This window comes from Rissa tridactyla, chromosome 10, assembly GCF_028500815.1.
Source record: "Rissa tridactyla isolate bRisTri1 chromosome 10, bRisTri1.patW.cur.20221130, whole genome shotgun sequence".
In the NCBI taxonomy this organism is placed as follows: domain Eukaryota; kingdom Metazoa; phylum Chordata; class Aves; order Charadriiformes; family Laridae; genus Rissa; species Rissa tridactyla.
In genome coordinates, this window is record NC_071475.1 from 20,010,670 (window position 1) to 20,280,848 (window position 270,179).

Genomic DNA, 270,179 nt, shown 5'->3' on the forward strand with positions numbered 1-270,179 from the left:
CGGCGGAGAGGCGGGGCACTGGGGGCGTCACGTGTGCCTAACGTGCGCGGCCATCCGGAGGCAGTCGGCGCACGGAAAAGGGGGCGGGGCGGCTCTGCGCTTGAGTGACGGCAGTTTGAACCAATCAGCGTTTCCAAGGCGCCCCGGCTGGGAGGGGGTGAGCTCTGGATTGCGGCGGGCGGCGGCGGGGCGGGATTTGGACGGCGCGGTTGCTATGACGGCCAGCATCGGGGCCCCGCCCCCTCGGGCGCCGCCATCTTGTTGTTGATTCGAACGGCGGGGAGCGGGTGGCGGGGAGCGGAGCTGCGGTGCCGGTGGCTCGGTGTCGCCAGGCCCCGGCCGGGCAGGCAGGACCGGCCCCGGTGAGCCTCCCGGGGGCAGGCTGAGGGGGCTGAGCCGGGCGCGCTGTCGTGAGGGGAGGGAGAGAGAGCTGGGCGCACTGCCTTGAGGGGAGAACGGGGCGCGGCCCCGTGAGGGGGGGATGGGAGAGGGGGGAGCCCGTAACGGTGGGATTGAGGAGGGAGGAGGGGGAGTGGGCAGAGGCGGGGGACCGAGCGCCGTGCTGGGGGCGGGGGGAGGCAGGGACGGATCTATGGCGGTCCCGTGAGGGGGAGAATGGGGGGGCCCGGCGCGTCCTTGTCTTCATGGGGTGTGAGGGGGTGAGAGCCCAGTGCTGCCCCGTGTGAGGCTCGTCTAGGGCGGGAGGGCGTCCCCCGGCGTGGGGGGAGCTCTGGGAGCTGGGCTCGGCAAGGGCAGCACGGTGCCTGGGCAGGGCCTGCTGCCCGCACTTGGGGGCCCGTCCCGGCCAGCGGATCTAGCATGTGTCCCCCCCCCTTCTTTGTGCCCTTCTACAGGAGCAGCTCGCAGGAAGGAACTTTGCAAACCACGGTGTTACCATGAAACCAACATGGTGAGGAAGCTGATGGGGTTGGGGGCCCTTCCTGCATCTGCTGGTACTGCCACCCCTGCGGAGGAGGCGGTGTGGGCAGACTCTGGTAATGCTGCCTGCCCCAGTGGTTGCTGTAAGATGCCTGGCAGTCCCTGGAGGCAGATGTGATCACGGGTCTGCAGACCTGGACCGTAACCAGCAGCCTTCCCCAGGGTTTCAAAGTAGGACTTGGATTAGGAGAGATGATACCAACTCCAGTTTTCAGCTACTCTGAATTTAAACTGGTGCCAGGCCCCGTGTCCCTCCATCTTAAAGCTCTGAATCAGCAAGACCCCCATTTTTCTTTTCATCTTTATAGTATGTGCTACCTTTCCCACTTCAGCTTGTTTTGGTGTGTTCCTGCTCCATGTGCTTTTCCTCCCTTCAGGTTCACCTGGCTTAACTTGGTATTCAGAGCTTCCAAAGCTGAATTCCAAGATTGGCCTTTGCTAATGAAGTGCTGAATGGTGACAGAACGGTGTGGGCTTGGGTCTTTGTTCATTCTTAATGTAATATTTCTAAAGTTGGTAGGCCTGTTTGTGTAGAATTAGTTGGTAGTTTGTCTCACAAAATAGTATACTGTAATGTGTTGTGCAAGTCTCTTTGTATTGAACTGTCACCTGCAGCTGATATACTGACATATGTGTGTATGGTCAGGTTTTCAATGGAGAAAAATACTGCATTCTTGTTGCATATCACTGAACTAAGACTTTGATTTCCTGTTCACAGAAACTCTGCCAGGAGCTTGGAAGTGTTTTCGAATTAGATAGATCAGTTATTAGGTGTTGTCACTATAACCTTAAGTAGGTCTGTTAAGAACATCCTAATCCTGTGTAACAGATCCTTGTTATTGAGACGGAGAAATGTTTTTCAGTGGCCAGGTTAGTTTAGCACTGACCTACGGTAAGGGCTTTGTTTTGGAGCTGGAAGGAAAGTGGTATGTTGTGAAAAGACGAAGAGTGAACTCTGTATATAGCAAGATAACATAGAGTTGCTGTTTCAACTCTGTAAAACTCCTGTTTTGTCAATGTTTTGAATTGTCCTAATGCTAATTTTTCTTCCGATAGCATTAGAGAATGTTTCATACCCTCCACAGCTTTTTCAGCACAACCATTTCTGGGTGCATGGAACAGCCTAAGCCATCCCAGTTAGAGCCTGTCAGGTGGATATGAAGTGTCCTTTTCATGGCATTGCCTTTGTTTCCTGTCTAATAAGGACTTTTGGGAGAGTGGGGTAAGCTCATGTAATTGAGGTCATTACCATAGGAATCTCTGATGGCCAGAGGTGGAAAGGGTAGGATATGGAGGTAGGGCCCTCTTCTGAACAGTGCGTGTGTCTTTCCTAGGTTAGTTTCTACTCTTGTTATCCAGTAGGCACCTTGTGGCAGGTTTGCATGTTTCTTACATAGAAAAAGAGTAAGTGGGCATTATTCACTGTTGAGATAAGAAAGGGGATGGTTTCTAGGATCATCTCTCAGTCAGCAGGAGTTTTGGTTGTTAAACCTTCCGTGTGTAGTTTCACAGTCACTGTAAGTATAGACAGCAATGAATGGGAGGTTCTTGACACATCACTGGTGCCAGCTGGGGTGTTTGTGCAGGTGGGAATCATAGCTCCCTGGTTTATGAGCTAATCAAACTGAAGACAAACTGACTTTTTTTTTTTTTCCCCAGCTTTTTGAGTGCTTAAATGATTGTGGTGTTGTGAGGGCAATGGCAGGAACATGGGGCTGGTGGTGGAATGGAGTTCAATCACGTGCTGTGACTGTGAAACAGTGCAACAATGTGTTTTTATATATTTAGTTATATAAAAATATATTTTTAAAATAAATATTTGCATATATTTGAAAAGTAAATGGAACAGTAGAGTTCATGGTTCTTTCCTCCTATTTTTGTGAATAGTATCATTGTGTGCTTCATCATCAGGATGACAGTACTGGGCATGTCCCTTTTATTAAAATACTCTAGAATGTAAAATTAGGTGTACTTTGGGATCCCCTCTCATGGCAGATTGTGTAAGTCAACTGACTTGCAAGTTATTCTGTATTGCATTGCACATAGTGAGAAGTCAAGGTTAGAATAGCAAGCGCTCCGAGGTCAAAAAATGCCTGGGCTGAAGTAGCACCTGCACCCTTAATTAGCTAATTAGTCTTCTGAACAAGCATTATGATTTCTTCTTAATCATGCAGTTGCATGCTATTCTCGTCCCATCTGAGCTGCCTAGTTTGTTTCTTCTCCCCTTCCCTCCCCCATGTATGGAGTTTATTAATTCCAGGTGAAATTATCAAACTCTGAAAATGTGACCTTGTTGAGGTTGACTAGGGTGAGGTGATGAACACTGTACAAGCTTGGAGCTGTTTGTTGACCATCTGCTTACGGGATGCAGACTCTTTGGTTCAGTGATCACCAAATGTTTGTAAAAAGGTTTAATTGCTTGTCTTTTTAGATTTCAGTTTTTAGTTGATTTCTCTCTGTCTAAAGGTTGTCGTGGATTTGGTGAGTTCTGACTGGCACACTGGGGTATGGGATGGCACTGTTGTGGTTTCCCTTGGAATAACAAATGTTAAATGGTAAGTTTGAAGTTGAGTATCCACAGCCTGTGCTCTAGAGGAGGTGCGCTTCTCCCATCTGTAGTTGAAATGCAGGGACTGAAGCCATAGAAAAATCTGACACAGGCCTTGTTTGGGTTGCTACTCGGGCATTGCACTGTAACCCAGACACTTCCCTTGCTGCCATTGGATTCCCCCATTCTGCCCATTGGGAATTAGCTTGTAATGTATTTGAGACATGCATCATGGTTGAGTGTTGCTGCTGAGATATTATAGTCTCAGAATTCAGTATTGACAGAAAACTGCAGCTTGATTTGTTTACTCTTGCATTTGACAGTCTCATGCTGTCAGTCTTGGTGCTGGGCAGGGCTTAGATTTGAACTTGACTTGCAGAGTTTGTGTGTGGCAGCTCAGCAGAGCCATGGCTCTGCGGTTGCTTGTTTATATAATATGACTTGCCTAGGATCAACTCCTTTTATTTATGACTTCTCAGTCTATGAGGAGCAGTGTATCAAAAACAAGCCTAGTAAATACAAAGGGTCCCTAGTGAGCTCTGAAATGGGTGAGCTTAGAGAAAAGGAGTGAAAGAAAAGAAGAAAATGCAACAGAAACCTCTGCAAGAATCATGTGAAGTATTTGTATTACTTGCTGTAAGCTGAAGGAACTGTTCAGATATATGGAGAAGCAGCTAGCAGTCTCCCTCTTATATTCCTGATGTGAGAGGAATGCAGAGCAGGATGCTGGCGAGTGTTTAATCTCAGGTTTGTTGCTGCTGTGGTGGGGGAGGAAGAGGAAGTGTTTGTGCATGGCTGCTTAGTTTCTGTTTTGCAGGCATCGCCTGTATGCAGTGCTTGTGCTGTTCTGATGTGGCAGCAGCTGTTATTTTTGGCTTTCCCAGCGTGCTGTTCGGGTAGATGTACTTTCTAATAGATGCAGTTCTCTTAATTGGTGTGTTGGGCTGCCTAAGCTTCCTATATTGCCCCATTGGTGCGAACTACTCTGTGTATAGTACTAAGGTGCAAGTCATTTGCCTTCATTTATTTTGGTAGGCTCACCTATGTGCATTTTGAGTGGTGTTAACTGCATATAAAAGATAAGCTTCTTTAAGCTTTCTTTTATTTTGTGTAACCCCCGTCAGTGTATGGTCAGTTTCATTCACAGCAAATTATTTTACCCCCTTTTCTGGGAGTAAAGAAATAAGCTTTGCTGCTATAGGGTGTCCCCCTCTATATCTGTAATGATATCCACCGTAGTTAGCATTGGTGCAGTTGTTTCTATTCAAAAATAACATGGGCATAGCTGCCATAATTGTATTAGTAGAAGATCTGGGTCAACCAAATCTGATAAAAGCAGTAAAAAAGGTTATGACATGTAATATGCCTATCCTGGTAGGATGTTACTACATGTGGTTGAGAGCTCTGATAGATAAACTGTGTCTGATTTAGCTTTTGTAGTTAGAAAGGTTATCTCCTCCACCAGTTGTCCTTCTTTGCCAAATGCTACCTCCCTTGTATTAGGTCCTACAGCAGTGCTTGTTCAGCTGCCGCAGTTTAATATGCTAAGCTTCAGCCTTTCTTCGTTAATACCCATCAATGTCTTGTGAACCAGGCCAGATGAAGAACAGGCATGCATCCTGTTTTCCTCCACCCGCTGGCTGGTAATCTTTAGCTGAGGGATGGAGCGAGCAGTGGTCCCCGCAGCCCCAGTGGGATGTTTAGTAAAGAGCATCTGTCAGAACCCAGAGGAATAATGTGTGAGAGCTTTTGCATCTTGAAAGAGGCTCGCTGTGAATTCTGGTTGGACTTGAGGGAAAGCATGCCCTCAAAAGTTCTGAATTGATGAGCAAGTAAAGATCTAAATAAAAGCTAGTTTAGCACTTGCTAACTTGTTTCCATACAATATCTTGCAGGCTGACTTGCTTCTGGCGTCCTGCTCCCTCTTGATTGTGAGAGATTGGCTCCATATTCCGGTGACTGCTCAACAGAGAGAGCTTGGGTGACATCTCTGAGGTAACTTTTTTCTGTTTTGCCCAGAATACATATGCAGCCACCTTAAATATCATGCAAAAAGAAATAAGCTGCTTGCTTTTTGCTTCTCGCTTTGTAATTTTACCCTTCAAGTAAGTATATGTAGATACTGTTTGTGGGAGGTATGCTCTCATCTTTGGAGGATACTACAGGAACGCCCAGGTAAGTGCGCTTGAACAGAGTGAAAAACTCAGTCCTGTTTTGTATTTGTTAACTTTTAATCAAAATCAGTGTCAATTCTTTGTAATAAGAGCTAAACTTCCAAGATTAGGAAGCTAACTCTTATATTCTAGCAATTCTGGCCATTTAAGTGACTGAACTGCAGCTGAATTATCTTACGATGATTTCAGAACTCTGTCACTGTCAGGTTTTTATTTTTTCCTTTCTATTGTGAGGTAAGTTTGCTGAAAGGTGTTAGGCTGGCTTGATAGTCTTCCGGAGACTGAAAGGGGTTACTTTGTGCCATTCTAAACTTGGAAGAAAGTCTAGCATACCTGTTTTCCCCCAGTTCTTTATCAACAAAGATATGACTCATCAGTAGTACCTGTGGTGTAAGCATTGGTTTGCTAGCAGACTTGAATGACCTCGTTTTCTTGAGAGACCATGTGTTTAAATAGTGTCTGTGTCACACAGTTCACTTTTCTGGTGGAGAGGTCCCTGACCTGTGTCACTAATGGTCTTTGCTCGTTGGAAGTGCAGCAGGTAATGACCAAAGATGCTGAGCTCCAGAACTGCCTTCCTGGGGTAGGGAGAGAAGAGATGTGGTGCCGTCTCTGCAGGGGATGCTCCTGTGTCTTTGACCTAAGTGGTGATCTGAAAATGAACTATTGTATAGCTCATATAGCCTGCTGTGATATTTCTCTTCCCCCCCATAGTAGTTCTAAGCTGAGCTGCATTTTCCCATTTTTTAAACTGCCAGAGTATGTTTATGGAAAATATGTAATCTTTAATTCGGATTAGCATCATCCACTGTTGATATCAAAGTGCTGTCAAGCATTTCAAAAAGTGAGTTAACGATCTTAGAAAGGCACAAGAAGATAGGGCTGGCTGTTTGTTCTGTGTCCTTTGACAGTGCCGTCTAAGCAGCTTAAGCACGTGTGGGGAGGCAGTCATGATCTCATTACAGCTAACTATAGGCGATAAGCAGCTTCGAGCACCAAAATCAGTGCACAGTGAATGCAGATGTCAGTGAGTTATTTAAAGCAGGAAGGATTTGGGAGAGAAGCCTGGGGGGCTGCATAGTCCTGTGTCTTAGTCAGTGGCTGAATCAAACGAAAGAATAACTTCAATGAAAATGCTGGAGCTATTGTAAAAGATGAGGTATAATTGCGCTCTTGTGTCAGTTTGAGTACTGTTGAGGATTGTAAGTAAAACTGGTAAAGTCTGGAGCTTTGGAAGGCCCTCACAACACTTGCTGCATAGTGGAAGGTGTATTTAGCTTTACATGCAGACCACAGTTCAAAAAAGTGATGTGGCAGATCTGAGGAAAGTATACCTGTCAGATTCATTGGGGTTGACACTCTTGTCCCACAAATCTGGGGGGGGAAGGTGGAAGGGCAGAAAAAGACTTTGTAACTTCAGTCTTTTAAGTCTGTCCCCAAAAGATTGTTAAAGCAGTCTGAAGCTCAGTTTGTGTTGAAACGATACATATGCAGGGTTTTTTAGATAGTTTCTTAAACACTCCTACACCTCCCATGATAAAAACCGCCATGAGGTTAATTTTGAATTTGCAGATTTTGTTTAGATTAAATGTAACCATATACAAAATGATTAATAGTACTTAATTTTGCAAATATTAGAATGGTTTGCTTTGCTTCCCATTTTGACCAAGTATTGCAAGTGTGTTTTCTTATGGTGTGCAGACAGCATCTTCTTTGGTTGGGTACAAATTTTCTTTATGTAATCGAGGTCTTAATTTTTTGCAGTTCTTACCACAAGTGTTGACCAGAACACACTTATTAAAATTTGAAGGTAAGCTAAATCTGAACCAGTAAACATTATCAGGCATGCTTTATGCATCTTTTATTTTTACAGAACTGAGGGAAAACCTCTAGCTCCATTAGTCAGAACTGAATAAGTACTACTGTTTTGCACCATGGAGAGTCTAAAGTTTTCACTCTTCTTTGGGTGCTGTGCACGTTGCTATTTTTTACCTGTAATAGCAGTACTCAGGGTTTCTGTTTTCCCCCTCAATTATTATTGGCTTTACTTAAGTGAGGTGTTACTATTCCTGTGGTCTGTTCATTAGTCATGTAGCATCCTTAGGACTGACACTTTCCTATGATTTTCAGCAGTTGAGAATATAGTGGACCTATTGACAGCTTGGTTCACCTAATAACAAAAACCAGTTGTCTTAAAAATTAATTCTGGTTTGTAAATGCAGCTTCACTCAGATATCCTTGGCTAATAGTTAAGGGTAATACATCATCCACCAGACAAAAGTAAAGCAAGCTCTTTATTCATTGCAGTCAAAATATCTTCCTAAAACCTGGCAATTAAAGGTTACAGGTTAGATTGTGAAGTGTTTCCAGTCTTTGTGGTTTTTGTACTTAATTCTATTGTGATATGACAACCAGAAGAAAATTCAAAACCCTTTAAAAATTATGATAAAGTCGGTGCCTTGTGGTAGTGAGCTTGGCAGGTTGACTCTTCTGTGAGTGCAAAGCAGTTTCTGTTGTTTCAGGTTTGCTGTCCTTTCCAGTTTTCTTACGATCTTCAAAGAAGAAAACTACCTGTTATTTTCTACCCATAGTGCTTGTTAGTTTGTGTCTTTCAGTCTGAGAGTGTACACTTCTGGCACTTGTTATCACACTATATCAAACTGGAGAAGAAAAAGAGTAAATTTGCTTTCCCTAGCTATATGTGGCCCATGATGTATTGTAACTCAGTTGGCTGTGAGAATCTGATTGAGCAAACTGATGTTTTGTAGAAGCTGCAACACAGTCTTTCAGTATCTTTAAGGGAATTTAATGTGTGAAAAATCGAGATATCTTTTATATGCTTGAGATGGACCTGCTATTAAAAGCAAACTTGCCACAGTCTGTGTGTCTTTCAAATGAATGTGTGCTGTGCTTTTTTAGCATACGGGGCAAAAGTTATTTATTTTTATATATATATATGCAGGTGTTGGTGTTGCACTCTTGTCAAATTGGCTTGCATCTAATTATTATAGATCAGATTTAACAAACTATTTTATTTTTGCTTTGGCTTTACAGCTCTGTTACTTAGCCAGTAGCCTCAGTTGTTGTAAGTGACACTCCGAGAGCCTGTTGGAAAGAGCTTTGAGTTCTACTTCAGCAGCTTAACATTTAGATAAGATATTGGAAATTTGTGACCTGTAGAGTGTTTACAAGAACTTGTTTGCAACTGCTGCAGTGAATAGGAAGTTAAATATAGGCTTCGTTTGTCTGATTGAAAAGACATTTCTCATTTCAGACCTTCAGAACAGAACTGGCTGGTGTAGTAGAGTATTCCGAGAGGCCTGCTGCTCCAGTGTCAGTGTATAAGTAATAATAAGGAGAGTAATAATGAAGATTTGGAGTATTAGAGGTTCCTTTTCTTTGGAAGGAGCTTAAGAAACACAGTAGGGTGAATTGTGTTCAGGGACTGCTGCTTTGGCATCTAGGAGCTCTCTTATTGTTGGATATTTCTTTTTTGCAAAGCCAAGGTTACTTTGGAAGTGTGGTGTCTGCTAGAAGGTGGCAGCAAAGGATGGCAGTGCTGGTTCCTGGTCTGGTAAAACGATCTTGCAGATGTTTTTAAATGCCAAATTTTGGTTTTGCCCTTCAAAACGCATGGCATCTTGCCAAGCATGAAGCTGTGACTAGCCATCCATTTCATGTATCTTCTGAGAAGATAGCCTGAGGTTCACGTTGCCTTTCATTTTCACTCAGGTTGCTGGGGGCGTCTGTTAATTCTTTGCCCTTTACCTTCCAGGGCATACTGCAAGCCACAAAACAACCCCTGAGGTGTTTTAACAGCTTTAAGATTTTCAGTATGAGCAACTGAGAGTCTTGTAGATTATGCTGATCCCCAGAAGAGTAACAGGATAACAAAAGGCCCAGATCAAAATCCCTTACATGACCCTGAGTTGTGCCATATTGGACTTTTTAATGTCACAAGGGATGTAAGAGTATCCTTGTATGAAATTCTCTGTAGAGATGTTGCTAGTTTCAAACATAATCTGCTACCTTAGCTTTAAGGGCCATCAGATACTGTATCATATATTTTACTTCAATTATGTAATAGCTTTAGTGCACTGTCTTTGTCTAAAATAGATTTGTTATGACAAAACTTTATTATTTCCTATTCAAAATCCCAAACCCAAAATGTTGTGCTCGATCCCTGTATTTCCATGGCATTGTTTACTTTCTTCCAGCACCTGCTTTGAGTTGTTTGGTTTTTTTCCTAACATGGAGCTCAGATTTTTCTCTTTCCTTCTTCTCTCTCTGTTTTTTTCCCTTTGTTTCCTTTTTTAGTGGTTGCCCATACATGAGAATGTATTGTATATGAGGATGTACCTTCGTTTGGTACTTTCTCATGGAAAAACTCACAATGAAGTGTCAAGTTGGGAAGTTATAGTTCGTGTTTTCTTGCCTGTGACCCTTAAGGGTCATCTGCATAGGAAAATTAAACTGATATCAAGTAGGGAGCATGGATTTGCAACGTGATTAAGTGGCTTTAACTCCCTGTGGATGTGCTTATAAGGTCATTTCTGCTACAAATGCTTGGGACAGCTGCATTAATCAGCATGTTCATCTTTGCCTAGTGCAGCTCTGCCAGTGGAATCCCTTAATGTAGATACAGTTATGTTGGTAAAACTGCACTTTTAAAATAAATCTTGTTTTGCTGTGGGTATTGAGAAGGTAGACAGTGATGTGAGTACTTTTTTTGTCATTGTGACTAGCATGTGAGCTATCAGCGCTCTTTCCAAGGAAAGAAGGATTAGGTTGAAAAGTAAGGCCCCAGAAATACATCTTTTCCAGCTGAATTAATTTTTTTCATCAGCAGGGTAAACATAGAAGGGGTTGCAGCAGGAGTGGAGGGCATCCTCTGTCAGTTGATCTAGTAAAAGATTTTACCTATCCCTACAAACCTTACTATATTTGTTCCAGAATGTATGTCCACTCAGCATTGCAGGGCAACCTGCAATTCCCTCTTTTCATATAATAAATTAAGCTGTGTCCTGAGCATTGACGTAATCTGGAGTACTGTACATCCGGCTGCCTTGGATTTCTCTGCCTTTCTGACCTTTTTCAGATGCTTAAGAAAGCCCCAAATTTTGTTTAATATCAGTGTCTCAGAACTATGTTAGCAGAAGAAGCCACTAGATAGCAGCTGCTCCTTGTGCTTTTGGCACGAGAATTTGTTTACTAGGGTGAAGTGAATTTATTTGGATAGTCTTGCTTTTATGCTCTTAAGTCTTTCTGTGGAACTGCTGTGCTCCTAGATTGTCCTTTTCTGTTTCTGCCATTTGAACAGAAAAGTTGCTAAAGGGGTTGGTTTTTCAGCCAAACACAGCACCGTGTTCACTTGAAAGAGGTGCCCTAATTTAAGTCTGTATTAACAAATTCAGTTCAATTGTTGATGGACTAGAACACAAATTCTTAAAAACATGGTAATTTAATTATCAGGTAAGACTAAATTAAAATGGATTGCAGGGGGATCATGGAAAATAAAATGATCACCAAACTGCAGCCTTTTCAAAACAGTATACAGACAGTTTACTTGGCTACCCTGCTGTTCCTTTCTGAAGTGCTGTTTTGCAGATGGGTGAAGTACATACACCAGGACTGAATGGTTTGACCAAGATCATTGAAACGTTCAGTGGAAGCACCAAAACCAGTAGCCTATTCCTAGTTCTTTCCTTTCCATTTGGATGGCCTCGGATACCTTATAATTATCTAAAGAATCTCTTAAGAAAATCAACAGAGCGCTCTGCTGACCTGTTAAACTTCAGCAGAGGGATGTAAGAATTATTGTATTTCTCCTGGCTTTCCATGTTTTTACAGTGTTCAGACAAAAGCTGGGCTGTCTGGTAAAACTGCGTGATGCCATTTGGGGCCTGCCAAATCTAAGTGTTGTCAGCTTCCCTACGTAGAAAAAGACAAGTGTAGCTGAAGCAGAACGTTTGTTCATCTTTATCTTTGCAGTAAGACAGAGAAAATTCTAATGCCTGTGCCCCTCCATTCACTCTCAAACTCGGTTCTGACTGCCAAAATGCACTGATATATCTCTGCTTGCATATGTGAGATTGAAGTCCTCTTGGGTAGTGAAATTCCAGATCTCATGAGGCTGTGAAGCTTACTGGAACTGCCTTGCTTTACGTGGAGGGCTAGGTGGGGCTCATGCAGACAACGTATTAAAGTCACGGTATTAATCTTTTTGTTCAAAGCTGCTTTTTGTGTAGCACCTGCAGTTTTGCCAGAACTTCCTCAGGTCAGGATGCGACTCTGATGTGGTTTAGTGGTGACAAGAGGCAGAGGTAGGACCCACGCCATGGCTAAGCATATGTTTGTTTCTGGCCACAAGTGAGAAGATGGGTGTAGTACTGATGTTTACTTGTTTGGATCATAAGGTCTTTCTCTTTCGAACAGCACAGGTTGTACTGAATGGGCATTCCTACAGATTTCTTGAAGGTGGAGATCCTGTAGTCCTCAGTTCCTTTAAGAGAGCCAATTGCTTGGAATCCCTTTATCTAATACTGTTCATTTCCATATAATTAATTCTCAGACAGCTCAGAAAAAGGGCAATGTATAGATCTGAGGAGGAGATGGATCAGAGTGGTGTCACAGCCCACAGTGTATCATAGTAATTGTAAAGTTGTTTTACAGTGAGCTCGAAGAGAACCAAATTAAATGCTGGTTTTGAAAGGTCTTAAGGGTGAGATTAGCTTGCTTGTGATGGTTCTTGGTGACAAGTTTGTGTTTGACTTTAATGCATAACTCTCAGATTTCATAGGTTTAAATCTAGATGTTGTCCTAATTCCTAGGAAACAAAACATTTGTGCTGCTTCCTGAGTACTGGAGCCAGCTTCTGCTCCTTACCAGCTGACTTTGTAAAGGGAGGGGAGAGCATGGAACATGTCGTTGCTCACAATGTGCTTTTTGGATAGAGTTCCTGAATCTCTACTGCAGGGTCAGTCTCTTCAAAATGAGAAATGCTTCCCTTCACAGCTCCTAAATGGCTGCTTAACAGTAGCTGTGCTCTGTTCCTTTGGAAATTCACTTCCCTTGTCACAGTGGAGTATGCGGGGAGTGGTATGTGGCGTCTTCGCTTAGCTTTCCTCCTCAGTAGCCCGCAGGAAAAGCAGAGACAAAGGAGAAGTGTTTGAATATCTACTAAGTTTTCCAAGTAGCAGAGTATTGCAGGACTGCACTCTGGAGGTGGAGAGGAAACTGCAACTCTTTTTTTCTTTTTTTTTTTTTTTTAATGCTGTGAAATGCAAAAATTCACAGGCAAAGAGTAACACAATGTTTTCCTTGTTAGCAGTGGGAGAATTTTTCTCCTCTGGCCCTAACGAGGTCTGTTTATCTTTTGTGTGTAAGATCTCCAGATAAATACGCGGGGTGGCAAGTCACTGCAAAGGGATTTTTGCTTAAGTCAGGTCTCAGTCAGCAGCTTAATAGAATGTGGTTTCCGTAACTTATGGAGAAGGTTTATGAGCAGTTAATGCATATTATGCAAGTTTTGCTGTAGTTGCTCTATTTTCCTTTTTTAATTTTTTTAATTTTTATTATTATTTTGGGGAAGTAAGTAGTGGAGATATTGGGGTAAAGGACAGGGAGTCTGCATTGCACATCTGCATCGTGACGTAAGAAATGGATCGTCTTAGTCATAACAGTTGAGCTGTAGTGAATTGTCAGGCCATTTTCTGTCAGGCATGAGTTTCTGTCAGTGGTTTCAGTGTACGGGGAGAGAAAATCCAGTTTGAGTCTGTCTCTGCTGCTGAAGGAGATGTACTTAGTAATATTCACTACTTTGTTGAAGGGACTCCTGCTTGAGGCAAAAGTTTTTTTTCTGGTTTTCTTTTGGTTGTTTGCGCAAGTAAACAATTTTATCATTGGAAATAGATATTGAAGTTTTCAAATCCACCTCGTTCCCAGAAGGGGGCAGGGGAGACTTATGAGTTCTGGAGTCTGATAAAACGTATTTTTGTTTGTTTGCGTTACACTTCCGTGCGAGCTCTCAGCCTCAGCAGGCACTGTCGTCGCTTTGGCAGTGTGAGCATGGCACAACAAGATGCCTGCTCAATGCCAGCAGCCTGCAGCAATGACCGAGGCTGCAAGTGGTTTGTGTCCTTTGGTTCTCCTTTCTCTTGGGGAGCATTAGACTGGCTTCAAGTTTTCTACTGCTGTTCCCCCTCATCGGATACACTGAGATATTAAGCATGTAAAACTCATGAGAATATGGAGTCATCATAAAGCATCTCCTTTCCTGTACCTAGAGCAGTCTGGCTAGTTGGAATCTAACTGGGTAAAAATCTTAGTTCCTTATTCCATCACCTAGATTTTTCTTCGTGATTAAAGCTGAAAAGCAGCTTCTCCCTGAAACTTTCTTAGGGATTTTCAGGAGAGCCGAGGTTTGCTCTCTACAGGGCTGACTTCCCTTTGCTAAATTCACTCAGCCTGGCCAACAGTGAGAGGGAGGCTTTTTTGCCAAATGTTTTAGAAATGGGGTCATGCAACTCTCCAGCAAGTTGCTTTTACATCCTGCAAAGAGACCTGTGGTTTCTTTGACAACCTGGAATACAGACAGAACAAACTCAGCTATGTTAGTCTGCGTTTTTGTCTTTGAATTGTGGAAACAGCTACTTTTTCTCAGGACAGTGCTTATTACAACATCTCTGATAATTATGAGGTGGCTTTTACCTGTACATCAGCAGTAAAGGGCTAAACAAAGACTCTGCTGAATGAGTTGGTTGGCACAGACTTGCTTGTAGTATTCAGTGCTTTTTATGTCTAAGTCTTCAGTGGTAAGGTCTCCCGGGCCCCTGTGTTTAGAGGCAGGGCTCAAAGAGGAAAAAGCAATCAGAAGCAAATGAAAACATACATAGTGAGGGGTTACTTGAGAGAATTTGAGCCATGTGAGTCCACGGGACCTGATGGACTGCACCCAAAGGTGCTGAGCTGGCTGTGCCATAATGATGCCAGTCTTGGTCATCTTCAAAAAGTCATGGAGGTGCTAGGAGGCCTCTGATCACTTGACAAAGACAAATGTTGCACTTGTCTTCAAAATAGGCCCAAAGGGTAATCCAGGGATTTACAGGGTGCTCAGCCTTGCTTCAGTCCTGGGGACAGTCGTGGGTCAGGTCCTTTCGGTACTCCTTTCTGGGCATGTGAAGGAATGAGACTGGGAACAGTCAGTGTGGATTTACCAAAGGTAAGTTGTGTCTGACCCACCTCATAGTCTTCTGTGATAAGTTAATCGGATTTGTGGATGAGTAAGAGCACTGGAGGCCATTTAGCTTAAGTTTACTGAGTGTTTTGATGCTGTCTCTCACAGTATTCCTTTATGCAAGTCAGGACATTACGATCTGGATGGGTGGAGTATGAATTCAGGCACATCAGGGAATTCTGAAAAATAATTGGAGTCAGAGGAGGATGAACTGGTGATTCATAGAGCTGTTTCCACATGGCAGGACGGTAACTCCTGAAAGTAGGCTCTTAATCAGTCTTTATTTTCCTCCTGAACATCATTCTTTGCCACAATGTGATAAGAATGGATGGAAGACAGTATTTAAGAAGCTGTCTGGTTGAAATGCATTGGTCTTATTATCAGTGTAGAAGATTAATCTGCCTTTTCTTGCAGGGGATGACATGAGTGTTCTTCAGGATTACCTTGTTTTGTTTTTCACTCAGTTATATGTGTATATATGATAGCCACTGAACTACAGTTAAGTACAATACATGGCAGTTTTGGAGATTTTAGTCATACTTGACTTAAGCTGCTGTGGAGGATATGTGTGGAATGCTGAGAGGTTGGTTTGTAAAGAAGAAAAACAGTTGCTCAAAACTTCCTTCTCAGCAGGTTACATCCTTTTTGGGTTTGACCCATTTTCTAGTACAAAAGGTGAGCTGGAGGTACTGTGTACTTTGATTTCTTTTCTGTGTTCCTGAAATACTAGAGAGCAATTGATAATCTCTTTGGGATTATCAATCTGGAAAGGATACTGTTTCTTTAGAGCTTGGCGGGCTCAGGTATGTCTGCTTGTGCCCAAGGAACTGTTGCAAAATTCAGTATATTATGCTTACTTTGGATTTTTTTTCCTTTCCGTTATTACTATTACTGCGTTGCTGCAGCCGGTGGTACACTTTGGCATTAAGAATTCAGTTTAAGCTATCTAGTGTGGTAGCATGCTAAATTAAGGTGCCAGATGCGAGCAAAGAGGTTAACGGTCTTACATAACATTTGTCTTGAGGTTTTTTGTCACTGCAGAATTAAAAATAGCAATTAGAAGTTCTGTTTTGTCCTAGTTCTGTGGGTTTTTTTTTTCTGGGGAAATCAATTATCTGCAGCAACTGACACTTTTCTTTTAACCAAAGCTGTTTTTTCCGTTTTAAAAGCATCATAATTCAAAAGTTAAGAACAGATACTAAAAGTACAGGTTCACCACAAGCTGCTTATGTTTGTCTTTCAGTTAGTGGTCTCTTGGAAAGCTGTAGATCGTTCTTATTTTATCAAAGCTACTTCAGGAATGTAATTTGAGCTCCTCTGCATTTGCAGCTTTTATAATAATTCTTCGTGGGTTTAGCTCCTTGTGGCTTTTGTGCTTCTGTGGTTAACCCTGTAGCTTCTCTGTACACTTATTGATTGAAACTCTTAACTCTTGGCTTCACTTAGCTGTTGCACTGTGTAGTCTGAGACAGCCAAAACCGTGGATTGTTCTTACAGATGCATCTGAGATAATCTGTTGTGTTAGCCACATACTTTTTTTTTTTCCTTCAGAGAGCATTTTACCCAAATTGGCACTGACGGTATCCATTGGGATTAGCTTGTATATGTATTTAATTTCATAAGTCTCCATTCACAGAGATTCTGCATCCTTACTGGCAGTGTGTTCCTACCTGTTAAGGTTTTTCTTGAGGTCTAGTCTTCTCAGTTTTCGTAACTATGAATTCATAACGCATTTTAACTTTAATTACTTTATGAAGGAAAAAACACGTATGTTCACCTGCATGGCAGCATAGATTGCTTCACATCTGTGTGCTATTAAGTCGCAACTGAAATGATTCCTGACTGCTGTTGTTTAGGGATCGGTCATTCAGGACTTGCTTTATAGACTCCATTCAGAACTGCCCAAATGGTGTCTTGTTGGAAGGTGCAAAAACCAAAAGAATGGGTGAAAAATTGTCCTCAAATTGTTGATTCCTGGTGTCTGTGGAAAAACAAAGATTTATGTAATTGAATTTGCCGCAGTCTACTCCTTGGCTTTCCATCTGAGATGCCGGCATACTCTTGCAATGCATTGCTGCTCCTCGCTTCTTGAAAATACACCTGGGCTTAGTGCTCACTGAGACTTTCTCTTTGGTTTGCTACAGTCTGCGCACGAGCTGTGAACCACATTCACTAGACTTGCCCTAATTTTTTAGCATATGATGATCTCCAGTTTTCAGTTGTTCCTTGATGAAATGTCTCCTTCCAAGGGTAGTTGGTAGCCTGCATGTGCAAATAAGCTGAATTGATCTGCACTAAGCAGACCAGCAGCTGGGCATGGGGCAACCACAAAGCAGAGTCCCCACCAAATGCCACCGGCTGTGGCTTTCCCTGCTTGCATTAGAGTCCTGATTCCATTTAAAGTCCTGATCTTTGAGCAGTGGCCTTATAAATTTTTCTAATATCTCTCTGCTGACAAGAATGAAGAGACAAGACATAGTATTAATGTGTAATATCAGTGGGCCAGTAGCTGAGCAGAGGTCTCCCAAGGGTAGGGTTTGTAATCCTCTTAAAGGAGAGAAGAGTCAAAGAGGCTTTGGGAGGTCACCTTTTGCGGGGTGAGAAACAATCCCTGCGCGAAGCTCTGCCTCTTTGTGATCGATTTCTCTCCGTTTTTCATATTCCGTCTCACAGCAGCGGAAAATAGATCTAGATGAATCCTGCAAGAGTCTTGACCTCTGTAAAACTCCTACTGCCTCAAATTTGCACAAGCAGACACTACCTGCCAGAAGACAGCCGTGTGTATACGGGTTGATAATCTTATGTGACAGCGCTGTGAAGTCTTGCTCTATACAGATACTAGCGTATTACTCATGAGACACTTAAAGCGTTCTTTGATCTAAATGGGACCACGTGCTTCTGCTTAGCACTCTGCAGCTTCGCCGCAGTTTTACCTTTGTTTTCTTTTGTCACACCTGTGTTTTACTTGTGTTGGAGAGTTGTGAGAAATTCAGGTGTCTAAATGCAGTCCAAAATGATGGCTTTACTGAATTTTTTGAATGCTTTAAAATCCTTTAACATATGTATTTGATACTTAAAGAGAAATACTTGCCATGTTAGTGTCAGCAATCAAGAGCTTATTAAGATAAACTTCTTGCTTCTGATTTATGATATTCTAGTGATTTGTTGAAACAGAGATGTCGTAGCATTTGCTCATGAACATACTGTTTTCTGTAAAAAGACTACTTTTTTTTGCAAGATTCTCCAAATACAGTAGTGCTGGAAACTTGATGTTTATTCAAGAGGCAGCCAGAGCTTTAACTCTGGATTTTGGAGGAGTGAATTGTCTATGGAAGTAGCCCAGACTGCTCTTTGAGTGTGCTGTCCTCCAAGCGGCAGCAAGACGACAAGCAAAAATTGAATTTGCTGCTTCTCTGAGGCTAAAGTAGGTCTTCCAGGAATCCACCGTTTGATCAGCGCTGTGTCCAGAGTTAGGTGTTACAAACAGTGACAAGAGATAGCTAAAACAGATGTTGGTCATGTGGAAGTGGGTGTCAGGCTAAAGTCGTGAAATGTACCTTATGGACAAGAAAAATTCTTCCAAGAAGAGCCTATGTCACTAGCATTAAGGTGTCACAGTGCAGAGCGAATGGTGAAGCGTTTGGTCTCCATCAGACAAGGGGTATATACATCCAGTTCAGACCTGTGATGGCACAAGGCCTCTTCCGTGATGTGGCAGGGGACAAATTCCAGCTTCATGTAACCTTTAATGTCACTGCAACATATCTGGTGAGGCTTTCCCCTTTCTGAGTATGACAGCACACAGGGAGCTCTGGTGTATGGATTGACAGCTCTGGATAGTACCTGCACTTAAATTGTGTGGATTACTGCTGAAACCAGTTTGATGATGGATCACTTCACGGTAGCTGTTGCAGTGGTTTCTTACATAAAGCCCTTTAGATAGATCAGCTCTTGCTTCCAGGAAAGCTTGGTTGTGCAGGAGTGGTCAGCTTTCTGAAGTGACTTCCTTATAGCTTAACCAAGGTAAAGAGAGCCTTGGCCATAACCCAGGCAGCAGTTTCTAAGAATTCTTTGTTGTTCATGAATCAGTGTTGTTTGTATAATGTTGTTGTCACTGTTCCTCCTGGCTTTGCTCCCCAGTACTGCTTGCACATGCTGCTGCTGTTTGTCATGCCCTAGTTAATCACAACAGGCTGTTTCTAACTCTCTCCTATATATTTTTAGTAGCTCTTTTGCTCTGACAATAATGCTGCTAACAAATAAATGAAAGATTTATTTTTGAGGAAATAGGGAATTTTAAGTATTAATGGTTGTTGTGGAAAATGTGAAGAATTAGGTCTTCTGATTTTTTTATGTACAATTTAAATCTTTTGCACAGAAGTGCTTTTGTATAAATGTTACATCATCCTGTTGTGATACTTTGTCGATGTTGAATAAGAATGCAGCTTCACAGTCACTTGAACTTTAGCTTTTCCTTTCCTTGCCTTTAGTCACAGGTTCCCACCTTCTCCCTTCTTTTGATGCTAGGGGAGTTATTGAACCACGTGGTCAGATGTGTTAGGGACCTCATTGAGTGTAAAACTAAAGGCTTTTTGTTTTGTTTCATGTGTATATATATATAGTGTTTTAGTTTCCTACCAGATCAGGTACTTAATCTAACTGTCTGGAAGGGTACTGATGCTGGTGTAAAGAAGGTGTCAGGAGAGAGGTGAAAAAGTTGAACGATCTTTCTGCTGGGAGCAGCAATTCATGTCTCTCTAAAGTCAGGGTGAAACTGTTCTCTGAGTGCATGGTTGCAGGACAGTTGAAGCTGAATGAAATTGGCACTGCTACTCTTCTGCCTGCCCTTGCCCTGCTGGATGATTCTCCCCTTTTACTTTTGCTGGGCACTTGCACTAAACCAGTTCGGGAAGCCGCATTGGCAAAAACAACTTTTTTTTCTGAGTTAACTTTTTTGTCAGGTTGGTTTCTGAGCAGGATCAGGTGAGTGCCAGTGCTGACTCAGGAGAGAGGATGGGTTTGAAGAGCGCTGACTTAGATTTATTTAAGCGGTCATGGAACTAGGCCCTGAGATGCATGTTAAGGAACAAAGGGTAAGATTTCCCAAATACCAATTTTGTTAATTTTCTGTGTCCTCATGGATTAGGTTGACAACATTTACAAAACAAGGCTGCTGAACAATTTTGAGGCTGTGATTCTTGCCTTCTAGAGCAGACACAACAGAAACTGCAGAAATCCTGTTTCCTGAAGCTGTTTCATTAACATGCCTCCTGCCCTGTTCCAGAAGTCAAATCTTAATGGTTATTCAATCTTTTGTGCCTTGTTTTCAATGAGAAGGCCTTACATAATGGTGTATGTCTGATGTGGATACCTGTCACCAGCTGAAAGCAGAGAACTGAGAACCAAGTCCTATCCAGACAGCTGCCAAGCAGCTGTCAAATAGAAAGTATTTTTAGTTGGTTTTGTTTCAAACAGTATTTGAGCTGGTAATTTGGGAAAAGAACCGTCAGTCTTGTTTCACTCATGGTCATTTCTAAAGCGTGCTAGCGTTTCGTCATTGCTTAGTGCTTATTTTAGTTTTCCATCTTCTTGTGTTTCCATGTTAAAATTCATCTGCAATTGAAGAGTTGACAAAACTGCAGATTGACTCCCTGCTCCTTGAATGTCACGGTCTTCAAATTAGTGGGAACCTGCACATCACGTAGGCTTGGGTTTTTTTGAATGGAACATCGCGAAGTTATTTAATGGTTATGCAATTTCTAGGAGAGTTTTGTTTCAGAATTTGGCCCAAAGCTGTTCATTCGCATCAGTGACTTTGTTAGTCATGTTTTTATATTTATTTCAGCATGCAGCCTGCAAAAATGACATATAATTTAGGACAAGCAACAGCTCAAGGGAGCTCAGTAGCCATGCCTTACTTGTAGGATACTCATCAGTGTGACCTCTTTTTGTCTCATTAAAGAGACCCTCCATGTGGTTGCGAGCTCCAGCAATAAAATGCCCTACGTGTTCAGTTTAGTAACTAATCCTGTTCTACAGCAGCCATGAAATAAGAGGTGAGCCGGGAATGCAAACGTTGGCTTTAGGCACAAGGATAACCATCAGCAATTCAGGCACCTTGTGCTGATACAACTGTTTGTACAGCTGCACAATGGATTGGGGATCTGACCTGGTTGAAAAGTAATCCTTAAAAAAAACAAAACAAAGTGCTGGTTTATTTTTAACGGCTATCAGTTCCCTGATTTGATTCATGGTGAGGCTGCAAACAGTTGTACCAGCAGAGCAGAGTTGAGTGGGAGGGTGCTGCTCATGCTGGTGCATTTGTCAAAGGATTGCCTGCGTAACCATGGTCTGAAGAAATAACTGAAGGAGGAATTAGAAACTGTTTTGGCTCGATCGGTGCCAAAAGAAATCTGGACATAATATTGGGTAGGCTTTTTTAAAGCCAGGCATTTGGATGGAGTTGGTTTCATTGTGGAGGATCACTTTAGAGAGCAACCAAGACAAGCAGCTATCTCCACCCTGGAATCTGCCCTGTATTACAAAAACAGAGATAATGTGGTGGATGGATAAAGTATCAACATGCACTTTTTCCTTGTGCTGACCAAGTTTTGGTGTATGTTTTTTTGACTGTCATTTCCCTGTGAGAGAGCTGGAGGCCTAGCTGTTCACCTGGGTTTTCTTCCTTAATTCAATGTTTTTACACATTCTTAAAGCAGGAAAAAATTATGAAGTGCAGGTAGATGAGATTTTTTTGCCTGACTCTTAATTCAAAATAAAATTTATATTTTGTTTTTCTGGTTAGGTCTTGTTTTTTCTCTTTTGTTTTTCCCTTATCTTCTGAGGAATCCTTATGAGATGGTGGAGGGCAAGGAGCCAGAACACACCCCTTCTTTCTCTTCTTTGGCAGCCCACATATGGCCTGAAAGTGGAGGATATGTGTGCCCTTGCTCTTGAGTTAGGGGAGTTGACTGTTTTTCCTGTTGCAGAATCCTTACTTTGGCCTCTGTGCTTTGCTTTCTGTGTGTGTGGCAGTTGTAAGATGCAGCACATCAACTGTTCCTTTCAGTTCCTGTCAACCAGCCTCTCAAGCCTGAAAACAGAATCACAGAGTGGTAGAGGTTGGAAGGGACCTCTGGAGATCATCCCATCCAACCCCCTGCCAGAGCAGGGTCACCCAGAGCAGGTTGCACAGAAAGGCATCCAGGCGGGTTTGGAATGTCTCCAGAGATGGAGACTCCACCACCTCTCTGGGCAGCCTGTGCCAGGGCTCTGCCACCCTCACAGGAAGGAAGTTCCTCCTCATGTTCAGGTGGAACTTCCTATGCTCAAGTTTGTGCCCATTACCTCTTGTCCTGTCACTGGGCGCTACTGAAAAAAGACTGGCCCCATCCTCCTGACACCCACCCTTTAAGTATTTATAAGCGTTGATAAGATTCCCCCCTCAGTTGTCTTTTCTCCAGACTGAAATGACCCAAGTGCCTCAGCCTTTCTTCATAGGAGAGATGTTCCGGTCCCCTAACCATCTTTGTAGCCTTTTGCTGCACCCTCTCCAGGAGTTCCCTGTCCTTCTTGAACTGTGGAGCCGAGAACTGGACACAGTACTCCAGACGTGGCCTCAGCGAGGTAGAGTAGAGGGGGAGGATAACCTCTCTTGACCTGCTTGCCACACTCTTCTTGATGCACCCCAGGATGCCATTGGCCTTTTTGGGCTCTTGTTCACCGGGACTCCCAGGTCTTTTTCCACAGAGCTGCTCTCCAGCAGGTCAGCCCCTAACCTGTACTGGTGCATGGGGTTATTCCTCTCCACGTGCAGCACCCTATGCTTGCACTGGTTGAATTTCATAAGGTTTCTCTCCACTCAACTCTCCAGCCTGTCCAGGTCTTGCGGTATGGCAGCACAGCCTTCTGCTGTGTCAGCCACTCCTCCCAGTTTTGTATCATCAGAAACTTGCTGAGGGTACACTCTGTCCCTTCATCCAGGTCATGGATGAATATATTGAACAGGACTGGACCCAGTACTGACCCCTGGGGAACACCACTTGTCACTGACCTCCAACTAGACTCTGTGCCCCCAATCATGACCCTCTGAGCTCTATCTTTCAGCCAGTTTTCAATCCACCGTAATGTCCATTCATCTAACCCACGCTTCCTTAGCTTCCCTGTGAGGGTGCTGTAGGAGACCATGTCGAAAGCCTTGCTGAAGTCAAGGTAGACAACATCTACTGCCTTCCCCTCACCTATCCATCCAGTCCTGCCATCTTATAAGTCTGTCAGATTAGTCAGATGTGATTTCCCCTTGGTGAATCCATGTTGAGTACTTCCAATAGCTTTCTTTTCCTCCACATGCTTTTGAGATGATGCCCAGAACAAGCTGTTCCATCATCTTTCCAGGGATGGAGGTGAGGTTGACCGGCCTGTAGTTTCCTGGGTCTTCCTTCCTGCCCTTTTTGAAGACTGGAGTGACATTTGCTTTCCTCCAGTCCTCAGGCACCTCACCTGTTCTCCAGGACCTTTCACAGATGATGGAGAGTGGCCCAGCAATGACTTCTGCCAGCTCCCTCAGCACTCTCGGGTGCATCCTGTCAGGACCCATGGACTTGTGGATATCCAGTTTAGTTAGCTGGTCTCTAACTTGATCCTGCTCAACCAAGGGGAAGTCTTCTGTTGTCCAGACTTTCCCTGTTACCTTCAAAGGCTGGGACTCATGAGGGCTGGCCTGAGCAGTAAAAACCAAAGCAAAGGTGGCATTCAGTAACTCTGCCTTCTCTGCATCCTCTGTCACCATGGCTCCTGTCTCAGTCAGCAGTGGGCCTGCATTTTCCCTAGTTTTCCTTTTGCCTCCGATATACTTGAGGAAACCCTTCCTGTTGACCTTGACATCCCTTGCCAGGTTTAATTCCAAGGAGGCCTTGGCTTTCCTTGTTTTATCCCTGCATACTCTGACAGCATTCTTATAATCTTCCCAAGTAGTCAGTCCCTTCTTCCATGTGCTTCCATGTGCTGTTCCCGCTTCCCTTGCCTGACTTCTTGCTCTTAGGGATGCACCAATCCTGAGCTTGGAGAAAGTGGAATTTGAATATCAACCAGCTCTCTAGAGCCCCCTACCTTGCAGAGCCCTAGCCCACGGGATCTCTCCAAGCAGTTTCTTGAAGAGGTCAAAGTTAGCCCTCCTGAAGTCCAAGGCTGCAATCCTACTTGTTTTGTGCATACTACCCATGATCCTGAACTCTATCTTAAAATTATAGAATGGTTCGGGTTAGAAGGGACCTTAAAGATTATCCACTTCCAACTGCCTGCCATGGGCAGGGAAACCTCCCACTAGTCCAGGCTGCACAAAGCCCCATCCAGCCTGGTCTTGAACACTTTGAGGGAGGGGGCATCCACAACTTATCTGGGCAACCTGTTCCACCGCCTCACCACCCTCTCAGTAAAGAATTTCTTCCTAATATCTAATCTAAATCTACCTTCTTTCAGTTTAAAACAGTTACCCCTTGTCCTATTGCTATACTCCCTCATAAAGAATCCCAGGTGGGGTCTCACCAGAGCAGAGTAGAGGGGCTGAATCACTTCCCTCCACCTGCTGGCCACGCTGCTTTTGATGCAGCCCAGGATGCAGTTGGCTTTCTGGGGTGCAAGTGCACAGTGCCGGCTCATGTTGAGTTTCTCGTCTACCAGCACCCCCAAGTCCTTCTCCTCAGGGCTGTTCTCAAGCCATTCTCTGCCTAACCTGTATTTGTGCTTGGGTGTTGTGGTTTTGGTCATATTGGCCAATGGGCGTTGACAGATGCTCCCCACCAGCCTCTTGTACACAGAGAGGAGGAGGAGAGATAAAGAGATTTATGAGTTTAGAAGAAACTAAACTACTGTAATGAAATATTAATAATAAAATAAAAAGGAAAATAATGAAAGGGATACAGTATATACAAAACTGTATTAAGCTTCCCCAGATGATGTCACCAGCAGGCACTGGGGAAGTCCCAGACTGGACTCAGCAACAGGTGGGAACTGGGTTCCAGAGTTGGAGTCAGGAACACATGCATCGGGATCAAAGGCAGATGAACAGACAGGGTCCTCCTTGGACGTCAGCCATTGAAGGAAGAGAGTTGACCCCTTGATCCCTCAGCTTTTATACTGAGCATGGGGCAGATGGGATGGAATACCCCTGTTGGTCAATTTTTGGTCACCTGTCCTGTCTGCTCCTCCCTGCAGGTGGGACCCCTCTACGCTTTTCTGCTTCCGACCCTCCAATGGGGCGAACAACGAAATTAGCTGACCTTGGTTGTTATAGCAATAAGTATAAGCAGGAGCCTTTCTGCATACCATTCTTTGGCACAAACTGTCTTATCGCTCTGAACGAACCATTTTAGACACAACATGCTGTTAATTTCAGAGAGTTAGAAGAGGCCTAGCTAAGAAATAAAATTACTGAACAGAAAGTTGGTTCTGTTTTACCTCAAACCAGGACATTGGGATTGCCGTGACCCCGGTGCAGGACCTTGCACTTGGCCTGGTTGAACTTCATGAGAGTCACATGGGCCCACCTCTCCAGCCTGTCTGGGTCCCTCTGGATGGCATCCCTTCCCTCCAGCATGTCGACCGCGCCACACAGCTTGGTATCGTCGGCAAACTTGCTGAGGGTGTGCTCAATCCCACTGTCCACGTTGCCAACAAAGATGTTAAACAGCACCAGTCCCAGTACTGACCCCTGAGGAACACCACTCGTCACTGGTTTCCACTTGGACATTGAGCCGTTGACTGCAACCCTTTGAGTGTGGCCATCTGGCCAGTTCCTTATCCATTGAGTGGTCCATCCATCAAATCCATGCCTTTCCAATTTTGAGACCAGGATGTCTTGCAGGACAGTGTAGTGATCTCATTATCACTACAGCCAAGGCTGCCCCTAACCTCAATGTCCTTCACCAGTCCCTCTTAAAATAAAACTGATTTTATTGCTGCACAACTACTTCCCTTTTCTGAGATTCTGGTGCTTTCACTGGAGGTTTCCTCTTGTTCTTATGCAAACTGTGCAGATCTTATCCCATTGTCCCACCAGACTTGCAGGTGTCTGTACTGGCTGGGAGCCTGAGGGACACCATTCCTACTTGTTGAGTCTGTTGTGGGGGTGTGAGTGGGAGTTCAAGCTCCAGAGGTGCTTGCACAAGTGTACGACAACAGCATCTTTCCAGCTTGGAACCAGCAGTTACTCTCTAGGTGGTTAGGCAAAACTGACTTCCTTGGCTCTGGCCTTGATTTGACACCTCCAAGGACTGCTGGGGCATTTTGAACCAGGAGATGAGGTAAGAACTTACTTAGGAGGTGCCAGTTGTTCTCTTTGCCCCTGTTGTGGCTCAAGCCTGATACTGCCACTCACCTGATAATGGTGGGTTCTCATCTGTTAAGTGGGGCTGCCTCCCAGTGCTGAGGGGTCTTACCCAGTGCCATCCATCTGGCTAAGCTCTGTGCACGTTAACCACAAAATCACACCTTCCTTTTCTCTGCCCGCAGTGGCTTGCTGTGCGGTGTGTTTGTCCTCTGGTTCAGCACAAGCATCACCAGCTCTGACTCATTCTCTTAGTGTCAGCAGATCAGTGTGGTGCATTTACCTGCTCGTCTGTCCTGCCTGCTGATGCTGTTGAGGTTGTAGAATTTGGTGCCCACAGCTAACATGAAAGTGCGTTATTTCTGAACATACTCCTCCTCATGCTGAACTCGGCATAGTTGTTCCATTGCCTTCCTACTGGGAAGGCGTTTGGGTGGAGTTCCCTGGATGATCCTGCAGTCCTTCAGGACTTCCTTAGGGATGTGGCTGGCTTATTTAAGCCTCACTCTTGGGGAGGAGGCCAAGGTCTGTGATTGAAGAGCAGGTGTGCTTTATTACCAGCATTAATGAAAAGTTTAAATGTAAGATTGTGAGGCAAACTGTTCCTTCTGCTTATTCAGTCTAGAAGTTGAGTTACAAATTCTTTCCAAGACAGTCTTTAAGCCAATCCTCTTCAATGGGATTGATGTGAATTTTTTTCTTCCCCCACCTCCGGCAAGAATGCAAGGACTACAGTTTTCCGCTATGAGCCCCGTCACTAGTGTGAATTCAGGAAATGTCTTTTCATAGTGGGTTAGGTTGGTTCCTTATGGTTTGTGACTGCTGAAAGTAAGTTCCCTTCTAATCATCTTGGACTGTTGGATCTGAGAGCTGTGCTGAATGGCAGCGTTTGCATTGGAATAGTTTAAAAATAAACTGTATCCAGCGGAGACTTTTTTTCTCTTTGTAAATGAGATGAAGAGAAGCCAGAAATTAGCTCACAGAAAGCTGAGCAATGAGGCCTCACAAGCATTGATCTTCCCTAAGCCCTTCTCTAGAAAGCATGTGTCGTATTCTCATCTGTCCTATAAAATGCAAAGCTGATATTGGACAACCCTGCTCTCCTAGGCACGAGCTTGGAAGAAAATCGTCTGGGCCAGTACTGATAAAGCAACCTTTTGTTAATGTTAATATACATATTCCATCAGGTCTTGCTGCTATGGAAACTCTCAGGCTAAGACTGAAGCCAGCGCTTCTGAACAAAGAAGGAAGGTGCCCTTTCCTACTGAGGTAGGGTATATTTGTGGTGAGGTGCAGGAGGATTCAGCATCTTGGCTCCCTCTTGCTCATTCTCCCTGCCTGCTGGAGAGGAAAGAGTGGTGATGACCGTTCCTCCAGCCTCCCCTTTGCAGTGACACTGATAGCGGTGACAAGGACTGGCAGGTCCCCAGGCAGCCTGTGCCCTCCTGCCAATGCGCTGCATTTCTCCAGTGAGGAAGGGGAAGCCTGGAGGAGAGAGTAGCAAGGAAATTAAATCAGCTGACATCATCCCTATTACGTGCATTCGTCTCCCGCTCCCCAGCCTGATGTTATCGCAGTAATGCCAGCTTTTCCAGCATCAGGCTGAATAGGGATACAAGCTGGAAGAGGCTATTTGAGCCTCAGCTTTGGTTACCCTCACTTGCAGACAGCTGCATGGCAGATGTTCACAAAGTGTTGCAGAGCACCTGCTCCATATGTTGCCAAACGCGACAGACGTTCATTACGCACTGTTGTGTGCTAAGGCTTGTAATTAAAAAAATAATAAAAAAAAAGAAGTTACCACTGTAGCATGCCAGTGTGAGAAAACAGGTATTGTCTGTGCCCTGAGTCTAGATCCCTAGCAAGGAATCTTGCTCATCCCTCCTTGAAAGCATGCCCTGCTTTATGTGTAGGTAACAACAGAAGGGCCTTTGCAATTCCTGCTAACCTGGCCTCTAAGAAAAAAGCCGCCTTTAACCCCAGATCTAGGTACTGGTTTTAAGGAGTGGTTTAGGCATTGCAGCCGTAGTTAAAACTGCATAGCTCAGCCTCTCTTTTTTTTCAGAAAAAGCTGAAAAGGCTTGGCTTCCGCTCCTTTCTTAGGAAGAGAAGAGGAGAAAATTCTTGGTCTCACAGGCTACTGGCAGAAGTGCTGAAGCTTTGTAATTAATGAGATATACATATGGCACAGTCTTCCTTCAGATCTCTAGGATACAGAAACACAGAGTATGCCTAAGGAGTCGTATTACAAGCTTAATTTTCTTTTCCCTGTGGTCCTTTCTGTAAGTTCAATCAAGTTCTAACTTAAAGTAGGCAAGGCTCTTTTCCTTGTGCACGCTTCAGTAGTTGGAGATTTTGTGCCCTGTTGTTGAAGCAGAAAAAGTATTGGTGAAGGAAGTGTGCATTTGTTCAGCTCTTGGCATGGGGTGGAGCACACCTATTAGCGGCTATTGTCCTCTCCTTGGCCTTGTTTATTGCAGTTCCTGCACCAACTTCACTGTTGCATTCTGTTCCTCAGCTGGCATCCTTCAGCAGCTTTCTCTAAAACTTCAGTTTCGCTTTTGATGTATGGATAGGGATCATATTCTATCTGGCTTCAATCTGAAGAGCCACGCTTGCCTTGGTGAGGGCAGCCTGCCCAAAAAGGGCTGTATTTGGTAATAGTTCAAGTGCTGGACAAAAGATGCAGGGGGAGTCTCAGGATTCAAAGCAGGCTAGGAAGGTTTGTAGCTTCCTGGATACCAGGCTGGCCAAATGTTTCTGGTTACGTCCCAAATGTTGCCTCGGGTTCTTGCAGAGTTGTGTTCTCTCTGCCCAGGTCCCAGGGGTCATCTCCATTTTCTGCTGACTAGACAGACATGTCTCAGGCCTCTGGGTCAGCTTTTGTGCTGGGAAGCTGATCTCATAGCACAGTGGGAGACGCTTTTTTTCTTAGACTGGATTTTATTCTGTAGAAGTTGGGTCACCCAAGGCAGCGTGACTAGAAAACACCATGCTTTTCAGCACGCATGCTAGCTGCTTCTGCTCTTTGCCAACAAGACTAGCTCGCAAGAAGCAGTCACCAGGCGCCCGTTGGCCAGACACTGTAGTCCTCTTGCCTGGTATACCGTTTTGTATTCTTGTGCTTCTCTCCTGACTGCTTTGGGGTTGTAAGGGAAAGTCCAACTTTTCTCAGCATGACATTGAGGGTTGGTATTTATCCGCCACCTGTGGCCCGGGTCCAGAATCGTCAGTGGCCATCTGCCTTGGTCTTCAGCGCCATGGGTCCTGAGGGCTGGCCACAGTCCTAGGAGCCGCAGCGAGGCAATGCTGGAAAGATGGATGTGCAAGCTGCTTACAAGGAAGACATGACTCAACAGCGCTTAATGCAGTCAGCTTTCTTGCTGCCTGATACATCACAATTTTAAGTGTTTATTCTCCTTTTTATTTTGGAAAATAGCTTTACCAGTGAGTCATGAAGCATAGCCAGTGTTCCCATACAAGATGGCTTATAAAGAGTGGAAATGTCAGCATCGTGGTGCAGCTTGCAGGAATTCTCGCAGTGCAGCTCTCCGCCTCCACTTCTCAAGTGCGTGGTGACCTCTGAGGCTAGTTTCCTTGTTACCTTAAGTTGCCATCATCAAAGAGGACATCCCTACTCCCTTGTTCCTGTGCTGGCATCCTCAGGTGGTGCTGCTCTGGCACTTGTGAACTGGCAGGAGCAGGCATCTCTCTGATTCTGGTGGTGGTCTGGTAAGACATCGGTAGTCTTGAGCTAGGGTTCAGTAATGTTTAAGAGCATCTGGCTGGGTTTTCAACAGCACAGCACTGTTTGGAGGATAATGTTGGTATTAGGGGCAGACTTTACCCCACTGACAGACAGGCATCTAGACTTAAATATTGTAGAGCAAACTCTACATTTTGTAGAGCAAACTCTCTTCCAGTACAAGAGTTTTTTACTGGGGAGGATAATGGAATATGAACTGTCCTTCTGTAGTCAGCAATAACTCTGCTCTTGAACCTCACCCCTCACCTCTTGTGAGTCTGGCTTGATGGATGATCTGTCTTGCCAACTATACGTCAGTCTGTTGGAAGGGAGGATGCTAAACTAGCCTGAATGTTTTACTGCTGTTTGAGCTATAGTGGCAGTATTGGATGATACCAAAGGATCTGCTTGGGTGAACTGGTCTGCCTCAAGCTGTTGTGTGGATTGTTGACTGCTTTTTACAGAATAATTGGAAGGACAGCTAAAATAGTTGAACCCATGCCTTTGTTTAACAGAGGAATGATGAGTAATATTTAGGCCTTGAAATAGTTCTCTGCTTTGTACTTGTTTGAAACTGATGGGATTCTTCTGTCTTTATTTGTGGATAGTGTCTATGTTTAGTAATAACACTCTACCTTGAGTTAGTCTGAAAACCGCTAAGCTGTATCTGAGCTACAAAGTATCTGTTTTTTAAGCTGTAGGTAGCTTCCTCTTTAAAAATATTACCTGAAATGCTACTTGCCGCAAAGTATTTTTTTTTTTCTCACATTCACTTGTATATGGGAAACTATTGGCTATACCACTGTTTTCTTTAGAGTGCAGGGCTGAAGTGTGGAGCAGTCATAACCAGGTTTGGACTCTGTCCCCACCTGGTGCCCAGCTCTTTCTCTTGCGTCATGGCCACAGAACTTATTCTTCATGGCTGTCACTCCCTCACAGGTGTGACTGCACATCTGAAACTTGTCATATTGAGTTTTCTTGGGAGCAGCTTGGCAGGGAGCCTGGGGCGCTTCTTGGTGGCTGCAGCCTGTTCTCATTGCCACTTTCCCAGGAGCCCTTGGACCACTGTAGTCATCTCATAAATATCTCTAGGCCATGTAGTGGAGAAGGCTTGGGGGACTTGAGGCTCCTGCTGTCCTCAGAATAATTCAGGTGGCATGTTTTGAGTTGTTGTTCACCTTTAGGAAAGAAGGCTGCTGAAAAGTAGGCCAAGGGTTCCCACCTCTTGCTCTGATGGCCAAAATCTGCCTGTAGCCCATAGATGAAGCACTCCTAACTGCGAGAACAGTCTGCATGGACCTTGGGGGGGGGGTGTGTGTCTGCCTGGTGTTTGTGATCTCCATCCGAAGTTAATGAAGGTGTCTGAAGCTAATGAGTCTGCTTAGATTATCCCCCTTCTCTAAAGAGTGGATAATAGTTCTGTCACTGTTAAAACTGAGACCCTGAGACATTTTGTGATTTGCTTTCAGTGAAAACTGGGACTAGTACCAGACCTGAGAATCACATGCATGTCTCCTGAGTATGGCAACTACCGTTATCACACAGATGAAGCTCTTATCTACCTTGTCTCAAGAAGTTTAAACTACAGGAAAGTGTGAAGTTAAACTTGTCCCCTGTATTGTTTGGAATAACTGAAAACTCTGCTTTAGTCATTGGCAAAATAAAAGAAAATTAATCCAAGACAAAGCTGTGTTAGCAAGGGGAGATTTAAGTCTGTAAAGCATTTGTCCAAAATCTGTGAAGTGCTGATCTGTTGCAGATGCTGGCACCTTGCTTTTTCTTGGATATTAACTACCATTAAACCAAACTAAACCATATATGATGTAAACAAGCCTCTGCTGCTGAAATTTCTTCTTGTTGTTAAAGCAAATAAGAGGGAGGAGAGAAATCCACAGCATGTTTTTGTCTTGTGGTACAGCTTGGGCTTTGAGTGAGTTTAGGAGACAGACACTTTGAAGGATACCTCGAAGAGACTTTGTTATGAGTTGCTACAGAGAGAGACCATCTGTATTGGGGTTTTATTTCCCTCCTATTTATTCCCTGCCCTACACCTTAAAAGCTAGCTTAAATATTCACATCGTTCCGCTTATGTAGTTGCTTGTAGTGAATGTAGTTGCTTGGTCACGTAACCACAAAGGGAACTGTTTTCCATTGGATCAGTGAGGTGATTCAACTCAAATGTACATACACTCATACTATCCCAAAATCCAGTGTGAAGGAGTGAGCAGGAACATGCAGACAGGGAGAGAGAGGCGTTGTCCTGTTGCGGTGAGCATTTGGGTTAGATTGGGTTAACCATATTAAGAAGTATCACCCTTCCTTTTGAATCTCTTGAGCTGCATCTCTTACATGACTGAATTGGAGGGGAAGGAGAAGAGCCCATCTTCATCCAGAACTTCTACTGGCCTGGAGGTGTTGTGTAGCTGCAGAGACATCCCGTGGCCAGATGAGGAACAGCCTGAACCGTGTCCCTTGTTCAGGCCTCCAAGATCCCTCAGTTCTTAAATTATTGCCCTTGGCTGTGGCTGTACTAAGAAACTGGCAATTTGATGAATTCAGAAACTGTAGTCACCATATGGTTCTTGTAGCAAGGACTTTGCATAACTCATCGTTGTGAGAAAATCCTGCGGTGTTTTCCCTAGCAGCCTCAGGAGCAGCTATGATCTAAGCTGGGAAGGGCAAATCGTCTGGAGAGAATTTGTACGGCTTTGCTTTTCTGTCATCCTGTGGCTGTGCTGGGCACTCTGCAAACATTAAAAAAGCATCTGTCTTCTCCAAAGCACTTCTAATCTCACTTGGATTTAGCAATCTCTTGCCTGTCTCTGGGGATCAGGGGTCTGTTGTGCATGTAGGTGCTGTGAAAGCATCGGGAAATAGATGTTGTCCTGAAGGGCTTAGAGTAATAAAGGAGAGAATCCAAGGGGAATCCATTCAGATACAGCATACACACGGCAACAGAATTGAGTGTGGCCCACTTATTCCAAGAGTCTTTCATGTCGTAGCTTGAAAAGAAGCGAGTCAGAAGAGGAGGAAACAGTGTTAGGGTAGGTGAACAGGAATTATTCAGTCGTTTAGATGTTAAAAATACAGAGGTGCAAGGAGTGGAATTTGGATTCTTGAAATGTTTGTTTTGCTTGTGTTAGTTCTGTCATTGTTACTAACAGGCAGGTGTGGGCTTGGTTTTAATTGTGCTGTTGCTTGAGGTGTGTGCTTGGTTGTCACGTTGCCTTTCTGATAAAATGATCTAAACGAAGGAAATAGTATTTTCTAAAGATAGGCAGCTCAAAATATTTGTATCTCCTCCTTTCCCTGTCTCCTGTCAACCCTATCGGAGAAGCTCTACATGACGCTGCCTCCAAATCAGTGTGTGTTTACCTGTAAGATTAAAGAGGTGGTGAGGAGCATGCTGGAACAAGTGGGAGGTAAACAGAGAACAGAAGAGGAGCAGTTATAGATATAAATAAATACCAAAAACTTTCCCTGGAAAACAGGGAGTGAATGCAAACGATCCTCTGTTCACAGGAGTCTCCTTTGCTTTTTCAGATCATCGTAAGGAAGAAGATTGCCAGGATTTCCCCGCTGTGGCTGCCTGACCGCTGCTGAGCTACCCCTCCCAGCCCATGTGGCTCTCCCCATGCTCCAAGAGTGCAACTGGTGCCCAACGCAATGTGTGTTTGTCAAACCATGGAAGTGGGCAAGTATGGCAAGAATGCCACTCGATCTGGAGACCGGGGGGTCCTTCTGGAGCCTTTCATTCACCAGGTGGGCGGCCACAGCAGCATGATGCGCTACGATGACCATACTGTCTGCAAACCCCTCATTACCAGAGAACAGCGCTTCTATGAGTCTCTGCCCCCAGAAATGAAGGAGTTCACACCTGAGTATAAAGGTGAGGCCTGTTGTCATTCCAGAATGCAGTTACATGCTTCAAGAACCAGCCTTCTCATTTTCCTGCAGCTGCTGTCTGTTGGTGTTATTTGTTGGTTTTAATTCTTTCTCTTTGCAGGCTAGCAATTTGATAGGAGCATTTGGAAAGGAGGAAGTCTTTTTTTGTAGGCATGCACAGTTTAATGTGCTCCTCTTTCTAGGCAGAGAATGTGCAGTGTGACAGTTGCAGTCTGAAGCTTAAGGTTATGGAAGTGTAACTGAAGTAATTTTACTACCGAGTTATTGTCAATTACAGCCTTGACCTTGAGCAAATGAAGTTAGATCATATACTGAGCATTTGCACGTTCCAGTCCCATAATTTATTGCTTCCTCATCACATCTCTTTCATGGGTCCATATCAGAAAGCTGCTGAAGCAGGAAGTGTTGCTTTCCCAGTGCTGAGGTGAAGCCTTTTCCCCAGCCGCTTTGAAGGAATGGAATTTTCCAGTGTCTGTATCGTTGTAGGAGGTCGGCAGCTCATCTGTATCTTTCAGAAGCTTGATATGCTCTTGGCCATGTGTGTTTCTATTCAGGATGGTGATACTGGCAGAGGTAGCCTTCTGGAGGACTCAGAGTTCCTATTGCCTCTGCTTCTTTGTTACCATGTGGCGTTGGGAGGACAGTGCTTCACAGACAGTTGGGACCACCATCTGTTCAGGGTCTTGTCGTTTGATCTGGCTGCAGCCTGAAGGTCTGAAAGCAGTATCAGCTTACCTACCTGTGTCTGTATGCAGACCATGAATGAAAGATACAGTCTCCAACAGACAGGTCCTCTTGTACCCTCGAGCGACTCTGGAGCCATACGGTGCTCTAGTGACCCATCAGAAATCTCAGCTGAAGCCTGTGTAGTTGCTAGAACTGGCATGATGTCAGGCTTTCATTGGGACATGTGTTTAAAGCTGATGAAGCTGATAGTCCAGATGGAGACCTGTCTTCTTGAAGTCAGATACTTCCTGGTAGCCTAAAGGCATAGGACATGCATCTCCACCCCAGTGTGGGACTTCATCTGAGAGTCCCGTGCAGTTTTCTGATAGTCCCAGAAATTGTTCTTACCGTTCTGAGGGAAGGGAATATTGGGGATGATATGTCCTGTTTGAGCAGTCAGGTGTTACTGTAAGCTTGCCCTTCCACAGGGGTGTCATGAGGAGCATGTCCAGGCAGCCAGAGCACTTGGACTGGCATTTATGTAGTGACATGCTGGCGTCCTGAACTGCGCTGAAGTTGTGTTGAACCACCTGAACCGTGTTAGCATTGTCATATGCAAATAAGGAAAAAAGAAGGACAGTAACATGATGGGCTGCGTCAACTGAGCAGTGCAAGGTTTCCTCACGTTTATGGTGAATCATTTGATTCTGTGCATCTAGCATCTGATATTCCTGGCACCTGTTAAATACTGGTGACGTGCTAATGAAAGATTTTGGCCATTGCAAGTTGGGACGTGGGCTGATAGCCTCATTTTCAGGGCTAGGGGAGTCCCAAAGACAAAGATGTCAGCCCTAACTAGAGGTGTCAGCTGACCTGCTCTGTCACTGGCCAGCTAGATATATCCAGTCTATAGCTTCCCAGGAGCCTTCAGGAGGTAAACCTGGACAGAACACAAATGGTCGTGCTAGCTTGCACCTGGCTGAGATAGATTTACTTCCAGGACCCTCTGTTTTTATTGCTAGGAAGCCCTGGGAGCTTGCAGATCCCTTTTCTGTAACGCTGGCTGACTTGCGGTAAGTGGCAGGTGTCACTTCAGCCGCAGCTCTATTCTTCATAGCTCGGATGCTGGAGAACTCCTTTAGCAGAGAAAGCACACTCCTCCTTGGCCAGCAGTGTCCTTGTCATAGAATCACAGCACGTTTTGGGTTGGAAGGAACCTTAAAGATCATCCAATTCCAGTGCCCCGCCATGGGCAGGGACACCTCCCACTAGACCAGGTTGCTCAAAGCCCCATCCAGCCTGGCCTTGAACACTTTGAGGGATGGGGCATCCACAGCTTCTCTAGGCAACCTGTTTGGGTGTCTCACCACTCTCACAGTAAAGAATTTATTCCTAAAATCTAATCTGAATTTACCCCCTTTCAGTTTAAAACTATTACCTCTCCTCCTGTCACTATACTCCCTGATAAAAGAGTCCCTCCCCATCTTTCCTGTAGGCCCACTTTAGGTACCGGAAGGCCACTCCAGTGGCTTTCCCTGGAGTCCAGGTAGGTGATGTCAGTTGCTCTTCCCTTCTCCACCAGTGCTGTAACCCCATCACAGAAGGCTGCCAGATTTGTCAGACACAATTTGCCCTTAATGAAGCCATGTTGGCTGTCACCGATCACCTCCTTATTTTCCCTGTGCCTTAGCATAGTTTCCAGGAGAATCTGCTCCATGATCTTACTGGGCACAGAGGTGATACTGACTGGCCTGTAGTTCCCCAGGTCTTCACTTTCTCCCTTTTTGAAAACGGGGGTTATGTTTCCCCTTTTCCAGTTGGTGGGAACTTCACTGGACTGACACGACTTCTGAAATGTGCTGGATAGTGGCTTAGAAACTTCATCCACCAGTTCCCTCAGGAGCCACGGATGCATTTCATCAGGTCCCATGGACTTGTGCACCGTCAGATTCCTTAGATGATCTCAAACCTGCTCTTCTCCTGCAGTGGGCGGTTCTTCATTCTCCCAGTCCCTGCCTTTGCCTTCTGCGACATGGGCAGTGTGGATAGAGCCCTTGCTGGTGAAGACCAAGGCAAAAAAGTTGTTGAGCCTTCTCCATATCCCAGATGACCAGGTCACCTGCTTCCTTCCAGAGAGGGCCCACATTTTCCCTAGTCTTATTTTAGTCACTGATAAAATGGGTCACCAACAAAAGGAAGACTAAAGGGCTTTCTTGTTGCCCTTGATGCCCCTGGCCAGATTTAATTCCATCTGGGCTTTGGCTTTCCTAACCTGATCGCTGGCTGCTCGGACAATTTTTCTATATTCCTCCCAGACTACCTGTCCTTGCTTCCACCCTCTATAGGCCTCCTTTTTGCTTTTGAGTGTTCAACCATGCAGGTCTCCCGGTGTTTTTGCCTGACTTCCTCTTCATTGGGATGCATTGCTTCTGAGCTTGGAGGAGGTCAACAGGAGGAATCCTTGTCAACAGCAGGAACACTTTGCAGGACATAGATACTTACCCAAATGAACTAGATACATGTTTCGGATGCTTTGCCCTGCTCAACATCTTGGTAGACTGTGCTTTACTTTCTCCAGTTTGATGACATTTGCTGCAAGACTGAATGAAAGGAAATAATCACACCCCTCAGCCTACCAGCTGTGCTTTTGTCCTTAATTTCCTGTGGGTGGCACAGCTTCCCCTGCTGCTGCTGACTGTTTGATCAGGTAGCAACACAGAGCACTATTTGGGGGATTTCTCCTCTGTTCCGTGCTAACAACAATTGGGTTCTTGTAGTCTTAAACCTCTTTTCATTGCTCGGTATTTGCTTTGCTGCTCTCTGAGCTACATTTTCCTCTCTCCTGTTGAACGTTTGGGTGCTAGTGGTTGTATATTCCCTCCACTGGGAAGCAGAACTGACGTGTCACTTCTCTCTGGCAGGGGTGGTATCTGTCTGTTTTGAGGGAGACAGTGATGGCTACATTAACCTCGTGGCCTATCCCTATGTGGAGAACGAGGGTCTGGAGCAGGATGATATGCCAGAGAGGGACCAGCCACGACGCAAGCACTCACGTCGGAGCCTTCACAGGTCAAGCAGCGTCACTGAGCATAAGGAGGAAAAGCCTGGCCTGGCCAGTGACAGCACTGAAAGGTAAAACTTTGAGGGCCCAGTGACAACATGGTGAGCAGAAAATCTCTCTTCCCCTTTCAGTTCTGGTGCTCCTTTTGTTGAGGATGTTTTGTACTTCCATACAGTAGCCAGGCTGTCTGGCACTTGCTAGTCCAGCACACTGTGGTACTGCAAACTGTGTCAGGAGTTTTGCCACGTTCAGGGCAAACTCATCCATACAAAGTGCAGTTTATTGGATGTGGAACCAAAGCTTATCAAGCAGTTTCACTGCTTCATCACTCTTTGGTCGACCTGGTTATGAACCCAGAGGTTTTTTACAAAGGTACTTTGAATATGGGTCTCTGTACCTCCTCACAGCAGCCAGAGCTCCCTGAGAAACCAACGTTCCTGCTTACTCCTATCAGTTACAGTACAACTTCGCAGAGATGTTAAATAGACCAGACCCTTGAGTGTGAGTCCAGAGCCAGGGGTATTTATTGAGGATTTGCTGTTAAGAAGCTGGCAGGAGAAGGAACGGGAGATAGCCGTGCGCAAGGGAAGCATGTGGCAGTTGTAAGTATCTGGAGAATGTATGGATTCTAACAGGCAAGTTTGTTCTGTCTTTATACCAGCAGCATCCAGGAAACAAAGAGTCCCAGGGTGGACTTGCACATCCATTCAGATGTCCCATTTCAGATGTTGGATGGGAACAGCGGTCTGAGTTCTGAAAAGATCAGCTATAACCCCTGGAGCCTGCGCTGTCATAAGCAGCAGCTGAGCCGGATGCGGTCAGAATCCAAGGACCGAAAACTCTACAGTATCCTTTGGGGGAAGCAGAGTGTGTCAGGTTGCTGCTGCTGCCCTGGCCTACACGTATGTGCCTGAGGCAGTTGGGCCTGCGTTTCCTTTGGCTTTCTTGTCCTTCACGCAACCAAAGTTGTATTACATGTTTCTTCTTACTGTTCCTTCCTGCTTCCCATAGACTGACAGTAATGTCTTACACTGACGCTCAGAGAAAACGTGTTTCTGACTAGATCCCGTGTTTTCTTCCTTCTCTGGTCCTTTGTTGACTTCTGTTTTGAACTGTAGTTTTTCATGTCAGGCTTTTCCCGGCAGCAGATGTAGGTCTTCCCTGTTCAGTAATCCCTTGGGAGGGAGCTGTGTTTGTCCTTGTCACCTTTCTTGAGCCTCTTCCGGTTCTCCTGTGTCCTTCTTGGAGACCGTGACCAGAACTGCACACAATACAGAAGATGCCGGTGAACCAGAGATTTCCACTGGTGTTCAGTGCTGTTTTCTCTCCCTCATAATGCCTAGCACAATCCCTTGTTCTAAACACTGTTTTGTCACCCCGAGATCCCATTCCTGACTGGTAATAGCTGTCTCAAAACACATTGCTTTATGCGTTAAGAATCTTTTTCTCCTTATGTTTATCATCTTGTTTGTAAACTTAGGTGAATGTTACCCACCCATTTAATGGTTGAGTCAGTCTCATAAGATCCTTGTGGAGTTTTTCACAACTGTTCCTCACTTTTGCAACCTTGAGTAACTTGGTGCTTTGAGCAAATTTGTCATCTCACTGTTCACTCACTTTTACGGATCACTTGTTAAACAGCATGGATGTCCACACAAAGACCCTGCTGGCGACTTTGGCTGTGAGACCAGTCAGGCTAGTTTGTAGTTCCCCAGATCTCTGCAAATCAGCATCATGGTAGCCCCTGTTCGGTCCCCTGGTACTAAGGCAGTGCTAAACAAGTTACCCATCTCTTATTTTCTGTTCGACATGTGATCTCTTCTCTTGGCATTTCAATTTGAGAATTCTCTGAACTCAAAAAGAGAGTTTTGGCTTGAGAATCCCCTAAGCTCTTCCCCAGTAAGCAAAGAAGCAAAATATTAATCTTATTTTTCTTTTTAGGGGTCTCTTCACACACGCCCACCCCATGCCCCTCCGCTGTAGCTCCTTTTGTACTTCTTTCTTTGAACTCTTCAGGCAGTCTGACCGGCTTCTTCATGTGGTTGAAGATGGGTTTGTTACTTTCTGTGCCTTCACAAATGACTCCTCGTGCTTTTGTCTGGAACTTGCCCACTTGTTGGGGTGGTTTTATTTCACCTGCTGGACCTTGATTCTATTTTCCATGCAGAGAAACAAACTTACTTTTAATAGCTGTATTCTTCATCATTTTAACTGTGTGGGCTTTCTTTTCCTATTCTCAAACGTGTTCTTTGAGCCTCCAGCTTTTATTTTTAAATAGCCTGCATTACTTGCAGAGAAGTAATTCTTTTGGGCTGTCCTTTTTATTCACACTTCCTTATTTTTGTGAAGTTCCTCTTTCAAAATGAAACATAGTTGATGATAGATTTTTTTTTTTTTTTTTCTAAATGTTAAACTTCCTCGCAGGTTTAATCTAGCTGTGCTCTGGCTGCCATTTCAGCGCAACGTGTTGAACTGTGCCCTGCAGGGCTACTTGGGGCAAACGTCAGGGTTGTTTTTTCCCCTTTGGGACAAGCTGCTGCACTGATTGTCTCAGGTTTGTTCTCAGCGCTGTGCCCTAATGGAGGGTTTGTCCATTGTGCATGCTGGTAATTGAAGGCTCCCGTAACTGTTCCGTTTCCTGCCTTTGTAGCCTCGTGGTTTCCCCCCCCGTGTGCTGGGCAGCATTGCTCTTCTGGGCAGGCCAATAGCAACAGTACTGTGCTATTACTTGAGCCCTGAGTTTTCAGTCCGTGGGGATTGTATTGTTTATCCATATGGTTAAATTGCTAATTTGATTAGACTTTGAGCTCTTCCTTAGTGTATCAGCAATTCTTACTGGCAGATTATGTCTTTCCTGACACTAGCGTTCTGCTCTTCAGTTCCCCCTGCTGAGTTTCCAGTACGCCTGCATGTGATCTTGCTTACTGTTGGCCGTTCCCATTTCCAGGCTGATTTCTTCTACCAAGTGTCGAAGCCCGCTCCTTTTCTTTACCTCCCCAAACAGTTCGCTCTGTCTGTTCTTTGGGTTCCTATTTGTTTGTTGCCCAACCCTATCTCATGCTGTCTGTGAGGGCGCCAGGGAGTGGTGTTTCTGACAGGTGAGCTCTCCTTGACATGTCTCCCAGAGTTCCTTTTGCTGGAGAACGTGGTACATCATTTCAAGCTTCCCTGCGTACTTGATCTGAAGATGGGGACCAGACAGCACGGAGATGATGCATCTGAGGAGAAGGCTGCTCGGCAGATGAAGAAGTGTGAACAGAGCACTTCCGCCACCTTGGGTGTGCGCGTGTGTGGGATGCAGGTAGGGATCCCCGAGGCTGCAGGTGCTGCACGTTCCCCCTTGCAGCCCCATTATTGCTCACAGTTAGTGTCTTCTGCTGAGCACTGAGTTACAGTCTTCCACTTCAGGTAGGTGCACCAGTGTTCACGGTATGTGCTTTTTCTCTTCATTTTTAAGCCGGGAACAAAGGAACCTGCTTCTCCTGAGATGGCCTGCTTTATCCAAAGCTGGTTTGTTCACAGACAGTTAGGGGATTTTCTAATAAAGTTATTTTTGTGACTTAGTGTTCAGCTAGAATCACGGTGCCTGGGGCGGGAGGTGTCCCTCTGTCCCAGCATCAGCTGACATTTGCTTCCGTACCGTATTGGGAGTTCAGGAGTTGCTCTCCTCTTGAGGCCAGGCCCTGCACACAAGGATTTGCTGCTGGTGCTGTTGTGCAATAGTGGCTTCTTTCCCCACCGGCAGGAGGATTTTGTAACCCAGATCTCTGCCCACAGACTCTGAAGCAATGAGGGCCTCGCATTAGTCACATGCCACATAATAAGGGCAATACGTGCCAGCAGCTCCCTCTGCCAGAGCATTGTCCGAGTTGCTGTAAGACTTGGCTTTTTAAGCCTCAGGCTCTGTTGTGTCATGCTTCTTGGGGAGGCTTGGATTCACAAACTGCCCTTTGGGTGTCCTGGGAGAGAACCGGTACTTGGGCACCCTGGCTGTGCCCCTGGGATGCACCTATGAGCTGCTTTGGGATTCAGGGAACAGGCAGAGCTGTTTAATGCCCCCTCTTCGGCAAAGTAGGCACAGAACGAGTTCCCTCTGCCCTGCCAGTGCAGGACAGCTCAGGGATCTCTGTGTGTGGCCTTCACCTGGTGCTCCCGCTTGATGTGCATTTCCTTTGGCTTTCTAGGTCTATCAGCTGGACACAGGGCATTACTTATGCAGGAATAAATACTATGGACGCGGTCTTTCCATCGAGGGCTTCCGCAACGCCCTCTACCAGTATCTCCACAACGGCATCGAGCTGCGCAAGGACCTCTTTGAGCCTATCCTCGCCAAACTGCGAAGCCTGAAGGCGGTTTTGGAGAGACAGGCCTCCTACCGCTTCTACTCCAGCTCCCTCCTCATCATTTACGATGGGAAGGACAGCAGGGCAGGGATGTTTGTGGAGCGCCGGCCGGAGATGCGCCTGAAGCGGGTGGACACCTCTCTCCCGGAGAGCCTTCAGGATGGCAGCAGCATGGAGCCTGGCTCCTCGGCCCAGCCCAAGGTGGATGTACGTATGATTGACTTTGCACACAGCACGTTCAAAGGCTTTCGCGACGACCCCACTGTGCATGACGGACCCGACATGGGTTATGTATTCGGGCTGGAAAGCCTCATCAACATCATGGAACAGATGCGTGAGGAAAACCAGTAGCCCTGGGCTATGGCCTCTTATTCTTGTCCTGGTGGCAGGAGCAGACAAGACCACCTACTACCACAGGAAAAAAGCAGACAATTTTGGTTTTAAACAATTGTATTGCTCCATTGTTTTTTAAATGTACTTGGATAGAAGAGCTGAGGGGAGGCAGGATGGAAGAGCTCCTCATGCTGACCAGATGGTTCTGACCGCACTAGCTCTGCCTTCTGGAGGAGGCTCTGTAGATGCCTGCTGGGTGTTGGGTGTCCTGGTTCTTCGCTCGTCGCGTGTGCGTTCTGGAGGGAGGACCTGGATGTAGGGAAGAGGAAGGAGGAGAGCACGGGGCGCTCTGGGGGGCTGGAGCTGTGGCCTGAGTAGCCTTCTGCTTCAGGAGCCCCCGGGAGGGCCTTCCCTTTGAAATTCTCCTGAGTTATTGGGAAAGGGTGTTCGACTAACAGTCGGCAGCTTCTGTGGGGCTGACGGTGAGCAGCACAGGTGCTGGTCTCTGCGTTCGGTGGCACTAGCTCTGCCCTGGGTTTTGCTGATGGGGCTTTGCTTTTGATGCTGCCTTTCTCTGCTGTTTGGGCACTGTGACTAACCAACCCAAACACGGAAATAAAATGACCAAATGCAACCCCTGGCAGAACTGCGGCCCAGAGGGAATGCCGCACACTGGGAGCTGTGCTCAAGCCTGGGATCTGCTCCTTCCTTGCTAGGGTGGCATGGTCAGGGCTTGCGTATGGGCAGGCACGGGGCTCTGCAGGAGTAATTCTGCCCTGGACCACTGACCAAGCAAGAACTCAGCTCGTGGGCTAGCAATAGTATCTGTAGCAGTTAACGCGACCCCAGCTGTGCAGCGGGGCCTTTCGGACCATTTCAACCCTTCTCGTCATGTAATGCTGGTCCTACAGGTTGCATGTGGGTGTGCCGGTGCGAGGCTGCCCTCGTCCCCCGGTGGGGCTCCTGCCCCCCAGCCCCAGCTCTCCCGGCAGGTCCCTGCACGGGGATGGTGGAAGGGGAGGCCAAGGGTTAGGGCTGATTCCCCTTCTCCTCCCTGGGGGTCTCCAGGGGGGCAGGTGAGGGGGGGACCTGGCTGAGCAGCGAGTGCCGTCACCGGACTGCTTAGCTCTGCTTCACAGAGTCAGTCTTTCCCAAAATAAATGACCAGTTTGTGGATGAAAGAGCCAGCTGGGCTCCCTCCTGGAGCCAGTGCTTTACCCCTGGCTTCCCTTGATGAGGGCATTAATGTTTGATACTATGACCTGGTGGTACCAAACCGTACTCCGCTCTGCATCACCCTCCTCTGTCTCTCTGCTGGGACCACCCCGGTTCCTCCCTCCCTGGTGTCACTGACTCGTTCCATGGTGATACTGTTATCCCGGCTGCCTGAGAAACTCTGCCTGGGTACCTGCAGGGCCAGGATTGGTTTGTTTGGTTCTGTTTTGTTTTGTTTTCTTTTTTACTTCAGGAAAGATTATTTGGGGAATACTCTCCCTGCATGTAGCATGTGTGCACAGTCTGCTTGGAAAGTGTTGGTGCTCGGCTGACGGCTGCAGCTGCGGCAGTGGGCGCAGGGCTGTGGCACGGGCAGGGGAAGAGCTGGCTTTGTCCTACATTGTACCCCGCTGACTGTCCCCCAGCTTGCCCAAGCCACTGCTCAGGACGAGGACCTTCATTCACGCTACTCTCCCCTGCACTGGGTTACTATTTCATTGCCTCTGCCCCCTAGGTGAGGCTCAGGGGGGGTTCAGGGAACAGGTTTGCAGGAGGGAGGGAGCTGGATGAGCAGCTGGAGCAGCAGGTGCCCCGGGTCCCCGGAACAGCCCAGGTACCCTCCCTGCCCTGGCCCTAGTGTGGCCCGTCGCAGCCCACCTTGTGCGTGTCCTTGTCCCCAGCAGGCAGGGCCTAGGGCCGTTCCTCGTGGGGACACCAGTGATGTCCGCCCGTCCCGCTCCTCGCTGGGCCGGGGGCAATGGATGGGGCCGCTGCCGCTGCTCTGTCAGAGCCCCGAGCCCCTTCCCTTTGGACCACCGCCGTGGGACTCCACAGCTTGTACATAGCCTTGCCCCCCCGTTTGTTTTTACATGAATAATCACCCTGTTTGTGCTTCACAGAGAACCAAAAACCATTAAAGGATCCGGTTTTGTCCGTGGTGTGCAGTGCCTGCCTGTTGCCGAGGACCGGGGTGGGGCTCGGGCAGGACCCCTCAGCGGGCGGCTTAAAAGTCTCGCCTGCCCGGCGCAGGGCGCAGTCGTGCCCCCCTCCCTCTTTTTACCAGGGGTCGCCCCATCCTTGCTCGCCCCGGGCAGGGTGCGGCAACAACCCCACCTTGCGGCTGCCGGGGCGGTGCGGGAGCCGAGCGGGACCGGGACCCCTCTGCCCCCGCAGCGCGGTGGGTGCCCGCTCTGCTGCTGATGATCTCCGCTTGCTTTAGGGGCGGGGGCGGGCGCTAGGACCGGGGGTGGGCACTAGGACCCGGGGCGGGCGGCGTGACCCGTGGCAGGCGCTAGGACCCGGGGCGCGGGCGCTAGGACCCGGGGCGCGGGCGCTAGGACCTGGGGCGGGCACTAGGACCCAGGGCGCGGGCACTAGGACCCGGGGCGGGCGCTAGGACCCGGGGCGCGGGCGCTAGGACCCGGGGCGGGCGGCGGGACCCGTGGCGGGCGCTAGGACCCGGGGCGGGCGGCGGGACCCGTGGCGCGCGCTGAGATCCGGGGCGGGCGGCGGGACCCGTGGCGGGCGCTAGGACCCGGGGCGGTCGGCAGGACGCGTGGCGGGCGGGGGGCGTGGCGGGCGGTGGTGACGCGGAAGTGTCGCGCGGCGGGCGCTGACGTGTCGGCGCGGGCGCGGGCGCGGGGGGATGCGGGCGCTGATCCTGGTGGGCGGCTTCGGGACGCGGCTGCGGCCGCTGACCCTGAGCCGGCCGAAGCCGCTGGTGGAGTTCTGCAACAAGGCGCTGCTGCTGCACCAGCTGGAGGCCCTGCGGCAGGTGGGGCCGGCGGCGGGGGGGGGGGCGCGGGGGTCTCCCCGCCGCCCGCTGACCCGCGCTCCCGCAGGCCGGCGTCAGCCATGTGGTGCTGGCGGTGAGCTACATGTCGGAGGCGCTGGGGGCCGCCATGCGGGAGCAGGAGCAGAGGGTAAGGGTCGTGTCGTGTCCCCCCCCCGCCCCCGCATCCCCCCGCCGTCCCTCCCCCGCAACCCGACGCTCACTTTGTGCCCGCAGCTCGGCATCCGCATCTCCCTGTCCCACGAGAAGGAGCCGCTAGGCACGGGTAGGGTGCGGGCGGCGGGCAGGGGCGGGTGGTGGGGGGACACCACTGCGATGGGGACACCATGGGCAGCAGGGTGGGCATGGGATGGGTAGGGCTGGGGGACACGGGGAGGACACCATGGGCAGCAGGGTGGGTATAGATTGGTAGGGCTGGGGACGCTGTGGGCGGCAGGGTGCGCATGGATGGGTATGGCTGGGAGACGCGGGGACAGCAGGAGGGGTATTCCAGGATAGGCACGGGCAGGACGAGTTGCCAGGGACATCAAGACAGGCACGGGAGGGACCAGGGACAGCAGGGCTGGGTGAGGATTTGTGGGGACTGGGGGCTTGGGAGGGCTGGTGGGGAGCAGGGACACCGGGAGGGGCGCAGGTGGGGCCAGGAGGGCACTGGGCTCACCCCGACCCTGTGGCATCACTCATGGCCGGGCAGCGGGGCCGCTGGCGCTGGCGCGGGACCTGCTGGCCGAGGGCGGGGAGCCCTTCTTTGTCCTCAACAGCGACGTGATCTGCGAGTTCCCCTTCGCGGCGCTGGCCCATTTCCACCGGCAGCACGGCGGTGAGGGCTCGCTGGTGGTCACCCGCGTGGAGGAGCCAGCCAAGTACGGCGTGGTGGTGAGCGAGGCCGACACCGGCCGCATCTGCCGCTTCGTGGAGAAGCCGCGCGTCTTTGTGTCCAACAAGATCAACGCCGGGCTCTACATCTTCAGCCCCGGCATCCTGCAACGCATCCAGGTAGGGACTGGGGTGCAGGACCAGGCCAAGCCAGGCCGGGGTGGGTTGGGTCCCCTGCTCAGCCCTGTATCCTGTCCCCGCAGCTGCGCCCTACCTCCATTGAGAAGGAGATCTTCCCAGCCATGGCCCAGGAGGGGCAGCTCTATGCCATGGAGCTGCAAGGTAAGGCCCTGCACACAGTGCGGGCAGCATGGGGGCGGGGGGGGGGGGGGGGGGGGGGGCAGGTCTTGCCTGCACTGCCACCACCCTGTGCTGGGGGGCTGTCACTGCAGCTCTGTCCCTGCAGGCTTCTGGATGGACATCGGGCAGCCAAAGGACTTCCTCACGGGCATGTGCATGTACCTGCAGGCGCTGCGGGCTCAGCACCCTGAGAAGCTGCACTCGGGGCCTGGTGTCGTAGGGAACGTGCTGGTGGTAAGTGCCAGCCCCCAGCATGCCGGCCGTGGGCACGTGGCATGGGCTTTCCCCATCCTCCCACCCCTGTCCTTGAGTTGTGCCCTCCTGTCCCCACACTCGCCGAGTGGTGTGGGGCACGCCGAGAGCTCTGCTTGCCCTCCCAGCCCCGGCACAGCACCTCTTCTTTCCAGGACCCCAGCGCAAAGATCGGGGCAAACTGCGTCATCGGCCCCAATGTGACGATTGGGGCCGGCGTGGTGGTGGAAGACGGAGTGCGCATCAAACGCTGCACCGTGCTGAAGGGGGCCCGCATCCGCTCACACTCCTGGCTGGAGTCCTGCATCGTGGGCTGGAGCTGCTCTGTGGGGCAGTGGGTGAGGATGTGGGTGCCCCCTTGGGGAATCGGGGCTCTGCTCTTGCCTTCCCGCCTCCTCAGGCTGTGCCCGAAGGGATGGAGGGACGCACAGTGCCTGCGGGCAGGCGCGTGGCACTGAGCCCTGAGTCAGGGCATGTGTGACAGGGCCTCTCTGGGGCAGGTTCGCATGGAGAACGTGACAGTGCTGGGTGAGGATGTCATCGTCAATGACGAGCTCTACCTCAATGGGGCCAACGTGCTGCCACACAAGTCCATTGCCGAGTCTGTGCCAGAGCCGCGCATCATCATGTAGCAGCCCCTGGTGGGCCCTGCGCTCCCGGCTCTGCTTCGATTAAATATTTATATTTCCATCTACTGCTGAGCATCATCTGAGTGTCGCCCAAGTGCTGGGTTGCTTGCCAGGGCCAGCGTGGCTTCCCCTCTCCGTGTCCCAGGGCACCACATAAGGAAGAATAATTTAATGCTGCATTTCATGAAGTCAGCCCCTAGCCAGGGGCAAGTTAACAGCCCGACTGCCCGGCCCGGCCCCCCCACCCTGGCGCTGCTGCGTGTTCCCCCAGCAGATCCCAGGCCTTGGGCTCCCCTTCCTGAGAACGGCCTGTGGGGCAGAGGGGCTGCTGTAGCCCAGGCGCTGGGTGAGGGGGTCGCTGGCCCCAGAGCCTGGCAGTGGGCCTCCTCCCAGCCACCCCACACTGCAGCCCCGTGCTGCATCCTGGCTATATGTTAGGGGAGAAGCCAGTGTGTGGGGGGGCTGCCCCGCTCAGCTAGGGGGGCCCGTGGTATGGGGCTGGGTGCTATGAGCTTGCTGGCTTGGTGAAGTCGTCCACCCCTGTGATGGTGGCCTTGCAGAAGAAGCAGTCCTTGTTGTTCATCAGGTGCTGGTTGATGCAGGCTCTGGGACAGAGGAGGAAAGAGCGTGAGCTCCCCCCGGCACAAAGCAGGGAGGGGTAGGGGGCTGGCAGTCACGCTGCGGGGGGGGGGGTGGGGGGTGGGTACCACGGTACTCACTTGCATGACTTGTGGGAGCAGGGTCTGAAGATGGCTGAGATGGGATGTGCATAGCAGATGGGGCACAGGTCTTCCTCGCTGGTGGGCTGTGGAGGGTCACCGGGCAGTTAGCGGCAGCAGCAAAAAACCCCCGTGTCCCAGGGCAGGTGTGCTGGGAGCTGGGGCTACTGCTGAGCATGGGGACCAGGCTGGGGGACTCACCAGTGTGGTGGCAGCTGCCTGCTTGGACTCCTCGCTCAGGTGGCTCAGCATCTTGTCCACCTTCGCCAGCTCCTCGGCACTGATGTACTCTGTGTCTGTGTGGACAAACCGGGGGTGGGATGGGGTGGGTGGGGGGTGGGTGCATGGGGTGAATGTGACCCTCGGGCTGCCGCGAGGCTCCTGGGTGATGCACAGTGAGGGGGGTGGAGGGGGCTGCAGCTGTCCTCAGGGACCAGCCAGAATGGGGAGACTGCTGCTGGGGACAGATCCCCAGGCTGGGGACAGGAGGATGGACACTGGGCACTGCAAGGGGACAAAACTGCTGCCAAAAGCAGGCACTGGACACAGCCCCATCCCAAATCGGGGGGGCAATGGGGGAGCCATGGACCCCTGTCCCCAGGGCTAAGGGGGCTGGGACATGCTGCAGGGCATATAGACGCTGGCAGCCCTCTCCCCCCGCATCCCAGCCGTGGCCAGGGGCTGATGGTGAGCACAGCCCAGCTCCCGGCGCGGAGCCAACACTTACAGGTGTGCAGGGAAAAATGGCGCTTGTCGGTGGCTGGGGCAGCAGCTGCCAGGGCCAAGGGCTCAGCGTGGCCCAGCAGGTACTGGATGGAGCGCAGCTGGAAACAGGGGTCCGCCAGCAGCACCGCCGTTGCACGCTCGGCCCTGCAAAGGGACACAGTCAGACCTCTGCCTCCCCCCCGCCATCACACCGCCCCCAGAGCTGGCTGGGCATGACGGGTGGCAGGGACACCAGGGCCCCAGCCCCTGCACCGCTGTGTGCGTGGCACCACATGCCCTGCGGACCACAGGGATGCCGTGCCCAGCAGGGAGTGTGATGGCAGTGGTGATGTGAAAGCCCCTGGGTAGGGCTCCATGGGTCACGCAGTGTGCCCACAGCCCTCGGGAACACCCCCAGCTCCTGTGCCCCATGGGGACGAGCCCAAGCCACTGCTGGGCACACCCGGTGGCCCTGCATTCCTGGCAGCATTGAGGAAAGGGGAACATGCCAAAACGAAGCCACAGAGCGGCCATCCCCCTTCCTCCTCTGCCACCCCTGTCTCGGAGGCTCCGGGATCGATACGGTGCATTAGCACTTGCTGAGGCTGAAGCGGTGCCCGGCGGAGCCTGGGGAGCTGCAGGGCGGCTGAAGCAGCCGGCACCACCCTGGCTGCACAGCACCACAAGGGTAAAAGGAGAGGTGCCATGCAGCAGCCTCACGCTGGGGGCTGTAGCACCCCTACACCGCGGGGATGGCTCAATGTACCCCTCCCCGCCCCCATGGCAAGTGGGTGCCCTCGCAAGGCAGGAGGGAGGGAGCAGTTGTGGCTCTCCCCAGCGTCAAGCCTCAGCGGGGATGGCCAGGACAGATGAAGGGCACCTTAATGGGTGTCTCCGTCAGGCACCAGTGCCATGGCCCCTGTCTACAGCCCTTCGCAAGAAGAGCTGGCTCCGTGGTGGCACTCGGGCAAGCCCAGCGGCGCAGGCTGAGCTGGGGCTGGGGCGCAGGGGGTTAACAGCCCCTTGGTGCGCAGCAGCCGCAGCCACCAAATTAGCTTTTTGCTGCCCTAATGGAAACCAATTCCCCAGCCTGGCTTTCTGCTTCCCACTAACGCGCCCGGGCAGTGGGTAAGGTCATTCCTGTGTGTCCTTCACCCTGCGGCCACCTCCCACCCCTCACCCCCCCCACCCCCCCCCGCCGTGGGGACCCCACTGGGCTCACCCCACGGCCGGGGGTGCTGGGGGAGGGTCCCCGCCAGATGGTGCAGGGGACAAGGGCAGTGGGAAGGAGCGCGATGCCTGCTAAGCAGTGGCGGGGGCTTGTGGGGGGGGGGGGGTGGTAACTGCCATCCCCGCTCCCAGCCTGGGCGCAGGACGGGACACGGGGGGCTCCCAGAGGTGACAGCGGGGCGGGTCTATTCCAGCACCCTCCCAGAGGGCGGGCGGTGGCGGAGCAGCCGGTGGGGTGACAGCCGTGGAGGTTGCCGTTCTCCAGCCGGGAGGGGACGGTGTCTGTGCGCCGGGGAGGCGGGAGGGGGGGCGAAGTGCCCCTGAGCCCCTCCCCCCCCCCCCCCCCGCCCCATCACGGCGGCCGAGGGCCGGTGCCGGCAGCGCATCGCCCTGCCCACTCGCGGGACGGGCCGCGGCCACCGCGGCGGCCACCACTCCCCGCCACGGGACCAATGGGATCCCGCCCGGCCCCCCCCCCCCACACCCCCCCGCCAGCGCCTAAATAGGGGCCGGAGCGGGACGGCGCTCCCGCAGCCAGCCCGGCTCCCCGGGAGATGCGGGGCGGGGGGCAGCCGGCCGCCGGAGGGGGCTCAACCGGCCGCCGGAGCCTGGGGATGCGCGGCGGCGGCGGCGGCGGCGGCGGCGCGGAGCCGTGAGAAAACTTGTCGCTTCGGGGACGAGCGGCTCCGGGAGGCAGCCAGGCGTTCGCCGGACCGTCTCAGCACCCACCAACCTCCCCCCCCCGCCGCTTCCCCGATGCCGGACACCAGCCCCCACCTGCCCCCGGGCAGCCCCCGGCCGGCCGGAGCACAGGTAGGCAGCAGAAGCGGGCAGGACGATGCCCTCCTTTAACTCTTTTCAAGCTCCTCGGCTGGAATCGGGGCGCAAAGGGGCATCTGCGGATGCTCGGTAGAGCTCCCCCCCGCTCCCCGCCCAAGACAGCACAGGGGGAGACCGGGGAGGACTGCGGCACGTTGCACCGGGCTGCACAGCGGCTCCTGCCCGGCACAATGTCCCCGAGGGCACCCACAGACCCTCTCTGGGCGCGGGTGGCGAAGCTGCTGCTGCTGCTCCAGCTGTGCCGCGCTCCCCGCGCCTCCCCGCTGCCCCGCAGCTGCCCCGCCGCCTGCATCTGCACCTCCGACCTGCTGAGCTGCAGCCGGCAGACGCTGCAGCGCGTGCCCCGGGCGCTGCCGCCCACCGCCACCACGCTGGACCTCAGCCACAATGCCCTCACTCAGCTCCATGACCGCTGGCTGGCCGCCCTCCCGCACCTCGAGGCCCTCCACATCAGCCACAACCAGATAAAGGACCTTTCTCCGCAGGCTTTCCACAATGCCTCCTACCTGCGGCACCTCGACATGTCCTCCAACCACCTGCACGCCGTCGAGACGCACTACTTCGACAAGCTGGTGAGCTTGGAGGAGCTGCTGCTCTACAACAACCGCATTACACGAGTGGATGAAAACGCCTTCGCCAAGCTGAGCGGCCTGCGGAAAGTCTACCTGAGCTGGAACAACCTGACCACCTTCCCCTTCCACTCGGTGCAGGGGCTGGGCAACTACAGCCTCCGCACGCTGGACCTCTCCTCCAACAGCCTGAGCAGCATCCCCGTGGAGGAGCTGACGGCTCTGCCCGAAAACATCAGGAACGGCTTGTACCTGCACAACAACCCCGTCAGGTGCAGCTGCCAGCTCTACCTGATGCTCCAGCGCTGGAAGCAGCGAGGTTTCAGCTCGGTGAAGGATTTCTTCGAGGAACACACCTGCAAGGTGTCCAACAACGTGCCCCGGTCACTGATCAAGTTCCTCAAATACAGCCACATGTTTGAGAACTGCTCGGCGGGCCCTGAAGACGTGCACCCCGTGACCTTCCCTGTGATGGTGGGCCAGACCCTCCTGCTCACCTGCAACACCAGCCTGCCGGCCGTGGCCACCACCTACATGTGGATCTCCCCTCGCCACGAGCCCATCAAACACCCGGGGAACAGCAACCGCTCCTTGGAGGTGTACCGCAATGGCAGCCTGAAGATTGCGGTGGCCAAGCCCTGGCACTCGGGGGTCTACGTGGGCTTGGCCATCAACAGCCCCCACAATTTCAGCAGGCTGTGCGAAATCAATGTGACGGTCCACTACCCCAAGCCAGATGGGGAGACCTTTAGCACCGGCCTCACAACGCTGCTGGGCTGCATCGTGAGCCTGCTGCTCGTGCTTATCTACCTGTACCTCACGCCCTGCCGCTGCCTGAGCTGCTGCAAGAAGCCAGCTCCTCTCAGCCCCCCACAAGAGTGCAGCGCCCAGTCCTCCATCCTAAGCACCACTCCCCCTGCCACCGATGGGCCAAACCGCAAGGTCAGCGCCAACAAGCATGTGGTCTTCCTCGAGCCCGTCAGGGAGACACAGAACGGCAAGATTCGCCTGGCCCTCAGTGAGGACTTCCCTGACGCCAAGCACCCCAAGGTCCTGCAGCTCAAGTCGGACTCAGAGTCCATCAGCTCTGTCTTTTCGGACACCCCCATCGTGTCATAGCGGTGCAGAGCTGGGAGGAGTACCGGGGACTCCCAAAAGCTGTTCTCCTCCATTGCTGCTAGAAGCAGGACTATTGGGCACTCCGAATTCCCAGCTTGACCGTGACCCACGAGGGTGATCGGCATCACCCACAACTGCTTCAGCCATGAGCTCCTGGTGGGTTTTGGGCTGGGGGCACAACGGTGCCCGGCAAGAGCGCCTTGCAGAAGCCACGGCCTCATTAGCACAACGGTAATGCTGATGAACCCAGCACGCCCGAGAAATCTCTGCTTCATTCGGACAAACTCCCCAATGATGACACTGGGATGGTGGTCTGCCGTGGCCCCGGGCTCAAGAAACACAACCCGGCCACCACCGCCTTGGACCTCCCAGGCCAAGGAATAGCCATGACGAGTGGGGTAGTGTCCTCGCTCATGCCAGGGGATGGCGGTGCCACTGTCCCCTTCCAGCCCGTGCTGGTCCCCATCACCATGCTGTGGCTGGGAGCGGGGTGAGGAGCATGACCCTGTCGCAAGGTGGGCTAAGCGCTGCCTCTCCGAATGTGGCCACGCAGGAGGGATGGAGCTCAGCGCCTGACCAGCCATGCAGCCAAGCAAACGTTACCAAGCTTTTGCCTCCCGAGAAGCTGTAAATAGTCAAGGCAGGATTAGGTGATGTGATACAGCGCCCTAGCCCGCATTGCTCAGCGCTCCCCGTGCCACCAAGGACGATGAGGGCTCAGATGCACCACCCTCCTTCGCCGCTTCTCCTTGAGGCGGACAAACGCGCTGCTAAAGCACAGCTATTTAGGCAGTAATCTAATAAGCCTATCGATAAATGTGAGTAATCCTCTCCTCTCTTGGGTCGTAATTATCTAGTTACATTGGAATAAAAAATGCCTATTTTTTTAAGCTGACACGGGGCTGAGTGTCTCCTTGCCCTTGCAGGGCAGCGGCGTGCAGCCACTCTGCAACCCACGGGGGCAGCGGTGGGAGTCCGGGGGGTCTGAGGGAGCCCTGAATTCCCGCTGAACTGGCACACAGAGCCAGGCAATCCGCACCGGTCTCGCAGGCTCTGTTCCCATCTAACAGCGTTAGGGTGGCCTTGGCAAGGGGGTTAAATGTGCCGAGATGGTGCTGGTGGCCCAGGGCTGCTGCGAGAGGAGCGTCTAGTGGCTTGTCCCCAGGAGGGCAGGTCCCTGGTGGTGCCTGGGAGCTGGGGAGGGAGCAGGGCCAACTGACACAAGGGCATATCCAGAACTCAATAGGGATGAGCAGGATTTAGGTGCGGAGGAGAAGACCATGGGGAGACCCGCTCGAGGTGGGACTGGCCTGGTCTTTGGCTAAATCCTGACAACCTTGGCAGACAGACTCCAGCCCCCACCTCATCAGACACCTGCGCTGCTTTCCCCAGCACCCAGCCCTGCATCACCCCTGGCACCGGGGGCAGCTCTGCCCCCCCATAACGCCTGACTGACCCTGCAGAGGGATAAGGGTGTCCCCCCCCACCTGCCAGCCACCACTGCCCTCTCCACAGCTGGAGCGGGAGCACGCAGCTGCCTGCAGCATTGGGGATGCTGGAGCCTGCCCAAAAGCAGGAATGCAGCTCAGACACAACCCAAAAATGTGGACCAGGACCCTTTGCAGACCTTTCCCCAAACCCACAGCCCCCCACAGCTGTGCCCCAGCCCCCAGAGCTGCTGGCAGCCCTACAACTGGTGGGAGGGGAAGGTCCCTGTGGCATCAGGACAGCACTGACACCCGGTCTTTAACTATTTCAGCCAGGAAACAAGCAGCTTTTTTCCCAGCAAAAAGTCAACCATGCCCAAACTGGGCCTGTCAGACTCCTCCCCACCCGTTGAAGGAGGGGAGAGCATTTGGGAGAGCATCTATCCTACCCAACCGCAGCCGCCCAGCGCCTCTCCTGACACTGACCTTGTGCGCAGCTCCATGCGATACGTGCCCCACTGCCACGTGCCCCGCGGCCGCTGCTCGGCAGCTGGCAAAGGCGACGGGATGTGGAGCGACAGGCCCTGCTGGCCTGTGCCCTCGCTCCCCACGCGCCCGCTGCTGCCAGCCCTGTCACCTCCCGTTAGCGCAGCGCTCCTGACACGCCTGGGATGCCGAGCTGGCCACGCTGGCGTGCTGCCGGGGGGTGGCAAGGTGCTTCGGCGTCGGGTGGATAGGTGAGTGGCACCCTGCCTCTCAAAGACGGAGCCGAGATGATGCCATCCCCTGGCTTTGCACCCAGGCAGGGATCCCACAGAAAGGATGGTTTGGATTTGCCCTGGGAATGTCTGGAAAAGAGAAGAGACCCAGGCAAGAGGGCCCAGGTCTGAACCTAACGAGGCCACTGCCCTGAGCGTGGCCCACGCCTGCCGAGACGCTACTGGCTCTGTGCCAGAGCGAATGCCACATCTAAGCACTGCATCTTCCTCCGAAAGGAAAGGTGAAGTGCTGCTCTGGGTTTCAGCACCCGGAGTTGGTGTTACCCCCTGCTGCTCTTCCATCGCCATCTTTGTAGGTCTCCTCGCAAACATTCCCCCTCCCTGGTGCCAACATGAGCTTCCCAGGCATTAGTGCTTCTGCAAATCTGCATCCCCAGCTGAGCTAACGGCTGAAGCTTGGGAACAGCTCAAGGACAACTGGACTGTAAGAAAGGCTCCCGAGGGCCTCTTCGGGGACACAGCAGCCTGGAGAAGCCCAGGAGAGCTCTTCTTGGCTGGCTGCAATTCTCCTGTCCCTGCAGGAAGGCTGAGCCCCACTATGCCGGAGACAGCAAATGTGAGGTTTATATCAGTGCTGCCCCCAAGGGCTCTCCGCTGCCTTACCCAGGAAAATCCTGCTGCTGCATTTCACACCTTTCTGGTGCTCGGAAAGGACCTTGCACCACACTGCTGCTCCAATGAGCAAGGCAAGGCAGTTTGAACTGTTGAAGCAGTTCATTAAAGAGCCTAAAAGGCAAATCGTCTCAGCAAGGAAAAACATAGCCAGGAGCATAGCTTCCCTGACAGGCAGGAGTTGGGTAATGTAATGGATGGTCCCCAAGGAATACACTGTCCTCTCTCGGAAGCCATCTGCATCATTACAGCCCCGGCTCGCTGCCAAACGGGCCTCCCGCTCCTTGACTCCAGAGGATAAAGTACTAGGTCAGCATAAAGCACGGTGTCTCCGGCGTGCAGGGACCTGCGCCTGTGCACACAGGTACAAAGACTAGCTTTGCGGACTGGCCTCCAACACTGACTCCCGTCTCCCTTGGCACTTCACATCTCAGCCAGGACAACGTGGGCACGCTGAATGCTAGCCCCCTCCTGCCACCGGGGCTGGACACATGATGTACATGGTTGGACCTGGATCTTTTCCTTATGATGCTGATGGTTTTCCAAAGAGCTTGAAGCAGTGAAGCCTAGTGCTTGCCAGCACGATGCCTGCTCTTGCCTCCCAGTGTGTGCCCGACATACCCCAGGGGCCAGGAGACTCCAGCTTTGGCAGTCCCATTTGTAGCTGGGAGCTTGTAAAAACAGTAAGATCAGTAAGGCAAGACTCCTTTTTTAACCACGAAACCTAGGTCTGAGCTAGTCACGCCACTGTGTTCTGGCTCACCCTCACCCCGATCCGCTATGCACTGCAAGACTCAAGTATCACTCACTTTCCAAGGTTTTAGGGCAAGGTAGCAAGGACTCCTTTAGCCTGAGAGGTCCATGAAACGTCTACTCCTACAACTCCTTCCCTACAGCTCGCTCATCAACATGTGTTGAAGGAGCATTCGTGTTTAAGCGATCAGTAATTACACAAGACTGCAGAGAACTACCGTGTCCGGTGGGGACCAGCCAAGTCCCCAGGGTCCCAGCAGTGCTTGAGCATGCAGGTGGGCGGCCAGGATGAGTTTAGGAACCTGCAGACTGGTATCTTCTGTGACTTTTCCAGTGGAGGCAACCCCAAAACCATCCAGCGATTGAACAGCGTCTGCTTTACTGGCCTCCCCTATGTGGCCTCGTTGCCTACTCACCTTCTCACTCACCAACATGTTACTTCTGCCCAGTGAACTTCTCCATCTCCTCCCTCCTGCCAGCCCATCCCTCTGCACCCATCTGTACTGTGCAAAGGAGAAAAGTGCAGAGATCCAGCCAGAATTACCCCAACATCACATTAGCCCAGTGCCGCTCCTCCTGGCAGGTCCCGCTGGCTCGTGCTCAGCATCCCACCGGTACAGTGTGGTTGTTTCTGACCCAGGATCCCTGTCCTGTGCTCTGCTGGCTGGTACCACCATGTTCACAGTGCTCTTCTGTCTATCCTCTCCATCTGTTGGGCAGAAGTCCCTGGGAGATGCACCCTGAAGGCTGCTTACGTCTTTCCTTGTACAGTTGTGCTGCAGACAAGTTTGCTGGCTCCTTGCATGTGCCCTAACCCTCCAGATTCACATGGACAGGGCTGGGGAATGCGCCGCCCAGCCTCGCTGCCCCTGTCTCTGAGGGGATGGTGTCCATGGGGCATGGGGGAAGACCGAGGACTGGAGTGGCGGCCAAGCCCTGGCACAACACAGCTCATCTCGGCTCTGGGATGGCCCCTTGCTTTCCACAAAGCCTGTTCCAACCTACATTAGGTCCTAATTACAAGGTGGCCTTGCACGCTGGGGACCAATAGCCTCACCGTCGAGCCTCGCCCCTTCCCCTGCCCCTGGCTCTTGCCAGGATCCTTACACAAGCTCTGGCCAATGCTGCTCCATTAGCTCACTCCTAAGAAGGCTTGATAGAAAATCTGCTCAATTATTTAGCAGACAAACAGGGGGATGATACCAGCTGAAGGCAGCCAGGGTCTCTGGCGCAGACCCAATGATTCAGCCCAGCTCCTGGTTCATCCTGTCAGACCCTGCCTTCCCTCTCCTCCCTGCAAAACCAAGGCTCAGTCATTAGGGCCTGGCAAAGAGGCAGCGCACGGGCATCCCTGCTTCCTTGGCCCCTGCTAGGAGCTGAGGCTCCCTGCAACAGAGGTGCTGCCCAACTGCTGTCAGACCTGAGGGCTGGGAAGAGGCAGCACGGCCGGAGGCCCGAGCAGTCCCACAACAACAGTGCAGAGGCCAAAATAGCATCATAGAACGGTTAGAGTTGGAAGGGACCTTAAAGATCACCTAGTTCCAACCCCCTGCCATGGGCAGGGACACCTCCCACTACACCAGGTTACTCAAAGCTCCATCCAGCCTGGCCTTGAACACCTCCAGGGACGGGGCAGCCACAGCTTCTCTGGGCAACTTGGACCAGGGTCTCACCACCCTCACGGTAAAGAATTTATTACTAATATCCAATCTAAATCTAAATTCTTTCAGTTTAAAACTGTTACCCCTTGTTCTATCATTACACCCCCTGATCCAGAGTCCCTTCCTAGCTTTCCTGTAGGGCTCCTTCACGTACTGAAAGAGGCTATAAGGTCTCCCCGGAGCCTTCTCTTCCCCAGGCTGAACAACCCCAACTCTCTCATAGCAGAGGTGCTCCAGCCCTCTGATCATCTTCGTGGCCTCCTCTGGACTCACTCCAACAGGTCCATGACCTTCTTATGTTGGGGCCCCCAGAGCTGGACGCAGTACTCCAGGTGGGGTCTCATCAGAGCAGAGTAGATGGGTAGACTCACCTCCCTCCACCTGCTGGCCACGCTGCTGGTGATGGAGCCCAGGATGCAGTTAGCTTTTTGGGCTTTAAATCAAGGAGCTGTTGCCTGTTGGTGAGACAGCTCAGCCCCGGTGCCAGGCTGCCCAACTCTCGCCTGCCGACGAGGTTTAGCTCCCTCCCTGCAAGCCTTCCGTGGACAGGCAGCTGCTCTGCTTGGAAACACAGTGCAACTGCCATGCTCCTGCCTGGGAACTCTGCTGAGGGACCCCAGCTTAAGCGAGCAGCTCCCTACCTGTGCCCTGCACTAATTCTCCCCTGCCCCTGTTTGCAAAGTTTGTTACATCCAGCGACGGAGCCAAGCCATGAAATCCCCAGGCCCCACTCTGGTTCAAGCCCTCTACTCTCTAAGGATACTCTGGTTATCAGCACAAAGTCTTCCTTCCCAGCCTCCAGCAAGCGTGTGGGAGTCGTGGTAAGTCACCCATGGAGGTTTTACAAAGATCAGCAAGCCTGGAAGAGGTGGACACTGAAGCTTTGGTTCACCACAAGCAGCACCAGCCCTCCTGACAGACCTGACGAGGAAATGTATTCTCTCTCAAAAGCACGGCCCGCTCCATCCAGGGACTAAGGCATATGATGTATCAACTGTCTCATCACATCCCAGCCTGGGCAATGTTCCCTTTTCTTGTGCTTAATGGCTCTGTTTGATGCCAGGAGTCCGTAGCAAGAGTACTTGATGCCTGTCTGAGTGTCCTGTGCTGGGCAAGGAGTAGCCGAGGCATCCGACTGCATCCTGATAACGCAGCTGAATGAGTTGGCAGGGCCCTGGCTCTCTTTACTCCCCACTGGAATGTTTTGGCCCCATAAATGGTACCCCTCTCCTCCACCCCCAGATGAACCCACCCTCTCTGTCTCAGGGCAAAGCCTGCAGCACGTTCCAACCAAGCGCATGGCACCGTGTTGGCTCGCTGGGTTACAGGCAACCAGAAAAAACACAGCCAAGCTATGGAAGTCACCCGAGGTTGTGTCCCCTGTCCTCATCCTCTGGGGCAGAGCCTCCTCGCAGGGAACCAGTCAGGGTAACAGCTAGTGTCTCGGGCAATTCCCACAGAGGAGTTCCTACATGCAAATGTGGGTTGTACAATCTCACTCTGTTAACGATTTCTGGTAACCTGGGAGCTGCCAAATGGGACCTGGAAGAGGTTTCTATCTGCTTCCAAGCACTGCCTGGGCAGAGTCCTTCTGAGGAAGGAAAAAAGTCCATCTTGTTATCCTGCTCACTGCACTGAGAGAAAGTGAAAAAGGAAAAAGGAAAGCTGCTGTCTCCTTTTGAATTCATATAAAACGGGTCTGCTCTGGAGAGCCTGGTTACATATGGGATCCTTCAAATCTTTTCAGTTACCTCCTGCAGCAACACGACCCACAGCAATCACCTCCCATGGGAGCATACAGACTCGAGGAGGGTTTGAATTCGCCTTTCCCATTCTATGGACCATCCTCTCACTCATTTGCTCAGAGACAGATGCTTCCCATCGCCTTGGGCCCGCCATTGTTGACCTGTACCATCTCCCTGGTTTTTGGGTGACTGCAGGGAAGAGATCCCTACGGATCTGCACCTCCCACTCTTCAGCACCCCGTGCCAATGGTGACAAGAGACTTGCACACAGGATCAAAGCATGACTGAACCCTCAAGGACTGCAAAGGCAGCAGAAAAGCCTCTGCGTTTCGTCTCAAATCTGCTGTTTTTCTCCATCCCATCCCTGTTTGCTGTTTGTGAACGTGCCCGCACGGAGCAGAACCACTCCGTAAGCGGGGTACAACACTTGCACCCTGGTCCTCAATTCAGTGTGTGGCAAAGGGGGGTGGGTGTCTCAGTTTGCCCTTCCATGTGAGGTACGCTGCGGCCACACTGACCTCTACCATCAGGCTGCCCATCCCCTCTGCTCGGGTAGCAGCAGAGGGTCTCCAAGCCACCAGCCTTGGTTCTTTTGTCTTGATTGACCTAAATGCTCCTCTGCAATTTTGGCTTGCCTTTTATAGATCAGTGACGTATCAAACCTCAGATTTAGTGCAGATCTTTGCAAAATCACACAGAAGCATTTTGGTTTACAGACATTTTTCCCTGGGCTTCCTCCTATTTCACCTTGTGCTTCTACTGCTCAGCTTTTCTCGAAATTTTTCAAATTTCCTATTTATTTTTGCTTTCCAGTGCCCAAGGAGATGACGACAAAGCCTTTGAAGATGAGCTGCAGACCTGCCACTTCCCAACCACACACCACAGGATACGGCACCTCTGATTTGCGACTGTGCAGCCTGCCACTGCCCAAGGCGTGGAGGATGCTGTTGGCAGACAGGGGACAGTGCCGCTTGGCAATGTACAGCCCCTTCCACACCAGCTGCCTGGGTTTCCCTAACCCAAGGCACAACTGGCTTTTCAGGTAAAGAAGACACTGTCTGGAAGCTTTTTGTCTCCCCAGGACTCCCTGCAGGCTGGGAAGGATGTGTTTCGTCACACTACCGTCTTCCCAGTGCTCTTCCAAGGACCACAGAAAGAGCTTTATCCCTTCCCCTCTTTGACTCTACAAGTGACCTAGTCTGGGACAGATGCTCAAGGTACAGGGAGCCAGTGAAGGACTTCTCGTCCTGCCTGGTATGCAGGAACTGCTTTATCGCCTCCCCTCTTCCCTCCAGGAAGAAGTGTCTAGTTGTGGCATCAAATTCATGACGTTTGCCCTTTCCACGGAGCAGGATTCTTGGGGCGAGCAAAATCAACCCCTGTTCGCAGTCCAGAAAGACCACTGATCAGTGACCTTGTGCTAAGCTCTTGGCACTGTCACACTTGGGGCTGGGAGACTGGTGCAGCAGCCACGGGAGGCAGGATATAATTAGATATATTTGTGTACATCTTTGAGTCCTTGAGAGAAGAAGCTGAAAGAGTGGCTGCAGGGCTGAACTGCTCGGCCAGATGGGGCTCTGCTCTCCACAAAGCCAGAGACTATCATGTTCTCCAAACGCAAAAACAAGCAGGATTTGCAGCACAGACAGAAAAGTCACATCTCCTACAGCATCCTACAGGGCACAGTGGCCAGGCAAGACACCGACAAATGACACCGGCAGAGAGCAAACGCAGGGCTGCAGAGCATATCAGCATGAGCCTATTTTCAGGACTCAGTACAAGCAGGCACAGACACACATAAACCACCAGGTCAGCTGTGGCTTTGTCCAGCCATATCATTCCCAGTGCTGTCTCTCTGAATAGCTGGTTACCATAAAGACAAGAACATTTGCTTCATCTGAAAATTTGCATCATCTAAGTGCCTGGACAGGATTTGTCTCACCCTTGTGCCGCAGGTCTGGGCAGCCAGAGAGCTCTGCAGGCATTGTGATGCCTTCCTGAGATGGGTCCAAAGCGAAGGAGCTTTAACGAACTCCCTTCCACCCATCGCTGCGTGCTGCAGTGCTTTACCTGCGTCACCACATCAGCACAGATCTTTTACACGTGGTGCTCACAACCTCTGACAGCAGCTGTCCTGTCACACACAGAGTGCCAGACCCCATCCCAGGGAGGAAGGTGCACATCTGCTGTCAGTACAGCACCTCACAGCTACCTCTCATGAGCACAAGGGCCTTCCTGCACCACAGGAGAGAGCTCTGCACCCAGCAGTAGCACTGGGACAACAACCCTGCTGTTGCTGCAGGGGCTGCAGCTCCTTGGCTCCTGTTGGCTCCATGCACACCTCACCTCGCTTCGGTCCCCACGCACCCACGTCACTCCTGCGACACCTCCCACGGCACTGACTACTGCAGCACCCAAAGCAACGCCACATGCAGTGTCTCTGTGCTTCAGAAGTCAAAAGCCACTCACCCCTGAACGTCAGTGTCCACAAGGAGCCGGACCAGTATCCCTGTCACAGCCACAAGGATTGGGTAATGGTCCACGCTCTCCAGCCCTACAGAAGCAAAACAGAAAGATAAAGATAGAGCCACTGCCACTGCATGACAGGCAGAGCAGGGCTGCACCGCTGCTTCCAGACTTGGTGGCGGAGCAGTCCAGGAGGTAGGAACCATGCACTTGGGCTCTCTGGTGGGGCCATGGGTTTCACCAAGGACATAGGAGCCTTCCCCACTAATGCAAACCCCAGACTCAGGCACTGTTCTCATGATGGAGCACCTCTGCCTCTTCCAAGCCTCAAGAGGAGAAGGTGCTCTGCCCGCTCCTAAGCAGGCAGGAAAATCCAGCTGCTGTACAGGAAATATAGGATGCCCATAACACAGCACCTGGAGCCAGTCTCTGCTAACAGGCCCAGCTCAGCTGCCCACAGTCACCTCCACGAGGAAGAGGGCTGCTGTTGGTGACAATGGCTTCCCCCAGCACCCTTTACTCGATGCAGAGCACAGCAACCAAGTCTGCTACCTAAACTACAATCTGTCCAGGCCTTTGAGCCATTCAAACAGTTCCCACCTACCCTGTGTCACATTAGTGTCTGGCAACACACCTCCCCGCCCAAGCACAGCGTGGCTGCCACTTCCACCACAGGCAGCCAGATCCATGCACCAGCTGCCTCATGAGGACAGAGGTCCTGGAGGGAACTGGAGCTGCTTGGGCAGACAGAGGTTAAGGGCCTAGGAAAAGCATCAAAGCTCAGGTCTGCCTGGAGAATTTACATGTCTTCTGAAGATAGCACTTCTGTGGCAATCCGCGGCACCAAACTGTCTTCCCAGCCAGGGATGTGGCAGGCCTGAGGTCTGACCCCATACACCTCTGCACCGACCTTCAGTACAAGCCACCCCTCACTTCCCAAGGGCATGTTTTCAATGGAGAGGGACAGAGAGTTAATGCATGGACTCACCCGGCAGACGGAGGTTGACCACTCTGTCAAACAAGTTCCTCTCAGCCGTCACACGGTTCAGCACCTGGTTCAAGAGCTGTGTAGGAAAAGGCAGAGGACGTTTGTATTTTCTGGATGGGCCTTCCTGTGAGCAGCATCCAAAGAGCACGCTTTGGGGCAGCACATCCTTATAGCTCAGGCTCGGTGCCTGGGAGCTGGTGGACACACAAAGGGAGGCTTGCAGCAGAGACCTCACTTGGCTCTGGCATGGAAGGAGGTGGCACCATGCCACAGTGCCTGTACCAGACCCAAACCTCCCAGGGAAGAGTCGGTCTGAAGACACCTGAATCTCAGCATCTCCCACTTAAATATGAATCCTACCTACAGATGCCAAGCTACTTCTGTGGTTAAAAGCTCTTGAGAAGCAGAAGCTACAGTCCCTAGGACAGCCACAGCCCATGAAGAGCGAGCTGGCAGCTGCTGCTGGGCAAAAGCAGTGTCAGCGGGGTGAAGAACAGTCCAGGTCCTGCCCTGCCTGGAGCTGGCAGCAGGACGGCCCTGAAGCACAGGATGAGCACAGAGATAAACATGCTTCTCTGCCTGACAGAGCATCACCACAGGCAGAAATTTCTGCCTATGACCAGCACAGAAGGAATCTGCTGTAAAGACATTTAATGAGCCACCATTATCTCTTGCTCAAACCCCCGGTGGGATGAGCGGGGACGCTCCAGGCTTGACACAACCGCTGCAAGCTGTGTGCACCGGCTCTCAGATGCAGCATCCCTCTTCCTGTCACCCTCAGGCACAGAGAGCAAAACTCTGCACCCCTCTCTGTGGGCGCATTCAGTGGTGGGGGACAGCTTTGTGGCAGCACCAGGATGCAACGGGGATGCTGCAGAACCTTGTACCCTGCTGGCTATTCCCCAGCTTGCCCAAACCACCTGCTAAGGGCCCCTCGCTTTCCTCCTTGCCCAGGGAAAATCCCGGGATCTCAGGCTGAGCACTTCCCCCAAGATTGCCGTATTAGACCCCACCGTGTCTTGCTTTGCCTCATCTGGTTGTAGCCCTGACCCTCAACCCTTGGAGCAACCCAACCCTTGAATACTCCCCACCAGGCTGGCTTGTACCAGAACAGCCTGTCCTCAGGGTTCCTCATGCTTTAGAATGAAAACTAATTTCCTGGAGCCTAATGGGTGTTGTAGGTTGGAATAGGGCTGTCCCCATAACCCTGGCAGGAAAGCGGAGACATTTGGTACTATAGTCTAGGACAGAGGGACAGAAGACAAAGATGCCTGCCTGAACATCGGGGCATGTTCCCTGTGAAGCTGGCTATACTCTCTACAGCTCTTGCTAAGATGTACCACGCCTCCTCTCTGGATTCCATGGCACTGCTTGTTACAGGAGCATTCAGATTTTACTGGGTGGAAGAAACTGGCCACAGCCTCTCTGAAGGAAGATTTAAGGGGCCGTCATCCTCCCTTCTAGTAGAGGTAGAAATCGGCTGTGACCAGACTAGTTCCAAAGGAGGGGAGCACTTCACACGTACCAACTTCAGGGAGCGGCATTTGTTCTGCAGCAGCTAGGTTTGCCATAGTAGTTTTAAGTACAGCATTTGCAGCAGGACCACCCAATTCACTGCACATCTGGAGAGAGGGCAGAGGGGCCCCCCGTGCCGCTTCAAAGGACACTTCTTCACACCTCATGAAAGGATGATACCTGGGCGAGTCTCCGAAGCAGCAGCTCCGACGATGGGCGATTCCAGTCGAGAAAGATCTCCGGCGCCAGCGTGACGGTCATTTCCAGCACCCTGAGCAAGCTCACTGACAGGTCAAAGCAGGTGGCACACACCTTCAGCTGGCGGCTGTCCACGAAGTTCCTCTCCAAACGCTCTGCTGCCTGCTGGATCTGCCAAGCAATGGAGACAGCTTCACAAGGTGTACCTTCCCAACAGGAAGGCTGTGACCCCAGCCCAGCTCAGGTCCCATGCGCGCCAAGGAATCCCCGCACTCCCAGTCCCAAGACTCGTGTCTTGAACCTCGCTGTGTGCAGGACGTGGGCACTCATTGCGTGACTGCAACCCTGGGTAGCACGCTCACCTCCTGAATCATGCCGATGAACTCGGAGAAAGCCCAGTTCAGTTGGTTGAGGACGCTGTTGAGGAAGCTGGGGGCCAGGTCGCGGTCGCCGCGGAGCAGGTCTGCCATGTGCCGCTGCAGCAAGGTGGAGGGACATGGCTCTGAAACCAGACAGTGACAGCTTCAGTAGCCTAGTCCTGGAGCAGCTGTGGCTGTGGGGCAAGGACTATTCTGAGCAGAGATGTCGCCTGCCAGGCCCTCGAGCACTTTTTTGCAATGCCAGCCTGAATTAACTGGGGAAGAGCCCTGCGTGCTTGCTGCTGCCCACGTGCACAGGAGCGCTGCCCTCCAGCTCAGCATCCTTCCCGCTCAGCTCTCCGGAGGTCCATGGTCAGCTCAGCATTAACTGCTCCTGATACCAGTGTGGCAGCAGCTGCCCAGACCAGCATGGCCACCCCTGGCCTCACGTGGACATGCCTGCCTGCCCGCATCCAAGGAGCAAGGCACCTAGCAAATCACACTGCTGAGAGGTTTCTGCCCTCATCAGGCTCAGGCAGGGCTGCCCACGCTCCCGGGACAGGCTGACCTAAAGGACAAACACATCTCCACGGTACATGGCATCTCGCCTCTGGACTTCTTCACTATCAAGAGCCCATACGGGGTCAGAGCCAGCAGCTGGGGATCAGAGAGTCAGGGCTGCGTGGGGCACCAGTTTCTGTGGATGGGAAGGGAAAGGAGGGCACAAAATGGGACAGGTGCTTCTCAGCTGGAAGGGTACCAGAGTACAAACTACAGACTAAAATTCAGGGCTTGGAGAAAGAAACTTGAACAGATTTACCAAGTATAAGAAAAAAAATAATCCAACCACTTTTCCCTCTACGAGAAGCTGTTAGTAAGTTAAGAGCTGGTGTAAAGCCTAGAAGCACTAGCACAGTCGTGGCAGAAGGTCTTTCAGGTGGCAGTCTACTCAAAAAGCCAGCATGGGCAAGGGAAGCGCAGGGCAACCTCCACCACATCCCTAGGGATCAAGAAGTGAGGCGTAACTACAGGCAAATTGCTAGCTGGGATTAGCAAAGCCAGAGAGAGATGGCAAGGAGACCATCAGTCCAAATGGGAACAGGATAAATTATTCTGTAAATACCCACTGATAAGCACAATGACGTTCTGTTGTTATGGAGGACACATGCTGATGCCTCACAGTGCGTAATCACTCCAGGCAGACCAGTGCCCTGGCTTTTGTCCTGTCTAAAAGCACATATTTGGGAGGGATTTCACCATGAAAAATGTCTTTGACGTCCTGCTCTCACCCACAAGTCTGTTCCCAGCCCTTGGCTACACGTGGCTCAGGGACAGAAAAGCCCAAGCCAGACGTCTTTTTCACGTATTTAGTGTTCCTCAGTGGATTTCTTGCACAGTGTCCCCTGAAACTATGTAAGCCTTTAGCATTGAACGTGTCCTAGAGCAAAATTTCACAGCTCAATTGTGTGTGATGGGAGAAATTTGGATTTGAGTTTGGCTCCTACTGGTTTTATTTGATAATATTTATTCTTTGCAGTCCCCTCCTGGTGGGAGAGACAAAGAGATGCTGCTCTGCACTCACTTCCTCCAGATAGCCATGATTTCAGATCTTTATGATAGACTTTTGATGGGAACAGCCCCAGCCTGTGCAGTGTCTCATACAGAAACTGTCACATTTTTGTCCCCTTCACCATCCCTCCCTGAGCCTTGCCGGTTCTCCCAGATTTTCTTCAGAGAGGTGGAATGAGAAACGCATGCAACCATCAAACCACAAGTGCGTGGCAGATTTGCACAAAGGAATAATGTGGTTTTGGTTTTGTTCTGTTTTCCTTTCCTCATAATTGCTGTTGTGTAATTTGTTCCTTTGACTGGGCATCAAGCTGATGTTTTCCTAAAGATTACAGTAGGATGACAGCTAGAATGAAGAATTACAGTTCAAGATCCTCAGGAACTTGCTGGTCGCAAGGCACAAGTGGAGAAGCCCAGGAGTCAACACTGGAGCCCACCTTGCTGTCTTCTGTCAGTGATGGATGATGGGGCACAGCACACCCCTAACCAAATTTACGGATGACACTAAACAAGGGGCTTTGTCCGACATGCTAGAGGCACCCTATGAAACTTGAGGACTGGGACAAAAAAACCTGATCATATCCAACAAGAAAGAGAAAACTCTGCGTCGGGGGAGAATGACACCAAGTATCAGTCCTGGCTGGGAAACAATGGTCTGGGCATGTTTAAAGTGTTTATGGAGGATACCAGCTTGAACAGGGGACAGGTGAGAGCTCTCACTACACCTAAGAGGTGGGTGATGGCAGGAGAATGTGCTCAGCAGATCAAAGGGAGGTGTCACCCCTCTGCTTGGCCCTGAAATACCGGCTCTTTTCTCAGTAGCATGCATGGATAGGTCCCAGGGAGCCCACCTGCAATCTTATCTCCAAGAGAATGAGCCCACTGATTTTTAATCCCATTTTCCCTTCATGTTCACCATTCTAAATCTGGGTGCTGATGAGTTCCACCTACATTTTCTCTCCCAGTCACTCAGAACTGGAAGGTCTTTTTGTAGGGTTTTTTCTGTCTCAGCCTCCCCTAGGTGTGTAAAAAGTGCTTTTTATTAAAACTGCTGACGTATTAGCCCCCTTCCAGCCTTCAAGTACCAAAGCAGTCCTAGGCAAGGATCACCACTCCTCACGGATGAACTGTTGCCAAAGCCTATTTTACCAACATTTCAAGTCAGGACAGATCCCAAAACAAATTTTCCAGCCAAAGTCTACCTCATTTGAAGGCAGCTTTGGCTTTCTAAAGGATGCTCTTATGCTTGTAATAACTTGCTTTATCCTGATTTTTAGCCAATTACTATTTTCCTCATGGTCTTTTTCCAATAAGCAGTGTGAATTTGCTCCAAAACTCCAATTCTAGGTTCTTAAATCCTTTCCCTGCTGCTGGCAAAGACTGTGCCAGTCTATCAAAGCATTCAAAAGCGGTGCCTCTTGTCAAACTTCTCTGCAGTTATGTCGGGTTTTTTTAAGGTTTCAAGCTAACACCAAGAAACAGTGGACTTCCTTGGCTTTTGTTTCTCCTAAGAGGATTCTGAATCTGAAGACGGTGCAATCACGGCTACTCTTCAAAAGCAACATAAGGAACCAGCCCTGGAATACAGCAAGAGCAGCTTCGTCCTTGTATGAGTTCCCAGATGAGGTTCTCCATGGGGCAATCATTAGTGGTATCCAGAAACCTAGTGCTGGTGCTGTGTTCATCTTCATTTGCAAGGGGTGGCTGACACACCAGAAGGCTGTGCCACCATACAGCGAAACCAGGACACGCTGGAGAGCTGGGCAGAGAGAAACCTTATGAAATTCAATAAGGGCAAGTGCAGGGTGCTGCACCTGGAGAGGAATAACCCCATGCTCCAGTACAGGTTGGGGGCTGACCTGCTGGAGAGCAGCTCTGTGAAAAGAGACCTGGGAGTCCCGGTGGACAACAGGACAACCATGAGCCAGCACTGTGCCCTTGTGGCCAAGAAGGCCAATGGCATCCTGGGCTGCATCAAGAAGAGTGTGGCAAGCAGGAGGAAGGAGGTCATCCTCCCCCTCTACTCTGCCTCGCTGAGGCCGCACCTGGAGTCTGTGTCCAGTTCTGGGTTCCCTGGTTCAAGAAGGACAGGGAACTGCTGGAGAGGGTGCAGCAAAGGGCTACCAAGATGATTAGGGGATTGGAACATCTCTCTTATGAAGAAAGGCTGAAGGATTTGGGTCTCTTCAGTCTGGAAAAAAGATGACTGAGGGGGGATCTTATCAAGGCTTATAAATACTTAAAGGATGGGTGTCAGGAGGATGGGGCCAGGCTCTTTTCAGTGGTGCCCATGGTCAGGACAAGAGGTAACGGGCACAAACTTGAGCACAGGAAGTTACACCTAAACATGAGAAGGAACTTGTTTACTTTGAAGGTGGCAGAGCCCTGGCACAGGCTGCCCAGAGAGGTGGTGGAGTCTCCTTCTCTGGAGATATTCAAAACCCCCCTGGATGCGTTCCTGTGCCACCTGCTCTGGGTGACCCTGCTCTGGCAGGGGGTTGGACTAGATGATCTCCAGAGGTCCTTTCCAACCCTACAGTTCTGTGATTTCCACCCACCTCCCTCAAGTCTCAGTTACCACTGACCTCCTGTGTAACGACACAGTCCTTACATGTGCCATTTCAGACAGGGACATCATTTCATAGGGAGTCTGTGGATGCTCACTTGATGTGGTTACTTTCTTGATCCTGGCAAGAGTATGTCATTAGCGTTTCTAAAACTTATAACTCCCTAATACAAAAGCCACTCAATCTTGGCTTAGCCTTCATTATGACAGATAAAGATCAGTCATTGGAACAGAAATTGGTGGTTTTCCAAGGCCAGAAATTATGACCTCAATACATTTAATGTGGGCAACAGAGTGTGGCCCCAAGCGGTTATAGATACATCCGATGCTTCCACAACAGAAACTTCCCCGCAAAAATATAAGCAAAACAGTCAGAGGAAAAAAAGACAAAATCTAGGTGGGAGGAAAATAATGAATAAAACCACAGAGTTCTTTAAGAAGATTATTAAGCAGCTGGAAAGCCCCAGTGCTATAGCAAACACATGGGTTAAAAGGGTTCACTGAGACCAGGATGATGGTCCAAACTACAGTTGGACTCAATCTTAAGGGTCTTTTCCAATGTAAATGATTCTATGATTCCATGAAACGCGTAAGTTCAAATGCAAAAGAAAGTGAACATAATCAAACATAGCCAGCAGTGGATGAAAAAAAGGAGAAAAGAGGTAATAGAAGAAGATGACATAAAAGAAACATCCACGACTAACCTGGCTACGTACACAGTTTCTTCAACTATAGGAAAAATTCTAACAGAATTACTAAAAAAGAGTAGTAATGGGAGAAAGTCTAACAGTAGCAGAGGCCCATTAATAGATAAGAGTTAAAAATTAATAAAGCAGACAAAGTGGAAGCCTTCAATAAGTGCTCCTACTAGATAATTGTAAAGAAGCAGGGTCATGTACTTTCATCACAGGAAGATAATTATGTACTTTATAGTTTGCTAATGACCCAGGGAGATTTATAACAGGGCTATTTGTGAGATTTCTTGGTCAGCAGCCCAAGGCAGGCTCTGGACGCTGCAGCATTTACAGTAGAGCCGGTAGCACAGAGGAGGAAAGCCTAAAATGGCCCAGATTCAGGAGCAAAGCAGTTTCACCCAATGCTAATCCCAGTTTTCAAAAGGATCCAGGTGTTAAACAGCTGCTTCTCAGTGTCTGTGGCTGTCAGACTGATGGAACAGCAGTGGAAAAGACAAGCTGGGGATGAAGCAATCCATGTCACACGTAAACTGTGCCCGTTCAAAGATGTATTTAGAGAGGACCAAAGGGAACACTGCAGGGTGAGGTGGAAGGAAAGCAAGCTGCATTCAGGGGATGAGATCTCAATAAGGTCGAGTGCAAGGCATCAGGACGCCTCAGCGCACGCCTCCAAAGCAAAGCACTGGCAAACGGACTAATGCAAGTTTTGGCTCCGTGACCAGCGGATCAGGGAGGCATTCTAGCCAGCAGGAAACTGGCACCTCTGGCGCTGCTAAAACCATGGGAAGGGTGAACACAGGGGCTCACAGAAAATCAAAACCCTTTCCTGATGAAGACACAGAGGCTGCACTTTCTTCTCACCATTAAAAAGGTGAAAGAAGTGAGTTTACCCTGGTACACAAGCACTTTTGAAGAATAAAGTGTTGTAATGCACAGAGTTTAACCCAGCAGAGAAAGGCAGAGCAGCAGTAGTGGAATACAGAAGATAAGGTTAGGTATATTCCCATCAGGAAAAAGTCACGGCTTTGTTTCTGAGGGTGAGGAACCACCTCAGAAGGGCTTGGACAGTTCAACTGCCACCAGCTGATGCTTACGCTGTTGTCAGATCGAGACGGGATTTCCTCGTGAAATTGCCTCTTCAGCTTAGGCAATTTGCTAGACTCAGGAAGGGGACGTGGGTGAACCCTCTGGTCTGCCTTGCGCAACAGCTCAGCTAGATGATCTCATGGTCCCATCCGCCTACCTCCACTGCTTGATGGATGCGTGGGCAGAAGGCCTGGGGCAGAGGAGCCCTGTGCTGCAACCTGAAGCCACCCTACAGCTGGCTAAAAACAAGACGGGCTGAGCCTGGCACAGGGCCACCACTGCTGCTCACCGTTGTGCATGCCGCAACAGCACCCAGCCTTGCCTACAAGCCATCATGAAAGCAAAACAAGTTCCTACAGCAGCCACCCACCAGAACCGCCCCACCTCTGAAGACAGCCCCCATCTGCTTTCAGGAGCCAAACTGGAGGCAGAGCCCTGCCTGCATGAGAGCTGTTTGGTGCCAGCTGGGCTAAGGAACAACTCGGGGAGCAGGCAGGAACACACACAGCCTTTCTGAGCCTCTCCCCATCCCTGGGCTAACCCAGGCAGCCATCTCGCTGCTCACCATTGGCAAGCACAGGCAAAACGCAGCATAGGAGACCAGGTGGTCTGCACTCCGCGTGTTTCATGGATATCGCGATGCAGCGCCAACACACCTTCGCCACAGGTTCAGAGTCATCCAAGGAATGACTTGGAATGACTATCCACAAAGCAGGATAAGGCTGGAGCACCAGAGAAGAGGCATTTGCCCAAGCTGCCTTCAGACTGGCCTGCAGAAGCAGACCCAGACAAATAGGGATTTCTCTCGGCTCAGCAGTTTGTCCTGTTGTCCCTGCCAAGGCTCGAATTACAACAAGGTGAAGACTGATGGGCGGGGAGGCGGGTGGGTCGTCTCCTCCCCCTTCGCCAGGCAGCATCTCAAGGACACGTCTGAGTCCTGTGTCCCTCTTCAATTAAATCAGCATTCATTATTGATTTTGTTGCACCTTAAAATAGCAATCCCAGGAGCAAGTCCCCAGTAGCCGGCCCAGCACGCTCCAGGCTCAGACTGTGCGGAGCCACCCAGAGATGGACGGAGAGAGGCCTCCAAAGCTGAGGAACTTTGCTCCTGCCTCAGAGCTCCCTGGAATGGGGGGAAGCTCGGTCACTGCCCCAAGGGACTGGGGGCTTGCTTGTGCAGGAGGAGGGGGAGGGGACAGTCATGAGGTCCCTCCCACATGTGTACCAGGGCTTCCCCATCATCATCCAAGGATGAGAGGAACCTGAGGCTGGCACAGTTTGCGGCAGGGCTCTGACTCCAGAGGTAACCCTGATAAAACAGGTGCAAGAGAGGGTCCGTGATGCAGCCTCAGGGACTGCCATGTTGTCATCGGTCCCTCTGGCACCTGCCAGGGACGTAACTGAGAAAAGCGATCATTGTGTGAAGCCCTCTGCCCCCCCAGAAAAGGTCTCTCTAGACAGAAGAGGGGAAGGACGGAGCTCTCTAAAGCTACTTCACCAGACAAGAGAGGGTCACACAACAAACTTACTCTGGAAACTAGCAACAGAGAGATCTCCTGGGCACCCACAGGCAGGAGAGAGAAAGAGAATAAGAGTGCCGTTAAAACAGAGACAGGCAGCTCTCCCCGCTGGCTGGGGATTAGTGCGCACCTCCACATGCTGCCTGCCCATGTCAGGCTGCAGCACCCTCTGTCCCCCAACCCCGGGCAGCTCTCCAGGAGCAAGGTCTGGCACAAAGGCTTTTCCACAGCAAACGGGGGTCAGGAATGTATCCGGACAGGCCCGGACCCTGCAAGGGTGAAGCTGGACTGAGTTCTTCAGCTTAAGCTTCCCCTTCCTACATCCTTCTCAGCCTCAACAGAGCCGAGGAACCCCTCAGTTCAGTGACACTGCTGAGAACCAAATTGTTGTGCCAAAGGCAGGACAGGCTCTGCCAGACTCCAAGATACCTGAGTAAAAGACTCCCAGCTTGCAAACTTATCTAGTGCCCTGCCTCCTCAGGGACCCACTCCCTCTCGCAAGGGTTCCTACTGCTCACCTACTCTTCCCCCCAGTATCTGCTCGCTGTGGACATTAGAGAGCCTTCTCCCAGATGTACGTTTTGGCATGAAGCTATGGTGAGGGCCTCTCACCTCTCCCTTGAAGGACAGAACCCCTTCTTGTGATGGATCTAACCCACCACCCAGCACACAAGAGTCACCAGCCAGTGCAGAGAGACTGGGGGTATCCAGGAAAAAAAATGCTGGCTGCAAAGGTTAGGCTTGGATATTTGGCCAGGATCCCCCTACTTCAGCAGCCATCTCACCAGCTGGCCTAGCCCATAGTAGAGATGGCTGCTAGGGAAGAGGCTGGTCCTCCCTCACCACCCACCATAATCCTGAGTGCCAATCCCCTGGCCTCACTCACTCTGCAGGCTGGGGAGGCTGGCATCCTCAGGCTTGGTTTTCAGCAGGTGTGGGAGTCGTGTGTACCGGTACCCAAAGCCACAGCCCTGGTAAAAGAGATAAGGAAAGATCTCAGAGGCTGGAAACCAGTTGGGTTTTGCTGCTACTGGAAAGTTAAATGCTCAGTGTCCACCCAGCCCCAGACTGTGAGAGGGGTAGGGACGCAGGACGCTTACCCGCCACAGCCTGACGAGGATCCAGTTGGTCTGTGCCCAGGGTCGCTGCTCATAGGGTGCCAGGAGGTTCTTCATCATGGAGATCCGCCTGCCAGGTGAAAGACATAGGTCAGCCACAAAGGGTTTGGGGACAGGGGGTTAAATAGGACCCACGGAGCTGGGACAGAGCAAAACCACTGGTATAAGGGTGCTAGGAGGCTCCCCCAATCAACTCCAGCACCCTGCTGCAGCTCCTGGACCCTCGGTGGTGCTTTGCAGCCCGCCTGCACCCCCACCCAGTCTTGCCACCACCCCAGCCCTGCCCCAGCTCCCCAGGAACAGGCAAGGCAGCACTTACTGCTCTTCTGGGATCCTCTCTACAGCACGCAGTGAGTGGGGGTAGCAGACGTAGCTGGCCAATGCCTGCATCAGGGAGTCCCGGATGTCTGTGGAGGAATGAGAAGGGGCTAGGCCAGGCACCCAGGGACAGGCAGCATGCCAAGGACAACCCAAGCACCGGAGGCAAGGAGGGACCAGCCCTCACTTACAGGGGGGCCTGCTGACTGGGGGAGCATGCCTACACTCAGGCAGTTAAGAGTAACCCCAGATTTGACATGCAAGTAGTTGGGACATAAATCCTGCTCTCATCCCAGGTCATGTATCTAATGCTGGAGTAAGCAGGACACACTGGACAAGAGCAGTTCCCAGCCTCTCTTTGTACATGGAGGCATAAAGCACTCAACAGATTCATCAGGTAGATCCCAACAGAAGCCTGGTGAGCCACTGACAGGAGGACCAGCCAGCCCTGCAAGATTATCACCCCAAAGCAGGAGTGCAGCTTTACCCGTGCCCACAATCCTCGAGTCCGCAAAATGCTTAGCCAGGATGGCAGCAAGGCGCATCAGGGTCTCTTCGTAGCCTGCAAAGAGGAGGGAGCAGGGGTCACACCAAGAGCCTGGTGGGCAGCCCCGTGGTCCCAGCATTCCCATGGACATGGCACAGGCCACGGGATTCATTCCTGCTACAGCTAACTTTGCAGTTTTGTCTAGTTGTCAAAACAGACAGCTGGGAAAGCACATTCATCTCCAACAGAGCCTCAGCCTGCAGAGTCTAAAGCAGATACTCAGAGAAAGATAAAACCATGCAACTCAGTCAGATGGCAAAGGAAAGATGCCTAGTGCAGAAGAGGCTGAGCAACACAAATAACACCCTAGATCTACAGAGAAAAGCCATGTTCAGGCTGCAGGCCCTGATGAAATCTGCTACTGTTTAATTCTGCTGCTCCCTGAATAGCAGGCACAGCCCCTACTTAATGGATGTGAACACTTTGGCTATGTCTTGTTGGTGGGACCAGAAGCTCTTCTTACCTTCACAGGCTCTGGAAAGCACAGAACAATTTGCTAAGAGCTTGCTGGGATCACTTAGTCAGGAAAAGCACGGAACGGGCACAAGGGAATCCACCCAAACACAGACTCTTGGCATCAAGTGGATGGTCACCTCCGTAGGAACATATTCAAATCCCAGGGGGATTCGAAAACAGTCCCAATTCCTGCACTCACGTCACATTTTCCCCCACCCAGAGACCAGTAGGTAGTGGTACGCATTACTGGGGCAATCACAGCTTCCAGCATCCCAGCCCATTCCTGCTGCCTCCTTGGAAACAAAACCCACAGCTGCCAGTGATTTTCACTACAACCAAGGCTATGACAGCTTCAAGCAAGGCACGGGCTCCCTGCCTAAGCTCAGCAATGGTCACGGCTCACCGGTGGGTACCTACTCGAGGAACAGCACTCAGCACCTGCCCCACAGCACACAGACAATATAATGGTGCAGAACATTACAACCAGGAAAGGATGCAGAAGGGATGATGCCCAACTACCACTACTTCACTGGAAGGATGTGGCTTTAGACTTTATCAGGCCAGAATTATCAAGGCCTCCCCATCCCCTTACCTGGAAGTTCCTCCATGCTGTTTACAGGGCTGAAGTAGTTCTTGAGTGCGCTGTAGCTGTTCATAGCCACGCTGAGGTAGAACTCTGGCATGAAAGCGAAAAGTGAGCCCGTCCTGTCGCCATGCTCAATGGTGCGGATGCACACTCGCAGCAGCCAATATATGTCCTGCATCTTCTCCTGGCCAGAGAGAACACAACAATCCCCATTCAGTTTTTTCCAGTTTCTCTTTGGAGTGAGCACCATGCTTCGACCTCAGAAACATCTCTCTCATGACATGAGGTGTTCCTCAGACCACCGCTCTGAGTTCATTAACCAGATGAGATGTTCCTCAGACCACTGCTCCAAGTTCATTAACCGGATCTCTGCCATTCAGTCTTTTCATAGAGCCACAGAAGCGTTAGGTGGAGGGAAAAAACAGAGAACTCTACACCAGCTTCAAGCTGAGAGCATGACTATCACCAGCGTGGCATCAGATGGCTTTGTCTCACTGAGCCTTGAAACCCTCCACGAACTACTCCTTGGTAGGGCATACCTGACCACACAGGCTGCATCGCAAAAAAAAGGCATGCTAGTTTTTATTCCAAGTACACTGGTTGAAGGAAGGCAGGCACTAGCAAACCCGGCATAAATCTGCTGGAAAGCAAGCTGGTCCTTTGTAGGAATTAAATGGGAACAGGCAGAAAGCTCATACCAACCCAGATCTCTGCAATAGGCGGCCACAGCCTTTTGGATTCTGTGCCAGCCATTCAACCAGATTTACTGTCCTGAGGAACATCAGCCTCTTGCTTCTCTAAGCAAAACTCTGGGGGTCCTAAATTAAAAACAGGAAATTTAAGGGCATCTGACATAACTTTAAGCTATACAAACCAAGACCCAAAAAGCCATAAAAAGAGGAAATATTATTTCATGCCCTTACTCATTATTGTAAGTAATAGCAATTTGCATAAAAATAGATGGAAGAGGGTTACATTTCTAATAAAAAAAAAATCAAAATCAGAGGTGCAGATAACTGATTTCATCGCTTAGTGGCTTTTCTTTGGGATATTTACACGGGTTTGTTCTGTAAATTAGACTGAACTAGTGTAAATCAACTAAATTGACTAAAAGACATCTTTATCTTGACACAAACACAAATCTCAGCTCAACTGTTGCTTTCAGGATAAAAAGGTATTGTGCAGACAACATTAAGGTAAAGAAAGCTGCATTTAGTTGTACTAAGACTCGATAACCTCAAAATGTCATCTCAGGTATTGCCAAGCTAGAAGAAAGCATGCATCAAGAAAATAAAAAGATGTGATTACCCGCAGTGTGATGGATAAAAATACAGCGTTGTAATAAAATAAGCTGAAATGGTCTTCCCACAGGGACGTTTTGAAGGCAGGATTATCTACTTTAAAACTAAGAGTGCTTTTAGGCTGTAGCGCTCCCTTTTGTCTAACCTTGAATCCCTCAGCTCAAACTTAGTGATTAATTCCCCAGAGGAAGGAGCAGCCTCTCCTGTGCCCTGACACCTCAGCACAAGGCAGGACTTCACCTCTAGACAGAAGCCCCTTCCAACCCAGACAATTCTATGATTCTACGATCAGCATCAGCAACACCTGCACCACTCATACAGATGTGTCCCTCCATTGCACGCAAGTCCAGGGACACAGGAGCCTGCTGGGTGGATGTCTCCATCAGGAAACAGCAGAGAGCTGTGACGGGTGTGAGACGGAGCCCTGAAGGTACAGGCAGTATGGACAGGCTCCTCTGCGCAGCCACACTCCTCTCCAGAACAAGCTCGCTCAGCTCCTGGGGCACATTCCACAGCCCAAGCCAGCTAGTGACCTGCTCTCCCTGCCAGCCAAGCAGGCCAAGGCAGGAGCACAAGGCTGTAACCTTCACTCCCAGATGCTGCTGATTCATCCAGAAAGGTGACACTGCGCTCCCGATGGGAGGCGGGCACCCGAGTTTAATATGACAATAGATCACCTAGAGACACGAAGCATGTTTCTGCATGGGCCATCACAGCGACCCCTGCAATGCACACTGGTAGTGCCCCTCAGCCTTTTGAGAGCGGTCTGGGAAGAAAGGTTTATTTTCCGGCAAGCGTGAGCTATGCTAATGCAGCTGGAGAGCTGGAGCACAGCACTGTGCCTTGGAGTCCTGCTCTGGGAGTGAAGGAGGGGACAAGCAAAGAGCGCATGAGTCAGGATCAGCCACTGCAGGTCTGCCAGACGTGCTCGTAGGAACTACCACTCTTCCCCACCCTCTTTACATCCCTGGGACACAGGCAGAGACCCTGCTGCCACTGCACTTTCAGGGAAACGTGTTTTCTTCCACAGCACAAAAAAGCTACAGAGACGGGGCAAGGCAGTGTGCAAGGGAAGGCAGGCACAGGACATTAGCAAAGCGTAACAGCAAAACTGCTCATGAGAAAACAGACCAGAGACTTTACCCTGGAAAACGGTGAATACAGGGGACAAAGGGACAACGTGTGCAAAGAGATGCTGCATTACTAAATGCAGAATGCACTCGCTCTTTGTGGGAACCCAGCGAAGAAGGGGAGAACACCTGAATAAAACCCCCTAGACCTGGATACTGAAGATCTCCGGAAGAGCAGCACTAGTGAGCCCCCTCTGTGACACACAGCACAGCTCAGGGAAATGGTTCACAGTAGCCTCTATCCTCTAGACGTGCCCTGAGAACTGAATCTCCCTTTGACCTGCACCCTTCTGTCCGCAGTGCAGAGGCCTGATGCCTCAAGAGACAGCCTACAGAGCCACGCACAGCTCAGAACAGACTGGGCTGTGTCCTAACAAACACTACAGGACCAAGCCTGGGAGAGGATGGGGTACAGGCCTGGGAAGGAGTCTCTGATGCCCAAGAAGAGAAAAACAAGCCTGACAGATCATCGGCATTGCTCCAACACTAGGGAAAATGACACTTGGGACATGTGAGCCGAGCAACACAGATAGGCTCATTTGCTCGGTCTCCTCTGAGCTGCTCACATTATGCTCCTGCCTACCTTTGAATAAATGGTGACATTTATCCAGGCGAGGCGTCGGCTTAGGTGATTGAGCTTCTCGGAGAAGACCTTTTGGCTTTTCAGCAGTTCCTCATGGATGTCTCTCCTCTGTAAAGAGCGCAGAGATGTGAGGGCAGACGTCACTGCCGTTTATAGCATCTTTTTTCAGAGCTGGACAAACAACGCAAAAGCAAATACCACCTTGTGGCTACTTAGGGAGGAAGGAAAGGGGTCAGCAGCCTTTCTGTGGTGGGAGTGGGAATCAGTGCTATAAAGGGTACTTGCTAGTCTCAGCTGCAGCCCACAAGGCCTGATGCAGATGCTAGTCCAGTGTGGGCAGCAGCTTTAGGGTCAACTAGTGTCAGATACTTTTTAAATGCATCATCAGATGCACTCAGTCTCCAGCAGCTGGAATAGAACAGATGTGTCCCCAGTCCAGCACTGGAGGGTTCCCACCCCAGGAGACCAGCTGCGAGGTGTCTGCAGCACATGGAGGTTTGCAAGCTGCCACGGCTTGTCTGGGAGAAGCTGAAGCAGTCACTTCAGTTCCTCTGTTCCTTGAGGCAATGGTACAATGGGTTGGCACAGTATAAAATGCAGCTGCCAGCTCCAGGCATGGGTTACTAGCCCATCCAAGACATTGCCTGCTCCAAGGCTAGAAATCACCCACTGTGCTTCATTCTTTTTGCCAGATACCGAGGCTCTACCAGAAAAGGAAGCTGGGAATCCAGAGACACTTACCCTCTTTGGGCAGCGGCTGATTTTTTCCTCTGTGTCTTTCAGTGCCATGGCGTATTCATTCACATCATCTGACACACCAACCATCTGAAAATCAAACAGATTCCAACAATAAACGAGGGTATTTTTTAACCTAGACACATAAGCATGCAACCAGATTCCCCATGGGGGCTGAGAGGAGAAGGAAAGGACACACACAGTCACTAAATAAGCAGCAAACAGAGAGTCACTGTTGAAGCGTGGAGGTTGAGGGAATGGATTCCTGCATAGCATGTGCCGCTTACCTTCCCAAGCTGCTGGTGGACACTGAGGTTGTACATCATCACTATCCCATCCAGGATTTCCAGGAGGGAGTTCTCTGTGATGGGCTGGTCTGGCTCCTCTGGGGGTCTGCCCAGTAAGAGACCTTCGTTTCCATGGCTGCCTTCAACTGCAATGCACCCCCAAGACAGGAGAGAAGTTCTCAGCAAGGCATTTTGGCACCTCAGCTTCTGCCTACACCTCTCTGAAGCCAAAGCCCTGCTGTGCCTCTGTAACACAGTGCTCCTTGCAGCCCATGGGGATTCACTAGATACGCTAACACACCATTCCCTGGCTGACCTGCCAGATCTGTGCAAACAGATCCAAGCCATGCAAGTCCTGCTTCCTCGAGCCCTGTACGTGTTTCAGAGGCCTGCCTGCCCCAACCCAACAGCAACGGTGCTGCTACTGCACACATCATCCTCCAGCTGGTCTGTGTTCAGAGCAAGCATGGCTACAGCTGCCTCTGAACAACCTCCCTGCAAAGTCTCGCTGCACTTGTAGGAACCAACGCAGCATCTCCTTACACGCAGAGAGTGACAGCATCACCAGTGTCACGTTCAGGATGGCAAAGTGGTTAACTGTGGACTTGTGGGTATCAGCATGCCCTGGGAATGGGAAGGAGCAATGCTGTAAGTAGATTGTATTCCCCTTGAGAGTACTGGGAGTGGACGGCGCCATTCTCCCAGGGACCACCTGGGCCACGCTAGCATGCAGAAGTACTCACTGTCCTCCTCTGTCCGCTGCTCCACATTTAGTGTGCGCACTTTGATCTTCTCCAGGGTGCCGAGAGGCCGCCGCGGGTTCATCAGGCTGACGGCTGCCGTGCTGAGGAAGCGGTTGGCGCGGCCCAGGGTTGGGGAGCTGAGCCAGCCAGGTCTGGCAAGAGCTCCACCAATGGCCAGGGCAGCAGAGGGACGCTGAGACTGAAAAGAAATTAAGGGAGAAACAGGTCTAGCTGTTTGGCTGCCTGCTATTCCTCCTTTGTCCCTGCAAGGATGTTCATACGGATGCACAGTGGCAACTGGAAGCTGAGCGGATACCCTTCCTACCACGGCTAGGTCAGCAGTGACAGGTTAGCAAATGAGTATTCCTTCCTCTAAGAGCACATGCCAGGTACAAGCATCAGATCTGCACAGCAAGAAGCTGCTCTGTTTGCCTCTCAATTGCCTCGCATCCTTTAAAATGCAAGAACCAAGAGCTGCCATGGAGGGGAGAGGGCATATTCAGATCAGTGGATAGTGAGAGAGCAAAGAAAATTTTGCTGATCAAACTTGGTGCATCCAGGAGCTTGTTGATCTCTAGTGATCCTCATGTAAGTGTAGTTGTTTATCTGGTTGCCCAGGGACCGCTTACAGTCCTGGCCCAGCCACTGCCTTCTTCTAAAGCAAAGCCTTTCTAGCCGGAATCTGAGCTTGCTGCCCTAGCACCAGGGCCCCCACAGGTAAATAACAGTATGTGGCTCACCTGTGCTGCTGACGTTGCTGATTCCTCATCTTCATCAAGATCATCCATAGTCACTGCCTGAAGCTCCGCAGGGTCAATCAGGACATTGGCTTTTGCAGCCAGGTCATCTGCACAGAGCACACCAAAGCAGCTGTGAACACAGGAGTCGCCCTCTGCTTCCCACAAGGCAGCCCTGGGCTCATACTCTTTCCTGCTTCTCAGCAGTAGAAAAACAGCCAGCGAAGTTGGATGTTGCATGACAACATGCTCACTTTACCCTCAGCTTCCTTATGCGGAATAGGTCCGCCCTTGCTAACACAGCAGAGACCAAGCAGCGATGGATGCTGCTCACTCAGAACCCATTTCTGCTCCTGGTCCTACCAGCAACAAACAGAATAACTGAGGAACCAGGAGACAAATGCCAGGGCCAAACTGGACTAGCATCGGGAAGGAAACTCAGGGCCTGAGATCATTTGTTAAGCATCCAGCTCTTCAACGCTGTCCCACGATATGTCCCAAAGTCATTAGGACTGCAGATCCCCTCCAAGACTCGGACCAGAAACCATTCTCAGCCCAGAGGAAGGCTGCACTGGTGGTTATGCTGTACAGAGCCTGAACAACACGTCCTCTAGTCCACAGCCCTGTCTTTAAAAGGCGGCCTTGGTAAGAGACCAGAGGAGATTACATGGTTCTCAAGTTAAGTAATCTCATTTTGAACAGCCAGGGATCAACTTGAGACAGGGAAATTGTTTCTAATCTTGCAAACACACTGGGGAAGGAGAAGGGATGTCTGAGCCAAATGCAAGTGCCACTTTAGCCAGAACCCAGAGACAAACCAAGGCTGAACAGCAAGGGGTTTCTAACCCTTCCAAAAGGGATGTTTTGAAAGTCTGTTGCCAGAGTAGCGTGCTGTAGACAAACATACAGCTGCAGTACGTATGCAGAGCTGCCACTGCTTGCCCAGAGTGGTACAGCAAGTAAACCTCGGACTTCCTTCACACCCATCAGAGTCAGGCTGATGGTCAGCATTTTGACAGCCCTCGGCTGGGGTGCAGAAAGAGCACCACACCAGAGGGTATTCCCAGACTACCCCTTCCCTCCACCAGCCACATGCCCCACTGAGGGATAAAAAGAGTAAACTGTTAACTTAAAGGATGCTCCACCCAAGAGGGATGGTGTCTTCTTCAGCATAACTTGCACTTCATTAAAATTCAAGTCTCCTCTCTTTAAATTTAATCACAATTCATTACAAACGGCTTCCCCCCTGGGATATCTCTTGGGTGAACACCAGCCAGGACCTGGATGCAGGTATTGGAAATGAGAGCCCTTACCTTTCAGAGTCTTCTTAAGATGAGACAGGAGACCTCCAAGTCGCTGAAGGTCAAAATAATCCACCTTCCCATTATAGAAGAGTTGAGGAGGAATATATGCCTCTGAAGCAGAGAAGGAGATTTGGTTTATTGAGTCCCATGCACAGGACCCATGCAGACATGTAAGTCCTCCTAAGACAGACCCCAGGGCCCAGGCTGGACTGCCACTGAATGACAACTTTTGTTGTCATAAAAGCACAAGCCATTAAGGTAGACGTGATCTCCACAATGAACAAAGCATTAGATCCATGCAGAAACAGGAGTAACTGATGGTCATCGACAACAAGCCTCCCAGCACTTCCTCCCTCCTAGCCACAGTCACTGGGGGAAACTGGATCACCAGAAAACTCAGCAGCTCTCCACCTGCCTACTCCAGCTCTGTCACTTAGTCCCACGGGATCGTTAAGGCACTTACTGAATCTAGAAAAAGGGTCAGCCTGAAGTAAGAAAGGGAACTGCCAAGCAGATGATGGCGGGACAGCCAAGGCAGGGTTTGAGGGTGGGAAAGCAACTGGCATGGATTTGTTTCCCCTTAATCCCCACAGTATGGGAACAACAAAAACAGACAAATATCTTACCCTAAATTTTGATGATGGGATCACTGAGCTGCCCTCCTACAGACCCATTATCAATACTGGACTCTGCTCCAGAGCATACAGGGGAAACTAGTAAACAGTACCAGTGTCCCTTTGCAAGTCTCAGGTCTGGATGTTAACAGGAATAGGTCTGCACACAGGAATTTCCCAGGGTGACTGGGAACTACAGCCACAAGGTGACAGAAGGCACCAAGACCCATGAGAAATGCAAAACTTCCAGCATCCTGGAAAGCAGTGTCAAGAGGCAAACCCTATCCTAACCACAGAAATGTCCCCAAAGCTTCACCTCCAGGCCTTACCTTCACTGCTCAGTGCGGCTGGAATCTTTGCCTTGTGGCCATCCCAGAAAAAACGCAGGGCAGCGATAAGTCGGTGCAGGAAGCACACCATGTACTCTGGTGGGCACAACACAGTCAAGTTCTAGGTCAAGAATGAGAGTTCAGCCATCAGGACAGGTGTGAAAGTGCATTAGTCCCAGTGGCCACATGGGCAGGCAGAAACTTTCTGTTCACAGCCTTACTATTATCTTTAGCTTCCAGCACTGGGAGAGAGCCCAGCCCCAAAAGCAGGCAGCAGTTTCCACCTCTAGAAAGTCCTGGGCACTGAAACAACAAGGTGGTCTGACAGAGGAGATAGTACGTGCTCCACCACCAAAGATGAGGCTGCTCATGAACACAGAAGTGCAGGTGAAGAAAGGGTTTCCTGAAACAGCAGATGCCTACCTTCCAAAGCTGCAGGCCAACAGCCTGACCCAGGGCCAGAAGAACAGTCCTCACCGAGGCAGTAAAGAGGATGCCAAAGCCAGCAGGCCAGCTGTGGCAGAGCTCTGCACTGCCGCGCTCCCCGAGTGGTTTTAGGACGTTCAGCTCCCACCCAAGGCTGTTCCCACAAACCCCATTCCCATGAATGACTGCATAGGACTTGGATAAGCTGCCTTAGATCTTCTCCCTCCTCCCCACTCCCTGACATATCTAGACCTCAGCTGATCAGTTGCTGCAAGCAGACCAACAAAAAGGGGAAGAGTTCTCAGCCCAAAGGTGCCAGAAAGCAATCAGGATGAGGCTTGCGGGAAGGTTGGCCCTCTGACTTACTCCTCTGTTGCTAGCGTTCTCCTGAAGAAACTTGCGGAATTTGTTCAGGAAGATGTATCTGGAGGCTTCCCCCTATCAGGAGGAAAAACAGGTGGTAAACTGATACCTTACAATTTCTGTGGAGATACTGTAGCAAAAGATCCACAGACCACTCACCCCTCCTCTGTCCTTGTTGTTCAGCAGCAGTTTCAGAATCTGAACTTGGAGACCTTCCACCACTACAAAGGGGACACATGTCTGCCATTAGAAAACAAGCACTGGAGAGCAACCACCTATACTGACCCCAACTGCAGTACCCTATCCCCAGGAGAAAGGCCACCTCCTCAGCAGAGGGGGTCCAGGGAGAATCGGTGCCAGCAGAATGCTAATCCCATCACTGTGACAATTTTCTCCTCTGCCACCTAGCAATAAACTCATCCACAGCTGAGAAACAATGTCCCTAAAGGGGAATTTCGGTTTGCCTGTGTCCCATGGTGGGATGCTGCACATCTGCGCAGGGGGGCCCCAGCACTCATACCCCTCCACCGGGTAATGGCACGGCTTGGAAATAGCTCAAGGGTTGGTCCCCCTGGTTGCAAAAACGGTATGGGATCTTTGCAATTCCTCTCCTTCCTCACAGACCTTCAATGCGTTTCTTGAGCCGCTGGCAGCCTCTTTCATATGCCCGCCGCCGCAGCCTCTCCTCAGCACTCTCCTCCTTCACCTCCTTACTCTCTTTGCCCTGGTTGGGGGAGAGACACTAATTAGTACATCACCGCACGGGGAAAATGTCTTGCCAAAGGGAGAGCAGAAATCCCCTGAAACAATGTGCCAGGATGTGACCACAGCTGGCAGCACACCTAAACAGGCCCTCCCTGGCCTTGTAACAAGTAAGGGTGGGAGATCTTTCGAGGACACACAAGTCAACCTGAAATTCCTCAGACGCTGTGAGGTTCCTTTCCAAATCTGTTGCCACAGAAAACTCTCCCCCTCCCCTGTCCTAAGCAACACACCCCAAATGTCCCCAACTAAGGGACAATAAAGATGACAGGGCAACGGAGAGGCTACAACTCTCACACAGCTCTGCAGGGTTCATCAATACTAACGCAGCTGGAAATATGGACCATCCAACTTCCTCAGCCAGAAAATGATGGGGACAGCAGGCCACAAAATTTCTTCAGCCTCCTTAGCAGATGTGCCCTTACCTCCTTGGTGAAGCGGTTTGGCCACCACGTGGTGGGAATGAGCTCCTGCAAACCAGCCTCCTCCACACGCAGCGGGCTCTTAATGTAGAAGAACACAACTGAACGAAGCACATCGAAGCTGCAGCCAAGTTAAAGCAAGCACAGAAACTATGGCGGGAAAAGGTACAAGGTGTGTTTCCAGAGCTGTAGTGAGAGACCCCTTTACAAGCAACCACTCAAAGCTCCGCAAGATCCAGAGCTCCCTTGTTCTGGGAGAAGCCCCACGCAGTTATCACAGCAGCTGCCCAAATGCTCACACGGCAGCTGGACTGCTCTGAAAGCCTTTTTGCTCTAGGGGCATTAGAGAGGTCAGGCAGGCAGAAATGAAGTCCTGTGTGTTAGCAGGATGCGACTGTGACCTATATGACACCACTCTCCCTCCTCAAAGCAAGACTTTGTAGTGAATGGCGTCAGGCGGACAGAAGAGACCTGAGAAATTAGAAATGACCTCTCAAAGATAGGGTGGCTTCTGCCTCCCAGGACCTGCAGATCCTTGCAGTCTCCTTGGCTGCATTACTGAGCGCAGGGAGAACTGAGAGGAAGCACAAAGGATACAGAACATTGCTGAGTAGGTATTTCCTGGATTTCTCATGTTTCAAGACTGCAATGGTGAGCCGGAGGTAGTGAATCTAGGGAAACAGGAGAAGCAAAAGTGACTCCATCTACAGAAGAGGATATGACTCTCTAATAGGTACAGCGTTACAGAACTGCTCTCTCTGGATCAAAACAAAACCTCATGTACCTTTGGACCAGGGGACATAACAGAAACCGGCTAATCACAGATTCCTGGGGATTCAGAAGTGCAACTCACTTGTAATCCCAGATCTGGGATGATGGGGGAGAACCTGTAAGCCCGCAGCAGGGACATCAGTAGCTGCTTGAGGCACTCATGCACTTCATACTCCTGAGAAAATAAGGAATGCATTGAACAGTAACAGCATGGAAACAGGAACAGCTATAGTTCCCAGAGCACAACCTTGGAAGAAAGGATTCACTTCTGAACTGAAAAAGCAGGTGCCCTGAACCCACAGTGTTTGTCCATCTAACTCCACAGGAGAAAGTCTGAGCAAAGTTGGTGCCATCGCTTCGCTACTGGGAAACAAGCTTCTGTACTAGTAAAACCAACCTAGTAATAATCAATGAAAAGCCAAAGTCTTAGGTCCTATTTAGCTGGGCTGAGTGACCCATCCCCGTATCCCCTGAACCTTCCTAACACACAGTGTTGGCAGAACCAACCCAGAAAGGAACGAAGTTACTCTCGTATAAATGTGATGACAGAAGAGCTGTCTTTTTGAGTCCAACTTATAGCCAACCAGCAGGACAAAAGCCAAATCTTCCTCAAGTGCAGCAGCCCTACCAGGGTGCTCAGCTTCACTTCTAAGATGATGGGCCTGAGGGGGTCATGAAATTTTTCTATTAAATTTTTCTTGACAGCTGGCTGGGCCAGTGCCCATATCTGTTAATTGTTACCCAAAAGAACAGACATGCTGCTCCAAGCAGATCTCTGGCAGTGACTGGCTCTCTGTAATCACCCCAGCACTCCAGCAGCAGAAGCTTCCCAGTGGCTACCAAAGGCCACCCCAAACAAGCATCCCAGGAAAGAGTGACCTCATCCAGCTTGGACAGGAAGAGGCATGGGAAGTTGGAGGAGGCTTTTCCCCCACAGTGCTGGAAGCGGTGAGAGTGCAGTGCCCATTTCCGCTCCAGTCCTGTACACTGGTCTCTTGGGGTACATGGTGGCATTTAAGACTTCCACAGTCACATAAGCATTAACAATATCCAAAAGACCAACTCATTTCTTATTGACGAATTTGATGTTCCCACAAGAACAAAGTTATTCAATATCACCAGTTCCTTTAGCAGCAGGAGAAGCTTAGAAATGCCTTGTTAGCTCATTGCCAGTGTCATCATTACCAATCACTCTGCATTCAACCCTCATTCCCTGGGTGCAAAGCAGCAGCCAGATGAGCTAGGTGAGGGGGTGGTCTACCACAAAAAAGGGATCTTGGCACCAGGAAGGGAAAGAAGCTGATCACTACCAGCATTTTCTAGGCAAGGCTCCTGTCCTCAGCACCTCCCAGGGTCTCCCTGTGATCCCTTGGGAGGAACCAGCACCCTAGCAACTCACCTCCATAAGAAGCCACATGAGATCCAGCAGCTGCTGAATAAGGGGATGGGCGTCCACTGCCCCTCCTCGCTCAAGGATGCTCAACAGGAAGGTCATAAGCACATCTTCCACCAGGTACACCTTGCACTTTAGACAGAAAGCCAGGTCAACAGTCCTCCAAGGCACAGTCACTTCCCAGCGAAAGCTGAAGTTTACCTCCCCTTGCAAGCACAGTAACTAGCACCTACAGAAGCTTGCAATGGGCAGGCAAAACTCACCATAAGAGGGGAGAAATAATTGAAGATGTGGGCTAATGTAATCAACACTGTGGGTTCTCCCTGTAGCTGCCACATGGATGTGTCCTTCTCTACCAGCTTCCCCTCCTGCAATGACAAACCCAGAAAAATACACGGCTTGAAGCCAGCCCAATCCACCCATACACCAATGACTGAGTGAACTGGAGGCCTGGAGCAGCCACTGTTTGCTGTTCCATGCCTGACCGCAGTAAAACCCTTGAACGTGGGAATTTAGGATGGCAAAGCAGCCAGGCCTTTGCCTCTGCAGAACTTCAGTGCAGTCTAGACGTCAGTTACTATCAGCCACATGCATGCACCTTGACAATCTGTTTTTCCAAACGGGTTCAAGCGTATATGTAATTTGTAAATGGGAATCCCTGCAGAGGAGGTCTACTAGTAAAGCAGGCCTCCATTCAAGCCAAGAGCATAGCAGATAGTGTTCCCTACACTTTGGGCATGAATAGATCATCTCTTATCCTCGCAGAAAAAAAGCTTTCTAGCAAACAGTAGCACAGCTAGAACAGTTCTCAAGGCAGACTTGCTAGAATTTCACCATCACTGCACCAGGACACCAGTAAAAAGTTTAGGATATGAACAAGCTTCTTTCAAGGCTGCAAAATCAAATCTAGTTGTTCTGACTCCAACAAACATCAGCCCTCGCATACTAGGAACGAAACTTCATAGGACTGAGAGCAACAAAGCCCAGTATGGTTTAACGTAAGTCCTGGAGCTATCAGGATTCCGATTTTGTAATCCAAAGAGCTCCAGGGACGTGCATGCCCCATGCAAATGCATGCAAGCATTTAGATTCTCAGGTGTATGGAAACATCTGAGCTCTCAGCATGTGCTGAGAAGTGCAGAACCACATATTCCAGCATGGTGTCCCACAGATCCACCCAGTGGCATTAGCCTACCATCACATCTATTCCGATATGGATCACGTTCTTCAGGTAGCCTAACAGCTTGCGAGCCTTCACTAGGTCTGCAACAGGAGGATCTTGCAAAGGGCGGTAACCTTCCACTGGATAAGTAGGCAAGTGTTAAGGTAAAATGCAATCTGATTCTTTCAGGACTTCTTTTGTTTGTGCAAGGAAAGGACTGCGTCTCTATTTCACTTTATACCCACACATCCCTCAGTCACAGTTCAAACCACAGTGCCTTCTAAATGGATGATAAGCCACAAGCTCTTATCCCCACTTCCTCAATATTGCAAGCAGCAAGTATTTCACACCACACTTCTGCTCTCATCAGAAAGACCGACCGGAGCCTCCACTACAGCTATCAATAGGCACACCCAGGACTGCTCTGACACGAGCTGCAGGTCTCAGCGGTCGCACAGGAAGGCAGCAGGCAATGCTCCTACCATGTCAGAGGTCCTGCGTGGCTGGGAGGCAGAAGAGACCAGTGGACAAGAGGCTCAGCAGCACAGCAGCATTAGGGTTTCCAAAACTGGAGGGTAAGATTCTTGCAGGATCTGAGAGCATGGGAACAGGCAGCCCCCAGCTGCAAATTCAGAGCTGCCAATTCAGAGCTGAAAGCAAATCTCACTGCAGAAACAGTTGGGGACCAGCACTGATGTTTTTGCACCCTGCAGTTCTGCTCCATCTGAGGGGGTATCTGGTTCTTCTCTCCTTGACCCTGCTCTGGGCACAAGTGCCAACAGAAGAAAGTGAACTGCAGTCAGGTATGTATATTCTACAGCCCCTAAAGATGGTCTCAGGACAGGCTCTTCTCCCTTCAGACCTCCTCTCCCCACACCTGAAGGATATCGGAGTGGACGACTTCCGAAGTTAAAAGCAACGGACTCTTTGAAGGAGAGGCTGATGGCAGGGAAGTAAGCCATTCCAGCGCCCCTTGTGATGTTATCAAAAGCGGTTCCCAGAGATATGCCGTTCCTGAAAGAAGGAAAATCCACGAGACTTTAGTCACAGCAGGAAGATTTTGAGGTAATCTGGGCAATCCAGTTACCTGTGTTCCCCTCCCAGCAACTTGCCAACACAGACACATCAGTCAGTCATGCCTCCTGTCACTCTTAACCTGGCACACATGCAAACGTCGCAGCTTTGCTGGGTAACACCATGGGAAGCACAGCAGCACTCCCATTTTCATACGATGGCACAGGAAGGCACTACAGTCTGCACAACATGCAGGGCCCACTCAGCTTCAAGGGCAACCCAAATCCTTACGAGATAACTAACCAACAGGACACTTTAAAGGCAAGTGACATTTTTGGCCCCATCCATTTGATGTTGGTGGAAATAGAAGGATAATGCTCTCAACCTACTCTTCTCTAAAAGATGACATGGAGCGCCTAACAGTTTTTAATTCCGGCTGACTTGTCACATGTATAGTTTAGGGCCAAGGAACAATTCTTATTCCGGCTGGCCTCTGCTCACTGTCCATGAGACTTGGAGCCTAGAGATTTATCAGCCTTTCCACAGCTCCTTGTGAATCCAGGACAGGCAAGGTCTACATTGACCAAAAAAGCAACTAATGTGGCTCAGTCAACTGTAATATTAAGCATCATGAGAGATGCCCTCCCCTCCAAAATCCTAGTAAATTTTACACAGACTTCATAGCTTGAACGTCTTTCTGCCAAATGCTCTCACCTGAACTTAGGAGATTCAACAGCCTGTTTAGATGGTTTCTGAACACAACGCAGAAAAGCAAAGGCTGGAACTACCAAGGAACTTAAAGGGGAGAGGGCAGAAATAGGGCTCAGCAACCCGCTGAAATCTTTATGTTACACACGGACATCAAGAAAGCAGGGAACTGGGCAAAGATGCTTACAAGCAGAAAGCAATGGTGCCCTCATCAAGGTCTATCAGACAGCTGACGATGTCTCCTGCTGCCCAGGACTGCAGTAAAGGGAGAGAAAAGGTTAAACATATATCCAGGGTGTTCCCACATCAGAAGAAAGACTGCAATCTAACCAATTCCTTGTGATTCAGGGTTGAAGAAGAAAAAGTTCCTTCTCACAGCAGCTCACATAGCTTTCTCAAATGCTTCTGGAAGCTGCACATAAGGCCCCTGATTGGGATCTTTTTTCCCCTCCAACACTAGGAACATGCACAGGATCAAACATGTATTTATCCCAACACTGCATCATCTGATGATGCTACATGCTCTGATGTGCTACAGAGAACCAGAGCCTGCCAGAGACCAACAGCAGCACTATGCTGGGAATCAGTCTGCTGAGGCTGCTAAACAAAGCACCCACATAAGCACGTCCAGCACCCCTAAACTACCAGCAATTGCTGGCACATAGCCTCCCCAAGAACAGACTGAAGCAGGGAGGACAGCTTGAGGGCATTTTATGGGGCCCAGGAGAATCCAGCGACCAGGAGGAGCCAGCTGCTTTCTTCTCTTTACATTCTCTTCCGGGGAAGACAGCTACTCACTTTGCCATAGTTGGTAGTAGTCACGTTCCACTTGCGCACCCTGTTTCCATCATAAGCATATGAATCTGGCGTATCTCCAACTCCTTCCTGCACCAAAGTACGAAAGAGGAGACTTAGACCAGACCAAGCATAGAGGATCCCTCTCATTGCAAGAGTGGGTTTAAGGGGGAGACCAGCAGACAGGGAGAGCAGCTGAGAGCACGCATGCTCTGCCTGGGAAAAGCCCTCACTCTTGGAGTGAATCCAATGGCCTGTGATCTTTGGTTCAGAGAAATACACCACTCCCTACTCATTTTTGGGTCAGAAGAAGAGTACTGACATACCACACTTCCAAATTCTGTCAAAGCAGTGCCCCAGCATGCCCGTCACCTCCCCTCTCGCATGTTGCAGACTGGCAAGTTAGTGAAACTCTGCAGACAACATCCCTTCTCAGCATCAAAGAGCTGCCCTGGGCCTGCCTCTCCTGGGCAAAAAAGCCCCTTAGGACCACGGCTGAGGGCCAGCCTGAGAGACATAATAGTGCCTACATGCAGCAAGAGGACAGTAATGCACTCAGCGTGCGAGGCTTTCACACAGTGCACCATTCTGTGAACACTGACCAGAGAGTCTAGTAAAGATTTTTAAAACAGCAGAACAGGTGTGGGAACAAAATGCCAGCAGGGCAGGAGCACAGCATCAATGCGATGCTCCACACTGACTTAAAAAGCAGTGGAGGAACACAGAGCAGCCCTGTGCCACATGCAGCGGTTACACTACCTCCTGATTAAATCTGCAGTTGAGAGTACACCAGCCAATCTGCATGAGTCCCTGGGAGGAGATGAGCACCTCGTAAATCCATTTCCCTGAAAGAAAAGAGATGCCACACAGTAAATCCCTGCCGCCTGGCTCATTGTTAGAGAAGCAGAACCTGACGCTGCTCCCACAGAAGTGTGGCACATAAAGGAGCTTCAGGACATCCCTAGCATTCCTCTCCCACCTCTTCACTCCAGCATCACACAATCCTCCATCCTCCTGACTTGCTGGAAAAGCCAGTGGATGAACTGGGGAAGAAGGGGCTCAAGACCTGGAACATACTCAAGATTTCCTGAGCTCTCTAGCTGTGTAACTCTCCATGCACTCTTCCCAGGGTCTTTTCTCAAAGCATTGATGGTTTATCTCCTTACCTTTATACACGCATGTCGTGGCCCTGATGGACCCAAAATTACTGTGGCCAATCACCTGGACCAACAAACAAAAGGTATTTTAAAGTCAGGCAAAAAGGCAGTTTTGCTCAGCCCTACCCATTCTCTCCTTCCTAGCCCTCAAAACCAAAGCAAGATGGAGAGCTATTCACAAGCACAGTGCCAGGAAGAGATGGGACATCTTCCCCATCCCAGCCGCTGTACTCAGAGCCAACAGCCCCTGAGGAAACCATCTGGGTCCTCCCCACAGCTCATCTGTACTTGATAAACCCCAGTGAAGCATGCAGCATGGCAGCAGTACAAGGGCAATGTGGTGACAGACAGGTTCCCAGTGAATTGTGACAGGTATACAAAAGTGACTATTTTAAAGGAAAGATGTCTGAAACCTGGACAAGTTAGACCAAAACTATAGGTTCAGAGTGTCCAGACTAAAGCCCAGGACCAGCAGGTAATACGCTGCCCAGAAACTGAACCCTGTTAACTCCTGACTCTCTCAATCTCAGGACAGACCATGAAGAAGAGATGAAAGTAGCAACAAGGAATTCACATGCAAGCCAGTCTGATCTGATATGAGACCAGCTACAGAGGTGGTTAACGGGAAAGGGGAGACCAGGGCAGTCTCCTCTGCTAGAGGTAAAAAACGATACATAGATTAAGGAGGGAATGAGCACAGAAGCACGATGTGCACGCTCAGTGAAGGGGCGAAAGGAGCGCAGAAATTACTGAAGCAGCAAAAGATTAAATGCCAGTGGATTCCTTCAACTAATTTTCTGCATGAAGAACATTAGCTAAGAAGCAAGCAGGGAGCTAGTGGGAGCAAAGAAGAAAGGAACAAGTCAATACAGCGGCAGGGCCTGGGCTCAGCTTCAGCCTCTTGCCACCGTTAGAGAAGACCAGGAGGAAGGAAGGAAGAGGCAGTCTGCTGGAGGGAGGGACAGGAAAAGTTGGCTGCCAGCCCTTCCTCTGCTTAGCCAAGCTCTTCAGTGAGCCTCTGGGCCAGGGTAATCTTTTCACTTCCTCGCAGCTCCTCTCAGAGTTTGCTAAGGCTTAAGAGTACTGCAAGACCTCTTCCCAGGAGAGCTCATTTCCTCCAGGATCTTGCAGCTTTCTGGGTAGACTTCATTTACAACACACTACAAAGCCAGTGACAGGGATCTGTTATGAAGAACAAACCAAGAAGCCCAAGTGCTTTTAGTCCCACAAGACCATTTTCTGCTGCACCCAGCATCACACTCACCCCAAGTAAGTCATCATCAACCAGCAGGAGCCCCTCAAAACCGCTTGTGTGGTCCAACACCACAGTAGAGGGACCAAGCCGGCCCTCTGCTACCTGATCTGAAACAAGAGTTGCAGAAAACCTGTTAGGGAAAGTTGTGCAGGATTTAACAGTACACCTGATGAGTGTCTCCAGCTAGACTACAACAGCACCACAATCCTGCTACAGCAGAGGAAGACCAAAACAGTGTTACCCATGTTAGACCATGAGAACCTCAGAAAAGGAGACACCAGTGAAATTTAAAAGGAAGTTTTCACAGCAACACACAAGGTCTTAGCTATGCAGTATTCAGGTCATAGAATCATTTATGCTGGATAAGACCTTTAAGATCATCAAGTCTAACCGTTAACCTAGCACTGCCAAGTCCACCACTAAACCACGTCTCTCAGGACCGCACCTACACGCCTTTTAAATACCTCCAGGAATGACAACTCAAGCATTTCCCTGAGCAGCCTGTTCCAATGCTTGACAAACTTTTCACTGAAGAAATTTTTCCTAATATCCAATCTAAACACACCTCCCCTGGGGCAACCTGACACCATTTCCTCTTGTCCTATTGCGTGTTACTTGAGAGAAAAGACGGACCCCATCCCTCTACAACCTCCTTTCAGGGAGTTGTAAAGAGCGGTAAGGTCTCCCCTCAGCCTCCTTTCCTCCAGGCTGAACAACCTCAGTTCCCTCAGCCGCCCCTCACAGGGCTTGTGCTTGGGACCCTTCACCAGCTTCGTTGCCCTTCTCTGGACTCGCTCCAGAATCTCAATGTCTTTTTTGTAGTGAGGGGCCCAAACCTGAACACAGTATTCAAGGTGTGTCCTCAGCAGTGTTGAGTACAGGGGGATGATCACTTCCCTAGTCCTGATGGCTACGTTACAGGTCATATGTTAAGATTTCCACATCGCCTGAAAATTTTACTTTGGCAAAATTCAAAGACCAAACTAAACTCTGAGCCAAACGTTTGGCCAACATATCACACTTTGATTGCAGCCAGCAAGAAAAATTCTTCTTTTTAGGAAATGAGCCAGGTTGTATCCTGCCACCTCCTGACTCATTCAGGGAAACGGATGCCAGCAGGAATACAGGCAACACCCTGAGGCCCAAAGTGAATACCTACAGTGGAGACCAGTATGTAAAAATTGTCAACAAGCCCCTGCATTTCCCACCAAGCATAGCACTGCATACTGCTGGTCACAGCAGTGGCTCTGCATATCACTGTCAGTGAAGCATCTCCAACATTTGCCCCAAAACTGCTTTTCCAGGCATTTTCACCTGGAAATACACCTCCTCCATCTGCGAGGAGACCTACTCCAGGGCTGGCTGATGAGCCCCTCACAGGCAGGATTTAAAGGAACAATAAATTAAGAGCAAAGGAGGGCAGAACAACACTCACTCAGGAACTGCCTTTCATGATACAACTTGTCCTCCCAATTAGGTAGAACAAGCAAAAGCACAAACTGGACAGCCACTCAGTGTCTCCTACCTCGACTGTCTTCGGAGCCATCCTCCTCTGCTAGCAACCGGTCAAGGTGCTCCTGCAGGTTCTGGAACGTCAGGTGCTTTCTAGGGAATAAACATGCACAGGAGCTCTTCAGAAAACTCTATCTCCAAGTTTTAAAGAGCTGCAGCCTAGACACATGTGTCTGCACAGTCCTGCACTGTGAGACATGAACTGGGAAGTTCTGTCAATCTGTGTTTCTTGTAATGAATCTGAAGAACTTCCTGCCCAGCGTGTTGGGTCAATGAATGAACAAAGCACCAAATATAGTGTGAACAAGCAAAGTAGTTAACAAAGGGTCTTAAAAGTCTTCAGTCTGTTTGGAAGTATTTTGTGGCAGGAAGAAAACTGTACTGCAGTACAGTGGCAGCAAGAAACCAGCTGTACTACCAATAACTGTGGACCACAACTTTGCTGCAGTCAGCATCACACAAACATGGCGTAAGTCAGGATTTGGTTTTTTTACCCCAAGTATTTCATAATACAAAAGAAGGGAGAAGACGATACCAGCATCTGTAGCAGTTCAGACAAAGGTCAGGCTAGCCCACCGTTCTCTCTCTGACAACAGCCAAAAATGTTTTGTTTTCATACTAAGGAGAAGTCTCTCACACACTCCCTCTGGGCCACTATTTTAGAGAACTTTCTCATGCTGCCCTCCCCTAGTTCTCTCTTTTCAAGGCTGGTTTACTTAGCTGTTCCTTGTACAAGAGCCATTCCAGACATCTGACTTGCTCTTACCCTTCCTTGAAACCTCTGCAGCTCTAAAATACCCTCTTGGAGTTGGTGAGGCCAGAACCACGTTACTCAAGATGACAGTAAACCACAAATTTATTTAGCGGCATAATGATTTTCCTTATCCTACATCCTTTCCTAACAATTACTAACGTCCTACACTCTTTTTCTGACTTACTAAAGACTTAGTATTCCCACCCCAATCTCATCCTTACACAGTAAAAATCAGCTCAGGGCCCATCATTTTACGTGCAACGTTGAGGCTGTCCCCCTTTTAATACATCACTATGCATTTCCCTGCGCTGAGCTTCACAGACCATTTCACTACCTGGTCGTTGTCTCACAACCACCTTACATTTACTTTGTCCTAACTAGCTTTGTAACAGCAGCAAACTTTCCCACCTCATGCTCTCTCCCTTTCCAAGTCTCCCACAGATACATGGAACACAGGCCATGTTGCAGGTCTTTGAGGGACCCTAGCAGGACCTCCTTTTACCATAAGAATCGCTAGCTGCACCTATTCCTGCTTCCCGTTTCCAAAGTCATCTGTGGAACAACTTCCCACTTCTCCAGGACTTGGGGTTTCCCTAAGAGTGTGGTGAGAGATCTTTGAAAGCCTGATGGATGTGAAGATGCACAGAAGTGGAATCAAAGAATCACTTTTGGTTGGCGTGAGAGAAGGTGGTTTCAGCAAAGCAGTTTAATCAAGAGCTAGCATGGAGGAAGAGTTCTGGAAGGAGGTTAGAAGAGCATGAGACAGCCGGAGAGATGTCCGCAGTGAGCTCCTCTATGAGGAATTTAGGCCTCTGAAGACAAGATGTCATACCATAAAAGCTGCTCTCATATGGAAAATGTTATTTTCAAGGCCTGTTTAACTGCTGCTGGGCTTTCTACCAAATAGTCAAGTCCAGGGAAAAGGGTGGAAGAGAGAAAAAAAAGAAAGAGAGAGCAGTCCAACAAACTATCAGTTCTGTGCTTTCACGTCATTAATCACCAGGCAAAGAAATTAGAAATACTGAAATCCAAAATGCTCGGGCAGATGGAATATTCCAATGCACGGTGGCAAAGTAACATGACCCACTTTACCTCCCCCGGCCATAACCCTTGCTCACCAAGAGTGGAGAGGGCCAAGAGCTATTTTTAGCATCTCTGAGCTCACATTTGAGCTGGCAGTACTAAGTATAGCCCGTGGAATGTGACCCGAGCCACTCTGCAGCACCGCCAACCAGCAGGAGCTACACGCCTGCCTTGCTCTGCCACACTCATACCTGCCCTGAACCTGTCTGACTCGCCTCTGGCAAAAGAGCTAAATGCAAGGGTAATTTTTCTCATCCACAGCTACAAGTTTCTGGGCTACAAGGTGAAGGAGAACTGAAAATTAATAGAAGACGACAGGCACGAAGCAGGAATGTTGTGTTCCTTTTCCTTTGGTGACTCCTAATAATAAAAGTACGAACAGTTCCACAGTGTAAGAAAAGTATGGTATTCCATACATCAGTAATAGCTTTGCCTTTAGTTTACAGGGCACTGACGACCTATTTTTCATTCCCGTACCTAAAACCTGTGCATTTTACAGTTCCTTACACATAAAGGGGGAACAAGAACAATAAGGTAAATGCCTAATTGCCTATTTATTTCAGAAATATTGCCCAGTGACTTTGTACATGAGGTTTTTCATGCAAAAAATTCTGAAGAATCCTTCCTAGCAAGCCCTGCAATTTGAAAAATCCATTAAAGGACAAGACCTAAGAGTCACTTCTGTAACATGGTGCTGCTGTGCTTTTAACAAAGATCAGTGTGTGGCACTAAAAGATCTTTCCTTTCACCGCAGTGCTGTACATCTGGGGACTGATACATCATCGCTTGCCATCTAGCGAATGAGAAGTACAATACCTGTAAGCAGCTGCCGGCTGGTTCCCATCAGCATTGGTAAAGACGCGATGCAGATAATCATTCAGCAGCCTGCTGTTTACAATCCCTTGTTAAAAAAACAGACAGGAAATAAGCTTAAAGGGGATAAACTCAAACATTAATTTCATGTACAAGCAAGAAATCGGTAACTATGGAAAAATGATGTTCAAGTTTGCATATCAGCACAGTGGAAAACACGGTTTCAAGAAGTCATTCATCATCTTACTGTCTTCACTAGCAGCCCTAGAGTCAAGCATTACAGGATGCATCTCTGCAACAAGGGCTGTTTCCAATGTGAGCTGCTCTACAATAGCAAATGGCAAGCTATAATTGGTCCCCACAGGTGGGACTATATCCTCAGGAATCCTGCTGTATCTGGAAGTACCAGATAAAGTAACTTCAAAAGCTGGAGGTGGGAATCCAATCCCACTTCCAAAAAAGGAAAAATAGAAATCTTATCACTATTGCAATTTCTGATGTCCTGTTCATACCTGGGCCATTTTAAGTACCTATATCTCTTAACCACACTAGAGAAGATACTGAGATAGAAAGGCTTGCAGATGCAGTTCATCTCGTCTAACCCACAGCCCTCTTTAATGATGTATGCTTCACTTTAGCTTTCACTGTGGAAAACAATCCCTAGTGTCCCGTTGATGCAGCACGCTTTATTTCTGGGTGCAACAGTGCCCTCAAATGCCAGACTTGTGGTCTCATAAGCACACTTCTGCTGGTTAGGGTTAGGGATAGGCTGAGTCCAAGAGAAAACAGATTGCCTAGCAGGTACCAAAATTTCCCAGAAAAGGATTAATCTGAGAACTTGAAAACGATTAACCTGAGAACTTGACAAGCTGTTCATCCTGGAAGGGGAATTCCCTGAATCAGATGGGATGAAGGCAGGCAATAGGACATTCTCCAGCCTCACAGAGCAGGGCTGTGTGGCAAAGAATGGGCACTGTGACATGAGCTCCTGGAGCCCTTAGTACTACAGGAACGTCCCTCCCAAAACCTCATCTCAGTTCAGGGATTTACACAGTTTCAGCCCCACCACACCTCACATCAGCAAGGTGACTGCAACTGGAAGGCAGCTGATCTCAAGTGCGGCAAGGGGAACTCTCCCGATCCACAGTGGTCCTGCTTTTTTACAGGGCACATACAGGCCCATACCTGTGACCTTGGACTTCTCTGGCTCGGTGCTCAGCCTGTAATTCTTCCTTGAGAAAGCAGTCCCAGCACCTCTTGATGTCATTCTTCACAGGAACCACTTCCAGAGTGGACATAAGACAGATAGATGCCTAGAACAAAACCTGCTGGGGAGAATGCTGCCTTTAGACTTCTCCCTTTCTTGGAGGTTGATGTACCTGGATTGAACAACAGAGAGAAGCCAAAAAAATAGCCAGAGTCTTTGCACTAACACCAAAGCCAACTAAACTGCCAACCCTGCCACCTGTCCAACAGCTCAAAATCTTCCCAAAGAAGCCAAGGCATTAAGCCACACTCCACACACAGACCCCACTCCAACCAAAGGCACAGGCAGAACCAAGTCAGAACCAGAGGCAACCTTTGCACTGAGTTTGAGCCAGAAGCACTGAGCTAGTACAGGGCCGTGGCTACGACCACTCCCAAACGCCACTGAAACTGGCAACTACATCGCACTTCTACTCATGTCCTGATGAGACACTTCTGCTTTTCTCTTCCACACTGTATTCTTTGACAGGAATATGCACTTGTTTAATCTGTTTATCAGGTTATTAGATTATTCTGCTATCCAAAACTGAGAGAGAAGGAGAAGGAATGTGACAAATGCAGATGAACTGGACTACAAAAGAATATCATTGACTACAAAGAGATAGACCCAGCTGTTGGTTTTATGGAGACAACAGCAGATGCAAGTAGAAGTATACAGAAGGGTTTACAGGTTAAAACCTACCATGAGACTAAAGATTCATGACCCTTCCTGTTATCACTAGAATGCAAACGATGCTATCAGAGCTGATCTGATGTGTGCCAGGAGAAAAAGAATAAATTCAAGTTGCTAGTTCCATCCAGCTTGAAAATGTTACATTACACCTCTCTCCTGTTTCTGATTGCCCCGATAGCTGACCATCACTGGAAGTTTCTCTCGCTTACTAGACAGCCGTCTGACAAACCGCTTTGTGACACACAGAGCAACAGGAAGATGCAACAGGAGCAAAGGCTGTGGGAATTAAATGCCTGCCGTCAATTTCATACAGAGCAGAAACTAAGGTGAACCCAAGAAAAATTCGTGAACTTGCCACGTGATGCAAGTGCCATGGCAACTCCACTGGCAGAAGATCACCTGAGCTTCAGCTCCCGAGTCAGTAGACTGGGGAAAGGATTTCCTAAAGCCTGATTTCCTCAGGGCCACACCAGCATCCAGTAGTGGAGCAGCAGTGCCCAGCATCCCTTCTGCAGCACTGCTAAGCAAAACCACAGAAACAAAGCAAAAACCAGCCTGGATCAATGGCCCTGAACGATCTGCATCAGAGACTCAAAATAAGAAATAAAACAATTAAACTATAAACAGAAAGACACCATTTACTACCAAAGCAAAGCAGACAGCACAATGTGTACTATCCTAAAAGTACTTTAAATGTGAGACATGATTTCACCTCTATCAGGACAAGTTAAAAACACCCAAGAGTGGTGGGGAATGCCCCTAGTTCTTCCCAACAGCGGTCAGCCTGGTACGTGCACTGCCGAAACAGCTTGAATGTCCAGGCAGAAAGTGCAGCACAGCCACACCGGCACCCTATGTATGAGATGCACTGTTGGCATTGCTGCAGAGCCAATTTTTTTTTTTTTTTTTCAGTGGGAGCAGATGCTGCTTTCAACAGGTCAGAGAAAGGGCAGAGCAGGGGGACACATATGCGCCATTCACAAAACCAGCCCCAGCAGCTCTGGCAAAGACACCCAGCTCTGAACCTGGCCACGGGTTAATCTCCATTCTCTGGGCAATGGCAAGCAGCTTCCAGCAGAAGGGCAGAATAAACAACACGGGGCAAGCCAGATCTTCAAATGGAGCCGTCTAGAGGCAGCCGAGGAGGCCAAGAAGCAGGCCCAGCAAACGCAGCTGGGTCCGGCAGACGCCGACTGAGTCCTCTGGCTCTTGCCAGGACAGCGGGGATGAAGCCGGCAGGGAGGCAGTTGCAGCAGAGGCCCCCGCACCCCTCGGGAGGCTGCTCTGCCTTCCTTGCCATGGCACCCCCAACATCAAAAATACTGGGCAGCATTGCCCAAATCCAGGAACTGACCCTAAAACCAGGCACATCCCACAGCACCCTCAAAGCTGGCAGCATGCCCAGCAGCACCCCCAAACCGAGACACCCCCTGAACCAGGCAGCACTCCCTGAACAGACACCCCCCAAACCCGACGGCTCCCCCCATGCCCACAAACAGTCCCAAATCCGGTGGCACCCTCAATACCCACAAATCCCCCCAAACTCAGCGGCACCCTCCATGCCCAAAACACCCCCAAACCCGGGGCCACCCCTACAACTGCCCACAACCCCCAAAGCCTGGAAAGCCCGACAGCCGCGGAAGCACCCCCCAATCGGGCGCCTCCCCCCTCACAAAACCGGACGACACTCCCCGAGATCGGCCGCACGCCTGAGACGCCCCAGCCCGGCCCAGCTCCCAGCCCCGCGGCGGCAGGGGCAGCTCCCAGGCTGGGCTCCGCGGGGATCCCGCACTGCCGGGGCTGGGCAACGGGGGAGCCCGGGGCGGCCCAGGCCCAGCGGCCGCCGCACTCACCACCAGCCCGGCCGCACCGCCACCGCCGCGCTACGGCGAGCCGAGAGGGCCATGCCGGGCGGGCGGGCGCGGCACGCGTTGCCGGGAGACGGGCGGCGGCGCCGTGCGGGCCGCGCCGCCAAACCCGCTTCGCGCTCACGCCGTGCTGGGCCAGGCTGCCCTCCCGGCGGCAGGAGCAGAGACCCCCGGTCCCGGGGGTGGGTGCGAGCTTCCCTCGGGGAAACTGAGCAGCCTCCGAGGCCAGCGAGGCCCCAAGCGCAGGGCAGCCGGCCAAGGCCAGCTCGCCAGGAGGGAGGTCTGGAGAAGGTGCTGCCGTGGGACGGCCCTCAGGCTGCCTGGCTACCAGTGCTGGGGCTGGTGGTCGCCGGTGCTGGGGAGCCGCAGGAGGACCCCGATGGCAGCTGGCTGGTGGCGCCAGGGCTGTTGGTCTTGGGTACGGGAAAGCCGTGGGACAGGCCCAGCCCCGACAGAGACCCCCTGCAGAGCCCCAGGGTGCAGCGTTGGCAACTTACCCCTCTCCGTCTGCTCGCTCCCTGCCTCCTGGACAAAGGCAAACACTGGCATCGCAGCGGCTGTGCCTCACACGTACTGCTGCATCTGCCCTGCTGTCCTCCCATGATGGTGAACTGATGGAGAAAGGAAAACTGATGAGCCCCCGCTACCCGACATGAGGCAGATGCAGGGCGTCCCTGCTCTTCCCCCCCTGCCCTTTTTCCAACTCCTGCCTGAAGCTGAAGCCCAGACTCATGGCACAGCGGAGGACCAGGACTGCTGGCTGGGGCAGGCCCTGGCACGGCACAGCGCTTGCACCCTCCTGTCTCATGAGCCAGGCAGAAGGACACCAACCTGAAGGGCATTTGGATCCCCATGATGAGCATTTCCGGGAGAAATGCACTCCTGTCTCTGCAGAGCGGGCACCGGAAGCAAAAAATTCCAGCGTTCAGAGCCTGTGCCTGCAGGAGAAACATAAGGAGCCCAAGTAAGGCCCTGGTGGTGCTGAGCGCCTGCCGTGCCCCAGGGGCGAGGGGATGGCTCCTACCTGGATGCAGCCCCTGTGGAACCAGGCGTGTTTGCAGGCGGGGCACACCATGGTGCCGTAGGACTTTTGGTCCCCCACAGGCTCCAGGCAGATGAGGCAGGTGGTGTTCTCCTCCGGAGCCGCCTCCACTGCCTGCTCTGGGCGGTGCTCCCAGCAGAGGGACCTGCGGGTCAGAGGAGAGGGATGGGTGAGGTGAGAAGTGCTGGGCCCTTCTTTCCCGGTGGTGGTGGGGAGGAGGTGAGAGGAGGTACCTGTATGGAGACAGGAACTGGGTGACGCATCCACCCTCCCCGGCACAGGGGAGATGGAAGCTGCGCCTGCAGCCCATCATCGAGCAGGTGATGGTGGCCCCGCTCTCGCCGCAGACGAAGCAGTACTGGAAAGAGCACTGTCAGGTCCTCACCTTCCGTTCAGCCCATTTGATTGTACATCGAATATCCTCCGGGAGGAATCCATGAGTCCTACATCCTTGACCCATTGCTGATAAAGCTCATTGGGAAAAAACTGCAGAGGAGAAAAGAGGAGGAGGTGATGAGCAGAGCGGGGCAGGGACTGCCTGTCGGAAAGCTGGAGGGAGCCCCGAGGGAACTCACCAGGCAAAACTCATGGGCAGAGAGCCCTTGTTTCTGCAGCTTGCGCCCGCACGTGACAGAAGGAGTGATGCACTTCACTTGTAAGGGAGAAACAGCAATGTATGTATTGATACAAAATAACGATTTTAAAAATTACAGTAAATGTTACAGTGTTTTAATAAGATTTGATGGCAAGTTACACTTGGCTCAGACAGATGCTGTCAGGGAGACCCTCCCATTGAGTCGAGGTTCAACAGAACCCCCTGCCCTTCCAAACTGCTCCTCAGAGAGGAGTCTGGGTGCGGCTGGATCCAATCCTAGTCCCAGACTTGTCAATGTGATGAATAATGGTTTAAGTCTATGTTGATGTTGTTTACTTTAAGATAGAGCATACTAAAATAATAAAGCCCAGGGGAGCCTCAAGAAGTATTGAAAGTCCTAAAAACAACAGACATACATCACATACATCCTTAAGAACCAGCATTGTTTTCATACTAATTAGCAATTCAGCAAAGTCCCCCAAACTGGTCCACTGAAGTTGAACTGTCTCATTATAATCTCATTACAATGTGAAAACCACACCACCTAGCTAGAAAATGCCCCCTACCCAAATAAGCCCCATGCCCTCTGAATGTGGGCGATGAATTTAGAAGGAGCTGTACCTTTACGTTGAGGCAGGAAAGAAATCAGCCAATGGCTATCTAGGAGGCATTGATATTAGACGTTGCAAACACACTGAAGTGTATAAATACCGACTGTGATTCTTGCCCGGTGCGCTAGCTTTGTAGAGTTACCACCTAGCACCTGTCTCTGTGCACACGTGAACTAAATATCTCAACTCCGTGTGCCTTAATTGGCCTCTTGGACACCACGTGAAGAAGCCAGATTTGGGACAACAAACGGTTTATGTCTAAAGGATTATATGTTCACAATCCTTTTTATGATTTAGCTAAGACTTCAAAGTTTAGCATGCTATAAACCACTTACAGGGGATCTGTTGTGGCAACAAATCTCAAGAAATAACCTTAAGAGGCATCCCTTCTCATGAGGAGATCATAAGCTGCAGCCTGCTGCCCTGCAGGAGAATTCATCAGGCCCTGGGATGTCCACGGGTTGTAGGATGTCCACTATTTATAGAGTAAGATAATTACCTATAGTTGGTCATGTTTGCATACCAGTGAGACATCTAGGTCCCTGTTCCAGACAGCGTTTGGCTACCATGTTGCCATCTGTCCCCCAAAGTCCAGGTGCCGCGAGTGTTGGTTATGGCTTGAGCAGGAGCCAGGGAGGGGGTCAGAGCACACAGACACCCCGCAGATGCCCGGGTCAGCCTCTGCCCGGCGACACAGCATGCATGCTGGAGGGGAGAGAGCAAACGGCACCAGGAATGAGCACCTCTGCGGGGCCGGGGGAAGCGTCCCTGAGGGATTGCCCCCAAGGGCCTGTCTGTCCCTGCCCAGCCGGGCCAGTGCAGGCAGGGGTGTCCCAGCAGGTGCCCACTGCCCAGCCTGGGCCCCGCTCCCCCGGGGCGCTCGGGGACCTCCTGCCTCCCCCCCGCCACCGCTCTTGGCCCCACGCTGACCGCCGCGATGGCCCCTCTGCCAGGCTTGGGGAGGGATGCTTTGCTCTCACCCTGCTCCATCGAGTTGGAGGCCACCTTCTTCCTGTCTGACATGGCACACAACAACAATGAGCGTTTGGAGTCCAGTGCTGGGCTGTCTCCTCCAAATGCTCCTCCACTGACCCTGTGGGAGAAGCGGGACGTGGGTGAGCTTGCAGCACAGGCCCAGAGCCCCGAGGTGTGGGGCTCCCTCCTCCCCTGGCAGCCCCGCGCAAGCCCCGTCCCTCCCCTGCCTCCTTCAGCTCCTGCTTTGAGAGGGTCCTCAGCCATCCTCTGCTGCCAGCCCCCTTCCAAGCCAAACTCTGGCGCTCAGGGTTTCCTTCTCACCAGGCTTTCAGAGACGTCGCTCGGCCTTCCGGCGCCAGGCCATTACAGAGCTGCGTTAGCTACATGCCGACAGAGGCAAACGGTGCCAGGGAACAAGCACCTCGGTGCACAGGGAGGCTGTGCGTGGCCACAGCTCTTTGGCCAGCTGCACTCGAGATCCATTGCTCGGGAGAGCCTCAGAGCTCACATCACAATCCATTCCCTGAAGAGCACTACCTGTTCTGGCCGTGTCTAGACCTCGCGTCTTCCCAATCACCGCAGTCAAGAATAGAAGCATTACAAAAGCATATCCCTGAAAAGTTATTAGTAACTAGTGTTGAAAGGCCTTACATGTATTCCCACGAATAATGAGGATTCTATCCTTGAATTTATGAAACATAAGCTAATGAAAAAACCTCTGAATCAAGGGAGGCAAGTATTGTATCATTCTTGAGGAAGCACATTGAGTATGAGAACCTTGAGGATAGTACTAATCTACATGTTTTGAGAAGTTTAGCCAGCTTGGCAGGAAAGTGAAAATTCTTAGTGTCCTAAGATGAACTACCTTCATTCTAATACTAAAAGTCACACCCATAGGTCACGGAGACCCTTGCCCAGGTGAAGACCCTTCCCTTGAGCATGCACGGTAGCTATAATTTGATGGTATAATCATATGTAAGTTACTAACCAATCTAATATAGGTAGGAAGGTAGGAGGTACTAATATTATAATGATGTTGTAAAATGTGTATAAAAATTGTGGAGAGAGTTCTGATGGGTGTGCATGACAGGAGGAGAGACACCCCATGCACCTGGCACCGTAAATAAACTAACGTTGGCTTTCTAAACTACAAACCTGGTTTAGACAGCGATAGTTTCATTACAGATTTTGGTAACAGAAGGACAAAGTGCTGCCACCGAGTCCTCTTTCGGACCCTCTGTACCTCCTTTCCTTCCTCATTGCCTCTTCATTGGCAGAAAACTCTGTCAGTTCCCCGTGTCTTCCTTTTTTTACTTTTTGAAAATGGGGGTTACGTTTCCCCTTTTCCAATCAGCAGGAACTTCACCAGACTGCCACGACTTTTCAAATACAATGGGGCATAGCAACTTCATCTGCCAGTTCCCTCAGGACCCATGGATGGATTTCATCAGGTTCCATGGACTTACGCACCTTCAGGTTCCTCAGATGGTCTCGTACTTGATTTTCAGTTACGGTGGGTGGTTCTTCATTCTCATAGGCCCTGCCTTTGCCTTCTGCAACTTGGGTGGTGTCATTAGAGCCCTTGCCAGTGAAGACTGAGGCAAAACAGTCATTGAGTACCTCAGCCTTCTCCATATCCCGAGTGACCAGGTCTCCTGTTTCCTTCTGGGGAGAGCCCACATCTTCCGTAGTTTTTCTTGTATCACTGACATACTTATAGAAATTTTTCCTCTTGCCCTTGACGTCCCTGGCTAGATTTAATTCTGTCTGGGCTTTAGCTTGCCTAACCTGATCCCTGGCTGCTCAGACAGTTTGTCTGTATTTTTTCCAGGCTTCCTGTTCTTCCATCCTCTGTAGGCCTCTTTTTTGCTTTTGAGCTTGTCCAGGAGCTCCTTGTTCATCCATGCAGGCCTCCTGGCTTTTTTGCCTGACTTCTTCATTGTTGGTATGCATTGCCCCTGAGCTTGGAGGAAGAAGTGATCCTGAATATTAACCAGCTTCTTTGGGACCCTCTCCCCTCTAGTGCTTTATCTCATGGCACCCTACCAACTAGGTCCCTCAGCAGCCAAAGTCTGCTCTCCTGAAGTCCAGGGTGGAGAGCTTCCCTTAAGGATCTTGTACTCTACCATTTCATGATCGCTGCAGCCAAGGCTACCCTTGAGCTTGACATTCCTCACTAGCTCCTCCTTGTTGGTAAGGTCAAGGTCCGGCAATTAAGGACTCTCTAAGACTCAATTTTGGAGTGTTAGAAAGCAGCCATTCTTTATTGCAGCGCTGAGCACACAGGAGACCACTTTGCCTAGTGTGCACACCGAGTTGCTCAACTACAAAGGTTATAAGCGACCAGAATATACATATTCATTAAATTTCCCAGAAATGATTAACATATTCATACTATCACCTAGAACTTGTTAATGATATATAAATGTCCTTGACGCACGTGCATCCATGTCCATTGGTGGTCTTACAGGGTCCTCTGGTGGTTGTCTTCCTCACCATGTCCACTGATTGAACTTGGTCTTTGCACATACTCAAGTTCGTCTTTTGGCTTAGTTTGCAACTCTTGTTTTCACAAAACTAGCTTATTCTAGCATCTCTCCCTATCTATTCTACTCAAGGTTACAATGTCTCAAGAATTCCTTTTATCCAACTAAACCTAGCAGATGTTTAACCCATCCACTTACAAAGCATTTCAAACTTAGATATGTTATTCCAGTAAGGAGGGAACCATATATTCTTTTTAGCTCAGTATCAGTAAGTCCTGAGGGGCCTTCCACCCCAGCTGGGTATACGTGTTGTTTCCTGCTGTTCAAGGCTACTGTATCACCGGCTACTGTATCACTCTCCTCATTGGCTCCTCAAACACTCTATCACCAGCTACTGTATCACTCTCCTCATTGGCTCCTCAACCACTCAGAGAAGGAAGTTGTCATCAATGCATTCCAAGAACTTTTTGGATTGCTTGTGCCCTGCTGCATTGTCCCTCCAACAGATATCAGGGTGGTTGAAGTCCCCCATGAGGGCCTGTGAATGTGAGGCTGCTCCTGTCTGTCTACAGAGGGCCTCATCCCCTCGGTCATCCTGGTCAGGTGGGCTGTAGCAGACCACCGCTATAATGTCACCTACCGCTGCAATCCCTTTAATCCTGACCCATAAACTCTCTGTTGGCTCTTCATCCATCCCCAGGTGGAGCTCAATGCACTGCAGCTGGTCATTGACGTAGAGGGCAACACCCCCTCCTCATTTTCCTTCCCTGTCCTTCCTAAAGAGCCTGTATCCTTCCATTCCAACCGTCCGGTCATAGGAGCCATCCCACCATGTCTCTGTGATGCCAAGGAGATCATAGCCTTGTGTGTATGTCTCTAACTCCTCTTGATTGTTCCCCATGCTAAGGGCATTTGCATAGAGGCATTTAAGTCGGATCCCCATTGAAGCTGACTTGCTGGCTGGAGCGGCTGCAATTCCTTTGTGCTACTCTACAGGTGGCATTCCTTTGAGGTGTTTTATCCATGTTCCCCTGTTGGCTCCTATTATCTCTGGGGCATCTGGTTCATCTCCATAAGTCTTTGAGTGTGCTGCAGTGTACCCAGCACATCTAGCAGCAACTGGCTGAGCGCCCTCACTAGCACCCCATCCCTCTAACCTTGGTGGGTTGTCCCTTGGCTTGTTATGGGCAAGCCTGATACTTCCCGCCCCCATCAAGCCCAGTTTAAAGCTCTGCCAATGAGTGCCGCTAGCTCATGAGCAAAGACCCTCTTTCCCTTTTGAGAAAGGTGAACTCCATCTGATGACAGCAGGCCTGGTACTGTGTAGGCCATCCTGTTCTCAAAAACCTCAAAATTATGATGGTGACACCAGCCACAGAAACATGTATTAAGAGGCTGAGTGCGTCTGTTTCTTCCAATGTCACCGCCCGCAACTGGAAGAAGAAAAAATAACCTGCTCCCCAGGTTCCCTTACTAACTGTCCCAAGGCCCTGAAGTCCCTTTTAATCACTCTTGGGCTACATGTTGCGACTTCATCACCACCCACATGGAAGCGCAGCTGTGGGTAATAGCCCAAGGGCCATACCAGGCCATAAAGTTTCCTAGTGATGTCCCTAACCCAGGCCCCAGGGAGGCAGTAGACTTCCCTAAGAGGAGGGTCTGCCTGGCATATTGGACTCTCTGTTCCCCTCAGAAGGGAGTTGCCTACAACTATAACCCTTCTTTTCTTCCTTGTTGAGGTGGTCGTTATACAGGGCGTAGGCCTTTCTGGTCCTGGCAACTCCTCTGGTGTAGTTGGACCATCATCCACATCATCCATTGGCTGGCCTACCATACCTGTTGTACAGAGTCACCTGGGTAGGTAAGGTGGGCACGGAGAGGTTCGCTTGCCATCCCTGGCATGGACTTGCCTCCATTCACAGCTTTCCATTAAGCCACCGCCTTCAGCCTAGCGAGGAGAGGATACGGGATCCCTTTAATCTTGTGTTTCATCTTTCATCTTAACTTTTTTCTGGTATCTGGCCCTGTTTTTCTATCAGGGAGGTCAGAGTGTGGTTCGACCAGACTATTTCTTTCTCGCACTCTCTAATGCTCCTGCATCTTTTAGCTCTGCCACAAGACTGAGCAGATTGTCCACTTAGTCACACCTCAAACAGCTGTTTTCACTACTACCCTTCATTAGCAGTGTAAGGTTGTGGCACTCCCTGCAGCCTGAGACCTGGGTGGCGGCATGTTTCTGTGGGAGCTCTGTCTGTGTTGCTACAACTATTCTGGCAAGTGCAGAGGAGGTAGTTGTCTGATGGGTGGAGACCATAGTTAAGCTCCATCTCAGCAGCTGAACTCACCTCTTGAAATGGCAGAGCTTTCAGTGCTGTTCCTACACACCCTTCTGCGCGACCCCCTGGCTGACACAACAGGTTATAGCCATGTTCAGAACAAAACGGTTGAAGCTTGTCAAAAATCGCAGGGGCCGGGGTGCGTGGCGCTGGGAAGCGAGCTGCGAGGGCCATGCCGGGTGGGCGGGCGCAGCCCATATTGCCGGGAGATGGACGGCAGCACCCACTGCACTGTGCCGGGCCAGGCTGCCCTCCAAGGGGCAGGGGCAGAGACCACCGGTCCCGGTGGGTGTGAGCTTCCCCTGGGGAAACTGAGCAGGCTGTGGGGCCAGCGAGGCCCCAAGCGCCCAGCCATGGTGCTGGGCAGCCGGCCGAGGCCAGCCCGCTAGGAGGGAGGTGGTCTGGGGAAGGTGCTGCCAAGCCCCAGGGAGAGGACAGCCCTCTGGGCCCAGCCCCTAACGCTGCCCCTCCAGAAAGGGAGAGGAGGAGGAGGAGGAGGAAGCCGAGAAATGAGTGTGGAATCACCCCGTGCTGAGGTTAACGGCCAACTTTATTGTGCTGAAGGAGGCGGATCAGGGCCAGCACTCGGGGACACAGCACGGCTGGTCCTGCGTCGTTGTCCGGGTCGGCTGTAGGGAATTTGGGCCCGGCGCTGTACGCGAGACCTTTCCCTCATCCGCACGGGCCTGGGGATGCTGGAACGGCTGCCGCTGTTGAGCGCTGGGGAGCTGCAGGAAGACCCCGATGGCAGCTGGCTGGCGGTGCTGGGGCTGTTGGTGTTGGGTACCAGGGAGCGGAGGGACGGCCCCAGCTCCGCCTGGCTGGGGGTGCTGCTCTCAGCACTTGTTGCAGGCACAGGGCTCCTGGCACGTCGTCTTCTGGGCCGGCTGTAGGGATTCTGGGCCTGGTGTTGCACGCGGGAGAGGGCTCGCACCCGCGTGGGCCCAGGGGTGCTGGAGCCACTGCTGCCCTCGAGTGCTGGGGGAGCCGCAGGAGGACCCCGATGGCAGCTGGCTGGCAGTGCTGGGGCTGCTGGTGTTGGGAACCGGGGAGCCATGGGACGGCCCCCGCCCCGCCTGGCTGGGGGTGCTGCTCCCAGCACTTGTTGCAGACACGCGGCTCCTGGCACATTGTCTTCTTGGCTGGATGTAGAGATTTTGGGCCCGACGTTGCACGCGGGAGTGGTTTCGCGTGCAGTCAGGTCCAGTCGGGCTGGAGCAGATCCCACTTTCGAGTGGTGGGGAGCCATGGGATAGCCTTGATGCCACCTGGCTACCAGTGCAGAGGCTACTGGTCCCACGTAGAGAGCCATGGGAAGGCCCTGCTTCTGACTGACAGGTTGTGCTGGGGCTGCTGGTCACAGGTGCCAGGGAGCCTTGGAAAGACCCCGATGTGGACTGGATCCCACTCTCGAGTGCTGGGGAGCTGTGGGACTGCCTTGATGCCACCTGGCTACTGGTGCCTGGGCTGCTGCTCCCAGGTGCTGGGGAGCCCCGGGAAGGCCCCGCTGCTGCCTGGCCGGGGGTGCTGGGGCCGGCGAGCTCCGAGGTGGCAGTGGAGGCTGTAAGGGGAAGCAGGAAGGTCAAGGGCACGGCCCCCCAGGCCCGGGGCAGGATAGGCCAGGAGCGGTGCCCCCAGCCCTCCTGGAGCAGAGAGGCTCTGCCAAGCCCACCCTGGGCACCCGCTGCCAGGCCTCGCCTGGCCCCTGGCCCCCGGGCACCCGGGTGCTTTGCCTCTTACCGGTGCTCGGGCCAGCACAGCTGTCGCACTCCCAGCTGGCCGTGCTGCTGCTCAAAGAGGAGCAGTGTCTGTGGGTGCCCTCGGCAGCGCAGGAGGAGCACAGGAGCAGTTCCCAGGGCCTGGGGAAGAAAACACGTCCATGGCTGTGAGGACAAAGTGACCACAGCACGGGACTGTCTGGCAGAGCTCTTGCTCTCAGTCCTTGTGCTTGAAGCCCTCGGCCAGACTGAGATCCCGTGCAGAGCCCTGGGGTGCAGCGTTGGCAACTTACCCCCCTTCCTCTGCCTGCTCCCTGCCTCCTGGACAAAGGCAAACACTGGCATCGCAGCGGCTGTGCCTCGCGCGTAGTCCTGCATCTGCCTGGCCACCCTGCCATGACGGTAAACTGATGGACAAAGGAAAATTGATAAGCCACCCGCTAGCCCGCATGAGGCAGATGCAGGGCGTCCCTGCTCTTCCCCCCCTGCCCTTTTTCCAACTTCTGCCTGAAGCTGTAGCCCAGACTGCCAGGACAGCAGAGGACCAGGACTGCTGGCTGGGGCAGGCCCTGGCACGGCACAGCGCTTGCACCGTCCTGTCCCGAGAGCCAGGCAGGACACCAACCTCTTGGGGATTCGGATGCCCATGTTGAGCATTTCCATCATAAATCGATGTTCATTGCGACAAAGTGGGCAGCAGAAGCTGAAGTATCCAACGTGGATGGCATGAGCCTGGATGCAGCCCCTGTGGAGCCAGGCGTGTTTGCAGGCGGGGCACACCATGGTGCCGTAGGACTTTTGGTCCCCCACAGGCTCCAGGCAGATGAGGCAGGTGGTGTTCTCCTCCGGAGCCGCCTCCACTGCCTGCTCTGGGCGGTGCTCCCAGCAGAAGGCCCTGGGGAGCAGAGGAAAGGGATGGGTGAGGTGAGAAGTGCTGGGTCCTTCTTCTGGTGGTGGCGATGAGGCTAGAGGCGGTGTGAAGGAGCCCCAGCAATTGCCCTGCTCTGGCTCTGCCTGTGACCGCCCGCGTAGAACTCTCACTGGGGGTTCCTTTCTGGTTTTGCTGATGCGGGCAGGAAGGGGACTGAGGGCAAAGAGGCTCCTCCGCGAGGGCCGGCTGGCCTTACCTGTAGATCTCAAAGTACTGGGTGACGCATCCACCCTCCACGGCACAGGGGAGATGGAAGCTGCGCCTGCAGCCCGTCTCCCGGCAGGTGATGGTGGCCCCGCTCTCGCCGCAGACGAAGCAGTACTGGAAAGAACAGAGCAGCCCCCGTCAGCAGCAACGTCAGGGCCTCCACAGCCAGCCCCACACCTCCGGGCAGAGCGCGGGATGCGGCCGCGGCTGGGTCACAGCCCGCAGCTGCGCCTGGCGGAGGAGGCTCCTGTGCTGGAGCCTCTGTGGAGCTGCTGGGAGCAAGACGTTTGTGCCAGAGGTGCTTGGAATGGCGGGGATTTCTTTCCTGGGGTCTGGGCTAAGCTCTGCCAAACCTCTCCTGTACAAATCTCCCTCATCTTCTGGAGTCCTTACCTTCCATTCTGCGTACTCAATTGTAAGCCAGATATCTTCAGGTAAAAATCCCATGGGTTCTACATATCTAACCCGTTTCTGAAAAAGTCCGTTGGCGAAAAACTGCAGAGAAAAAGAGGAGGTGATGAGCAGAGCGGGGCAGGGACTGCCTGTCGGAAAGCTGGAGGGAGCCCCGAGGGAACTCACCAGGCAAAACTCATGGGCGCAGAGCCCATGCTTCTGCAGCTTGCGCCCGCAGATGCCCGGGTCAGCCTCTGCCCGGCGACACAGCATGCATGCTGGAGGGGAGAGAGCAAACGGCACCAGGAATGAGCACCTCTGCGGGGCCGGGGGAAGCGTCCCTGAGGGATTGCCCCCAAGGGCCTGTCTGTCCCTGCCCAGCCGGGCCAGTGCAGGCAGGGGTGTCCCAGCAGGTGCCCACTGCCCAGCCTGGGCCCCGCTCCCCCGGGGCGCTCGGGGACCTCCTGCCTCCCCCCACCACCGCTCTTGGCCCCACGCTGACCGCCGCGATGGCCCCTCTGCCAGGCTTGGGGAGGGATGCTTTGCTCTCACCCTGCTCCATCGAGTCGGGAGCCATCTCCTCCGTGGCTGACATGGCACACGACGACGGTGAGCGTTTGGAGAGTCCCTGTCCCAGCAGCGCTGGGCTGTCTCCTCCAAATGCTCCTCCGCTGACCCTGCGGGAGAAGCGGGACGTGGGTGAGCTTGCAGCACAGGCCCAGAGCCCCGAGGTGTGGGGCTCCCTCCTCCCCTGGCAGCCCCGCGCAAGCCCCGTCCCTCCCCTGCCCTCTCCTCACCTCTCCAGGTCAGACTGATGCCCGGCCGCGGCCTTTTTGTAGCCTTGGCGCCAGCGTGTCACAGTGGCCACTGTGACATCAGCACCATTGTCCTGCGTGCGCCCCAAACACGGACAGGGATGCCCTCGGCCACCTGCCACCCACTGTGCCTTGGAGTCAGGCAAAATCCTACTGGGCAGCCTGCTCCAGGGGACCCTGCTTGAGCTGGCGCTTGGACTCAATGGTCTCAAGCGGTGCCCTCCTGCATGACGTACAGCATCGTTTGCCTTTGCATGTGTTTCCCGCTGAGGGGTGTAGAATATAGCTGTAGTAGGGTTGGTTTACACAGTTGAGTTTTGCTTTTTCCAAGGAATATTAGATGGCAAAAGCCCCAGCTCCTTTGCAAAACAGGAGTCCAAACAGAGTGAGACTTCAGGCCAAGGAAGCAGAGGCTGGCGAGACAGAAATAAAAGGCACTGAGGGAAGTGGGAGAGGAGAAAGGGAAAGAGACTGGACAAAACTCATCTTTTCCAACAGACAGTGGTGGTGGGTGCTCTCCAACTTGATGGGCCATTCATTGGGGTCCAGACCCTGGGGTACAGCCAGCCAAAGGGCCAGTTCAGCGTTGAGAGACCTGGGAGGCCTGACGGGCTTTGCTGCCAACAAAGAGGTAACAAGGAAGGAAAGGAGGTACAGAGGGTCCAAAAGGAGGTACAGAGGTCCAAAAGATCTCAGTCTGGCCGAGGGCTTCAAGCGCAAGGACTGAGAGCAAGAGCTCTGCCAGACAGTCCCGTGCTGTGGTCACTTTGTCCTCACAGCCATGGACGTGTTTTCTTCCCCAGGCCCTGGGAACTGCTCCTGTGCTCCTCCTGCGCTGCCGAGGGCACCCACAGACACTGCTCCTCTTTGAGCAGCAGCACGGCCAGCTGGGAGTGCGATAGCTGTGCTGGCCTGGGCACCAGTAAGAGGCAAAGCACCCGGGTGCCCGGGGGCCAGGGGCCAGGCGAGGCCTGGCAGCGGGTGCCCAGGGTGGGCTTGGCAGAGCCTCTCTGCTCCAGGAGGGCTGGGGGCACCGCTCCTGGCCTATCCTGCCCCGGGCCTGGGGGGCCGTGCCCTTGACCTTCCTGCTTCCCCTTACAGCCTCCACTGCCACCTCGGAGCTCGCCAGCCCCAGCCGGGCAGGAGCGGGGCCTTCCCGGGGCTCCCCAGCACCTGGGAGCAGCAGCCCAGGCACCAGTAGCCAGGTGGCATCAAGGCAGTCCCACAGCTCCCCAGCACTCGAGAGTGGGATCCAGTCCACATCGGGGTCTTTCCAAGGCTCCCTGGCACCTGTGACCAGCAGCCCCAGCACAACCTGTCAGTCAGAAGCAGGGCCTTCCCATGGCTCTCTACGTGGGACCAGTAGCCTCTGCACTGGTAGCCAGGTGGCATCAAGGCTATCCCATGGCTCCCCACCACTCGAAAGTGGGATCTGCTCCAGCCCGACTGGACCTGACTGCACGCGAAACCACTCCCGCGTGCAACGTCGGGCCCAAAATCTCTACATCCAGCCAAGAAGACAATGTGCCAGGAGCCGCGTGTCTGCAACAAGTGCTGAGAGCAGCACCCCCAGCCAGGCGGAGCTGGGGCCGTCCCTCCGCTCCCTGGTACCCAACACCAACAGCCCCAGCACCGCCAGCCAGCTGCCATCGGGGTCTTCCTGCAGCTCCCCAGCGCTCAACAGCGGCAGCCGTTCCAGCATCCCCAGGCCCGTGCGGATGAGGGAAAGGTCTCGCGTACAGCGCCGGGCCCAAATTCCCTACAGCCGACCCGGACAACGATGCAGGACCAGCCGTGCTGTGTCCCCGAGTGCTGGCCCTGATCCGCCTCCTTCAGCACAATAAAGTTGGCCGTTAACCTCAGCACGGGGTGATTCCACACTCATTTCTCGGCTTCCTCCTCCTCCTCCTCCTCTCCCTTTCTGGAGGGGCAGCGTTAGGGGCTGGGCCCAGAGGGTTGTCCTCTCCCTGGGGCTTGGCAGCACCTTCCCCAGACCACCTCCCTCCTAGCGGGCTGGCCTCGGCCGGCTGCCCAGCACCATGGCTGGGCGCTTGGGGCCTCGCTGGCCCCACAGCCTGCTCAGTTTCCCCAGGGGAGCTCACGCCCACCGGGACCGGTGGTCTCTGCCCCTGCCCCTTGGAGGGCAGCCTGGCCCGGCACAGTGCAGTGGGTGCTGCCGTCCATCTCCCGGCAATATGGGCTGCGCCCGCCCACCCGGCATGGCCCTCGCAGCTCGCTTCCCAGCGCCACGCACCCCGGCCCCTGCGATTTTTGACAAGCTTCAACCGTTTTGTTCTGAACATGGCTATAACCTGGCGCGTCAGCCAGGGGGTCGCACAGAAGGGCATGCAGAAAGGGTGCTTCAAGTGTTTTGTTCTGGACAAGGCTCTAACAAATTCTCATCCACACTGCCTAGGTTTGATAGACTTGGGGTAAAGTGGCAAAGTTACTTTTCTTTAAATCTAAGTTCAGTGGCACGTCTTTATTTGTGACATGAAGATTTCTGTAGATGGTGTTTGTACAGTAGCCAAAGGTCATACCCTGTTGCCCAGTTCGGGGTCCTGTTCACAGAATGACAGGAGGGTATGGGTTGGAAGAGACCTCTGGAGATCATCTAATCCAGCCCCCCTGCCAAAGCAGCTTCACCCAGAGCAGGGTGCCCAGGAACGCTTCCAGGCGGGTTTGGAATATCTCCAGAGAAGGAGACTCCACCACCTCTCTGCACAGCCTGTGCCAGTGCCCTGGCACTCTCAAAGTAAAGAAGTTTTTTCTCATGTGGAGGTGGAATTTCCCGTGTTCCAGTTTGTGCCCGTTGCCCCTTGTCCTGTCGCTGGGCAACACTGAAAAGAGTCTGGCCCATTCCTCTGGACACCCGCCCTTTAGATACTGATAAGCATTGATGAGATCCCCCCTCAGTCTTCTCCAGGCTAAACAGACTCAGATGTCTCTCAGCCTTTCCTCATCAGGGAGGTGCTCCAGTCCCCTAATCATCTTCGTAGCCCTCCACTGGTCTCTCTCCTGTAGTTCCTTGTCTTTCTTGAACCGGGGAGCCCAGCACTGGACACACACTCCAGATGTGGCCTCACCAGGGCAGAGCAGAGGGGGAGGATGACCTCCCTCCACCTCCTGGCCACGCTCTTTTTAGTGCACCCCAGGATGCCCTTGCCCTTCTTGGCCACAAGGGCACAGTGCTGGCTCATGGTCAACTCGTTGTCCGCCAGGACTCCCAGGTCTCTCTCTGCAGAGCTGCTCTCCAGCAGGTCAAGTCCTAACCTGGACCGGTGCATGAGGTTATTCCTCCCCAGGTGCAGGACCCTACATTTGCCCTTGTTGAACTTCACTAGCTTCTTCTCCGCCCAATTCTCTAGCCTGTCCAGGTCTCGATGAATGGCAGCACGGCCTTCCGGTGTGTTGGACACTCCACTCAGATTTGTGTCATACAACACAAAACTGCTCCCCAACATTATTGCTGCTGTACCAACTGAAGGCTTCCTTCTTGCAGCGTACGCCAAGAAATCCTTTTAAATGGAGATTGCAAACACACGGTAAGGAATTCACTCCACGGAGTTCAGGACAGTGAGAGCAGTGCCCCTTCCTGAGGACTTGAGTCCCGTCACATGCCCCTCGGAGCACAAAAATCCCATGTGGTCCACAGGAGAGTAGCAAGGGGCCTGAGAAACGTCATTCATCAAAACAAATTTCCCTACTGTTGGAGACCGATAAGTGCGTTTCTAGTGCAGGAAGGAGAAAAGAGTTGCTTGCAGAGTGGCTGCTGAAGAGCTCTGTGAAGCTGGCGGAGTGCTAGAAGGCAGAATCAAATAGTGGTGAGCAAAGCACAAAGGAAATCCAATGGGGTGGCTGTCTGGACATGAACAACCCTCTGCTCTTCAGGCAAACTATAGGTAGTCTTACAGTGTGTGCGTTAGGTGCCTTCCCGAGAGGCCTCGATGCCACATGGCAGTTGATTCCTTAAAGTAGGGAGCAGCTGTCCTCTCTGAGGAAGGCAGGGGAACCTGGGAGGCCCGACGGGCTTTGCTGCCAACAAAGAGGTAATGAGGAAGGAAAGGAGGTACAGAGGGTCCGAAAGTGGACTCCGTGGCAGCACTTTGTCCTTCTATTCTTGACTGCGGTGATTGGGAAGACGCGAGGTCTAGACACGGCCAGAACAGGTAGTGCTCTTCAGGGAATGGATTGTGATGTGAGCTCTGAGGCTCTCCCGAGCAATGGATCTCGAGTGCAGCTGGCCAAAGAGCTGTGGCCACGCACAGCCTCCCTGTCACCGAGGTGCTTGTTCCCTGGCACCGTTTGCCTCTGTCGGCATGTAGCTAACGCAGCTCTGTAATGGCCTGGCGCCGGAAGGCCGAGCGACGTCTCTGAAAGCCTGGTGAGAAGGAAATCCTGAGCGCCAGAGTTTGGCTTGGAAGGGGGCTGGCAGAAGAGGATGGCTGAGGACCCTCTCAAAGCAGGAGCTGAAGGAGGCAGCCTGGGAATCCTCTCGTCACTCTCCGCGGTGTCAGCCAGCCAGTATTGTAGAAGGGCTTCTTGGGGTTTCAGGTTTCTTTCTTGGTCCTGAATTGCATTTCGGACCCGGATTCTCCAATGCTGGGTTTCACATTGCTTTTTTCCTACTCTGGTTGTGCCTGAGACACCGTCTGGTTTTTGTCCTGCTGTTGCAGGTGAATTATTCCGAGAAGTCACCCTTGTGGGGTTAACTAAAAGGGTTCTGTTAATGCTTAAGCGATGATCAAATGGTAATTAATCAATGCTTGAATGAAAATCCAATGGTAATCAAATGGTGATTAGCTAATAATTAAGCGGTAATCAGAATCATAGAATCATGGAGGTTGGAGAAGACCCTTAAGATCGTCGAGGCCAACTGTTAATCTAACTCTACCAAGTCCACCACTAAACCATGTCCCTAAGCGCCACGTCTACGCGTCTTTGAAATACCTCCAGGGATGGTGACTCAGCCACTTCCCTGGGCAGTGTTTTCCACTGCTTGACAGCCCATGGATCCAGCCTGTCCAGGTCCCTCTGCAGAGCCTTTTCACACTCAAACAGATCAACACTCCCACCCACGGCCTCCGAAGCTGCCCCACACCCTCTTGCCAGGGAGTCTTGCCCAGTGAGTGGCCACCAGCCCTGGGCTCTGCCCAGAGGAGAGACCACGGCCTTTCGGATCAGGCAGCGGCTGGCACAAGACTGAGCCAAGGGGAGAGTTTTGGCAGAGTACAGAGAGATGGGATGCAAACTCTCAACCCAAAAGCTTTCCCTCCACACTCCTCCAGCAGGGAAGTCCCCAAAATCACCTGTAAAGGCACAGGCCAGGGTGAGAGCTGCCCGAGAGAGGGGCTCCCCTGCTCTCTTTGCTTGCATATGCCCCTTTTGGGCGCCTCTGAAGCTGTCCCACAGCAACTTGCAGTTTCCTACCCCACCAAGGAAAGGCTCGCGCTCACTCTGAAAGACAGTTTATTGCCATGGAAGAAGGCCATTCCCGCCGTGACTCCCCAGCTTGTGCTCCTGCTGCTTTTTCTTCTGGAGGCAGCACGTCACCAAAGCGCTAAGAAGTTCAGGAGAAAGGTGTTGGGCCACCTGCGACACTGAGGTGCCGTCCCAAGGTCCTCTGCTGTGCCCCAGCCACCCACCGCGTGTCCCGAGGTCCTCTGCTGTGTGAGCCCAGGCCAGGCTCAAAGGTGGCTTCTGCCCCTGGTACCGGGGAGCCTGGAACCGCAGGCAGTGCTGCAGGTGCAGCCTTACCGGTGCGGTGCAGAAGGAAGGATCACCTTCCCCGACCTGCTGGCAGCGCTGCCCGTACCGGGGGCAGGAGCAGAGACGTTCCTTGGCCAGGGCGGGAGCCCTGCAGTTGCCCTGCCTGGCCAGCACCTTTTGGCCAACAGTGCCACCCTCAAAGGCATCCCGGGAGACCTGGCGTGTGACTCTGCCCTGGCTGCAGGAGCAGCCGCCCCAGTTACATGGGCTCAGGCCCCCGCCTCGGCACTTCATAGGCGCCCTGTGAGGCGGTGGCCATCTCAGAGTGGGAGGCAGGTGGCCGAGGGCATCCCTGTCCGTGTTCAGGCCAGTGGTGCTGATGTCACAGTGGCCACTGTGACACGCTGGCGCTAAGGCTACAAAAAGGCCGCGGCCGGGCATCAGTCTGACCTGGAGAGGTGAGGAGAGGGCAGGGGAGGGACGGGGCTTGCGCGGGGCTGCCAGGGGAGGAGGGAGCCCCACACCTCGGGGCTCTGGGCCTGTGCTGCAAGCTCACCCACGTCCCGCTTCTCCCGCAGGGTCAGCGGAGGAGCATTTGGAGGAGACAGCCCAGCGCTGCTGGGACAGGGACTCTCCAAACGCTCACCGTCGTCGTGTGCCATGTCAGCCACGGAGGAGATGGCTCCCGACTCGATGGAGCAGGGTGAGAGCAAAGCATCCCTCCCCAAGCCTGGCAGAGGGGCCATCGCGGCGGTCAGCGTGGGGCCAAGAGCGGTGGCGGGGGGGAGGCAGGAGGTCCCCGAGCGCCCCGGGGGAGCGGGGCCCAGGCTGGGCAGTGGGCACCTGCTGGGACACCCCTGCCTGCACTGGCCCGGCTGGGCAGGGACAGACAGGCCCTTGGGGGCAATCCCTCAGGGACGCTTCCCCCGGCCCCGCAGAGGTGCTCATTCCTGGTGCCGTTTGCTCTCTCCCCTCCAGCATGCATGCTGTGTCGCCGGGCAGAGGCTGACCCGGGCATCTGCGGGCGCAAGCTGCAGAAGCATGGGCTCTGCGCCCATGAGTTTTGCCTGGTGAGTTCCCTCGGGGCTCCCTCCAGCTTTCCGACAGGCAGTCCCTGCCCCGCTCTGCTCATCACCTCCTCCTCTTTTCTCCTCTGCAGTTTTTTGCCAACCAGCTTTTTCGGCAATGGGACGAGGACGAGGGATTCAGGGGATTCGTCCCTGAGGATATTCGGCGTGCGATCCGGTGTGCAGAACGCAAGGTGAGGATCTGAGAAGAGCAGGGAGATCGGTGCCAGGAGAGGTTTGGCAGAGCTTAGCCCAGACCCCAGGAAAGAAATCCCCGCCATTCCAAGCACCTCTGGCACAAACGTCTTGCTCCCAGCAGCTCCACAGAGGCTCCAGCACAGGAGCCTCCTCCGCCAGGCGCAGCTGCGGGCTGTGACCCAGCCGCGGCCGCATCCCGCGCTCTGCCCGGAGGTGTGGGGCTGGCTGTGGAGGCCCTGACGTTGCTGCTGACGGGGGCTGCTCTGCTCTTTCCAGTACTGCTTCGTCTGCGGCGAGAGCGGGGCCACCATCACCTGCTCGATGATGGGCTGCAGGCGCAGCTTCCATCTCCCCTGTGCCGGGGAGGGTGGATGCGTCACCCAGTTCCTGTCTCCATACAGGTACCTCCTCTCACCTCCTCCCCACCACCACCGGGAAAGAAGGGCCCAGCACTTCTCACCTCACCCATCCCTCTCCTCTGACCCGCAGGTCCCTCTGCTGGGAGCACCGCCCAGAGCAGGCAGTGGAGGCGGCTCCGGAGGAGAACACCACCTGCCTCATCTGCCTGGAGCCTGTGGGGGACCAAAAGTCCTACGGCACCATGGTGTGCCCCGCCTGCAAACACGCCTGGTTCCACAGGGGCTGCATCCAGGTAGGAGCCATCCCCTCGCCCCTGGGGCACGGCAGGCGCTCAGCACCACCAGGGCCTTACTTGGGCTCCTTATGTTTCTCCTGCAGGCACAGGCTCTGAACGCTGGAATTTTTTGCTTCCGGTGCCCGCTCTGCAGAGACAGGAGTGCATTTCTCCCGGAAATGCTCATCATGGGGATCCGAATGCCCTTCAGGTTGGTGTCCTTCTGCCTGGCTCATGAGACAGGAGGGTGCAAGCGCTGTGCCGTGCCAGGGCCTGCCCCAGCCAGCAGTCCTGGTCCTCCGCTGTGCCATGAGTCTGGGCTTCAGCTTCAGGCAGGAGTTGGAAAAAGGGCAGGGGGGGAAGAGCAGGGACGCCCTGCATCTGCCTCATGTCGGGTAGCGGGGGCTCATCAGTTTTCCTTTCTCCATCAGTCTACCATCATGGGAGGACGGCCAGGCATACGCAGGAGAAAGAGAGAGGCACAGCCGCTGCGATGCCAGTGTTTGCCTTTGTCCAGGAGGCAGGGAGCAGGCAGAGGAAGGGGGGTAAGTTGCCAACGCTGCACCCTGGGGCTCTGCACGGGATCTCAGTCTGGCCGAGGGCTTCAAGCGCAAGGACTGAGAGCAAGAGCTCTGCCAGACAGTCCCGTGCTGTGGTCACTTTGTCCTCACAGCCATGGACGTGTTTTCTTCCCCAGGCCCTGGGAACTGCTCCTGTGCTCCTCCTGCGCTGCCGAGGGCACCCACAGACACTGCTCCTCTTTGAGCAGCAGCACGGCCAGCTGGGAGTGCGACAGCTGTGCTGGCCTGGGCACCGGTAAGAGGCAAAGCACCCGGGTGCCCGGGGGCCAGGGGCCAGGCGAGGCCTGGCAGCGGGTGCCCAGGGTGGGCTTGGCAGAGCCTCTCTGCTCCAGGAGGGCTGGGGGCACCGCTCCTGGCCTATCCTGCCCCGGGCCTGGGGGGCCGTGCCCTTGACCTTCCTGCTTCCCCTTACAGCCTCCACTGCCACCTCAGAGCTCGCCAGCCCCAGCCGGGCAGGAGCGGGGCCTTCCCGGGGCTCCCCAGCACCCGGGACCAGCAGCCCAGGCACCGGTAGCCAGGCGGCAGCAAGGCTGTCCCACAGCTCCCCAGCACTCGAGAGTGGGATCCAGTCTGCATCGGGGCCTTCCCGGGGCTCCCCAGCACCTGGGACCAGCAGCCCTGGCACTGCCAGCCAGGCGGCATCAAGGCCGGGCCACAGCTCACCAGCTCGTGCGAGCGGCAGCTGCTCCAGCCCACCTGGACCTGACCGCACACGAACCCGCTCTCGGCTGCAACATCGAGCCCAAATTCCATACAGCCGGCCTAGAAGACGCCATGAGAACAGGCAAATGCCAGCCCCAAGTGCTGGGAGCAGCACCCAAAGCCAGGCGGGGCGGGGGCCGTCCCATGGCTCCCCGGTACCCAACACCAGCAGCCCCAGCACCGCCAGCCAGCTGCCGTCGGGGTCCTCCTGCGGCTCCCCAGCACTCGAGGGCAGCAGTGGCTCCAGCACCCCTGGGCCCACGCGGGTGCGAGCCCTCTCCCGCGCGCAGCGTCGGGCCCCAGATCCCTACAGCCGGCCCAGACGAACACGCCGCACCAGGAGCCCTGCGCCAGCCCCGAGTGCTGAGAGCAGCACCCCCAGCCTGCCGGGGCTGGACCCGTCCCACCGCTCCCCAGCACCCGAGACCAGCAGCCCCAGCACCGCCAGCCAGCTGCCATCGGGCTCCTCCTGCGACTCCCCAGTGCTCGAGAGCGGCAGCCGTTCCAGCAGCCCCGGGCCCGTGCGGATTAGAGGAAGCTCCCGCGTCCAGCGTCGGGCCCAAAATCCCTACAGCCGGCCCAGACGACGACGCGGGACCAGCTGTGCCCCATCCCCGAGTGCTGGCCCTGATGCCCCCCCTCCTGGACAATAAACTTTGTCTTTAATCTCAGCAGTGGGAGACTGGGAGATTCCATGCTCATTTGTCGTCAGAGAGGAAGGAAAGGAGCTCTGTCATTTCGTGATCATAGAATCACAGCACCATAGAATGGTTTGGGTTGGAAGGGACCTTAAAGACCATCTAGTTCCAAGCCCCCCGCCCTGGGCAGGGACACCTCCCACTAGACCAAGTTGCTCAGAGTCCCATCCAGCCCGGCCTTGAACACCTCCAGGGATGGGGCATCCACAACCTCCCTGGGCAACCTGTTCCACCGCCTCACCACCCTCACAGGAGAGGAATTCTTCCTAATATCCAACCTGAATCTACCCTCTTTCAGTTTGAAACCCTTACCCCTCGTCCTGTCATTACACCCCCTGATCCAGAGTCCCTCCCCAGCTTTCCTGTAGGCCCCCTTCAGGTACTGGAAGGCTGCCATAAGGTCTCCACGGAGCCTTCTCTTCTCCAGGCTGAACACCCCCAACTCTCTCAGTCTGTCCTCATAGCAGAGGTGCTCCAGCCCTCTGATCATCTTCGTGGCCCTCCGCTGGGCCCGTTCCAGCAGGTCCGTGTCCTTCTTGTGCTGAGGACTCTAGAGGGGCACGCAGTGCTCCAGGGGGGGTCTCACCAGAGCGGAGTAGAGGGGCTGCATCACCTCCCTCCACCTGCTGGCCACGCTGCTTTTCATGCAGCCCAGGATGCAGTTGGCTTCTTGGGCTGCAAGCGCGCATTGCCAGCTCATGTTGAGCTTCTCGTCCAACAGCACCCCCAAGTCCTTCTCCTCGGGGCTGCTCTCAAGCCATTCTCCACCCAACCTGGATCTGTGCCTGGGATCGCCGTGACCCAGGTGCAGGACCTTGCACTCGGCCCGGCTGAACTTCATGAGGTTCGCACGGGCCCACCTCTCCAGCCTGGCCGGGTCCCTCTGGATGGCATCCCTTCCCTCCAGCGTGTCGACCGCACCACACAGCTTGGTGTCATCGGCACACTTGCTGAGGGTGCACTCAATCCCACTGTCCGTGTTGCCGACAAAGATGTTAAAGAGCACCCGTCCCAGTACTGACCCGAGGAACACCACTCATCACCGGTCTCCACTTGGATGTTGAGCCATTGAATGTAAACCCCTTGAGCGCGGCCATCTAGCCAGTTCCTTATCCACCAAGTGGTCCATCCATATGACCGCTATACCCAAGACGGCCTCCAACCACCACATCACCCGCAAGTCCGAAACAGTGGTTTGGCAGTGGCTTAAGAGGCAATTTAAACGATGATTAAATGAGGATTTCAGTCCGGCCCTGGGAGCACCCTCACACCTGGCAGGCTCAGCGGTGGGCTCCGCGGCGCTTGGTGAGGAAATGGCCCTGCTGCCGGGGCGCTCACCTGAGCCCGCAGCCTGGGCTGCCTTCCCCTGGGGACTCCTCCTGACCTTGGATCAGAGCTTGTACTGCAGCACCGTTGCCAAAGCCCCCCAGGGACTGAAGAAACAGCTCCTTTGGCTGCCCTCTACGGTAAGTACCGAGCCCAGGTACAGTAAGTTTCTGAGGGTAAATGGCCTCTGCTCTGCACTTCCCTCCGGTTGGGTTTTCTTCTATTGCTCCACGAGACATCCTCGTAGGCCTTCAGGAAGGCGGCGAGCAAGGGAAGGTTTCAGTCTTCCCTGTCCTGCCTGCTCCTTCCTAGACTTTTCTAGAATCTTTCCCTCGCAGAAGGACGGGAAGCTCAGGTGTGTTAGGAGATGGCTGTGGGCACTGGTAGAGGTGAATGGTCAGCAGTCGAGAGGCTTGTGCAAGTCTCTTCCACTGAGAATCCCTGTTGTTTATTTCAGGTAAACCAGAGTTGAAATGGCAAGTCAAGGATTGGGGAAATACACTGCTGAGATAAGAAGGATGAAACCAGTCTTGTTGTGAGAGGGACAAGTTAGAGGACAGAAGATGGAAAAGGAAATAGCCAAAGTATCACGTAGATGAAGAAGAAAGTCTGTATATTCTCTGGAGTTCTGTTCCTTTTGTTTTCCTCTCTGTGCCTGCCGAAATTCGTCTCAGTCACGTTTTCATTTTGGGTTTGGGATGTTGTTTTTTTCCCTTTCCTCAGAATCCATTTTGCACTATAGAACTTTGAAAACACCTCTTGGGACCATTTAGTCCAAGCGCCAGCTCAAGCAGGGTCCCCTGGAGCAGGCTGCCCAGTAGGATTTTGCCTGACTCCAAGGCACAGTGGGTGGCAGGTGGCCGAGGGCATCCCTGTCCGTGTTTGGGGCGCACGCAGGACAATGGTGCTGATGTCACAGTGGCCACTGTGACACGCTGGCGCCAAGGCTACAAAAAGGCCGCGGCCGGGCATCAGTCTGACCTGGAGAGGTGAGGAGAGGGCAGGGGAGGGACGGGGCTTGCGCGGGGCTGCCAGGGGAGGAGGGAGCCCCACACCTCGGGGCTCTGGGCCTGTGCTGCAAGCTCACCCACGTCCCGCTTCTCCCGCAGGGTCAGCGGAGGAGCATTTGGAGGAGACAGCCCAGCGCTGCTGGGACAGGGACTCTCCAAACGCTCACCGTCGTCGTGTGCCATGTCAGCCACGGAGGAGATGGCTCCCGACTCGATGGAGCAGGGTGAGAGCAAAGCATCCCTCCCCAAGCCTGGCAGAGGGGCCATCGCGGCGGTCAGCGTGGGGCCAAGAGCGGTGGTGGGGGGAGGCAGGAGGTCCCCGAGCGCCCCGGGGGAGCGGGGCCCAGGCTGGGCAGTGGGCACCTGCTGGGACACCCCTGCCTGCACTGGCCCGGCTGGGCAGGGACAGACAGGCCCTTGGGGGCAATCCCTCAGGGACGCTTCCCCCGGCCCCGCAGAGGTGCTCATTCCTGGTGCCGTTTGCTCTCTCCCCTCCAGCATGCATGCTGTGTCGCCGGGCAGAGGCTGACCCGGGCATCTGCGGGCGCAAGCTGCAGAAGCATGGGCTCTGCGCCCATGAGTTTTGCCTGGTGAGTTCCCTCGGGGCTCCCTCCAGCTTTCCGACAGGCAGTCCCTGCCCCGCTCTGCTCATCACCTCCTCCTCTTTTCTCCTCTGCAGTTTTTTGCCAACCAGCTTTTTCGGCAATGGGACGAGGACGAGGGATTCAGGGGATTCGTCCCTGAGGATATTCGGCGTGCGATCCGGTGTGCAGAACGCAAGGTGAGGATCTGAGAAGAGCAGGGAGATCGGTGCCAGGAGAGGTTTGGCAGAGCTTAGCCCAGACCCCAGGAAAGAAATCCCCGCCATTCCAAGCACCTCTGGCACAAACGTCTTGCTCCCAGCAGCTCCACAGAGGCTCCAGCACAGGAGCCGCCTCCACCAGGCGCAGCTGCGGGCTGTGACCCAGCCGCGGCCGCATCCCGCGCTCTGCCCGGAGGTGTGGGGCTGGCTGTGGAGGCCCTGACGTTGCTGCTGACGGGGGCTGCTCTGCTCTTTCCAGTACTGCTTCGTCTGCGGCGAGAGCGGGGCCACCATCACCTGCTCGATGATGGGCTGCAGGCGCAGCTTCCATCTCCCCTGTGCCGGGGAGGGTGGATGCGTCACCCAGTTCCTGTCTCCATACAGGTACCTCCTCTCACCTCCTCCCCACCACCACCGGGAAAGAAGGGCCCAGCACTTCTCACCTCACCCATCCCTCTCCTCTGACCCGCAGGTCCCTCTGCTGGGAGCACCGCCCAGAGCAGGCAGTGGAGGCGGCTCCGGAGGAGAACACCACCTGCCTCATCTGCCTGGAGCCTGTGGGGGACCAAAAGTCCTACGGCACCATGGTGTGCCCCGCCTGCAAACACGCCTGGTTCCACAGGGGCTGCATCCAGGTAGGAGCCATCCCCTCGCCCCTGGGGCACGGCAGGCGCTCAGCACCACCAGGGCCTTACTTGGGCTCCTTATGTTTCTCCTGCAGGCACAGGCTCTGAACGCTGGAATTTTTTGCTTCCGGTGCCCGCTCTGCAGAGACAGGAGTGCATTTCTCCCGGAAATGCTCATCATGGGCATCCGAATGCCCTTCAGGTTGGTGTCCTTCTGCCTGGCTCATGAGACAGGAGGGTGCAAGCGCTGTGCCGTGCCAGGGCCTGCCCCAGCCAGCAGTCCTGGTCCTCCGCTGTGCCATGAGTCTGGGCTACAGCTTCAGGCAGGAGTTGGAAAAAGGGCAGGGGGGGAAGAGCAGGGACGCCCTGCATCTGCCTCATGTCGGGTAGCGGGGGCTCATCAGTTTTCCTTTCTCCATCAGTCTACCATCATGGGAGGACGGCCAGGCATACGCAGGAGAAAGAGAGAGGCACAGCCGCTGCGATGCCAGTGTTTGCCTTTGTCCAGGAGGCAGGGAGCAGGCAGAGGAAGGGGGGTAAGTTGCCAACGCTGCACCCTGGGGCTCTGCACGGGATCTCAGTCTGGCCGAGGGCTTCAAGCGCAAGGACTGAGAGCAAGAGCTCTGCCAGACAGTCCCGTGCCACAGTCACTTTGTCCTCACAGCCATGGACGTGTTTTCTTCCCCAGGCCCTGGGAACTGCTCCTGTGCTCCTCCTGCGCTGCCGAGGGCACCCACAGACACTGCTCCTCTTTGAGCAGCAGCACGGCCAGCTGGGAGTGCGACAGCTGTGCTGGCCTGGGCACCGGTAAGAGGCAAAGCACCCGGGTGCCCGGGGGCCAGGGGCCAGGCGAGGCCTGGCAGCGGGTGCCCAGGGTGGGCTTGGCAGAGCCTCTCTGCTCCAGGAGGGCTGGGGGCACCGCTCCTGGCCTATCCTGCCCCGGGCCTGGGGGGCCGTGCCCTTGACCTTCCTGCTTCCCCTTACAGCCTCCAGTGCCACCTCGGAGCTCGCCGGCCCCAGCACCCCCGGACAGGCAGCAGCGGGGCCTTCCCGGGGCTCCCCAGCACCTGGGAGCAGCAGCCCTGGCACTGCCAGCCAGGCGGCAGCAAGGCTGTCCCACAGCTCCCCAGCACTCGAGAGTGGGATCCAGTCTGCATCGGGGTCTTCCCGGGGCTCCCCAGCACCTGGGACCAGCAGCCCTGGCACTGCCAGCCAGGCGGCATCAAGGCCGGGCCACAGCTCACCAGCTCGTGCGAGCGGCAGCTGCTCCAGCCCACCTGGACCTGACCGCACGCGAACCCGCTCTCGGCTGCAACATCGAGCCCAAATTCCATACAGCCGGCCTAGAAGACGCCATGAGAACAGGCAAATGCCAGCCCCAAGTGCTGGGAGCAGCACCCAAAGCCAGGCGGGGCGGGGGCCGTCCCATGGCTCCCCGGTACCCAACACCAGCAGCCCCAGCATCGCCAGCCAGCTGCCGTCGGGGTCCTCCTGCGGCTCCCCAGCACTCGAGGGCAGCAGTGGCTCCAGCACCCCTGGGCCCACGCGGGTGCGAGCCCTCTCCCGCGCGCAGCGTCGGGCCCCAGATCCCTACAGCCGGCCCAGACGAACACGCCGCACCAGGAGCCCTGCGCCAGCCCCGAGTGCTGAGAGCAGCACCCCCAGCCTGCCGGGGCTGGACCCGTCCCACCGCTCCCCAGCACCCGAGACCAGCAGCCCCAGCACCGCCAGCCAGCTGCCATCGGGCTCCTCCTGCGACTCCCCAGCGCTCGAGAGCGGCAGCCGTTCCAGCAGCCCCGGGCCCGTGCGGATTAGAGGAAGCTCCCGCGTCCAGCGTCGGGCCCAAAATCCCTACAGCCGGCCCAGACGACGACGCGGGACCAGCTGTGCCCCATCCCCGAGTGCTGGCCCTGATGCCCCCCCTCCTGGACAATAAACTTTGTCTTTAATCTCAGCAGTGGGAGATTGGGAGATTCCATGCTCATTTGTCGTCAGAGAGGAAGGAAAGGAGCTCTGTCATTTCGTGATCATAGAATCACAGCACCATAGAATGGTTTGGGTTGGAAGGGACCTTAAAGACCATCTAGTTCCAAGCCCCCCGCCCTGGGCAGGGACACCTCCCACTAGACCAAGTTGCTCAGAGTCCCATCCAGCCCGGCCTTGAACACCTCCAGGGATGGGGCATCCACAACCTCCCTGGGCAACCTGTTCCACCGCCTCACCACCCTCACAGGAGAGGAATTCTTCCTAATATCCAACCTGAATCTACCCTCTTTCAGTTTGAAACCCTTACCCCTCGTCCTGTCATTACACCCCCTGATCCAGAGTCCCTCCCCAGCTTTCCTGTAGGCCCCCTTCAGGTACTGGAAAGCTGCCATAAGGTCTCCACGGAGCCTTCTCTTCTCCAGGCTGAACACCCCCAACTCTCTCAGTCTGTCCTCATAGCAGAGGTGCTCCAGCCCTCTGATCATCTTCGTGGCCCTCCGCTGGGCCCGTTCCAGCAGGTCCGTGTCCTTCTTGTGCTGAGGACTCTAGAGGGGCACGCAGTGCTCCAGGGGGGGTCTCACCAGAGCGGAGTAGAGGGGCTGCATCACCTCCCTCCACCTGCTGGCCATGCTGCTTTTCATGCAGCCCAGGATGCAGTTGGCTTCTTGGGCTGCAAGCGCGCATTGCCGGCTCATGTTGAGCTTCTCGTCCAACAGCACCCCCGAGTCCTTCTCCTCAGGGCTGCTCTCAAGCCATTCTCCACCCAACCTGGATCTGTGCCTGGGATCGCCGTGACCCAGGTGCAGGACCTTGCACTCGGCCCGGCTGAACTTCATGAGGTTCGCACGGGCCCACCTCTCCAGCCTGGCCGGGTCCCTCTGGATGGCATCCCTTCCCTCCAGCGTGTCGACCGCACCACACAGCTTGGTGTCATCGGCACGCTTGCTGAGGGTGCACTCAATCCCACTGTCCGTGTTGCCGACAAAGATGTTAAAGAGCACCCGTCCCAGTACTGACCCGAGGAACACCACTCATCACCGGTCTCCACTTGGATGTTGAGCCATTGAATGTAAACCCTTTGAGCGTGGCCATCTAGCCAGTTCCTTATCCACCAAGTGGTCCATCCATATGACCGCTATACCCAAGACGGCCTCCAACCACCACATCACCCGCAAGTCCGAAACAGTGGTTTGGCAGTGGCTTAAGAGGCAATTTAAACGATGATTAAATGAGGATTTCAGTCCGGCCCTGGGAGCACCCTCACACCTGGCAGGTTCAGTGGTGGGCTCCGCGGCGCTTGGTGAGGAAATGGCCCTGCTGCCGGGGCGCTCACCTGAGCCCGCAGCCTGGGCTGCCTTCCCCTGGGGACTCCTCCTGACCTTGGATCAGAGCTTGTACTGCAGCACCGTTGCCAAAGCCCCCCAGGGACTGAAGAAACAGCTCCTTTGGCTGCCCTCTACGGTAAGTACCGAGCCCAGGTACAGTAAGTTTCTGAGGGTAAATGGCCTCTGCTCTGCACTTCCCTCCGGTTGGGTTTTCTTCTATTGCTCCACGAGACATCCTCGTAGGCCTTCAGGAAGGCGGCGAGCAAGGGAAGGTTTCAGTCTTCCCTGTCCTGCCTGCTCCTTCCTAGACTTTTCTAGAATCTTTCCCTCGCAGAAGGACGGGAAGCTCAGGTGTGTTAGGAGATGGCTGTGGGCACTGGTAGAGGTGAATGGTCAGCAGTCGAGAGGCTTGTGCAAGTCTCTTCCACTGAGAATCCCTGTTGTTTATTTCAGGTAAACCAGAGTTGAAATGGCAAGTCAAGGATTGGGGAAATACACTGCTGAGATAAGAAGGATGAAACCAGTCTTGTTGTGAGAGGGACAAGTTAGAGGACAGAAGATGGAAAAGGAAATAGCCAAAGTATCACGTAGATGAAGAAGAAAGTCTGTATTTTCTCTGGAGTTCTGTTCCTTTTGTTTTCCTCTCTGTGCCTGCCGAAATTCGTCTCAGTCACGTTTTCATTTTGGGTTTGGGATGTTGTTTTTTTCCCTTTCCTCAGAATCCATTTTGCGCTATAGAACTTTGAAAACACCTCTTGGGACCATTGAGTCCAAGCGCCAGCTCAAGCAGGGTCCCCTGGAGCAGGCTGCCCAGTAGGATTTTGCCTGACTCCAAGGCACAGTGGGTGGCAGGTGGCCGAGGGCATCCCTGTCCGTGTTTGGGGCGCACGCAGGACAATGGTGCTGATGTCACAGTGGCCACTGTGACACGCTGGCGCCAAGGCTACAAAAAGGCCGCGGCCGGGCATCAGTCTGACCTGGAGAGGTGAGGAGAGGGCAGGGGAGGGACGGGGCTTGCGCGGGGCTGCCAGGGGAGGAGGGAGCCCCACACCTCGGGGCTCTGGGCCTGTGCTGCAAGCTCACCCACGTCCCGCTTCTCCCGCAGGGTCAGCGGAGGAGCATTTGGAGGAGACAGCCCAGCGCTGCTGGGACAGGGACTCTCCAAACGCTCACCGTCGTCGTGTGCCATGTCAGCCACGGAGGAGATGGCTCCCGACTCGATGGAGCAGGGTGAGAGCAAAGCATCCCTCCCCAAGCCTGGCAGAGGGGCCATCGCGGCGGTCAGCGTGGGGCCAAGAGCGGTGGCGGGGGGGAGGCAGGAGGTCCCCGAGCGCCCCGGGGGAGCGGGGCCCAGGCTGGGCAGTGGGCACCTGCTGGGACACCCCTGCCTGCACTGGCCCGGCTGGGCAGGGACAGACAGGCCCTTGGGGGCAATCCCTCAGGGACGCTTCCCCCGGCCCCGCAGAGGTGCTCATTCCTGGTGCCGTTTGCTCTCTCCCCTCCAGCATGCATGCTGTGTCGCCGGGCAGAGGCTGACCCGGGCATCTGCGGGCGCAAGCTGCAGAAGCATGGGCTCTGCGCCCATGAGTTTTGCCTGGTGAGTTCCCTCGGGGCTCCCTCCAGCTTTCCGACAGGCAGTCCCTGCCCCGCTCTGCTCATCACCTCCTCCTCTTTTCTCCTCTGCAGTTTTTTGCCAACCAGCTTTTTCGGCAATGGGACGAGGACGAGGGATTCAGGGGATTCGTCCCTGAGGATATTCGGCGTGCGATCCGGTGTGCAGAACGCAAGGTGAGGATCTGAGAAGAGCAGGGAGATCGGTGCCAGGAGAGGTTTGGCAGAGCTTAGCCCAGACCCCAGGAAAGAAATCCCCGCCATTCCAAGCACCTCTGGCACAAACGTCTTGCTCCCAGCAGCTCCACAGAGGCTCCAGCACAGGAGCCTCCTCCGCCAGGCGCAGCTGCGGGCTGTGACCCAGCCGCGGCCGCATCCCGCGCTCTGCCCGGAGGTGTGGGGCTGGCTGTGGAGGCCCTGACGTTGCTGCTGACGGGGGCTGCTCTGCTCTTTCCAGTACTGCTTCGTCTGCGGCGAGAGCGGGGCCACCATCACCTGCTCGATGATGGGCTGCAGGCGCAGCTTCCATCTCCCCTGTGCCGGGGAGGGTGGATGCGTCACCCAGTTCCTGTCTCCATACAGGTACCTCCTCTCACCTCCTCCCCACCACCACCGGGAAAGAAGGGCCCAGCACTTCTCACCTCACCCATCCCTCTCCTCTGACCCGCAGGTCCCTCTGCTGGGAGCACCGCCCAGAGCAGGCAGTGGAGGCGGCTCCGGAGGAGAACACCACCTGCCTCATCTGCCTGGAGCCTGTGGGGGACCAAAAGTCCTACGGCACCATGGTGTGCCCCGCCTGCAAACACGCCTGGTTCCACAGGGGCTGCATCCAGGTAGGAGCCATCCCCTCGCCCCTGGGGCACGGCAGGCGCTCAGCACCACCAGGGCCTTACTTGGGCTCCTTATGTTTCTCCTGCAGGCACAGGCTCTGAACGCTGGAATTTTTTGCTTCCGGTGCCCGCTCTGCAGAGACAGGAGTGCATTTCTCCCGGAAATGCTCATCATGGGGATCCGAATGCCCTTCAGGTTGGTGTCCTTCTGCCTGGCTCATGAGACAGGAGGGTGCAAGCGCTGTGCCGTGCCAGGGCCTGCCCCAGCCAGCAGTCCTGGTCCTCCGCTGTGCCATGAGTCTGGGCTTCAGCTTCAGGCAGGAGTTGGAAAAAGGGCAGGGGGGGAAGAGCAGGGACGCCCTGCATCTGCCTCATGTCGGGTAGCGGGGGCTCATCAGTTTTCCTTTCTCCATCAGTCTACCATCATGGGAGGACGGCCAGGCATACGCAGGAGAAAGAGAGAGGCACAGCCGCTGCGATGCCAGTGTTTGCCTTTGCCCAGGAGGCAGGGAGCAGGCAGAGGAAGGGGGGTAAGTTGCCAACGCTGCACCCTGGGGCTCTGCACGGGATCTCAGTCTGGCCGAGGGCTTCAAGCGCAAGGACTGAGAGCAAGAGCTCTGCCAGACAGTCCCGTGCTGTGGTCACTTTGTCCTCACAGCCATGGACGTGTTTTCTTCCCCAGGCCCTGGGAACTGCTCCTGTGCTCCTCCTGCGCTGCCGAGGGCACCCACAGACACTGCTCCTCTTTGAGCAGCAGCACGGCCAGCTGGGAGTGCGACAGCTGTGCTGGCCTGGGCACCGGTAAGAGGCAAAGCACCCGGGTGCCCGGGGGCCAGGGGCCAGGCGAGGCCTGGCAGCGGGTGCCCAGGGTGGGCTTGGCAGAGCCTCTCTGCTCCAGGAGGGCTGGGGGCACCGCTCCTGGCCTATCCTGCCCCGGGCCTGGGGGGCCGTGCCCTTGACCTTCCTGCTTCCCCTTACAGCCTCCAGTGCCACCTCGGAGCTCGCCAGCCCCAGCCGGGCAGCAGCGGGGCCTTCCCGGGGCTCCCCAGCACCTGGGAGCAGCAGCCCTGGCACTGCCAGCCAGGCGGCAGCAAGGCTGTCCCACAGCTCCCCAGCACTCGAGAGTGGGATCCAGTCTGCATCGGGGTCTTCCCGGGGCTCCCAGGCGCCGGGGACCAGCAGCCCTGGCACTGCCAGCCAGGCGGCATCAAGGCCGGGCCACAGCTCACCAGCTCGTGCGAGCGGCAGCTGCTCCAGCCCACCTGGACCTGACCGCACGCGAACCCGCTCTCGGCTGCAACATCGAGCCCAAATTCCATACAGCCGGCCTAGAAGACGCCATGAGAACAGGCAAATGCCAGCCCCAAGTGCTGGGAGCAGCACCCAAAGCCAGGCGGGGCGGGGGCCGTCCCATGGCTCCCCGGTACCCAACACCAGCAGCCCCAGCACCGCCAGCCAGCTGCCGTCGGGGTCCTCCTGCGGCTCCCCAGCACTCGAGGGCAGCAGTGGCTCCAGCACCCCTGGGCCCACGCGGGTGCGAGCCCTCTCCCGCGCGCAGCGTCGGGCCCCAGATCCCTACAGCCGGCCCAGACGAACACGCCGCACCAGGAGCCCTGCGCCAGCCCCGAGTGCTGAGAGCAGCACCCCCAGCCTGCCGGGGCTGGACCCGTCCCACCGCTCCCCAGCACCCGAGACCAGCAGCCCCAGCACCGCCAGCCAGCTGCCATCGGGCTCCTCCTGCGACTCCCCAGCGCTCGAGAGCGGCAGCCGTTCCAGCAGCCCCGGGCCCGTGCGGATTAGAGGAAGCTCCCGCGTCCAGCGTCGGGCCCAAAATCCCTACAGCCGGCCCAGACGACGACGCGGGACCAGCTGTGCCCCATCCCCGAGTGCTGGCCCTGATGCCCCCCCTCCTGGACAATAAACTTTGTCTTTAATCTCAGCAGTGGGAGACTGGGAGATTCCATGCTCGTTTGTCGTCAGAGAGGAAGGAAAGGAGCTCTGTCATTTCGTGATCATAGAATCACAGCACCATAGAATGGTTTGGGTTGGAAGGGACCTTAAAGACCATCTAGTTCCAAGCCCCCCGCCCTGGGCAGGGACACCTCCCACTAGACCAAGTTGCTCAGAGTCCCATCCAGCCCGGCCTTGAACACCTCCAGGGATGGGGCATCCACAACCTCCCTGGGCAACCTGTTCCACCGCCTCACCACCCTCACAGGAGAGGAATTCTTCCTAATATCCAACCTGAATCTACCCTCTTTCAGTTTGAAACCCTTACCCCTCGTCCTGCCATTACACCCCCTGATCCAGAGTCCCTCCCCAGCTTTCCTGTAGGCTCCCTTCAGGTACTGGAAGGCTGCCATAAGGTCTCCACGGAGCCTTCTCTTCTCCAGGCTGAACACCCCCAACTCTCTCAGTCTGTCCTCATAGCAGAGGTGCTCCAGCCCTCTGATCATCTTCGTGGCCCTCCGCTGGGCCCGTTCCAGCAGGTCCGTGTCCTTCTTGTGCTGAGGACTCTAGAGGGGCACGCAGTGCTCCAGGGGGGGTCTCACCAGAGCGGAGTAGAGGGGCTGCATCACCTCCCTCCACCTGCTGGCCACGCTGCTTTTCATGCAGCCCAGGATGCAGTTGGCTTCTTGGGCTGCAAGCGTGCATTGCCGGCTCATGTTGAGCTTCTCGTCCAACAGCACCCCCAAGTCCTTCTCCTCAGGGCTGCTCTCAAGCCATTCTCCACCCAACCTGGATCTGTGCCTGGGATCGCCGTGACCCAGGTGCAGGACCTTGCACTCGGCCTGGCTGAACTTCATGAGGTTCGCATGGGCCCACCTCTCCAGCCTGGCCGGGTCCCTCTGGATGGCATCCCTTCCCTCCAGCGTGTCGACCGCACCACACAGCTTGGTGTCATCGGCACGCTTGCTGAGGGTGCACTCAATCCCACTGTCCGTGTTGCCGACAAAGATGTTAAAGAGCACCCGTCCCAGTACTGACCCGAGGAACACCACTCATCACCGGTCTCCACTTGGACGTTGAGCCATTGAATGTAAACCCTTTGAGCGTGGCCATCTAGCCAGTTCCTTATCCACCAAGTGGTCCATCCATATGACCGCTATACCCAAGACGGCCTCCAACCACCACATCACCCGCAAGTCCGAAACAGTGGTTTGGCAGTGGCTTAAGAGGCAATTTAAACGATGATTAAATGAGGATTTCAGTCCGGCCCTGGGAGCACCCTCACACCTGGCAGGTTCAGTGGTGGGCTCCGCGGCGCTTGGTGAGGAAATGGCCCTGCTGCCGGGGCGCTCACCTGAGCCCGCAGCCTGGGCTGCCTTCCCCTGGGGACTCCTCCTGACCTTGGATCAGAGCTTGTACTGCAGCACCGTTGCCAAAGCCCCCCAGGGACTGAAGAAACAGCTCCTTTGGCTGCCCTCTACGGTAAGTACCGAGCCCAGGTACAGTAAGTTTCTGAGGGTAAATGGCCTCTGCTCTGCACTTCCCTCCGGTTGGGTTTTCTTCTATTGCTCCACGAGACATCCTCGTAGGCCTTCAGGAAGGCGGCGAGCAAGGGAAGGTTTCAGTCTTCCCTGTCCTGCCTGCTCCTTCCTAGACTTTTCTAGAATCTTTCCCTCGCAGAAGGACGGGAAGCTCAGGTGTGTTAGGAGATGGCTGTGGGCACTGGTAGAGGTGAATGGTCAGCAGTCGAGAGGCTTGTGCAAGTCTCTTCCACTGAGAATCCCTGTTGTTTATTTCAGGTAAACCAGAGTTGAAATGGCAAGTCAAGGATTGGGGAAATACACTGCTGAGATAAGAAGGATGAAACCAGTCTTGTTGTGAGAGGGACAAGTTAGAGGACAGAAGATGGAAAAGGAAATAGCCAAAGTATCACGTAGATGAAGAAGAAAGTCTGTATTTTCTCTGGAGTTCTGTTCCTTTTGTTTTCCTCTCTGTGCCTGCCGAAATTCGTCTCAGTCACGTTTTCATTTTGGGTTTGGGATGTTGTTTTTTTCCCTTTCCTCAGAATCCATTTTGCGCTATAGAACTTTGAAAACACCTCTTGGGACCATTGAGTCCAAGCGCCAGCTCAAGCAGGGTCCCCTGGAGCAGGCTGCCCAGTAGGATTTTGCCTGACTCCAAGGCACAGTGGGTGGCAGGTGGCCGAGGGCATCCCTGTCCGTGTTTGGGGCGCACGCAGGACAATGGTGCTGATGTCACAGTGGCCACTGTGACACGCTGGCGCCAAGGCTACAAAAAGGCCGCGGCCGGGCATCAGTCTGACCTGGAGAGGTGAGGAGAGGGCAGGGGAGGGACGGGGCTTGCGCGGGGCTGCCAGGGGAGGAGGGAGCCCCACACCTCGGGGCTCTGGGCCTGTGCTGCAAGCTCACCCACGTCCCGCTTCTCCCGCAGGGTCAGCGGAGGAGCATTTGGAGGAGACAGCCCAGCGCTGCTGGGACAGGGACTCTCCAAACGCTCACCGTCGTCGTGTGCCATGTCAGCCACGGAGGAGATGGCTCCCGACTCGATGGAGCAGGGTGAGAGCAAAGCATCCCTCCCCAAGCCTGGCAGAGGGGCCATCGCGGCGGTCAGCGTGGGGCCAAGAGCGGTGGCGGGGGGGAGGCAGGAGGTCCCCGAGCGCCCCGGGGGAGCGGGACCCAGGCTGGGCAGTGGGCACCTGCTGGGACACCCCTGCCTGCACTGGCCCGGCTGGGCAGGGACAGACAGGCCCTTGGGGGCAATCCCTCAGGGACGCTTCCCCCGGCCCCGCAGAGGTGCTCATTCCTGGTGCCGTTTGCTCTCTCCCCTCCAGCATGCATGCTGTGTCGCCGGGCAGAGGCTGACCCGGGCATCTGCGGGCGCAAGCTGCAGAAGCATGGGCTCTGCGCCCATGAGTTTTGCCTGGTGAGTTCCCTCGGGGCTCCCTCCAGCTTTCCGACAGGCAGTCCCTGCCCCGCTCTTCTCATCACCTCCTCCTGTTTTATTCTCTTCAGTTTTTTGCCAACGGGCTTCTTCAGCCAGGGCGTAGGGATGGGGTTTGCCCTCAGGATGTAAGACGCACGATCAAGCGGGCAGAAGAGAAGGTGAGGATCTGAGAAGAGCAGGGAGATCTGTGCCAGGGGAGGTTTGCCAGAGCTTAGCCCAGACCCCAGGAAAGAAATCCCCGCCATTCCAAGCACCTCTGGCACAAACGTCTTGCTCCCAGCAGCTCCACAGAGGCTCCAGCACAGGAGCCTCCTCCGCCAGGCGCAGCTGCGGGCTGTGACCCAGCCGCGGCCGCATCCCGCGCTCTGCCCGGAGGTGTGGGGCTGGCTGTGGAGGCCCTGACGTTGCTGCTGACGGGGGCTGCTCTGCTCTTTCCAGTACTGCTTCGTCTGTGGTGAGAGCGGGGCCACCATCACCTGCCGGGAGACGGGCTGCGAGCGCAGCTTCCATCTCCCCTGTGCCGTGGAGGGTGGATGCGTCACCCAGTACTTTGAGCTCTACAGGTAAGACCAGCCGGCCCTCGCGGAGGAGCCTCTTTGCCCTCAGTCCCCTTCCTGCCCGCATCAGCAAAACCAGAAAGGAACCCCCAGTGAGAGTTCTACGCGGGCGGTCACAGGCAGAGCCAGAGCAGGGCAATTGCTGGGGCTCCTTCACACCGCCTCTAGCCTCATCGCCACCACCAGAAGAAGGACCCAGCACTTCTCACCTCACCCATCCCTTTCCTCTGCTCCCCAGGGCCTTCTGCTGGGAGCACCGCCCAGAGCAGGCAGTGGAGGCGGCTCCGGAGGAGAACACCACCTGCCTCATCTGCCTGGAGCCTGTGGGGGACCAAAAGTCCTACGGCACCATGGTGTGCCCTGCCTGCAAACACGCCTGGCTCCACAGGGGCTGCATCCAGGCTCATGCCATCCACAGCGACTTCTTCTGCTGCCCACATTGTAGAAATGAATATCGATTTATGATGGAAATGCTCAACATGGGCATCCGAATCCCTGACAGGTTGGTGTCCTTCTGCCTGGCTCATGAGACAGGAGGGTGCAAGCGCTGTGCCGTGCCAGGGCCTGCCCCAGCCAGCAGTCCTGGTCCTCCGCTGTGCCATGAGTCTGGGCTACAGCTTCAGGCAGGCGTTGGAAAAAGGGCAGGGGGGGAAGAGCAGGGACGCCCTGCATCTGCCTTATGCCAGGGTAGCAGGGGCTCATCAATTTTCCTTTCTCCATCAGTTCACCATCATGGGAGGACAGCTGGGCAGACGCAGCACTAAGCGCGAGGCACAGCCGCTGCGATGCCAGTGTTTGCCTTTGTCCAGGAGGCAGGGAGCAGGCAGAGGAAGGGGGGTAAGTTGCCAACGCTGCACCCTGGGGCTCTGCACGGGATCTCAGTCTGGCCGAGGGCTTCAAGCGCAAGGACTGAGAGCAAGAGCTCTGCCAGACAGTCCCGTGCTGTGGTCACTTTGTCCTCACAGCCATGGACGTGTTTTCTTCCCCAGGCCCTGGGAACTGCTCCTGTGCTCCTCCTGCGCTGCCGAGGGCACCCACAGACACTGCTCCTCTTTGAGCAGCAGCACGGCCAGCTGGGAGTGCGACAGCTGTGCTGGCCTGGGCACCGGTAAGAGGCAAAGCACCCGGGTGCCCGGGGGCCAGGGGCCAGGCGAGGCCTGGCAGCGGGTGCCCAGGGTGGGCTTGGCAGAGCCTCTCTGCTCCAGGAGGGCTGGGGGCACCGCTCCTGGCCTATCCTGCCCCGGGCCTGGGGGGCCGTGCCCTTGACCTTCCTGCTTCCCCTTACAGCCTCCACTGCCACCTCGGAGCTCGCCGGCCCCAGCACCCCCGGCCAGGCAGCAGCGGGGCCTTCCCGGGGCTCCCCAGCACCTGGGAGCAGCAGCCCTGGCACTGCCAGCCAGGCGGCAGCAAGGCTGTCCCACAGCTCCCCAGCACTCGAGAGTGGGATCCAGTCTGCATCGGGGTCTTCCCGGGGCTCCCCAGCACCTGGGAGCAGCAGCCCCAGCACCACCAGCCAGCTGCCAGTGGGGTTATGCTGTGACTCCCCAGCGCCTGAGGGCAGCAGCGGCTCCAGCACCCCTGGGCCCATGAGGGTGCGAGCCCTCTCCCGCATGCAACGTCGGGCCCAAAATCCCTACAGCCGGCCCAGAAGATGACGTGCCAGGAGCCCCGTGCCTGCAACAAGTGCTGAGAGCAGCACCCCCAGCCAGGCGGAGCTGGGGCCGTCCCTCCGCTCCCTGGTACCAACACCAACAGCCCCAGCACCGCCAGCCAGCTGCCATTGGGTTCATCCTGCAGCTCCACAGTTCCCGACAGCGGCAGCTGCTCCAGCATCCCCGGGCCCGTGTGGATTAGGGAGTGGTCCCGTGTGCAGCGTTGGGCCCAAAATCCCTATGGGCGACCCGGACAACGACAGGGGACCAGCGCTTCCCTGTCCCCGAGTGCTACCCCTCATCCTGCTCCACTGGCACAATAAAGTTGGCCGTTAACCTCAGCACGGGGTGATTCCACACTCATTTCTCGGCTTCCTCCTCCTCCTCCTCCTCTCCCTTTCTGGAGGGGCAGCGTTAGGGGCTGGGCCCAGAGGGTTGTCCTCTCCCCGGGGCTCGGCAGCACCTTCCCCAGACCACCTCCCTCCTGGCGGGCTGGCCTCGGCCGGCTGCCGAGGACCATGGCCGGGTGCTTGGGGCCTCACTGGCCCTGCAGCCTGCTGTTCTGAGACAGCCTCAAGGACGTTTGCTAATAGCTGAGAAGCTCTGAGAAGTCCGGAGCTTCTTTTGGATGACAAGAGCCTTTCACAGGGCTCAGACAGGTGGCTTCACAGGACCCTGGCCTTTCGTCTCTGGAGTCAGAGCAGAGATAGCTCTCACTGGACATCTCTCGGGGCTGGGGCTGGCAGTAGGATCTGGCCACAGGACCACTGCGCTGGGCCGTTGGGGGCACAATGCTCTTTGCCCCGAAGCTTGTCCTTGGGGGGCCCTGCCTGGGAGCCCCAGGACCCTGCGCAGCCACCCAAGCCCCAGCAAGACATTTCTGGAGACTACGCACGGCTTTATTCCTCTCTAACTTGCCACGTCTCTTACAGCAGACTCACAGAAATGCAAAGGTTTCGACCTGGGAAACAATAACTTCTCAGTCTCGCTCTCCTCTCCCAATGTATGGGGCAAATCACAACACCACACAACTCAGGCACTCTTTCCATCTTAGCACCAGACACTGGCACACAGTCATACGTGCTGCAGGCTCACTGGCTAATTCACTTCTGGAAAGCAACTGAATTTCTCCGCTTCTGCCCCTGCCTACTTGTCTCTGCAAATATCACAACAATCTACGTGATACAGTTCTTGAGCTCATAGACAACTTCAGGGCGAGTATGGAAAATAATCCACATTTCACACATGCACATGGTTATAGCATTGCTAGAGCTCAAGAAACAGCCTTTTGCAGAAAACCCCTTGAGAAAGCTATTGAACTTGGGAGATCTTCCAGTCGCGAGTTTGGACCTCCCAACTCTTTGGCATGCAAGGCACCTCATGAAGCCTGGAACTAGACAGAGAGAGCAATCACACAGCCTGAGCCAGCTTCTGTGCCCTGGCTCTTCAATTGGATCCAAACAGCCTGAAGAACTTACCTGAAATAAACAACAAGGGATTCTCAGTGGAAGAGACTTGCACAAGCCTCTCGACTGCTGACCATTCACCTCTACCAGTGCCCACAGCCATCTCCTAACACACCTGAGCTTCCCGTCCTTCTGCGAGGGAAAGATTCTAGAAAAGTCTAGGAAGGAGCAGGCAGGACAGGGAAGACTGAAACCTTCCCTTGCTCGCCGCCTTCCTGAAGGCCTACGAGGATGTCTCGTGGAGCAATAGAAGAAAACCCAACCGGAGGGAAGTGCAGAGCAGAGGCCATTTACCCTCAGAAACTTACTGTACCTGGGCTCGGTACTTACCGTAGAGGGCAGCCAAAGGAGCTGTTTCTTCAGTCCCTGGGGGGCTTTGGCAACGGTGCTGCAGTACAAGCTCTGATCCAAGGTCAGGAGGAGTCCCCAGGGGAAGGCAGCCCAGGCTGCGGGCTCAGGTGAGCGCCCCGGCAGCAGGGCCATTTCCTCACCAAGCGCCGCGGAGCCCACCACTGAACCTGCCAGGTGTGAGGGTGCTCCCAGGGCCGGACTGAAATCCTCATTTAATCATCGTTTAAATTGCCTCTTAAGCCACTGCCAAACCACTGTTTCGGACTTGCGGGTGATGTGGTGGTTGGAGGCCGTCTTGGGTATAGTGATCATGAAATGATAGAGATCCTTTCCTTCCTCATTGCCTCTCTGTTGGCAGCAAAGCCCGTCGGGCCTCCCAGGTTCCCCTGCCTTCCTCAGAGAGGACATCTGCTTCCTACTTTAAGGAATCAACTTCTGTGTGGCCTCAAGGCCTCTCGGGAAGGCACCTAACACACACACCGTAAGACTACCCATAGTTTGCCTGAAGAGCAGAGGATTGTTCATGTCCGGACAGCCACCCCATGGGATTTCCTTTGTGCTTTGCTCACCATTATTCTTTGATTCTGCCTTCTAGCTCTTCGCCAGTTTCCACAGAGCTCTTCAGCAGCCACTCTGCAACCAGCAACCAGAAGGCCGTGCTGCCATTCATCAAGACCTGGACAGGCTAGAGAATTGGGCGGAGAAGAAGCTAGTGAAGTTCAACAAGGGCAAATGTAGGGTCCTGCACCTGGGGAGGAATAACCTCATGCACCGGTCCAGGTTAGGACTTGACCTGCTGGAGAGCAGCTCTGCAGAGAGAGACCTGGGAGTCCTGGCGGACAACGAGTTGACCATGAGCCAGCACTGTGCCCTTGTGGCCAAGAAGGGCAAGGGCATCCTGGGGTGCACTAAAAAGAGCGTGGCCAGGAGGTGGAGGGAGGTCATCCTCCCCCTCTGCTCTGCCCTGGTGAGGCCACATCTGGAGTGTGTGTCCAGTGCTGGGCTCCCCGGTTCAAGAAAGACAAGGAACTACAGGAGAGAGACCAGTGGAGGGCTACGAAGATGATTAGGGGACTGGAGCACCTCCCTGATGAGGAAAGGCTGAGAGACATCTGAGTCTGTTTAGCCTGGAGAAGACTGAGGGGGGATCTCCAGTGCTTATCAGTATCTAAAGGGCGGGTGTCCAGAGGAATGGGCCAGACTCTTTTCAGTGTTGCCCAGCGACAGGACAAGGGGCAACGGGCACAAACTGGAACACGGGAAATTCCACCTCCACGTGAGAAAAAACTTCTTTACTTTGAGAGTGCCAGGGCACTGGCACAGGCTGCCCAGAGAGGTGGTGGAGTCTCCTTCTCTGGAGATATTCCAAACCCGCCTGGAAGCGTTCCTGGGCACCCTGCTCTGGGTGAAGCTGCTTTGGCAGGGGGGCTGGATTAGATGATCTCCAGAGGTCTCTTCCAACCCATACCCTCCTGTCATTCTGTGAACAGGACCCCAAACTGGGCAACAGGGTATGACCTTTGGCTACTGTACAAACACCATCTACAGAAATCTTCATGTCACAAATAAAGACGTGCCACTGAACTTAGATTTAAAGAAAAGTAACTTTGCCACTTTACCCCAAGTCTATCAAACCTAGGCAGTGTGGATGAGAATTTGTTAGAGCCTTGTCCAGAACAAAACACTTGAAGCACCCTTTCTGCATGCCCTTCTGTGCGACCCCCTGGCTGACGCGCCAGGTTATAGCCATGTTCAGAACAAAACGGTTGAAGCTTGTCAAAAATCGCAGGGGCCGGGGTGCGTGGCGCTGGGAAGCGAGCTGCGAGGGCCATGCCGGGTGGGCGGGCGCAGCCCATATTGCCGGGAGATGGACGGCAGCACCCACTGCACTGTGCCGGGCCAGGCTGCCCTCCAAGGGGCAGGGGCAGAGACCACCGGTCCCGGTGGGTGTGAGCTTCCCCTGGGGAAACTGAGCAGGCTGTGGGGCCAGCGAGGCCCCAAGCGCCCAGCCATAGTGCTGGGCAGCCGGCCGAGGCCAGCCCGCCAGGAGGGAGGTGGTCTGGGGAAGGTGCTGCCAAGCCCCGGGGAGAGGACAACCCTCTGGGCCCAGCCCCTAACGCTGCCCCTCCAGAAAGGGAGAGGAGGAGGAGGAGGAGGAAGCCGAGAAATGAGTGTGGAATCACCCCGTGCTGAGGTTAACGGCCAACTTTATTGTGCTGAAGGAGGCGGATCAGGGCCAGCACTCGGGGACACAGCACGGCTGGTCCTGCGTCGTCGTCCGGGTCGTCTGTAGGGAATTTGGGCCCGGTGCTGTACGCGAGACCTTTCCCTCATCCGCACGGGCCTGGGGATGCTGGAACGGCTGCCGCTGTTGAGCGCTGGGGAGCTGCAGGAAGACCCCGATGGCAGCTGGCTGGCGGTGCTGGGGCTGTTGGTGTTGGGTACCAGGGAGCGGAGGGACGGCCCCAGCTCCGCCTGGCTGGGGGTGCTGCTCTCAGCACTTGTTGCAGGCACAGGGCTCCTGGCACGTCGTCGTCTGGGCCGGCTGTAGGGATTTTGGGCCCGACGCTGGACGCGGGAGCTTCCTCTAATCTGCACGGGCCCGGGGCTGCTGGAACGGCTGCCGCTCTCGAGCGCTGGGGAGTCGCAGGAGGACCCCGATGGCAGCTGGCTGGCGGTGCTGGGGCTGCTGGTGTTGGGTACCGGGGAGCCATGGGACGGCCCCCGCCCCGCCTGGCTGGGGGTGCTGCTCCCAGCACTTGTTGCAGGCACAGGGCTCCTGGCACGTCGTCGTCTGGGCCGGCTGTAGGGATTTTGGGCCCGACGCTGGACGCGGGAGCTTCCTCTAATCCGCACGGGCCCGGGGCTGCTGGAACGGCTGCCGCTCTCGAGCGCTGGGGAGTCGCAGGAGGAGCCCGATGGCAGCTGGCTGGCGGTGCTGGGGCTGCTGGTCTCGGGTGCTGGGGAGCGGTGGGACGGGTCCAGCCCCGGCAGGCTGGGGGTGCTGCTCTCAGCACTCGGGGCTGGCGCAGGGCTCCTGGTGCGGCGTGTTCGTCTGGGCCGGCTGTAGGGATCTGGGGCCCGACGCTGCGCGCGGGAGAGGGCTCGCACCCGCGTGGGCCCAGGGGTGCTGGAGCCACTGCTGCCCTCGAGTGCTGGGGAGCCGCAGGAGGACCCCGACGGCAGCTGGCTGGCGATGCTGGGGCTGCTGGTGTTGGGTACCGGGGAGCCATGGGACGGCCCCCGCCCCGCCTGGCTTTGGGTGCTGCTCCCAGCACTTGGGGCTGGCATTTGCCTGTTCTCATGGCGTCTTCTAGGCCGGCTGTATGGAATTTGGGCTCGATGTTGCAGCCGAGAGCGGGTTCGCGTGCGGTCAGGTCCAGGTGGGCTGGAGCAGCTGCCGCTCGCACGAGCTGGTGAGCTGTGGCCCGGCCTTGATGCCGCCTGGCTGGCAGTGCCAGGGCTGCTGGTCCCAGGTGCTGGGGAGCCCTGGGAAGACCCCGATGCAGACTGGATCCCACTCTCGAGTGCTGGGGAGCTGTGGGACAGCCTTGCTGCCGCCTGGCTGGCAGTGCCAGGGCTGCTGTTCCCAGGTGCTGGGGAGCCCCGGGAAGGCCCCGCTGCTGCCTGTCCGGGGGTGCTGGGGCCGGCGAGCTCCGAGGTGGCAGTGGAGGCTGTAAGGGGAAGCAGGAAGGTCAAGGGCACGGCCCCCCAGGCCCGGGGCAGGATAGGCCAGGAGCGGTGCCCCCAGCCCTCCTGGAGCAGAGAGGCTCTGCCAAGCCCACCCTGGGCACCCGCTGCCAGGCCTCGCCTGGCCCCTGGCCCCCGGGCACCCGGGTGCTTTGCCTCTTACCGGTGCCCAGGCCAGCACAGCTGTCGCACTCCCAGCTGGCCGTGCTGCTGCTCAAAGAGGAGCAGTGTCTGTGGGTGCCCTCGGCAGCGCAGGAGGAGCACAGGAGCAGTTCCCAGGGCCTGGGGAAGAAAACACGTCCATGGCTGTGAGGACAAAGTGACCACAGCACGGGACTGTCTGGCAGAGCTCTTGCTCTCAGTCCTTGCGCTTGAAGCCCTCGGCCAGACTGAGATCCCGTGCAGAGCCCCGGGGTGCAGCGTTGGCAACTTACCCCCCTTCCTCTGCCTGCTCCCTGCCTCCTGGACAAAGGCAAACACTGGCATCGCAGCGGCTGTGCCTCGCGCGTAGTCCTGCATCTGCCTGACCACCCTGCCATGACGGTAAACTGATGGACAAAGGAAAATTGATAAGCCACCCGCTAGCCCGCATGAGGCAGATGCAGGGCGTCCCTGCTCTTCCCCCCCTGCCCTTTTTCCAACTTCTGCCTGAAGCTGTAGCCCAGACTGCCAGGACAGCAGAGGACCAGGACTGCTGGCTGGGGCAGGCCCTGGCACGGCACAGCGCTTGCACCGTCCTGTCCCGAGAGCCAGGCAGGACACCAACCTCTTGGGGATTCGGATGCCCATGTTGAGCATTTCCATCATAAATCGATGTTCATTGCGACAAAGTGGGCAGCAGAAGCTGAAGTATCCAACGTGGATGGCATGAGCCTGGATGCAGCCCCTGTGGAACCAGGCGTGTTTGCAGGCAGGGCACACCATGGTGCCGTAGGACTTTTGGTCCCCCACAGGCTCCAGGCAGATGAGGCAGGTTGTGTTCTCCTCCGGAGCCGCCTCCACTGCCTGCTCTGGGCGGTGCTCCCAGCAGAAGGCCCTGGGGAGCAGAGGAAAGGGATGGGTGAGGTGAGAAGTGCTGGGTCCTTCTTCTGGTGGTGGCGATGAGGCTAGAGGCGGTGTGAAGGAGCCCCAGCAATTGCCCTGCTCTGGCTCTGCCTGTGACCGCCCGCGTAGAACTCTCACTGGGGGTTCCTTTCTGGTTTTGCTGATGCGGGCAGGAAGGGGACTGAGGGCAAAGAGGCTCCTCCGCGAGGGCTGGCTGGTCTTACCTGTAGATCTCAAAGTACTGGGTGACGCATCCACCCTCCACGGCACAGGGGAGATGGAAGCTGCGCCTGCAGCCCGTCTCCCGGCAGGTGATGGTGGCCCCGCTCTCGCCGCAGACGAAGCAGTACTGGAAAGAGCAGAGCAGCCCCCGTCAGCAGCAACGTCAGGGCCTCCACAGCCAGCCCCACACCTCCGGGCAGAGCGCGGGATGCGGCCGCGGCTGGGTCACAGCCCGCAGCTGCGCCTGGCGGAGGAGGCTCCTGTGCTGGAGCCTCTGTGGAGCTGCTGGGAGCAAGACGTTTGTGCCAGAGGTGCTTGGCAGGGCAGGGATTTCTTTCCTGGGGTCCAGGCTAAACTCTGCCAAACCTCTCCTGTACAAATCTCCCTCATCTTCTGGAGTCCTTACCTTCCATTCTGCGTACTCAATTGTAAGCCAGATATCTTCAGGTAAAAATCCCATGGGTTCTACATATCTAACCCGTTTCTGAAAAAGTCCGTTGGCGAAAAACTGCAGAGAAAAGGAGGAGGTGATGAGCAGAGCGGGGCAGGGACTGCCTGTCGGAAAGCTGGAGGGAGCCCCGAGGGAACTCACCAGGCAAAACTCATGGGCGCAGAGCCCATGCTTCTGCAGCTTGCGCCCGCAGATGCCCGGGTCAGCCTCTGCCCGGCGACACAGCATGCATGCTGGAGGGGAGAGAGCAAACGGCACCAGGAATGAGCACCTCTGCGGGGCCGGGGGAAGCGTCCCTGAGGGATTGCCCCCAAGGGCCTGTCTGTCCCTGCCCAGCCGGGCCAGTGCAGGCAGGGGTGTCCCAGCAGGTGCCCACTGCCCAGCCTGGGCCCCGCTCCCCCGGGGCGCTCGGGGACCTCCTGCCTCCCCCCCGCCACCGCTCTTGGCCCCACGCTGACCGCCGCGATGGCCCCTCTGCCAGGCTTGGGGAGGGATGCTTTGCTCTCACCCTGCTCCATCGAGTCGGGAGCCATCTCCTCCGTGGCTGACATGGCACACGACGACGGTGAGCGTTTGGAGAGTCCCTGTCCCAGCAGCGCTGGGCTGTCTCCTCCAAATGCTCCTCCGCTGACCCTGCGGGAGAAGCGGGACGTGGGTGAGCTTGCAGCACAGGCCCAGAGCCCCGAGGTGTGGGGCTCCCTCCTCCCCTGGCAGCCCCGCGCAAGCCCCGTCCCTCCCCTGCCCTCTCCTCACCTCTCCAGGTCAGACTGATGCCCGGCCGCGGCCTTTTTGTAGCCTTGGCGCCAGCGTGTCACAGTGGCCACTGTGACATCAGCACCATTGTCCTGCGTGCGCCCCAAACACGGACAGGGATGCCCTCGGCCACCTGCCATCCACTGTGCCTTGGAGTCAGGCAAAATCCTACTGGGCAGCCTGCTCCAGGGGACCCTGCTTGAGCTGGCGCTTGGACTCAATGGTCTCAAGCGGTGCCCTCCTGCATGACGTACAGCATCGTTTGCCTTTGCATGTGTTTCCCGCTGAGGGGTGTAGAATATAGCTGTAGTAGGGTTGGTTTACACAGTTGAGTTTTGCTTTTTCCAAGGAATATTAGATGGCAAAAGCCCCAGCTCCTTTGCAAAACAGGAGTCCAAACAGAGTGAGACTTCAGGCCAAAGAAGCAGAGGCTGGCGAGACAGAAATAAAAGGCACTGAGGGAAGTGGGAGAGGAGAAAGGGAAAGAGACTGGACAAAACTCATCTTTTCCAACAGACAGTGGTGGTGGGTGCTCTCCAACTTGATGGGCCATTCATTGGGGTCCAGACCCTGGGGTCCAGCCAGCCAAAGGGCCAGTTCAGCGTTGAGAGACCTGGGAGGCCTGACGGGCTTTGCTGCCAACAAAGAGGTAACAAGGAAGGAAAGGAGGTACAGAGGGTCCAAAAGGAGGTACAGAGGTCCAAAAGATCTCAGTCTGGCCGAGGGCTTCAAGCGCAAGGACTGAGAGCAAGAGCTCTGCCAGACAGTCCCGTGCTGTGGTCACTTTGTCCTCACAGCCATGGACGTGTTTTCTTCCCCAGGCCCTGGGAACTGCTCCTGTGCTCCTCTTGCGCTGCCGAGGGCACCCACAGACACTGCTCCTCTTTGAGCAGCAGCACGGCCAGCTGGGAGTGCGACAGCTGTGCTGGCCTGGGCACCAGTAAGAGGCAAAGCACCCGGGTGCCCGGGGGCCAGGGGCCAGGCGAGGCCTGGCAGCGGGTGCCCAGGGTGGGCTTGGCAGAGCCTCTCTGCTCCAGGAGGGCTGGGGGCACCGCTCCTGGCCTATCCTGCCCCGGGCCTGGGGGGCCGTGCCCTTGACCTTCCTGCTTCCCCTTACAGCCTCCAGTGCCACCTCGGAGCTCGCCAGCCCCAGCCGGGCAGGAGCGGGGCCTTCCCGGGGCTCCCCAGCACCTGGGAGCAGCAGCCCAGGCACCAGTAGCCAGGTGGCATCAAGGCAGTCCCACAGCTCCCCAGCACTCGAGAGTGGGATCCAGTCCACATCGGGGTCTTTCCAAGGCTCCCTGGCACCTGTGACCAGCAGCCCCAGCACAACCTGTCAGTCAGAAGCAGGGCCTTCCCATGGCTCTCTACGTGGGACCAGTAGCCTCTGCACTGGTAGCCAGGTGGCATCAAGGCTATCCCATGGCTCCCCACCACTCGAAAGTGGGATCTGCTCCAGCCCGACTGGACCTGACTGCACGCGAAACCACTCCCGCGTGCAACGTCGGGCCCAAAATCTCTACATCCAGCCAAGAAGACAATGTGCCAGGAGCCGCGTGTCTGCAACAAGTGCTGGGAGCAGCACCCCCAGCCAGGCGGGGCGGGGGCCGTCCCATGGCTCCCCGGTACCCAACACCAGCAGCCCCAGCACTGCCAGCCAGCTGCCATCGGGGTCCTCCTGTGACTCCCCAGCGCTTGAGGGCAGCAGTGGCTCCAGCACCCCTGGGCCCACGCGGGTGCGAGCCCTCTCCCGCGTGCAACACCAGGCCCAGAATCCCTACAGCCGGCCCAGAAGACGACATGCCAGGAGCCCTGTGCCTGCAACAAGTGCTGAGAGCAGCACCCCCAACCAGGCAGAGCTGGGGCCGTCCCTCCGCTCCCTGGTACCCAACACCAACAGCCCCAGCACCGCCAGCCAGCTGCCATTGGGTTCATCCTGCAGCTCCCCAGCGCTCAACAGCGGCAGCCGTTCCAGCATCCCCAGGCCCGTGCGGATGAGGGAAAGGTCTCGCGTACAGCGCCGGGCCCAAATTCCCTACAGCCGACCCGGACGACGACGCAGGACCAGCCGTGCTGTGTCCCCGAGTGCTGGCCCTGATCCGCCTCCTTCAGCACAATAAAGTTGGCCGTTAACCTCAGCACGGGGTGATTCCACACTCATTTCTCGGCTTCCTCCTCCTCCTCCTCCTCTCCCTTTCTGGAGGGGCAGCGTTAGGGGCTGGGCCCAGAGGGTTGTCCTCTCCCCGGGGCTTGGCAGCACCTTCCCCAGACCACCTCCCTCCTGGCGGGCTGGCCTCGGCCGGCTGCCCAGCACCATGGCTGGGCGCTTGGGGCCTCGCTGGCCCCACAGCCTGCTCAGTTTCCCCAGGGGAAGCTCACACCCACCGGGACCGGTGGTCTCTGCCCCTGCCCCTTGGAGGGCAGCCTGGCCCGGCACAGTGCAGTGGGTGCTGCCGTCCATCTCCCGGCAATATGGGCTGCGCCCGCCCACCCGGCATGGCCCTCGCAGCTCGCTTCCCAGCGCCACGCACCCCGGCCCCTGCGATTTTTGACAAGCTTCAACCGTTTTGTTCTGAACATGGCTATAACCTGGCGCGTCAGCCAGGGGGTCGCACAGAAGGGCATGCAGAAAGGGTGCTTCAAGTGTTTTGTTCTGGACAAGGCTCTAACAAATTCTCATCCACACTGCCTAGGTTTGATAGACTTGGGGTAAAGTGGCAAAGTTACTTTTCTTTAAATCTAAGTTCAGTGGCACGTCTTTATTTGTGACATGAAGATTTCTGTAGATGGTGTTTGTACAGCAGCCAAAGGTCATACCCTGTTGCCCAGTTCGGGGTCCTGTTCACAGAATGACAGGAGGGTATGGGTTGGAAGAGACCTCTGGAGATCATCTAATCCAGCCCCCCTGCCAAAGCAGCTTCACCCAGAGCAGGGTGCCCAGGAACGCTTCCAGGCGGGTTTGGAATATCTCCAGAGAAGGAGACTCCACCACCTCTCTGCGCAGCCTGTGCCAGTGCCCTGGCACTCTCAAAGTAAAGAAGTTTTTTCTCACGTGGAGGTGGAATTTCCCGTGTTCCAGTTTGTGCCCGTTGCCCCTTGTCCTGTCGCTGGGCAACACTGAAAAGAGTCTGGCCCATTCCTCTGGACACCCGCCCTTTAGATACTGATAAGCATTGATGAGATCCCCCCTCAGTCTTCTCCAGGCTAAACAGACTCAGATGTCTCTCAGCCTTTCCTCATCAGGGAGGTGCTCCAGTCCCCTAATCATCTTCGTAGCCCTCCACTGGTCTCTCTCCTGTAGTTCCTTGTCTTTCTTGAACCGGGGAGCCCAGCACTGGACACACACTCCAGATGTGGCCTCACCAGGGCAGAGCAGAGGGGGAGGATGACCTCCCTCCACCTCCTGGCCACGCTCTTTTTAGTGCACCCCAGGATGCCCTTGCCCTTCTTGGCCACAAGGGCACAGTGCTGGCTCATGGTCAACTCGTTTTCCACCAGGACTCCCAGGTCTCTCTCTGCAGAGCTGCTCTCCAGCAGGTCAAGTCCTAACCTGGACCGGTGCATGAGGTTATTCCTCCCCAGGTGCAGGACCCTACATTTGCCCTTGTTGAACTTCACTAGCTTCTTCTCCGCCCAATTCTCTAGCCTGTCCAGGTCTTGATGAATGGCAGCACGGCCTTCTGGTGTGTTGGACACTCCACTCAGATTTGTGTCATACAACACAAAACTGCTCCCCAACATTATTGCTGCTGTACCAACTGAAGGCTTCCTTCTTGCAGCGTACGCCAAGAAATCCTTTTAAATGGAGATTGCAAACACACGGTAAGGAATTCACTCCACGGAGTTCAGGACAGTGAGAGCAGTGCCCCTTCCTGAGGACTTGAGTCCCATCACATGCCCCTCGGAGCACAAAAATCCCATGTGGTCCACAGGAGAGTAGCAAGGGGCCTGAGAAACGTCATTCATCAAAACAAATTTCCCTACTGTTGGAGACCGATAAGTGCGTTTCTAGTGCAGGAAGGAGAAAAGAGTTGCTTGCAGAGTGACTGCTGAAGAGCTCTGTGAAGCTGGCGGAGTGCTAGAAGGCAGAATCAAATAGTGGTGAGCAAAGCACAAAGGAAATCCAATGGGGTGGCTGTCCGGACATGAACAACCCTCTGCTCTTCAGGCAAACTATAGGTAGTCTTACAGTGTGTGCGTTAGGTGCCTTCCCGAGAGGCCTCGATGCCACATGGCAGTTGATTCCTTAAAGTAGGGAGCAGCTGTCCTCTCTGAGGAAGGCAGGGGAACCTGGGAGGCCCGACGGGCTTTGCTGCCAACAAAGAGGTAATGAGGAAGGAAAGGAGGTACAGAGGGTCCGAAAGTGGACTCCGTGGCAGCACTTTGTCCTTCTATTCTTGACTGCGGTGATTGGGAAGACGCGAGGTCTAGACACGGCCAGAACAGGTAGTGCTCTTCAGGGAACGGATTGTGATGTGAGCTCTGAGGCTCTCCCGAGCAATGGATCTCGAGTGCAGCTGGCCAAAGAGCTGTGGCCACGCACAGCCTCCCTGTCACCGAGGTGCTTGTTCCCTGGCACCGTTTGCCTCTGTCGGCATGTAGCTAACGCAGCTCTGTAATGGCCTGGCGCCGGAAGGCCGAGTGACATCTCTGAAAGCCTGGTGAGAAGGGAACCCTGAGCGCCAGAGTTTGGCTTGGAAGGGGGCTGGCAGAAGAGGATGGCTGAGGACCCTCTCAAAGCAGGAGCTGAAGGAGGCAGCCTGGGAATCCTCTCGTCACTCTCCGCGGTGTCAGCCAGCCAGTATTGTAGAAGGGCTTCTTGGGGTTTCAGGTTTCTTTCTTGGTCCTGAATTGCATTTCGGACCCGGATTCTCCAATGCTGGGTTTCACATTGCTTTTTTCCTACTCTGGTTGTGCCTGAGACACTGTCTGGTTTTTGTCCTGCTGTTGCAGGTGAATTATTCCGAGAAGTCACCCTTGTGGGGTTAACTAAAAGGGTTCTGTTAATGCTTAAGCGATGATCAAATGGTAATTAATCAATGCTTGAATGAAAATCCAATGGTAATCAAATGGTGATTAGCTAATAATTAAGCGGTAATCAGAATCATAGAATCATTGAGGTTGGAGAAGACCCTTAAGATCGTCGAGGCCAACTGTTAATCTAACTCTACCAAGTCCACCACTAAACCATGTCCCTAAGCGCCACGTCTACGCGTCTTTGAAATACCTCCAGGGACGGTGACTCAGCCACTTCCCTGGGCAGTGTTTTCCACTGCTTGACAGCCCATGGATCCAGCCTGTCCAGGTCCCTCTGCAGAGCCTTTTCACGCTCAAACAGATCAACACTCCCACCCACGGCCTCCGAAGCTGCCCCACACCCTCTTGCCAGGGAGTCTTGCCCAGTGAGTGGCCACCAGCCCTGGGCTCTGCCCAGAGGAGAGACCACGGCCTTTCGGATCAGGCAGCAGCTGGCACAAGACTGAGCCAAGGGGAGAGTTTTGGCAGAGTACAGAGAGATGGGATGCAAACTCTCAACCCAAAAGCTTTCCCTCCACACTCCTCCAGCAGGGAAGTCCCCAAAATCACCTGTAAAGGCACAGGCCAGGGTGAGAGCTGCCCGAGAGAGGGGCTCCCCTGCTCTCTTTGCTTGCATATGCCCCTTTTGGGCGCCTCTGAAGCTGTCCCACAGCAACTTGCAGTTTCCTACCCCACCAAGGAAAGGCTCGCGCTCACTCTGAAAGACAGTTTATTGCCATGGAAGAAGGCCATTCCCGCCGTGACTCCCCAGCTTGTGCTCCTGCTGCTTTTTCTTCTGGAGGCAGCACGTCACCAAAGCGCTAAGAAGTTCAGGAGAAAGGTGTTGGGCCACCTGCGACACTCAGGTGCCGTCCCGAGGTCCTCTGCTGTGCACCAGCCACCCACCGCGTGTCCCGAGGTCCTCTGCTGTGTGAGCCCAGGCCAGGCTCAAAGGTGGCTTCTGCCCCTGGTACCGGGGAGCCTGGAACCGCAGGCAGTGCTGCAGGTGCAGCCTTACCGGTGCGGTGCAGAAGGAAGGATCACCTTCCCCGACCTGCTGGCAGCGCTGCCCGTACCGGGGGCAGGAGCAGAGACGTTCCTTGGCCAGGGCGGGAGCCCTGCAGTTGCCCTGCCTGGCCAGCACCTTTTGGCCAACAGTGCCACCCTCGAAGGCATCCCGGGAGACCTGGCGTGTGACTCTGCCCTGGCTGCAGGAGCAGCCGCCCCAGTTACATGGGCTCAGGCCCCCGCCTCGGCACTTCATAGGCCCCCTGTGAGGCGGTGGCCATCTCAGAGTGGGAGGCAGGTGGCCGAGGGCGCCCCTGTCCGTGTTCAGGCCAGTGGTGCTGATGTCACAGTGGCCACTGTGACACGCTGGCGCCAAGGCTACAAAAAGGCCGCGGCCGGGCATCAGTCTGACCTGGAGAGGTGAGGAGAGGGCAGGGGAGGGACGGGGCTTGCGCGGGGCTGCCAGGGGAGGAGGGAGCCCCACACCTCGGGGCTCTGGGCCTGTGCTGCAAGCTCACCCACGTCCCGCTTCTCCCGCAGGGTCAGCGGAGGAGCATTTGGAGGAGACAGCCCAGCGCTGCTGGGACAGGGACTCTCCAAACGCTCACCGTCGTCGTGTGCCATGTCAGCCACGGAGGAGATGGCTCCCGACTCGATGGAGCAGGGTGAGAGCAAAGCATCCCTCCCCAAGCCTGGCAGAGGGGCCATCGCGGCGGTCAGCGTGGGGCCAAGAGCGGTGGCGGGGGGGAGGCAGGAGGTCCCCGAGCGCCCCGGGGGAGCGGGGCCCAGGCTGGGCAGTGGGCACCTGCTGGGACACCCCTGCCTGCACTGGCCCGGCTGGGCAGGGACAGACAGGCCCTTGGGGGCAATCCCTCAGGGACGCTTCCCCCGGCCCCGCAGAGGTGCTCATTCCTGGTGCCGTTTGCTCTCTCCCCTCCAGCATGCATGCTGTGTCGCCGGGCAGAGGCTGACCCGGGCATCTGCGGGCGCAAGCTGCAGAAGCATGGGCTCTGCGCCCATGAGTTTTGCCTGGTGAGTTCCCTCGGGGCTCCCTCCAGCTTTCCGACAGGCAGTCCCTGCCCCGCTCTGCTCATCACCTCCTCCTCTTTTCTCCTCTGCAGTTTTTTGCCAACCAGCTTTTTCGGCAATGGGACGAGGACGAGGGATTCAGGGGATTCGTCCCTGAGGATATTCGGCGTGCGATCCGGTGTGCAGAACGCAAGGTGAGGATCTGAGAAGAGCAGGGAGATCGGTGCCAGGAGAGGTTTGGCAGAGCTTAGCCCAGACCCCAGGAAAGAAATCCCCGCCATTCCAAGCACCTCTGGCACAAACGTCTTGCTCCCAGCAGCTCCACAGAGGCTCCAGCACAGGAGCCTCCTCCGCCAGGCGCAGCTGCGGGCTGTGACCCAGCCGCGGCCGCATCCCGCGCTCTGCCCGGAGGTGTGGGGCTGGCTGTGGAGGCCCTGACGTTGCTGCTGACGGGGGCTGCTCTGCTCTTTCCAGTACTGCTTCGTCTGCGGCGAGAGCGGGGCCACCATCACCTGCTCGATGATGGGCTGCAGGCGCAGCTTCCATCTCCCCTGTGCCGGGGAGGGTGGATGCGTCACCCAGTTCCTGTCTCCATACAGGTACCTCCTCTCACCTCCTCCCCACCACCACCGGGAAAGAAGGGCCCAGCACTTCTCACCTCACCCATCCCTCTCCTCTGACCCGCAGGTCCCTCTGCTGGGAGCACCGCCCAGAGCAGGCAGTGGAGGCGGCTCCGGAGGAGAACACCACCTGCCTCATCTGCCTGGAGCCTGTGGGGGACCAAAAGTCCTACGGCACCATGGTGTGCCCCGCCTGCAAACACGCCTGGTTCCACAGGGGCTGCATCCAGGTAGGAGCCATCCCCTCGCCCCTGGGGCACGGCAGGCGCTCAGCACCACCAGGGCCTTACTTGGGCTCCTTATGTTTCTCCTGCAGGCACAGGCTCTGAACGCTGGAATTTTTTGCTTCCGGTGCCCGCTCTGCAGAGACAGGAGTGCATTTCTCCCGGAAATGCTCATCATGGGGATCCGAATGCCCTTCAGGTTGGTGTCCTTCTGCCTGGCTCATGAGACAGGAGGGTGCAAGCGCTGTGCCGTGCCAGGGCCTGCCCCAGCCAGCAGTCCTGGTCCTCCGCTGTGCCATGAGTCTGGGCTTCAGCTTCAGGCAGGAGTTGGAAAACGGGCAGGGGGGGAAGAGCAGGGACGCCCTGCATCTGCCTCATGTCGGGTAGCGGGGGCTCATCAGTTTTCCTTTCTCCATCAGTCTACCATCATGGGAGGACGGCCAGGCATACGCAGGAGAAAGAGAGAGGCACAGCCGCTGCGATGCCAGTGTTTGCCTTTGTCCAGGAGGCAGGGAGCAGGCAGAGGAAGGGGGGTAAGTTGCCAACGCTGCACCCTGGGGCTCTGCACGGGATCTCAGTCTGGCCGAGGGCTTCAAGCGCAAGGACTGAGAGCAAGAGCTCTGCCAGACAGTCCCGTGCTGTGGTCACTTTGTCCTCACAGCCATGGACGTGTTTTCTTCCCCAGGCCCTGGGAACTGCTCCTGTGCTCCTCCTGCGCTGCCGAGGGCACCCACAGACACTGCTCCTCTTTGAGCAGCAGCACGGCCAGCTGGGAGTGCGACAGCTGTGCTGGCCTGGGCACCGGTAAGAGGCAAAGCACCCGGGTGCCCGGGGGCCAGGGGCCAGGCGAGGCCTGGCAGCGGGTGCCCAGGGTGGGCTTGGCAGAGCCTCTCTGCTCCAGGAGGGCTGGGGGCACCGCTCCTGGCCTATCCTGCCCCGGGCCTGGGGGGCCGTGCCCTTGACCTTCCTGCTTCCCCTTACAGCCTCCACTGCCACCTCGGAGCTCGCCAGCCCCAGCCGGGCAGGAGCGGGGCCTTCCCGGGGCTCCCCAGCACCTGGGAGCAGCAGCCCAGGCACCAGTAGCCAGGTGGCATCAAGGCAGTCCCACAGCTCCCCAGCACTCGAGAGTGGGATCCAGTCCACATCGGGGTCTTTCCAAGGCTCCCTGGCACCTGTGACCAGCAGCCCCAGCACAACCTGTCAGTCAGAAGCAGGGCCTTCCCATGGCTCTCTACGTGGGACCAGTAGCCTCTGCACTGGTAGCCAGGTGGCATCAAGGCTATCCCATGGCTCCCCACCACTCGAAAGTGGGATCTGCTCCAGCCCGACTGGACCTGACTGCACGCGAAACCACTCCCGCGTGCAACGTCGGGCCCAAAATCTCTACATCCAGCCAAGAAGACAATGTGCCAGGGGCCGCGTGTCTGCAACAAGTGCTGGGAGCAGCACCCCCAGCCAGGCGGGGCGGGGGCCGTCCCATGGCTCCCCGGTACCCAACACCAGCAGCCCCAGCACTGCCAGCCAGCTGCCATCGGGGTCCTCCTGCGGCTCCCCAGCACTCGAGGGCAGCAGTGGCTCCAGCACCCCTGGGCCCACGCGGGTGCGAGCCCTCTCCCGCGTGCAACACCAGGCCCAGAATCCCTACAGCCGGCCCAGACGACGACGTGCCAGGAGCCCTGTGCCTGCAACAAGTGCTGAGAGCAGCACCCCCAGCCAGGCGGAGCTGGGGCCGTCCCTCCGCTCCCTGGTACCCAACACCAACAGCCCCAGCACCGCCAGCCAGCTGCCATCGGGGTCTTCCTGCAGCTCCCCAGCGCTCAACAGCGGCAGCCGTTCCAGCATCCCCGGGCCCGTGCGGATGAGGGAAAGGTCTCGCGTACAGCGCCGGGCCCAAATTCCCTACAGCCGACCCGGACGACGACGCAGGACCAGCCGTGCTGTGTCCCCGAGTGCTGGCCCTGATCCGCCTCCTTCAGCACAATAAAGTTGGCCGTTAACCTCAGCACGGGGTGATTCCACACTCATTTCTCGGCTTCCTCCTCCTCCTCCTCCTCTCCCTTTCTGGAGGGGCAGCGTTAGGGGCTGGGCCCAGAGGGTTGTCCTCTCCCCGGGGCTTGGCAGCACCTTCCCCAGACCACCTCCCTCCTGGCGGGCTGGCCTCGGCCGGCTGCCCAGCACCATGGCTGGGCGCTTGGGGCCTCGCTGGCCCCACAGCCTGCTCAGTTTCCCCAGGGGAAGCTCACACCCACCGGGACCGGTGGTCTCTGCCCCTGCCCCTTGGAGGGCAGCCTGGCCCAGCACAGTGCAGTGGGTGCTGCCGTCCATCTCCCGGCAACATGGGCTGCGCCCGCCCACCCGGCATGGCCCTCGCAGCTCGCTTCCCAGCGCCACGCACCCCGGCCCCTGCGACTTTTGACAAGCTTCAACCGCTTTGTTCTGAACATGGCTATAACCTGGCGCGTCAGCCAGGGGGTCGCACAGAAGGGCATGCAGAAAGGGTGCTTCAAGTGTTTTGTTCTGGACAAGGCTCTAACAAATTCTCATCCACACTGCCTAGGTTTGATAGACTTGGGGTAAAGTGGCAAAGTTACTTTTCTTTAAATCTAAGTTCAGTGGCACGTCTTTATTTGTGACATGAAGATTTCTGTAGATGGTGTTTGTACAGTAGCCAAAGGTCATACCCTGTTGCCCAGTTCGGGGTCCTGTTCACAGAATGACAGGAGGGTATGGGTTGGAAGAGACCTCTGGAGATCATCTAATCCAGCCCCACTGCCAAAGCAGCTTCACCCAGAGCAGGGTGCCCAGGAACGCTTCCAGGCGGGTTTGGAATATCTCCAGAGAAGGAGACTCCACCACCTCTCTGGGCAGCCTGTGCCAGTGCCCTGGCACTCTCAAAGTAAAGAAGTTTTTTCTCACGTGGAGGTGGAATTTCCCGTGTTCCAGTTTGTGCCCGTTGCCCCTTGTCCTGTCGCTGGGCAACACTGAAAAGAGTCTGGCCCATTCCTCTGGACACCCGCCCTTTAGATACTGATAAGCATTGATGAGATCCCCCCTCAGTCTTCTCCAGGCTAAACAGACTCAGATGTCTCTCAGCCTTTCCTCATCAGGGAGGTGCTCCAGTCCCCTAATCATCTTCGTAGCCCTCCACTGGTCTCTCTCCTGTAGTTCCTTGTCTTTCTTGAACCGGGGAGCCCAGCACTGGACACACACTCCAGATGTGGCCTCACCAGGGCAGAGCAGAGGGGGAGGATGACCTCCCTCCACCTCCTGGCCACGCTCTTTTTAGTGCACCCCAGGATGCCCTTGCCCTTCTTGGCCACAAGGGCACAGTGCTGGCTCATGGTCAACTCGTTGTCCGCCAGGACTCCCAGGTCTCTCTCTGCAGAGCTGCTCTCCAGCAGGTCAAGTCCTAACCTGGACCGGTGCATGAGGTTATTCCTCCCCAGGTGCAGGACCCTACATTTGCCCTTGTTGAACTTCACTAGCTTCTTCTCCGCCCAATTCTCTAGCCTGTCCAGGTCTCGATGAATGGCAGCACGGCCTTCCGGTGTGTTGGACACTCCACTCAGATTTGTGTCATACAACACAAAACTGCTCCCCAACATTATTGCTGCTGTACCAACTGAAGGCTTCCTTCTTGCAGCGTACGCCAAGAAATCCTTTTAAATGGAGATTGCAAACACGCGGTAAGGAATTCACTCCACGGAGTTCAGGACAGTGAGAGCAGTGCCCCTTCCTGAGGACTTGAGTCCCGTCACATGCCCCTCGGAGCACAAAAATCCCATGTGGTCCACAGGAGAGTAGCAAGGGGCCTGAGAAACGTCATTCATCAAAACAAATTTCCCTACTGTTGGAGACCGATAAGTGCGTTTCTAGTGCAGGAAGGAGAAAAGAGTTGCTTGCAGAGTGACTGCTGAAGAGCTCTGTGAAGCTGGCGGAGTGCTAGAAGGCAGAATCAAATAGTGGTGAGCAAAGCACAAAGGAAATCCAATGGGGTGGCTGTCCGGACATGAACAACCCTCTGCTCTTCAGGCAAACTATAGGTAGTCTTACAGTGTGTGCGTTAGGTGCCTTCCCGAGAGGCCTCGATGCCACATGGCAGTTGATTCCTTAAAGTAGGGAGCAGCTGTCCTCTCTGAGGAAGGCAGGGGAACCTGGGAGGCCCGACGGGCTTTGCTGCCAACAAAGAGGTAATGAGGAAGGAAAGGAGGTACAGAGGGTCCGAAAGTGGACTCCGTGGCAGCACTTTGTCCTTCTATTCTTGACTGCGGTGATTGGGAAGACGCGAGGTCTAGACACGGCCAGAACAGGTAGTGCTCTTCAGGGAATGGATTGTGATGTGAGCTCTGAGGCTCTCCCGAGCAATGGATCTCGAGTGCAGCTGGCCAAAGAGCTGTGGCCACGCACAGCCTCCCTGTCACCGAGGTGCTTGTTCCCTGGCACCGTTTGCCTCTGTCGGCATGTAGCTAACGCAGCTCTGTAATGGCCTGGCGCCGGAAGGCCGAGTGACATCTCTGAAAGCCTGGTGAGAAGGGAACCCTGAGCGCCAGAGTTTGGCTTGGAAGGGGGCTGGCAGAAGAGGATGGCTGAGGACCCTCTCAAAGCAGGAGCTGAAGGAGGCAGCCTGGGAATCCTCTCGTCACTCTCCGCGGTGTCAGCCAGCCAGTATTGTAGAAGGGCTTCTTGGGGTTTCAGGTTTCTTTCTTGGTCCTGAATTGCATTTCGGACCCGGATTCTCCAATGCTGGGTTTCACATTGCTTTTTTCCTACTCTGGTTGTGCCTGAGACACCGTCTGGTTTTTGTCCTGCTGTTGCAGGTGAATTATTCCGAGAAGTCACCCTTGTGGGGTTAACTAAAAGGGTTCTGTTAATGCTTAAGCGATGATCAAATGGTAATTAATCAATGCTTGAATGAAAATCCAATGGTAATCAAATGGTGATTAGCTAATAATTAAGCGGTAATCAGAATCATAGAATCATTGAGGTTGGAGAAGACCCTTAAGATCGTCGAGGCCAACTGTTAATCTAACTCTACCAAGTCCACCACTAAACCATGTCCCTAAGCGCCACGTCTACGCGTCTTTGAAATACCTCCAGGGACGGTGACTCAGCCACTTCCCTGGGCAGTGTTTTCCACTGCTTGACAGCCCATGGATCCAGCCTGTCCAGGTCCCTCTGCAGAGCCTTTTCACACTCAAACAGATCAACACTCCCACCCACGGCCTCCGAAGCTGCCCCACACCCTCTTGCCAGGGAGTCTTGCCCAGTGAGTGGCCACCAGCCCTGGGCTCTGCCCAGAGGAGAGACCACGGCCTTTCGGATCAGGCAGTGGCTGGCACAAGACTGAGCCAAGGGGAGAGTTTTGGCAGAGTACAGAGAGATGGGATGCAAACTCTCAACCCAAAAGCTTTCCCTCCACACTCCTCCAGCAGGGAAGTCCCCAAAATCACCTGTAAAGGCACAGGCCAGGGTGAGAGCTGCCCGAGAGAGGGGCTCCCCTGCTCTCTTTGCTTGCATATGCCCCTTTTGGGCGCCTCTGAAGCTGTCCCACAGCAACTTGCAGTTTCCTACCCCACCAAGGAAAGGCTCGCGCTCACTCTGAAAGACAGTTTATTGCCATGGAAGAAGGCCATTCCCGCCGTGACTCCCCAGCTTGTGCTCCTGCTGCTTTTTCTTCTGGAGGCAGCACATCACCAAAGCGCTAAGAAGTTCAGGAGAAAGGTGTTGGGCCACCTGCGACACTGAGGTGCCGTCCCAAGGTCCTCTGCTGTGCCCCAGCCACCCACCGCGTGTCCCGAGGTCCTCTGCTGTGTGAGCCCAGGCCAGGCTCAAAGGTGGCTTCTGCCCCTGGTACCGGGGAGCCTGGAACCGCAGGCAGTGCTGCAGGTGCAGCCTTACCGGTGCGGTGCAGAAGGAAGGATCACCTTCCCCGACCTGCTGGCAGCGCTGCCCGTACCGGGGGCAGGAGCAGAGACGTTCCTTGGCCAGGGCGGGAGCCCTGCAGTTGCCCTGCCTGGCCAGCACCTTTTGGCCAACAGTGCCACCCTCGAAGGCATCCCGGGAGACCTGGCGTGTGACTCTGCCCTGGCTGCAGGAGCAGCCGCCCCAGTTACATGGGCTCAGGCCCCCGCCTCGGCACTTCATAGGCCCCCTGTGAGGCGGTGGCCATCTCAGAGTGGGAGGCAGGTGGCCGAGGGCGCCCCTGTCCGTGTTCAGGCCAGTGGTGCTGATGTCACAGTGGCCACTGTGACACGCTGGCGCCAAGGCTACAAAAAGGCCGCGGCCGGGCATCAGTCTGACCTGGAGAGGTGAGGAGAGGGCAGGGGAGGGACGGGGCTTGCGCGGGGCTGCCAGGGGAGGAGGGAGCCCCACACCTCGGGGCTCTGGGCCTGTGCTGCAAGCTCACCCACGTCCCGCTTCTCCCGCAGGGTCAGCGGAGGAGCATTTGGAGGAGACAGCCCAGCGCTGCTGGGACAGGGACTCTCCAAACGCTCACCGTCGTCGTGTGCCATGTCAGCCACGGAGGAGATGGCTCCCGACTCGATGGAGCAGGGTGAGAGCAAAGCATCCCTCCCCAAGCCTGGCAGAGGGGCCATCGCGGCGGTCAGCGTGGGGCCAAGAGCGGTGGCGGGGGGGAGGCAGGAGCTCCCCGAGCGCCCCGGGGGAGCGGGGCCCAGGCTGGGCAGTGGGCACCTGCTGGGACACCCCTGCCTGCACTGGCCCGGCTGGGCAGGGACAGACAGGCCCTTGGGGGCAATCCCTCAGGGACGCTTCCCCCGGCCCCGCAGAGGTGCTCATTCCTGGTGCCGTTTGCTCTCTCCCCTCCAGCATGCATGCTGTGTCGCCGGGCAGAGGCTGACCCGGGCATCTGCGGGCGCAAGCTGCAGAAGCATGGGCTCTGCGCCCATGAGTTTTGCCTGGTGAGTTCCCTCGGGGCTCCCTCCAGCTTTCCGACAGGCAGTCCCTGCCCCGCTCTGCTCATCACCTCCTCCTCTTTTCTCCTCTGCAGTTTTTTGCCAACCAGCTTTTTCGGCAATGGGACGAGGACGAGGGATTCAGGGGATTCGTCCCTGAGGATATTCGGCGTGCGATCCGGTGTGCAGAACGCAAGGTGAGGATCTGAGAAGAGCAGGGAGATCGGTGCCAGGAGAGGTTTGGCAGAGCTTAGCCCAGACCCCAGGAAAGAAATCCCTGCCCTGCCAAGCACCTCTGGCACAAACGTCTTGCTCCCAGCAGCTCCACAGAGGCTCCAGCACAGGAGCCTCCTCCGCCAGGCGCAGCTGCGGGCTGTGACCCAGCCGCGGCCGCATCCCGCGCTCTGCCCGGAGGTGTGGGGCTGGCTGTGGAGGCCCTGACGTTGCTGCTGACGGGGGCTGCTCTGCTCTTTCCAGTACTGCTTCGTCTGCGGCGAGAGCGGGGCCACCATCACCTGCTCGATGATGGGCTGCAGGCGCAGCTTCCATCTCCCCTGTGCCGGGGAGGGTGGATGCGTCACCCAGTTCCTGTCTCCATACAGGTACCTCCTCTCACCTCCTCCCCACCACCACCGGGAAAGAAGGGCCCAGCACTTCTCACCTCACCCATCCCTCTCCTCTGACCCGCAGGTCCCTCTGCTGGGAGCACCGCCCAGAGCAGGCAGTGGAGGCGGCTCCGGAGGAGAACACCACCTGCCTCATCTGCCTGGAGCCTGTGGGGGACCAAAAGTCCTACGGCACCATGGTGTGCCCCGCCTGCAAACACGCCTGGTTCCACAGGGGCTGCATCCAGGTAGGAGCCATCCCCTCGCCCCTGGGGCACGGCAGGCGCTCAGCACCACCAGGGCCTTACTTGGGCTCCTTATGTTTCTCCTGCAGGCACAGGCTCTGAACGCTGGAATTTTTTGCTTCCGGTGCCCGCTCTGCAGAGACAGGAGTGCATTTCTCCCGGAAATGCTCATCATGGGGATCCGAATGCCCTTCAGGTTGGTGTCCTTCTGCCTGGCTCATGAGACAGGAGGGTGCAAGCGCTGTGCCGTGCCAGGGCCTGCCCCAGCCAGCAGTCCTGGTCCTCCGCTGTGCCATGAGTCTGGGCTTCAGCTTCAGGCAGGAGTTGGAAAAAGGGCAGGGGGGGAAGAGCAGGGACGCCCTGCATCTGCCTCATGTCGGGTAGCGGGGGCTCATCAGTTTTCCTTTCTCCATCAGTCTACCATCATGGGAGGACGGCCAGGCATACGCAGGAGAAAGAGAGAGGCACAGCCGCTGCGATGCCAGTGTTTGCCTTTGTCCAGGAGGCAGGGAGCAGGCAGAGGAAGGGGGGTAAGTTGCCAACGCTGCACCCTGGGGCTCTGCACGGGATCTCAGTCTGGCCGAGGGCTTCAAGCGCAAGGACTGAGAGCAAGAGCTCTGCCAGACAGTCCCGTGCTGTGGTCACTTTGTCCTCACAGCCATGGACGTGTTTTCTTCCCCAGGCCCTGGGAACTGCTCCTGTGCTCCTCCTGCGCTGCCGAGGGCACCCACAGACACTGCTCCTCTTTGAGCAGCAGCACGGCCAGCTGGGAGTGCGACAGCTGTGCTGGCCTGGGCACCGGTAAGAGGCAAAGCACCCGGGTGCCCGGGGGCCAGGGGCCAGGCGAGGCCTGGCAGCGGGTGCCCAGGGTGGGCTTGGCAGAGCCTCTCTGCTCCAGGAGGGCTGGGGGCACCGCTCCTGGCCTATCCTGCCCCGGGCCTGGGGGGCCGTGCCCTTGACCTTCCTGCTTCCCCTTACAGCCTCCAGTGCCACCTCGGAGCTCGCCAGCCCCAGCCGGGCAGGAGCGGGGCCTTCCCGGGGCTCCCCAGCACCTGGGACCAGCAGCCCTGGCACTGCCAGCCAGGCGGCAGCAAGGCTGTCCCACAGCTCCCCAGCACTCGAGAGTGGGATCCAGTCTGCATCGGGGTCTTCCCGGGGCTCCCAGGCGCCGGGGACCAGCAGCCCTGGCACTGCCAGCCAGGCGGCATCAAGGCCGGGCCACAGCTCACCAGCTCGTGCAAGCGGCAGCTGCTCCAGCCCACCTGGACCTGACCGCACGCGAACCCGCTCTCGGCTGCAACATCGAGCCCAAATTCCATACAGCCGGCCTAGAAGACGCCATGAGAACAGGCAAATGCCAGCCCCAAGTGCTGGGAGCAGCACCCAAAGCCAGGCGGGGCGGGGGCCGTCCCATGGCTCCCCGGTACCCAACACCAGCAGCCCCAGCACCGCCAGCCAGCTGCCGTCGGGGTCCTCCTGCGGCTCCCCAGCACTCGAGGGCAGCAGTGGCTCCAGCACCCCTGGGCCCACGCGGGTGCGAGCCCTCTCCCGCGCGCAGCGTCGGGCCCCAGATCCCTACAGCCGGCCCAGACGAACACGCCGCACCAGGAGCCCTGCGCCAGCCCCGAGTGCTGAGAGCAGCACCCCCAGCCTGCCGGGGCTGGACCCGTCCCACCGCTCCCCAGCACCCGAGACCAGCAGCCCCAGCACCGCCAGCCAGCTGCCATCGGGCTCCTCCTGCGACTCCCCAGCGCTCGAGAGCGGCAGCCGTTCCAGCAGCCCCGGGCCCGTGCGGATTAGAGGAAGCTCCCGCGTCCAGCGTCGGGCCCAAAATCCCTACAGCCGGCCCAGACGACGACGCGGGACCAGCTGTGCCCCATCCCCGAGTGCTGGCCCTGATGCCCCCCCTCCTGGACAATAAACTTTGTCTTTAATCTCAGCAGTGGGAGACTGGGAGATTCCATGCTCATTTGTCGTCAGAGAGGAAGGAAAGGAGCTCTGTCATTTCGTGATCATAGAATCACAGCACCATAGAATGGTTTGGGTTGGAAGGGACCTTAAAGACCATCTAGTTCCAAGCCCCCCGCCCTGGGCAGGGACACCTCCCACTAGACCAAGTTGCTCAGAGTCCCATCCAGCCCGGCCTTGAACACCTCCAGGGATGGGGCATCCACAACCTCCCTGGGCAACCTGTTCCACCGCCTCACCACCCTCACAGGAGAGGAATTCTTCCTAATATCCAACCTGAATCTACCCTCTTTCAGTTTGAAACCCTTACCCCTCGTCCTGTCATTACACCCCCTGATCCAGAGTCCCTCCCCAGCTTTCCTGTAGGCCCCCTTCAGGTACTGGAAGGCTGCCATAAGGTCTCCACGGAGCCTTCTCTTCTCCAGGCTGAACACCCCCAACTCTCTCAGTCTGTCCTCATAGCAGAGGTGCTCCAGCCCTCTGATCATCTTCGTGGCCCTCCGCTGGGCCCGTTCCAGCAGGTCCGTGTCCTTCTTGTGCTGAGGACTCTAGAGGGGCACGCAGTGCTCCAGGGGGGGTCTCACCAGAGCGGAGTAGAGGGGCTGCATCACCTCCCTCCACCTGCTGGCCACGCTGCTTTTCATGCAGCCCAGGATGCAGTTGGCTTCTTGGGCTGCAAGCGCGCATTGCCGGCTCATGTTGAGCTTCTCGTCCAACAGCACCCCCAAGTCCTTCTCCTCAGGGCTGCTCTCAAGCCATTCTCCACCCAACCTGGATCTGTGCCTGGGATCGCCGTGACCCAGGTGCAGGACCTTGCACTCGGCCTGGCTGAACTTCATGAGGTTCGCACGGGCCCACCTCTCCAGCCTGGCCGGGTCCCTCTGGATGGCATCCCTTCCCTCCAGCGTGTCGACCGCACCACACAGCTTGGTGTCATCGGCACGCTTGCTGAGGGTGCACTCAATCCCACTGTCCGTGTTGCCGACAAAGATGTTAAAGAGCACCCGTCCCAGTACTGACCCGAGGAACACCACTCATCACTGGTCTCCACTTGGACGTTGAGCCATTGAATGTAAACCCCTTGAGCGCGGCCATCTAGCCAGTTCCTTATCCACCAAGTGGTCCATCCATATGACCGCTATACCCAAGACGGCCTCCAACCACCACATCACCCGCAAGTCCGAAACAGTGGTTTGGCAGTGGCTTAAGAGGCAATTTAAACGATGATTAAATGAGGATTTCAGTCCGGCCCTGGGAGCACCCTCACACCTGGCAGGTTCAGTGGTGGGCTCCGCGGCGCTTGGTGAGGAAATGGCCCTGCTGCCGGGGCGCTCACCTGAGCCCGCAGCCTGGGCTGCCTTCCCCTGGGGACTGACTCCTCCTGACCTTGGATCAGAGCTTGTACTGCAGCACCGTTGCCAAAGCCCCCCAGGGACTGAAGAAACAGCTCCTTTGGCTGCCCTCTACGGTAAGTACCGAGCCCAGGTACAGTAAGTTTCTGAGGGTAAATGGCCTCTGCTCTGCACTTCCCTCCGGTTGGGTTTTCTTCTATTGCTCCACGAGACATCCTCGTAGGCCTTCAGGAAGGCGGCGAGCAAGGGAAGGTTTCAGTCTTCCCTGTCCTGCCTGCTCCTTCCTAGACTTTTCTAGAATCTTTCCCTCGCAGAAGGACGGGAAGCTCAGGTGTGTTAGGAGATGGCTGTGGGCACTGGTAGAGGTGAATGGTCAGCAGTCGAGAGGCTTGTGCAAGTCTCTTCCACTGAGAATCCCTGTTGTTTATTTCAGGTAAACCAGAGTTGAAATGGCAAGTCAAGGATTGGGGAAATACACTGCTGAGATAAGAAGGATGAAACCAGTCTTGTTGTGAGAGGGACAAGTTAGAGGACAGAAGATGGAAAAGGAAATAGCCAAAGTATCACGTAGATGAAGAAGAAAGTCTGTATTTTCTCTGGAGTTCTGTTCCTTTTGTTTTCCTCTCTGTGCCTGCCGAAATTCGTCTCAGTCACGTTTTCATTTTGGGTTTGGGATGTTGTTTTTTTCCCTTTCCTCAGAATCCATTTTGCGCTATAGAACTTTGAAAACACCTCTTGGGACCATTGAGTCCAAGCGCCAGCTCAAGCAGGGTCCCCTGGAGCAGGCTGCCCAGTAGGATTTTGCCTGACTCCAAGGCACAGTGGGTGGCAGGTGGCCGAGGGCATCCCTGTCCGTGTTTGGGGCGCACGCAGGACAATGGTGCTGATGTCACAGTGGCCACTGTGACACGCTGGCGCCAAGGCTACAAAAAGGCCGCGGCCGGGCATCAGTCTGACCTGGAGAGGTGAGGAGAGGGCAGGGGAGGGACGGGGCTTGCGCGGGGCTGCCAGGGGAGGAGGGAGCCCCACACCTCGGGGCTCTGGGCCTGTGCTGCAAGCTCACCCACGTCCCGCTTCTCCCGCAGGGTCAGCGGAGGAGCATTTGGAGGAGACAGCCCAGCGCTGCTGGGACAGGGACTCTCCAAACGCTCACCGTCGTCGTGTGCCATGTCAGCCACGGAGGAGATGGCTCCCGACTCGATGGAGCAGGGTGAGAGCAAAGCATCCCTCCCCAAGCCTGGCAGAGGGGCCATCGCGGCGGTCAGCGTGGGGCCAAGAGCGGTGGCGGGGGGGAGGCAGGAGCTCCCCGAGCGCCCCGGGGGAGCGGGACCCAGGCTGGGCAGTGGGCACCTGCTGGGACACCCCTGCCTGCACTGGCCCGGCTGGGCAGGGACAGACAGGCCCTTGGGGGCAATCCCTCAGGGACGCTTCCCCCGGCCCCGCAGAGGTGCTCATTCCTGGTGCCGTTTGCTCTCTCCCCTCCAGCATGCATGCTGTGTCGCCGGGCAGAGGCTGACCCGGGCATCTGCGGGCGCAAGCTGCAGAAGCATGGGCTCTGCGCCCATGAGTTTTGCCTGGTGAGTTCCCTCGGGGCTCCCTCCAGCTTTCCGACAGGCAGTCCCTGCCCCGCTCTGCTCATCACCTCCTCCTCTTTTCTCCTCTGCAGTTTTTTGCCAACCAGCTTTTTCGGCAATGGGACGAGGACGAGGGATTCAGGGGATTCGTCCCTGAGGATATTCGGCGTGCGATCCGGTGTGCAGAACGCAAGGTGAGGATCTGAGAAGAGCAGGGAGATCGGTGCCAGGAGAGGTTTGGCAGAGCTTAGCCCAGACCCCAGGAAAGAAATCCCCGCCATTCCAAGCACCTCTGGCACAAACGTCTTGCTCCCAGCAGCTCCACAGAGGCTCCAGCACAGGAGCCTCCTCCGCCAGGCGCAGCTGCGGGCTGTGACCCAGCCGCGGCCGCATCCCGCGCTCTGCCCGGAGGTGTGGGGCTGGCTGTGGAGGCCCTGACGTTGCTGCTGACGGGGGCTGCTCTGCTCTTTCCAGTACTGCTTCGTCTGCGGCGAGAGCGGGGCCACCATCACCTGCTCGATGATGGGCTGCAGGCGCAGCTTCCATCTCCCCTGTGCCGGGGAGGGTGGATGCGTCACCCAGTTCCTGTCTCCATACAGGTACCTCCTCTCACCTCCTCCCCACCACCACCGGGAAAGAAGGGCCCAGCACTTCTCACCTCACCCATCCCTCTCCTCTGACCCGCAGGTCCCTCTGCTGGGAGCACCGCCCAGAGCAGGCAGTGGAGGCGGCTCCGGAGGAGAACACCACCTGCCTCATCTGCCTGGAGCCTGTGGGGGACCAAAAGTCCTACGGCACCATGGTGTGCCCCGCCTGCAAACACGCCTGGTTCCACAGGGGCTGCATCCAGGTAGGAGCCATCCCCTCGCCCCTGGGGCACGGCAGGCGCTCAGCACCACCAGGGCCTTACTTGGGCTCCTTATGTTTCTCCTGCAGGCACAGGCTCTGAACGCTGGAATTTTTTGCTTCCGGTGCCCGCTCTGCAGAGACAGGAGTGCATTTCTCCCGGAAATGCTCATCATGGGCATCCGAATGCCCTTCAGGTTGGTGTCCTTCTGCCTGGCTCATGAGACAGGAGGGTGCAAGCGCTGTGCCGTGCCAGGGCCTGCCCCAGCCAGCAGTCCTGGTCCTCCGCTGTGCCATGAGTCTGGGCTTCAGCTTCAGGCAGGAGTTGGAAAAAGGGCAGGGGGGGAAGAGCAGGGACGCCCTGCATCTGCCTCATGTCGGGTAGCGGGGGCTCATCAGTTTTCCTTTCTCCATCAGTCTACCATCATGGGAGGACGGCCAGGCATACGCAGGAGAAAGAGAGAGGCACAGCCGCTGCGATGCCAGTGTTTGCCTTTGTCCAGGAGGCAGGGAGCAGGCAGAGGAAGGGGGGTAAGTTGCCAACGCTGCACCCTGGGGCTCTGCACGGGATCTCAGTCTGGCCGAGGGCTTCAAGCGCAAGGACTGAGAGCAAGAGCTCTGCCAGACAGTCCCGTGCTGTGGTCACTTTGTCCTCACAGCCATGGACGTGTTTTCTTCCCCAGGCCCTGGGAACTGCTCCTGTGCTCCTCCTGCGCTGCCGAGGGCACCCACAGACACTGCTCCTCTTTGAGCAGCAGCACGGCCAGCTGGGAGTGCGACAGCTGTGCTGGCCTGGGCACCGGTAAGAGGAAAAGCACCCGGGTGCCCGGGGGCCAGGGGCCAGGCGAGGCCTGGCAGCGGGTGCCCAGGGTGGGCTTGGCAGAGCCTCTCTGCTCCAGGAGGGCTGGGGGCACCGCTCCTGGCCTATCCTGCCCCGGGCCTGGGGGGCCGTGCCCTTGACCTTCCTGCTTCCCCTTACAGCCTCCAGTGCCACCTCGGAGCTCGCCAGCCCCAGCCGGGCAGCAGCGGGGCCTTCCCGGGGCTCCCCAGCACCCGGGACCAGCAGCCCAGGCACCGGTAGCCAGGCGGCAGCAAGGCTGTCCCACAGCTCCCCAGCACTCGAGAGTGGGATCCAGTCTGCATCGGGGTCTTCCCGGGGCTCCCAGGCGCCGGGGACCAGCAGCCCTGGCACTGCCAGCCAGGCGGCATCAAGGCCGGGCCACAGCTCACCAGCTCGTGCAAGCGGCAGCTGCTCCAGCCCACCTGGACCTGACCGCACGCGAACCCGCTCTCGGCTGCAACATCGAGCCCAAATTCCATACAGCCGGCCTAGAAGACGCCATGAGAACAGGCAAATGCCAGCCCCAAGTGCTGGGAGCAGCACCCAAAGCCAGGCGGGGCGGGGGCCGTCCCATGGCTCCCCGGTACCCAACACCAGCAGCCCCAGCACCGCCAGCCAGCTGCCGTCGGGGTCCTCCTGCGGCTCCCCAGCACTCGAGGGCAGCAGTGGCTCCAGCACCCCTGGGCCCACGCGGGTGCGAGCCCTCTCCCGCGCGCAGCGTCGGGCCCCAGATCCCTACAGCCGGCCCAGACGAACACGCCGCACCAGGAGCCCTGCGCCAGCCCCGAGTGCTGAGAGCAGCACCCCCAGCCTGCCGGGGCTGGACCCGTCCCACCGCTCCCCAGCACCCGAGACCAGCAGCCCCAGCACCGCCAGCCAGCTGCCATCGGGCTCCTCCTGCGACTCCCCAGCGCTCGAGAGCGGCAGCCGTTCCAGCAGCCCCGGGCCCGTGCGGATTAGAGGAAGCTCCCGCGTCCAGCGTCGGGCCCAAAATCCCTACAGCCGGCCCAGACGACGACGCGGGACCAGCTGTGCCCCATCCCCGAGTGCTGGCCCTGATGCCCCCCCTCCTGGACAATAAACTTTGTCTTTAATCTCAGCAGTGGGAGACTGGGAGATTCCATGCTCATTTGTCGTCAGAGAGGAAGGAAAGGAGCTCTGTCATTTCGTGATCATAGAATCACAGCACCATAGAATGGTTTGGGTTGGAAGGGACCTTAAAGACCATCTAGTTCCAAGCCCCCCGCCCTGGGCAGGGACACCTCCCACTAGACCAAGTTGCTCAGAGTCCCATCCAGCCCGGCCTTGAACACCTCCAGGGATGGGGCATCCACAACCTCCCTGGGCAACCTGTTCCACCGCCTCACCACCCTCACAGGAGAGGAATTCTTCCTAATATCCAACCTGAATCTACCCTCTTTCAGTTTGAAACCCTTACCCCTCGTCCTGTCATTACACCCCCTGATCCAGAGTCCCTCCCCAGCTTTCCTGTAGGCCCCCTTCAGGTACTGGAAGGCTGCCATAAGGTCTCCACGGAGCCTTCTCTTCTCCAGGCTGAACACCCCCAACTCTCTCAGTCTGTCCTCATAGCAGAGGTGCTCCAGCCCTCTGATCATCTTCGTGGCCCTCCGCTGGGCCCGTTCCAGCAGGTCCGTGTCCTTCTTGTGCTGAGGACTCTAGAGGGGCACGCAGTGCTCCAGGGGGGGTCTCACCAGAGCGGAGTAGAGGGGCTGCATCACCTCCCTCCACCTGCTGGCCACGCTGCTTTTCATGCAGCCCAGGATGCAGTTGGCTTCTTGGGCTGCAAGCGCGCATTGCCGGCTCATGTTGAGCTTCTCGTCCAACAGCACCCCCAAGTCCTTCTCCTCAGGGCTGCTCTCAAGCCATTCTCCACCCAACCTGGATCTGTGCCTGGGATCGCCGTGACCCAGGTGCAGGACCTTGCACTCGGCCTGGCTGAACTTCATGAGGTTCGCACGGGCCCACCTCTCCAGCCTGGCCGGGTCCCTCTGGATGGCATCCCTTCCCTCCAGCGTGTCGACCGCACCACACAGCTTGGTGTCATCGGCACGCTTGCTGAGGGTGCACTCAATCCCACTGTCCGTGTTGCCGACAAAGATGTTAAAGAGCACCCGTCCCAGTACTGACCCGAGGAACACCACTCATCACTGGTCTCCACTTGGACGTTGAGCCATTGAATGTAAACCCCTTGAGCGCGGCCATCTAGCCAGTTCCTTATCCACCAAGTGGTCCATCCATATGACCGCTATACCCAAGACGGCCTCCAACCACCACATCACCCGCAAGTCCGAAACAGTGGTTTGGCAGTGGCTTAAGAGGCAATTTAAACGATGATTAAATGAGGATTTCAGTCCGGCCCTGGGAGCACCCTCACACCTGGCAGGTTCAGTGGTGGGCTCCGCGGCGCTTGGTGAGGAAATGGCCCTGCTGCCGGGGCGCTCACCTGAGCCCGCAGCCTGGGCTGCCTTCCCCTGGGGACTGACTCCTCCTGACCTTGGATCAGAGCTTGTACTGCAGCACCGTTGCCAAAGCCCCCCAGGGACTGAAGAAACAGCTCCTTTGGCTGCCCTCTACGGTAAGTACCGAGCCCAGGTACAGTAAGTTTCTGAGGGTAAATGGCCTCTGCTCTGCACTTCCCTCCGGTTGGGTTTTCTTCTATTGCTCCACGAGACATCCTCGTAGGCCTTCAGGAAGGCGGCGAGCAAGGGAAGGTTTCAGTCTTCCCTGTCCTGCCTGCTCCTTCCTAGACTTTTCTAGAATCTTTCCCTCGCAGAAGGACGGGAAGCTCAGGTGTGTTAGGAGATGGCTGTGGGCACTGGTAGAGGTGAATGGTCAGCAGTCGAGAGGCTTGTGCAAGTCTCTTCCACTGAGAATCCCTGTTGTTTATTTCAGGTAAACCAGAGTTGAAATGGCAAGTCAAGGATTGGGGAAATACACTGCTGAGATAAGAAGGATGAAACCAGTCTTGTTGTGAGAGGGACAAGTTAGAGGACAGAAGATGGAAAAGGAAATAGCCAAAGTATCACGTAGATGAAGAAGAAAGTCTGTATTTTCTCTGGAGTTCTGTTCCTTTTGTTTTCCTCTCTGTGCCTGCCGAAATTCGTCTCAGTCACGTTTTCATTTTGGGTTTGGGATGTTGTTTTTTTCCCTTTCCTCAGAATCCATTTTGCGCTATAGAACTTTGAAAACACCTCTTGGGACCATTGAGTCCAAGCGCCAGCTCAAGCAGGGTCCCCTGGAGCAGGCTGCCCAGTAGGATTTTGCCTGACTCCAAGGCACAGTGGGTGGCAGGTGGCCGAGGGCATCCCTGTCCGTGTTTGGGGCGCACGCAGGACAATGGTGCTGATGTCACAGTGGCCACTGTGACACGCTGGCGCCAAGGCTACAAAAAGGCCGCGGCCGGGCATCAGTCTGACCTGGAGAGGTGAGGAGAGGGCAGGGGAGGGACGGGGCTTGCGCGGGGCTGCCAGGGGAGGAGGGAGCCCCACACCTCGGGGCTCTGGGCCTGTGCTGCAAGCTCACCCACGTCCCGCTTCTCCCGCAGGGTCAGCGGAGGAGCATTTGGAGGAGACAGCCCAGCGCTGCTGGGACAGGGACTCTCCAAACGCTCACCGTCGTCGTGTGCCATGTCAGCCACGGAGGAGATGGCTCCCGACTCGATGGAGCAGGGTGAGAGCAAAGCATCCCTCCCCAAGCCTGGCAGAGGGGCCATCGCGGCGGTCAGCGTGGGGCCAAGAGCGGTGGCGGGGGGGAGGCAGGAGGTCCCCGAGCGCCCCGGGGGAGCGGGACCCAGGCTGGGCAGTGGGCACCTGCTGGGACACCCCTGCCTGCACTGGCCCGGCTGGGCAGGGACAGACAGGCCCTTGGGGGCAATCCCTCAGGGACGCTTCCCCCGGCCCCGCAGAGGTGCTCATTCCTGGTGCCGTTTGCTCTCTCCCCTCCAGCATGCATGCTGTGTCGCCGGGCAGAGGCTGACCCGGGCATCTGCGGGCGCAAGCTGCAGAAGCATGGGCTCTGCGCCCATGAGTTTTGCCTGGTGAGTTCCCTCGGGGCTCCCTCCAGCTTTCCGACAGGCAGTCCCTGCCCCGCTCTGCTCATCACCTCCTCCTCTTTTCTCCTCTGCAGTTTTTTGCCAACCAGCTTTTTCGGCAATGGGACGAGGACGAGGGATTCAGGGGATTCGTCCCTGAGGATATTCGGCGTGCGATCCGGTGTGCAGAACGCAAGGTGAGGATCTGAGAAGAGCAGGGAGATCGGTGCCAGGAGAGGTTTGGCAGAGCTTAGCCCAGACCCCAGGAAAGAAATCCCCGCCATTCCAAGCACCTCTGGCACAAACGTCTTGCTCCCAGCAGCTCCACAGAGGCTCCAGCACAGGAGCCTCCTCCGCCAGGCGCAGCTGCGGGCTGTGACCCAGCCGCGGCCGCATCCCGCGCTCTGCCCGGAGGTGTGGGGCTGGCTGTGGAGGCCCTGACGTTGCTGCTGACGGGGGCTGCTCTGCTCTTTCCAGTACTGCTTCGTCTGCGGCGAGAGCGGGGCCACCATCACCTGCTCGATGATGGGCTGCAGGCGCAGCTTCCATCTCCCCTGTGCCGGGGAGGGTGGATGCGTCACCCAGTTCCTGTCTCCATACAGGTACCTCCTCTCACCTCCTCCCCACCACCACCGGGAAAGAAGGGCCCAGCACTTCTCACCTCACCCATCCCTCTCCTCTGACCCGCAGGTCCCTCTGCTGGGAGCACCGCCCAGAGCAGGCAGTGGAGGCGGCTCCGGAGGAGAACACCACCTGCCTCATCTGCCTGGAGCCTGTGGGGGACCAAAAGTCCTACGGCACCATGGTGTGCCCCGCCTGCAAACACGCCTGGTTCCACAGGGGCTGCATCCAGGTAGGAGCCATCCCCTCGCCCCTGGGGCACGGCAGGCGCTCAGCACCACCAGGGCCTTACTTGGGCTCCTTATGTTTCTCCTGCAGGCACAGGCTCTGAACGCTGGAATTTTTTGCTTCCGGTGCCCGCTCTGCAGAGACAGGAGTGCATTTCTCCCGGAAATGCTCATCATGGGCATCCGAATGCCCTTCAGGTTGGTGTCCTTCTGCCTGGCTCATGAGACAGGAGGGTGCAAGCGCTGTGCCGTGCCAGGGCCTGCCCCAGCCAGCAGTCCTGGTCCTCCGCTGTGCCATGAGTCTGGGCTTCAGCTTCAGGCAGGAGTTGGAAAAAGGGCAGGGGGGGAAGAGCAGGGACGCCCTGCATCTGCCTCATGTCGGGTAGCGGGGGCTCATCAGTTTTCCTTTCTCCATCAGTCTACCATCATGGGAGGACGGCCAGGCATACGCAGGAGAAAGAGAGAGGCACAGCCGCTGCGATGCCAGTGTTTGCCTTTGTCCAGGAGGCAGGGAGCAGGCAGAGGAAGGGGGGTAAGTTGCCAACGCTGCACCCTGGGGCTCTGCACGGGATCTCAGTCTGGCCGAGGGCTTCAAGCGCAAGGACTGAGAGCAAGAGCTCTGCCAGACAGTCCCGTGCTGTGGTCACTTTGTCCTCACAGCCATGGACGTGTTTTCTTCCCCAGGCCCTGGGAACTGCTCCTGTGCTCCTCCTGCGCTGCCGAGGGCACCCACAGACACTGCTCCTCTTTGAGCAGCAGCACGGCCAGCTGGGAGTGCGACAGCTGTGCTGGCCTGGGCACCGGTAAGAGGAAAAGCACCCGGGTGCCCGGGGGCCAGGGGCCAGGCGAGGCCTGGCAGCGGGTGCCCAGGGTGGGCTTGGCAGAGCCTCTCTGCTCCAGGAGGGCTGGGGGCACCGCTCCTGGCCTATCCTGCCCCGGGCCTGGGGGGCCGTGCCCTTGACCTTCCTGCTTCCCCTTACAGCCTCCAGTGCCACCTCGGAGCTCGCCAGCCCCAGCCGGGCAGGAGCGGGGCCTTCCCGGGGCTCCCCAGCACCTGGGACCAGCAGCCCTGGCACTGCCAGCCAGGCGGCAGCAAGGCTGTCCCACAGCTCCCCAGCACTCGAGAGTGGGATCCAGTCTGCATCGGGGTCTTCCCGGGGCTCCCAGGCGCCGGGGACCAGCAGCCCTGGCACTGCCAGCCAGGCGGCATCAAGGCCGGGCCACAGCTCACCAGCTCGTGCAAGCGGCAGCTGCTCCAGCCCACCTGGACCTGACCGCACGCGAACCCGCTCTCGGCTGCAACATCGAGCCCAAATTCCATACAGCCGGCCTAGAAGACGCCATGAGAACAGGCAAATGCCAGCCCCAAGTGCTGGGAGCAGCACCCAAAGCCAGGCGGGGCGGGGGCCGTCCCATGGCTCCCCGGTACCCAACACCAGCAGCCCCAGCACCGCCAGCCAGCTGCCGTCGGGGTCCTCCTGCGGCTCCCCAGCACTCGAGGGCAGCAGTGGCTCCAGCACCCCTGGGCCCACGCGGGTGCGAGCCCTCTCCCGCGCGCAGCGTCGGGCCCCAGATCCCTACAGCCGGCCCAGACGAACACGCCGCACCAGGAGCCCTGCGCCAGCCCCGAGTGCTGAGAGCAGCACCCCCAGCCTGCCGGGGCTGGACCCGTCCCACCGCTCCCCAGCACCCGAGACCAGCAGCCCCAGCACCGCCAGCCAGCTGCCATCGGGCTCCTCCTGCGACTCCCCAGCGCTCGAGAGCGGCAGCCGTTCCAGCAGCCCCGGGCCCGTGCGGATTAGAGGAAGCTCCCGCGTCCAGCGTCGGGCCCAAAATCCCTACAGCCGGCCCAGACGACGACGCGGGACCAGCTGTGCCCCATCCCCGAGTGCTGGCCCTGATGCCCCCCCTCCTGGACAATAAACTTTGTCTTTAATCTCAGCAGTGGGAGACTGGGAGATTCCATGCTCATTTGTCGTCAGAGAGGAAGGAAAGGAGCTCTGTCATTTCGTGATCATAGAATCACAGCACCATAGAATGGTTTGGGTTGGAAGGGACCTTAAAGACCATCTAGTTCCAAGCCCCCCGCCCTGGGCAGGGACACCTCCCACTAGACCAAGTTGCTCAGAGTCCCATCCAGCCCGGCCTTGAACACCTCCAGGGATGGGGCATCCACAACCTCCCTGGGCAACCTGTTCCACCGCCTCACCACCCTCACAGGAGAGGAATTCTTCCTAATATCCAACCTGAATCTACCCTCTTTCAGTTTGAAACCCTTACCCCTCGTCCTGTCATTACACCCCCTGATCCAGAGTCCCTCCCCAGCTTTCCTGTAGGCCCCCTTCAGGTACTGGAAGGCTGCCATAAGGTCTCCACGGAGCCTTCTCTTCTCCAGGCTGAACACCCCCAACTCTCTCAGTCTGTCCTCATAGCAGAGGTGCTCCAGCCCTCTGATCATCTTCGTGGCCCTCCGCTGGGCCCGTTCCAGCAGGTCCGTGTCCTTCTTGTGCTGAGGACTCTAGAGGGGCACGCAGTGCTCCAGGGGGGGTCTCACCAGAGCGGAGTAGAGGGGCTGCATCACCTCCCTCCACCTGCTGGCCACGCTGCTTTTCATGCAGCCCAGGATGCAGTTGGCTTCTTGGGCTGCAAGCGCGCATTGCCGGCTCATGTTGAGCTTCTCGTCCAACAGCACCCCCAAGTCCTTCTCCTCAGGGCTGCTCTCAAGCCATTCTCCACCCAACCTGGATCTGTGCCTGGGATCGCCGTGACCCAGGTGCAGGACCTTGCACTCGGCCTGGCTGAACTTCATGAGGTTCGCACGGGCCCACCTCTCCAGCCTGGCCGGGTCCCTCTGGATGGCATCCCTTCCCTCCAGCGTGTCGACCGCACCACACAGCTTGGTGTCATCGGCACGCTTGCTGAGGGTGCACTCAATCCCACTGTCCGTGTTGCCGACAAAGATGTTAAAGAGCACCCGTCCCAGTACTGACCCGAGGAACACCACTCATCACTGGTCTCCACTTGGACGTTGAGCCATTGAATGTAAACCCCTTGAGCGCGGCCATCTAGCCAGTTCCTTATCCACCAAGTGGTCCATCCATATGACCGCTATACCCAAGACGGCCTCCAACCACCACATCACCCGCAAGTCCGAAACAGTGGTTTGGCAGTGGCTTAAGAGGCAATTTAAACGATGATTAAATGAGGATTTCAGTCCGGCCCTGGGAGCACCCTCACACCTGGCAGGTTCAGTGGTGGGCTCCGCGGCGCTTGGTGAGGAAATGGCCCTGCTGCCGGGGCGCTCACCTGAGCCCGCAGCCTGGGCTGCCTTCCCCTGGGGACTCCTCCTGACCTTGGATCAGAGCTTGTACTGCAGCACCGTTGCCAAAGCCCCCCAGGGACTGAAGAAACAGCTCCTTTGGCTGCCCTCTACGGTAAGTACCGAGCCCAGGTACAGTAAGTTTCTGAGGGTAAATGGCCTCTGCTCTGCACTTCCCTCCGGTTGGGTTTTCTTCTATTGCTCCACGAGACATCCTCGTAGGCCTTCAGGAAGGCGGCGAGCAAGGGAAGGTTTCAGTCTTCCCTGTCCTGCCTGCTCCTTCCTAGACTTTTCTAGAATCTTTCCCTCGCAGAAGGACGGGAAGCTCAGGTGTGTTAGGAGATGGCTGTGGGCACTGGTAGAGGTGAATGGTCAGCAGTCGAGAGGCTTGTGCAAGTCTCTTCCACTGAGAATCCCTGTTGTTTATTTCAGGTAAACCAGAGTTGAAATGGCAAGTCAAGGATTGGGGAAATACACTGCTGAGATAAGAAGGATGAAACCAGTCTTGTTGTGAGAGGGACAAGTTAGAGGACAGAAGATGGAAAAGGAAATAGCCAAAGTATCACGTAGATGAAGAAGAAAGTCTGTATTTTCTCTGGAGTTCTGTTCCTTTTGTTTTCCTCTCTGTGCCTGCCGAAATTCGTCTCAGTCACGTTTTCATTTTGGGTTTGGGATGTTGTTTTTTTCCCTTTCCTCAGAATCCATTTTGCGCTATAGAACTTTGAAAACACCTCTTGGGACCATTGAGTCCAAGCGCCAGCTCAAGCAGGGTCCCCTGGAGCAGGCTGCCCAGTAGGATTTTGCCTGACTCCAAGGCACAGTGGGTGGCAGGTGGCCGAGGGCATCCCTGTCCGTGTTTGGGGCGCACGCAGGACAATGGTGCTGATGTCACAGTGGCCACTGTGACACGCTGGCGCCAAGGCTACAAAAAGGCCGCGGCCGGGCATCAGTCTGACCTGGAGAGGTGAGGAGAGGGCAGGGGAGGGACGGGGCTTGCGCGGGGCTGCCAGGGGAGGAGGGAGCCCCACACCTCGGGGCTCTGGGCCTGTGCTGCAAGCTCACCCACGTCCCGCTTCTCCCGCAGGGTCAGCGGAGGAGCATTTGGAGGAGACAGCCCAGCGCTGCTGGGACAGGGACTCTCCAAACGCTCACCGTCGTCGTGTGCCATGTCAGCCACGGAGGAGATGGCTCCCGACTCGATGGAGCAGGGTGAGAGCAAAGCATCCCTCCCCAAGCCTGGCAGAGGGGCCATCGCGGCGGTCAGCGTGGGGCCAAGAGCGGTGGCGGGGGGGAGGCAGGAGGTCCCCGAGCGCCCCGGGGGAGCGGGGCCCAGGCTGGGCAGTGGGCACCTGCTGGGACACCCCTGCCTGCACTGGCCCGGCTGGGCAGGGACAGACAGGCCCTTGGGGGCAATCCCTCAGGGACGCTTCCCCCGGCCCCGCAGAGGTGCTCATTCCTGGTGCCGTTTGCTCTCTCCCCTCCAGCATGCATGCTGTGTCGCCGGGCAGAGGCTGACCCGGGCATCTGCGGGCGCAAGCTGCAGAAGCATGGGCTCTGCGCCCATGAGTTTTGCCTGGTGAGTTCCCTCGGGGCTCCCTCCAGCTTTCCGACAGGCAGTCCCTGCCCCGCTCTGCTCATCACCTCCTCCTCTTTTCTCCTCTGCAGTTTTTTGCCAACCAGCTTTTTCGGCAATGGGACGAGGACGAGGGATTCAGGGGATTCGTCCCTGAGGATATTCGGCGTGCGATCCGGTGTGCAGAACGCAAGGTGAGGATCTGAGAAGAGCAGGGAGATCGGTGCCAGGAGAGGTTTGGCAGAGCTTAGCCCAGACCCCAGGAAAGAAATCCCCGCCATTCCAAGCACCTCTGGCACAAACGTCTTGCTCCCAGCAGCTCCACAGAGGCTCCAGCACAGGAGCCTCCTCCGCCAGGCGCAGCTGCGGGCTGTGACCCAGCCGCGGCCGCATCCCGCGCTCTGCCCGGAGGTGTGGGGCTGGCTGTGGAGGCCCTGACGTTGCTGCTGACGGGGGCTGCTCTGCTCTTTCCAGTACTGCTTCGTCTGCGGCGAGAGCGGGGCCACCATCACCTGCTCGATGATGGGCTGCAGGCGCAGCTTCCATCTCCCCTGTGCCGGGGAGGGTGGATGCGTCACCCAGTTCCTGTCTCCATACAGGTACCTCCTCTCACCTCCTCCCCACCACCACCGGGAAAGAAGGGCCCAGCACTTCTCACCTCACCCATCCCTCTCCTCTGACCCGCAGGTCCCTCTGCTGGGAGCACCGCCCAGAGCAGGCAGTGGAGGCGGCTCCGGAGGAGAACACCACCTGCCTCATCTGCCTGGAGCCTGTGGGGGACCAAAAGTCCTACGGCACCATGGTGTGCCCCGCCTGCAAACACGCCTGGTTCCACAGGGGCTGCATCCAGGTAGGAGCCATCCCCTCGCCCCTGGGGCACGGCAGGCGCTCAGCACCACCAGGGCCTTACTTGGGCTCCTTATGTTTCTCCTGCAGGCACAGGCTCTGAACGCTGGAATTTTTTGCTTCCGGTGCCCGCTCTGCAGAGACAGGAGTGCATTTCTCCCGGAAATGCTCATCATGGGGATCCGAATGCCCTTCAGGTTGGTGTCCTTCTGCCTGGCTCATGAGACAGGAGGGTGCAAGCGCTGTGCCGTGCCAGGGCCTGCCCCAGCCAGCAGTCCTGGTCCTCCGCTGTGCCATGAGTCTGGGCTTCAGCTTCAGGCAGGAGTTGGAAAACGGGCAGGGGGGGAAGAGCAGGGACGCCCTGCATCTGCCTCATGTCGGGTAGCGGGGGCTCATCAGTTTTCCTTTCTCCATCAGTCTACCATCATGGGAGGACGGCCAGGCATACGCAGGAGAAAGAGAGAGGCACAGCCGCTGCGATGCCAGTGTTTGCCTTTGTCCAGGAGGCAGGGAGCAGGCAGAGGAAGGGGGGTAAGTTGCCAACGCTGCACCCTGGGGCTCTGCACGGGATCTCAGTCTGGCCGAGGGCTTCAAGCGCAAGGACTGAGAGCAAGAGCTCTGCCAGACAGTCCCGTGCTGTGGTCACTTTGTCCTCACAGCCATGGACGTGTTTTCTTCCCCAGGCCCTGGGAACTGCTCCTGTGCTCCTCCTGCGCTGCCGAGGGCACCCACAGACACTGCTCCTCTTTGAGCAGCAGCACGGCCAGCTGGGAGTGCGACAGCTGTGCTGGCCTGGGCACCGGTAAGAGGCAAAGCACCCGGGTGCCCGGGGGCCAGGCGAGGCCTGGCAGCGGGTGCCCAGGGTGGGCTTGGCAGAGCCTCTCTGCTCCAGGAGGGCTGGGGGCACCGCTCCTGGCCTATCCTGCCCCGGGCCTGGGGGGCCGTGCCCTTGACCTTCCTGCTTCCCCTTACAGCCTCCAGTGCCACCTCGGAGCTCGCCGGCCCCAGCACCCCCGGACAGGCAGCAGCGGGGCCTTCCCGGGGCTCCCCACCACCTGGGACCAGCAGCCCAGGCACCGGTAGTCAGGCGGCAGCAAGGCTGTCCCACAGCTCCCCAGCACTCGAGAGTGGGATCCAGTCTGCATCGGGGTCTTCCCGGGGCTCCCAGGCGCCGGGGACCAGCAGCCCTGGCACTGCCAGCCAGGCGGCATCAAGGCCGGGCCACAGCTCACCAGCTCGTGCGAGCGGCAGCTGCTCCAGCCCACCTGGACCTGACCGCACGCGAACCCGCTCTCGGCTGCAACATCGAGCCCAAATTCCATACAGCCGGCCTAGAAGACGCCATGAGAACAGGCAAATGCCAGCCCCAAGTGCTGGGAGCAGCACCCAAAGCCAGGCGGGGCGGGGGCCGTCCCATGGCTCCCCGGTACCCAACACCAGCAGCCCCAGCACTGCCAGCCAGCTGCCGTCGGGGTCCTCCTGCGGCTCCCCAGCACTCGAGGGCAGCAGTGGCTCCAGCACCCCTGGGCCCACGCGGGTGCGAGCCCTCTCCCGCGCGCAGCGTCGGGCCCCAGATCCCTACAGCCGGCCCAGACGAACACGCCGCACCAGGAGCCCTGCGCCAGCCCCGAGTGCTGAGAGCAGCACCCCCAGCCTGCCGGGGCTGGACCCGTCCCACCGCTCCCCAGCACCCGAGACCAGCAGCCCCAGCACCGCCAGCCAGCTGCCATCGGGCTCCTCCTGCGACTCCCCAGCGCTCGAGAGCGGCAGCCGTTCCAGCAGCCCCGGGCCCGTGCGGATTAGAGGAAGCTCCCGCGTCCAGCGTCGGGCCCAAAATCCCTACAGCCGGCCCAGACGACGACGCGGGACCAGCTGTGCCCCATCCCCGAGTGCTGGCCCTGATGCCCCCCCTCCTGGACAATAAACTTTGTCTTTAATCTCAGCAGTGGGAGACTGGGAGATTCCATGCTCATTTGTCGTCAGAGAGGAAGGAAAGGAGCTCTGTCATTTCGTGATCATAGAATCACAGCACCATAGAATGGTTTGGGTTGGAAGGGACCTTAAAGACCATCTAGTTCCAAGCCCCCCGCCCTGGGCAGGGACACCTCCCACTAGACCAAGTTGCTCAGAGTCCCATCCAGCCCGGCCTTGAACACCTCCAGGGATGGGGCATCCACAACCTCCCTGGGCAACCTGTTCCACCGCCTCACCACCCTCACAGGAGAGGAATTCTTCCTAATATCCAACCTGAATCTACCCTCTTTCAGTTTGAAACCCTTACCCCTCGTCCTGTCATTACACCCCCTGATCCAGAGTCCCTCCCCAGCTTTCCTGTAGGCCCCCTTCAGGTACTGGAAGGCTGCCATAAGGTCTCCACGGAGCCTTCTCTTCTCCAGGCTGAACACCCCCAACTCTCTCAGTCTGTCCTCATAGCAGAGGTGCTCCAGCCCTCTGATCATCTTCGTGGCCCTCCGCTGGGCCCGTTCCAGCAGGTCCGTGTCCTTCTTGTGCTGAGGACTCTAGAGGGGCACGCAGTGCTCCAGGGGGGGTCTCACCAGAGCGGAGTAGAGGGGCTGAATCCCCTCCCTCCACCTGCTGGCCACGCTGCTTTTCATGCAGCCCAGGATGCAGTTGGCTTCTTGGGCTGCAAGCGCGCATTGCCGGCTCATGTTGAGCTTCTCGTCCAACAGCACCCCCAAGTCCTTCTCCTCAGGGCTGCTCTCAAGCCATTCTCCACCCAACCTGGATCTGTGCCTGGGATCGCCGTGACCCAGGTGCAGGACCTTGCACTCGGCCCGGCTGAACTTCATGAGGTTCGCACGGGCCCACCTCTCCAGCCTGGCCGGGTCCCTCTGGATGGCATCCCTTCCCTCCAGCGTGTCGACCGCACCACACAGCTTGGTGTCATCGGCACGCTTGCTGAGGGTGCACTCAATCCCACTGTCCGTGTTGATGACAAAGATGTTAAAGAGCACCCGTCCCAGTACTGACCCGAGGAACACCACTCATCACTGGTCTCCACTTGGACGTTGAGCCATTGAATGTAAACCCTTTAAGCGCGGCCATCTAGCCAGTTCCTTATCCACCAAGTGGTCCATCCATATGACCGCTATACCCAAGACGGCCTCCAACCACCACATCACCCGCAAGTCCGAAACAGTGGTTTGGCAGTGGCTTAAGAGGCAATTTAAACGATGATTAAATGAGGATTTCAGTCCGGCCCTGGGAGCACCCTCACACCTGGCAGGTTCAGTGGTGGGCTCCGCGGCGCTTGGTGAGGAAATGGCCCTGCTGCCGGGGCGCTCACCTGAGCCCGCAGCCTGGGCTGCCTTCCCCTGGGGACTCCTCCTGACCTTGGATCAGAGCTTGTACTGCAGCACCGTTGCCAAAGCCCCCCAGGGACTGAAGAAACAGCTCCTTTGGCTGCCCTCTACGGTAAGTACCGAGCCCAGGTACAGTAAGTTTCTGAGGGTAAATGGCCTCTGCTCTGCACTTCCCTCCGGTTGGGTTTTCTTCTATTGCTCCACGAGACATCCTCGTAGGCCTTCAGGAAGGCGGCGAGCAAGGGAAGGTTTCAGTCTTCCCTGTCCTGCCTGCTCCTTCCTAGACTTTTCTAGAATCTTTCCCTCGCAGAAGGACGGGAAGCTCAGGTGTGTTAGGAGATGGCTGTGGGCACTGGTAGAGGTGAATGGTCAGCAGTCGAGAGGCTTGTGCAAGTCTCTTCCACTGAGAATCCCTGTTGTTTATTTCAGGTAAACCAGAGTTGAAATGGCAAGTCAAGGATTGGGGAAATACACTGCTGAGATAAGAAGGATGAAACCAGTCTTGTTGTGAGAGGGACAAGTTAGAGGACAGAAGATGGAAAAGGAAATAGCCAAAGTATCACGTAGATGAAGAAGAAAGTCTGTATTTTCTCTGGAGTTCTGTTCCTTTTGTTTTCCTCTCTGTGCCTGCCGAAATTCGTCTCAGTCACGTTTTCATTTTGGGTTTGGGATGTTGTTTTTTTCCCTTTCCTCAGAATCCATTTTGCGCTATAGAACTTTGAAAACACCTCTTGGGACCATTGAGTCCAAGCGCCAGCTCAAGCAGGGTCCCCTGGAGCAGGCTGCCCAGTAGGATTTTGCCTGACTCCAAGGCACAGTGGGTGGCAGGTGGCCGAGGGCATCCCTGTCCGTGTTTGGGGCGCACGCAGGACAATGGTGCTGATGTCACAGTGGCCACTGTGACACGCTGGCGCCAAGGCTACAAAAAGGCCGCGGCCGGGCATCAGTCTGACCTGGAGAGGTGAGGAGAGGGCAGGGGAGGGACGGGGCTTGCGCGGGGCTGCCAGGGGAGGAGGGAGCCCCACACCTCGGGGCTCTGGGCCTGTGCTGCAAGCTCACCCACGTCCCGCTTCTCCCGCAGGGTCAGCGGAGGAGCATTTGGAGGAGACAGCCCAGCGCTGCTGGGACAGGGACTCTCCAAACGCTCACCGTCGTCGTGTGCCATGTCAGCCACGGAGGAGATGGCTCCCGACTCGATGGAGCAGGGTGAGAGCAAAGCATCCCTCCCCAAGCCTGGCAGAGGGGCCATCGCGGCGGTCAGCGTGGGGCCAAGAGCAGTGGCGGGGGGGAGGCAGGAGCTCCCCGAGCGCCCCGGGGGAGCGGGGCCCAGGCTGGGCAGTGGGCACCTGCTGGGACACCCCTGCCTGCACTGGCCCGGCTGGGCAGGGACAGACAGGCCCTTGGGGGCAATCCCTCAGGGACGCTTCCCCCGGCCCCGCAGAGGTGCTCATTCCTGGTGCCGTTTGCTCTCTCCCCTCCAGCATGCATGCTGTGTCGCCGGGCAGAGGCTGACCCGGGCATCTGCGGGCGCAAGCTGCAGAAGCATGGGCTCTGCGCCCATGAGTTTTGCCTGGTGAGTTCCCTCGGGGCTCCCTCCAGCTTTCCGACAGGCAGTCCCTGCCCCGCTCTGCTCATCACCTCCTCCTCTTTTCTCCTCTGCAGTTTTTTGCCAACCAGCTTTTTCGGCAATGGGACGAGGACGAGGGATTCAGGGGATTCGTCCCTGAGGATATTCGGCGTGCGATCCGGTGTGCAGAACGCAAGGTGAGGATCTGAGAAGAGCAGGGAGATCGGTGCCAGGAGAGGTTTGGCAGAGCTTAGCCCAGACCCCAGGAAAGAAATCCCCGCCATTCCAAGCACCTCTGGCACAAACGTCTTGCTCCCAGCAGCTCCACAGAGGCTCCAGCACAGGAGCCTCCTCCGCCAGGCGCAGCTGCGGGCTGTCACCCAGCCGCGGCCGCATCCCGCGCTCTGCCCAGAGGTGTGGGGCTGGCTGTGGAGGCCCTGACGTTGCTGCTGACGGGGGCTGCTCTGCTCTTTCCAGTACTGCTTCGTCTGCGGCGAGAGCGGGGCCACCATCACCTGCTCGATGATGGGCTGCAGGCGCAGCTTCCATCTCCCCTGTGCCGGGGAGGGTGGATGCGTCACCCAGTTCCTGTCTCCATACAGGTACCTCCTCTCACCTCCTCCCCACCACCACCGGGAAAGAAGGGCCCAGCACTTCTCACCTCACCCATCCCTCTCCTCTGACCCGCAGGTCCCTCTGCTGGGAGCACCGCCCAGAGCAGGCAGTGGAGGCGGCTCCGGAGGAGAACACCACCTGCCTCATCTGCCTGGAGCCTGTGGGGGACCAAAAGTCCTACGGCACCATGGTGTGCCCCGCCTGCAAACACGCCTGGTTCCACAGGGGCTGCATCCAGGTAGGAGCCATCCCCTCGCCCCTGGGGCACGGCAGGCGCTCAGCACCACCAGGGCCTTACTTGGGCTCCTTATGTTTCTCCTGCAGGCACAGGCTCTGAACGCTGGAATTTTTTGCTTCCGGTGCCCGCTCTGCAGAGACAGGAGTGCATTTCTCCCGGAAATGCTCATCATGGGGATCCGAATGCCCTTCAGGTTGGTGTCCTTCTGCCTGGCTCATGAGACAGGAGGGTGCAAGCGCTGTGCCGTGCCAGGGCCTGCCCCAGCCAGCAGTCCTGGTCCTCCGCTGTGCCATGAGTCTGGGCTACAGCTTCAGGCAGGAGTTGGAAAAAGGGCAGGGGGGGAAGAGCAGGGACGCCCTGCATCTGCCTCATGTCGGGTAGCGGGGGCTCATCAGTTTTCCTTTCTCCATCAGTCTACCATCATGGGAGGACGGCCAGGCATACGCAGGAGAAAGAGAGAGGCACAGCCGCTGCGATGCCAGTGTTTGCCTTTGTCCAGGAGGCAGGGAGCAGGCAGAGGAAGGGGGGTAAGTTGCCAACGCTGCACCCTGGGGCTCTGCACGGGATCTCAGTCTGGCCGAGGGCTTCAAGCGCAAGGACTGAGAGCAAGAGCTCTGCCAGACAGTCCCGTGCTGTGGTCACTTTGTCCTCACAGCCATGGACGTGTTTTCTTCCCCAGGCCCTGGGAACTGCTCCTGTGCTCCTCCTGCGCTGCCGAGGGCACCCACAGACACTGCTCCTCTTTGAGCAGCAGCACGGCCAGCTGGGAGTGCGACAGCTGTGCTGGCCTGGGCACCGGTAAGAGGCAAAGCACCCGGGTGCCCGGGGGCCAGGGGCCAGGCGAGGCCTGGCAGCGGGTGCCCAGGGTGGGCTTGGCAGAGCCTCTCTGCTCCAGGAGGGCTGGGGGCACCGCTCCTGGCCTATCCTGCCCCGGGCCTGGGGGGCCGTGCCCTTGACCTTCCTGCTTCCCCTTACAGCCTCCAGTGCCACCTCGGAGCTCGCCAGCCCCAGCCGGGCAGCAGCGGGGCCTTCCCAGGGCTCCCCAGCACCTGGGAGCAGCAGCCCTGGCACTGCCAGCCAGGCGGCATCAAGGCCGGGCCACAGCTCACCAGCTCGTGCGAGCGGCAGCTGCTCCAGCCCACCTGGACCTGACCGCACGCGAACCCGCTCTCGGCTGCAACATCGAGCCCAAATTCCATACAGCCGGCCTAGAAGACGCCATGAGAACAGGCAAATGCCAGCCCCAAGTGCTGGGAGCAGCACCCAAAGCCAGGCGGGGCGGGGGCCGTCCCATGGCTCCCCGGTACCCAACACCAGCAGCCCCAGCACTGCCAGCCAGCTGCCGTCGGGGTCCTCCTGCGGCTCCCCAGCACTCGAGGGCAGCAGTGGCTCCAGCACCCCTGGGCCCACGCGGGTGCGAGCCCTCTCCCGCGCGCAGCGTCGGGCCCCAGATCCCTACAGCCGGCCCAGACGAACACGCCGCACCAGGAGCCCTGCGCCAGCCCCGAGTGCTGAGAGCAGCACCCCCAGCCTGCCGGGGCTGGACCCGTCCCACCGCTCCCCAGCACCCGAGACCAGCAGCCCCAGCACCGCCAGCCAGCTGCCATCGGGCTCCTCCTGCGACTCCCCAGCGCTCGAGAGCGGCAGCCGTTCCAGCAGCCCCGGGCCCGTGCGGATTAGAGGAAGCTCCCGCGTCCAGCGTCGGGCCCAAAATCCCTACAGCCGGCCCAGACGACGACGCGGGACCAGCTGTGCCCCATCCCCGAGTGCTGGCCCTGATGCCCCCCCTCCTGGACAATAAACTTTGTCTTTAATCTCAGCAGTGGGAGACTGGGAGATTCCATGCTCATTTGTCGTCAGAGAGGAAGGAAAGGAGCTCTGTCATTTCGTGATCATAGAATCACAGCACCATAGAATGGTTTGGGTTGGAAGGGACCTTAAAGACCATCTAGTTCCAAGCCCCCCGCCCTGGGCAGGGACACCTCCCACTAGACCAAGTTGCTCAGAGTCCCATCCAGCCCGGCCTTGAACACCTCCAGGGATGGGGCATCCACAACCTCCCTGGGCAACCTGTTCCACCGCCTCACCACCCTCACAGGAGAGGAATTCTTCCTAATATCCAACCTGAATCTACCCTCTTTCAGTTTGAAACCCTTACCCCTCGTCCTGTCATTACACCCCCTGATCCAGAGTCCCTCCCCAGCTTTCCTGTAGGCCCCCTTCAGGTACTGGAAGGCTGCCATAAGGTCTCCACGGAGCCTTCTCTTCTCCAGGCTGAACACCCCCAACTCTCTCAGTCTGTCCTCATAGCAGAGGTGCTCCAGCCCTCTGATCATCTTCGTGGCCCTCCGCTGGGCCCGTTCCAGCAGGTCCGTGTCCTTCTTGTGCTGAGGACTCTAGAGGGGCACGCAGTGCTCCAGGGGGGATCTCACCAGAGCGGAGTAGAGGGGCTGAATCCCCTCCCTCCACCTGCTGGCCACGCTGCTTTTCATGCAGCCCAGGATGCAGTTGGCTTCTTGGGCTGCAAGCGCGCATTGCCGGCTCATGTTGAGCTTCTCGTCCAACAGCACCCCCAAGTCCTTCTCCTCAGGGCTGCTCTCAAGCCATTCTCCACCCAACCTGGATCTGTGCCTGGGATCGCCGTGACCCAGGTGCAGGACCTTGCACTCGGCCTGGCTGAACTTCATGAGGTTCGCACGGGCCCACCTCTCCAGCCTGGCCGGGTCCCTCTGGATGGCATCCCTTCCCTCCAGCGTGTCGACCGCACCACACAGCTTGGTGTCATCGGCACGCTTGCTGAGGGTGCACTCAATCCCACTGTCCGTGTTGCCGACAAAGATGTTAAAGAGCACCCGTCCCAGTACTGACCCGAGGAACACCACTCATCACCGGTCTCCACTTGGACGTTGAGCCATTGAATGTAAACCCTTTGAGCGCGGCCATCTAGCCAGTTCCTTATCCACCAAGTGGTCCATCCATATGACCGCTATACCCAAGACGGCCTCCAACCACCACATCACCCGCAAGTCCGAAACAGTGGTTTGGCAGTGGCTTAAGAGGCAATTTAAACGATGATTAAATGAGGATTTCAGTCCGGCCCTGGGAGCACCCTCACACCTGGCAGGTTCAGTGGTGGGCTCCGCGGCGCTTGGTGAGGAAATGGCCCTGCTGCCGGGGCGCTCACCTGAGCCCGCAGCCTGGGCTGCCTTCCCCTGGGGACTCCTCCTGACCTTGGATCAGAGCTTGTACTGCAGCACCGTTGCCAAAGCCCCCCAGGGACTGAAGAAACAGCTCCTTTGGCTGCCCTCTACGGTAAGTACCGAGCCCAGGTACAGTAAGTTTCTGAGGGTAAATGGCCTCTGCTCTGCACTTCCCTCCGGTTGGGTTTTCTTCTATTGCTCCACGAGACATCCTCGTAGGCCTTCAGGAAGGCGGCGAGCAAGGGAAGGTTTCAGTCTTCCCTGTCCTGCCTGCTCCTTCCTAGACTTTTCTAGAATCTTTCCCTCGCAGAAGGACGGGAAGCTCAGGTGTGTTAGGAGATGGCTGTGGGCACTGGTAGAGGTGAATGGTCAGCAGTCGAGAGGCTTGTGCAAGTCTCTTCCACTGAGAATCCCTGTTGTTTATTTCAGGTAAACCAGAGTTGAAATGGCAAGTCAAGGATTGGGGAAATACACTGCTGAGATAAGAAGGATGAAACCAGTCTTGTTGTGAGAGGGACAAGTTAGAGGACAGAAGATGGAAAAGGAAATAGCCAAAGTATCACGTAGATGAAGAAGAAAGTCTGTATTTTCTCTGGAGTTCTGTTCCTTTTGTTTTCCTCTCTGTGCCTGCCGAAATTCGTCTCAGTCACGTTTTCATTTTGGGTTTGGGATGTTGTTTTTTTCCCTTTCCTCAGAATCCATTTTGCGCTATAGAACTTTGAAAACACCTCTTGGGACCATTGAGTCCAAGCGCCAGCTCAAGCAGGGTCCCCTGGAGCAGGCTGCCCAGTAGGATTTTGCCTGACTCCAAGGCACAGTGGGTGGCAGGTGGCCGAGGGCATCCCTGTCCGTGTTTGGGGCGCACGCAGGACAATGGTGCTGATGTCACAGTGGCCACTGTGACACGCTGGCGCCAAGGCTACAAAAAGGCCGCGGCCGGGCATCAGTCTGACCTGGAGAGGTGAGGAGAGGGCAGGGGAGGGACGGGGCTTGCGCGGGGCTGCCAGGGGAGGAGGGAGCCCCACACCTCGGGGCTCTGGGCCTGTGCTGCAAGCTCACCCACGTCCCGCTTCTCCCGCAGGGTCAGCGGAGGAGCATTTGGAGGAGACAGCCCAGCGCTGCTGGGACAGGGACTCTCCAAACGCTCACCGTCGTCGTGTGCCATGTCAGCCACGGAGGAGATGGCTCCCGACTCGATGGAGCAGGGTGAGAGCAAAGCATCCCTCCCCAAGCCTGGCAGAGGGGCCATCGCGGCGGTCAGCGTGGGGCCAAGAGCAGTGGCGGGGGGGAGGCAGGAGGTCCCCGAGCGCCCCGGGGGAGCGGGGCCCAGGCTGGGCAGTGGGCACCTGCTGGGACACCCCTGCCTGCACTGGCCCGGCTGGGCAGGGACAGACAGGCCCTTGGGGGCAATCCCTCAGGGACGCTTCCCCCGGCCCCGCAGAGGTGCTCATTCCTGGTGCCGTTTGCTCTCTCCCCTCCAGCATGCATGCTGTGTCGCCGGGCAGAGGCTGACCCGGGCATCTGCGGGCGCAAGCTGCAGAAGCATGGGCTCTGCGCCCATGAGTTTTGCCTGGTGAGTTCCCTCGGGGCTCCCTCCAGCTTTCCGACAGGCAGTCCCTGCCCCGCTCTGCTCATCACCTCCTCCTCTTTTCTCCTCTGCAGTTTTTTGCCAACCAGCTTTTTCGGCAATGGGACGAGGACGAGGGATTCAGGGGATTCGTCCCTGAGGATATTCGGCGTGCGATCCGGTGTGCAGAACGCAAGGTGAGGATCTGAGAAGAGCAGGGAGATCGGTGCCAGGAGAGGTTTGGCAGAGCTTAGCCCAGACCCCAGGAAAGAAATCCCCGCCATTCCAAGCACCTCTGGCACAAACGTCTTGCTCCCAGCAGCTCCACAGAGGCTCCAGCACAGGAGCCTCCTCCGCCAGGCGCAGCTGCGGGCTGTCACCCAGCCGCGGCCGCATCCCGCGCTCTGCCCGGAGGTGTGGGGCTGGCTGTGGAGGCCCTGACGTTGCTGCTGACGGGGGCTGCTCTGCTCTTTCCAGTACTGCTTCGTCTGCGGCGAGAGCGGGGCCACCATCACCTGCTCGATGATGGGCTGCAGGCGCAGCTTCCATCTCCCCTGTGCCGGGGAGGGTGGATGCGTCACCCAGTTCCTGTCTCCATACAGGTACCTCCTCTCACCTCCTCCCCACCACCACCGGGAAAGAAGGGCCCAGCACTTCTCACCTCACCCATCCCTCTCCTCTGACCCGCAGGTCCCTCTGCTGGGAGCACCGCCCAGAGCAGGCAGTGGAGGCGGCTCCGGAGGAGAACACCACCTGCCTCATCTGCCTGGAGCCTGTGGGGGACCAAAAGTCCTACGGCACCATGGTGTGCCCCGCCTGCAAACACGCCTGGTTCCACAGGGGCTGCATCCAGGTAGGAGCCATCCCCTCGCCCCTGGGGCACGGCAGGCGCTCAGCACCACCAGGGCCTTACTTGGGCTCCTTATGTTTCTCCTGCAGGCACAGGCTCTGAACGCTGGAATTTTTTGCTTCCGGTGCCCGCTCTGCAGAGACAGGAGTGCATTTCTCCCGGAAATGCTCATCATGGGGATCCGAATGCCCTTCAGGTTGGTGTCCTTCTGCCTGGCTCATGAGACAGGAGGGTGCAAGCGCTGTGCCGTGCCAGGGCCTGCCCCAGCCAGCAGTCCTGGTCCTCCGCTGTGCCATGAGTCTGGGCTACAGCTTCAGGCAGGAGTTGGAAAAAGGGCAGGGGGGGAAGAGCAGGGACGCCCTGCATCTGCCTCATGTCGGGTAGCGGGGGCTCATCAGTTTTCCTTTCTCCATCAGTCTACCATCATGGGAGGACGGCCAGGCATACGCAGGAGAAAGAGAGAGGCACAGCCGCTGCGATGCCAGTGTTTGCCTTTGTCCAGGAGGCAGGGAGCAGGCAGAGGAAGGGGGGTAAGTTGCCAACGCTGCACCCTGGGGCTCTGCACGGGATCTCAGTCTGGCCGAGGGCTTCAAGCGCAAGGACTGAGAGCAAGAGCTCTGCCAGACAGTCCCGTGCTGTGGTCACTTTGTCCTCACAGCCATGGACCTGTTTTCTTCCCCAGGCCCTGGGAACTGCTCCTGTGCTCCTCCTGCGCTGCCGAGGGCACCCACAGACACTGCTCCTCTTTGAGCAGCAGCACGGCCAGCTGGGAGTGCGACAGCTGTGCTGGCCTGGGCACCGGTAAGAGGCAAAGCACCCGGGTGCCCGGGGGCCAGGGGCCAGGCGAGGCCTGGCAGCGGGTGCCCAGGGTGGGCTTGGCAGAGCCTCTCTGCTCCAGGAGGGCTGGGGGCACCGCTCCTGGCCTATCCTGCCCCGGGCCTGGGGGGCCGTGCCCTTGACCTTCCTGCTTCCCCTTACAGCCTCCAGTGCCACCTCGGAGCTCGCCAGCCCCAGCCGGGCAGCAGCGGGGCCTTCCCAGGGCTCCCCAGCACCTGGGACCAGCAGCCCTGGCACTGCCAGCCAGGCGGCAGCAAGGCTGTCCCACAGCTCCCCAGCACTCGAGAGTGGGATCCAGTCTGCATCGGGGTCTTCCCGGGGCTCCCAGGCGCCGGGGACCAGCAGCCCTGGCACTGCCAGCCAGGCGGCATCAAGGCCGGGCCACAGCTCACCAGCTCGTGCGAGCGGCAGCTGCTCCAGCCCACCTGGACCTGACCGCACGCGAACCCGCTCTCGGCTGCAACATCGAGCCCAAATTCCATACAGCCGGCCTAGAAGACGCCATGAGAACAGGCAAATGCCAGCCCCAAGTGCTGGGAGCAGCACCCAAAGCCAGGCGGGGCGGGGGCCGTCCCATGGCTCCCCGGTACCCAACACCAGCAGCCCCAGCACTGCCAGCCAGCTGCCGTCGGGGTCCTCCTGCGGCTCCCCAGCACTCGAGGGCAGCAGTGGCTCCAGCACCCCTGGGCCCACGCGGGTGCGAGCCCTCTCCCGCGCGCAGCGTCGGGCCCCAGATCCCTACAGCCGGCCCAGACGAACACGCCGCACCAGGAGCCCTGCGCCAGCCCCGAGTGCTGAGAGCAGCACCCCCAGCCTGCCGGGGCTGGACCCGTCCCACCGCTCCCCAGCACCCGAGACCAGCAGCCCCAGCACCGCCAGCCAGCTGCCATCGGGCTCCTCCTGCGACTCCCCAGCGCTCGAGAGCGGCAGCCGTTCCAGCAGCCCCGGGCCCGTGCGGATTAGAGGAAGCTCCCGCGTCCAGCGTCGGGCCCAAAATCCCTACAGCCGGCCCAGACGACGACGCGGGACCAGCTGTGCCCCATCCCCGAGTGCTGGCCCTGATGCCCCCCCTCCTGGACAATAAACTTTGTCTTTAATCTCAGCAGTGGGAGACTGGGAGATTCCATGCTCATTTGTCGTCAGAGAGGAAGGAAAGGAGCTCTGTCATTTCGTGATCATAGAATCACAGCACCATAGAATGGTTTGGGTTGGAAGGGACCTTAAAGACCATCTAGTTCCAAGCCCCCCGCCCTGGGCAGGGACACCTCCCACTAGACCAAGTTGCTCAGAGTCCCATCCAGCCCGGCCTTGAACACCTCCAGGGATGGGGCATCCACAACCTCCCTGGGCAACCTGTTCCACCGCCTCACCACCCTCACAGGAGAGGAATTCTTCCTAATATCCAACCTGAATCTACCCTCTTTCAGTTTGAAACCCTTACCCCTCGTCCTGTCATTACACCCCCTGATCCAGAGTCCCTCCCCAGCTTTCCTGTAGGCCCCCTTCAGGTACTGGAAGGCTGCCATAAGGTCTCCACGGAGCCTTCTCTTCTCCAGGCTGAACACCCCCAACTCTCTCAGTCTGTCCTCATAGCAGAGGTGCTCCAGCCCTCTGATCATCTTCGTGGCCCTCCGCTGGGCCCGTTCCAGCAGGTCCGTGTCCTTCTTGTGCTGAGGACTCTAGAGGGGCACGCAGTGCTCCAGGGGGGATCTCACCAGAGCGGAGTAGAGGGGCTGAATCCCCTCCCTCCACCTGCTGGCCACGCTGCTTTTCATGCAGCCCAGGATGCAGTTGGCTTCTTGGGCTGCAAGCGCGCATTGCCGGCTCATGTTGAGCTTCTCGTCCAACAGCACCCCCAAGTCCTTCTCCTCAGGGCTGCTCTCAAGCCATTCTCCACCCAACCTGGATCTGTGCCTGGGATCGCCGTGACCCAGGTGCAGGACCTTGCACTCGGCCTGGCTGAACTTCATGAGGTTCGCACGGGCCCACCTCTCCAGCCTGGCCGGGTCCCTCTGGATGGCATCCCTTCCCTCCAGCGTGTCGACCGCACCACACAGCTTGGTGTCATCGGCACGCTTGCTGAGGGTGCACTCAATCCCACTGTCCGTGTTGCCGACAAAGATGTTAAAGAGCACCCGTCCCAGTACTGACCCGAGGAACACCACTCATCACCGGTCTCCACTTGGACGTTGAGCCATTGAATGTAAACCCTTTGAGCGCGGCCATCTAGCCAGTTCCTTATCCACCAAGTGGTCCATCCATATGACCGCTATACCCAAGACGGCCTCCAACCACCACATCACCCGCAAGTCCGAAACAGTGGTTTGGCAGTGGCTTAAGAGGCAATTTAAACGATGATTAAATGAGGATTTCAGTCCGGCCCTGGGAGCAGCCTCACACCTGGCAGGTTCAGTGGTGGGCTCCGCGGCGCTTGGTGAGGAAATGGCCCTGCTGCCGGGGCGCTCACCTGAGCCCGCAGCCTGGGCTGCCTTCCCCTGGGGACTCCTCCTGACCTTGGATCAGAGCTTGTACTGCAGCACCGTTGCCAAAGCCCCCCAGGGACTGAAGAAACAGCTCCTTTGGCTGCCCTCTACGGTAAGTACCGAGCCCAGGTACAGTAAGTTTCTGAGGGTAAATGGCCTCTGCTCTGCACTTCCCTCCGGTTGGGTTTTCTTCTATTGCTCCACGAGACATCCTCGTAGGCCTTCAGGAAGGCGGCGAGCAAGGGAAGGTTTCAGTCTTCCCTGTCCTGCCTGCTCCTTCCTAGACTTTTCTAGAATCTTTCCCTCGCAGAAGGACGGGAAGCTCAGGTGTGTTAGGAGATGGCTGTGGGCACTGGTAGAGGTGAATGGTCAGCAGTCGAGAGGCTTGTGCAAGTCTCTTCCACTGAGAATCCCTGTTGTTTATTTCAGGTAAACCAGAGTTGAAATGGCAAGTCAAGGATTGGGGAAATACACTGCTGAGATAAGAAGGATGAAACCAGTCTTGTTGTGAGAGGGACAAGTTAGAGGACAGAAGATGGAAAAGGAAATAGCCAAAGTATCACGTAGATGAAGAAGAAAGTCTGTATTTTCTCTGGAGTTCTGTTCCTTTTGTTTTCCTCTCTGTGCCTGCCGAAATTCGTCTCAGTCACGTTTTCATTTTGGGTTTGGGATGTTGTTTTTTTCCCTTTCCTCAGAATCCATTTTGCGCTATAGAACTTTGAAAACACCTCTTGGGACCATTTAGTCCAAGCGCCAGCTCAAGCAGGGTCCCCTGGAGCAGGCTGCCCAGTAGGATTTTGCCTGACTCCAAGGCACAGTGGGTGGCAGGTGGCCGAGGGCATCCCTGTCCGTGTTTGGGGTGCACGCAGGACAATGGTGCTGATGTCACAGTGGCCACTGTGACACGCTGGCGCCAAGGCTACAAAAAGGCCGCGGCCGGGCATCAGTCTGACCTGGAGAGGTGAGGAGAGGGCAGGGGAGGGACGGGGCTTGCGCGGGGCTGCCAGGGGAGGAGGGAGCCCCACACCTCGGGGCTCTGGGCCTGTGCTGCAAGCTCACCCACGTCCCGCTTCTCCCGCAGGGTCAGCGGAGGAGCATTTGGAGGAGACAGCCCAGCGCTGCTGGGACAGGGACTCTCCAAACGCTCACCGTCGTCGTGTGCCATGTCAGCCACGGAGGAGATGGCTCCCGACTCGATGGAGCAGGGTGAGAGCAAAGCATCCCTCCCCAAGCCTGGCAGAGGGGCCATCGCGGCGGTCAGCGTGGGGCCAAGAGCAGTGGCGGGGGGGAGGCAGGAGGTCCCCGAGCGCCCCGGGGGAGCGGGGCCCAGGCTGGGCAGTGGGCACCTGCTGGGACACCCCTGCCTGCACTGGCCCGGCTGGGCAGGGACAGACAGGCCCTTGGGGGCAATCCCTCAGGGACGCTTCCCCCGGCCCCGCAGAGGTGCTCATTCCTGGTGCCGTTTGCTCTCTCCCCTCCAGCATGCATGCTGTGTCGCCGGGCAGAGGCTGACCCGGGCATCTGCGGGCGCAAGCTGCAGAAGCATGGGCTCTGCGCCCATGAGTTTTGCCTGGTGAGTTCCCTCGGGGCTCCCTCCAGCTTTCCGACAGGCAGTCCCTGCCCCGCTCTGCTCATCACCTCCTCCTGTTTTATTCTCTTCAGTTTTTTGCCAATGGGCTTCTTCAGCCAGGGCGTAGGGATGGGGTTTGCCCTCAGGATGTAAGACGCACGATCAAGCGGGCAGAAGAGAAGGTGAGGATCTGACAAGAGTAGGGAGATCTGTGCCAGGAGAGGTTTGCCAGAGCTCTAGCCTGGAACGCGGAAATGAAATCCCCGCCATTCCAAGCACCTCTGGCACAAACGTCTTGCTCCCAGCAGCTCCACAGAGGCTCCAGCACAGGAGCCTCCTCCGCCAGGCGCAGCTGCGGGCTGTCACCCAGCCGCGGCCGCATCCCGCGCTCTGCCCGGAGGTGTGGGGCTGGCTGTGGAGGCCCTGACGTTGCTGCTGACGGGGGCTGCTCTGCTCTTTCCAGTACTGCTTCGTCTGCGGCGAGAGCGGGGCCACCATCACCTGCCGGGAGACGGGCTGCGAGCGCAGCTTCCATCTCCCCTGTGCCGTGGAGGGTGGATGCGTCACCCAGTACTTTGAGCTCTACAGGTAAGACCAGCCGGCCCTCGCGAAGGAGCCTCTTTGCCCTCAGTCCCCTTCCTGCCCGCATCAGCAAAACCAGAAAGGAACCCCCAGTGAGAGTTCTACACGGGCGGTCACAGGCAGAGCCAGAGCAGGGCAATTGCTGGGGCTCCTTCACACCGCCTCTAGCCTCATCGCCACCACCAGAAGAAGGACCCAGCACTTCTCACCTCACCCATCCCTTTCCTCTGCTCCCCAGGTCCCTCTGCTGGGAGCACCGCCCAGAGCAGGCAGTGGAGGCGGCTCCGGAGGAGAACACCACCTGCCTCATCTGCCTGGAGCCTGTGGGGGACCAAAAGTCCTACGGCACCATGGTGTGCCCCGCCTGCAAACACGCCTGGTTCCACAGGGGCTGCATCCAGGCTCATGCCATCCACGTTGGATACTTCAGCTTCTGCTGCCCACTTTGTCGCAATGAACATCGATTTATGATGGAAATGCTCAACATGGGCATCCGAATCCCCAAGAGGTTGGTGTCCTGCCTGGCTCTCGGGACAGGAGGGTGCAAGCGCTGTGCCGTGCCAGGGCCTGCCCCAGCCAGCAGTCCTGGTCCTCTGCTGTCCTGGCAGTCTGGGCTACAGCTTCAGGCAGAAGTTGGAAAAAAGGCAGGGGGGGAAGAGCAGGGACGCCCTGCATCTGCCTTATGCCAGGGTAGCAGGGGCTCATCAATTATCCTTTCTTCATTAGTTCACCATCATGGGAGGACAGCAGGGCAGATGCAGCAGTAAATGAGAGGCACAGCCGCTGCGATGCCAGTGTTTGCCTTTGTCCAGGAGGCAGGGAGCAGGCAGAGGAAGGGGGGTAAGTTGCCAACGCTGCACCCTGGGGCTCTGCACGGGATCTCAGTCTGGCCGAGGGCTTCAAGCGCAAGGACTGAGAGCAAGAGCTCTGCCAGACAGTCCCGTGCTGTGGTCACTTTGTCCTCACAGCCATGGACCTGTTTTCTTCCCCAGGCCCTGGGAACTGCTCCTGTGCTCCTCCTGCGCTGCCGAGGGCACCCACAGACACTGCTCCTCTTTGAGCAGCAGCACGGCCAGCTGGGAGTGCGACAGCTGTGCTGGCCTGGGCACCGGTAAGAGGCAAAGCACCCGGGTGCCCGGGGGCCAGGGGCCAGGCGAGGCCTGGCAGCGGGTGCCCAGGGTGGGCTTGGCAGAGCCTCTCTGCTCCAGGAGGGCTGGGGGCACCGCTCCTGGCCTATCCTGCCCCGGGCCTGGGGGGCCGTGCCCTTGACCTTCCTGCTTCCCCTTACAGCCTCCAGTGCCACCTCGGAGCTCGCCGGCCCCAGGACCCCCGGACAGGCAGCAGCGGGGCCTTCCCGGGGCTCCCCAGCACCTGGGAGCAGCAGCCCTGGCACTGCCAGCCAGGTGGCAGCAAGGCTGTCCCACAGCTCCCCAGCACTCGAGAGTGGGATCCAGTCTGCATCGGGGTCTTCCCAGGGCTCCCCAGCACCTGGGAGCAGCAGCCCCAGCACCACCAGCCAGCTGCCAGTGGGGTTATCCTGTGACTCCCCAGCGCCTGAGGGCAGCAGCGGCTCCAGCACCCCTGGGCCCATGAGGGTGCGAGATCTCTCCCGCATGCAACGTTGGGCCCAAAATCTCTACAGCCGGCCCCGAAAACGACGTGCCAGGAGCCGCGTGCCTGCAACAAGTGCTGAGAGCAGCACCCCCAACCAGGCAGGGCTGGCGCCATCCCTGCGCTCCCTGGTACCCAGCACCAATAGCCCCAGCACCACCAGCCAGCTGCCATTGGGTTCATCCTGCAGCTCCCCAGTGCTTGAGGGCAGCAGTGGCTCCAGCACCCCTGGGCCCGCGCAGTTGCAAGATCTCTCCCGCGCGCAGCGTCTGGCCCAGAATCCCTATGGGCGACCCAGAAGACGACGTGTGAGCAGCCACACAGCTACAACAAGTGCTGAGAGCAGCACCCCCAGCCAGGCGGAGCTGGGGCCGTCCCTCCGCTCCCTGGTACCCAACACCAACAGCCCCAGCACCGCCAGCCAGCTGCCATCGGGGTCTTCCTGCAGCTCCCCAGCGCTCAACAGCGGCAGCCGTTCCAGCATCCCCAGGCCCGTGCGGATGAGGGAAAGGTCTCGCGTACAGCGCCGGGCCCAAATTCCCTACAGCCGACCCGGACAACGACGCAGGACCAGCCGTGCTGTGTCCCCGAGTGCTGGCCCTGATCCGCCTCCTTCAGCACAATAAAGTTGGCCGTTAACCTCAGCACGGGGTGATTCCACACTCATTTCTCGGCTTCCTCCTCCTCCTCCTCCTCTCCCTTTCTGGAGGGGCAGCGTTAGGGGCTGGGCCCAGAGGGTTGTCCTCTCCCCGGGGCTCGGCAGCACCTTCCCCAGACCACCTCCCTCCTGGCGGGCTGGCCTCGGCCGGCTGCCCAGCACCATGGCTGGGCGCTTGGGGCCTCGCTGGCCCCACAGCCTGCTCAGTTTCCCCAGGGGAAGCTCACACCCACCGGGACCGGTGGTCTCTGCCCCTGCCCCTTGGAGGGCAGCCTGGCCCGGCACAGTGCAGTGGGTGCTGCCGTCCATCTCCCGGCAATATGGGCTGCGCCCGCCCACCCGGCATGGCCCTCGCAGCTCGCTTCCCAGCGCCACGCACCCCGGCCCCTGCGATTTTTGACAAGCTTCAACCGTTTTGTTCTGAACATGGCTATAACCTGGCGCGTCAGCCAGCGGGTCGCACAGAAGGGCATGCAGAAAGGGTGCTTCAAGTGTTTTGTTCTGGACAAGGCTCTAACAAATTCTCATCCACACTGCCTAGGTTTGATAGACTTGGGGTAAAGTGGCAAAGTTACTTTTCTTTAAATCTAAGTTCAGTGGCACGTCTTTATTTGTGACATGAAGATTTCTGTAGATGGTGTTTGTACAGTAGCCAAAGGTCATACCCTGCTGCCCAGTTCGGGGTCCTGTTCACAGAATGACAGGAGGGTATGGGTTGGAAGAGACCTCTGGAGATCATCTAATCCAGCCCCCCTGCCAAAGCAGCTTCACCCAGAGCAGGGTGCCCAGGAACGCTTCCAGGCGGGTTTGGAATATCTCCAGAGAAGGAGACTCCACCACCTCTCTGCGCAGCCTGTGCCAGTGCCCTGGCACTCTCAAAGTAAAGAAGTTTTTTCTCATGTGGAGGTGGAATTTCCCGTGCTCCAGTTTGTGCCCGTTGCCCCTTGTCCTGTCGCTGGGCAACACTGAAAAGAGTCTGGCCCATTCCTCTGGACACCCGCCCTTTAGATACTGATAAGCATTGATGAGATCCCCCCTCAGTCTTCTCCAGGCTAAACAGACTCAGATGTCTCTCAGCCTTTCCTCATCAGGGAGGTGCTCCAGTCCCCTAATCATCTTCGTAGCCCTCCACTGGTCTCTCTCCTGTAGTTCCTTGTCTTTCTTGAACCGGGGAGCCCAGCACTGGACACACACTCCAGATGTGGCCTCACCAGGGCAGAGCAGAGGGGGAGGATGACCTCCCTCCACCTCCTGGCCACGCTCTTTTTAGTGCACCCCAGGATGCCCTTGCCCTTCTTGGCCACAAGGGCACAGTGCTGGCTCATGGTCAACTCGTTTTCCACCAGGACTCCCAGGTCTCTCTCTGCAGAGCTGCTCTCCAGCAGGTCAAGTCCTAACCTGGACCGGTGCATGAGGTTATTCCTCCCCAGGTGCAGGACCCTACATTTGCCCTTGTTGAACTTCACTAGCTTCTTCTCCGCCCAATTCTCTAGCCTGTCCAGGTCTCGATGAATGGCAGCACGGCCTTCCGGTGTGTTGGACACCCCACTCAGATTTGTGTCATACAACACAAAACTGCTCCCCAACATTATTGCTGCTGTACCAACTGAAGGCTTCCTTCTTGCAGCGTATGCCAAGAAATCCTTTTAAATGGAGATTGCAAACACGCGGTAAGGAATTTACTCCACGGAGTTCAGGACAGTGAGAGCAGTGCCCCTTCCTGAGGACTTGAGTCCTCAGCCCACCGTCGTCATGTGCCATGTCAGCCACGGAGGAGATGGCTCCCGACTCGATGGAGCAGGGTGAGAGCAAAGCATCCCTCCCCAAGCCTGGCAGAGGGGCCATCGCGGCGGTCAGCGTGGGGCCAAGAGCGGTGGTGGGGGGGAGGCAGGAGGTCCCCGAGCGCCCCGGGGGAGCGGGGCCCAGGCTGGGCAGTGGGCACCTGCTGGGACACCCCTGCCTGCACTGGCCCGGCTGGGCAGGGACAGACAGGCCCCTGGGGGCAATCCCTCAGGGACGCTTCCCCCGGCCCCGCAGAGGTGCTCATTCCTGGTGCTGTTTGCTCTCTCCCCTCCAGCATGCATGCTGTGTCGCCGGGCAGAGGCTGACCCGGGCATCTGCGGGCGCAAGCTGCAGAAGCATGGGCTCTGCGCCCATGAGTTTTGCCTGGTGAGTTCCCTCGGGGCTCCCTCCAGCTTTCCGACAGGCAGTCCCTGCCCCGCTCTGCTCATCACCTCCTCCTCTTTTCTCCTCTGCAGTTTTTTGCCAACCAGCTTTTTCGGCAATGGGACGAGGACGAGGGATTCAGGGGATTCGTCCCTGAGGATATTCGGCGTGCGATCCAGTGTGCAGAACGCAAGGTGAGGATCTGAGAAGAGCAGGGAGATCGGTGCCAGGAGAGGTTTGGCAGAGCTTAGCCCAGACCCCAGGAAAGAAATCCCCGCCATTCCAAGCACCTCTGGCACAAACGTCTTGCTCCCAGCAGCTCCACAGAGGCTCCAGCACAGGAGCCTCCTCCGCCAGGCGCAGCTGCGGGCTGTGACCCAGCCGCGGCCGCATCCCGCGCTCTGCCCGGAGGTGTGGGGCTGGCTGTGGAGGCCCTGACGTTGCTGCTGACGGGGGCTGCTCTGCTCTTTCCAGTACTGCTTCGTCTGCGGCGAGAGCGGGGCCACCATCACCTGCTCGATGATGGGCTGCAGGCGCAGTTTCCATCTCCCCTGTGCCGGGGAGGGTGGATGCGTCACCCAGTTCCTGTCTCCATACAGGTACCTCCTCTCACCTCCTCCCCACCACCACCGGGAAAGAAGGGCCCAGCACTTCTCACCTCACCCATCCCTCTCCTCTGACCCGCAGGTCCCTCTGCTGGGAGCACCGCCCAGAGCAGGCAGTGGAGGCGGCTCCGGAGGAGAACACCACCTGCCTCATCTGCCTGGAGCCTGTGGGGGACCAAAAGTCCTACGGCACCATGGTGTGCCCCGCCTGCAAACACGCCTGGTTCCACAGGGGCTGCATCCAGGTAGGAGCCATCCCCTCGCCCCTGGGGCACGGCAGGCGCTCAGCACCACCAGGGCCTTACTTGGGCTCCTTATGTTTCTCCTGCAGGCACAGGCTCTGAACGCTGGAATTTTTTGCTTCCGGTGCCCGCTCTGCAGAGACAGGAGTGCATTTCTCCCGGAAATGCTCATCATGGGGATCCGAATGCCCTTCAGGTTGGTGTCCTTCTGCCTGGCTCATGAGACAGGAGGGTGCAAGCGCTGTGCCGTGCCAGGGCCTGCCCCAGCCAGCAGTCCTGGTCCTCCGCTGTGCCATGAGTCTGGGCTACAGCTTCAGGCAGGAGTTGGAAAAAGGGCAGGGGGGGAAGAGCAGGGACGCCCTGCATCTGCCTCATGTCGGGTAGCGGGGGCTCATCAGTTTTCCTTTCTCCATCAGTCTACCATCATGGGAGGACGGCCAGGCATACGCAGGAGAAAGAGAGAGGCACAGCCGCTGCGATGCCAGTGTTTGCCTTTGTCCAGGAGGCAGGGAGCAGGCAGAGGAAGGGGGGTAAGTTGCCAATGCTGCACCCTGGGGCTCTGCACGGGATCTCAGTCTGGCCGAGGGCTTCAAGCGCAAGGACTGAGAGCAAGAGCTCTGCCAGACAGTCCCGTGCTGTGGTCACTTTGTCCTCACAGCCATGGACCTGTTTTCTTCCCCAGGCCCTGGGAACTGCTCCTGTGCTCCTCCTGCGCTGCCGAGGGCACCCACAGACACTGCTCCTCTTTGAGCAGCAGCACGGCCAGCTGGGAGTGCGACAGCTGTGCTGGCCTGGGCACCGGTAAGAGGCAAAGCACCCGGGTGCCCGGGGGCCAGGGGCCAGGCGAGGCCTGGCAGCGGGTGCCCAGGGTGGGCTTGGCAGAGCCTCTCTGCTCCAGGAGGGCTGGGGGCACCGCTCCTGGCCTATCCTGCCCCGGGCCTGGGGGGCCGTGCCCTTGACCTTCCTGCTTCCCCTTACAGCCTCCAGTGCCACCTCGGAGCTCGCCAGCCCCAGCCGGGCAGCAGCGGGGCCTTCCCAGGGCTCCCCAGCACCTGGGAGCAGCAGCCCTGGCACTGCCAGCCAGCTGCCAGTGGGGTTATCCTGTGACTCCCCAGCGCCTGAGGGCAGCAGCGGCTCCAGCACCCCTGGGCCCATGAGGGTGCGAGATCTCTCCCGCATGCAACGTCAGGCCCAAAATCCCTATAGCCGGCCCAGAAGATGACGTGCCAGGAGCCGCGTGCCTGCAACAAGTGCTGAGAGCAGCACCCCCAGCCAGGCGGAGCTGGGGCCGTCCCTCCGCCCCCTCGTACCCAACACCAACAGCCCCAGCACCACCAGCCAGCTGCCATTGGGTTCATCCTGCAGCTCCACAGTTCCCGACAGCGGCAGCCGCTCCAGCATCCCCGGGCCCGTGTGGATTAGGGAGTGGTCCCGTGTGCAGCGTTGGGCCCAAAATCCCTATGGGCGACCCGGACAACGACAGGGGACCAGCGCTTCCCTGTCCCCGAGTGCTACCCCTCATCCTGCTCCACTGGCACAATAAAGTTGGCCGTTAACCTCAGCACGGGGTGATTCCACACTCATTTCTCGGCTTCCTCCTCCTCCTCCTCCTCTCCCTTTCTGGAGGGGCAGCGTTAGGGGCTGGGCCCAGAGGGTTGTCCTCTCCCCGGGGCTCGGCAGCACCTTCCCCAGACCACCTCCCTCCTGGCGGGCTGGCCTCGGCCGGCTGCCGAGGACCATGGCCGGGTGCTTGGGGCCTCACTGGCCCTGCAGCCTGCTGTTCTGAGACAGCCTCAAGGACGTTTGCTAATAGCTGAGAAGCTCTGAGAAGTCCGGAGCTTCTTTTGGATGACAAGAGCCTTTCACAGGGCTCAGACAGGTGGCTTCACAGGACCCTGGCCTTTCGTCTCTGGAGTCAGAGCAGAGATAGCTCTCACTGGACATCTCTCGGGGCTGGGGCTGGCAGTAGGATCTGGCCACAGGACCACTGCGCTGGGCCGTTGGGGGCACAATGCTCTTTGCCCCGAAGCTTGTCCTTGGGGGGCCCTGCCTGGGAGCCCCAGGACCCTGCGCAGCCACCCAAGCCCCAGCAAGACATTTCTGGAGACTACGCACAGCTTTATTCCTCTCTAACTTGCCACGTCTCTTACAGCAGACTCACAGAAATGCAAAGGTATCAACCTGGGAAACAATAACTTCTCAGTCTCGCTCTCCTCTCCGATTGTATGGGGCAAATCACAACACCACACAACTCAGGCACTCTTTCCATCTTAGCACCAGACACTGGCACACAGTCATACGTGCTGCAGGCTCACTGGCTAATTCACTTCTGGAAAGCAACTGAATTTCTCCGCTTCTGCCCCTGCCTACTTGTCTCTGCAAATATCACAACAATCTACGTGATACAGTTCTTGAGCTCATAGACAACTTCAGGGCGAGTATGGAAAATAATCCACATTTCACACATGCACATGGTTATAGCATTGCTAGAGCTCAAGAAACAGCCTTTTGCAGAAAACCCCTTGAGAAAGCTATTGAACTTGGGAGATCTTCCAGTCGCGAGTTTGGACCTCCCAACTCTTTGGCATGCAAGGCACCTCATGAAGCCTGGAACTAGACAGAGAGAGCAATCACACAGCCTGAGCCAGCTTCTGTGCCCTGGCTCTTCAATTGGATCCAAACAGCCTGAAGAACTTACCTGAAATAAACAACAAGGGATTCTCAGTGGAAGAGACTTGCACAAGCCTCTCGACTGCTGACCATTCACCTCTACCAGTGCCCACAGCCATCTCCTAACACACCTGAGCTTCCCGTCCTTCTGCGAGGGAAAGATTCTAGAAAAGTCTAGGAAGGAGCAGGCAGGACAGGGAAGACTGAAACCTTCCCTTGCTCGCCGCCTTCCTGAAGGCCTACGAGGATGTCTCGTGGAGCAATAGAAGAAAACCCAACCGGAGGGAAGTGCAGAGCAGAGGCCATTTACCCTCAGAAACTTACTGTACCTGGGCTCGGTACTTACCGTAGAGGGCAGCCAAAGGAGCTGTTTCTTCAGTCCCTGGGGGGCTTTGGCAACGGTGCTGCAGTACAAGCTCTGATCCAAGGTCAGGAGGAGTCCCCAGGGGAAGGCAGCCCAGGCTGCGGGCTCAGGTGAGCGCCCCGGCAGCAGGGCCATTTCCTCACCAAGCGCCGCGGAGCCCACCACTGAACCTGCCAGGTGTGAGGGTGCTCCCAGGGCCGGACTGAAATCCTCATTTAATCATCGTTTAAATTGCCTCTTAAGCCACTGCCAAACCACTGTTTCGGACTTGCGGGTGATGTGGTGGTTGGAGGCCGCCTTGGGTATAGTGATCATGAAATGATAGAGATCCTTTCCTTCCTCATTGCCTCTCTGTTGGCAGCAAAGCCCGTCGGGCCTCCCAGGTTCCCCTGCCTTCCTCAGAGAGGACATCTGCTTCCTACTTTAAGGAATCAACTTCTGTGTGGCCTCAAGGCCTCTCGGGAAGGCACCTAACGCACACACCGTAAGACTACCCATAGTTTGCCTGAAGAGCAGAGGATTGTTCATGTCCGGACAGCCACCCCATGGGATTTCCTTTGTGCTTTGCTCACCATTATTCTTTGATTCTGCCTTCTAGCTCTTCACCAGTTTCCACAGAGCTCTTCAGCAGCCACTCTGCAACCAGCAACCAGAAGGCCGTGCTGCCATTCATCAAGACCTGGACAGGCTAGAGAATTGGGCGGAGAAGAAGCTAGTGAAGTTCAACAAGGGCAAATGTAGGGTCCTGCACCTGGGGAGGAATAACCTCATGCACCGGTCCAGGTTAGGACTTGACCTGCTGGAGAGCAGCTCTGCAGAGAGAGACCTGGGAGTCCTGGTGGAAAACGAGTTGACCATGAGCCAGCACTGTGCCCTTGTGGCCAAGAAGGGCAAGGGCATCCTGGGGTGCACTAAAAAGAGCGTGGCCAGGAGGTGGAGGGAGGTCATCCTCCCCCTCTGCTCTGCCCTGGTGAGGCCACATCTGGAGTGTGTGTCCAGTGCTGGGCTCCCCGGTTCAAGAAAGACAAGGAACTACAGGAGAGAGACCAGTGGAGGGCTACGAAGATGATTAGGGGACTGGAGCACCTCCCTGATGAGGAAAGGCTGAGAGACATCTGAGTCTGTTTAGCCTGGAGAAGACTGAGGGGGGATCTCATCAATGCTTATCAGTATCTAAAGGGCGGGTGTCCAGAGGAATGGGCCAGACTCTTTTCAGTGTTGCCCAGCGACAGGACAAGGGGCAACGGGCACAAACTGGAGCACGGGAAATTCCACCTCCACGTGAGAAAAAACTTCTTTACTTTGAGAGTGCCAGGGCACTGGCACAGGCTGCGCAGAGAGGTGGTGGAGTCTCCTTCTCTGGAGATATTCCAAACCCGCCTGGAAGCGTTCCTGGGCACCCTGCTCTGGGTGAAGCTGCTTTGGCAGGGGGGCTGGATTAGATGATCTCCAGAGGTCCCTTCCAACCCATACCCTCCTGTCATTCTGTGAACAGGACCCCGAACTGGGCAGCAGGGAATGCCCTTTAGCTACTCTACAAGCAGCGCGCAAGGGTTCCACCTGAGGTGCCAGCCTGACCGTGGTGAGGTCGCAGCACAGGTCCCAGGGTACACCAGAGCACAGAGCCGGCCTCATGGCAGGCCGCAGCGCGGCTCGGGGCGGCGCTTTCCCGCTCTTTCTTGTGCTCCCCGCCCCGCCCCGCCGCCGCTCCTCCCGCCGCCCGGCCGGCCCCCGCCCGCTCCGGGGAGCAGTGGCCGTCCTCTTGCGGCGTGGCGCCCTCGGCTTCCTCTGCGGCGGCCGGTGAGCGCGGGGCGGCGGCTGAGGGGTGGGGGATGTCCCGGCCCTCAAGGAGGGTTTGCGGGGTCCGGCGGCGCTTTCTGAGGCGGCTTTGGGGGTTCCTGCCGGCCTCCTCCGGGGCTGCGTCCCCCGGGAAGGCCCTACCGAAGCCCCCGGCGCTGGGGAGCCCTGGCTTCGAGCAGGGACTCCTCAGCCCAACTGCCGGCGAACGGTGGAGCGAGGGCCGACGCTGAGGCCGGGGCGTGGGGATTTGGGGGGCCCATGGCCACATGGCGGGGGGGGTTGGGGGGGGAAGGAGGAGGCAGATTGTGTTCCCTGGGAGAAAAGTTACGCTGAAAGTGAGGTAAGTTTGTGTTGATACCGGTGCGCGTTGTTAGGCAGCAGCAACTAGTGCCTCAGGAATGACTGCCTGGACCTGCCTAATGAGTGCTGTCTGCCGGTAAACCGAAGGTAAGACCCCTGGGGGAGAAACGATGTACCATAAAGTGGCTGCCAGTCGCTCTTGGTTCCTCTCATTAAAAACCTTCACCTTTTTACCCCTGACACAGTAAATTTTAGCCTTTTAGGGCAAGGTAATATAAATACTTAAGTGTTAAGTGATGATATTGCATAAACAGCACTGCTTATTTAAACTGATTTGGTAATGGAGTTCATATCAGATGCTAACATTGATAATTGGGGTTTTTTTCAGCAGCCCTATCTGTAGCTATCTTGTTATTGTGCTTAAAGGATGGAGCATGTGGTTATCCCTAGCTTTGTCATGTGATGAGAAAAAGCAGATGTGATCGTAGGTCAAGGCTCAGAAAAGGAGAAGCGCTCTTGGTATTGTATGCATCAGTGGCGTCACTTCATCTGATGGGTCAAATTCCGCACAGATGCGTGCAGGAAAGGTGAGTGGGATCTTTAGTGGATCTGCAAGAGGACATTTAACTTGGTCAGAGTAGTAAGGAAGGGTCACATTTTGTCAGGGCTGAGCTAAAGCATGGCTGAAATGGTCAGAGTTTTCCCTGTAAGTACTTTGAAGTGTGAGCACCAGAAAAAGGGTTCCTAAGCTGGTGATGGTGCTACAGCAGTAAAACTGTATGCAAGCTGGCCTTGAATAAATGGCGTTGGAAGTTAGATGTTTTCTTATTGGAATGGTTGTGGACTTTCAGTGGGAATAGTTTAGCAGCTCTGCTCTTAAGGTGGAAGTCGATCAGTTTGATAAAGGGTTTCTGTGGAATTGATTGTGTGAAATCGTCAGGCTGCTGTTTGCAGGATAAGGTGGACCCCTCAGTAGCAGGTGTACCAAAACAGGAGCTCATTTCTGCCTCCCTTAGCCCTTGCTTTGTGCTGGGTTGGGTGTATGTACACTGGACCTGTTCTGAGGTGATTCAAATTATTAACCTGACAGCAAACCAACTGGGGAAAAAAGTCCCACAAGCCACTGGTTGATCTGCTGATGAGTCAAATCAGTTGAGGAAGAGTCTCACGGGTGCTACAGCTCGTGGAAGAAGAGAGGAACAAAGTAGAGAGCCAAATTATTCTCTTTTGGTGTTCTTGGCCTTGGTTGGCTGAGCTCTGGCACCTGAGAACTGGCCTACACCTTTGGTTTCCTTTATTTTATTGTGCTACAGTAGTGCAATTGTGACGTGGAGGGAGCTTTTTTGTTGGTTGGTCTGTTTTGTTTGTAATTTCACAAGGTATTTTGGAATCGGTTTAGCTACCTACCATTTCCTTATTGGTGATACAGGAAGGAGACAGTTGTCAGGTGGCGTTACATGTCTGCAGAAGAAAAAATTGGTGAACCAGGCGTAAGGAGGCGTAAACATAGTAGTAGAAGTGCTGGGGTATTGGTATTGATACAGAGGGTCCTCTTTGCTTGTGTTTAATGAACTGTCACATTTAACCCCTTAGAACATTATTTTGGGGTTTTTTTCTTTTTAATGTTGTCTGAAATATTCAGGTATGTCTTAGTGCCAGAGAGTCAAGACTGAGTTTTCAAAAGGCAAAATGAGTTCAAATACTCCAGGAAATACCCCTTACTTTTCTTCTCAGGGAACATGATTTGTTGTCTTTGCCTCTTCTTGTTTGCTTTCTCTGAGCAGCTGCACCTGAAGTAATTTGAGCTTCTCAAATGGAGTCTGGTTTAGGAGCAAAATAGGGTGTGATCTTGTTTATGTGATAGGAAGGAAAATGGGGACTAGAACACAGCTGAGTGCAGCATTTATCACTGAAAACTGTAATGATACTCCTGCTAAAGATTCTTCTTAGGAAATGCTTTTTGCTTAAGCTTTGAGAAGTATTTTTATGTGACAGTTGGAAGCTTTTAATGTGCTGTTCTTACGTTACAGTCATTCAGGCTTGAGAGGGCAAAGAGAGACAACATCTAGTACGTTGAGGAATGTGTCGGCCCAGTGCAATGCTGAAAAGCATGGGATGTCTCCTAAGAAACCCATACTAGTACACAAACATCTCAGTTTTTCCTTATCATTGTAGCTGCACTAGTTGATGCTTGCAGTGGGAAGATGTCACTTGACTGATTTTAGTCCTAGGAATCTCTGGTTTATGCCGCCTCTGTTTTATGCCATGGATTAAGAGGATCAGGATTTTCTGCGAAGTGAACAAAGCCAAAGTAAGAACAACCAAGTTGGATGGAAATCCAAATCTACCGTGAACGCAGTTGTGTTGCATCTTTCGCATCAAGTCAAATATCTAGGAAAATTTAACATTTTCTTCTAACTGATCCTAGGGCTTATGTGGATTTTTAACAGATCTGGCTAGTCACATTGCTTTTTGAGTCTTTACAGTAATTTGGTAGCTACTAGGAGAGGTAGTGAAGAGAGTGTCACCAGACAGAGCATCTCATAAGTATATTTGCATGCAGTTTTGTCCTTTACGTATATGTGAAAAGTTGGGAAGAGCTAGTTGATGAAGACCAGATACTTTGTGTGCAAGGAGTAAGTATTTACCTTTGCTGTACTCTAAGGGAAATAATTGGTTTTGTAAAATCTAACCAAAATACTTGAAACGTATTTAAATGTTAACCTAGGTGGGCTGGTCAGTATGAGAAGGAGACTTTATATGACTATTTCTTTAGTTACTAACTATTGGATTTTAACTTCTTTCAGGTTTGGGTGAGGATTGTCAGGCATATATTGATCATCATGGCAAGGCGCAATCTGTAAAATCCTGTCCCTACTACTGCTGTGGAAATTGCGTGATTCGTTACTGTTGCTCTAGCGCGTTCTTAAAATTTGATGAAGAACAACAATTTCCATGTAATCTGCTTGATGGAAGGTAGGAGGCACACTGAATGTATACAGCAGGTTATAATTCTGTCATCAAATGACAAAAATACACAGCTCAATGATTAAAAACTTTCGAAGGGACCTTTGAGCTCTATATCTGGCTCTGTCAGGCTTCTAAGTTAATGCATGTAACTTTCCTGTAAAATAGGAACAATGAGGTGGACAAATTGATGCATGAACTGGTGTAGTGTTTTCTTGAGCATTTTCAAATACTTTTACCCTATTTAATTTTTCTTTGATGGTGACAACATTAATCTCTTTTTAGTGTCCGTTACCTTTCATAAGGATTTGGAACTTAATCAGGTACTTGAATATAAATTCAACTTTTGACATGCATTCTCTTAATACAGGACCTCTGACTCAAGCAACATGAATTCCATGCAGTTTTTTTCAGACCCTGATAATTACAGGACCTCTGTCTCAAGCAACGTTAATGACATGCAGTTTTTTTCAGACGCTGATGATTACATTTCTGGCCCCAGGTAAGCCATGCAAAGTCTCAGCTTTTAAAATTATATTTATTTAGAGGTTCTTCATTGTATAATCAATACATGCCAATAGAATAGGAAAATAGAAATACTTTTTTGTGTGTTAAGAATGTGCAGCGCTCAAACTCTGTGTACGTGTTGGAATATCTGAAGAAGCAGAGACACGAGAAAGAAGTGTTATCCTGTGGTTTAGACCATAACGATCCCTGTATGTAACAGTCTGTGTCCTCACTGCTGAACAGGAATTAGCACACTTGCTCTGGACCCTTCGATACTGATGGCTTAAGTCCATAGTGGCTGCTTTTGTTTGAAGAGTCTCCTTGGTTTTAGCATCTCTGGCACATAGAACAAGAAATATTGGTTAAAAACTGTTACAGTCTCAGGCAAAATAAATTCTTTTAAGTCTGTGCATCGCATTGGTGATGACAAGAGTCCTGCTGTAGAACGTTTCTGTTTTTCATAGCGTGGAAGGCCACAAAGAGGAGAAGGGTTAATTCCAAGCTGTGAATATTTGATACATCTGCACGCGTTTAAATAATTAATCCTCTAGCCACCCCGGACGGGGGGGGATTCGAACCCGTGGCAGGAGGAGCCCCCAGCCATGCTGCCACGCCTTTAAGGGGGCGAGGCGAGCGGCGTGACGCCAGCGGGGGCGGGCGTGGGGCGAGCGGCGGCGGCGAGCATGGGGTGAGTGGGGCCGGCGGGGCTGGGGAGGGGGCTCGGCCAGCCGGGGCAGGCGCCGTCCCGCCGCATCGCCCCCGCCTCCCGGGGAGGGTGTGGGACGGCGGGCGCTGGGGGCTGTGCTCGTTCTCTGGCGCGGCGGAGGGGAGCAGCCCGCCTTGTGTCACCTATAGGAGCGTCTTTCCGCATCCTGCAGGCGGTGGGACGGCAGCCTCGCTGGAGGCGTAGGGGCGAGTGGGCGTAAGGGAACGTCTGGGATCCTCCGTCTCTTTTGACCCAATGGTCGCCCACAAGGAAAGGGGTGATATGACACGTGTTCCGGAGGAGGGGTGCCCCTTCCTCTCTGCTGGGCTGCGGGAGCTCTCTTGCCTATCTCCAAGTGCATGGTTCAAGTACAGCAGGCGTGAGCCTCATCTTGCTGTTTTCTGTTCGCTCTTGGTGCATTTTTAGTCACAAGATATGGGAAAAAAACCTTCCGTTTCCCATCTTTGGGGCTGCGGAGATCTTGAATCTGCCAAAGTAATAAAGGTTAAATATAAAGAATGCATTAAATATATTTTTTTCATGTCAGCAACCATAGTTATAAAAAAGCACAGAAAATGAAAGAATATGGTCTTTTAAGAAACAAACAAAACCAAAAAAACATGCAAAATTGTTTAAGGACGTGTAATCAAGGCCCACAGTTCACAAGGGTGTGTTTGTAAAGGACAGAAAATATTTAGGAAATGGCAACTAAGTTGCATTCTTTAGCTTTGTTTTCAGCTATGGAACGTCTAAAAAGAATCATTGATGTCTCACCTTGAGAAAATGGGTCATTAGTGACTTCTCTTTTTCCTTTCAGTTACATTACAGCTTTGAAAAACTAACGCCTGGTGCCAAAGGCCTAGACTTAACACCAAACTTCGTTTCTAGTTAGGCAATTTTAATAGAAAGGTGGTAATTATTCACAGGAATATCACCCTTGAAAAGCCACTCGGATGTGACTCCAGAGGAAAAAATCATATCCCCAGAACTTCCCAAAGTGATTAATGACTTTGGGTGCCTGATTTTAGGGTGTTTAAACATTAGGAGTGAAAGTGAGTAGGACTTCACATGACTGCAGTCAGTGGGACACCAGGTAGGTTTCAGTTTCATTACAGACTTTGTCCAGGTTTTTATGTGGTACGTGTTGGTTTTGGTTTTGTTTGTTGTTTTGTTATTTGTTTTAACCAAGCAGAAAGCTGTATTACCTCTGGAAGAGTTGTCCCTGGTTTCTGCCTGCAAGGTGTGCTCCACCCTCTTGCTTCGTGCCAGTTTCTTTTAAAAGATTAATTTTACATCGTTTCTTGATGACTGTGTTTATTTAATACTTTACTGTGTGGAGAGGAGGGCTGATGTCAGTTGAGATATTTCTTTATATCTCCAGCAAGATGAGCGTAGTCTTTAAACAGTCAATTTAAACAGTCTTTACGCAGGAGGAGAGCCAACAAAGAACAGCTTCTTTAGTGCCCTGTTCTTTCTCTTGAGTTGCAAATGCTACCTTTGACACAAGGAAGAGATGATGGTTTCCTGGCATGAAGGGTCAGAAAGCATTTAGTTCCTCATTCTTGCGTCGAGCGTATTCCTAGTTCAAGTTACCACTCTGGCACGTTGCTCATAAATCGTGGCTTTTTAAGAGAATTTCACCTCTCTGAGGGCTTGTCACAAACTTCGTGTGGACTTGCCGCTGAGCTGAGTGAGCTGGGGTGTCTCACCTCCTGACGCAATTATGCTGTAATTCTGTGGACAGTGTTAGTGAAGGATTAGGGGTGATATGTATGTTCTTCCTGGTCTTGTTTAGCTGAGGAGTTTTTAGTTTGCTTGTGCTTTTGCTTTTTTTGCTGTGTTTATTCTGAGGTCTTCTGGAGAAGTGCAATCAAAGCACCAGGTTTTTTAGTAGGTTTCTTTTTATTAGCGTCCTTTAATGTTAATATGTTACAGTATTTAATATTGTGTATCGAGTGCTGTTGAGGCAGGGGGTGCAAGGCTCTTTGGGCAACCCTATTCAGTGCAGTTCACAGTGCAAGCAGTTCATGTCTTACAGTCTTCTGTTGGATGTTTTAAAGACAATAAATGACATTTCTTTGGAGTGTCTTAATAATTTACTTTCAAGTACTTGAGAGCATTCTGCTTCCCAGAACATTCCATTTAGAAGCAAATGTAAGCATTTTAGGAAAAGCAGAAAAGTCAGCGTTAACTCACATTCAGGCTTTTTCCGTTGTTGATCAACCCTTAAAAGATCATTCAGAGCTTCTGGGTCGGAGTCTTTATTTTCTTGCATGTAAGAAATTTCTACACAATTTCTTCTGCTAGTGCTAGCTCTATGGTTTCTGCTAGTGAATGCATTGTGGCAAGGATTTACTGCTGGGAGGTGTTTCACTTTTTTTCCTTTTAATTGGATTACTGAATTTTCCCCTGCTGTGCTCTGGTTTCAAAGGTGGGTTGTGAGTAGTAATGTTAATTTAATTGTTTTTTCCCCTTTCATTCTGCAGTACATAGAAAGAAGCTGTGCAAAAAGCAGAGCAGTGATTCACTGGAACCACGGTTGTCATAACTTGCATTGGTAACATGGTTATTTAGCCTTGGTATGCCAATTTTCCAATAGTGACCCTTACTGGAAAAGGAGATTAGATGACTCACATCCACAGTTCAACTAATTGTGAAGTATTGAGTGTTTAAGGAGGTGGGTCAATTCAGAACATCTGTATCAGAGTTACAGAAGAAAATAATGTAGTTTGGGCAACTGATGTCAGTCTTTCTAAGCGGAAACAAAACTTCAAATTGTCTTTGTACACAGTTAATTGAACTCTGTTTCTGAATTAATTTCTGCCTTGAAGTTAGAGCAGGCTGGGTAACAGATTCAGTAATACTTGAGAAAAGGCGGTTCTTCCTTATGCGATGAGAAGAGGGAGACAGAATGAGAGCCTTCCTGGGAAGCCTCAGCTGGCAGAGACAGGACAGCCTTGTTAGACTGAGGATGTGCTCATGCGGGGTTTGTGTTTTTTGTGACATGGTTCTCCTTCTGTGAAATGGAGAAAATCCATGTTGTTCTGCCTACCTTTGGCTGAAATGCAGCATCTGCAATAGTCTGCTGCGTGCATAACTCGGCAAAACCAGTACATTTCTAACTGTGGAAGATGTAATTACCCTAATTTGCTGTCTCTCAATTTAGATGGTTTTAAGCATATGCTTTCTCCATAGACAAGGTAAAAAATACTGTGATGCTGATCTGTATCCCATTTCTCCTCCTCCTCCCCATCACTGTCAGGGACTTCAGTTCACACTTTACCATGTATTTGGATGCTCCAGCATCTATAATAGGTTGCCAATGATAAGAAAATAAATTAGGAAGATGATTCATTGGAAAAGAACTTCTAGAAATGTAAGCAGGTGCTAGTTAGTGAGCAGAGGATTTATTTTCCAGTACCAGTCCTCAATATTTTCTGTAATAAATTAGTTAAACTGCATGCAGAGCCCATTCTGTAAGGCTTGCATTCAGACACAGGCTAATCTCACCAAGGAATGTAAGCTTATTGTCTAGAAACAATTGAGATTTGGATTTGAAGTTATTTAAAAAATATGTTCTATGCTTTTTACTAGTCTGAAAAGTAAATACAAGCTTGCACAATTTGTAATTGTAACTTGCATTGTAGAGCATTTGGCTTTATGTTCAGTGTATTCTCAGTGAAGAAGCTACTTAGAGCTGACAGCGCAGTTGTGAGTTGCCATTAATGATTTCTCAGCTGACTGCTGCAGGCAGCAGGCTTAATGGTTGTGAGTTCTATTTACTCTAAAACCAAGATGGAAGGAGAGATTGAAAAATGCTGTCCTGACTCAAGAGGCAGATGTGCATCGCTGGGTCAGCATGCTCTTCTAACTACTGAAGGCTGTTTCATGGCAAAAAACCCAAGAGAAGCTGGCCTAAACTTGTAAAGACACAGCAAGATTAATCACTTGGATTACATTCAGGAGTTCATTTTTCTGTGGGTGTGTACTTCATTAACAGTATGTACTTACTAGGGTAGAGTGTTCCCTCTTCTAACTCTGTGGTCTTTGCTGTGCTTCTACACAGTGTAACTCTGAAAACACTAAATTTTTAACATACAAGGGTCCTGTAGCCTAAGAAACAGAATCCTTCCTCGAAAATGTGGTTAAAAGACCAGGAATGTTTAAACTTTCATAGATACTACTAAATAACATGTGGATTCCAAAGCTAGCTCCAGCTCTCCTGTTTCATATACTTCCATGCAATAGCTGCGGCCAGAGGTGTAGCCAGATCTATTTGCGACAGATTGTGTTGTAGATGTATTATGGGAGGAAGACAATAGATGTATTGTTATGGGAGGAGAATGTCCTTAAATGGCCTAGCTTTTTAAAATTACAGTTGTAGTATCTTCTGTGAAATGAACAAATTACTAAATTCAGAAGACTTGCAATTGTGCCACGATTGGTCTTTTCACAAGGCTATTTTTATTGAAAATATTTTCTACCATTCATTTTTAATGTGGTAGTCCTCTCCATGTTTGCAAGCATGATCTCCAGAGCTCTCAATTTCACTGGGGTGTAAATTTGAAAACCTGTCCTTTTTTAAGTTAAGGAGGCAACCAGTTGCCAAAGTCACTTTTGTGACTTTTTTAATGAAGGTCTTGTTAATGATGAATACTGTTTAAAAGAAGTAGTGGTTGGCCCAATGTGACCTTTGCTGCAGAGGTCTGTTCTTATTTGTGCAGTGTTAAATTTCCCGTGATGGTCCTCATTGTGCTGGATGAGTAATACTTTTCCTGAAGAGAGGGGGAGTGAGGCAGCATGTCACTTCATAGTAGTATAGGATAATTGATTTACCTAATTTCAACTTTGCTCCTGTCTGAACACAGTGTTTCTAACTTCAGTGTATGTGATGACATATGGGTAATGCGGGTAGAGAAAAGGTGTGTTTCATGTAAGAGCTGGGTTACATGGTGAGCAAAGGCGGTGGGTGTAACTTAGCCTAAACTTCCTGTGATTGCAGTTCCAGTGGGTTTGGCAAGTCATGCACCATGTAGCAATTTGCCAGAAAAAGTCCTTTTTCTCAAATTTTATTTAAAACTTTAACTCTTTAGCCAAGTTAGTTTCTAATTAGTTGCTTAAATCTGCTTTCTAGAATTAGTATGGTATTGGCAGTAGCAAATTAATAGCAGTGCAGTTGTTTATGTGGGGGAGGTTTTCTGTGGTACTTTTTTTTTTTTTTCCTGTTAAACTTGTCCCATTAATTCAGTTAACCATTTCAGAAAAATCCTTCCCATTGCCATTATGTTGGTCCCAAATTTTAATTAGGGCAGGGGGTAACATCCTGTATCATTGAATTGGCACTCCAGCATGAAGAGGGGAACTGACTGACTTTGTTTGCCTTAAATATCTCTGCCTGTTATCTATCTACATTCTCTTTTTGTCACTAAAGGAACACTTTAAATCTGTTTTTCATCTGTAGAAGCAAGTGCTTTGTATTGTGTTTGAGAGCTGCTTTTATCCTGAGGGTCAAATGGACTTGTCTTAAATTGTCTTGTGACCTGCATGTAACTGCCGTGTTAATTCTTGCAGTGTTGGTGAAAGACTTCAGTCCCTCTGGAGGCAGCTCTGACTGTTCCCCATCTTGTTGCATGCGTATTTTTAATGTGCCAGTTACCTATAGCAGTTATTCTCAAATGTCTACAAAGTGTACAATAGTAGATTTCCTGGGAAACTTCCCTGGGAAATTGTATTTTTAGTATGCATTACAAAGGAACTTATGTCAATAGGCTTATTTAGTACAAGTGAACTGTTTATAAACCAAGAAGAGATGTTTGTATACATCTTCCATAGTAACCTGTTGGATCTGGGTGTTGGATGTCTGAGTAAAACCACAAACTCCAGGAAGTTCCCTCCCAGCCACTTTCTCATATAGGCTGTTTAAGAACTTGTGCTAAACCTGTTACATGTTACTTAAAAAAAATTGAGAAGGTAGTCTCTTAAAAAAAGTAGTAATTAACTTACTTCCAGTAGGTCTTTGTGTATTAAATTAAAGTTTATTATTTGGGGCTTAAAGTAACCGACATCAGCTTCCTATTTGACCAAATAGAAAAAGGCCCCATTCAGTGCATATTTAGCAAACTTTTTCTCAAAAGACTCTTGCATTCTTTTTCTACAACACTTCTGCAGTTGCAGGGCTTCTTGGCTCACCATGGCGTTATTGTTGTTGCTTTTGTCTTGGTTCTCATGCCAGAGCTGGTTTGGCTGATGCTAGGCACCACGGGGCTGCGCTCAGCTATGTAGGTTTGCCCTGACTTTGGGGGTGTAGCTCAGGGTTGTTTAGATTGCAGGTAAGCAGAGGTGTCCCAGCGATTGTTTCGGGGCTTCTGCTGCAAACTTTCCTTCTTTTTGGGGGTACCCAGAAATAACTATGGAAAGTTGTGAGAAGTTTTAGTGGGTTTCAGTGGGAGTTATTAGTTTAGCTGTGTTAAAATAGGCTGGTCAGTCTATGAAGTGCTTAAAATCATGCTGATGTTTTCCTGTGAGTATTAACCTCACAACAGTTTGGTTTTTTTGTAATAGTAAATGTTTTTTTGAGTCTCTAGCAAAGTGGTTCTTATGTTTTGAATCTCCATGCTAAAATATTAAACTGAGGAAGTCTGTAAAGTTGTAAAAACTAATCCCTCTGAAAGACTCATGGGAAGTCTTGTTGCTTTTTCTTTAAAAAAAAAAATTATTCTTTATTTTCCTGCTAAGCTTTAGAGGTGGTATGTGGCATTGTATGGCTGTGACTAAAATGTTGGACTTAGGAAAGCATCTTAGTCTGGGGACTTGTTCGGTCATGCCTTATACCTGAGTCAGGGCAAGTCTGGAAGTTTACCATTCTGACACATTTCTGGGAACTCTGTCCTTTTCTGGAGCAGTAAGGAATGATATGTCTATAGTCAATTTTTTTTAGACTTTTAGAAATGGCCTAAATTATCTTCTGAAGTCTTTCCAGACCACCCTGTGTTACAGCCATAACTCAGTATTTGTAAATGTTTGTTTTTAAAAGCAGCCATGCTTTTGAAAGGACCCTGCAAACATGTTTCTTGTAGCATGGAACAAATCTTGGAATAGATTAAAACTTGCGAAATAAATAGGCTTCTTAAACTAATTTTTCAGAACTAAGTGATCTTGTTCGTTTGGGTATTTTTTCTTCTTTAAAGATAAAAGTTGCAGTGTGTCCCACTGTCATGAATGCATAGATATACAAAAACTTCCTTTACAGCAGGGCTTACAAAATGTTTCCAACTTAAGTGATTCAAACTATTAAGAAGGTTTAAAAATGTTACTGGAATTGAAACCTGGATATTTTAAAAGGCCTTAAATGCACTCAGAGAATTTTACATTTTTTTCCACTTGACAGTGTTTAAGATTGAGATCTCTGATATGAACAACTGCCTTGAGAATTAACTTCTGCAAATAGTACTATTTAGATCCCTGGTTTTATTCTCACATTTTAATAAGTCCATTGCATCTTGTTCAGTACCAAAAGCGGGTAGAACATGCACTAATCACATAACTCCCCTTATGTGAACTGACACATGTTTTCAATAATTAGAAAACTTGAAAGGTAAGGTGAGTCTGTGAGGAATGCTCACTACATTGGCAATTTAGTGCTTTCCCAAGGTGAGAGAATAGGGGTAGAATGGGAGTAGGGCAAGGAAGGAGAGAGGTGGTGGCAGGAAAGGGCAGGGAGTCATCTCTTCATATTTACTTTCCCATGGATTTTATGAGAAGTTGCAATTTATCATTGCTGCAGTAAAACGGCCATTAGGTTTGGGTTTATTCTCAATTTTGTTTTCTATTAAATTATTGGCAAAAGTTAGCTTTTATGTGAAGAGAAAGAATCAGGAAATGGCAGTGAATGAGCTCAAGCTGTTTGTAACAGTGTGTGCTTTATTTAGAGACTATGGTATATATAATGTGGGAGTCTGGAAACCCATGTTCAAACTGACGCCAGCAGAGTGTTCTGATCTGGTTCTGTGATCACCCTAACTTCTGCACTCTGACGTTAGTTTGCAGAGTGTAGGGGGTAAGGTGTGGTTTGCTTGTTTGGTTTTTGTTTGATTTTTTTTTTTTTTTTCCCTTCGTTAACCATCCAGTGGAAGAATATTTAAGCTACAATCCCTCATGTCTGTTCTTTTTGATTTTCACATGTGAGGTCCTGCACATGGGTTGGAACAATCCCAAGCACAAATCCAGGCTGGGCAGAGAATAGATTGAGAGCAGCCCTGAGGAGAAGGACTTGGGGGTGCTGGTAGACGAGAAGCTCAACATGAGCCGGCAATGCGCACTTGCACCCCAGAAAGCCAACCGCATCCTGGGCTGCATGAAAAGCAGCGTGGCCAGCAGGTAGAGGGAGGTGATTCAGCCCCTCTACTCCGCTCTGGTGAGATCCCCCCTGGAGTACTGTGTGCCGCTCTGGAGCCCCCAACATCAGAAGGACATGGACCTGTTGGAACGGGTCCAGTGGAGGGCCACGAAGATGATCAGAGGGCTGGAGCACCTCTGCTATGAGGACAGACTGAGAGAGTTGGGGTTGTTCAGCCTGGAGAAGAGAAGGCTCCGTGGAGACCTTATGGCAGCCTTCCAGTACCTAAAGGGGGCCTACAGGAACGCTGGAGAGGGACTCTGGATCAGGGAATGTAGCGATAAAACTAGGAGTAACAGTTTTAAACTGGAAGAGGGTAGATTTAGATTGGATATTAGGAAGAAAATCTTTGGTGTGAGGGTGGTGAGCCCCTCGCCCAGGTTGCCCAGAGAAGCTGTGGCTGCCCCATCCCTGGAGGTGTTCAAGGCCAGGTTGGATGAGGCTTTGAGCAGCCTGGTCTAGTGGGAGGTGTCCCTGCCCATGGCAGGGGGCTTGGAACTAGATGGTCTTTAAGGTCCCTTCCAACTCTAACCGTTCTATGATACGATTCTGTGATTTATGTATAATGCTAGCAGTTGGTAATAATCATTTCATAACCATTAATTATCCTTTAATTATCATATAATTATCATTTAATATGAATATATTTTTTCCACATATTTTCAGAGTCCTTTTAAACAGATTCATAAAGTGAAAGCAATTAAATGACGCAATTGTTTTGTTTAAGAAAGGAGTATAGGCTTTCTGGAGTTAGCACACCACAAGAGAGTCTTTATACAATATCTGGAATATCATATCTCCTGAAGCTGAGACAATTCTCTGAGTAAAGTATGCTGAGCACCATTCTGGCCTCACTTACGTAACATCGTCTATTGCTGGTAGCCTTCCTGTACTTTTTTCAGTAGTTTTACTAGTGGGATTTCTTCAGTAGTTTTACTCGTGGGATATTACTGAATGTTCAGAAAAAAGTGCTCAGGGCAGTACTCCTTATGCAGGGAAAGGACAGACATTATTACATTAAGGTAGAGCCTGACCATTCATATATTCCAAAGGAGTATTGCTAGTTTTGATTATCAATAGAAATTGTTAGAAAAAAGTACTTCTGAAGAGCTCTGCTGTTGAAAGAGGGTGTTGATGCAGCACACTGCAAGTTGGTAGCACGTACTGTTTTGTTTTCGTAAGTGTCGTGCTACCTTCTGCTCTTTGAAGTCATTAGTTCTGCATGAGCCCAAGCACTGGCAGGAAAATTATGCTTCTGGTGTAAATTGGGTGATAAAAATGCCTGCAGTAATCCGCTTGTGTACACTCCTTAGAAAACTCTGGGTAGAGCTAACTCCTGTCTGTTGTTTCTCTCACTGGGCTGTTTCTGAAGGCTTATAATTTTGGTCTGTAGTGATGACATGGTACTTCAGTGGGTAGAACTGAATCACAGTGTTTACACAGACAGACACACACACAGAACCGCACCTTAAAGTGTCTATGCCTGACACACCTATACTTTAAATACGTGTCTCCATTTAGTCTTTAAAAGATCTGTGCAAAATTGCCATCAACGCGTGGTTGTGTCATTTTAGCAGAGACACAGACAAATGATGAAGATGCACAGGGTGTCTCTAACAACTTGGTGAAAATAAGGATATGGTGGGGTTTTATTCCCTGAGCTTTGCTTTTGTCACTTTCCTTATTAGAGACAGTAAATAGGCAATGAGATATGTGCTTCAGCGAGCAGACAACTTCATTACAAGTAAGTAGAGCCCATGCTTCAAATTGCCCAACGTTTATCTGTTGGTGGCCATCTTGGTTGCATCTTGGCTGCAGGTGGGGTTGTGCTGTTTTTTCTCTTGTCGTATCAGAACTGAATGTGGTCATGAAAGATAAGGGCTCTCTGCCAGTTTCCTGCTGTGATAGCTTATTTATGATGAGTAGATGTTTCTCCACTTTGTCTGTTTTCTCCATTTTTTATCTTTGTTTGATTTTGCCCAGCTTTTGCTAAAGTTCAAAGAGGTTCATTGTCGGTAGAAGTGAAGAATTCTAATTGTCTTTGTCAGGCCTAATCTCTTTCCTTGACACAAGAATTTCTTTCCTTGGCGTAGGTCACTAGCAAAAAACTTTTTTCCTTCTTTACTGGGGAAAAAGCCCAAGGAAGAACCTAGAAGACTCTTTTCCTTTGTTGTCCCTGCTAATGCTGTTTGGTAATAATTGTGTGTAATGGAAATGTTAAGTTCCCTAGTGGGAGAACTTTCTCAGGGTTGATACAGAAGTGGGAACAAGAGGAAGGAAAATGCTGATGGCACTCCACAAGTAACAGTAATTGCAGTTAATGTTTGTTGTCATGCCATTTCTAGAGGTGTTCATAGTTTGTCACAGGCATTCATGCTGTTTCTTGTGAACATTGCAATCAAGATGGTCAAGCCTAATGTATGAATCCATTGTACAGACTTCTCTCTTTTTCTTCTCCAGTGTATGTATGAATTTATCTGATGAGTATCTAGTAAGGACCCTGTGTAATTAATCCAAATCCACAGGTTGCTCTTAAATCTAATGCATTTCCACATGCACAAGTATTCAGCTTGTGTTCTAACTTGATGTATGTTTGCTGCTGGCCTCAAGGACAGGAGGCAGCCTGTGTTTCAGGATGTGGTATCATTGTGCATGTTTATCTCCCTTTTTTCTTCTCTCTTCCCACCCCACCCCTCCCCTCATCCTCCCCGACATTGCATTTGTATCTTCTTTTTTATATCAGGCTTGAAAGAAATGTGATTTTTGGATGGAGATGAGCTTGCTGTGAACGTAACTGTGCTGAAGCGAAACTAATGCTTGTGAGGAGGATGGGAGGAGCACTTAAAAGCGCCACGGTTAGGAAAGCACTTGTGTGTGCAAGTCAGCATGGGAAAAACATTCTGTAAACAAGCAAATGAATGTGACAAAGCATGCATGCATCCATCTTTACATTTTGCAGCTGTGTTGCACTCACTGGTTTGCTTTCCTGGCAGTGTTTCTGACATGGCTTCTGTGACTTCAGGAGGCTGCAGCAGCTTCTGCTTCCTGTTTCCCATGGAAATGCATAGGTGCAGTGACTGTGTAGGCAATCCACAGTATTAGATTTAGAACTTGAGACGTAAATCCATAGCGTTATATTTAGTACTTCACAAAATCAGTGCACAAGTTAGATACAGTTACAGTAAGATAAAATTGTTGCTCAGATTCTTGAAAGAGATTTGACCCAAGCTTTTTTCTTCTAGCTCTTGCAGAAACAGAATAAAATCGATGGAACCTCTCTTGGAGGGGTAGGGGGGGAAATGCATTTTAAATTGAGCCTGGTTTATTTGTCAATGTTTATATTCAGTGTCCCGCCTGCTGAGGGTTAAGTTGCTCTAGAAGACTGAGGTGAAGTCTTCCAAATTTGGGCTAGGGATAGAGCACTTTGCATATTTATTTTTTTTTTTGGTCATCAATTTAACCTTCCAGTGTCATTGATACTCAAAAACAATTTTCACATTTGATGGATGTTTGGTAGCCAAGCGAAAATTGCTGGAGGTTGTGGAGATGTGTCATTCTGTTTAAAGCTGTTTAGAGGAAACTGAGCAGGAAAAAAAATAGAGTTCTGTAGCCAAAATCTCCGTGAAGAAGCAAAAACAGGATGGATATAAAACCAGCTCTCTACTCGTTATTTTAGAGCCTGTTGTTCATTAAAACTGACTTCCTGCAATTGTTCCCAAAACTGATACATGGTGCATTTTTTAAGAAATAAGAATGCTGGAGACTTTGGCTTCTGTGGAAGAAGGGTTTTATTAATTTCAGACAGCAGGAAATGGGTCATGTGAATTAACACTTAAAAGTGAATTGTCACTGGGCATTTAATGCTTTACAGTGTTACTTTTTCTTCCCTGTGTGGTAAACACAACTTATAAACAGTTGTTTCCGGAAGCTTTACATCTGCCTCCATCATTTGGTACTCATCACAGAAATAAAGCTGGTGTTAATCTTTGGCCTTCCCATACTAGGTTTTGGTGGTTTAGGCAGTGTTTCTGTCTCTTGTAATGTAGCATAACATACTTGCTGTTGCTGTAAAGTTGACAGAATTTCAGATCTTCCAAGCCATGTGAAATGTGACTTCTAAAACAACTGTTTACAAATGCCAAGAATCTGCAGCGTGGAGGGGTCTGCTTGGTACTGAGATTGTCCCGAGATTGGGCCTGGGAGGTCTTATATGTGCAATAACCTTGCTGTCACTGCGAAGCCTGGAGTGCTTCATTTCAGACATGCCTGCCTGTATGTTCATAGCAGTCAAGTAATGCTTGGAAAATTAAGTCATCATGCTAGTGATTTTGAAACCTTATCACGGTAACCTTTTGGAAAACATAAAGGGACACACAGTTGCACTAAAATATCAAGAATCACAGTCACACTAAAATGAGAGGGACCGAACACTCGTGTTGGGTTCGTTCCATGCACAAGGGAGTGCGCTCCATGATAGGGATTGGTCAGCTTCCACTGGCCAGTTCTTCCAATTTCTTATTCAAATGCATGAACGAGTAAAAGCAGCAGATTGGAGGAGGAGCAATGTGTTTGGTACAGTACGTTAGGTTAGGTTAAAGAGTAATAAATTTGTATGAAAGACTTACTACTTCTGGTGGTATCTTTCTTGCAGTTTTGGAACCCTTGTTGCGATTGGAGTTACTGTTTGTGCGGTGATTGTAATTACTATTATTCTATGCCTCACCTGTTCATGTTGCTGTTTGTATAAAGCATGTCGAAGACCACGCCGTAAGTACCTGTATATTTATCTTTTTCACATCTTTGAACGAGACTTTCCTCCCCCCACCCCAGAAAATCGTATTCCTATAAAAGGAGAAATAATCTTGCCTTACCTCTCTGCTACAGAAGTTGCAATACCTAAATACAATTATTTAAGCTGCTTTAGAATGTGAAGATGCAGAGAGATGTTTTGGAATAATTTCTAAGTGTTTAGAAATTATCTTTCCCCTCCTGCCATGTGTGCATTTGGGGAGTTTCTGGGGTTGTAGTGTGGATTTTTGTTTGTTTGTTTTGCCTTCTGTTTGTTTTTTTTTGTTTAGGTAAGCAGGGGATAGAATGAAATTATAAATTTTTCCCAGTCGTCTTAAAAATATACTTGAAAAATACACCAAAGGCCCAGGACTGCAACAGTACAATCTTGAGCAAAGCCTATAATTGTAGCATAAAGAAGAAGGAAATTTTGAAAACAAATTATTGCAGTTTATTAGAAAGTGTTAATATTCCCTTATTCCAGTAAAAGATGTGAACCAATAATGCAACGTCAGCTCCTACAAAAATCGATGACTTAATGTATATTTGCCTTTCTACCTGTTATTTGGAGAAAGATGTACTAACACATGTATGCATTGGTGTGTAGACAACATACAAAAGGAAACTCATTTGGGCAATCATGGTAGGAAGCTCCTTACCAAATAAAGGAGATCTTTATCACCTTAATCCTTAAAAGCAGATCACATTTAAAAATAAGCAGGTTTTCCAGTCTCATTCCAAATGATAGGTAATTTGGCTGCCAGGACTGAGTTCCTGGTTCCTGAAGAGTTCAAGAAAAAAATTCTTTGTTCTCTGTGGCTGAGAAACAAGGAGATAAGTTGGCTGCTCTCCCAGTGTGTGAAGGCTCTCATTACCACTGAGATCAATGGAAGTATATTTTGAGGCCTACATTTCTAAATCTTTCGTGGACCTTCAAAAAGAAAATTACAGAGATTTTGAAGAAACTGATCTTAAGAGAGAATATTTTTTACTCTACTGTTGTTGGCTGTCCCAGGTGATCTCCTAGAACCATCAGCACTAACCGTGTTCCTTTTTTCTTGTTTGCAGCTGTTGTGACCACCACTACTTCCACTACAGTGGTTCACTCTCCCTATCCCCAACAACAAGGAGTGCCACCCAGCTACCCAGTAGCCCCATATCAAGGATATCAGCCTGTGGCTATCCAGCCACAACCGGGAATGCCAGTAGCACCATACCCTGTACAGTATCCTCCACCTTATCCCATGCAGCCATCAGGACCCCCAGCTTATCATGAAACAGTGGCAGGTGAGGCAAGACTGAGTGTTTCTTCATCTCTTAAACAGCTAAAGAGACAGTTGTGTTGTAGCCAATCTTGTATTATTTACATTTTTTATTTTCTATGACTATGTTGATGTAAACGTAAACAAATATGTAAAGTTCAAGTGATGGTGGATGCTGTAGTTGACCATTACTGAAGTTTCCCCATCACCATTTCGATGTTAAGCATTGCAAGAGGAGATGTAGCTGGACCTATATTCACAAAGTTTGGTGGTTTGTGGGACTGTCGGTGGATCTAGTAGAACGTTTTACTAATTCATTTGAAATTTCATATTAAACTCAAAGTCCAGTTAACATAGGTATAGTAGTTCAGTGTTTCTACATACCCTTTCTAATACTGTATTTGCTAGATGCTTTAATCTCTACACAGGTGGCTTTTTCTAGTAGTTCATCACTATGTTTGTAGAATAACAAACCTCTGATTGACTTCAGACAAGTTTGCCGGTGACTAGCAGTTAGAATTATCAGAATCTTTTTTTCTTCTGCTTTCCTTCCTTCACAGCATTGTTTTCGTGCACCTTTATTATTGTTGTTACTAATTCCTGCTTCTTCTGGTAATAGCTATTCTCTGAACAAATGGCTCCTGGCTCTTCAGAGGGGCCAAAACTAGACTGTTACCTGTCCTAGGATCTTCAAACCCTCTTACAAACCACACTGTTCATTCTTCTAAGTAACGAGCAAAGTATAGCCCTGGGTAGTAGATAATGCCCTTAGAAAGTAACTCTCTTGTGACAACTGAAATATAAAATGGCTGTTCATGGTCTTAAGCATTTGCAAATCAGTTAGAAATTGTACATTAACAATGTGCAATCCAGCCCCACCTGTAAAAACACTGACTTGGCAGGCCCTGTTGTTATCTCTGAAGAAGCTGTGGGTTTTATGGGATTATCCCAAAGTTCTTTGGTTTCATCTTTATCATGCGAGGGAGCCAATAAACTGGTCATCTTGCTTCTCCTGCTCTCTGGTTTCTCAAACTGTTGCTGACTTGTTAGTTCTTAAAATACTTTTTTTCTGGGAAAAATATTGCCACCTGAGAAATGCCTCAAAATGAGAGCTCTTTCCTTTATTTCCTTTATTTTTCTTATTAACCAAGGGGCATTCTCTTAATTAGTTTGCATGCAAGGGAGGGAATACCTGCTCTGTCATACAGGAGCCAAACCCACTCACTTTACAAGATCAGCAAAAGATAACCACACTTGTACGTTCAGGGATCCGATCAGGTGCTGTGTTGTTTGAACTAACTTTATGCTATTTGACAGATCTGAAAACGAAGAAGCCACTTGAGAGCAGCTTGTCTCAGAATACTAGAAAATAGGGTATCTTCTGAGTGATATACACCCAGTATATATATGTCAAACTCTTTAACGTGCTTGGTAGTGGTGGGATACTTTTTTCTCTTTTATTTTAATTTTTTAATTAACTCTGTGACACTTACCAGGAAAGCATTCTCCCTGAAGGAATCCTAAGATGCTTTCTCTAGTCCTCTTGCCCAGTGGTTTATTTTCACTTCCTGACATACTATCAGGTATATCCTCGTGTGTGTTCATCTCTGACTTCCACTGGCTATTTGTTTCGAGCAGATCCGTTCCTTTTTTTTTTTTTTTAAACTACATTCTCTCTTTAAGGCTAACCATGTGCTTGTGGCTACCATAATACACATGTACACTCAAGCATCAAAAAAACCCCACAAGAACAAAGGTGTTTGTGATATTACTTATGAAATGTGGATGCATTACGAGTTGTCACAAACTGATCTCGAGTCCAGTTAAGATGCTAGGCAAGTGGAACCTCCTAACTATGTGCTCAAAACAGAGTTGCCAGTGTAGATGTAGAATTCAGAATGTAAACTTTACAAATCTGTTTTTTCGTTTGTTTTGCTTTTGCAGCTGGTGCTGGAGCACCTTACCCAGTCAGCCAGCCGCCTTACAACCCTGCTTATGTGGATCCTCAGAAACCCACCTATTGAAAAGATCTTCTGCTGTCCTTCTGCATACAAAACTTTTTAAAGTATAATTTGTGCTGTTTACACTGTGCAAGTATAGTATATTTTTCTGGAAGACAGCAATCTTTTGTCCAAGTAAAATGAAAGTTAGTTCATTATATTCTTTTTAAATGCTTTGAGTATGAGGATGGAGTATTTTTCTTGCAGAAGTTGTTAATGTATACCTCAAGCAAATCCAAAAAGAGATATTTTTTTTTCTATATACAATGAGAAAAGCATGAAGAAGGAATACTTCAGAAATAAGAACCACAATAACATTTGCTGTGCAATAATTTTGAAAGGAATGGTCTAATATGAGCATTATCAAACACCCAAAGCTGTAGCAATCTTTTGCACAGTATTAAAACATAAAAACTTAATCTCCAAGAAACTACCTGATACATGTTATGTATGTTCTGCGTGTTTTAATGCTACTATTATTACTGTAGGTAAGCTACAATGTAATACATTTCATTTACCATTCAAAAGGGAATTTTCCTTTTTTGAAGCACATTTGCCTTCAGTAGAGGATAGCAAACTACGTTTAATTGTGTTTGGACAGGTTGCATTTTTCAGTGCTAAATAGTATGAGTTGATAATTTCCTATTTTCTTCCCCAGTTTTAAGGCTTAAGAGCTGTGCCTTCATTGGGTGTTTCCTCAGGCCATCTTCATTTATAGCTGGAAACTAACAACAAAACCAAACTGTCTGCCACTTAATAGAACAAACAGATCAAAAGCTGAAAGCCTGAGAATTCTTCATAAAAATTATTGGACAAATATTTGTTGTCCAGGTAGTATTGGACAAGCTTACTTAAGTCATGTCTTGTTTATATGTTTGGAAGGAAAATTAGCACCTTAATCATGTGTTACACAGAAGTACCTGCCAGTGTTCAGCCCTGTCTCATCATAAGGGAAGGAATTTATTTTACAACAGAGATGGGGTGTCAAATAGATCAGGGGTTTAAAATGCTTAAGAGTTTGTCACTGTCTATCTGTAGTGGGAACTGTAGACGGCAGGAACCAAGGATGACAGATCTTTATAAACTCAGTCTGCATTTGAAAAGTACTATACAGGGGTGGGGATAAGAAATCCCAGCCCAACACAGTAGAGATTAAACCTGCCTTCTGTCTTCAACGTTCCCATAAAGCTGAGCAGAAAATGAGAAGTCAGGGAAAGGAGTGGTAGGATTTGTTCACACAAGGTAATGTATATTCAAGGAGGCAGTGCTTGCAGTCATGAAGCCTCTTGAGACATCCTCATGACTGTTACTGGTGTTTGCAAGGTTTTTGGCTCTATACACCTTCTATTGATAAATGAATCACAATTATATTTTTTTTCTTAGTATCCTCTACAATTTTATCTTTTCTAACATTGAAATACAATTTGTTATTCCTCAGTAGAGCTATCTAGTCTGTGGTATGTATCTCTGTGACATAATTAGCGAAATAATTTTGACATATCTCATACACTGATTTACTTTTCTAGAGAGGCCATTAAGCCGTTTTTCATGTGATTCTATTTAGGGTATATTACTGTTTGAAAAACATTGATGGTGGCATTGTTTTACCTCATATGATTGATGGAAACTGCTGCTGTCAAAGGCAGACTTATTTCTCTTCCTGATTTTTTAATCTATTTCTGGGTTGTTCCAATTTTTTTTTTTTTTTTTCAAGAAAGTCTTCAGGGCATTTCAGAAGAAACCTGTATAAAGTTTTTAGCATTGGGATTCATGACAACCCATGCCCTTCTGTTACACCTCTCCAAGAGTGTTGAAGTTAATAGCATGAAATGGTGCCAAGAGGCACTCACAGAGCACGTACACCCTGTATCTGTGTGTTCCTCCTCTTTCCTGCCTTATAAGCCCAGAAATCGGACAATGCTTTGTTACGCTGTCAGGAGTTATGTGAGAACAACCGAAAATGGACAGTATCTCCTGTATTGACACTGAAATGTTTTCCTAGAAATCTGGAATTTTTATGTGCGGGAGGGCACTGAATAACTGCAGAAATAATTCTCTCGCTATAGATCCTACCCCTCTGTGTTTATTCATATAGAAGGAGGGCAGAGACTATTCCAGCAGCTTTCTTAGCCATCTGCCGGGATGGAGTCTGGCCAGCGAGATGCAGCTGGTGAGTACCGCTGCCGTGCAGCTCTCAGAGCACAGGTGTCCTAGTGTTAGGCTTCATGAGGGTGTTCCTCTGCCCCGCTCTTTCTTTCCTCCATCTGGTGATACAAAGTGTATGGCTCCTGGCAGTGTCAGTAGGGTTATGTTTTGGTTATGAAAGAAAAATCTGCAATTTCATGAGAAGTTGGCTCAGTCATCTGCCATCAGCCCTAAGGAAAAGATAGTAGAAAGGTAAAGGTGGCAGCAATAACAGAGGTCCCCAAATCTGAAGTTTTGGTGTAGATGTACAGACCAAATAAATTGCCCTGAACATCAGCGTATGGTGGGAGGAGATGAGGGATAGGGTTAAGGAGCCTGAAAATGTACACCTTTCGTTCAGTGAACATATGCTAATAACTATATACAAGTGAAGAGATGAATCATTAATATACAAGGAACTACTTTAGCAGGATTACTACTTCAGTTACAAAACTTGTTGAAAGAAGAGAAAAGGGTCCACTTACCTCACTTCATAATTGGAGCGCTTACTCAGATCTTTTCTTATTTTTAGTATATTAATCATCATTAACGATAAGGGGTAGGACCAAATTTTATTCAGTTGTCGCCGTGCACCCGTTGAAACTTGTTTTTTGTGTCGTTAAGAGAATGGGATGATTACAGAAAAGATGGAGAAGTTGATCCATAAACTTTTAGTTTAAGCACTGCTGATGTGTCAGTCCGAGTTGCTGTTGCCTTCACATCAAACTAGTTACCCACAGTGCTGCAGGGGAGGCAGAATGGAATATAAAATGTAAAGTGTTGAAAGAGTATATGTTCATTTTTGTAATTCTGTAAGTGCCTTTGTTTCAGAAATGTTTTGTGAAATTAAACACCGTAGACTATTATGTTGTACTGAAATTACTAGATAATTATTGTTGATTTTATTACATACTGTAACCTAGCTTTGTATGTTGTTGGTAGTTTACATGTAAGTATTCAAAAGAAATGGCATAAACTCTATGCACCTTTGTAATAAATGCAGTGTTTGAAGTATATTCTATCAATTTTGTTTTCTTAGCCTCAATTTAAGCATTATGTAGGAGTGCATTTGCAAATCTACGTATGACTTCATTGTGTTTGACAGCGAGTGTTACCAAGTGTACTTTAATTCACCTTGTATCACGAATAGCACTTTTGGTAGTGGAGACTGAAGCCTAATCAAAATTACAGGTCACAACATAAAGCAAGGACAATATAAGCATACCCTGGCAGTATGCTTCAGAGCTAACCTAAAAGGATCGCTTCTAAGGCCTCGTCTAGCCTAAGGAGTCAATTAAATGCATGAAGTTTGAATGCATTAGGTAACAAATCCCAAGAAATTGGAACAAATCTAGTGTAGACAAGATGGTAGACTTCAAAGAGGTCTGTAATTTGATTAAAGTTTAATATCTTCTCAACATGTATTTTGACTTGTGTGTTGAATATCATGCCTCTTTTTTCAGCTTGACCAATTCGGTGTGTAGTAAGTGATGCTTTCTGCTCTGTGTGAAAACTGATTTTTTTTTGGTGTACTTTAAATAGTTTGGGGAGAAAAAAAATGCTTTTGAAAGGTTGTATTCGTGCCCCTGACGTGTTAGTCTTTCACTTGAAAATATTTCTTTTGAGCAGGTCAAGAATTTTTAAAGACCCATATTAGTACTGAATTGGTTAAGGGTGTCTAGTATATAATAATCATTACCTTGAATTGACAGCTTGGAGGGGGGGGTGACACACACAAACAAAACACCAAAAAAACAAAGCCCACAAAAAAAAAACCCAAACTTATTCTGAAAGAGTTGTTTATCATGGAATAATCAGGTAGTTTTGGAATGTTACTTGAATTTGTTGGAGTTTCTGCTGCAGGCTGATAATGTGTTGCAGGTGAAATGTACACCATTTCACTTCCAGTTTTATTTCACATTTTCTCAACAGAATTTATATTAGTTAACTGAGGACAGCAGAGAAAATGTATGCTCCTAAAAAACTAAATCTAGAAAACAAATACAATTAATGTTTGGGCTAGAAATTACACCAGGAGATTGCAGAGTTATTTCTGATGTTTCTGTTGCCGCTACTTTTTAGTTCATCTGTTTTTCTTTTCCCATGACTTTTTAGCAGGTGCCTCTGTGCAATATGGCTGAATTTGAGAAGTGACAAGTGGAGAAGCCTCCTGTTGAGAGAAAAGCTGTGTGCCTTCCCTTCTCTTTGCACACAGGTGTGAGGAACAGGAGCTAGTGTTTTGTTTAAAACCGTCAGATTTTCTTTAACGAGGACATAGGACTTCAAATGTACCTTCACCCTCTAAAATTGCTGCAGAATGTCCTATAGGAGAGCAAACTGCTGAACTAAAAAGTTGAGATCCCGCGATTAGGTGAGGAATACTGTTGGTTACGTTTTTTAATGTTTAGTCAGCAGTTGTTTATGTGGTAGCGTGAATTTTTCCAGAACAAAACTTGGCATGCATCTTTAAAACCCACAGCAAGGTTGCACGGAGGAACTGGATACAAAGAAGGGAAAAACTATAGCAATTATCTCCTTTTTTTTTTTTTCTTTTTCAAGTATGGAAACTTGGTATCATACATAGACATGTATGATAACTTGCCAGGTTTCCTTTAGCCAGTGGTTTGGCGCCTATTTTTTTTCCCTCTGGTTACTATTTGACTTTGTGTACTTGTTAGTATAGCCTGCGTCACAGCAACCTGGTCGCACTTACAGCTTTTAAGTAAGCCATATAGGAGGTTAAAAAAATATCCGAGTTAAACCTGTTAGAGGTGAGATAAAGCTGAAGAAAATACGTTATTTTATCCTTTCAAGAGCTCAGGCATCTGTATTGATGGAGTAGTCTCCTCTGCTTCGCCTTTTTATGTCAGTCTCCACTAAGGGTAAGTTAGCCGTATTATAAAGGATGTCCTTCTGTTGCAAAGTGACTTCTTTAGGCGTGAGAAAAAGCTACCTACTTTTGTCAATACTGGATAGTGAGGAGGCTCTGCCTGCCTCTCTGTTTCCCCCGGGGCCGCAGTGTGCTGTGTGGGTTCGGAAGCAATGCCGTTTTCAGTCTCAGTGCTGTCCCTCTTCTCCTGCAGGCTGACAAGGCGGGTGTATGTTTCACTTTTTGTTTCGCTGGAGTGAAGAACAGTTCAAGATGCGTATAAATTAACCTCTGAGATCCTGTTTCCCTTACTGCAGTCAAAATAACTTTTTAAATCAGTTACTGGAGACTTTTCCTTCTAACATTTCTTGTTCCTGCCGTTGCATTTCGTGGCTCACTTTCCGATGTTACTTTGGCCCTGGAATCCAGTAGAATCTGCTTTACAGACTGCTGGACAGGTATGGCAGCACAGCTGTGCTGTAAAGGAGGTCTTTAGCAAAACAAATTGTTCAGCTACATTCTCAGAATACCAACCTACAATATGAGACAGCTAGACAAATGCATAGACAAAAAAAAATTACTGTTCTGTGTTATCTCTGTTAGGAGACTGCACTTATGTGGTTGGAATATAATAACCGATATGAAAATAAACTAGCTGTCTCCTCTAGATGTTTTCAAATGCAGGTTACCACTTGAGCAGCTATTCAGAGCACTGTTTCACTTACAAGCCTTAGGACTAAAACTTTTAAGATTAGTCCAAGGTGAACCATACATAGCTGCTGCAGGGACAAGGTGCTCAGCATGCTGCTAGCTGTTTGCAGTTAAACTTAGTACTGAACACGTTCGCCCTCAGTCTTGGAAGCATTTTGATATACTTCAGCCACAGCGGGTTTGTAGGTCTCTATAAAACTCACAGACCCACCTTTTCTTATCAGTCTGCTAAATAATCAATGATACGTAGTTTTTGTTTAACAATTTACACTGTAAACGCGAGTTTGCATGTTATTACCTTCACAGCAGGTAATACACAGGCAGATTGGAACTGCTGCATTTGACCATAATTAATATTAATGACTGTAACATAAAACCAGTATTCAGTGGTTAAATCAACTTACTGTGTTAATAGTCTAGCACAGGCTAAACTTTCTAAGCAGTAGTTCACGCTAGTGAGATTAATATGAATAAAACCAGTTTGGGTCAGATGTTGCGTGCTATGTGATGAGGTATTTTGAATTTGCCATCTTGACCTATTACAGCATGGTTTACAAAAATGTTTTGAATTGTTTGTCTTGCCTGGGGAAGTTTGCTTTGATTGGCGGCTGGACTAGATGATCTACAGAGGTCCCTTCCAACCTCAACTAGTCAATGATTCTGCAAGTTGTAGAAAATAAGGTGTTACCTGTGCAAATTCTCTAAATATTTTAGTCAACGAAGCATTATTTACTTTATCTCTGTACAAAGCTTTAGTAGAAACAACTGGCAGCATGTTTGATTCCATGTAGTACATCAGGTCCTTGAATCACCACAGGAAGGTGCTTAGCAATGCAACGTTACCTCCTCCTGTGCTGCAGCTGTTCAGGGGGCAGTGTCAGTAGATCTTAAAATACAAGTCAGCAAGGCTATCATCCTCCTTTTTGCAGGAAGTTGCCCAAGTAATGGGTAAACTGGCAGAGGGGACTGCTTTCTTCATCCAGCTCCTGCCTGGCTTTAGTCCTGTCTGCTCAGTACAGTTCATTGAGGAGGAAAAAAACAGCTCTACTTAGCTCAGCTTTCAGCAAAAGGGAAACTGTGGTTGCCATCCCCATGAGGAAGAAAACAGATGGGTGGCTGCTGCTGACTGAGGAATGTGATCATCATGTATAGAACACGACTGGTGGTTTTTGTTGTTGCTCAGTACTTCATTATACATCCTGTGACTGTGCTTGATGCCAGAGTAAATTTCTTTTTCTCAGTTAATACAGAAGCACAGCTCATCTATAACATGTTGGGGAAAATGCGAACTGGCCTTGAAAAAAAGAGCTCCTATGCTGTGAATTCTTCAGGGCGTGCCCAATGAGAACAGTCTGAGTTTGTTATTTTTATGTCATGAAGATAGTAAACCAGTAGCCCCATGATCTCTAATAATTCTTCGGGTTTTTTCAGGGGATGATCAGCTGTTGCATACGTAATAGGATCTCTTTAATCCCAAGAGAATGTAGAAAAGGGAAGAATTACTGAAGGTCAGTACAATTTTGCAATAATCCTGACAAAAGATTGGTCGCTGTGAATGACTTAACGTACAGTGAATTATGGCAGTTGTGTAATTATACCTATGTCTGCCTTTTCTCTTTAGGAGTGCAGACTCATTTTTCCTTAGGGGAGTCAACCTTTCAGTTACAGCAGATGCCTTCATTTTTAAAAGCTATGGTTTAATTTCATAATACCATGATGCTGCTATCATTTCTACCAGTGAAGGTGTAGGGTTTGTTTGTATATAGCCTGGGCTATACCACTTTAAAGTCAAAAGTGGGAAGAAAACAATCGGAGTGTAGATGTACAAGTTAGGGTGTTGTCTGTTAGAGTGGGTGGATGGGAGCGGACAGTGCCAGAAGGGAACAGTTAGGGGTATTTTCCTAGCATTTTTTTTTCCACTGATAACACTTGTGTTTATATAAAGTTTAGCAGTAATACACTTCTCCCTTTTACCCACATGCCCTTTAGATGAGGCCAGGAATTTTTTAAACAAGTTTTTATAACTGGATCACTTCAGCAATTTGGGATTCCTTAACTGTTTTTTGTCCAAACTCCTTTTAACAGCTCATTTGTTCTGTTCACCTGAAGAAGGAGTTTAATGCATCTTATCTCTATAAACTCAAATTATGTTTAGAGAAATTAGGTGGTGAGAACAGCATAGAGCAGTTGAAAAGTGATGGCACGTCATTGCATTTTGGGATATTGCGACGATCATATAATTGTTAGAACAGCTCTAAGTTTGCCACTGACTTAACAGCCAGATACTGCTTCACCACTGCTCATCGGGCTATTTTTAAAGAACTATCTTAATATTAAATATTATCTTATTAAAATTAAATATTATCTTTACATTAAAGAATTATCTTAATGTTTATTTGGGGTTTGAGTAAGGGGCTTTTACCTGACATTAACAAACTCTTACCTCTAGTCCTAAAAGCCAGAAAGTGCTAAGTGCTGTTTTGTTTGAGGTTTTTTGTGTTTAATGCTGCGGGGTTTTTTGTTGTGTTGTGGTTTTGTTCCTTTTTTTTTTTTTTTTTAGAGGACAAGTCAAATGGTTTTATGTCACGCTGAAACTTCTGTAGCATGTCTTGTCTAGTGCCCTGGTGGCAGTTCTAGGGTAGGTATCATGCCAGCACACACGGACTCAGAAGGCTTTGCCGTCATGTGCCTGTGTGTCCTTCCTTGCTGCATTTAAGCAGGACAATGGCAATTGTCCAGATGCTACAAAGGACTTGAAACCTGTTACTGAGAGGAGCAGTTGGCAGCTTGTGTTGTACAGACAGGAACTGGTGGAGCTCTGCCAGCTGTTGCTCGAAGAGGAGGCAGTTTAGCCCTAGGCTGTGTTGTGGAAGGAGTGAAGCTTTGGCCCTAGGGAGATGCTGGATTATTACACTGGTTATTTCTACATAGCAGTTTCTGAGAAAGTTCTCTTCAAAATCAAAAGCCAAGTCAAAAGCTTGCTCAGCACATGGGAGTGTGGACAGGCACACCAGGGCAGGACACAGCCTCTTTGGGTTATGACCAGAGAATTGGGTATTTCCCAATTTTCCAAGGGCTTCCTTCCCACTGTAGTACTGCCACCTCCTCCTCCTGGTCCCTGGAGCCAGGCTTGTCCTGAATCAACTATGTGTCAAAAAATGAAAAGCTTTCCATATTATTTTAAAATACAAACCTGTAGGCTCTTTTAGTAGCACTCACACTTTCCTGTTTAGGGTCTAAGGTTCAGCTGATACCTGCAGCTGAGTATGACAGGTGACAATCATACAATACAGCAAAGTTCTTCCTACAAACTTCAGTGCTGCATCCTAGGAATGAGATGCTCATTCATCTTCACTGCAGTGCCTAAAAAAAAACAACCAGTCATTCTGCAACTTTTAAATATCCTTATCTTGCCTACTAAGAAAGAATGTTCTCTTCAACATTACCATCTTACTCTTCTAAGGTAACTTGTTTAAAAAAAAAAAAAATTCTAGTATTTTTTGTTTTGGCATCTCAGCAGTTCCATGAAATTGAGAAAAATTACTGAACTCAGGTGATCATTACAAGGCTTTGAATTTCTTGCTCAGAACTGAACTGACAACTTTAAGTTATTTCTAGAAGGGCTTTTAAAATTAGTAAACTCTTTACTAATATCAACATGAAAATTTTGGAAGTCAAGCAAGAAAGTGTTACAGCTGCAAAAGAAACAAACATGGTCAAAAGACATTCATATGACCTCAGTGATCCCAAACATCTCAGCACATTCAGCATCGTAAATTCAGCTGTAGTCCCAGTAAAATGGATAACACAATAGTGACATTTCTATTCCATTCACAGCAGTTTCATAAAGGATGAAATTCATAAACAGAACCGGTCATAAGCCATGGAGTTGTTTTGCACAGCAAAACAGTACATTGCAGTATAATTCTTACATCAAAATTTCTTTGTTTTCATCTACATTTAGATGGTGCTTAAGTAAAATAATCACAAAAAAAATGTCTTAGTTGTGCTGCATCTGAGTGCAACCTTTAGATTATCACTTAATAAAACAGATTTCAGATTTACGCTGGCAATGATTATTATGACTTAGATGAGGAAGGACAGAGATCTTTGCGAGATGTTAGCTAGCTGGAGTCCATTCCTTGGTCTTCTGCTTCTGGCTCAGAAGGATACAATTCATCCAAAATCAGCTCTGCAACGACAACAACAAAACTACATTTCAGAGTCATTTTCTACTTCATATAATATGGTTATAGCTGGTATCTTTTGCATTTTAAGATATACTGACTGTAGAAGGCTACAGCAAACATCCTTTTTCAAGGTTCAATGCATTTCATCATACAAACTTCTTCCCCTCTTTTCTTTAATGCCTTTTTAGGCATTAAATGGGAAGACTATCCTGGACAGCCAATTAAATTTAGATATTAGTGAAAAAACAGTAAAGGGCACTTTGTTATTTTACAACGAGCTCTGACTACTTATTAAAATGTTGTTTTTGTTAACTAATTTTGAAAAGCCACTAGGACAACAGCCTAGTATTTTGTATTGTAAAGGAAGAACCTGAGCGCGTTAGCCTTGTTACAGGTTTGCAAGCACATGCGTGCACCACCATGCCCAATGTCACAAGCTGTTACGCTGTTTTGGTCCCTTCCCAAACGTAACTAGACATGGCCTTAGTCGAGGTTCTAGAAAACCCTGGGACACTCTAAGCCATCAGAGTAGAACAGATACATGGCATACTGTTTGGTATCTCCAGAAAAGTCACTGTAACCAATAGAGGCATGCTTGCATGACCTGCCGTACTGATGCAATACGTACACCACAATGAAGGCTGTTATCGCTCTGGCTCTGAATAAGACCAGATGCCTTGCCTGAGAACTTGTAGCGAACCACACACTGACAGAAGAGCACAATCTTCACATCAGCTCCGCAACATGCATGTCAATAATGCCATGAGCAAACAAAGAAGCGTCATCACAGTACGAGGAGAGGCAATTTCACAAGACTAGCACTCTCTAGGAAATGGACACCAGAAGTGAGCAAAGCAAGGGGCAAGTCCTCAGGGACATGGGCTAGAGAACCTTTTGGGGTAACAGAGAAAGGTGGGGGGGTGGAAAAAGGAAGACGAGGAGGAGAGATGTTAAGAATGCAGTGAAAAAAACCCCAAACAATTGCAGAGAGAAGGTGTAACGCTAGTTGAAGACTTGGAATAATGATTTTTTAAATTTATTTCTTTTTTTAATTAAGGTAACGTAGTGCAGATTGTTCTACTAAAGACAGCTGGAGTAAAGGATTTGGTTGATCAGATAGTAGGGGCATATCTCTACAGCGAGAAGAGCAAAATAAAGCTATTAAGAACAGTAGAGTAGTGATTCAGTATAATGAAGATTGAGAAGCACTAGACTATGGACTGCCTACAGAAGTCTGAGCAAACACCCATGGTGTTTGGTACGTGGTACTTGTTCAATGAGGAAAGGGAAAGAAGTGGAATTTCTATCTCTACAGCTTGGATAAAAGCCAGCATTATCATTTGACGCAGTTTACCTTCACAGGCACTCAATTTTTGAGTCTTTTTGAGAATGGCTCTTATGCCTGGCATGGCTTGGTCATATTGATGAAGAACTTCCAAACAGTGTTCGTGAAACAGTTTATCTTTCTGAGATAGGCTGTGTAAGAGTAAAACAGCGTCCCGTAAAAACTGAATAATTCGTTCCTTATATGCACACAAGCTGTTCTCAGATCTTCTAATCTTCATCCACTGTCTATGTAACATTATAATTAGTGCCTTAACCACCTGCAAGAGGGAAAAAAAGTGCCTCAATACACAGAACTATAGTAGCGGAAAACTTATTTTATTATGAACTTTATTGATTAATCTCTTCAAACTTCAAAATTTCAGAATATTTTCTATCAAGCAAAAGCAAGCTTCCTAGAAGATGGTATCCTTGAAGTGCAGTACACTTCTGTTTCACTGTAGCTAAAAAAAGGGCAAAAAGATATTTCAGCACTGAGTAGTACCTTTAAGTTCTCAGTAGATTAAACTCAAGCCACTGTAGTGACGTACCTCGAGATTACATTGGCAGTCTGAACCAGGTAATAAAACCACCGGACTGGAACACCGCATGCACCTTGTCAGGAGTCTAACTGTCTATTACAAAAACATGCAGATTGCATTATAATCAGTACTAGGGTTCTGCAGAATTATCAAACAATTAAGCTGCAAATAAAGGGGAGGTAGAAATGATATTTCATTACTAGTTTCAAGCACTCTTGGTTTTTTTCCTTAACAGTTGATCTTTTTTTACCCCAAAAAAATTGTTAAAGCTTTTTCCCCTGTAAAACTTTACAGATGTAGAATTTGCCTTGCACAGAAACCTTTTCAACTTTCTGATGAGAAAGGTTAACGAGGTGCAGTGGGCCTTAATTCACCGCATACAAGTAACATGTTTACACTTAATATAACGATGTAGGTATGGGGATAATGAAAATGGTTTGAAGTTCTTTCAAATGAGAGCAGAAGTGGAGCAAAATGGTAGAACCTCGAACAAGTCACCACTATCAGTACAAACAATACCAATTAAATTCAAAAGCTATTCTTTCTATTTATAATCATGACTATGATACAGCAAGCTAGTATTTCCACTGAACACAATGAATATAATCCTAAATTGCTACAGGCTGCCTTTTATATGTAATAACTCATAAGATGCAGTTCACAAGTAAGTAATACAATCAAAATGAAGCATAGATCTCACTTCCTTTTACTCCATTGATCTAAAAGCAAAGTAAAGCTTAGTGTTGAACATTTACAGCCATCCTACGATCTTTCTTGCTTTTTCAGTGATTTAACTATGACTATTATGACTGATGTTATCTTTAAGAATAGATACTGATTCTGTTTCAAGCAGGTACTCTTAAAAATCAATGTGATCGCCTTCTGCCAGTCAATACTTCCAGTGTTCTATTTCAGCTGGAGAAAGAATTTGGTTTTGGACCATTTGTGCATTGCCCTGCTCCTCCCACTCCCCCATGTGGAAACAGCAGGAAAAAGCACATGAACAAACAGCTGCGGTTACCTCTTGTTCCAGCTGAAGCCAAAGCATTTCAGATGCTGATTTATCTGGTCTTGATGTAATATACATGTACAGTGCAAGAAGGAGGCAGGTGTCTGAAACAGAGAGAACTTTGTTCTTTTCCGAACTAGTCAATTGCATATGACAAAAATTAATTTTGTCACACAAGAAAACATTTCAGAGCATACGTACAGTGCTGTCCTGGGACTCATGATACAGGCTCAACTTCTCACTTTACTTCAGACATCTTCAGCAGTGCTGAAGAAACTAGTATCCCTAAACTTTATATATGTGTTTGTGGTAATACCATCCCACTTTGTTCATAAGGAATTGGGCAAAGACTATTTATCATGTAGCATACTGGAATCCCTAAACTCTACAATGTGCAGAGAAATTAAACTTCCAAACCCTTTTTAACTCATCAGCCCTTAATATAATAGACATTAATCTGGAAAGTAGATTTAAAAATCCACATGGGTATCAAAAGTACTGTATGTAGACAGGTACCACAAGATGAAATACTCTTCAAGCAATAACTGAAACACTGCACTAGAAAACAACTTTTCAGGTAACATAGCAGGCTTTTTGCCTTTTGGGGTTTTAACACCTCGGAGCAAGGCCTGTTTCCATTACTTTTAGTCATGCTAACTAACATTCAACTGATAACAAGTCTCTGTGTTATGCAGTCTTTTACCTGAATGAGAACAAAGTTGAGCAACCAACATGTGGTGTTGAGCAATAATAGACAACAGTCTGACAGTCAAAAGGACAGCAGGCAAAGGGGTCTCCGGACACAGGCAACCGAGCAGGATCTGGCTACTCAGTAAGTGCTGAAAACTTCAAAAGAAAACTCAGATTTAGAAATGGAAAAGGCACTGACAAGCTGAAAATACACTTATTTCTTGTACACAGCATCATAATTTGTGCCTTTTTAGCCATTCAGAACATACCTGATCTCAACTTAGGTGTCATAAATACAAAGTATACTAAAAAACATACTCTGTTACATCTGGCAGTCAGTCTGCAGTTCATACTATGGTTGTGTATATTACACCGTTAGCAGATGAAATGTCTCACTTTTCAGAGCGGCATTTTACCTACCGGAGTGAGACACTGTGCTTCCATTCCTTATGCATCTCACAGCAATCTCAAAAAACCCAAAATGATCTCACAGATATTCTGATCAAGTGCATGTGGCCTTAAAAAATTTCCTCACTTTCAAGGGACCGCGATGCAATGAGGCAACAGCATCTGCTTCGTATAGACTTCATAAGCAAATCTTGTGACCGATCGGGGGTGACTACCACATGCATTAGCAGCAAAGGCAGTAGCGAGATCCTCAACTGCTTCTCAAGTGACATCTGAGAAATGTGATATTCCCCCATACATGTCAAAACTTAGATTGTCATGTGCACAAAGTATGCTAAACAACAGATTCTGAAATAATTTTAAAGCTATTACGGACTTACTTCATTAGCAAGTCCATTGTTGAATTTTCAGCTAATTTCACCAAAACTTTTAGGCTTTGGTTCAGTATACTATCAGTCTGGGAGCCTCTTGCAGCAGAAAAAGCTAAAACCTGAAGCAGCTTTTTAAACAAAGAATGTTGAGCTCGACTGTTGTTGGGAGCATCCTGTGGCGCTACAGGCAGCCCTCCTTGCGTCCTGGTATCTTCTTTGTTATTGCACTGATTATCACACAACACATTTTTGTCCATCTTGGTAACCTGTTCATCTCCAGCAGCAGAACTTTTTTCCACTTCAGTAGACAGCAACGTGTGGACAACATCCCAGCTATAAAACGCTAAATAATAAAGAATACCCAGTGATATAACTGTAGTTTCTTCAAGAGACAACCTGAAGTCCTCCTTACTTGTCACCATATTTGTGTTGGTTCTGGAAGAAACATCTGGATGGTTTCCATAAGAACCATTTACTGACTTGTCTGCCAATTGTACCGCTTGACAGTATGCACCAATATGGTGTTCTACCAAGGGCAGGAGATGCACAGCGCCTCGGATCTTGCAGGGTGTGAGGTGCAAGAACTCTCTCTGGCTTTCTGTTGGGCTTCCTTCGGATAATCCTTCGTCCATAGCAATCAAGTTCAAGCCTGTTATTGCAAGTTTTTGAGCTTCTCTCAGGGATACGAGAGGAGCAGTTTCTTCTTGAGCTGTCCTGCTGCTGGGTAGTTGTGTGGACTTCCTATCCAAATAAAATGAAAAGAAAGGAAATACTTCAGAAGAAAAGGCAGAGAACGTAAATGAGATTTGAGTTATGCCTATTCTGAATCAAATAATAGAAAGGCTGGAGCAATAAGAGATGTCTGTTCCCAAAATAAAATATAAATTGGGGGAAAAAAAAAATCCTACTCCTCAATAGCTGCATGGGAAGAGCAATTTCAAAGCATTCCTAGGTCTTATGAAAGTAGTCAGAGCTTACAGCTGAATAACTTCAGCAGCTCACTATAAGCCATTCTCTGAAACTACATTTCAAACATTGGCTTTCCAATTTCATGCTTTTGATAACCTATCATATATTCTTATCTTCCCCTAATGTTACTTGGTAGCTTCTGGGAAGAACAAGTATCCGTACATTACTGATGTGTAGTATGTAGGGGCCTTTAAAGGAATACAACAAGTTATTTTCTTGGCCAGAGATGACAGAGAGAGAGTTCAGCTATTAACTAGTCAAACTGCAGCTACAAAGGCCAAACATACCACCTGTACTTGCATAAATGGCAAGGGCAATGAGACACGAGCCTTGCTATGAACCCACAAAACACAAGACGTACTAATAAAATAACATATCAGAAAATCAAAGGTATTTCAGGAGCTACAGTCTAATTCTCTAAAGTGAAAACCTATTATAATTTATATACAGTATTCATATTCATAATTCTTTACCAGTCACTATAAATGTATCTTGGAAAATTGCACATAAATTGTACATTACAAATTGAACATAGTTTAGGCTTTGAAGATATAAAGCCTACTGTTCACATTGTCAACATGATCACATTTTCACACGATCACTTTTTCAACGTTTTCTTCCCACTTAAGTCGTGATCATGTTTATATGCTTCCCTCATTGCAATCCAAGTTTTATGGCCTTATGTCCTGTGGTTAACAACAGAAGCTGCTAAGAGTCGCTCCTAGGTGTTACTAACCATGTTTCTCTGCCTTCCCCTAATATAGAAATAACCTAGCTTATCTCTTATTGTTGTTCCACTGTTTAGTATCTATGATAATCAAAGACTAAGAAGCAAAGATGCAGGACGATATTCCAAATTTTGCATTAAATGGCCTAAGCAAAACAACATTTACCACAAGGAATGAGCTATCCTACATGAATTTCTTAGTGTAGAGAATGCCACTATACTAAGAACTCATCAGATACAGTTTAACAAAACAAAACAAAAAAAAAATAGAACTTACGTATCCAAATAGTTAGGCTGCAAATTAGCTCCAGGCAGAGGCTCAGAGTTACTGCTAAGAAGATGGCAAAGTCCTAGTAATGACCCAGGGACAATGGGCTGCTTCATGAGTGCATTTAGTAAGATAGAACCTGAAAGGATAGATACATAATTGTCTTTGGAGGAGCTTTACTATCAACTGCAACATCAACAACAAATTAATACTTCAAAAGATTAGCCTTATTTATCGTGCCCTCAACCTCAAAAAAAATGTTTTCATTACCAATCTTTCTCTAAAAGAGAATGACTTTCAGAAAAATGAATTTAAGACATGATTTAAATACTAACCAAACTATATTTAGAGATATTTTAATTACAATCCTATATTAGGAAAATAGCTCGAGCCAAATGATCGTATATCCCAACTATCCTGATGACCTGCCCTCCATGTTCCAGTCCCAACATTAAAATTATGTGATGCAGTTCTGCTCTGAACTGGAAATAAAGCAGTACCCTGAAGACTTCCTGGTGCTGACTGTTGTAAATGTTGCTTTATCATTTTTACCTTCATTTTAACAAAAAAAAAGTACATTTTCCTGTTTTTATATCATTTCACAATAAAAAGCATAACATACTAATAATGAAAGAACGAGCCTTGTAATAAAATGCCTCTTGATCCATATCCTTCCATAAAGCAAAACCCAGGCAAACTCTTTTCTTAAATAGAATTAACAACATGAGGATGTTGTTAGGATAGAAGATAGTAATATAACCTGAAATGTTTTACTGCAAAATCACAATATTCAAAGCAAAAAGCTGAACGCCACTATTCTGTGTGGCGACATTTTACGCAGCAGGCTCCTCAGCATGACACCGCTTAGTAAAGGCATCTGCGCTCTTCCTCAGAAACGCTCGCTATTTCTGTATTAACAGAATTAAGTTACCTTGTGCATTTCGTTTAGGTACAGAGTTGTAGAAACCATTTTTCCCCATTGCTTCATGCTTCACGGATAAAACTTCAGGATGGGTTATCTTACTGTCTAAAACAAACAGGAATTACGAACGTAATATGAAAACTACATTGCTTATGTATCTGTACCTATCCTCCACGCACATTCATTTAGCCATAGCTGTTATATAGTGAGTAAACAGACAGTAGGCCAGAAAATATATCTGTCTTGTATAACTCAGATATGTCAAACAACAGTTAAGACCTACGATGCAAGTAGAATCGCTCCTCAAAATAGATTAGAAAAGCGAATAAAATTTCACCTTACTGTCAAATATTTCACAGATTTTTCAGGGCTACCGCTCTCCACTTTTCTTTTAGAAATAAGTAACACCTTAAGTCAAATTCCCACTACTAGCAGAGATTTACGTGACTATGTTAGTTAAAAATCAACATAAAAATCTTAACAAAAATAAACAGAAATTGAGTATTTCATAGTCTTTCAGTCATCTATATATGTCACAATTACTAGCCAAACTGAAGCCAAAAGCTTTGCAGGGTTCAGAAGAGAAATAATCGAGTGTGTTTTTCAAACAAACAGGCATATTGAGTGTTGTTACCATAATGAACAGTCAGGAGGCTGAAAAAATAGCAATACTAATGCTTTAAGGCTACTGTATTTTTCTTTTGGATGGAGTTCATACTGCCCATGCAGTTTCAGATTGAATACTGTAACCGACAGTAACATCGCAGCTTTTTCATGACTCTTCCTGAAAGGATTAGTTGATGATACACACATTTCTTCCATTTATTATTTCCTACTGGAAACATGGCAGTCAGCTACTACAACACAACACCATTTTTGTTTCGTATTATAGCAATCTTCAAATACATGCATATATTCATTTCCTAAGACTTACTCAATGAATTTCAAGACACAATTTAGTGATAATTACTGCCCTATACAGAAGAGAAGAAATGAGTATGCTGTTGCCGTTGCTTCTTTCGATACAGCTAAATACATACGCTTTAAAATACAATCCCCCAAAAGGCCAGCTTTAAAGCCTAAACCACGAGAATACAAAAAATGCATTAGCTGACTAGCAGACCAATTCAAGAAATAGGCAAATTATTTCCTGTTCCTCTTTATTCAATAGTAAGGCAGATTAACAATTTGAATATTTTCATCCATCACATGTTAAATGAAAGTTTTTCATTTGGGCCAACAGTTGACATCTTGGCATCTGGCATATAGACATTACCAAGGTGTGAATTAAAATGATCTTGGTGCAAATTTCAGTCACAGCCATTTAATGCCAATTGGTATAAAATGGAAAGAAATTTAAGAAAAAACAAAATAAAACAAATACTTGTTTTTCTCTACAGTGAACTTCCTGAAACTGTTCAGTCACATGGTACAAAAAGCCTTATCTAAGGCAGAACGTTCCTATGCAGCTAAAAATGTCGCAAGTTGTATATGGGTCTACCTTCTTTGATTGAAGCAGCCGAGGCAATCAAATTCCCTGGAGAACACAATGGTCTACTGCACATTTCAGCACTGAAGGACTCCTTTGTAGGAAAAGATCTTCTTCCAGGCTGTGGAGAACATCCTTCCGATTTCACTTGTACTGCAAAATTCTTTTTAGGGCTAAAATAAAAATCAAACCCTTAGATGAATCAATATTTATTTTGTAATCATTTTATTAAGCAATAAACAAGGGTCGATTTACATCAATGTTTTAAAGGTACTTCAATATAAACCCTTTACATTTCTGTCACAGACACAATCAAGGCTCTTTTTGAGCAAATTCCATAGAGGTCAACAGACGTTTTTGGTTGTATTTTTTGAAGACAACTGAGCTGAGAGTTACATGAAAAAAGAAAACCTCTTTAATAGTATAAGCATGCATATTGTTAAAAGGAACACAAATTCGTTTTCCAAAACTCCCACCTTGGTGTTAAAACCATCTGAGCAACATGTTTATTTCTTTCACAGTTCTGAAGTCGCGTTCTTAATTCATTCATTTCTGCATCTTTGAACTGCAACTCTGACTGTAATGACAGTAACTGAAAGAGGAATTAAAAAGACAGCTTTACTGTTACCAAATAATTTAGAGGCGCTACAACTGCAGAGCAACTAGAATTACCATAAGGTTTCAAGGTTACCATCTACTTACTGTGAACTCTGCATAAGATCTCCATTTTTATGTATGCTAGTCCAATTAATACTATCTTAGAACCAAGTGTCAAAATTTCAGGCAAGAAGCATATGGCTTGTTAAGACAGACCAAGTGCCACGCAGAGCACGACTACAGTGAGGCCGTTAACAGCAGAGTAAACAGGACAAAAGCAGCCACTGTCCTCTTCAGGGCTTTCAGAAAGATGACTGCAACAGGAACAGCAATCTGATCAGAGTCATAAAGCACATTCTGTCGCTTTTTCCCATTTTAAAATACATTCCTATTTTAATGATTGCTTAAAAAAAAGCAACAAGTAAACGAAACTCTCTACCACCTGAATTTTACTCTTTTATTTTGGCCAAAGAAAGCCCTCAGCAAGTTCTTACAAATGCTTTCTTCTAGGTAAGAAAATAAAAGCCTACATCATTTGCAAACGTCACACAAGTATTCTTCCTTGACTAGATGGTCTGTGACATCATTAAATCATAAAACTAGCTTCTGCATGTGATTGCAGGTAACCGACATATTTACAAACCTTTTTGGAGAACTCTTTTTCTTTTTCACTTAAAGTCTGACATTTTTGCTGTTCCAACAGCATGTATGATCTTTTCTGTTCCTCCATAGCATACTCCATCTGCTGCATTGAGTCACGCAAAATTTTAATTTCTCCATTTTTAGTGAGAATTTCATCCTGCATTTCTTTCAGCTGCAAACAGATGGATCCCGTTAAAGGATGTATATAACCAAAAGTAGGTATTTAATAACATTATGTGGTTGAAAATCAGGTATATTTATACTTCCAGGGGAGAAAAATGCTCCTGTAATTCAGTTCAGAAATTCTGCAATGTTGCTTCTAATGTTTTTCTGATTAAATCAGGCTCAGCTAGTGTTGCCTCTAAAAGAATTATAAAATGACAGCAAAGGCACATCCTCATATACCATCCTGGTATCTGGCAGAGACCATTCTTCTCTTTCCTCTTCTCTGTGATTATGTTCTTTCTTTGAAACGCATTCTACTCACACACGACAATAATTTGTTCATTGTTTGGATGATAACAATGATAATTTAATTCCAATATTTCATCCAGCATGGCAGCCAACAAGCATCCTGTCCTAAGACACGCTACCACCACCCAGGCAGTATCTTCACAAATACTCTCTGAACAGCCATCACCACTCGGAGGTAAGACTTTGGAGAGATAACAGAATGAGTTATTCAGAAAAGCATGGAGAAAAAAAAGCAGAGAGACACCTCTATACCACTACGTAAAACTATGGTTCACCCCCACGTTGAGCATGGTGTACAGGTAGGAGCGTTCCCAATGAAGAAGGATATAGTAGAACTGGAAAAGACACAGAGAACAGAGGGAAGGGTGATGAGAGAAAGGCAAATAGGGTAGGACCCTCCTGTCTGGGAGAAAGCACGACTGTGAGGAAACAAAGGTCCACCGAGCTGTGAGTGCTATGCTCAAGTTACTCCTTGTCCCCTACCTCTCCTAACAGCCAGGACCCATCTCCTGAACATCAGTAGGGTAAAAGTTCAAAATAAAAATCGAAGAAATTCCCTGACACAATGTGTTGTTAAGCTGCGGACCTCTTTCACACTAAAAAGTACCCAGAACCAAATACACAAGCATTTTAAAAAATACACTATAGAATATTAAATACATGTATAATATTTCTGAATCAGGAAGTACCTACACGCAATTTTACAAGAGGCTAAAAGACTCTTCTGGTAAAATATCATCATAAACTTGCTCAGGTCTTATATTCTTCCTAAGCTGTCAGCCAAAGAAAGGATGGACATGGTACAGGCATTTCTGCCTTCTTACTTTTCCACATCTATTTCTTCCCCTAGTAACTTTCCATAAGGGATCATCAGAAGGTAAAGTAACACCACACAGCCTAAAAGTTTCTCTAATCTTTAAGTTGCACAAGCCAACTTTTGCTGACAGGACAATCAGTTTGATAGTAAACAAATAAAATTGACAAATTAGCCTTTACTAATCTGAAATGACCAAATATAGCTCTTACTCTTAGTATTACTGGAGCTGTTTCCAATATGATGCTTTTAATAGATTCATGGATTTCAAAGATCAACTTGATTAGAGTGAAATACTTGGAACCGAACTTATACCACTTTTCAGTTAGCTCTAACAAAAGACGTGCTATTTGCCAGGGGCGGGGGACAAGATATTGCTAACCTTCTGTTTAATTTCTTCATGCTGTGTCTGTAGTACTTCAAACTGGAACGCATCTCTCATCAGGCTATCTTCTGTACTGCTTCCTAGTGCGGAAAAAAAGACAAGATCTGTTCTGAAGCACGGGTGCCTATGTACGTCACTGATGACTTAACATCAAGATTTTCTTATTTGCCATTAAGTATGTCTGAATATCTCAATACTGTCAGTACAGAGAGGGAAATCACACGCATCCAATCACCACAGTAACTTTCTAAGAGCTTGCACACCAATCCTTAAAACAGAGAGGAAAACCCTCCCCACAAACGTTTCTAGTATCTTAAAATAGTACGGTGACCCGCAGCAAGCGCAAGCATTTCCTCCAAGATAATTTTACTGCACCCTAGACAAACGAGGGTTAGCTGACAACTTTTTGAGCTGGAGAGATTACAAACATTAGCGCTGCTGAAACACATTTGGAGAGGATTTAAACACTCTGTACTTTAATAACGAGCAAACCCCAATATGCTTTTTCAAGGTAAACCTGAAAACCACCTGTTAATACAAGAGATACTACACATTCACTAGCGGAAGTTGGTGGTTTGGAAAAAAACCCCATCTGGTAGCAATGTGCACAAAACTTAGAGCACGTTCGTGAGCCTGGTTTCACGCGTTTCGGAGGTGGCACTAAGGCCACCGGCCCCTCTCCTGCCCCGCCAGCACACCGACCTTTCGCCTCCCGCCCCGCGACAGGGGCTCTGCCCCGGGTCGGCCCCGCCGCCGCCCGCCGCTCGCCGCCGCTCGCTCCCAGGCCGCCCCACGCCTGCTCGGGGAGGCCGCCGGCCCGCTCCTGCGACAGGGCCTGCGAGGCCAGGATCTCGATCTCCTCCAGGTCGTCCGCCGTGAAGTCGTCGCTGTCGCCGAAGGGGTCCCCGGGATCGCAACCGGGCCAGGGCCCGGCCGCCCCCCCGCTCTTGGGGCGCTTGTGGGGCGGGAAACCGTTCTCCAGGGCGACCGGAGGCGCGGCCCCGGCCCAGTCCGCCCCGCCCAGCGCCGGCCCGCTCCGCTTTCGCGACCCCGGCGAGGGCTGCGCCGCCATGGCGTGCACCCGCGAGCCCTGACGGACCCGCCAACCCGGACACGCCCCCGCTGCGCCGCCCACCAATCACAGGTAGGCAGGGCTTTCCGTCGGACCAATCAAGGAACAGACGGCCGACCTACGGCGGTTCCCGAGGGTCAAACACAGCGCAGGCTGGCTGTAAGCGGCTGCACGATTGGTCCGCGGCTTCCCGCGCTGCAAGCGCCTCGCTGATTGGCCCGGGCCGTGCGCGAGCGGGGTGGCTGAGGGCGGTGGGAAGGCTCGTCCCGTCCCGCTAGCGGTGTGAGGTGAGGGGCTGCTGACGTCAGCCGTGATGTCACAGCGCGTCGCGGTGACGGAGTGTGACGGCAGGGGCTGGGCTGCGGCACCTGGGCGGGCTGCGGCCACGCCTCAGCAGGGCCGCAGTGACAGGTCGGTGATGTCATGAGCAGCACCTGGTGACGTCATGGCGTGCAAACCCAGCAGGGGGCCGCACCGCGTGCTGGCCTGTCCCGCAGCGTGGCCATGGCGGTGCCCTCAGCTTTTCAGTGGCGGGCCCTGTGCCGGAGGGCGGCAGTGACACACGGCCACTGTGGCACTGCGCTGTCATGGCGCTGCCAGCCCTCAGGGGGGGCCGCCCCGGCTGCCCTCACCTCTCCCGGAGGCTTAGGGAGAGTGCTCTGACCTCTCTGGCGCACGCTCACGGAGAAGCCATACCCGTAGTTAATGCAAATACGGATCCCGGCTGCTGGCCGAGTGAGACATTTCGTCTTCTCAGTCTTCTCTCTGTGAGGACACCCTGTGGTGGTGTTACCAAAGACCAGGCCTCTGCTTTGTTTCTTAAATAATTGTTTCTTACTGACCTTCTTAATGTGTGAGAAAATAGCTAATTACCGACCTTCTTGCTGTGTAAAAATAGTCACTGAGCTGAGGTTACAGATAGTGATAATGAGGAGACAATCAGAAGTAGTTAATCACTTCAAGGTTCTCCTATACGTCAAGTATGTACTCCTATACCAATTAGGATAGAGTTATGGCTACTTCAAAGAACATCGTTAATACCTTCAAGAAGTCGGCAAACTTACAGCAAACTTTTACTGTCCTGAGATGACCCAATACCTTAAAAGGATAATGTGAGGAAGGGTCTCCTTACGAAAACAACCACTGAGACACTCACGCTTGTGCAGAAGCGTTTTGCCAACGCAGCAAAATTTGATATGCGTGTGCAAAAAGACTATTCGGTCATCCTAATGAATATGTAAGCCTATGTGGAGTTATGTATTAGGTAGGCAGAATAATGAGAATATTTTGTGTATAAATAATGGGTGAATATCCCCAGTAAGGTGTGCTAGATTTGTGGGTTCTTCCCCTAGCACACAGTCAAATAAAGCAATATCTCCTCTCTAGAATACTTTTGGTTTCGAGGGCTTTTATTTCAGGTAACAGTGGCTGCAGAGGAATGTGAGGCTACAAACATACAGTGGTGGTTTTCCTTGTACCCCATGGGAATATGAGACACAAGGCCGTGAGGAAAGGAAATTATTTTTACTCAGCAAACTCCTAATGCTTGTGAAGGCCAGGAAGCACTCACTGATTTTCTACTGCAGACTCAAAGGGGTGTTACGTCCTCAAAGTTGGGCCTATTATTTTTTTTTTAATTGTAGTCCTAATCTAATGCTTAAGTCTGTCGAACAGCCCATTAAAAAAAATAAAAGACACTTTGCCATGTAATATTTGCCCTCATTAGTATCACCGCAAAGGTAGTAATCAGAGTAATTTTTCACTTGCTCTGCTAAATCATTGTCAGCCATGTTGCTCGCTGGTTAAATGTTTAAATGCTTCAGCAAAGAAAATGGGATCTTAAACAGCTTATTTTCATGGGTTTTTCTTTTTCAGTGAAGTATTTTCAATGATGTATTTGCAATGCTGTCAGAGAATTCTGTTTTCCCTTGTTCGTTTCTCTATTTCCCTCTATGTGCGACAAATTTATCACTAGATTGTTGTTTATCTATGCACTGCTCTGGCATAAGCAGCGGCAGCCTGCGATCAGCCAGTAAGGCCCAAAGAAAGCCCTTAGGGTAAACATCCTCAGCTGTGCTGTTGCATCCCAGCTTCTCTGCTAAAGTGACAGCAGCTGGTCCCTCTGAATTTAAGCAGCCAGGGCAGCTGCATTTAGTCAGTATAGGTACATTAAAAAAAAAAAAAAAAAAAAAAAAAAAAAAGGGGTGGTCCGAGTAGGAGAGAATGCTTGTATTAGGAGAGAATGCTTGTATCACTTTAGTTCTGTGGTACTGGCTTAAGATTTTGTTTCTCTAAGAAGTTTTGATTTATTAATTAGTATATCAAACTGGAGAAGTTATGGAGGGATTTGATGCTTAAACCATTGAAGGTACTATTATTTGTGTTGGAAATTCTTTTTTTTTCCCCTGTGGTGGGAATGATAACATAATGCTTTGTAGTGTAGTGCTAAAGAAAACATAGTTCTTGCTTTTAAGAATGGTTTTATTTGATTATGCTTAGGGAGAGATGTTTCTACTAGGCAGAGTAAAACCAAAAATGATTGTTTAGTTTAAAACCTCCTCTTGCAGGCTGTAGCGCTCTGTTTCTGCTGTCTGTGTTTGTTGAGGCATGTATTGAGACCTTAATTTAAGTAACCTAGAAAGAACTTTATTTAGACTTTACTTGGTCTTAATGCTGTTTTTTTTCTTTGGTAAAAAAATAGGCTTGTGCTATTGTTATTGCTACTATTTTTTATTATTACTACTCTTGCTTTTAAATAATGATATGCTGTATAAGTGATATAGCTTCAGTTTTACTTTCTCCTTTTCATCTAGCTGAAGTTGAGGGAAAAGGGAATAATAGAATACTTACAACTCTTTCTTTTTAAGAAGTGTTAAACAGTTTAACAATAAAGATACTGACTCTGTTTTCCTCTACTCCAGGTGTTCCTGCTAAAGAGGAGTGACTTGCAGATGAACAGAGTAACAGCAAAGTAAGTCTGAGTTAATGAGCTAAAAAAATTCTTTGTGAAAGTAGGTTATACGTGTGGTGGTTGTTGTAGGAATTATGCAGCTGCTACCTAGTCTATGTTAGGAATTATGTGGCTGCAGTCTCAACAGGGCTCACCCTAGGTTCTTGTTCAAAGAAGATAAACGTTAGTTTTACCAAAAAGTTTACACCCGGTCAGCTCTTGCAGCCTAAGGCTTCAACTACTTTACTCTCTAGTGCTAAGCAAGGCTATTAATCCTAACAGTTCTCAACAGGAGTGGTAATTTACCTGTGTCTGGTGGCTGTGTGATGAGGCTTCTTGACTCTCAAGCCATAGAAATCTTCCAGAAAAAGGAAGAAAACCCAAACCTAGAAGCTTTTGGTTTTTTCCCTCTGTGTGTGAGTACTTAAAACTTGTTTCAAAACGAAAAATAACATGTATCAATGTCTACTGCTCAGTTTTGCTGGTACAGTGTTTCCAAATTGTTTAATTACCATCTCCAGTGCCCTGTTATTGGAACCCTTAGTACTCTCTAAAACAGCCTGTTTATAAAAATGGTTAGCTCGATATTTGGCAAATAACTGGTTTCTTGATGAACCTTTCCTAGAGTTTGTTTTAAATACTGATGCTTAAGGAACTACTTTCTGGCAGGGAGTCAAATATATTACTATAATTCGAATAGTTACATACAAGTAACTATAAGTCAAATAGTTACATATCTGCTGATTGCTTTTTGTCTTCCTGTGGCTTGTTTAATTTGAGCCTTAAATATGAAACTCACTGAGGAGAGTACAGGAAATCAAAGTGTGACTTTAACATTACCTGACGACTGTGGTATCTTTTTACTTTTTTTATGGACAAACCTTCTTACCTTCTTATTTCAATTCCGCTTAGGACTAGTGGATCGAGGTGCCAGACCTCAATATAGCGAGCATTAATTTGGGCTAGCACTGTTATAACATTGACTTTTTATTCATGAAGTATTTTTAACTGCCTTTAATTTGCTTGTTTAGAAAGCTTTTTCTACTCTCATCTTTACTTAAGTTTCTCACAAGCAAGTTAAAACCAGATTCCTTAACTGTCCTGACTGTAGTAGAATCTTGTCTGACTGACATACAGTAAAATCAGACTGTATATAATTGGGAATTTGTGTGTATGTTCATATGGACACATGCAGCTTAGGAGGGGGACGCTCTTTAGCATAATTAAGCATGAAGTTTAATAATGTATGCCTGGTTTTGTACAGTTCTTAATGCTGTTAACATTAATGTTATGTTTATTCTGAATACTCGTAAGAGTTTCATAGCTTCCATGTAAATGTTGTTTCTTTGTCCGTTATTTTAATGAATCTGGAAATGAGTAGCTGTCTCACTGCATTTGTGATAGTGCTATCAGGGTGTTAGAAGCTTTGAAGTCATGCAGTACAGGTATGGTAGGGGAAGTCTGTATTTCACAAATGGAAGGGGTGTGAATAAGGTGGGGAAGCGTTTGGGATAAGTACCTGACAGAATGTGCAGAATAAACCTAGAGCTTGTCTTAAACCAATTGTAAAATGTTGTTGTGCAGGAATAGATCAAGTGTCTAGACGAAGGAACAGATAATGTAGCCTTACTCTTTTTTTTTTATTGCTGTCATGTAACTTAACTAGCAAGTGATGATCGTGTTTGCCCAAATGTAGGGTGATGTGCTCCATGTGTACCTGGGTGGCTTTACTAGTGAAGTCTCCAAAGCTGGAGAGCTGGGATTTGTGTTCTAATTCTCAAAACACTGAATAAAACAAGACTGAAGTAATTGGGTGACTGATAGGTCCAGGTACCAGCAAGATTAATTTTTTTAGCTTAATTTCTAAAGTTTGAGGTACTGAAATGCAAATTGGACTTCAGTGAAAACTTGTCCTAATAAAATAGCATCTTGATCCAGATCTGAGACTTGATTAGGAGAGGAGGTGGTCTGAAGGTAACAGCTGAGGAAGCACAGAAATTCACTGTCTCCTCTTGAAGAGGAGGTAAAAGAAGATTATTTTTTTTTTCCTTGATAAAAATATCTTTGGTTAGGCTATAGAATGGCATACAGAATTATACTTTAGTTAAGTTGTAAAGTTGGGTTGTCAAACTAGGTGATAGCATCTGAGTTTTGGACAAATGTCTATAGCTTTGTCTTTTGAGGTTCTTGGCCCTTCTGTCTTGGTCCTGTTGCTTGCTATTAGAGGAAACGGAGGGCAAGAAGTCTTAATCATCTTAATTGAGTAACATCAAGTAAGGAGTGCGCTACGTGAGTTCTAATGTTGTCATACTGTTACAAATAATTTTGTCAAAGTTGGATAGGAACTTGCTTTCTTGAAATAGATTTTCTACAGACAGAATGAGTCTGAAGAAGTTTTAACTGGAAATGTAATGACACTTCAGTTTGACTGTTTCAACACATCAGGTGGCAGAATCTAGCAAAAATAAACTGTTGGGAGTAAACTGTAGTTCTCTGATAGCTTAACGAACAAACTGCTTGTTCTGCTACTGCAGGTAACTGGGCATTCCCCTGTGAACTCCTCCTGTGTGGGGTGAGGTTTGGCTCTGTGATGAGCTGTTCCTCTGTCCCCCTGTAATTACAGCTGTGCTGATTTCTGACCCTTAGATTAAAGGGACAGAGGTTTGGGGAAAGATCCTGTGCACTCAGCCTGTGCTAAACTGGTTGCTAGCAACAACTGAAACACTAGCCTGACTACTTTTTTTTCTTCATAGTTCTGTTGTTGAGTGCATATTAGCTGGTAATCTTTAAATAGCTGTAAAACTGGATCTAATTTTAAAGGTCTGCAGATGAGGTTTTTTTTTTTTTCCTCCTCTTAACTCCCTGGGTATGGGTTTTGCATCTGATGAACTAGAGGTGATGTCAGGTTCTTAAGGCTGATAGGCAAGAACAGGGATAAGGATTAGGATGTGCAGTTGGGAAAACAAAGATATTTAGTTTCCTCAAAGGTGAGGTCCCTCTGAAGGGCTCCAAAGTAGATTTAAGACACAAAACCAATGAAGGGAGAGGATGTATTTAAATACGGCAAGGAAGAAAATAAAATGGTTAGGGCATTGTGTGAGCTTTTGAAAGAAAAATGCTTTTGGGAAGTGTGTTGAGTTATGACTGCAGGCTGTCCTGTGATAAACTCCTGACCTTAGTCATTGTTCTTCGAAAAAGCGTTGGGAGGAATCCCTTGTGAACAGCACTTCAAGGCGGGGGGGGGGGAAGTTTGTGTTTATTTTTTTGGCTAGAGAGAAAGCTTTTTGTAAACTCAGGGGATCCTGGCTATACCTAACACAGCTGCTTTTTAAAAGCTTTAAAATAGCTGAAGGATCTTGTCGCTGCACTGAGGGTGGGGAGGTCATAGCTGTGTCACCACAGACACTGTGGTGAAACTCGGCTGACACTTGGCAGCGGTGTGGAGGAAGCCAGTTGTTGGGACGTGGGCAGAACTATTGGTTTGGAGCACCGGGGCAAACCAGCTTGCCAGGACAACTGTTGTCGAGACAATGCTTTTATCGTAAAGGGATGAATTGTGGTTGTTCCTCACACGTGGAGGCTCAGCAGAGGTGATGCTAATGAGTCATCAGCGAAGTTCCTTGTCTCAAACAAGCAGGGTACTTTGTTTATCAGAATGATACAAAGCTTGCGCCAGCCCAGGCTGTTCAACCAAACGTTTCCATGGCTCGGACCTTTCTGGCCTGCAGAAACACAGCTCCCAGTCCAGCCGTTTGCGTGACCCGCAGGGCCAGGGCAGAGGCTGGATGCTCGGGCAGTGTGCGTACCGCTCTTATGCTCAAATAAGCATTAGGCTTGTATTTATTTCTAACAAAAAAATCTTTCCAGGCTGGTACCACGCTTAAAAGATGCAATGCTGAACTGTAGGGCATCCGATGACAAATTTCACTCTGCGGTTCGCTCATTTTACTGAACTCCTGCACTTACTCCCAAGTGTGCCGAATTCCCAGCCACCTGCAGCTCAACAGGCTTTCGGAGGAAAAACCGATGCTTTCTGGACCACCTCTTTTCCTAAGAATAACCTGTAGCTTTGCGTCTTTCTTCCCGAAAGCTGTTTTTGTCCTTGGCTAAACGAGGCGGGGGTGTCGCTAAAGGCTCTCTGCTGCCTTGCCCTGTGAGAGCACTTTGGCCCTGGCGCCGCACGCCTCAAAACAGACGTTGAGATGTTCATAAACTTCGCCCGTCTCGGGCGCTGAGCAGGGGCGGGGGCGCGGAGCCGCCATGTCTGCTTGGGGCGCCGTCGCTGACGGAGCGGGTCTCTGCGATGGCCCCGCTCCTCCGCCAACAAAACAAACACGGCGCGGCCCAATGGCCGCCTGTGCTCGCCGCGCCAGCCCCGCCCCGCGCCCGCCGCCGCCAATGGGGACCCCAGGGCGGAGTGCCGCCGCGTGACGCGGCTGTTGCGCGGCGCCACCATTGGCCGGAGGCGCGGGGCGGGGCGGGGGCGGCGGGGCTGGCGGCGGGCCGGGGCGGCGGCGGCGGTGCGGTGCGCTCCGTCCGGGGCGGCCATGAGGACCGAGATCTCCACGGCGGCGGCGTTCGTCACCCGCCTCCTGCGGGCCGCCGGGGGTATCGGCGAGGAGCAGCTGCGGTGCTTCAGGGAGTGTCTGCAGGAGGCGCTGCGGGGTGAGCGGGGCGGCGCGGGGGGGCTCACATCCTACCCCATCCCATCCGTGGCCCGGCGGCATCGCGGTGAAGCTCCTCTTTGTTCCCTCCCGCAGAGCACTACAAGCACCACTGGTTCCCCCTGCTACCCTCCAAGGGCTCCGGGTACCGGTGCATTAGGATCAACCATCAGATGGACCCCTTGATAGGAAAGGCGGCGGGGATGATCGGACTGAGCCACGAGAGGCTCTTCCAGCTCCTGCCCAGCGAATTAACTCTTTGGGTCGACCCTTTCGAGGTGTCTTATCGTATAGGCGAAGATGGGTCCATCTGCGTCCTTTACGAAAGTCCCCAGCCCGGTGGGAAGACGACCAAGCCGCTGGAGAGCAGGACCAGCTGTAAGGAGGAGTGGAGAATCGGCAGAGCCAGCCCTTCTAAGAATTACAGCATGATGACAGTGTCTAGTTAAAAATTGCTATTCCTTGTACAATGATGTATGTATCCTAATCTCGTAGTAAATTTAGATGTAACTGAGATTTTTGGGTTTTTAATTATTTTTTTTTCACCCTATAGTCATTAAAGGTGTAGTAGTACTGCCAAGCTTTCTGTGTCCAAGGGCTAATGTATAAAGCAGTTCTTTACACTGCATGTTACTTTCTGGATCGTGTACTTGTAAATGCACTGTACAGTCAGTTGATTGTTTTACACATTTATATTTTCAAAGAAGTTTTGGCTATTTGTAATAAAAAAGCAATATTGTAGCACTCTTTTTATGATGGATTTTAGTCAAGATTAAAACTTGCTAAAACATTCCTCGGTTTGCAGAGCAATAACATGAAGGGGGGTGGGGAAACAGATCTAACAAGCTGCACATAAATCTTTCCAGTGACTTGTCTGCACAGATTTCTCTCAGGGTCATTCAAGTTTGGCTGCGAGGCACAAATCAGAAAAATAAGAGTCATTTTTTTCCTTTTTCAAAGCAAGCATTTATTGGAGGGCTGGCTCCCATCATGCCCCAACGTTTTGACAAAAAGAATTGGGGAATTAGTTTGTCTTGTTATTTCTACTTTTTGGAGTAGAACAATAAAGACTTGCTCAAACTGCATTTGACTTTTTGGGTTTTTTTGTTTGTTTCCCCATCCCTCCCCCCGAGACTTTTTACATTGCTCTCAAAGCTTCCTCTAGCTATTTCTGATCATCACAGATAGCTTTACAGCTAGAAGGGTGTAGCTTTGAGCATTCATCTTTATTTCAGATGATGACCAAAATGCTTAGTTTCAGTGAAGCTTGCTGGCTGTGTGCCTGAGTAGAGCTGAATAGTCTGCGTAGAGCTGCATGGTTTGGTTTTTGTTTGTTGTTTGTTTTTGGTTTTTTTTTTTAATGTGTGCTGTATCAAACTGAATGACAGCAAAAGTACTCTTCTAACAGTTGATTTATTGCAAAAAATGCTTGAGTTTATCGGGAGAAGATGGAGTTTGTATTTAAAACTGCAACTTAAAACCATCTAGGAAGCTGGACTGAAATACTGATCATCAGTACTGTGTAACTACCTTCACTCTTCAGGAAGGTAAAAACCTTCCCATTTCTGACATTGAGTTACTTCTCGTTTTGTCAGCGTCTCTAATACCAGTTGGGTACAAGTTTAGTAAAATGATCAAATACAGTGGCTTTGATGTAATAACAAAACTTTGTGTTGCTAGTTTGCGTGGAGTATTGATATCCCAGTAAAGGATTCAATTTACGGATATTGCTTCTATTCTGAGAAGCAGTGGTCTGTGTTCTAGCCATCTGCACAGTGTTTAGCATTGCTGGTTTTTTTGGTAGCCTGGTATTCATGCATAGTTGAGTACTTTATGAAAGGGAGCTTTGTCTGGTGTTAGTTTGTCAGAAGAAAAACCAACATCTTGCACTATGTCAATAACATGGTAAAACATAGAGCGAATGAAGGGGCAAGTCTGGGCAAACTGGGAACTCCATCTGGCATAAAGAAGTTTTTTCTTTCTTTGTGTTGGAAAAAAAAACCTGTTGCTATTTGCCTTACTGTCTTGGAGGCAGGCTTGTCTAGTAGTATTTGTTTAATCTGAACAAAATGCATAGTGCCATTTTCTTGGTAATTAAAACTTTGTAGAAAACGATCATGTGTTTCTCATCTATCACTCCAATGAATAAGTTTCTGGGTTACTTTAACAGATGGGTGTTAAAGGTCTTGTGGCAAACTGCCCATTTTATTATATGAGATCAGTTCATGTTCTATTCTCTTTGGAGGATAGTAACGTTGTGGGTTTTTTTTCTCTGGTAAATGCTCAGTGCAGGTAATTCTATTTCTTTAGGACCTCTAAGGGACATATTTGACACAAGTGTGAGTAATTGAACAGAATAAATTTAAATCTGCTAAGGGTAAGATAACCTCTGATTAAATTTCATTTGAAAGATAATTGGCCATGCTGCAGATTACATTAACAGTTTATCTGAAAAGATGTGGTATGAAGTTCTTAATTTAACAGTGGATTTTACATAGTGGTAAACACTTAAAGTGGAATTAAAGATGGCTTGGGACATGGGATATGATTTCTAGCTACTGGATGTGGTTTGACATACAGAGAGTAGCGAAGACCCTGGATTAATCCCAGCCATGGTGAATTCTGTTGCTCTTTATTTATTAATCCTATCGCATTCAATAGTTTGTTTCATGTGTTATATACTATCTTGTCTCAAGTATCCTATGCTCTCTGCAGATTTGATACTTATCACTGAATGGGATGTTTCTGTTATGAGTAATTCAAGTTCCATTTCATAAACTTAAGCAACAGGTGTAGCGTTGAAGCTTCTCTGCAGACAAGCAGGTGGAGGAGACTGGGGAGCTTGAAGAAAACCCACTGAAGCAAACACGCGGGCTGCAAGTAAATATGCTGTGATGTGTCTGCAACATCTAGAACTACATTTAATTGCTTTAAAGAAAAAAAAAAAAGTCAAAGACCTACTAAAGGCACAAAGGCTGTTTTGAGGGAATAGACTGCTTGGTAGTAAGCCAGGGAGGCTGCTGTTTGGAGGAAATAGATAAAATTAACTTTGCATTTTCCCTGAAAGGTGGTAAGATTTTGGCTTGTTCGTTGTAATGGCAGAATGCAAAACTGATCCTATTTAAAATTATTGTCACACAAAACTGACTGCATCTGATGAGTCATGATTTATAACAGAATGGCTTGGATTCTATAGGAAGAGTTATTGCATGCCAGCCTCCTTGAAGAAGTAAAAATAGGTAGAGGAAGGGTATATTTGTTTGTTCACATGCCTGTTTGTATGAGGATGGGTTAACTCTTGCATAAGTAAAGCTGAATGTAGAAACATACATGGAGGAAAAAACATACATTTGCCTGCTTCTCCAAAACTTTGCCTTGCTGCGAAGACCTTTGTCTTTCTGAGTTGCAGAATTCAAATGATACAGAAGGTCCTGCTAGTTTATATAGCCTGACCCCTTATGTACTGCAACTCCTATATATCACAACCCTGACTTACTATTTTGCAATTAAAGAATACAGAGGTATATAGATTTGACCTGAAAACTTCAAGACATAAGGGCACTCTCTGTATTTGTTTCAGATTCTGTTATCTTTCGAGTTAGGTAAGTTCAAATAGGAAATGTGGTATGTTTTTTAAGTTTAATTTCTAAACATTGGTGTCCTTATTTCTTTATCCTCAAGATCAAAGAGTCTTTCAGTATGGCCTCCTGTATGCACTTTATACTGCAATCCAGTTAAGTCTGTTTTTTATTTAAAGGATTAAAAAGATTAAGCCTTTTAAGTCTGAGCGTAAATCATTTTCTTTTAATTAGGAATTACATATATGCTTTCTGCAAATGCTCATTCCATTTTTTTAATATGTGCATGAGAATGTGTGAGCAAGAAACAAGTGCAGTGAAGCAACCGATCCGGATCACGCCGTTCCCACCACTGTTTGCCATTCCGCCAGCACTGATGGTACTGTGATTTTCACTTCACTGAGAACAAGGTAAAATTACATTAGCTCTAGTACTGACATAATGGCTAAATATGAGGTCTTTTACTTAACTTGTTTTTAATTCACTTAATGTATTCTTCACTGTGTTATTTTGTTTCGAATGCTGCATGTTTTAGGTGAAGTGCCTTATAAAAGCCTAAATAGTTAGTGTTATTGCAATTACTCACACAAAGGATTAAACCTGAGTTTAACACGAAAGCTCTTCTATAAAACCATGTTGACTGGCATTAATGATACTGTTTTCCTTTTAATTATACTTCTTATTATGAAGTGAGTTAATACTTCATTAATTAACCTCCTTCTTACATTTAATCCATGATTAAAAGTGTTCTAACTCTCCTGCAATTATTAGTTGTTACTTTTTTTATATATATTGGGACACCTACTCTGGAGAAATTTTCTGGTTATTCCCATGTGCATCGGACATAGACGTTGGTGACACACAGATGCCCTAAGGCAGTTCTCTTGGGCATTTTTCTAGACCTTGTGGTTATGTTTTTCCTTATGAAATTCTACAAACTATCTTGATGACATCTGTTTTAGTCATAAATATATTGGAAGTATTTCATTATCCTCATGTAGTAGTTACCCGCATTATCAAATACAGATAAGTGGTATTTATTGAACACATACAGCTTTTTCTTCACTTTAGCAATTTTCCCATCTTCATCTTTTTAGTACTAGAATCCATTTATGTGCTGATGTATCGTAAAAGGTCATTGCTTTTGCATAGCTGTTTTTCATAGCTATTTTAACTTAGCTATTTTATCCTTCCATGTTTTAGCTTCCTTCAGAGATTTTTTACTTCACAATAATCCATGCATGCTGGCTTTTTTCTATTTCACTTTTTTTTTTTACTTGCATGGTAAGGGGTGTGACTCAGAACTTTGATCTCATTTTAATTTCTGCCTTACGTTGTATCAGTGTAGCGTCGCATCGCTCATCAGTTTGGCTTTGTGTGATTCCTCCAGGCTGATGCATATTGCCATGGCAGAGTGGGAGGACTTGTACTGTTGGGTTGATAGAAGCATTCTGGTTCTTGAGTAGTAAGGTTGCTTTTTATAAATTATTTTTTCTTGTGGTACCAGAATTACTCTTGGTAACTTCTATGTTATAAGAGTAATAGGCCCATCTATTTTCATTATTTGCTTGCTGGGGACTGAATTTATTCCAGTAATAACAAGTGATATTTTGCTTTCCATTATAAGGCTATGTAAAATTTTCACTGAGAAGTAAACAGCTGATTTTAGCTTGTAATGTGGGTAACTTCTTGGGGGGACAATATATTTTAGTTGAAATGGAATTGCATGAAAGAATCATCTGCTTGGGAGAGTCACTTTGCACTTTGAGATTCAGCTGCCCCTCGATTGCAATCAGTATGACTAATAGATCTCTAAAAAGTATCAGGAAGCAATGAGAATGCAAATTAAATTGTGATTTGTGGAAAAACTTGGCTTTATCATTACTTTAAACTATTTGCCCCCAGATTATTGATGGTAATATTTGCATAGCCTCATTAGCAGAAGAAGCTGTATAGTATCGGTTATTCTTCCCCCTGGTTCTTAAAAATCCAAAGAAACAAAAACTGTAAAAGATGATAAACATCTGTTCAGTTAAATTAAACAGCAAGTCAGTTTTGAGTCACTGAAAAATAGAGGTGCAACCATCTCTCCTCATAAAATAATTTTGCTGTGCTTTAGTAGGAAGAAGAAAAATGATATCACAAAATTGTTCTATAATGTTTCAAGCAAACCTCTCATGCTAAATAAGCTTAGAAAAATAAGTTTGTAATCCTGGAGATATGCCAAGTGTGAAAGTTCATCTTTGATATGAAGCGCATTTTTTAAAAGAAAAATGCATGTATAAAAGTATAAGTGCAGTCTTTGTACATGCTGTGATGCAGTAGCTTCAAATATGAACCTTCTATAGCATAAACTCTTATAAACTTTATTTGTAGCTCAGTAGGAACAATTACAATCAACTTCAAAAAGCGATTTTTACTATAGGGTTTTTGTGACCACAGTATGATGTTTGAGATGATGCTGCCTAGAGCCCAGTCATGCAAACTGTTGTTAAATTGATCATCTAACACAGGTGACATTAGTGACTTTGGTCTCAGATGACTGGTATTGCTTCTGTGTACCATTCCCAGGATTGTCTGCTACATGAATGAAGAATGAACAAACACGCAGGAAAACGGAGGGAAAAGGCAGGTTGTACTGGAAAATACTTCTTAAACTGTCTGAACACCAAGCCCTGGGTGTTCCATTAGTTCTAGGTAGTCAGAAGAGAATGCTGCCCAGAAGCAAGGTCATATCTTCAGCCTACTTAACTTACTTCATTTTACACTGAGTGCCAACATGGAACTCACCAGGGCTCTGAGGAGGAAAGGACATGCCTGTTATTTATAAACACTTATGAATATTCTCAAATACTAAGAAATTACGGTATTTGCTTTATTTTGCATGCTGCATATAGATGAGTAAAATACTAATGAGTATTCCTAGTGTACAACATCTTTACGTGCAATTCTATTTGAATAACTGTGCATATTTGTAAGATGAATATGCAGTTGACTCTTTGCAGTAGTCCCCTACATATGATTTATACAGCATCCTTAGAATTGAACTGGTGTTATGTGAACGTTTCTGTGGCAAATGTGCAACCTGAGGGTTAGATTTGCATAAAGGCACATGTAGGAGTGATGGAAAAGAATATAAATTATACTGGTTTATTCTTTTATATATTCTTGGAATAGATTACAGCAAAAGCCAACCCTTAGGCTTGCCTTCTCTTATTCTGTGAGTTTGGATTATCATGTGCTGTTAGGAAGACAGTCTATTTCTTAGGTGGCAGAAGTATAAATGAAAACAGAATTCTTCTAATATTATGACGATATAACATTTTATTTAGTCTCAAAATAACGTATTACTCATCCAGATCCTTTATTCTGGGATATACCAGAGGTCGTCCAATGCACATCTCACTTGACTGCACGTTAAAGGTTGATACAAGGGTTTTGTCAGAGGCTTTTTCCTCTAGGGGAGGAAAAATATGTACAAATGTGTTGGTAGAGGGTTGGCTTGTTCATTTTGCCCCATAGTGTGATGAACTGATACTGAAACCAAATGCGTTGAATATTTTGATGTGGATTGTGAGCTATTTTTTCAAGTGGTTGAAGTATGCGTGCTAAGACCTCAGTCAAAAGCGATTAAATATGTACTTGAGTTTGGTAGCAGTGCTGCACATTTAATGTGGAACTAGGTATTTTGATGGATGGAGGTTTTGCTGAACAAAATTAATTCAGAATCTCGAACTGCTGTATTTATGGAAAACTTGATTTTATCATTAGTCTTTTCACTAAATGATGTTTATCTGATATCTCTGACTGTCTTCAGATTTGTTTTTGATTTTGTTTTTTTTTCAATGACTCAATGCTACACATTTTAAGTAAAAGAAAGTTGTTGCTTATATAGAAGTCAGTAGAATTACTCCTATGTTTAACATTTAAAGCCTTTAGGCTCAGACCTGGATGAACATTTTGAGCACTGGCACTGTTTAACTGAGTCCTGCGTATTAGCTTCATGGAGATCCTTTTAGATTCTGAAGCATGAAATGAAGATTTAATTGTAGCTGAAACCTTAGCTGTTCTGAGTCACTTCACCAGAAAAGAAAATAATTTGTTTATCTGTGTTAGAGAGTCACAACTCTGTGTGCGCCATATGTCTTGATGGTATATTCAGAGAAAGCTGTGTGTATTTTCTAAAATAAACAGATATCTGTCTTTTTTTCCGCAAGCCTTTAACATTGATTCTTTTTCTAAAGGTGGTCCATCTAAACCACTAATCATTGACCACTCTCTGGAATGAAAACTGAAATAAGCCTGGGAGCAAAACTTTGCTGAAGTTAAAGGGCTTCTTTTCAGTTGTGATCCAGAGTAGGCTGTGTATCAATCTCAGTTTATGTGACTAGAAATCGGAAGAAAAGCACATAAAAGACAACTTCTTGTTGCCCTCTCCTCCTTTTCACCTTTCTGTGGTTTCTTTGTCCTTCAAATAATCTTTTCTCATTAAATTTGCTAAGCCTTTGAAGCCTTTGCATCAACATGAAATGAAGAGATTAATGCTTGTTTATTGGCAGACACCATGTCTTGACAACAAATGTAAGAATAAGAATAGTAACCAGTACTGGATTAAAAAGGGAAGATTAATCCAGGAATTTGATGAGACCTTTTTTTCCCAGCTTATTACTGCTCTCTTGTTTTTGAACCAGATTGGTGAGTGTAATGCCATACCACAATGTACCTTTTGTATTCTGTTCTTAGCGGCAATAGTATTTTAAATTACCTGGAAGTTACATTTGCAAAGAGAATTATCTGTTCCAGTATGACTTCACAAGGGTCCACAGTTGAGAATACTGAGATCTGGTATCAGCTTTGTTAACTAAGGAAGGGGGGCAAACAATAATGCTGTTGAAAAAAGTTACCTGTAACGTATGCAGCATATCAAACAGGATCCTGAAAAGCCTTATACATTTTTTCTATGCCCTTTGCTAATATGTTTTAGAATATTTGCATTTTTTGCAGCAGTTGTTTCCTTTGGTAATTACTTCAATATTTATGAAGATTGACTTTTTTTTGGGTAGCAGTGCTGGGTTATTGTTCTTCTAGTAATACATCTCCTGGTGTGGTTTGTTTGCCTATAAACTAATTATTTAATATGTTGCTGTGATAAACTGCATGTTATTTCCACTGCTTTAGATACCTAACTAAAAAAAATTTAAGCTGGAGTTCCATTTTTGGCAACAGCATCTAAGTTTTATGCCTGTATCTACAGTTAGTTTTATTCTTACTTAAAACTGCCAGTGAATTAGTAGGCCTAAAATATATCCTTTGGTCTTTTTCCCAGTAAGTCTTTTTCATTTGTAATACAGTTGTCTCCTGTTTCACACTTTGTTTGCTATTTTTAACTTTTTTCCCCCGCAAGTATATGCTGAAGTCTTTAATTGGCATTTGATTATCTTTTTGGGTGAAATTCATTCAGTTTCTCTTATCTCTCCCTCTATCCCCCCCCAAATTTGTAAGTGCTGTATTTGTATCTGAATTCATGTGGTTGTAATCAAACCTTTTTCTGGGTTTTCCAGTATTCTTCTTTCCTCTGTGTGTCACATCAGTGATGGCTCTTACCTTGTCCTACCAATGTTTTTCAGTACTTGTTGAATGTTTTCTCTGTTTCAGAGAATGAGAGGTCTGTCACCTAGAGAGATAGTGTTTGTTATATAGAACATGTAAAGGGTTACCATTTACAGGCTATAATCCTGTGTTCTGACAAACTGGGCTACAGGAAAATGGAGGAACTGAAAAACTTGCATGCAAAATCTATGGGTAGTTGCCAATTTTATAGGGAGACAAAGCTGAGCTTACTTTTGAATGATTAACAGTCTTGGGGGAATTTGTTTTCCCTACCTTCATGCTTTACTGATGGAGCTGTTTGTGTCTTTGTTTATATTTTTTGGAAAAGGGACTGTTTTTAATATTTTTATGTAAGCCACCTGGTGCCTTTGTGGATTTCTCCATATAAAAACAAATAAAGCAGTGTGTCAATGTTTGTTCTCTCACCTATTATATAAACTCCCCATTCACATAAAAGGGTTCGTGTGTATTTTTTTTTTTAATTTATATGACTTATCAGTAACACTTCTTTTTTGTTAGACATGTTTGGAATTATTGTTTTAGGAAACTGGTGGCAGAAGAATGGTTACTTTTGGTAGAGGTAAATTTTTTGCAAAGGTAAATATTTGTTAGAATCAAAGATGCAGGACTGGATGGACAGATGAGGGGAAGGCAGTGGATGTTGTCTACTTTGACTTCAGCAAGGCTTTCAACATGGTCTCCTACAGCATCCTCACAGGGAAGCTTAGGAAGTGTGGGTTAGATGAATGGACAGCGGGGTGGATTGAAAACTGATTGAAAGATAGAGCTCATAGCGTCATTGCTGGGCCACTCTCCATCATCTTTGAAAGGTTCTGCCATTGTAGAAGGCTATCAGATTAGGCAGACATGATTTCCCCTTGGTGAATCCATGTTGAGTACTTCCAATAGCTTTCTTTTTCTCCACATGCTTTTGAGATGATGCCCAGAACAACCTGTTCCATCATCTTTCCAGGGATGGAGGTGAGGCTGACCGGCCTGTAGTTTCCTGGGTCTTCCTTCCTGCCCTTTTTGAAGACTGGAGTGACACTGGCTTTCCTCCAGTCCTCAGGCACCTCACCTGTTCTCCAGGACCTTTCACAGATGATGGAGAGTGGCCCAGCAATGACTTCTGCCAGCTCCCTCAGCACTCTTGGGTGCATCCTGTTCAGGACCCATGGACTTGTGGATATCCAGTTTAGTTAGCTGGTCTCTAACTTGATCCTGCTCAACCAAGGGGAAGTCTTCTGTTGTCCAGACTTTCCCTGTTACCTTCAAAGTCTGGGACTCATGAGGGCTGGCCTGAGCAGTAAAAACCAAAGCAAAGGTGGCATTCAGTAACTCTGCCTTCTCTGCATCCTCTGTCACCATGGCTCCTGTCTCAGTCAGCAGTGGGCCTGCATTTTCCCTAGTTTTCCTTTTGCCTCCGATATACTTGAGGAAACCCTTCCTGTTGACCTTGACATCCCTTGCCAGGTTTAATTCCAAGGAGGCCTTGGCTTTCCTTGTTTTATCCCTGCATACTCTGACAGCATTCTTGTAATCTTCCCAAGTCCATGTGCCGTAAACCTCCTTCTTCCACTTGAGCTTTTTCAGAAGCTCCCTACTCAACCATGCAGGTCTCCTGCTTCCCTTGCCTGACTTCTTGCTCTTAGGGATTCACCAGTCCTGAGCTTGGAGAAAGTGGAATTTGAATATCAACCAGGTCTGTAGAGCCCCCTACCTTGCAGAGCCCTAGCCCACGGGATCTCTCCAAGCAGTTTCTTGAAGAGGTCAAAGTTAGCCCTCCTGAAGTCCAAGGCTGCAATCCTACTTGTTGTTTTGTGCATACTACCCATGATCCTGAACTCTATCTTCTTGTGATCACTACAGCCAAGGCTGCCCCCAACCTTAATGTCCTTCACCAGTTCCTCTGTGTTTGTCAGTACCAGGTCCAGTAGTGGTCCTCTCCTTGTTGGCTCCTGCACCACCTGAATCAAAAAGTTGTCATCAATACACTGGAGGAGGCTCCTGGGCTGTACATACCTGGCTGTGTAGCTTTCCCAGCAGGTATCAGGGTGATTGAAGTCCCCCGTGAGAACCAAGGCCTGCGATTTCGAGGCTACTTTCATCTGTCTGTAGACAGCCTCATCAGCTTCCCCATCCTGATCAGGTGGCCTGTAATAAACACCCACAACAGTGTCTCTAATATTAGCCTGCCCCTTAATCCTTACCC

General features: G+C 52.1%; 15 protein-coding genes, 1 long non-coding RNA gene and 1 pseudogene across 29 annotated transcripts; 12 read left to right on the forward strand and 5 right to left on the reverse strand.

Annotated features, from left to right (window-relative positions):
• The first annotated feature begins 236 nt into the window (after positions 1 to 236).
• On the forward strand, positions 237 to 44,426 carry IP6K1 (inositol hexakisphosphate kinase 1). Of its 6 annotated transcripts, XM_054216144.1 has the most exons (10): positions 237 to 362; positions 855 to 910; positions 3,406 to 3,494; positions 5,383 to 5,482; positions 7,426 to 7,471; positions 33,508 to 33,853; positions 37,458 to 37,668; positions 38,259 to 38,443; positions 40,723 to 40,898; positions 41,782 to 44,426. In XM_054216144.1, exons 6-10 carry the CDS (start codon positions 33,631 to 33,633, stop codon positions 42,289 to 42,291), a joined length of 1,305 nt encoding a protein of 434 aa, XP_054072119.1. In that variant the 5' UTR covers positions 237 to 362; positions 855 to 910; positions 3,406 to 3,494; positions 5,383 to 5,482; positions 7,426 to 7,471; positions 33,508 to 33,630; the 3' UTR covers positions 42,292 to 44,426. The 6 variants fall into 6 exon arrangements, with proteins under 6 accessions (XP_054072119.1, XP_054072118.1, XP_054072116.1 ...); XM_054216143.1 differs by lacking the exon at positions 7,426 to 7,471; XM_054216141.1 differs by lacking the exon at positions 3,406 to 3,494.
• A 654-nt stretch (positions 44,427 to 45,080) lies between these two features.
• On the forward strand, positions 45,081 to 47,402 carry GMPPB (GDP-mannose pyrophosphorylase B). Of its 2 annotated transcripts, none has more exons than XM_054216290.1 (8): positions 45,081 to 45,262; positions 45,330 to 45,410; positions 45,497 to 45,545; positions 45,975 to 46,276; positions 46,360 to 46,438; positions 46,563 to 46,690; positions 46,864 to 47,046; positions 47,193 to 47,402. In XM_054216290.1, exons 1-8 carry the CDS (start codon positions 45,134 to 45,136, stop codon positions 47,238 to 47,240), a joined length of 999 nt encoding a protein of 332 aa, XP_054072265.1. In that variant the 5' UTR covers positions 45,081 to 45,133; the 3' UTR covers positions 47,241 to 47,402. The 2 variants fall into 2 exon arrangements, with proteins under 2 accessions (XP_054072265.1, XP_054072264.1); XM_054216289.1 differs by having other exon boundaries at positions 47,209 to 47,402.
• Positions 47,403 to 47,491: 89 nt separating this feature from the next.
• Positions 47,492 to 101,581, reverse strand: RNF123 (ring finger protein 123). Of its 3 annotated transcripts, none has more exons than XM_054216286.1 (39): positions 101,429 to 101,581; positions 98,822 to 99,015; positions 97,640 to 97,724; positions 95,000 to 95,079; positions 93,484 to 93,581; positions 92,229 to 92,283; positions 91,822 to 91,907; positions 91,066 to 91,152; positions 90,455 to 90,522; positions 89,434 to 89,559; positions 88,579 to 88,693; positions 87,647 to 87,751; positions 87,390 to 87,515; positions 86,073 to 86,165; positions 85,817 to 85,890; positions 85,223 to 85,340; positions 84,660 to 84,759; positions 84,195 to 84,256; positions 84,039 to 84,110; positions 83,247 to 83,367; positions 82,313 to 82,414; positions 81,003 to 81,109; positions 80,263 to 80,461; positions 79,520 to 79,665; positions 79,239 to 79,322; positions 78,498 to 78,605; positions 75,490 to 75,667; positions 74,382 to 74,456; positions 73,896 to 73,983; positions 73,559 to 73,646; positions 73,345 to 73,429; positions 65,026 to 65,165; positions 64,646 to 64,834; positions 62,951 to 63,026; positions 61,966 to 62,050; positions 48,784 to 48,926; positions 48,258 to 48,352; positions 48,057 to 48,142; positions 47,492 to 47,942 (listed from the first exon to the last, which is right to left on the reverse strand). In XM_054216286.1, exons 2-39 carry the CDS (start codon positions 98,901 to 98,903, stop codon positions 47,843 to 47,845), a joined length of 3,927 nt encoding a protein of 1,308 aa, XP_054072261.1. In that variant the 5' UTR covers positions 98,904 to 99,015; positions 101,429 to 101,581; the 3' UTR covers positions 47,492 to 47,842. The 3 variants fall into 3 exon arrangements, with proteins under 3 accessions (XP_054072261.1, XP_054072262.1, XP_054072260.1); XM_054216287.1 differs by having other exon boundaries at positions 98,822 to 98,961; positions 101,429 to 101,480; XM_054216285.1 differs by lacking the exon at positions 101,429 to 101,581 and having other exon boundaries at positions 98,822 to 101,225.
• On the forward strand, positions 50,545 to 53,347 carry AMIGO3 (adhesion molecule with Ig like domain 3). The gene has a single exon (XM_054216288.1). It carries the CDS (start codon positions 50,894 to 50,896, stop codon positions 52,517 to 52,519), a length of 1,626 nt encoding a protein of 541 aa, XP_054072263.1. The 5' UTR covers positions 50,545 to 50,893; the 3' UTR covers positions 52,520 to 53,347.
• On the reverse strand, positions 99,419 to 105,926 carry LOC128915722 (PHD finger protein 7-like). The gene is given in 9 exon segments (XM_054216457.1): positions 99,419 to 99,428; positions 102,275 to 102,381; positions 102,468 to 102,630; positions 102,719 to 102,923; positions 102,926 to 102,971; positions 103,061 to 103,099; positions 104,344 to 104,396; positions 104,672 to 104,784; positions 105,910 to 105,926. Coding segments are annotated over 9 exon segments (753 nt in total).
• A 4,099-nt stretch (positions 105,927 to 110,025) lies between these two features.
• LOC128915725 (PHD finger protein 7-like) lies at positions 110,026 to 124,238 on the reverse strand. Its single transcript, XM_054216459.1, has 12 exons — positions 124,164 to 124,238; positions 122,405 to 122,503; positions 113,535 to 113,626; positions 113,290 to 113,414; positions 112,924 to 113,015; positions 112,738 to 112,839; positions 112,334 to 112,458; positions 111,832 to 112,101; positions 111,500 to 111,613; positions 111,229 to 111,347; positions 110,984 to 111,049; positions 110,026 to 110,117 (listed from the first exon to the last, which is right to left on the reverse strand). Exons 1-12 carry the CDS (start codon positions 124,236 to 124,238, stop codon positions 110,026 to 110,028), a joined length of 1,371 nt encoding a protein of 456 aa, XP_054072434.1.
• A 216-nt stretch (positions 124,239 to 124,454) lies between these two features.
• On the forward strand, positions 124,455 to 128,841 carry LOC128915726 (PHD finger protein 7-like). Its single transcript, XM_054216460.1, has 12 exons — positions 124,455 to 124,607; positions 125,365 to 125,456; positions 125,577 to 125,701; positions 125,976 to 126,067; positions 126,157 to 126,258; positions 126,539 to 126,663; positions 126,752 to 126,914; positions 127,001 to 127,107; positions 127,328 to 127,441; positions 127,594 to 127,712; positions 127,892 to 127,941; positions 128,380 to 128,841. Exons 1-12 carry the CDS (start codon positions 124,455 to 124,457, stop codon positions 128,839 to 128,841), a joined length of 1,704 nt encoding a protein of 567 aa, XP_054072435.1.
• A 1,358-nt stretch (positions 128,842 to 130,199) lies between these two features.
• Positions 130,200 to 133,451, forward strand: LOC128915727 (G2/M phase-specific E3 ubiquitin-protein ligase-like; the record flags this gene model as incomplete). The annotated part of the gene is given in 8 exon segments (XM_054216462.1): positions 130,200 to 130,352; positions 131,903 to 132,004; positions 132,294 to 132,409; positions 132,498 to 132,671; positions 132,673 to 132,714; positions 132,716 to 132,853; positions 133,074 to 133,187; positions 133,340 to 133,451. Coding segments are annotated over 8 exon segments (951 nt in total), but the record flags the coding sequence as incomplete, so codon positions are not given.
• A 1,825-nt stretch (positions 133,452 to 135,276) lies between these two features.
• LOC128915735 (PHD finger protein 7-like) lies at positions 135,277 to 139,250 on the forward strand (the record flags this gene model as incomplete). Its single annotated transcript, XM_054216472.1, is given in 5 exon segments — positions 135,277 to 135,315; positions 137,923 to 138,134; positions 138,367 to 138,630; positions 138,852 to 138,965; positions 139,118 to 139,250. Coding segments are annotated over 5 exon segments (762 nt in total), but the record flags the coding sequence as incomplete, so codon positions are not given.
• Positions 139,251 to 143,805: 4,555 nt separating this feature from the next.
• Positions 143,806 to 147,897, reverse strand: LOC128915728 (PHD finger protein 7-like). The gene is made up of 11 exons (XM_054216463.1): positions 147,758 to 147,897; positions 147,513 to 147,637; positions 147,146 to 147,237; positions 146,960 to 147,061; positions 146,556 to 146,680; positions 146,054 to 146,323; positions 145,722 to 145,835; positions 145,451 to 145,569; positions 145,228 to 145,271; positions 144,043 to 144,483; positions 143,806 to 143,907 (listed from the first exon to the last, which is right to left on the reverse strand). Exons 1-11 carry the CDS (start codon positions 147,895 to 147,897, stop codon positions 143,806 to 143,808), a joined length of 1,674 nt encoding a protein of 557 aa, XP_054072438.1.
• Positions 147,898 to 152,774: 4,877 nt separating this feature from the next.
• On the forward strand, positions 152,775 to 164,415 carry LOC128915729 (PHD finger protein 7-like; the record flags this gene model as incomplete). Its single annotated transcript, XM_054216464.1, has 15 exons — positions 152,775 to 152,785; positions 154,040 to 154,201; positions 154,322 to 154,446; positions 154,722 to 154,782; positions 154,903 to 155,004; positions 161,801 to 161,962; positions 162,083 to 162,207; positions 162,483 to 162,574; positions 162,664 to 162,765; positions 163,046 to 163,170; positions 163,259 to 163,421; positions 163,508 to 163,614; positions 163,835 to 163,948; positions 164,101 to 164,219; positions 164,399 to 164,415. Coding segments are annotated over exons 1-15 (1,587 nt in total), but the record flags the coding sequence as incomplete, so codon positions are not given.
• A 25,123-nt stretch (positions 164,416 to 189,538) lies between these two features.
• LOC128915730 (PHD finger protein 7-like) lies at positions 189,539 to 199,161 on the forward strand (annotated as a pseudogene).
• Positions 199,162 to 201,496: 2,335 nt separating this feature from the next.
• LOC128915731 (PHD finger protein 7-like) lies at positions 201,497 to 204,293 on the forward strand. The gene is given in 9 exon segments (XM_054216465.1): positions 201,497 to 201,539; positions 201,815 to 201,906; positions 201,996 to 202,097; positions 202,378 to 202,502; positions 202,591 to 202,753; positions 202,840 to 202,946; positions 203,167 to 203,280; positions 203,433 to 203,551; positions 203,731 to 204,293. Coding segments are annotated over 9 exon segments (1,428 nt in total).
• A 3,219-nt stretch (positions 204,294 to 207,512) lies between these two features.
• Positions 207,513 to 232,117, forward strand: SHISA5 (shisa family member 5). 4 transcript variants are annotated; one of them, XM_054215859.1, is made up of 6 exons: positions 207,513 to 207,584; positions 210,692 to 210,860; positions 211,222 to 211,353; positions 225,111 to 225,226; positions 226,316 to 226,534; positions 228,454 to 232,117. In XM_054215859.1, the coding sequence occupies exons 3-6, from the start codon at positions 211,241 to 211,243 to the stop codon at positions 228,531 to 228,533; spliced, it is 528 nt and encodes a 175-aa protein (XP_054071834.1). In that variant the 5' UTR covers positions 207,513 to 207,584; positions 210,692 to 210,860; positions 211,222 to 211,240; the 3' UTR covers positions 228,534 to 232,117. The 4 variants fall into 4 exon arrangements, with proteins under 4 accessions (XP_054071834.1, XP_054071833.1, XP_054071836.1 ...); XM_054215858.1 differs by lacking the exon at positions 207,513 to 207,584 and adding an exon at positions 207,959 to 208,031; XM_054215861.1 differs by lacking the exon at positions 207,513 to 207,584 and adding an exon at positions 208,453 to 208,471.
• A 5,712-nt stretch (positions 232,118 to 237,829) lies between these two features.
• Positions 237,830 to 251,236, reverse strand: ATRIP (ATR interacting protein). Of its 2 annotated transcripts, XM_054215841.1 has the most exons (13): positions 250,796 to 251,236; positions 250,091 to 250,173; positions 248,422 to 248,592; positions 247,658 to 247,773; positions 247,194 to 247,354; positions 245,702 to 245,797; positions 244,780 to 244,909; positions 242,816 to 243,547; positions 242,041 to 242,183; positions 241,350 to 241,441; positions 240,338 to 240,421; positions 239,818 to 240,067; positions 237,830 to 238,465 (listed from the first exon to the last, which is right to left on the reverse strand). In XM_054215841.1, exons 1-13 carry the CDS (start codon positions 251,163 to 251,165, stop codon positions 238,398 to 238,400), a joined length of 2,496 nt encoding a protein of 831 aa, XP_054071816.1. In that variant the 5' UTR covers positions 251,166 to 251,236; the 3' UTR covers positions 237,830 to 238,397. The 2 variants fall into 2 exon arrangements, with proteins under 2 accessions (XP_054071816.1, XP_054071818.1); XM_054215843.1 differs by lacking the exon at positions 248,422 to 248,592.
• On the forward strand, positions 251,134 to 258,493 carry LOC128915495 (uncharacterized). 2 transcript variants are annotated; one of them, XR_008468647.1, is made up of 4 exons: positions 251,134 to 251,237; positions 254,087 to 254,136; positions 254,398 to 254,531; positions 257,983 to 258,493. It is a non-coding gene; the product is annotated as an uncharacterized LOC128915495 (long non-coding RNA). The 2 variants fall into 2 exon arrangements; XR_008468648.1 differs by lacking the exon at positions 257,983 to 258,493 and having other exon boundaries at positions 254,398 to 255,071.
• Positions 258,494 to 258,608: 115 nt separating this feature from the next.
• Positions 258,609 to 259,523, forward strand: LOC128915492 (protein BTG1-like). The gene is made up of 2 exons (XM_054215863.1): positions 258,609 to 258,780; positions 258,876 to 259,523. The coding sequence occupies exons 1-2, from the start codon at positions 258,663 to 258,665 to the stop codon at positions 259,226 to 259,228; spliced, it is 471 nt and encodes a 156-aa protein (XP_054071838.1). The 5' UTR covers positions 258,609 to 258,662; the 3' UTR covers positions 259,229 to 259,523.
• The last annotated feature ends 10,656 nt before the right edge of the window (positions 259,524 to 270,179 follow it).

What these genes read in the sequence shown, in the direction of transcription:
- IP6K1 (XM_054216144.1), top strand. Translation starts at nt 33,631, where the DNA reads ATGTGTGTTTGTCAAACCATGGAAGTGGGCAAGTATGGCAAGAATGCC. An exon ending in GCCAGTGACAGCACTGAAAG is followed by an intron (nt 37,669 to 38,258) that starts GTAAAACTTTGA and finishes TCTTTATACCAG; the next exon opens with CAGCATCCAGGAAACAAAGA. An exon ending in CAAGGACCGAAAACTCTACA is followed by an intron (nt 38,444 to 40,722) that starts GTATCCTTTGGG and finishes CATGTCTCCCAG; the next exon opens with AGTTCCTTTTGCTGGAGAAC.
- GMPPB (XM_054216289.1), top strand. Translation starts at nt 45,134, where the DNA reads ATGCGGGCGCTGATCCTGGTGGGCGGCTTCGGGACGCGGCTGCGGCCG. An exon ending in TGCGGGAGCAGGAGCAGAGG is followed by an intron (nt 45,411 to 45,496) that starts GTAAGGGTCGTG and finishes TTGTGCCCGCAG; the next exon opens with CTCGGCATCCGCATCTCCCT. An exon ending in GCATCCTGCAACGCATCCAG is followed by an intron (nt 46,277 to 46,359) that starts GTAGGGACTGGG and finishes CTGTCCCCGCAG; the next exon opens with CTGCGCCCTACCTCCATTGA.
- AMIGO3 (XM_054216288.1), top strand. Translation starts at nt 50,894, where the DNA reads ATGCTCGGTAGAGCTCCCCCCCGCTCCCCGCCCAAGACAGCACAGGGG.
- RNF123 (XM_054216286.1), bottom strand. Translation starts at nt 98,903, where the DNA reads ATGACATCAAGAGGTGCTGGGACTGCTTTCTCAAGGAAGAATTACAGG. An exon ending in CAGCATGGAGGAACTTCCAG is followed by an intron (nt 74,457 to 75,489) that starts GTAAGGGGATGG and finishes TCCTCTTTGCAG; the next exon opens with GCTACGAAGAGACCCTGATG. An exon ending in TCATCGGCATGATTCAGGAG is followed by an intron (nt 64,835 to 65,025) that starts GTGAGCGTGCTA and finishes ATTGCTTGGCAG; the next exon opens with ATCCAGCAGGCAGCAGAGCG.
- LOC128915725 (XM_054216459.1), bottom strand. Translation starts at nt 124,238, where the DNA reads ATGGCCGCGCTCAAGGGGTTTACATTCAATGGCTCAACATCCAAGTGG. An exon ending in GCGCCCATGAGTTTTGCCTG is followed by an intron (nt 112,840 to 112,923) that starts GTGAGTTCCCTC and finishes TTTTCTCTGCAG; the next exon opens with TTTTTCGCCAACGGACTTTT. An exon ending in GGCATCCGAATCCCCAAGAG is followed by an intron (nt 111,614 to 111,831) that starts GTTGGTGTCCTG and finishes TTTGTCCATCAG; the next exon opens with TTTACCGTCATGGCAGGGTG.
- LOC128915726 (XM_054216460.1), top strand. Translation starts at nt 124,455, where the DNA reads ATGGCCCTGCTGCCGGGGCGCTCACCTGAGCCCGCAGCCTGGGCTGCC. An exon ending in TCCGGTGTGCAGAACGCAAG is followed by an intron (nt 126,259 to 126,538) that starts GTGAGGATCTGA and finishes TGCTCTTTCCAG; the next exon opens with TACTGCTTCGTCTGCGGCGA. An exon ending in CCAGCACCCCCGGACAGGCA is followed by an intron (nt 127,942 to 128,379) that starts GCAGCGGGGCCT and finishes ATCGCCAGCCAG; the next exon opens with CTGCCGTCGGGGTCCTCCTG.
- LOC128915728 (XM_054216463.1), bottom strand. Translation starts at nt 147,897, where the DNA reads ATGGCAGGTGGCCGAGGGCATCCCTGTCCGTGTTTGGGGCGCACGCAG. An exon ending in CATCAGTCTGACCTGGAGAG is followed by an intron (nt 147,638 to 147,757) that starts GTGAGGAGAGGG and finishes CTTCTCCCGCAG; the next exon opens with GGTCAGCGGAGGAGCATTTG. An exon ending in GAGCAGGCAGAGGAAGGGGG is followed by an intron (nt 145,570 to 145,721) that starts GTAAGTTGCCAA and finishes TTTCTTCCCCAG; the next exon opens with GCCCTGGGAACTGCTCCTGT.
- SHISA5 (XM_054215859.1), top strand. Translation starts at nt 211,241, where the DNA reads ATGAATTCCATGCAGTTTTTTTCAGACCCTGATAATTACAGGACCTCT. An exon ending in GATTACATTTCTGGCCCCAG is followed by an intron (nt 211,354 to 225,110) that starts GTAAGCCATGCA and finishes TCTTTCTTGCAG; the next exon opens with TTTTGGAACCCTTGTTGCGA. An exon ending in TTATCATGAAACAGTGGCAG is followed by an intron (nt 226,535 to 228,453) that starts GTGAGGCAAGAC and finishes TTGCTTTTGCAG; the next exon opens with CTGGTGCTGGAGCACCTTAC.
- ATRIP (XM_054215841.1), bottom strand. Translation starts at nt 251,165, where the DNA reads ATGGCGGCGCAGCCCTCGCCGGGGTCGCGAAAGCGGAGCGGGCCGGCG. An exon ending in CGCGGGGCGGGAGGCGAAAG is followed by an intron (nt 250,174 to 250,795) that starts GTCGGTGTGCTG and finishes TTTCCGCACTAG; the next exon opens with GAAGCAGTACAGAAGATAGC. An exon ending in ACAATGGACTTGCTAATGAA is followed by an intron (nt 242,184 to 242,815) that starts GTAAGTCCGTAA and finishes TTTCTTTTGAAG; the next exon opens with TTTTCAGCACTTACTGAGTA.
- LOC128915492 (XM_054215863.1), top strand. Translation starts at nt 258,663, where the DNA reads ATGAGGACCGAGATCTCCACGGCGGCGGCGTTCGTCACCCGCCTCCTG. An exon ending in TCTGCAGGAGGCGCTGCGGG is followed by an intron (nt 258,781 to 258,875) that starts GTGAGCGGGGCG and finishes TCCCTCCCGCAG; the next exon opens with AGCACTACAAGCACCACTGG.